The 203,686-nt window shown below is 40.0% G+C and overlaps 2 protein-coding genes across 40 annotated transcripts in view; one reads left to right on the plus strand and one right to left on the minus strand.

The window, feature by feature from the left end:
- Smlr1 (small leucine rich protein 1) overlaps nt 1-8,272 on the plus strand; it is a 9,537-nt gene extending 1,265 nt beyond the window's left edge. The window contains exon 2 of the mRNA XM_075959261.1: nt 7,643-8,272. Coding sequence (XP_075815376.1) covers nt 7,643-7,722 — 80 coding nt within the window. The 3' untranslated portion in view covers nt 7,723-8,272. The remainder of the gene's footprint in view (nt 1-7,642) is intronic.
- A 3,879-nt stretch (nt 8,273-12,151) lies between these two features.
- Epb41l2 (erythrocyte membrane protein band 4.1 like 2) lies at nt 12,152-183,183 on the minus strand. Of its 39 annotated transcripts, XM_075947124.1 has the most exons (23): nt 183,007-183,138; nt 110,636-110,734; nt 95,516-96,003; nt 94,548-94,763; nt 77,439-77,543; nt 69,187-69,229; nt 67,533-67,608; nt 64,044-64,262; nt 62,747-62,834; nt 57,814-57,966; nt 57,235-57,332; nt 51,277-51,449; nt 48,450-48,619; nt 44,015-44,077; nt 42,081-42,227; nt 37,349-37,516; nt 35,117-35,170; nt 34,356-34,916; nt 32,671-32,793; nt 30,294-30,392; nt 28,701-28,781; nt 24,650-24,758; nt 12,152-13,397 (listed from the first exon to the last, which is right to left on the minus strand). In XM_075947124.1, exons 3-22 carry the CDS (start codon nt 95,987-95,989, stop codon nt 24,651-24,653), a joined length of 3,219 nt encoding a protein of 1,072 aa, XP_075803239.1. In that variant the 5' UTR covers nt 95,990-96,003; nt 110,636-110,734; nt 183,007-183,138; the 3' UTR covers nt 12,152-13,397; nt 24,650. The 39 variants fall into 39 exon arrangements, with proteins under 39 accessions (XP_075803239.1, XP_075803335.1, XP_075803222.1 ...); XM_075947220.1 differs by lacking the exon at nt 110,636-110,734 and having other exon boundaries at nt 34,605-34,916; nt 183,007-183,143; XM_075947107.1 differs by lacking the exon at nt 110,636-110,734 and having other exon boundaries at nt 183,007-183,143.
- Nucleotides 183,184-203,686: the final 20,503 nt, after the last annotated feature.

The raw sequence follows: 203,686 nt of genomic DNA on the forward strand, positions 1-203,686 counted from the left end.
TAATATCCACAGCCACCAAACTTCTTAAGAAATGTTCCAAGTATTTTGCTATCAGTGTTTAGCCAATGCAAACCGCTAGACACCAGACTGGAGCAGAAACTTCTCAGAATACTATAGTGTTGTTGTATTTTTAAAAAAGACAAAATATATTCAGAAGCTTACAGTGATCTTCCATTGGCATGTACGTTCTGGATTAAGCTGGTGTTACAGAAATCAAAAGAGCTGGACCATGTTTGAGAGGCTACTTTTTGATTTGGTTTTTAGTAAATATTAGAATTGTTAAAGTGCTCATTTTAGTAATACCACTAAAAGTCAACCTGCCTCTTAATTTGGAAAGTTTCATATTAAACTACTGAAAAAGCACATTTGAGAGCTATCCAGGGTTGTGCGCAACAACCTAGCACTCAGGAAACTGAGGCAGAAGGTTTGCTTAAATTTGAGCAAGCCTGGGCTACAGAGTGAGAGCCTGTCTTAAAACATACACATTTAATCCCAGCACTCAAGAAGCAGAGGCAGGTGAATCTCTTGAGTTGGAGGCTAGCCTGGTCTACAGAGCGTGTTACAGGACAGCCCAGGTTACACAGAAAAACCCTGTCTTGAAAAAACAAAAACAAATGGAAAGTCCCTGCTCTTCTACAAAAACTTGCCAAGTTCAAGCAATGCCTTCCTGTATGCTATTAAGCAATTACAAATAACTGGTGCCAGCAGCAGAACAAATAGGGACACTTGTGTCTAAGATGATACTTGGAACACAGAGAACACAGATTGCATTTCAGAATGCTGCTTCCCGTTAGAGCCTACTGGAGAACCCTGTAGCCGTGTTTTAACCTTCCTAATGCTGCAACCCTTTAGTACAATTCTTCATGTTGTGGTGACCCCAGCCATAAAACTGTTTTCGTTGGTACTTCAGAACTGTAATTTTGCCACTGTTATGAATTGTACATAGCTGTGCTTTTCTGATGGCCTTAGGTGACCCCTATGAAAAGGTCGTGTCCCAGAGGTTGAGACCCACTGCTGTAGCCTTTCATTTTCTGCCTCATTTTTACAAACAGCTCTCATGCAAGGTGATTAAGGGATATTGCACCATGCTCTACATGTAGGACCCATGTGATAATTTTTTTTTTTTGGCTTTTTTGAGATAGGGCTTTTCTGTGTAACAGCCCTAGCTTTCCTAGAACTAGCTCTTGTAGACCAGGCTGGCCTCAAACACACAGAGATCCGCCTGCCTCTGCCACCCAAGTTCTGGGATTAAAGGCGTGCACCATGACCACCTGGCAAGCCTTTTCTTTATGAAGTGAGTTCACCGTTTACTATCCCCAAGATCAGTCTTCTGGAAATTCTGCACCCAGATATTTATGATTCCTAAGTCTTGGAAAAACTCCAAAACTAGGAAGGAACTGAAAATCAAGACTCACAAATATTTCCAGCAGGGTTCCTTCAGGCTTGCCCATTGGCTCACTGCCCAGGAGTGCAAACATTTCCCAATGGAAGATCCTTCACAGTCATGAACCGACCAATGTCAATCACAGATACCTGGGTTCCCACTGACACTGGGAAGTAGAAGTGGGTGTCACATACTTAAGTTTTATCTCCAGTTGCTTCTTTAGCAAGATAAAATCTATAGTGTATCAAAAATGCATCAGGCACAAAATAAGGCAAAAAGGTCAGAAGAGTTTCTTGGATTTCAGTCTCTCTGCAGCCTCTGTTCAATAGTTATAGTAAATTGAATGATCCTGTGGGACATTTGGTAACTGGCAGAGTCTATAAAAAGAAAACAGCTCAGTTTTACATCTTTTCTTATTCCTGGGAAAATATCTATAACACGGAAAAACATAACAGAGTACCCAGTGTTTTATGTAAGTATTTAGATATTTCTGAGGTCTAAGCAAATCAAACTCCTTCAAAACACCCCGGAAAAGCCAACCTGCAGGTGGAAGTGTGACCAGGCATTCCTGAAGACTGGGACAGGGCCAATGCAAACAAGGGGTTTGCTTAGTTAGCGTTTCACTGCTGTGAGGAAACATCAGGTCCAAAAGCAACTTGGAGAGGAAAGAGTTTATCTGGCTTAATATCCTGAAAGCAGGAACTAAAACAGGGTAGAAATCTGGGGGCAGGAGCTGATGCAGAGGCCATGGAGAGGTGTTGCTAACTGGCTTGTTCCTATATTCTTATAGAACCCAGGGCCACCAGCCCAGGGGTGGCACTCTCCACAATGGGTTGGGCCCTCCTACACCAATCACTAATTAAGAAAATACCCTACAGGTTTCCTACAGTCTAATCTAGGAGCATTTTCTCAGTTGAGGTTCCCTTCTCTCAGATGACACCAGCTTGTATAAAACTGACTTTAAAAAATAGCCAGGACAGTGCCGCTGTCCACACTGATTGGTGTAAAACTGCCCGATGTACACCTATCACTGTGACTCTTGTCTAATGACCTCCATCTGTCCTCAGCATATCACTATCTAAGTAATCTGTCTGGAGTTGAAGTCACAATAAAAACCATATGACAATATTTGTAGCTCAGCATCCCCAGAAGTGTTGCTGAAGCATGTGCATGAAGGGAACAGAATAACTAGTATACTTCATCCTTCTTTCTCCGCTCATCCCTCCAAATGACAGGATTTACTAGGGAGCTTGTCCTAACTCCTAGGTTTTTCTCATGCCATGGGTCGGCTCCTTCCCTCTCAAAACATTTTGAGCTTTGTAGCTTAAGACTGAATGCAGAGGGCAGTAACACTGGGAGCCTCATATGATGGGGGACAGTCTGTGGGTGACATCCTTAAAACTCCTTAAAGCTTGCTACCTATCTCTAAAGTGCATTCTACCTCTAGATGGCCACCAGCCATCAGTCATTCAACAGATATTTGTGAATCTACTTGAGCATTTTCCCATTCTTATGACTGAACACCACAGACTTATTTTTAAACAATGAAACCTATTTTTTATAGTTCTGAAGACTGGGAAACCCAAAGTCAAGTAGCCCCATCCCGAGAGGTTCCACTTGCTAGTAGAGAATCTGTGGTCTAAGGCAGCACACAGTAAGAGGGATGTAACTAAAAGACAGACACAGGGCTTCTCTGTGTAGGTTTGGCTGTCCTGGAACTGGCCCTGAAGAATAGGCTGGCCTTGAACTCACAGAGATCCATCTGCCTCTGCCTCCTGAGTGTTGGGATTAAAGGTATGTGCCACCAACCCCTTGACTCATAGTTCTGCTCATCTGGGCCTAGAGCTTTAGAAATCACAATGAGCATGAAGTTTCAGTGTGAGCTTTGCTGGCAAATCAAACTCCAGTACTACTATATACTATGGCTTGTCCTAGGCATATAGACTTTTGGGACCAAGAGGAAACGGTCTTCCATTTAGAAATCTACAAAATGCATCAGAAAAAAATTAATCCAACATCAGATATGCAAATCCGTATTTTTATTTTCTGATCTTGGCCTCAGACCAAGTTAAGAGTAAACTCTGCCCTTGAACCTAGCCAAGGCTGAATCCAAAATGTCAAAGCTGAGTCCTCTCACCAGGCAGGATGTTATAAATACCTAAGGGATACCCCAATGATGGAATAAGCCACCTTCCCATTGTTACCCTCTATTGTTGGCTCTCAATGAACTAAGTACATCCAGGCTGTAGGCAGGAAACCCAAGAGTGTGGGAAGCACCATTTACTTCAGTGAAACAATTCCATGCATCAGGCAGTTAAAACAAAGGAGGTCTCATCTGCGGCTTATTGCTTGAAAACTGTAGCTTTTTCTGTAGTCATTTCTAAGGGTGTGTAGTATTACTCCCTCTCCAGTTAGAAGGCAAACGAGATCGCTTGGCCCCAAATTAAAACATCACCAGTTTTATCCATCTAACAGCATCTATTTAAACATTATAAACATATGGACAAATGTCATATAGTTAATCTTCTACCCAGGGCTACAGCAAAGTGTAATCATTTCTAGTTTGTTTCTGTAAAGAGAAGGACATTGACAGATTAACTGGTGTGTTCACAGAACCCCAGAGTCCTACACTCCAAAACAGAACACCAGCTTGTGTGCTTCATATATCCTAAGGTTAGACAGAGCGTCATTTTGAGATGTGATGGGTAGTGAGTGGAGGTAATGTCATCATTCAACATTAATCCCTACTCTTCAAGCCTTGAAGGTAATCATGCATGGAAATTTAATTAGTATGTAGAGAACATAAATTTTCTCGCAAAGGAAGAAAGACATTCTCTAACATCCTGCACACTTTAGTTTGTCATTTGCCTTGAGAAACAGCTCTTGGGGAGGAGGGCTGAGTCTTAAAATGTTCTAGAAATAGCCAGACCCTCTATCATCAGTGCCATGAACATTTATCATCCCCTAGGGTGCAGGTTGTGATCTTCATTTCTCTTCAGTATTCCAAAATCTCTATATCTAGTGCCACCCACCTTCCAAAGCATCAAGAACAAACTGTGCTCTAAAACAACCAATAGTACAAAAGCAATCACTTTATTAAAGTGTACCTGCTGAATGCCCAAACATTTAGTTAGATATAGAATAAGTAAAGCTAATTAGCATTTGAATCTGGAACACAGCGTCTCTACATAATCTAAAACTTCAAGCCTCCTCACCTTTAAGATAGAAATAACAGCAGCAGGGTTCAACTATGCGGTCAGTGTGAGTAATGAGCTGCTAGAGAATATAGTTGATTTTTTTTACTCTTTGGGAGCCCACCGCCAAGTTCCCAGATAAATATGTGGGGACTTGTTCTTATTTATGAATGCCTGGTCTTAGCTTGGCTTGTTTCTAGTCAGCTTTACTAACTTAAATTATCCCATTTCTCTTTAATTTGCCTCTGACTTTCCACCTTAATTTATTCTATGTATCTTTATTTTCTTCTTATTCCATGGCTTGCTATGTGACCCCTGATGTCTTCTTCTTTTCCTTTTCTCTCTCCTTCTTCCCTGGATTTCTCCTCCTATTTACTCTCCCTGCCTCCCAGCCCCACCTATCCTTTCTTTTGCCTTGCTATTGGCCATTCAGCTCTTTATTAGACCAATCAGGTGTTTTAGGCAGGCAAAGTAGCACAGCTTTATAGTGTTAAAGAAATGCAACATAAAAGAAGGCAACACATCTTTACATCATTAAACAAATATTCCACAGCCTAATCAAATGTAACACATCTTAAACTAATATTCCACAACAACAGAGGGATTCCAAACAATCCCCATGCTGGAAAATGGTAAGCCGTTATTACTCCCGCTGGCTTATAAATACCAAGAAATCACCATTTGTGTCATTATAGGCATCATTAAAATTGCCTTAGAATAATTAAGACACCCTAGGTGACTCACCTGGAAGGCAGGAGACAAGATAGGAAACCTGGCTGTCTGGCTCCACAGCTAGCTTTCTTAACCCACACAACACCAGGCAGGTTTCCTATCAATTAATTTTTTGTTTGTTTTTTGACCCAGGCAAATAAACTCACTACCAAGTTGAAAGACAACTGCGGGAAAAAAAAATCTACGAACAAGGGAAGAATGTTTACAAAAACTTTGGATGGGTTGGTCTCTTAATATAAAAGAAATACAAATTAGGTTGATTTTTTTTTTTTTTTGATTTTCGAGACAGGGCTTCTCCGTAGTTTTTTTGGTTCCTGTCCTGGAACTAGCTCTTCTAGACCAGGCTAGCCTCGAACTCAGAGATCCGCCTGCCTCTGCCTCCCGAGTGCTGGGATTAAAGGTGTGTGCCACCACCACCCGGCTTGGGTTGATCTTTTAATATAAAAAAAACTACAAATTATTCCTAATGATGGCAATTCTTCACATAAATATCTACCCCAAGCCAGGGAGATTGTTTGGCCCAACAGAGAAAGATCCCTACTGCTATATTTTCTATAACAAACCCAGGTACTTCTTAAAGACACCTGCTTAATTTCTCTCTGAATGTCCTCCCTAATAGACTCCTGGGATTGATAGCCTAGTTGTAAGCTGTTTTTGGAGAGAAATAAATTACTTCAATTCTTATTTTCTAGAGAGAATCTATGGCAGTCAGTTTAGTCACTGGCTAGAAAACTCTCTAGAGCTCACTAAGCTTTTCATCCTTCATCCTAGATCACTGATTTTTATTATTTACCCCTCATCCTTCAGTCTCTGATTTAGGGGATGATGTATCCAGGTCAGTGATGTATATCCTTGTCCATCATTCAAAACACTTCTTATGCAATTGGGGAAGAAATTACTCCTATTTCAATGAGTTCATAATCTAAACCAGAGATTATCTCAAAGAAGTATCTTTGAAATAGCAAAGCATCTATGTGGAAAAGCAATATAACTCAGCAGCTCAAAGTACAGACTCTAAAGTCAGGCTTCCTGGTATCAAATTCCGAATTCATCCATTTCTGTAGTCCTGGGGTAAACTGCTTTATCATGGTCTTTCTCTGACCCAGACTGCTCACTCATAAATCAAGAAGCAACTTATGTCACTGCAAGAATTAGAAAAGGTAACACATGCAAAGTTAGCACAGTGTATCTGGTACATAGCTGCTGAACAAATACTGTCTATTCAACTTTGTGGCTCACATAGCACAGGGCATGTCCTCATTTGAGAATATGGAGCAGCCCCTAAGCATCCAAGATAGGTAGGAAATGTTCCCTAGGTGCATGGTAAAGGACTGATGGAATAGATTGATACCAAGAATACTGTCAAGGCCAATTTCGTAAGCATTCTATTAGTAAGTGATGTCGGTGGCTATGAGAGGGGGTGGAGTGTTGTTTGGTGTACCAGGAACATATACGATTATATATTAAGATCTTAGCAGAGATCTCAAGGTTAAAAGCAAATCTGGTTCCTGACGTACTAGTTGAATACAGGAGCAGGGAGAAGGCCGTGTGCAAAGTAAGCAGGTGGGAGTCGACAGGGATGAAAGTAGGTGGGTAAGGCTATGTTGATGCTACCGAGAGGAAACTGGGGACTGGGGAATGCCAGTAGGTTTAGTAAACTGGCATAAGTAGGATGCCACTTAAGACTTTTAATATTTTAGCAGAACAGTTTTTATCTAAATGCTTTTGAGAGATTAAGAAATACATAGGCTCTGAAAAGTTGAAAAATTCCAAAAGCCTAATGTCCAAAGGGAAAATCAGTAAGTTGACTTGTTTAAGGGTCACACATATCCAAGTATATTTCGGGAAAGGAGAAAGGACAGAAATCTTGATTCTCTAATTCCTATATCTTTATCTCTTGGCCTACACACGTTTAATGGTTTCACGAATATGACAATCTAAACATCTGCTAAACAAGATACTTACATGTTAATGATCTTTAATACACTGGTCATCTGTCCTAACCAGGAACATTCATTTGAAGTAGTCCAGGAGGGCCAAAGATGGTTCAGTGGGTAAAGGTGTTTGCTGTCAAGCCTGATGACCTGAGATTGATCCCTAACACCCAGACAATGGAGGGTGAGACTAATCCAAGCTCCCCTCTGATCTCCACGTGCTGTGCCATGTTCATGACTACACACAGAGAGAGAATATTCAAGTTTTTTTTTAAGGAAGCTGAAGAGGTCAGGTCCCACCGTGGAGACCCATATAGCCCAGAGGGTTACCAGTCAGAAATACTGGCCAATAGCTTCAAGCAAGTTGTCTACAAATTAACCAATATCCTTCCTTTCAGTTGATGAAGAACTGTCTCAAATTTCTGATCGCCAAAACAAGTACAGTCCTTCCCTATACAGGCGGATGAGACGAAGATGACTGTGGGGATCATTCAGTGGACAAAGAACCATGAATTTCACAGGCCACAGAACAGTGGTCAACAGATCCATAGGGAAATGAGAACAATGGATACATCAGCTACTACTAGAGGACTTCTGTGTGATCTGATGTTAATGCCAGTTCTTCAGAAAGTACCAAGGACTTAAAATTTTCTTTCATATGCTCAATGCATGAGGCACATCTTGAGTTTCTTTTGTTATGACTGTGTTTATTTACTTGGAAGAGTGTTTTTAAAATAAAATTTGTAGACCTAATCGTATCACTCTTTGAAAGCTCACATAATTTTCTCTTTAAAGGTAAGGAAAGGCTGAGAGAAATCAAATGGTGCTGTGGGAACTCCTTCAGCCAATAGCCTTTAAGATACCTGCCCACTATGGGAGTGGTCTCATGCACTATAAAATGCAGATGAAAAGCGGCACCAGCCTCTTGGCTGCTGGATTCCTCCTGTTCCCATGGCACACAGAGGACTGTGGATCACTCCTCTTTCTGTGAGTTTATCCCCAGATGAATAAACCTTTGTTATACTCCATTCCAGGCTATTATAGAACTCTTTTGTATGCCAACAAAATAGCAAAAGATGGTGCCTGGAGGAAGCCCTATGGTCGCTTTACACCAGAGTCCTTCCATTTGGCCCTCTAGTCAGTCTGAAACATGGCAGTTTCAAACAGCATACAAGACCTTTGTGTCTCTTCCTTTCCCAACTGCTTCATCTCTGTGGCGAGCTGCAACAAAGAAGTGGAGTCTCAATATTAGGTATGGGTTACTCACCAACATAGTTCTCTGTATGGTGGAGATATTAAGTGGTACCAGGGAAAGGAAGAGAGGACAAATGCTCTTCTAATACCCTAGGAGAATAATTCAAGTTTGTTTAAGTAAAACCCAAACGCCAGGGGACTGTTTCTAAATTTAAAGTCTTCACTAGCCAAATTCTTATCATTCAGTGGGCTCTAAAGAACATAGATTGAAAAAGAAGCATTTAATAATGGATAAAGAAGCATTTAATTCAAGGTGAAAGTTAAAACAGATTAGGCTCACTACTATGTTCACCATACCTTTCTAGTTAATAGCAACAAAATGTTTAGTACACCCTATCCCTGGCTATTTTCTAACCTTTGCACATGACTCCATTGTGCTTTGAGTGGTTTACTTAAGAAACAGCCAGTGTGTGTGTGTGTGTGTGTGTGTGTGTTTAAATGCATCAATTTTGGTAGTGACAGTCATACAAGCATACAATTGTAATGATCAAAAGTCAGAATGTTTCATTGTGGTCTGATAATTTCCTGACTCTTCCTTTAGGCACCATCCTGAAATTCTTCTTCTCAGGCATCCAGTGAGTTTTCTGGTGGCACTTCCATCTTAATAGTGTTGGGAGCTACTGGGGGCTGCAGACCCAGACCCTGAATTTCCTGTAAACAATTTGTTTTCCTCTGCTCTGAGCAGGCTGCAGCTGCTCTGAACATGAGACCCTGATGGCAGGGGAGTGGGTTCTAATGGGTCTGCAGCTGAAAGATCTCGAAAGCTGGGGCATAGGCAGAGCCCTATATAAGTTGCCCCTGAGCTCAATAAAGTTGGCATTCTTGTATCAAGAGTGACCCATGTCTCCGCCTGTCTGTGAGTCTTTAATTCTCAGGCAGGTTCCCGATTCATGCAACCGATCCTGTAGTGACACGGGAGCTACAGAACTGTTTTAGGTTTTTACATAATAGCACTCAATTATATCAAGAATATCTGTTGGGTCTTTCAAAGTTGGGTAATTCCTAAGTGCTAATGCCATATGGAAGAAATAACACTATTCCTTCAGTTCTGGGAAGGATCTCTTTTTAGCCCCTGGTGGAAGCAGTTTGTGTAAAAATGCTTTCTTCAACAGTAGGTGTGAAAGGACACAGCAGAGTCCCATCTTGGGCAGCTGCCAGCCAAATGTGTGGCTCAGACATCACAGTTGCTCCCTCTTCTTCCAGAAACAGAAAGTCTGAAGCCCGAGCTTTGGCTTTGAAGGATGCTTGACCAAGAGGTGCCAGGATTACAGGCACAATTCACCATACCCAGCTTTACGCCTGTTCTAGTTTTTCATCTTTTTTGTTCTTGTTGTTTTTAATTGAATTAGTAACTTGGCAGTTTAATATTGCCCAAGATGATGCTTCAAAGGCTTCCAGAAGTGGAATGTTAGTCCATGGCCACTCCACATCCTGAACCTAGCTGGTAAGACAGAAAATTAGGCATAGAGGAGTACAATACATGAAACGGTATTTGTAATCTCTTACCCACAATATAAAAGTTAATCTTTCCAAAGATTTCAGTGCTTTCAGGTAGCAACAAGAAAGTCAACTACAGAATTTTCTCGAAATCTCAAGTTCTCTGGCAAAAGTAAACCTTAGAAATCAGAATTCATACCTTATAACTGCCAGAATTTGGAAATGTTAAACGCATTTCAGATTAAAAATTTCAACGCATGCTCTAAGATGCTATGGTTTGAATCTGCAATGTCCCCCACAGGTTCATGTGTTGTGCACTTGGCCCCCTCATTTCATTTTGAAACTATGGGTAGAGCCATTAGGAGGTGGGCTGTGGTTGGCAGAAGTGGAACACTATGGCTGGGGTCTTGAAAGTTATACCTGTCCACGGTTCTGCCCTAATAGGGAAATCTTTGTCAACCAATTATCTTTAAGAGGTGGGACCAAGTTAGGGTGTGGCTTTCTGGGTACGGGGCAGCCCAAAGTTTGTTCTCTCTGTGGTTCCCACTCTACACTGCTGAGCTTGGACTTCTTTGTTCCTGTTTCATGAGTTTGCCCTTATAATAAAGAAAAATATAACGGATCTATCTTTTAGTTAGCCTGTTTTTTTCTCAATCTGAGATAATTCCACACTGCCCTGAATGCCTTGCTTCCTTTTTGGGCATTAAGAGATGAGTGCCACACAAGCCTGCTTGTGATCTGCTCCCCTATGCTTGCCTCACTGTGACGGACTGTAACCCTCTGAACTAGTAAGACAAAATAAACTTCCTCCTTTAGATTCTGAGTTACCAGTGTCAGGTTACAGTGCAGATCCTACTATGAATGAGCTAAAAGTGACTGGGGCAGGAAGCAAACACTCTTAGAATTTTTATTTTAATTAATAAGATTAAGGATTTAAAAATATTTCTACTTAAAAACTTGTAATCTGTTTCTTGAAACTCTTGGACCTGCTTTCCTACTCTGCCATTTGGTCCAGTTTACAAGTGAGATGAAGACATTCTGAAAATCCCTTTGTCAGAACAGAAGTACAAGGTATTTTAAAAGATAGCTTTTATTGATGTTCCCACCAGGGGTAATCATCAACACTGTGCCAAGCGGCTCTTTGGGCACTATCTCAATAAAATGTTCCAGATTGCTCCAGGACCCCTGTCTGTATTGCCTAGTCCGCAGGTGCTGTAGAGGCACTTTCCATCATTGGTATTATCAGGAGGTCCATGTACAGAAGAGTGCTCTGTCCCCATCACAGGAAGGTCAGTAGATGATTTTTTTTTTGATTTTTCGAGACAGGGTTTCTCCGTAGCTTTTGGTTCCTGTCCTGGAACTAGCTCTTGTAGACCAGGCTGGCCTCGAACTCACAGAGATCCGCCTGCCTCTGCCTCCCGAGTGCTGGGATTAAAGGCGTGCGCCACCACCGCCAGGCCAGTAGATGATTTTTAAATGAGTTCCTTAATACTAACTTTTTGATGGAAAATATATGTACAGAAGCACATTTGGTTTCATAATATTCCAATATTTGGCTAGCTGAGACAGCCTTCTCTGGAGAGTTGTTTCTGTAACAATTGGAAAGAATGTGAGAAAGGCCTTTCACAAGTTGAGACATAATTTAGCAGGAACAGATCTCAAAGAAGACAGCTTTGCAAATTATATTTCCTGTGCTCATTTTAAATGACCACATAAAGAATTCTATATAACATTTCAAAAAGATTATACTCTGTTGACCATTTTTCTGTGTAAAGTGGTATGCCTTGGTGAGAGCTTCCCAGTAAGCCGTTCCAATTACACTTAGATGAAGTCCCTCAGCAAGCTTGCTCCACCCGGTGCATGGAGACACAGTGGACATAAAGTAGCACATGGAGCAGAGCAGCAAAGCACAAATGGTGCAGCTGAAATCTTCCTGAATGTACACCAATTAAAGGTCAGATCTCCCTTGCAGAATTCAAACAAGTGAGGAGCACCATTTAACGAGGTACAAGGAATCTTTCCACAATGCTTTCACTAGTTCAGATAGCTGATGCTGGCAGCAGCAACAAATTAAAACAAGCAAGCAAACAAACACACAAAAACAGAGCTTAACCACTCTTAAAATGCTATTAAGTATTTTTAAAAATACTAGATTTTCTGATGGAAAAGTCACATTCCAGTTTACTTCTTTGATGTTTATAAAAAGAAGTGACAAGTTTATAGAATAAACAAAGTTTTATTTTATAACAGTATTACATAAAGCAAAATATCATTTAATACAACTTGAAGCTGCTATAAATCTAACCTGGCATCATTAACTATACAGTCAAAAGCAAATGAAAGACATGTTCAATACAGTTAATAAGTCCCTATCAGGTCTCTGGTGTCAGCTTTAAATGGAATAGCTTTCATATAACCAACAGAACCCCCCACCACTGTTCCCAACCCTCTTATCCCCAGCATCTTCAAACCTGTGAGTTATCAAACTATCTTAAAGAGATATATCTGCGCAGTAACAAAAGGTCAGTTTTACATGTAGACAAAGTTTAATACAAAGCAAGTGTTCTACTCAAGTGTTCAAATAATGGGAAGTACTGAAACTGGAAAGGTTAAGACAGAAAGCACTAAGGCTTTAATTTAAGCTGCCTGATTTTCTTTTAGTAGGAAAAGAGAAGGGCACGTTCTGTGGTTCTCCTCCTGTTCTGGAATGCTGTGGCAAAGCATATGTCTGAGAAGTACTGCACTGTGGGTGATGGTCTCTGAACACAGTGCTTGGTCAGTGAGCTTCATAATTCTCCAGTCTAGAGAGTCTCTGACTTTACTAAAATACAAAATCACAGGACTGGAAAGTCAATATAAAAGTCATCCATAGTGAAATTCCCAAATATTAGAAATATTTCAAGATGTAAGAAATGCTCCGAATTGGTATTAATCTGTCCTCGTGCAGGACATTCACTGCAGTCTGAAAACGGCAGACACCGACTGTACGAGTACAATGGAAACTACTTCAAAGAGAGAAAACCACTATCTAAATTAGTCAGAGTTTCCTTTCCATATAACAGCACCTGTTCAAGTGAACAGCACCTTACCAGCCCGAGCTGGCTTTGTTCACTGTCATTTGAGCAAATGAGTCATAAAAAACAGGTAGGAAAAGGAAACAAATACAAAACTCTTAACAAAAACCAAAGAATTAAAAAAGAAAAAAAGACAGAAAGAAAAGAGGAAGCAAGAATATTTAGAAGTGGTTATAAAACAAATAATATTAGAGATACACAGGAACAGTATGGACCAGAGCTGTTAAGGTAAGGTTTGGTGTTGGCATTTTAATTCTTCAGGCTTCTGGCCATCGTTACCAGTTGTAGCACAAAACTGCTGGAGTAGTGGTGTGGCATTAAGACTTGGAATGGTCAAAGTTCTTCAGATTCATGAAGTTGAAGGTTGCTTTTAAAAAAAAATGACTCTCTAGGAAAGAAAAACAAATAAAAAAGACATAAAGCTTATTCCAAAAACAGACTTAAATAGAAAGTTAAGTAATCAAACTTTTCAATCAAATAATCAACAGTTATCTGCCTACGTTAACAGGAAATAAACGTAACAGCTCATTCCAAAACTTAGATGCCTTACAATTTCTGGGAAATTGGCAAGTATAGAGCTCGCAACAAAGACCATACTACATGATGTAATTACCACAAAAGAGACGACACACATAGTGTAACCCCACCCCCACCCCATCCCAATGTCTGTTATCTGGTTTTCCCTTCTGCAGTTGCAGGTACCTAGAGTCAACTGTGGTCCAAAAACATTAAATGGGAAATTCAAAACTAAAGTTTGAAACTGAGGGCTATTCTGAGTAGCACAATGTGCTCCCCAGCCCCACCCCGACTATGAGTCAGTATAGATATGCTACTTACCCACTCATCACTTAGCAGCTCTGTTGATTATTAGGTCAAATGTCATGGCCTCATAGAGGCTGCATTCAAGGAGCCCCTATTTCCTTTATTAATGGTCCCAAAGCTCCTGAGCAGAGAGGTATTTGCAATTCAGATACACTAAAAGGAAGTCATAAAGGGTGTCCCTTAACTGAAAAGGCAAATGGGGGCGAGTACATGGAGGATTCAGTACTATTTGGTTCCAGGCATCTAATAGGAGTAGTGACACATAGCTCCCCTTCAGGTGAAGTGCACTGCTATAGAAATAAAAGTTAACCAGTGCAGGCTTTAAGCTAGATTTGGGGAAAGTCAGTCTGTTTCTACTTCATTAAGATGAACAGGGAAGATTACTTTAGGTGCTGAGAACAAGTGAAGAGACACAGAAGGTATAGAGTATAGAGGTGTATTATTCGTGTTTTAATAAATAAAACTTGTCTGAAGATCAGAGGGCAAAGCAGTCATACAGGCCAGGGAGAAGTGGCATACACCTTTAATCCCAGAACTCAGGAGACTGGTGTGGGAGGTCCTTCTGTCTATGTGTTGCTTTTATTGGTTAATAAATAAAAATATGCTTTGAGCCTACAGCAGGGAAGAACAGAACTAGGTAGGGAAAGCTAGGCTGTATGCTGGGAGGAAAAGGAGGCAGGGTCAGAGATAGACGCCATGGAGCTGGTGGAGCTATATATGCTGAAACTTTGCTGGTAGGCTATGACCTCATGGTGATATACAGATTAATAGAAATGGGTTAAATTAATAGTTAGCCAATAAGAAGCCAGAGCTAATGGGCCAAGCAGTGATTTAATTAATATAGTTTCTGTGTGATTATTTCTGGTCTAAATGACCTGGGTGGCCAGGACGAACAAGTGGGCCCTCCTCCTACAGGAGACAGAGGCAGACAGATCTCTGTGAGTTCAAGGCAACCCTGGGATACCCACTATCAATCCATAGATAGATCCAGGTGGTGGTGGTTCACATCTTTAATCCCAGTGTTTGGGAGTCACACACTTTTGATCCCAGTACTACGGTTTCCCTGTTATAGGACACTATATAATCTAGCACACTTTCTTTTTTTTTAATTGATTTTTATTGAGATCTACATTTTTCTCTGCTCCCCTCCCTGCCTCTCCCCTCTTTCCTTCAACCCTATCCTCCCAAGGTCCCCATGCTCCCAATTTACCCACGAGATCTTGTCTTTTTTTATTTTCCATGTAGATCAGATCTACGTTAAGTCTCTCTTAGTGTCCTCACTGTTGTCTAAATTCTCTGGGCATGTGGTTTGTAGGCTGGTTTTCTTTGCTTTATGTTTAAAAACCACCCATGAGTGAGTACATGTAATAACTGTCTCTCTGTGTCTGGGTTACCTCACTCAAAATAGCTCCATCCATTTTCCTGCAAAATTCAAGACGTCGTTATTTTTTTCTATTGTGTAGTACTCCATTGTGTAAATGTACCACATTTTCCTTATCCATTCTTCAGTAGAGGGGCATTTAGGTTGTTTCCAGGTTCTGGCTATGACAAACAGAGCTGCTATGAACATAGTTGAGCACATGTTCTTGTGGCACGATTGAGCATCCTTTGGCTATAGACCCAAAAGTGGTATTATTGAGGAAGGTTGTTTCCTACTTTTCTGAGAAATCGCCACACTGACATCCAAAGGGGCTGTACCAGCTTGCATTCCCACCAGCAATGCAGAAGTGTTCCCTTTCCCCCACAACCTCTCCAGCATAAGTTGTCATCAGTGTTTTTGATCTTGGCCATTCTTACAGGTGTTAAGATGGAATCTCAGAGTTGTTTTGATTCTAGCTCACTTTCAATCAATCAAACAACAAACCAACCAATCATATACACTATTGATATATATTACTAACATACAGTGGTAAACATGTGATTGCTGCACTCAAATATCCTATGCAAAGACCTACCAAGTAACAAGTAATATAGAAGGGAAGGCACACTTGTTTTTAGCAAATCTTTCCTGCTCTTTTAGAACCTGGATACAACTGCAGAGTAGGATTTGCTCTATCCAACATCCCTTCCACTGGTCTGGTCGTTTTCCTTTCTCTCCATCTCCATCTGATTATCCCAGTGCTCTACATAGGAAGGTGTTACTATTAACTGCCTTTATCTAGACTACCCATCAAAGTATGCGGGTCTCTGTTCCTGCTCATTTCCTTCTCATAGACACCATAGGGTCTTGGCCACAAGATGGTCACAGTATAGATTAATGAATCCCAAAGTGAAAAGATTAAGCTGTAATGTAACCTGATGGACAGGGCTTGGGAATGAAAACCCAGATGTGTGCTGTCTCTAGAGCCAAGCACTAATTTCTATTTTGACTATTTCCATTTTCCAATTCTCTTATATATGCAGAAAACACCAGGCTCATTTTTCTGTTCTCTTTGGTTGGTTAGTTGCTCTCTGTGATATCCAGAGGGGCCCTTGTTTCCTTTAAAAAGATGTTTTTCCAATCTCTGAAGCTCTGACAAAGACTTCTAAGGCTTTTCAGAACCGTGTCTGTGTAAATGAGTGCAGTCATGTGCCATGTAAAAAGGACAGCCTACCTCTCGGAGCAGGACCTTAATATTGTCTTCAGTCTCTGCCCCTTTAAAGTTATAACCTCTCTTTAATGACAGACAAAAACAGTTTCATATGGAAAAGCTGTCACTAATGACTATATCCAATGCCACACCCTGGGTAGGAAATAGGACTAGCTGGTGGTGCTGTGTGGGTGACAGCAATGACATCCTGACCTCTTCTTTTAGGCAATGTTTAACCCACATCTATAACACCATATTGACATCCCACAGCAGTTCAGACAAAACTGACTGTGCCTAAAATTATATACAACCCTAGCCAGCTTTTCTATTTTAGTGTAAAAGCAGTGCATGAATAATCAATCTATAATAAATACTAAATGTAACATGGTTCTAATTTTAAATAATAGACTAGTGCAACTAAACAAATAAAATAGAAAAATATTTGATATATCTTAAAAACAACAGTTAGGTAATATCAAATGAGTACTAAGACATTATGCCCTATAAACAAATAAACGGATGGAGGAAATGCAGGTGCTGCCACTCCTCCTCCATCATTTCCTACTCTGGCTCTCACTGCTCCGATAAGAAGGAAGTTCACTTCACTTCACCTGACAGCAGTGGCTACTCCAGGATGGAGCATTTCAAAAAGGCTCATTTGAAGCTCAGACAACTGGTGAAGCCAACAGAAGCTGAGTCGCAACACCTGTCTGTGTGTGGCTCAGTGTGACACCTACAGATCACACCAAGCCGGGATTCCTCTCCTGATTAGGACTCTGAAAACATATACCACTCCAGACACGCAGGTTGTTAATATTTTGTGTCTGCTTGAGCCCTAATAAAAAGGCAGTTGGGATAAGCTGGCAGAGGGAACAGCCTTGAAAGGGCATAAAAGTCACAAAGACTGAACGCTCACTTACCTTAAGCTGCCCACCACTAGCTGAGAAAGGCAGTCCTGGGAAGTTCTTTGCAAGCTGTTCTCTGACCGATTTTGGGCATTCCCTTTGCCCTACTTTCAGAGCTTTATCTAAACCTTAGTGAACCTTAGTGCTTTTCTTCCGGGTTAGGAAGGGACATGAGGGGAGAGAAAGATACACTGCAGACAGCGATTATTCTCTGACTATAGGATATACATTGTCCTGGTCCTGCTGCTTATCTTGGACCACCTACTGTCTGCCTCTGTGGGATGCTGGCAGGACAAACTGATGCTTCCTGACAGTTGGCCAGCAAAGGAAAACATTCCAGAAGGAGCTGTAGCCTGTAAGAGGGTAGAAATGTTGAAGTGCTGAGAACTCCTCTTTACCTAGAGACTTCACACTCTGGCTTGTTTCCAAATGACAGGCTGCACTGATGGCAGTCCTTCAGAACACCTTAACAGTCACACCTCCTTCCCTGGAGCATAGCCCTCCTGTGACAAGAGGGGCCAAATTCTTAATGCCTAACCCACCCAAGCATTCCTGAGTACTTGTTAAATATCTTAATACGTCAATCAATTCTCCCAAACATATCTAGCTTGTTTACCTTACATGTGACCTTAGACTTGTTTTCTTTATTACATTGTCAAGGAATCTAACAAGAGCTGTAGCCTGCAGGACAGGTACTTAAAAAAAAAAAACCCAAAACTTCCAATTCTTGTCGGTTTATTCAAAATGCACATTTTAACATTGTTCAGGAGGAACCAAAGAATGTACATATTAATTCACTGGTCAAAGTAAATATAAGTTCCAGGAATAATCTAAATACTTCATTTATTCAAAAATGTATTAAAATACAATACCACTTGAGATGATGAAGGGATTAGTGTTTTTGGTGGCTATTGTTTTTTGTCTTAATTTTTTTAAAAAAATTTTTAACAGACTTTGTCATCTCCACTTTCCTTTCCTGCCCTCCATTTCCAGTCCCCAATCTCATTGCCAGCCCCTTAGCAGCCCACCTGCAGGGCTTGTCCTCTTTCTCTGCCTCCATTATGTGGTGCTCCTAGTCTTCCTCCCTTACCTCATCCCTATGTGTCAGAGATCAGGACCTGGAGGCATTTTCTACAAGGGGAGGGGGCGACCCTCTCTGGCCATACCTTCCTGGCAATCAGGTAAGATATCCTTCCTCTCCTTCTGGTCCTCCACTGCTAATTCCCCAGTCTTATGCCCAGCTCCGGAGCAGACCACATGCAGGGACCTGTCCTGACTCTGTCTCTACTCCTGTGGACTCATGCAAATCCCATGGCAGACCCAGCTTTCCCCCTTCCTGTAGAGCCTTCTCAAAGCCCCATTCTAGCCCATCTCCATTCCCTGTGTCAGTGCCCAATACCTAGAAACATATCAAACCTGGCAGGGACCCGGAAGCACTCCCTACAGGTGACTCACAGCCACCATACTTTCATAAGATCAAGAGAGAAATAAGGAACAGAAAACATCCATCGCAAACAAGACCATACATCAATACCTAAAATTATAGTCATTCCAAACCCTTAAGCTTAGATACCAATGCAAAAACAAAATCATTAATACATAAGATACTATGTCTCCACCAGGACACAGCAATCCTACTACAGTAGTCCCAGAGAACCGCAATATAGCTAAAGCATAAGACAAGGACTTCAAAATAGCTATTATGAATATGTTCAAGGTCCTTAAAGAGGACATGAATGAATCCATTAATAAAGTCTGTGAAAACACAAAGTGATGTGAATGAAGTGATGAAAATCATTCAAGTCAGGAAAGTACAAATAGAACTGCTAAAGAAAACCCAAACTGAGGCAAAACTGGAAAAAACAATTTAGAGAGTCCAACAAAAACATCACTCAAAATACCAGAGATGGAAAACAGAATCTCAGGCATTGAAGACACAATAGAAGAAATGGATACCTCAGTCAAAGAAAATGTTAAATCTTACAAATAAATAAATAAATAAATTCTGGCACAAAAGACCTAGGAATTCTGGGACAACATGAAAACACCAAATCTATGAGTAATAGAAGAGGAAGGAGAAGAAACCTAATTCAAAGGCACAAAAATATTTTCAACAAAAATCATACAAGAAAATTTCCCTAAGCTAAAGGAATACATGCCTATCGAGGTATAAGAAGCATATAGAACACCAAATAGACTGGATCAGAGAAAAAGTTTCCCTTGGCGCATAAAGTTATAAAGTGTCTGAAGGGAAAACTCCAGAGATACCTGTATAAGTCATATAGAGTCTAAATTTACTGCTGGTGTGGCTGTGCCAAGTACAACAGGAAGCAGCAGCATTAACTTTCAGTATGTTTAGGTTTTTAAAGGCAAAAAACCCAATCGTGACATCTACAGAAAGGCAGCTGTAGACAGGAGCCATCCTTCTGTTGCATTCAAGAAACACATCCAACTGTCAAGGACAGAAATCACCTTAGGATAAAAGGATGGAAGAAGACATTCCACACTAATGAACTCAGGAAACAAGTAGATGTAGCCATTTTAATATCTGACAAAAAAGATTTCAAAACGAAAACAATCAAAAGAGATGAGGAAGGACACACTACATACTCATCAAAGGAAAAGCCAAGAGGATATTGCAATTGTACACATTTACAGACCAAACACAGTGGCACCCATGTTCATAAAAGAAATACTACTACAATTTCTACCACATACTAATCCTCATACACGATGGTAGGAGATTCTAATACCCAACTCTCACTAATAGATAGGTCATTTAGACAAAAACACAACAACAACAAAAAAACAAAACCAGAAATTCTGGAACTAAATGATGTTATTAATCAAACATTTACACTTTCATTCAAACACAAAAGAACACACCTTCTTCTCAGCAGGTCATGGAACTTTCTCCAAAATTGATCACATACTTGGAGACAAAGTGGGCCTCAACAGATACAAGAAAATTGAAGTAAGACCCTGCATCTTATCTGCCCACCGGGATTAAAGCTGGAAATCAACCATAACAGAAAGTTTACAAACTCATAGAAACTAAACAAGTCACCACCGAATGAAAAGGGAGATCAGACAGGAATTAAGGAAGAAATGAAAGTCATTTTAGAATAGAATGAAGATGAAAACACAGCACAGCCAAACCTATGGGACACGATGAAGACAGTGAAGCAAGTTTTGCTGCACTGACTACATGAGAAAAAAAGGACCAGATCTAGTATTGGTAACTTAAGGGCACACCCGTAAGTTCTTGAAGAAAAAAAAGAAAGAAAAAGAAATCATACCCAAAGAATAATCAATTTTAGGGCTAAAATGTCTATCAAAATTCTAGCAAAATTCTTCACAGACCTCGAAAGAACAATACTCAACTTCATATGGAAAAGCAAAAAACCCAGGATAGCCAAAACAATACTGTACAATGAAAGAACTTTGGGGGCATCACAATTCCTGACTTCAAACTATTACAGAGCTACAGTACTGAAAACAGCCAAGTATAGGCATTCAAAACAGACAGGAGGACCAATGGAACTGAACTGAAGACCCAGATATCAATCCACACACCTACAAACACCTGATTTTTGACAAAAAAGCAAAAAATAGAAATGGGAAAAAAAGCATATTCAACAAATGGTGCTAAGCATAACCAGACATCAACATGTAGAAGAATGAAAATAGATCCATAACTATTGTCATGCAGAAGACTCAAGTCCAAATGGATCAAAGACCTCAACACAAAACCAACCACACTAAACTGAAAAAGTGGGAAGTACACTTGAATGCATTGACACAGGAGACCACTTCCTAAATATAACCCCAGTAGCACAGACACTGAGAGAAACAATTAATAAATGGGAATTCCTGAAACTGAGAAGCATTCTGGTAGCCTAGAGAATGGGAAAAGATCTTCACCACCCCGACATCTGACAGACGGCTGATCTCCAAAATATACAAAGAACTCAAGAAATCGGTTATCAAAAGAACAAATAATCCAATAAAGAAAATGGAGTACAGACCTAAACAGAAAACTCTCAACAAAGGAGTCTAAAATGGCTGAAAGACACATAAGGAAATGTTCACCATCCTTAGTTACCAGAGAAATGCAAATCAAAACAACTCTGAGATTCCATCTTACACCTGTTAAGAGTGCCTAAGCTCAAACACTGATGACAACTTATGCTGGAGAGGATGTGGGGTAAAGAGAACACCCCTCCTTTGCTGGTGGGAGTGCAAACTGGTAGAGCTGCTTTGGATATCAATATGGTGATTTCTCAAAAAATTAGTAAACAACCTACCTCAAGTGGCAATACCACTTTTGGGTATATATATCCAAAGGATGCTCAATTATACCACAAGGACATATGCTCAACTATATTCATAGCAGCATTATTTATCATAGCCAGAACCTGGAAACAACGTAAATGCCCCTCGACTGAAAAATGGATAAAAAAAAATGTGGTACATTTACACAATGGAGTACTACACAGCAGAAAAAAAGACATCTTGAAATTTTCAGGCAAATAGTTGGATCTAGAAAACATCATATTGAGTGAGGTAATCCAGACCAAGAAAGATAAATATCATATGTACTCATTCATAAGTGGCTTTTAGATATAAAGTAAAGAAAACCAGACTACAATTCACAATCCCAGAGAACCTAGACAAAAATGAGAACCCTAACATGGATCCAATCTACACTGGAAATAGAAAAAGACAAGATCTCCTAAGTAATTTGTGAGCATGGGGATCAAGAAGAGGGTAGAAGGGTGGCAGAGAAAAATATATAGCTCAATAAAAACAGCAAAAGAAAAGAAACTACCTCTAAAAAAAAAATAAACCTGAGGTTTTAAGTGCTAAAAACAAAGAAGAAAATATTTAGGGCTAAAATCACTAAAATAGAAACAAACAAAACAATACAAAGAATCATGCAAGAAAAGTGGAAAAAAAAACTAAAATTACAATCACAATTATATATCATTTCATGTCGACGAAATTAGCAAAATAAAAATCTTAGCACTGAGGCTATGACCTAGTAAGGGTCCTCACTCTCTTCAGTTGGACGAGCAAACAGTTCTACTATACAAGGCAAAAGATGAATGTTCTGTGGCCTCAGCATTTCCCTGAGTTATCTGTCCTCTGACTGTTCAAAGTACAGGCTTTCAGAAGTAATCTTACTGTGTACTCTATGTGATAAGACCTGTTTTATAAAATCCTAACAGATGTCATAATTATGCACTTCATCAAGAATTCTTCAGTCATTACATGGAAGCAACTAGTGTATTAACTAATTCCATAGTACTTGTCATTTAAGTTATCTCATGTTTTGCTACTAGTAACCAAATGTGGTTGGTCTCATGCTAATGAGTTACTGGTACTAACACTAGTGCCACTATAGTTACATGTAGGCCCCTCACTGATAAATTCAACCATCTAAAAAAAACTGACAAGACATCGTATTAGTAACTTAAGGGCACACCTATAAGTTCTCGAACAAAAAGAAGAAATCATACCCAAAATGAGTACAGTGAAGAATAATCAAATTTAGGACTGAAATCAATAAAATAGAAACAAACGACAAAACAATACAAAGAATCAATAAGACAAAGAGTTGGTTCTTTTAGAAAAATTTGTAAGATTGATAAAACTGTTAGCCAAACTAACTACCAGACAAAGAAGATACAAATTAATAAAATAAGAGAGAAAAGGAGGAATGAAAGAGAAGACACCAAGGTCTTTTTAAAAATATACACTATAATAGACCTCGAAGAGGAATATCAGCAAACATCCCTTGATGCGGGAGTCTTCTGCTTTGTGTTGATTTCATTGGTTAAATAAAGAAACTGCCTTGGCCCTTTAATAGAACAGAAAATTAGGTGGGCAGAGTAAACAGAACAGAATGCTGGGACAAAGAAGTAGAGTCAGGCAGTCACCATGATTCTCCCACTCGACACAGACGCAGGTTAAGATCTTTCCTGGTAAGCCACACCTCGTGGGGCTACACAGATTATTAAAAATGGGTTAATCGAGATGTGAGAATTAGCCAATAAGAGGCTGGAACTAATGGGCCAGGCAGTATTCAAAAAAATACAGTTTCCGTGTAATTATTTCAGGTAAAGCTAGCCAGGCGGAGCTGGGCGGGAACACAGCCCACCGCAGCTCCTACAACAATCCCTAAGTATTTAAGCAAATTTACTGCTTTTAAATTTTATTTTATTTATTTTGTGTGCACACACAGATGATTGTGTAAGGAGACTTCTGCCATAGCACACACATCAAGATCAGAGAAGTTGTTTCTCTCCCAGCAAGGGAGTCCCAGAGATGACTGAGACTGTCTAGCCGGCAGGCAGCAAGAGCATTTACTTGCTGAGCTCCCCCACCTAAGTTCTTAAAAGTAGTTTAAAGATAGGCCAGTTTAATGTTTTGAGATAGGTTTTGCCCAACTGTCTTCTAAGAAATAACATACATCATTATGTGAATATGGTTTCATCTCATAACCTTCCAACACTGGTAAAGACATAAATTTTTGTCATATGGGTAAAAGTGTTCCACTAACTTTAATTTTTCACCAATTTAAGCAATATAGTAAGACCAAAGATTTTTGTTTATAGTTCACTTAGTTTTTACATGGTTTACCTGTGTAATCTTCACCCTGTTTTTTTTTTCTCTAGAAGTGTTTAAATTCTCTTACTGGTTCTTTAGAGTTCTTTCGAGACAGGGTTTCACTGTGGTTTTAGAACCTGTCCTAGAACTAGCTCTTGTAGACGAGGCTGGCCTCGAACTCACAGAGATCCGCCTGCCTCTGCCTCCCGAGTGCTGGGATTAAAGGCATGCGCCACCACCGCCCAGCTTCTTTGGAGTTCTTAACTTTTTGAGAATATTAATCCTTTACTGTTGGTTAAATTAACTATCATTTATCAACACTTTCCCTCCTTGATCTTTCAACTTTTAGGTAATACAAGTATTATGCTTTCTTTATAGATCACTGTTTGATATGTAATTTTTAACATATAGATTTTAAAGACTTAGCTCATTATCATACAAGATAAATTTCTCTGAAATATAAAAGTAACAGCACCTCCAGTGGCCAGTGTGAACATTAATTAAAGATTCCAATAACAAGCTTGATAGAGAGAAGGAATGTCGACTGCTAGCAGTCATTTGTAGCAGACAGCCAACAGACCACAGAGATTCTGATTATACACATCTGAGCAGGTGCGCTTGATGATAACAACACGACGAAGAAAATCATTCAAAGACCGTGATATAAAACTGCATAGCAAAGGATCACAGAGTGGTCACAGGGAAGGCTGTGGATGGCCAGGCTCACTTACCTTACTCTTCTCCTTCCTCTGCCAACTCTGTTTCTTTGTGCACTACCACCCTTGTGACCGACATATCCGGGTGCTGCTCTCTGGCTTCCCTGATGGCCTGAGCCAGCGCCTACCAGGATCAGAAGAACAGCAATCATGAGCTGAGTATTTGGTTCTGCCTAAAGATGGCAGAATACATGCACCTTCATCTACCAGACAAAAGGTCCAGCCAAACTGTTCTTGTGGTCTTCATTTACAATAACAGAGTCATTCAAATTGGATTCACTGATCATTTCAGAAATCGCCTGCCATTTTCTCTGCTTCCTGACTTTCCTGTGTACCTCTAAGGGTGATGTATACAGGACTGGCTTTGAAATCAGGTTTGTACTCTCTGTGGTATTAGGAGAATGTGGTTTTCCTATGAGCTTTATAGAATTCTCACCTGGAAGCTTAGACTAATAACAAGGCAATACAGATCATTTTGAGGTTTGTTGTAAGAATTTAGGAAATGATGTCAACTAACAAGTACAGTGCCTCATCTATACAAATGGTAGTAGCTACAACTTAACAGCTGGAAACTCCAAGACATGGGACCAGGTCTTCTAATTTTTGTCATCTAGGACTCTAAGTAACTGTATGAATTTAAAAAGATTATACTAAAACATTATAAGAAAAAATGCCCAAAAACTTATAGGGGACAGAAATAAAGAACAATAATAACCATAAAAACAATCATTAAGAAGAAGTACACTGTCTGACAGCAGGCCAAGACTTTGCAGCTGGAGGCTCAAGGTTAATGGTTCTTTCTCAACTCTAAGCAGTCAGCACCAGCAGCACATGGGTAGGATCCAGAGTGTGACTACACAGCTCCATAGTCTCTTCAAGGATGAGGCAGCAAGAAAGACGAATACCTCTATTTCAGAGAGCAAATGATGTAACATGCAAAGACCCTATTTTTAAGAGGGAGACATATCTTCCTTAATTATTGAGATTTTCATTTGTAAAGAAGTTCTGAAAGAAAAAAAAAATCCCACAGAAAAACAAAGTCTAGGAAAGAATCCTAAAAAAAAAATTCCTCTTAAGATATAGATCACCTTAATTATGTATCTGAAAACAGTGAAGAGCAGTGTAACCTTTCTTTTGCTCTGGTGTCTGTCTTTGGGAAACACATTACTGGATCATGTTACAGTTCTTCTCTGCTATAAAATTATGGAGTGTGGTGGTTTGAAGAAACAGCCCCCAATGGGAGTGAAACTATTAGGAGGTGTGGCCTTGTTGGAGGAAGTGTGTCACAGTTGGGGTGGGCTTTGAGGTCTCATATGCTCAAGCTATGCTCAGAGTGGCTCAGTTCACTTCCTGCTGCCTGAAGACCAAAATGTAGAACTGTTAGCATTCTCCAACACCATGTCTGTCTACATACTGCCATGTCCCACCATGATGAACCTCTAAACTCTAAGTAGCCCCAATTAATTTTCCTCTATTAAGAGTTGCTATGGTCATGGTTTCTTTTCAGAGCAACAGAAACCCTAACAAAGACATGGAGTATACTCTAGAGCTTTGTTCATTAAATCTAGGTAACCTATAGAGTAAAGGAGAAGAGGACAAGCCATAATCAACACCCAGCACATATTTATTGTTTTATATGTATGGGTATTTTTCCGGCATGTATATCTGTGTACCATGTGTATGCTGATGTCCATGGAGGACAGAACAGAGTCTAAGATCTCCTAGAACTGAAGTTACAGATGTTTGTGATCCACCAAATGAGTGCTGAAAAGGAAGCCTGGATCTTCTAGAAGAAGAGCCAGTGGCTCTTAATTACTGAGTCACCTCTTCAGCCTGTATCTTAAGTTATGCTTGTAATTTCTTTCATTGTATATCAGCTTAAGAAATTAAATGTAATAATAAAATGTTAATAAAATATTACTATAACAATAATAAAGACCATGAGAAATATCATACTGCCAAATTTATAGGCAAAAAAAGGAAACCTGGGTTTCAGTATAGTCAGGTTAGCCTTGAACTTCTTGGCTTCTTCTACTTTAGTCTCCTGAGAGCTGATGTAGGACAACAGGCATGTAGCACCATACCAAGCTGAGAACTATTTTATTAGAAAGAAATATGCTAAGAGTAAGTACAGTGTAGTTTTTTTCCTTGCTGGAATGGAGCAGCAAATTATGACCAGCAGAGAAGGAAGAGCTGCTGAGCTGGTTTCTATGGGAGTATGCCTATCAGATATATCAATGTGAGACATTTTTGTGTCTCCCTCAAATAAAGGAATCTTCCATTACTAAGATTTCTTTGAACAAAAAAAAAGGAACTAGAAAAAAATGGGAATGGTATTAGCCACTATGTGACCAGCATCAGTTTTTGTCAAGAGACCAATTTCTTCATTTAATGTACAGAGTTCCAAGGATCCCTTTTTAAGGAGAAAGTGAGCCCATCATGAGCATCTTGTGGCAACTATGCAGATCGGACACCACTTAACCAGTGCTGAAGCATAAAAGAGATGGTATGCTCTTACATAAACTGTTCAGAATACTGAATCATCCTTTTTAAATAGAATTGTGTTATTTTAGGAACCACGTGTTTCATATTTGTTATTTATATTTGCCTTTTACAAGCAATGCTACATAAACGTGAGTTTTCAAGGAAAACAGGTTAAAAGGTAAAACCTGAGGGATACCCAGCTGGGCAAGTATTGTAAAGCATGAAAGGGAAAAGGACTAAAACAATGATTGGAAAATACTCTTCTTGCCTAGAACACTGTATTAATAAATACTTCGTGAGCAAGAATGTCAGGGGAAAGTAAGAGTCAGGTATGCTCCACCTGGAGTCAGGGAAGTCCAGACTCCCCACTGGGAAACAGCAAAAGCTCCCTCTGTATGGGAAAGCAGAGGTGTCAGTTCCATAGACAGTTCTTCCATGTCAAGTGAGCTACTCAATTCCTAGGAATCCCCCATTCTTAAGTTCATACTTAGCATCTGGGGCAACTTTATCTCTAACCCTTAGAAACTGAAAACACAACAAACCAACAGGCAAACAAATGGATCCCAAACATTATGAAACATGTAATCAAAATACCATGCTTACAAAGGTCACAAAATTTCATCCTTTCTGGTCATACACAGAGCCTTTCTCAAGCAAGCAATTCTTATTTCTAATAGCGGCCCTCCTGGGCATAGTACCATGTTCAAAGCTATGTGTCTATCACTTGTCCCTATTCTCCAACAGAAAAGGTCTGCTAAGCACTTCTATTCCTTTCTTCAAGTTGTGGAGAAAAATACCTTATTAAGATTAATCAAAAAGAAAAACTAAGAAAAAAGAAAATGAAGGGAGAAGGAAGGAAGGAAGGAAGGAAGGAAGGAAGGAAGGAAGGAAGGAAGGAAGGAAGGAAGGGGAAGAGGAGGAGGAAGAGGAGGAGAAGGAGGAGAAAGGAAAGGAGAGTAGAAAAGTAAATGAGGGAGGGAGGGAAGGAGGCAGACAGACAGACAGACACTCTTGTCATCACTTGCAGCTAGTCTAAGACCAAGCTTCCAGCAGCCCCACTTCTTACCTACCTGCTTTATAACCAAGCATCGACCTATCTTAGAACTGAAACATAGTTCTGGTTTTAAAAACAAAATAACAAAAAAATAGATTCAATACAAATTTTTCATTTTGAAAGAAATATGAGATCTTTCCTTCCCTTTATAACCCCAAATTACCACAGGAAAAATACTTAGTAGTCACTAGTCTAACTTTTTTATGCTACACAATCACTTGAAAATGTTCAACAACTAAGCATAAGAAACCTTGGTGGCTTGTTTGTTTATTTGGGTACTGTCATTTACTGCCATTTGTTTTAAAATATTTAACAACTTGTCTTTAAACCAGGCCAATGTGAATTCCTACTGATCACCAGAAGTCCCCATTATCTTGCATGTTAACCCAGTGAAAGAGAAACATTACTTCATGTTTTGTGCTGGTGTGTTTAGGAAAGCTCACAGGACAGGCTGGGAGGTGTCCTTCCGCCATACTTTGGATGCACCAGGAGGTAACTAGACACAGATGGGACAGGCAAGGCCCTTACCTGATCGTGATCAAGGGCTGCATCTCCTGTGATCACAATGCGTTTCTCAATTCTTGTTTCAGAGATTCCACCTTTCACAGTCTAGAGGTCACAAAAAAAAATTAGAAGAAGAGAAAATAGTAAGTAGAACTGACAACTTCGACCAACTTAATACCAGAATCAGGCTCTGGGTGCTTTTTTGTGCTGTGCTTTTCAGTTCCACAGAGACCTACTGTTAAAGTGGCAGTGTCCATGCATATCCTTGACTTGAAAGCAGTCCTTAAAATACCAAGATTCTGGCCAGATTAAAATGGAACAAATGCCATGAAAAAAACATCTAAGTAATTCCATTGCGATAATCTAAGTTATCATTCCCTAAGTTTCTTCCCTATCAGTTGGCCAATTTTTTTAAAAGGAGAGTAAAAAGAAGAAATAATTGGCATTGATAGTTATGAACATTTTAGATGTGTTTTTGATTTAGAAAATTGATACTATAGTTTTGATGCTTGATTTCAGTCATACAAATTCATTTAGTAAGGCATTCATTTGATTTAGTGAAATTACAAAAAAAAAAACCTTGCATCTGATTTAAAGAAAACAAATAATATTTTCATTAAAAGTTTGATCTGATGATTGCTTCCAAGTGTGGCTGTGCACATGAACACAGAACACGCTATACACTGGCTGTGTAGAAAGACTGGGGTGAAGGAGGCCCTGAATGAACTGCCTCACAAAGGTACTGGTCAGGTGTGAGCTAAGAGTGTCTGGGGCAGGCTGGAGAAGTAGAAGCCCAGAGATCTTCTGAGACCTTTGCACACAACCAATACCAAAGTTCCGAAAAAACACTCTATCACCTTTACAACCCACACACCAATCACACGCAGTGGCACTTATCTAAGAAATAAAGCTTATCACTAGCTCTATCACCTGAACATTTGTTAAATTGAGTACCAACATACCTGAATTTTTAATTCACAAAATTTCTATTTTTTGCTTATTATTTAAATTGTCTTGAAACATGAAATGGAAAGGGTATAACAGATATATTTAAGACTACTAAAAGCACTAATCCAATGTGAAAATAAAAGCAAAATGAAATACTAGAAAATCAGACTTGAATTACACTGGAGTGCATCAGAATCAGCTGGAAGCTTTCCCCAGGGTTCCAATAGGTCTGGAGTAAGTCATAACTTTTAGACATCCAAGCCCCAGATGCAGCTGATGCTCTCAGGCCAAGGACTACATGGGCTGGTTATATAGTATTACATGTTTAGAAAAGATTTTGGGTAAAATGTCTTAAATCAACATACTAGAACTTTAAACAAATGAGAGACATCTCACAATTTTATTAAAATATTTCTTCTGTCCATGTAGCTGTCTTAAATATATAGCTAGTCATATTTTTACCCCCTTGTACTTTACAAAACTGTAATTTGGTTCAAAACACATTTGTTGTTGGAGCCTAATTTCTTGGATATTTTAAAGAAAGACATTTAGTTCACCGGCACTGGCTGTGTATTACTCAGAAGTGTGTATAGGAACAAAGGAATAATACAGAAAAGATCTGTTTGCCATGTACCATCCTCTCCCTAGGGTTCCCCTACATTGCTTTACCTTGGTGATGTGTGTGGTTGTCGTTGTTGACACGGACTCAGATGTGATGGTTTGTGCAGTCAGTAACGTGCCCGAATCACCACCAGCCCCGCCATCAATCTTTGGATAGTTGGAGGAAAAATACAAAGTAATGCTTAACTTCCACCATGTCAGAAAAGACCCCGCCCACTGAGTATGCATCTTCTAAGATTCCGCAGTTGGCAGGAGACGCTATCTGCCTGTCCTTTGCATGTCGGTAGTAGTGGTTCATGGTCCAGAAAGGAGCTGGCATTGAAAAGAGGAGCTGTGAAAAACAGTGAATGTACAGAAACAAACCCTGTGGCAGAAACAGGAAGTAGAATGAAGTGAAGGTGAGACTGTAAGTCAAACAATAGTGAAGAGGATTTGTCTGGGGACATTTGTAGAAGCTAGAAAAAGGAACCCAAGAGCCAGGTGAAGAAGTTTCCACAGTGACCAGAAGTACTGACTTTGCTATTGTTTTTTAAGCACAGGTGGGTAAAAATAGGTAAATATTTTCTCAGATTACTAGTAACAGAACCTGATGAGGACAAACTGAACTTAAATATTTGGTTATCTGCTTATCCCTAATATATTTTGTAAAACTTACATAGTTCTTATAATAGTTGGCATCTCATGAGTATATACATTTATGAGCGAATATATTATTATATAAGTGACTATACTTCATGTATGCCATATACATACACACACACACTATATATATATATATATATATATATATATATATATATATATATATATCCCATTGTATATATTTTAAAAGGAGCTATTTTGTTTTGATTGCTTTAACACTGGAAGAGGCAGAAGATTCTAGAGTTTAACATGAAAAATAACAAAGTAAATTAACAGGTAGGTTGCTTACATTACGATCGCAAACCTATGTACCTACTTCCTAACACAACACAAAGAAATTCCTCTCGGACTGTCTCGGGTACCTGTGTTGCTAAAGGTACTTACCACAACACAGGCGTAAGAACAATATTCTCACAAACCTGCCCATGATAAGAAACCTGTTTGCTCTTATGCAGGATCTATCCGCACATATGGATAACATGCTTGAGACTTTTTTTAATTTCTTTTTTTATTTTTTATTGAGCTCTACATTTTTCTCTGCTCCTCTCTCTGCCTCTCCCCTCCCGACTTCAACCCTCTCCCAAGGTCCCCATGCTCCCAATTTACTCAGGAGATCTTGTCTTTTTTACTTCCCATGTGGATTAGACCCATGTATGTCTCTCTTGGAGTCCTCACTGTTATCTACTTGTTTTTGAGACATACTGCATACATATACACATTCAGACTCTTAAAAAAAATACTTTAAGACCTGACATCCTTCACCTCAGTGCAATCCTGCCAGAGAAAGGCAAACCACTTATCACAAACATTTTACACAGGTCCATTTTGAAATGATGAACCCATTTTGTTTGTGTGTATGTGTTCATACACATGTGTTTGTGAAGTCTTATCAAACGTTGGTCACCCTGTTTGTAAGGCAGAATGTCTCATTTGACCTGAAGATGACTAATTCAATTTGGCTACACTGGCTGGCAAGTAAACCCTAGGATCTTTCCCCAGCACTGGGGTTACAGGCATGAACCACCCCAGCTTTGAACAGAGATCTGAACTCAGGTTCTCAAACATGGGTGGCAAAGCAATATAAACTAAGCAATCTCTCCAGACTTCTTATTTAAAAAACCTTCGCAGAACCATTGTCTGCAGACCTAAAATCCAGCACACAGTTCTTTGACACTGATTCCATGAAAATGACTGCGTATTCCTAAGAAAAATGACCCAGCAGAAAGGGGAGAAAGTGATGTGGTGTCTCTAATATTAGAATAAAACATGAGTTTATTCAGTCTGCTTTCATGGAGTCAGAGCAGGGGGATCCTTATAATACTACAAATGTATAAAACCTATCATATCTAGGTCATTTCCTTCCCAAGAACGTACCCATAGATACATACGTACAACAAGGCAGAAGGGTCCCACAGTAACCAGGATAGGGCTTGTGCTGCTTCTCTTAACTAATCATATTATGGCTCCCTATGTAAGAACTAAGTCATCGATATACACTTACTTCTCCTCTCTAATTGAGGTTTTTCTTTCCCTAGGAACCAAAGACTGAACTCTGAGCCTCACACTACTAGAAGTGCTCTATCCCCAGTCCTTTGGAGGTCACCCATTTGCCTGTAGCTCTCTGTCTAAATCTAAGACAGCAACAGAGCAGGTTACATTGCCGGAACAGCTACAAAGTATGAAAAGCTATGTCAAAGTCAGAAACGGAGAAGACTCTGTAAACAGAAGTATTCATACTAAACAAAAAGGGAATTCAAACAGTCCAAATCTTGAGCTTTTGTACCTGTGGAGACTCATATGTGATGGTTTTGGTCTCAGTTTGAACAATGGGGACTTCCTTGGTGGAGATTTCTGTCCTTTGTGAGGCATCAGAAATTGTTACCATCTCTGTTTTTACCACTGGTGGCTAAGGTGGAAAAGGAAGGGAAAGGTAAATTCTAGTGGTCATAAAGTATAAGAGTTTAAAGGAACCTTCAAAAATAATTGTTAAAAAAAAACCCAAACACACATTCATGCATGAAAAGAGGAAAAGGAAAATAACCTAAAAAAAAAGATAATATAACCTAAAAGATAGAAAAGACAAATTCTCCTTCAGCTATATCTCCTACGTGTGTGTGTGTAAGGTAAAACAATGACCCCCCTAAATTGCATCGTTCTTCAACTGTGACAGCCCTAAACCACTACACTGATACATGTATACTTTACTTTGGGGAAAAAAAATTTTAAAACTGAAAGATAATAGAATGCACTAAAGGTAACCACCTATATTTCTACTGAAGTTTACTGAAAGGGTATTTTCAAGTATGATTATTTTCAATGACTTTTGCCTGAAAGTTTGCTTTATTTTGCATTAAGTACAATACAATGTTATAACGAAAATTAGTCTACTGGTGGTGCATTAGAAAGATTTTAAACCTGCAGAGAGGTTCAATTATCTGTTAACCCTGCTGAGCATACATGCTCAAGTATACCAGACTATAGCACTACTAAATATTTTAACACTTCCTTTGAGAAAAAGCCCCGACAGGTGTAATTATTTAAATGGAAAAGGCAGTTCAAAGTGTTCAAAAGACTCTTGAGAGGCCTTCTCTGAAGTGAAATGTGAAAATTTAAAGCAACCTATTTACTCCAAAACAAAGCCAATTAAAGACTGGCCACTCTCCATCAGAGAGCAAAGGCTGATAAATCCCGATATTGTGGTTTCTGGAATCAAGAGACATTCCTGTGTAAGTAAATTATCAAGGGAAAGACATTGCTCCTAATGATCAAGACAAAATTTGAGAGGAATATGCAAGGTTCGCTTTCTTGAAAATAAAAGACATAACTAATATAGAACAGTCTACAAAATAATCAATTTGCAAATCATCCAGGGCTGATGTAAGAACCAGAAAAGAAGAGTGCACTTCTGCTGAATGTTTTAGTCCTTGATGTCAAGAAGGAAAGGCTCTCAACCAGACCACACTCTCCTTGGACTCTAAAGACAGGAACCACAGTGGCATTCAAGAACTAATGTCCTTACCACTGTCAGAAACCACCTCACAGTTCTAAGAAAGAGTAAGAAAATGGTCCAGAAAGTCAAACCCAGTCATTACAACAGGAACACATGCACTTAAACCCACCAACTCCAACAGAACACTATGAAAAAAAAGGCATGTGATTGAGGAAGTAGTGCAAAGAAAGACAAAAAAGCACCCAAAACATGCAAAGAAAAACTGAAATGGAAACGAGAAGAAGAGACGTGGTTGTGGAAGTTTACCCTACAGGCAATCCAGCTGCAGCAAGGAGCTAGAAACTGTGACCTGAGCTGCAGAAGATCTACAGAGCAGTGCTTCCCCCTTCTTCCAGACAGAAATATCAGATTCTTGCTGAAAAAGTCGAAGGAGAATTAGGGGAAAGGTGAAGAAAGGCAGGCGTTTCCCCCTGAGAAAGAGCACTAGAGTTTAGCTCATGCTTGAGACTCCCATTTACCTCTGAACAACAAATAATTTCTGGTAAAACATCAATGTCAACATGGGGCACCTCTCCGTTAACTGTGTGTTGCTCTTCCTCGGTCTCTTCTCTTATGTCTTGCTTAACAGTGTCTCCGTGTACACTCTTCTCTCCAGGCAACTTTTGGGCAACTACAGCTTCCTGGGCCTCTGTTTCTACTGGGAGTATACTGGCCTCTGCTTGTCTGTCTGGGATGGCTTCAGGCATTGCTGCCTCCCTCTCTACTACCTTGACTGCTTGGCCGGGCTCTTCCTCCATCTCGTCATACTCCTCCTGTTCTTCCCTTATGGTGCCCTCGGTCACTCGGTGGTGGGGCTGGTACTCTCCCACATCTTCCTCCTCACTCTCACTGCTGCTGCTGCTCTCAGAAGACAGGGAGGTGGAGTCTTTTTGTGTCACGGGCTCCACCTTACGAGTCTCCCCAGGACCACTCCCAGCTGACATCTCTTTACCATTCATTTCTTCTGTGGTTACTCTTTCGTCTTTCCCAACCTCTGCCCGTTTCTTCTCCTCCACTACATTCAGAGTCTCATGTGAACTCTGTACAAAAAAAAAAAGTGGATGAGGGGAAACAAAAAAATATATGAATAAATAAAAACAGTGGAAACTCAAATTAACTGATGGCAGATTCATGTCATGAAGAAACACAAAGATGACTATGATGGTGACTGAAAGGGAAGCAGGGCAACATGAGGCAGATGAGAGGGGTTAGCGTGGCATTAACATGGAAGAGGGGGAACCTTAACAGTGTCCCTGGCTCCAGTGCAAGGCCCTTCCGATGCAGGAGCGCGAGTCTGGAAACAAAAAGCAACCGGGGACACAAATCAGTATCATTTACCTCAACAAGCACTGAGACAGACATGTGACGATGCAAACACAGAACAGTGACCCTCCTGAAACCTGTGCTCAAGGTCACAGAGGACAATAGATAAATGCCACACCACTTACAAAAAAAAAAAAAAAAGACAAAAACAGCCAGTATTCTTGAAAAGAAATTTAAAAAAAATTACAAACTCTATTTATAAAGTTGAAAATGTTAAAAAAAATGTGTAATTAGACCTAAGCTTCCTAATCCACTTAAAGGATAAATTTTAAATCTGTTCTTCAGTAGGTGGGCTGGGGGGGAAGCAGGGGGCAGAACTGTGGATGGAATGTAAAATGAAATTTAAAAAAATAAAATATTTTTTTAAAAAAGCTTAAAAAAATTAACAACAACAAAAAAATCCTGTTCCTCAAACACTTTAGTCTGAATCTAGAACACTGGCTGGGACCCTAAGAGTAGCATCAAGGATCTCTTTCCTTTTTTTCTCCCCCTGGATCAGGGGTGCTTTTTAAAAATTAGCTTGGCAGCCAGGCAGTGGTGACACACACTTTGAATGCCAGCACTGGGGAGGCAGAGGCAGGCGGATCTCTGTGAGTTTGACCAACCTGGTCTACAGAGAGAGTCACAGGACAGTGAGAGCTGTCACACAGAGAAATCCTATTCTTGGGGTTAAAAAAATAAAAAGCTCGGATCGGCAAAATCATATTCGGTTTCAAAAGGCTATTAATGTTAAAACATTCATTCCGGACAATTATTAACATCTCAATTTGCAATACAGATAGTTGGGTGAGTGTCAACATTCGCCTCACATGCTTTCTCTTAGAATTTAGTTCATTCACTATCACCACTGATACTGGAAATGGGTCAAACTTACTACTGAAGACCATCATCCCAAACCCTGTGGACACCTATTTCTTAGCAGCACATTAATTCTATCTGATTAATACGGTAGCTAACCGTTCTATCTAATACCTGTAATACCTGCATACTGAATACAGGAGTAACATTACTATATTGCAGTATTAACCAGGGTAGAGTTCTTTTAGGAGTTTCTAAAGCGTCATAGTACCTTACACTTGCATAAATGAAGCAGAGCAACCAGTGTGCATCCTCATGACACTACCAGTGATTGAACTGATAAGTAATTCCGCTCCAGGCAGCAGTGCTGTTTACTCAAGGGGTCACCACATAAATGCAGAAAGACACTGATGTACTCAGAGGTGTCCCAATAGATACCAGTTACTTCATGGGTCCCAGCAACAAGGACACACAGATCTAAATGATACAATTCTCAATGGTACCTACAAACATATGCCACAGGCGCTCTAACCTGTTACTCTGAAATGTATGGTAATTTTGAGTTGCTCAAAAGTCATACCATGTAAACATGTGATTAACGAAATAAGAAAATCACCTTTCCAGTTTTAATGAAAACCCAGGAGTTTCAGATGCAAACTGAAAACCCTGAGTCTACTTTTATAAACAAGTAACATTTAACTACAAACTGCTCCACAGAAGAAGATACCCAGTGCTCAGAGCATTTCTAGGGCAGATGTTTCTGGCTTATTACAGGTCAGTATATAACCGTTATTTCTTTACTTAGCCTCAAATGGCTAGACAGATTTAACTCAAGTGTAGGGAATTCCAGACCGGCACCCCAACACAATTAGCTCAGGAAGTCTGGCAGGTATGTGTATGGTGTTTTGAAAACCAAACCACCAGAACATGCCTGAAATTTGGGTTCCGAGAACTCGAGCTCCGCAAAGCACTTAAGCTAGCTTCCCCTCAGCCGACATTTTCCTTTTGCTTAGTAACTCCAGATCTGGGCCTCAGTGGCTTAAAAAGTTTTCTACATTTAGTCAGTTTTTGTTTTCAACAAAAATTAAATAGGAAAAATTATCCAAACATAAATCTACTTCTTTATGTTCAAAATCACTGTTTATTGAATGTTTCTCCCACGCAGTGATTTCACTAGTAAAGTGGAGGAAAAGGTACCTAAATAGTCGAAAGAGATATATATATATATATATATATATATATATATATATATATATATATATATATATAGAGAGAGAGAGAGAGAGAGAGAGAGAGAGAATTTTGTCTCTCAAGTGGCTTTTAGAAGCAGGGGAAACAAAGCAAAATGCACCTCAGTCAAGCGTGAGAAGGGCGCAGAAGAAAGCATTTCTCTAGGTGCATTAGAGTTCACAGCAGCGCCCTCTGCTGTCCAAGTGGTGGCTGAAGGGAAGGAGGCTCTCATATTATGAGAAAAGCCCTTTCCACTAAACAAAATTGATGTTATCTCCTCTTCTAGGCTCTAGAGGTCAGAAAAGGAAGAGCAGAGTCAGCAATACATCAGGACAGACGGCAGTGACCTACTAAGAGAAAGGAAAGGTTACACAAGAAAGAGTAACAGAACAGCATACGATGAAGGAAAAGCTAGAATTTTGAAGATAGGAGCAGGCTTATATGAAAGTTGGCCCGAGTGCCAGCTTTTGCACATTGCCTGAGAATTTCTGGAAGCTGGAAGCTACAGAAGTCATCTCCAAGGCATTCATCACTGAACGCAGCAAGGCACACCCCGAACCCCTCAAACACTGACTTCTGAGGTAGTTCCTTGGCCTCTTCTTTTCTGGCAGGGAATGATCCCTCCAGCAGCCCCTACATTAGAAATGCTTCTTTTCTATGCTGGATCCACTCTGCACCTCTGACTCACACACTTAATAAAGCATATTTGTGCAATGCCCTTTCTTGACAGACTGGGGTGAGGGACGACACAAACACAGGCAGTTAAAAAACAAAAACTTAAGACAATCTCAAAACTGAAAACTCAGTACTCCGTAAGCAATAAACAGCCCATCTGTTTACTGAAAATCTATTAAGGCAGATATATTAAGTTTTACATATCTACCCCTTAAACAACGCTTCCTAGTCAGCTGTGAGAACTCTAGAAACTTGGAATGACACAAAAGATGAGCACCCCTCCCAGCCCTGCCATGTGGAACTTTGAGAATTCTTAATAAACCACATTCTCCAGACTTTATACACGTATGGCACGAAAAAGTGTTCTTCAGACCTTGACCTAAGAAGAATGGAGGGGGAGGGTGGGCTGGGTAAGTTCTTAAAATTTCCAGCAAAAAAAAAGTTTCTGATCTTTATTAATAAAAATTGTGGAATTTTAGCACTGGTGGAGCACAGCTTTAGTCCCAGCACTCGGGAGGCAGAGGCAGGCCAGGCGTATCTCTCTGAGTGTGAGGCCAGCCTGGTCTACAGAGCAAGTTCCAAGACAGCCAAGGCTGCACGAAGAAACCCTGTCTCAAAACATAGCCAAACCAAGGGAGTGGGGCATTGTGGAATTTAAGTATTTTGCACTGAATTAATAAAAATATATTCAAAAGTATTTTACTGACTGGGAAAGTCACTCATGTAGTGTTTGTCCTACATGTTCAATACCCTGGAATCAACCTTCAATATTACATCCTCCAAAAACCCTTAAGACTACAGAGTAGATAATCTCTCAAAGATTCACAAAAGGATACAAATCATCATAAGTCTCATAATACATGAGAGGGCAGACAATAGTTACTTACCCATTAAAAACTAAAAATTCTTTGGTTTCCAATTTTCTGTTCTACCCCCAAAATTATTCATGATCAAACTAAAGCTATTTTTGAAAATTCAATCTATTTAGTTTTTAAATAAGATACTTAAACAAAAAAGAAAGAAAAAAAACCATCTAGGGGTTAAAAAAGATGAAACGGTTCAACAGTTAAGAATACTTGCTTTTGCAGAGGACCCAGGTTCGATTCCCAGCACCCACAGTGATTCACAAACTACTGGACCTGGATTTGTATGCCCTCTTCGGACCTCTGTGGGCACCAAGCACATATGAGGTACAGAGACATATATGTAGGCAAAACACTCACATGTAAAATAAAAATTAACAAATCTTTTAAAAAGAATTTTAAGGAAAAAAAAGAATTTTGAGACTCATACTATAGGAATTTGGAAACTTTAGGCAAATACTTGCATGTACTTTTTCTACTTTTCAATAATGATTATTATCCAAAGACAAAAAAGGAACCCTAGAAAATCAAAATGGAAAAGAAGACATAATAAAGACAGAAACTAAAATAGTATTCAACTCAAGTCAAAGCATGAGCAGGCTGAGGGCATGCTATCTCGAGAGACAAACAGTACAGACAGATGGCCAATAAAAGCTTCATGGGTGAAGAGTCAACCGGATAACAAAAGGATATATATTATATACAGTATATATTTTCCACATCAGAGAATGAACACTAGGAGCTTTCCCTGATTAATGTTGCATAACTTCACTTTAACCTCAAGTTATTTTATGCTGTACATCCTTAACACATGAGATCCAGAAAATCATAGTCTTAAACATTTTCACCAAAATTCTACTTAATATTTCTAAAAGCCCTTATCAAAGGATGGCAGCTGACTTAGGTTCTATGCATTCTGATGAATATTTCCCTGCTTTTAAAGCTCATGTCGTTTGGTCATTTTGGGTCCTGAAACCAGTTCCTACCTCAGCAGTTGCATGTGCTCTTCCTTCAGTATGGATACATTTTCTCCATAGTTTCTTTGAGACAGGGTTTCTCTGTGTAGCCCTGGCTGTACCAGAACTTGCGTTGTAGCCCAGGCTGGCCTCAATCTCACAGAGAGCCACCTACCTCTGCCTCCCAAGTGCTGGGATTAAAGGTGTGTGCAACCATTTCCCAGCTTTGGTCTATTTTCTTATCATTAAGAACTTGCTTTAAATGCCATCTCTTCCTGACCCTTCCAACACAACACTGTTTCACCTTTTTAAGATTCTTAGATGTAAAAATCACTAATCATTAATGAACAAGCCTGCTGTCTACCCTGCCCCCTTCTCACAGAGCCTAACACAGCACATTGCTGCCACCTCCAGTCGGATCCTGGTGAAATTGATATTCATTCCTAGCCTCAAGTTTGGGGATCCAGGCCTTGGGGTCCCTCACTTGCTTGCCTTATGCGCCACCCTCGTGAACATCTCCTCTTCTAAATTCTCCAAACTAATAAGTTGGCTAAGCAACCTCAGCAGAAGAGTAGAGTGGAAAAGAAATAGAAAGCTTTTGTCCTCACTCGTGACAGGCATTTCAAGGGTACAAAGAGAAATAAACTACTATCTTTTTTGTTACACTAAAAATCTTAAAAATGAAAATTCAAAAGCTTTCCCATATGTGATTAGTAAGTCATGAACCAAAGCACATGTAATATATCATAACAGTACCACCATGTGCCTAAGTGACTAGTTTCCCAACCAGAGGCCACATAGATCAAATGATGGATCATATATCACCTAGAACAAATGACATTCCTGTACTTCCTTATTCTCAAATTGCATGTAAGGTGTTGACTGAAATAGTGATTTTCTCCAAGTTCCTATACCCCTAACACAAAGGAGCCTGGCTTTTTAAACATTCAACAACTATTTGAAAATTAGATTGACACATTAAAAAATATCTCTGGCTGTGAATAGCAATGCATGGGGAAAGGGAGCAAAAGCAGATCCAATGATGCAAGGTGAACACCTTGGCCGCCTGAGCTTCCTCTTCAATTGTCCGTGTAGCCGCCATCAGGTACTTCTCCTTCATGGTTAGAACATCCTTGAAAAGATGGTCTCCTCTTCTCTATTGTTTTAAACAATGACATAATCAACAAAAAGACACATACATTACACCTACAGCAACACAAACGCAAAGGGACGGTATGGGTCAGTGAAGCGAACCAGACAGAGTAGTACAGAAGAAAGCTGTTCCTTCCTAGGTCAGCAGCGGCCGTTTCTCTGGAAATTCCAGACTACGCTCCTAAAACTACTGGTTTTTTAGAAAATCTGTAAATGCTGGTTTCCTCCTTCGCAATCCCCAGCATAAAGAGAATGTAATCTCTCCATTTGAAAGGCTGCATTTTTCGGTTCAGAAATGACCTTTGCTCAGTGCCGTAAACTTGGAAGCTTTGCTCTGAGGCAAGGTGAGTAAACCAACATCGGAATGTTTAAATCAAACGTCTATAACTAGGCAAAACTCACTACATAATGAAAGGGAAATAATAAAATTTTAATGCAACACTTTTGTGCAGCTTTCCAAAGTGCAGAGTATACTGTTGTCAGTCCCCTCAAGAAGAACATGCTCATGAATTTGCTGTCCAACCACAGGAGCAATCTGCCAGCATCAGAAAAGAGGAAAAGAATGAAATGAATGCAGAGATATTCTAAGAGTATATCCTACAGGCAATACTTGAAGGTGAAAAGCAGATGGTGAAAAGAAATAAGAATGGGTGCAAGTCCCACTAGTGTCTATGAAGTTTTGAAACATGACTCTGTTTACCGTTGCACGAATGTTTCATAAATGCACTGATATATAATATTTCATAATATATAATGTTTTGCAACTTTTCAACAGATCCCATCAATCTCCAAAGGTAAATCTTAAGTCTTATCTTCAGAGTAATGACCTTAAACTAGACTACATATGTTCTACATTCCTTTATCAACTAAACGTCCTTATTTGAGAAGTCAATAACTAAGAAATTTAGTAGACACAGTATTACATTAGCTTCCAAATTGTCCTAAATAAATAATTAGTAAATGATACTAATTTACCTGAATACAACAATAAAATTACTCTGAAAATATTCCAAAAGTACTTTGAAATTCATAAAATTTACCTAAGAATTAGGGCAATGGATATTACATTGTTAATACTTAGTATTTTAAAAAAAAAGTTAGCAATACAAAAGAATTTATGTGGGAGCATCTTCTAACTTCTGAGAATCAGCAAACAAGATGAACAACTGCAATGCGACACGAAGCCAACAAACAGCTGGTGACATACCCCTTGTGTCTGTAGGGACAGAGGTGTGATACGTCGTTTTTCCCATTCGTTAGGGCGCGGCTCGGGTGTAGACTCCATAAAATTGCGCTTGAGCTCACTAATGCTAGCCTGGTGTTTCAGTATGTCCTCCTGGGCCTTATCCAGGTCCTAGCAACATGTAACATGACAAAGGGGATCCAGAACGGAAAAAGACCCAGCAGGGCAAAAATAGAACCAAAAAATAAGATATAAGTAAACTTATTATTCAAAAACATAAGAAAGCAAGAAAATGCCGAGTCTCGAAAGCCATATTATCACCTGTGAATAGCCCTGAGTTCATAAAAATTTGAAAATGAGGCCACTGAATTATTTTACTTATATTTGAATGATTTTAATGTCTTCTCTATTTGGGATTTTAAATTATCCCTATTAGAAGGGAACCTTGAGACTGACCATAATGGCTAACAATCTTTTTCAAATACTTGGAATTAAATAGCAGCCTATGACTTTGTTCCCATAAATTTACCTTTGTGATAAAGGTTATTACTATACTGTACTCTGTGAATATAGCAAAAAAAAAAAGAAGGTTAAACATAGAAGCACACACTTGGCCTGTCCAGGACCATCAACAGAAATAGAAAAACCAAGGGGTGGCTTTGTCACGAACCCCTAGTAGTGGCTTCTAATTCTCGAGGAATAAAATAACTGCTTCCAGAGGCTTTTTATGCTTAGTCTCTCTTTAAATGAATCACATATTGGTCTCACGTAATGCCAAGAACAAAGGAGAAACCCAGCCACCTCATGAAACATGTGGTCTCTTTACAAAGATGAAAAAATCTATTAGTCCTATTTTCATTGGCCTAGGCCCTGACAAAGGTATTCAGCATATTTAAAAGGAAAAAAAAAACTGGCTCTGGTAAGAAGTACATGTGTAATCAATGTTCAAGAATTGGAATTAACAGGATTTTAAATGTTTTCTTATACTTCAAAAATCACAGGCTGCCTGTAGATTCCAGCCCCACTCCCAAAGGCAGGTCATGCATCTGATAAAATAAGGTCATCTACAGTCATGCACAAGCATAGTAGCTCACAATGAGCTTCTATAGCCATTTGCAAAAACTCACGAAAACCTGAAACTTTTGCATGGCGTGGAGAAACGACTGGCTTGAGATCAGGCACATTTCTTGCATTTGTTCACAGCAATGTTACTTATTATACTTTACAGCATTTTAGTAAGTTAAGCAAAAATACATTTTAGCAGTTATCAAAGCTGCCAAAAGCAACCTAACAGATTAGTCAGATTCCCAAGACCTGCAGGTCTCCACTAAACACACTGCACACAGCACCTTAGCATGTCCTGCTCTGACATGGGAATACACTTTATAACTCCAATTTCTCATCTTACCCCCCTCTCCCTTGCCTTCCACCCTCTCTCCTCTGTTCTTCCCTTCTAATCAGAACAATTCTATTAATTAGTCTATTAATAGTCTCAAGAAGAATCATTTAAATGGGCCACATACCTTATCACATGATTGTACAGAGGTCAAAAAAGGGGGTGAAGTCATAGATTGAGTCAAATGAATGAGCCAATGTCAAATAAAAAATGTAATTATTCTGTGTAAAGTATATTAAAAATGGGTTCATCTTACTTCAGACTCTATAACTTAAATGTGACCTACTAGGGAAACAGGCTTACTTAGTAAAGAATAAACCTTATTTAAATACAGAGAGCTTTTTCTCTCCAGCTGTCACTTTGCAAACTTGAAATAGACATATCCCTACCTACACCACCTAAGAACCAAGCTCGACTGGTAGCATGCACTCCCAAGTTCGAGAACCCCATGCATTGCATGCACTGTGCTGGAAGAACGGCCAGGCAGCCTGTGCGTGACCTCCCGTCCACAGCAGCCTGGCAGCCAGAGGACAGAGTGCAGCGGTTCTTAGATCATACAAACCTCCAACATTAAATTGCTATGTCTGACATAAATATTATCCCCTTCTACTCTCAAGGTATTTTTCTGTGAAATTAAATCACACACAGGGGGAAAAAGCAAATAAATGTAAGTGTATCAATCAGCAAGTACCAGAAACAACCCAGAGTTCCATAATCTAAGGCTTTAAAATAAAAGAGAATAAAAGATCTTAAAAGCCACAACAAATAAAACTCAGATAAACCCCGAAAGTACATTCCACCATCCTCTCCCACCCCACCCCCAGCCCCCCAACAAAAGGAACTGCAGGCAACAGGCACTTCTTATTTCACATTGGGAAAACAGCCACCTCCTGCAGGTATGTTTCCAGTCTTCCATCTTCCCCTGCAAAGTCACACAGCACACAGGCAGAAAGAAGGGGCTCCTTGGGAGGGCTCCACCAGCAAGGCAGAAAGAGATGCTGTGTCCAAACTTAATGGTGCAGCAGCAGTACCAGCCTTTCCTCCTGGCCCTCAGGAAACGCTACTAAGTCACTGTGGTCTTTCTTCACCTACAGTGTTGCACAGATGATGGAAATGATCCTTTGCAAGGGTGGAATGGAGAATGGAAGCTTCACTCTTTCTCAGTCCCTAGGTTATGCTCTACTTTTAAGAATTTTCCTTTTTTTAAGCAGGAATAAAAATTAAAATATGAGATTGCAAAGTTGGCAAAAGCCAAGTAGCAATGCAACAATGTACAGAGAGAGATGCCAAATTTGTCTTCAGCTTTACACAGGTTGCAAATTTTACATCATTATACATTGTCCCATCAGTTTTTAAATAAAGATTTTCTTGGGGCAAAATTAGCCAATTAGTTTTTTTTCATATTAAAATGTGTATTTGCAAATAATCTTTTTAAAATATAGCCACTTCTTCCCATAAAATTTTTATACAATAGTATTCTGCAGTTGGACATTTCTCAATAGTTAATGGGAAATATCTAAAGACCCCAAAGAATTAATTTGAACGCTTAAGACTAAGTAGTACTGAGTAAATATTGATAGCAGGAAACTAATGGTAAAAACAAAAACGCTAGCATGAAAGGAAAATCGGCTTTCCAGGATCATCCACCCACATGCCCTCTCCTGTGCTGGCATGAGAGTGCCAAGGAGAGTTCCAAGGGCCTTGTTTGTGACTATTGAATGGTGTGCTTGACTGATTGACGGCCATGGGCACCTCTCTTCCCCACCTCATTCCATCAGAGGTGGAAAATGGGACACAGCTCTGTGAAGAATCAGCCTCCAATTTCTTGGTCAACAGTTAACTCACTAAAGGGTTGATCTTTGGTATTTCTCAAGTAAATGTAATGAATTACAATTTCTCCTATAATGGATACTCATCCATTTCTAATATTTTCTCTTGGGGGTTTGCTCTGGATTCTGTGATTTAATCTGTGTTAATAGAATCCCTCAGAATCAAGACACTTAATCACCAGACCACCTTGAGCAAAATAATTAAAAAATACACTGCACATGTTAAGACTGACTTCCTTGTATGCAAAGGTAGAACGCTTCAAAAAATCTGTCCTACACAGATGTAAAAAGTCTCAGACACCTCATTTAAAATAACAAAGCAAAACAGGCCAACCTTTAATATATAATCTACTTTCTCAAAGTCAAGTTTGACTTTTCATACATATTTGTTAAATAACAGACTATCATCTTTCCTATAAAGTAGCTGCTGCTGACTCTTACGAGTCAGGGTAGAAGAAAGAAGATGTCGCTATAATTCATCTCTCTGGCCCCAAATGCTAAAATGCCATCATGGAGTTTCTGAGATTCAGCTTAGAAACATCAGGAGTGTCATTTACAGACTTGGGCTCCTAAGAGCAAGTACAAGCCTTGGTTTTGATCAAGATTAGTAATACTAAGTTCTACTGATACATGTCAATTACAATTATACCAAAACATTCTATGTTTTATTTCAAAACATAAAGTTCCCATGCTTAAAGAACAGCACTAACATATATCCTCGGAACAGAGCCAGGATGAACGCTTAAGGCCAATGCAGATTCCCAGCTCACACACTCCTTAACAATCTAATTATGATATTATACAACAATTTTCCCAGTTTGGTCTGAATCAGAATGTGTGTGCCTAGACTCAGGATAATGATGCAAAGAAGTATCTACATTAATCATGTGTGTGTGTGTTTGTGTATGTGTGTAAATGCGTACATACTATTTTGAGGATAGTCAGTAAAATTGATGCACAGGTTTAGACTCTGTATTAGAAAGAGAATATAACAAAGAACAGTTGGGTGAACTTCAAAAAATGTAGTTTACGGAGGCATGTTAGCAACTGCTTCCTCTTCCTCTGGTTTGTCATTTAAATCATAGTCATAAAAAACATGGAAGGCGGTGGCTTTCCCCTCCAGATAGCAGAGGACTAGTGCCAGAGGAAGTGAAAAGGTAAGAGAAAAACAAACTGACTGAGAAGCTGAGAGAAGCAGCCCAAAGATGAGGATAAGTGAAGGAATGAATGAAGGTGATGTGATGGGGATATAATGTTGAACATCTGGAGGGAGAAAGGAAACCCAGAGCTTGGGGAGGCTGGGGAAAGCAAGATATCCATCTTCATCAAGAAGGGAGGGCAAGCCAGAGGCAAAGTATTTGTAAAAGTTAAAGGAAAAGTAACCAAATTCAGAATCCTTATGGTCAGCCGATTGGAGAGTCTTCTCATGGAGGGAAGAAGAGTCAGGCTGCGGAGGGGCTACAACAGGCTCTAAGACAGAATCTGATGTGGCCACCTCAAGGTCGCCTTGCTCTGATGCTCCACCTGTGGATGGCAGCTCCAAGCTATCTAGTGTGGTCTGATCAGCCTCCCCAAAAGGGTCTTCCTCTGAAATGTCTGATAGCAAGTCCACTTCAGGGACTGGCAGAAGATGTGGGGAAAAAGATGAAGTACAGCAAATGAGAGGTGATGGGGGGCACACGCACACAGTCTATTTCAACAGTAACCCACAGTTGAGTATGAATCACACAATGGTCACGTTCAAAGGAACAAGAAGGACATAAGAGAAAAGAAGATACATTAGTGAAAATTTACTCCCAAGATGGTTTCATATAAACAGTGGTTAAAAAATTAACTGAGTAATCCATCTTTAAGGAGGGAAACTGGAGTCCTTTTACACATACTAATGACTGAATTTTCAAGTGATGGTTAAACTTAGTTACCAACACATATATTGAGTATTGAAAGTACTAGCAAAAGTTCATATAACTAGCCATTTGCTAAAAACCAAGATTTCCTTTAGAATTTAATACAAGAACTTTTGTTGTCCAAAAAGAAATGTTTCACAATTACATATGCCGAATTAAGTAGAAAAAGCACAACAAAGCTATTTTTAAATACTACGCCTTCTTTTCAGTAGTCATTTTCTAGGGTACTCTGTAAGCATAATTTAAGATTCTGACAATTTAGCATTTGAAGACATCATGTACAACATAAATTGTGTTATCTTTAACTAAATACTTTTTAGACAAATAATTTTTCAACATAACAATCACCAACTAATTTAATGACAGGATACAAATGATTTCCTATCACCCACTGTTTGATGCCCTGTCCTGGGGCCATGTGTCTGAGACCCCTATGCTGGCTATAGAGGATATCAGTGTAAGAACTACTATTCTGGCAGATGCTTTAGCTACTATTCTGTGTAGCTTTACATTTTTTGAAGCCAGTTTTGAACTAAACTGATCCTGTAAGTCAACCAGATATGTGTGTATGCGCACACACATGTGCACAAGCACATACGTGCACTTATTTGCAATGTTGCATATAAAAATTGCTTTGTGCTGGTCTGGAAATGAGATGCTCAAAAGCTCTTCTGTCAAGTGACTAACAATCAATTGAAGTGACTTTAGTAACAAAGTAACAAAACAGTGACAGATTTGAGAACATCTTAACATTGGATGCTTTTTCAGTCACTAGAGTGTATGCACAAAGTACAGGCAATTACAGCACACCAACCCTGTACTCACTACCCACAGCTATGAATTCTTAACAATTTTTTTTCATAAAAATTATGATTCATTTAAAATATTAAGAAAATATAAAACTCAAGGCAGGGACTTCATTTAAAACTGACTAGTAACAAAATATGCAAATTTCAAATTAACGGCTTTTAAAGTGATTCAACTGATAATAAACTAAGAAAACAGGAAACGCTAGGACACTGTTTTCTTATATTAGTATAATTGACACTGAAATAAGTACTTTACTCTGAAAAATAATCAAAACATGGTTAGAAATCGCAATCCAAAAATCAGCAGCAGCCTACCCATATTTAAAACTTGGGAATTTAAACCAGCATAGGTTACAGAGTGATAATAAATTTCTCATTCTGACATACAGCCTCAGCAGAGAGCCTCTGTCTAAGCACACCTTCTCAACAGTATTAGTGCTAATGTGCCATACCTTTCCCTCAGCAAGCAGGGGTGCAGCTTTGGCTGGGCTTCTGACATCCTTCCTGCTATCTCCATCTTGTATGCTGGTATAGCTGACAGCTCCAGGGCCATGTGCTGAACCCTCTCTAGGAGGGCCAGGAAAATCCTTCATGAGACTTTGGTCCACAACACCAATCAGAGCTAATCAGAAGATAAGTTGAAATACCTGTGAATACCTTAACTAGTGAACTGTCAAGCTTTAATGAACATATAACTCCTTAAACAAACAGTCATATGTAAGTAGCTAGAACAGTTTGAACTTTAAAAATAAAAGCAAACTGTTTAGAAAACATTGTTTTAAAACAAAACTCTACTAAGATTCTGAGTTTTTACAAACTATTTATATTCATCTATTCATCCAGCTAATTAGTTTTTTGAGCATGTAGCTCATCATGGAATTGACCAGTAGGAGGAGCTCTTGAACCAATTGCAACAGTTCAGCAGAATTACAATGTAACAATAATCTGGGGTGATTTATCAGTCCTAAACCTTCCTTTTAAAACAACTAATCATTAAGATGATTTGTTTCATGGGGTTTTAAGAAATCCCCTGCAAATTAATTTTTTATTCATACTAAAAGACTTTAGATTTAAGAATTTACCTATCTAATATTTTTCATTTTTCTGACACTTCCGAATATCTCAACCTGACTAGGGTGTCCAAAAACCCAGCTGCTGCCCAAAAGTTGACCTTGTGCATTGCGTTGCTCTCTCTAGCACAGAGAGGTAGAAACCATAGTGCTGGATCAACTCCAGAGTCAGCAAGCACATCTAGTGACAAGTATCTCTAACAGAGGCGCCCCCTGAACAAAGGAACCCCACCACCACCCCAGGTGTTTTCCTCCTAATAAAAGTCCTGTACAGACACTTATAGCTTGCTGTTGTTCCGTACACCAAGAAAAAATTCTAGTAAACAGAAAGCCACAGACCCAGAAGCCCTTGGAGGGAGGTGTATAAGTTCTTAGTTATCTCAGGACGCCCTCTTTGTCCTACAGGTTATCTAGTAACCCCACCCTCGCCTGCCCTCGACGCGCTTCTCCCCTAGCCTGTCTGCTGGACCAAATGCTACTCTCCTACTTGCACCTATCTGCTGCAGTCAGGAACCTCAAATTCTACAACATGACCCCTTAAGAGCAGCAAGTTCAACAGGACCCTTGAATATATTTTTAAACACAGTGAGTTTTTTTAAGCTTCTATTTCTATACCACTTCAGCCTTTAAAACTTTTCCTATCTAAACAAAATCATTATAACATTAAAATAAGCTCACATCTTATTGCTTATTTCCCACAGCTGTTTTTTGATTTGTTTTTGGGGGAGGTTGGTAAAATTTTACTAATTTTTCTGTATTTACTAATTTTTCTATGCATACCCCTCTGGTTTATTTTATAATTTTAGGCACCTATTATATTCAAATTACCACAAAATGAGAAAAATCTGACCTAAAGATAGTTTCAGACATACTGATGCTGAAATGAGTCAATATAGAGTTAAAAAATTACAAAACCAAGTTGACAAACACACAGTCTAATGTGCAGTAACCAACTGGTTCTACTCTCACAAGGTGAAGATCACGGCAGCCACTGCCATGTAAACCACTCTGAGCATGCAGTCTGCTGGTTTCCTGTCCTGTCTTCTCTATCCATTCTCTTAGACCAAATGATTCTTCAAAGCTAACATTATGCTCTCGTATGCCACCACAGACACTAAGAATGGATCCTGCAGAGTCCGACAACAACCTGGCTCTCCTAAGCTTGGCTGTTCCCTCCCCTCAGAACTGCCTGGGAAGGTCTATATATATGTTCTCCTCTCTTCTCATGGCAGCCTCCATTTAACCCTCCTAGGTCTCTGAGGTCTTCCTTCCCTGACGACAATCTTAGGTAACACAGAACCCTCTAACTTCCACTTTCAGAGCAATCACTGCTACCCCCACTTCCCAGCAAATGGTGACCTCTGGGTTCCATTTCCCAACCTCAGTGGAGTCTCACTGCTCTGCAACAGCTGTTCTAGGGGATTTTTATTTTTAAGTCTTCCAATGTCACATTAAATGGTGCCTTTGTAATCACCTAACAATTTTTCTAAACTTTAAAGGGAAGATTATTTGCCTATCTTAAGTTGTTCAAGCCTAACTTTTAAAAGCAAACAACAAAACAAGGGAACACAACACTTGTCAGCAATACTAAAGGAATGCTGATAAAAATGGTGAAGGAAACAAACTCTGTACTGGGTCAGAGAGTAGTTTTGCTTTATTGGGGAAAAAGAACTTAAGCTGTAACCAAAGAATTCACTGGTCACCCGCTCATACACCGGCATGAAAAGCCTCTTGTTTTTCTCAGCAACACAATCATCCTTTTGATGACCTGCCCATCTGGTGAGTTTCAGTGGCCAAAACATAAAGGGGAAATATGGTGCCATGCTTGTTCCTTCTCCCCGTGAAAACTGTTTTCAGAAACAAATTTGGATAGCCCTCAGCAGTGACTACTCAATCAAGATGGTGGGTTTACCAAAGACGTGGAGCTGCAAAGAAGGTGCCCCAGCAGAACGTTTTCATTAATGCTAATACTCATAACATGAGAGCTGTCCTGCCTCACATCTCAGAGCAAAAGCTGAAGACACTGCTCCTCATGGAGCATCAAACCTGAATACAGAATTATTTTCCTCTGAGAGCAACAACATTTTACTCATTTGGGGGTAACTGTCTATCCCTCTAAAGGATGTCTTGCATCTTATTAACTAGATCAATTTCTGACCCCAATGGACTAGAAAAGATGAGTAGAATACAATATTATAAATGTGTTTACCTCCATCTAGGCTCCTCGAGACACGTTTACTAGAGGCACGCTCGAAATGTGGTGCTGGTCTATCTATGAGGGTGCTTGCTTGGCGGGTCTGTGCCTGGGTGCGTCCACTGTAGCGGAATTTGGACCCCAAGGTCAAGAACTTGGCCTTAGGTGGCTGCTCTGGAGACAAAAGCCTACAAGGAAGAAAAGGAGAGAGAAAAAAAGAAAATGATAAAGACTTCAGATACATGGGGGGGTGTATTTAAGATCTCACTTTAAATATTAGTCAAAAACAGTGCTACATAAGCTATAATAAAACATCCTTCCTATGTGGTTATATTGTTTGTTTGTTTTTTCTATTGTTTTGTTTTTGAGACCCTAGCTAGCCTCAAACTCCCTGTGCAAACCAGTGTGGCCTCCAATTCATTCACCTGTCCCTTGCTCCCAAGAGCTGGGATTAAAGTATAGCACCACACCAGGTCATATGTAGTTTTATAATAGTGATGTGTTCACAGATATTTTCCCCCAGCTCAACCAAAAGAGCAGCTGTTCTGAGTGTGTATCAAGAGTATTTATTTAAGTTAGTGTAAATCATTTATGTAAACACACATGTCTGAATTTGTGCTGCTAGCTTTAAGTGTCAAGTAAAAAGCCCATTATCATTAGCAATTGTTAATATTTATGCCTCTTTCTGGTAGAGGAAAAGAACCCATCTAACTCAAGAATCTGTTCCATTAAGTAATTCTTCCCTGAAGAACAAAATTTACAGTGATCCACAAAGATGACTAATATTCTTTTTTGCCAACATAATTCTACTGTGTAAACCTTGGGTTCATAATGCATGAATTCGAACCTTAATCATAATTTCAAGAGATACACACAATGGTGTATGGCAGTAGCTTTGAGACCACTCGTTCACCTTGGACTGTCTTCTGATGGGCTGAAGAGGGCAGTTTCTCTAGCTAGCAATACTGCACAACAGCACCTCAAGAAGCAGTCACCTACAGAAATAGGAGTAACATTGCTGACAAGCTTATTGGTGCAGCCACTGTTGGAAAAAATACTCTCTGGTACGTCACAATGACCTTTCATGTCTAAGAATGAAGTCCACTCTCAGAGACCAGTGAAGGGAAAGAGGACGTGACGCTTAAAGAGCATCAATCATGATGGGCATGATGGAGAAGCAAGCACTGATAACCTAAAGAGAAATCTCCAAAAATAATTCTGAAATTACAGACGGAATGTCTGTTTTATGGCGCTATGGGAAACATTTAAAGATCACGGATTTTAAAGAGATACACCACTAAAATGTTAGTACATTTTCTGCTTCTTCTGTGAAATAAATTTACCACAATTGAAAAACTTCTCATTCTTCAGGCAACAATTTTGAAGAAAACTGAAAATCTTTCAGGTGTTTTCCCAGTTTTCCAATTACTACTTTATTTTCTGTCACTCCTATGGAGCTGTGCGAGGACCTATGCACTGTGGGTGCTTGCCTGTTTCCTACTGTCACCGTTTACAGTCTCTAAAGACTAGACATGGCCAAATGCCCATCTTAATGGGTTCTTGTTTGATTTTGTTTGAGGGGTTCACTACGTAGCCTGGGCTGGTCTCAAACCAACAAACTCAGGTCTGTCCTGCCCTGTACCCTCCTGCCTCTTCCACAGTTGGGACCACGGGTAAGTGCTTTTTTAGTATTCTCCTTCCTGGTGTCACAGGGACGCAGCCTTCAGAAGTGAATAACTTCTGTGTTCTGTGTGCTGGAAATTTAGCAAAGGGAACTTGCTGCAAACCCTGTGACCTCTGGTCCATGACTCAAGTCTTAGCAAAGCATTCAATAGTGTGGCTTTACCAGGAGCTTTAAAATGGACTGCTTTTGTTGTATCCCCCATACTCAATTCAATTTTCTCATTAGCAGAGTCTAAGAAGACTTTTAATATCCATGTCTAATGAGAGGAATGCTACACAATCAAATTTCTTCTAATTTATTTTCAGAATAACTGTCCATTAAAGCATTTTTGCATTATATATATATATATATATATATATACACACACACACACAAAAATATAAATTCAAGACATACAAGGAAAATATTTAAAGGGTAAGTATCTAGTACAATTAAAAGAAAGGAAAAAATAATCAAAATGGTGTTCTTTATTTCAAATGGGATGAAATACTGTATCTGTTTGGCACTAGTAAACCAAAGCATTAGCTTACAGGTAATTTTCTAATGACAAATTTTGAAGTAATTAATTTGTAATTAAATAGAAATTAATATCAAAACAAGAAAGGATTAAACACTGGAAGTTTTCTCTAAGATAAATTTTTGGTGACTGAAATCAGAGGTAATGTAAAATAATCTTCTAAAAAATGCACGCCAAGGTACAACGTATTTTTGTTCAATCACTTAATTATTTCTTTTGGTATTATTTTATTTTACACAGCAGACTGCAATAAGGCCTGTGTTTCATAAAAACCTATCAAAGCAGTGAATTACAAGACATCTATCATATTAGCGCTAATGATATGAAAACTACGAAAGGAACTTTCATGGACATCAAAAGCCTTGAGCAAAATGATCTAATTAATGATGTGCAAAAAATGATTTCAACTTTTATAAATTTGTTTGCTTAGGTAGTAAATTACTGTTTTAAATTTTATAAAATCCTACTATTATAAATCAAATATCATCAAAGCTTATCTGTGAGAAATACAGGAACCGTTATTAAAAAGCCTACATGTAAATTACTAAAATAGTATCCACGTATCCACAAAGTTCTCTATAACGGAGCTGACAAGTTTATGTGGCAAGTGAATCCCCAGCTCTAAGAACCTACCAACCTATGAGAACCAAGCTCTGAGGAGAACAGGAAGTGCTCACTGCAGGCAGACAGCACAGCACAGGAGGCACCCTGATGAATACCAGGCTCCATATCACCTAGGTTTAAATTCCATCTCCACCTGTTACTCTCGATGCGACCACCATGCCTTGTCTGTCCCTGCTTTTCCATTGTGTCTTGAGTTGTAAAGATTAAAATAATCTTTGCACAGCACTTACAACAGTGGCGAGCTTTATAATGCAACCAGCAGCTTCATTATCACATTTGTGCTCTGGTAACATCAGTATATCTGATTGGTTATGAATTAAAAGACCAGTTGACTTTTAATAGTTCAGTCTGCAAGTCTGGCAATTTTATAAAAAATATTTTTCACATTTCACAATAAAAAAGCATCACGAAATCCACCGATCTGACTTACTATTCTACAAACACATTAGGATTTCCAGGCTAAATATGCTGCTTTATATAGACCTGGAAGTGCCACATAAGACTGACCATTGGTTTGTCAACCACCATAGCCAAAGTCTTCACAAACAGTCTACTTTTAAATGAGCTCTGTAGGACTAGCATGTCACAGAAATCTCTGGAAGGCACATAAGAGAGAAAGTTGGCAGAGAAGACAGTGAGGCCATCAGGTCCCACCTCTGCTCAGGTATCTGGCTGCTGTTCTCCTTTAAAGAAAGGTACCTGCCCCTGAGTATCCAATTCCTGCAATATGAAGCAATCGACCGTGTCTAACAACAATAAACATTCAAGGAATTCCTAGCACCTGTCATTTCCAACAGGATCCTTACTGTTGCTATCATTACTTGACAGCAAGCCTGCTATCTGTCCAGTCTAGACCTATATGACAGACAGGTGATATCTAGTTATACATACGTTAGGCCCAAGCTTCTTCAGTAAAATCTGTTTAGGTTACCAAGAAACATAAACTTTTCAAGGATTTCCATTATTAATATAACTAAGTTAGACAGATTCAAATATATGCTGAATTATGTGTCCTCTAAAGTTGTGTATTAGAGTAGTATCAAAATAAATATTTTCTATTTCACTATAGAACCAGTCATTTCTCTTAGCTACAATTGGCTTTTTATTTTAAAAAATATTGTTAATGGCAATGATGCTAATAAGCATTATTATACACCAGAAACAGCTTGTGTTTGCTTCTTATGTAAAATCTCATTTAATTTTGAAAATGAACCCATAAGGAAATAAAAGAACCCTTTATTAGCACAATAAAGGGGTAATGGAAGTAAAGCAGAGGCTGAATAACTTATCATCTGCCAGTGTGTGGCAGAACAGCATTCGATCCTAAGTCTAGAGAAAACTCTTCAATCTGTATGGCTTTGTAGACCACAATGACAAAAACAGAAGGGAGGAAAGTAACCAAACTACTTGTGAAACATTTACCCTCAAAGAAAAGTTTTAAAAAGGATAAAAAGGAGACGGAACACAAGCTACAGTTTGGGACTGAGGAAACTGAGGGGGGGGGGTGTTTTTATTGTTGCTCTGTTGTTTTTTGTTTGTTTATTTGAGACTGAGTCTGACTATCTCACTGCTTAGCTCTGGCTAGCTTTGTTTTTGTTGTTGCTGTTGTTTTTCTTTGGTTTTTCAAGACAGGGTTTCTCTGTGGTTTTGGAGCCTGTCCTGGAACTAGCTCTTGTAGACCAGGCTGGTCTCGAACTCACAGAGATCCACCTGCCTCTGCCTCCGAGTGCTGGGATTAAAAGCGTGCGCCACCACTGCCCGGCAAACTCTGAATTCACTGGGTAAACAAGGCTAGTCTTGAACTCACTGTAATCCTCCCTGCCTCTACTTCCCAAATGCTTAGATTAGAAGAAGCACAGGGATTCTTTGGGAGTTTTGTTTGTTTGTGCTTTTTTTTTTTTAAAGGAAGGTGTGGCTGTGTAACTGACCAAGGAAGTCAGAGGCATCTATTAGAAAGGAAATTTACCAAGCTGAATCCTTTGGGGAGTGAGGCTATAAACAATCAAAGAAAAGCAAAAATTTTTACCCATTCCTTGAAAAGAAGAAGGTTAAAAAATGAAGGTGGTGAGCTGAAGTGATAACAAATTAAGAGATAAACAAAGATGGAGTACTCGTGACCCACACTTTCTACAGTGAATGCACTGCGAGGAGAAGCTGGTATGAAAGGTTCTAGAAGATCATGAAAAATTGGGATGACAAGAGAGGTGAAAGGACTGGCTGGCGAGAAGCATTGATCCAACTAATGCTGGAAATTACTTCCCTGAAACAGCATTATTTCACAAGGTTGTGAATTAATTGAGTGCTGCTTAACAAGTTAGTGCTGACAACACAGGGACAGAAGTGCTCATGTCGTCCAGACTGGGAAAGTTGGTTTGCTAGGAGGACAGGGAGAGACTTGAGGAAGTTTAGATATTCTGGACAAAATAACCAACAAGAGCAATGATAGGGATCAAGCTGACTGAGAAATGAATGGTTCAGCTGGAACCTTCAGCTCAATCCTACTGGATCTGGAAAGCCCTCCCCACCTCCCTCCCTCTCTGAACCCCACCCTCTCAGAAAATCTCCAACAAAGAAATGGTGCCAAAAAGCCCAGCTCCTATCCTGGAGCTGCCAACCACCCAAGTCCCCACCTACAGCGGTCACCTTTTGACCATATTTGAACACAAACCCAGCTTATGGAGAATGCATCATTGCTCTTTACCTATAGGCTATATAACCTCTTTAGTTCTGAAGCATGGCTTCTCCTGCCTCGGGATCTGGGGCTGGAGAACCAACCCAGGTGTAAGCCTGTTCTTTTACTTTTTCAATTCAGCTTGATCTGGCTTACTGTAGCTTGGGTGGAAAACCCTATTATAGCAATACAGAAAGCTTACTAAGAAAGAGGTTAAGTTCAGAACATCTGTTATGAAAAAAATCTGAATTATAACTGAAGACAGAAAGGGTGGCAGCAGGTGGGGTTAGCAAGGGGTGCTGGAGAGAGAAGGTGGCAACCAGAAGGCAGATCTAAGCAGCAAAGCATGGCCCTGGACACAGAAACAACCAGCAGGAAACAGGGCCTCCAGGAGAGCACAGACACATCTACCTACTATCCTGCCACCTAACCCGGACAGGGTGCCAATGGTAATTTCACAAGACGGTTTAAAGTTACCTGTAGAAAGTGTGATGCTCCACACATACTTTCCATAGCCTTTTAGCTGCCCGATGGTTTGGCAATTTGAATCCAATGGTGCTCTCAAACTGTTCTGGCTGAAATAAATCCATAAAACAAAAATCAGCCTACACCTAAAGCACTGGCTACATGCTACTGTAAGCAGATTCAGTCATTACTGTCAGAAATAATTCTTCTTTTAGGAAGAAAATATTAGTTTATCTCTGTAGTCAGACTGTGATACTGTTCCTATGAAAAGCAAGAGTTAACTGCCCAAGTGAACTGACTATTCGGTGCCACTAAAACACACTCCACCACTTACCTGAGAAAATGAGCTCCCAATATGTGGGGGGTGGGGGGGTGGGGGGTCACAAAAACATCCTTTTTATGAAAAATCTATTGGATGTGTATGTCAGCAACAAGAACGTGTGTATGTAAGTTATCATCAAGAACCATGCAAGAACAAAAAAGAGTTTCCTTTTGCAACACTTTAGTGGCAAGAATTCATTAATCTCTCCTACTAGTAAAGGAAACACTGATAGTGCATTAGCTATGTCAAGAATACAAGACACTGCCTACCTCTGCTGGTCTAACTTTAATGTAGAAATTACTGCGCTTATAGGAGATTTTCAGGATCTTCGGCCAAGCAAAACGATTGATTCTCAGTTTGTCTTTGTAAATGAGAAGGCCATTAGCACACACACCCAGCTTGATGTCCACACCTTCAGAGTCCTGCCAAATATAACCCATTGACAGTTAATGACAAAAGTTACATAGACAGAGGCAAAACAACCCTCCAGTGATTGAAAATATCAACATGTTAGTATTTAAATTTTAGTGACAGTACCAAAGCTAATTCGAGAGTAGAACATACTCATACTAAATGATTCATCTTCCGGAATTGGGGTGAATTTGCAAAGAACTATAGAAATACGATTTAAAGGAAAAATAATCTGCAAATATTAAATTCATGCATTTTCAAACTCTGCAAAGAGTTAACAGGGAAAAAGGGAGAAAGACCCACATTTACGCATCTTGAAGATACCAAAGACAAAATGTTTCCCCTGAGAAAGTTCAGCCCCCATGGACAGTCTGCTATCCTACTGCTATGCTAGCTGACAGCTGGTAAAATTATATTTATATTTTGCAAAACACCAATTCACAGAAAATTTCTCTTCTGGGCTGCCAGTGTTGAAACCCCTCAATTCTTTCCAACATTTTCAACAACAAGGGCTGACATGCAGCTCTCATAAGCATGCCTTCAGTTGACATGCTACAAAGGACTAAAGACAATTTCTAAATTTATTATTCATTTTCTTTTCCCAGAGATTTAACTTGGAATAGATAATATAGAATAATAACAAACCTGAAAAGGTTTTATTTAGCCATATAATGTACATAAAAAGCAGAAAGCAGACAGCTTAAAGAATGTTTAAAAAGAAGGAACAACTTTTCCTCATATTTCATGGAGCTCTTCAGCACCATGAAATGCACAAGGTGTAAGACATGCACCACATACAAAGCACACAAACAGTTACTCTTCAGGGGGCAGATGATCTCAGTCAAGACAGACAATCAACACTACTCAGAGTTATACACAGTTGAGGAAATCAGTAACAACAAGGGGTAAATTTCCATACACACAAAGCAAAGAAAAACAGCAAATTAAGTCTATGTTCATAATGTTTTGATGGTGCCATTACTAAGAATGATCTAAAATAATTTACAGTTTTTTGTTTTCAAAATAAAAGTACAGTATAGACAACTAATGATAATTCCATTACCCACTGTGATACTTAATTCAAATACAAATACACAAATAAAATAACATTACACCACACTGAGCAGTTTTTTGAAACACTGGGATGTCGATATGGCATAGCCACTTGCTGCAAAAGCCTGATGACCTTAGTCCAATCCCCAGAACCAAGTAAAGGAAGGTAGAGAAATTCAGCTGCACATAGTTGTCTCTGATCTCGACATGCACCGTGGAATGTGCACCATAGCATATGCATGCCCACTTACATATCAAATACATAACACTGAAAAAAATTCTAAAAACTTAAAATAGCCAAAACTCTATTCTCTGATACTCTGGCAGCCTCAACTCTCTCTAGGAATAGCAGATAAAGCTGGGTAAGTTAGGCATAGGTGCCCAAACTAGTTAGCACCAAACTCAAAGTATGTTTTTCCCAAAAGCATCACTACCCCTGACCAAAGGAGAGGGCACGAGATGTCAGAAAATGGCATGTTCCCACCATAGTTAAGAAGGCAGCATCCATTGTAAACACTAACAAAGCCAGCTCCATCCAGTGTGAAGAAATCTTCATAAAGGACAAAGAAGTATTTCTATTTTACTTAAAAAGAAACCTACCTGTATTCAAGCAAATCGGTGTAGGTTTGGCTGGCTGACACAGTTGTTCTAAATTACAGAATTACTGACAAAGAGCATGAAGTGAAAGGAGGAAAAGTGTTTCTTCATTCTCCCATGTCTGAGCTATGCCATTCAGCAACAATAAAAAACAGTTGACTACAAAAACAACCTCCATTGATAGGCAGTGGTGGTGTACATCTTTAATCCCAGCATTAGGGAGGCAGGGGCAGGCGGATCTCTGGGAGTTCGAGGCCAGCTTGGTCTACAGAGTGAGTTGGAGGACAAGCCCAAAGCGATAAACAAAAACTGTGTGTGTGTGTGTGTGTGTGTGTGTGTGTGTGTGTGTGTGTGTGTGTGTGGCGGGGGGGGTGGGGGATACTCTCTGCCCTTCAGAAAACTGCCATTGTGGAAGGCGTTTGAGATGTTAAAGGGTTTTTGCCCTAGATCAAGGAGAAGGAGGGAAGGAGGTCAAGGGTTAAGTACACAGGCTTCTCCCTGTGTGATCACATCAGCTAGCTAATTCTAATAGTGGTTCCTCTGAAAACAATCCCCTCCAGATCAGCTTTCTGCTGAGATTCTGCAGCCTTCCACCCTTCAGAACCAGAGGGTGCAGGAGGGCTACTGACACCATTTCAGGGTACCTGTTACTCTGTGCTTTCATGCCCCTTTGTCAAGACGTTCCATTCAACACTCCTGAACCTCTCCTAACTGGAGTTTGCTATCTTAATGCCTCAAAAAGGAAGAAGAATGTGAGTTCGAGATAATGAAAAATGTTTTATGAAAATAAAATTTTACATGGCACATTCTTTAAAACTGCTACAGGACTTCTTTCCACAAGCCACAAATATACTGAATATTAACTTATTCCAACAGATGATAAACAGAAAGAATGAGTGTTTTTACTGTTCTGCCCCTAACTGTACAGCAAACCCGACATTATATCCATGATCAAGCTTACCTTTTAACACTCCAATATTAGAAAAAACAATCCTGATCCTTTGTAGTCATTCCCTAAGAACTGGTTTTTACTTAATGATCTACGAAGTAAGGAAACAGAACAGTGCATACAGTGAAGGCTGTAAGATGTATTCATTGGAAGAGTATTTGCCTACTATGGCTATGGCCATGGGTTCAATCCTTAGTCTTCCTACCCTCTCAAGAAAATTATATAAAGCAAAATTAACAGAAATTAAAGATATAAAGATGGGAGAATCTCTTTGGTTTCAAACCTATCCTCTCTCATCCTTTGTTTCTTCGATAATCAAAGGAGGAACCGAGGGAAAAGCAAAAGCACTCCAACATCAGAGGCAGAGGCAGAAAGATCTCTGAGTTCAAGGTCAGCCTGGTCTATAGAGTGAGTTCCAGGATAGCCAAGGCTAATATACAGAGAAATTTTGTCTCAAAAAATGAAAAAAAGAAGAAAGAAGAAGGAGGAAGAAAAAGGAAGGAGGAAGAAGAAGAAAGGAAGGAGGAGGAGGAAGAAGAAGAAGGGGGGGGAAGGGGAAGGAAGAAGCAGAACAACAACAACCAACAACAACAACCAAAGAAAGACAATGAAGCCGGGCGGTGGTGGTGCACGCTTTAATCCCAGCACTTGGGAGGCAGAAGCAGGCGGATCTCTGTGAGTTCGAGACCAGCCTGGTCTACAAGAGCTAGTTCCAGGACGGCTCCAAAACCACAGAGAAACCCTGTCTCGAAAATAAGGAAGGAAGGAAGGAAGGAAGGAAGGAAGGAAGGAAGGAAGGAAGGAAGGAAGGAAGGAAGGAAGGAAGGAAGGAAGGAAGACAATGAAGCCTAAGACCTAGAATCCTTAGAGGCCAGAAAAAAAAACAAAAACAAACAAAAGTAATAAAATAAGTAAATGGATAGATGGATGGGGAGATAAAGAAAGAGAGAAATGGATAGATAGGGATGGATGGATGGAGAGATAGATAGATAGATAGATAGATAGATAGATAGATAGATAGATAGATAGATAGATAGATATAGAGATAGACAAACTAAGCAAGAAAATGCATCAAAACATTAACTTTCTACACAGAGATTCAAGTGATTTTCATTTTCTTCTGTTTGGCTCTATTTTCTATGCTAAATTTAATATACTATTTTACAATAAAAAATATTTTAAATAAAGCCACCAAAGATAAAAGGGTCATTTGCAAATACGAAGTATAATACAAAATCAAGAACTACTAATCTGAGGCCTAGAAAGGGATGGTATTTCTGGGTGGGAGCTTCCTGGAGGCACCTATAATTACTTCTAACACTTATGTGTGTTACTGCCGGACAGGGGGCATCTCTTGGATGCCAACTCTGGACAAACCAAATCTGTCTATCACTTTCCCTCTCATCCTCTTCAAGTCTCACCACTCCATGTAGGATGGTGAAGCAGGAATGCTTGCCAGTGGCATCTGCCCAGTCAACCCACCATTTCTATCACATTTCTGTCTCCACTGTTCCATTTATGCACTACGTCTCCAATTAGTCCGTGGAATTTCATGACCTGAAGCCAGTGCATGCCTGTGTTGCTTCTGGCCCTCTCCATGCTTCAAGACCTGCTTCCTCAACCAAAAACAAACAAACAAAAGAGGTGAGGAAGAGACAAGTAGCCAAGACAAGGGCACTTGGTCTAGCACAGTGGTTGTCAATCTTCCTAATGTGCAACCCTTTAAAACAATTTTTCAAGTTGTCCTGACCCCATCATGAAATTATTTTTTCATCACTAATTCATAACTGTAATGTTGCTACCATCATGAATGTCTGTGTTTTCTGATGATCTTAGGCGATCCCTCTAAAAAGGTCCCTTCAATCCCCAAAGCAGTCACAACCAACAGGTTAAGAACCACTGGTCTAGCAGAAGCTGGGACACAGCATGAACCAGAACTGCTGTAAGGAGTAAAGGCAAGAACTCTCAAAGGGGGCTTCATTAAAACACTGACAAGAGAAGAACAACAGAGGGAGAGGACAAGCAATTCCCACACCCAGGAATTTTGTTAAGTAGTCACCAAGAAATAGTAAAGACCTCAAGTGGAGACAAACCGCCTTTTCCAAAATGAACCAGGCTTTGTGAAACTGGAGATTTCCTAGAACTTCAGTCACTAAAGTGGAATAACATTATTCCCACTGAATTTACAATACCTTGGCATGATGCAGGTCAACACCATACATGGAAAGCCTCTTTGCATTTTCTAAGAACTGAGTATCAGCTTGTGCTGGAGATAAGCCCCTGAGAATGAAAAGAAACTGTGTTACCAAGAGATGCAAACATGCCCAAAGCAGATTAAAAAGTGTGTGGGATTGGAGAGCTGGGATTGTACAGTGACTCGGCCGAGCCTGTAGAAAAGTGGAATAAGCAGCAAGCTACAGCTCTACCTCCACCTTTTCCATTACAGGCATTAACTCTTAACCTGCACATGTCAAGGAGGCAGACTTCTACACTTACCAACTTTATCCTTAAAATGATGCTTTCCATTTTTTTCTCACTGGGGAAAGGCCTGGGCAATAATGGGTACAACATAAGCTAACAGGTCTCTGACCCAACGGTCTTCATTTCCAACATAGCATTTTATACCAAGCAATTCAAATCTGAGTGACAGAATAAATGTCTATTGAGTAGAATTTAAATACAAAAATAAAAGTCAAATACTGATCTTTTTCATTTTTTTAAATAAAGTCAAAATGTATAAGGCCCCTTAAGCATTTTAAATCTCTGAAAGTTATTCAAATGATTTTAGTCAATATTTCATAAAATTGTGGCCTTGAAAATTTTGTAGTTTAGAGAGATTTTTAAAAACCCATGTAAAACTCCATATTGACAGAAATATCAAAGTATTCAAGGTATACATAGCATTCAAGCAATTTAAATAATCACCACTTAAACCAAAGGAACACTGTCTGTCTGTGACTTGTGGGGACAGCTGCACACTTCGGCTATCCCATACCCATCACCATCTATACTTCTAATTCAAAACCAGATGCTTCAATTCCTCACTAGCTTTTTAAAAATATCTTCATTCTTTGAAAATCTCAAATACATATACACTGTGTTTTGATATCATCTATCCCCACTACCACCCTGGCCTTCTTATAAAATACAGTAATAAAGACACTAATAAGCAGAAGAAATGTCAAGTAAATGCGAAACCAGTATACACAAGTCTGCTTCCTGTGTATCTCTTACAGATAGGCCAGGACAGAGAAGGAAGTGTCATATGGGAATGCACATTAGTTTAGTTTCAAGAACATAATCTCCGTGTTACAGTAAGAAGAACAATAAAAGGGCATCTCAAGAGCTGCAGGTTATCTCTATCAGTGCTGGGCAAGTTCCAGAAAGATAAAGCAAATAAACTAAAAACTTGTCCTTGAACATCAAGGAGTTTACAAACTATGTCTACCTCTCATGGCATTGATCTCTCCAGCTAGCGCATCAACAGACCTGTGAGTTTTGTGCAGTTCTGCCACCTTTTCTTCCATCTCCTTGGTCTGGCCTGGGGCAAACTTGAAGTCACTAAGATCGATACTGTCATACTCTTCTGGGTCATAGTCCCCATGTTCAGCCTGCAGTGTATATGATCCCAAAAGAGCATGAGTCACAAAGGAACAGGGCAGGCGGCCAGATGCGATGTCCTGCCTCAGCTGAAGGCACAAGAAATATCTGTGAAGAAGAGGAAGAGAAAAGGATGGAGAAGAAACATTAGTTAACATTAAAACACCCTCAATTCCTAAATTTTAATATTCCATTGCATACATATATTGATACTGGAATTATGTATATTCACAGCAAAAATAGCTTTTCCATAATATGAAGTTCTGTTCTGCTCCCTGAGCTCCTACACAGGTGGCTTACCTACCAAACTAAGTCTAAAACTTAAGAGACTAGACACTGTTTGTTGTTGCTGTTGTTGTTGCTTTTCAAGACAGTGCTTCTCTGTGTAGCACTGGCTGCTCTGGAACTCACTCTGTAGACCAGGGTGGTCTCTATCTCAGAGATTCACCTGCCTCTGCCTCCAGAGTGCCGAGATTGAAGGAGAATAGATATCTTGACAGCAATCATTTATAAGACAAAATGGTAGTTGCTCACTCTTGCTCATCTCTACCATTTTCATACTAATGTCTTCTTTTCCTGAAATGCCTTTAACAACAATCATACTAACTCTGCATTCAAGCCCTTGCTAGCACTTGGACATCGCAAGAGCTGATCTGCAGTCCTAAGAAAGTTCCTATACTTGCCTGAGGCTGATGTGAGGCCTCAGCATGGCCAAGTCTTTGAAGGTGAGAGTAAAAGTTGGTCTATAAATAAGCAGCTGGTGTGCAGCCTGGGAATCCTAGCTAGTAAGTGTAATCGCAACAGCTACCTGCAGTCAATGACTGAATTGTTTCACTACACCATTATATGACCTTGAAATAAACAGCAATGATCTCATTTAAAACATCTTTCCAGGGCTGGCCTTCCTAGTAAAAGCTGACTTCTTTCTCCGTGTGTTGACTGTGTCTAAGTGGCTGTAGGATCCACTTTTCTCCCTTTCCTTGCTCTCTATCCCACAGCTAAGGAAAGCACAGGCTCCAGGCCAGACCTCAGGCTGGTGAGGCAGAGAGCACTCTGGCTCCCCACACCAGATTCAATTTAGTTAGACCTGACTTTCTAGGGGGGGTCTATCCCACAAGGGACAGGATCATCACAGTCCCACACTTAGCAAAGAATTCACACAACCACTGGCAATTGCTCTACAGCTTTCTAGATAAATGAGTCTTCTCGTTGATACTACAGCCTGAGCATTTTCATGCACACCAAAAGCCCTCTTTTTGAGGAAGTTTATGTTCCCTTGACCTCTAGAACCACACAACATAACTGACCGTCTCTAGAAAACTGAATTTGAAGCTGGATCCCAGGTTGTCCCTTAACTCCTGGGGTAGTTGTGCTAGGTCTCCACTTTACAGCATTGACACCCATGGTACTTCCTGCTCTGTTACATGTCCCTCAACCTCCCATGCTAGTACTTCTTCTTTCAGAGTCACGACCTAAAATTTTCAAACAAAAACTGACAAGAACTTTCTGAATTTCCCAGCTCTATTTTCTTTACATGGTATGAGACTTCATTCTGAATAGTGTAAACAGCTGGACCATCAAAAGGTCAACTCACAGTGAAGATTCAATCGGGACATCAGCAAGTCTCAAGTAGATGGCTAGTCATGCGACACACTGCAGTTTCAGCAGCATAGCAGACCCTACTGTTCTTCCCACCACAGAATGGGAAACTTCTCAAGCACTACTTTACTAAACGGAAAACTCAACATATGCCCGTGTAATAAAGTTGCAGTCACCATAGATTATCATCCCCAGATTACTGCAAGGAGGAGCATGTATGACAGAGGGCATTGCATCATAAGTCCATTAAATTCATGGCTAAAAGGCACTCCAACAGAGAACCTCTATCCCCGACATGCCAACACACCAGAGATTATGCCCTAAAAGCAACTCACTAAGAAGCCAGAAAAACTATTCATTATTTACTAGCTGGAGCTAACTGAATCAAGTCAAGGTTAAAAGATGAACAGTAATTAATCAGCACTGTAGTGGACTGGTATTTAGCAACAGGTGGCAAGGTAAAAATAAACAAAACATTTGCCATTTTTCCAGTCTCAGCAATAAATATCTGTATGATGCCTGTACAATGAAACTAACACAGGCAAACATACTATTTAAAAAAAAAACAGTCACATTAAAATCTGAAATACTAAAGGTATGCCTTTAATCATACATATAACATAGAAAACAAAGCTGACAGCAATATTTTCTTTAAGTATTTTATGACTTGAATATAAAGGGAAACAAATATATACATATGTATACACACATACATAAGGTTTTGAAACTGGCAATACTTCAGCTATTTGGAACAAGATCTATCTTGAAGTTTACTTCAAATTACTACTAAGTTTGTTTTGTTTTGTTTTCAAAGCTGCTCTGAGGCTAGTGTGATGGCTCAGTAGCTATAGGAACTTGCAGCCGAATGACCTGAGTTCAATCCCTGGATCCCATATATCGAGGTGGGAGCAGAGAACAGACTCCAAAAGTTGTCTTCTCACTTCCACATGTGTACCCTGGCATGATCGCCCATGTACACAATAACAGGCAAGCAAGGAAACAAACAAATTATAATTATGTTAGTATGTTGTCGGGAATTCGTCCTGCCCAGTTCCTGCAGTCTTTAAGTTCCAAAGAAATCACAGAGGTCTACATTAACTATAAACTGATTGGCCCATTAGCTCAGGCTTTGTATTAACTCTTAAAACGTAAATTACCCTATTCTGTGACTAGGCAGGAAGTATGGGCAGGACAACCAGACAAGAGGTAGAGGCAGGTCAATGAGAACAGGAGAATTCTGGGAAGAGGGAAGCTCCCTCTGAAGTCCTGTACAGACACAGAAGAAGCAAGATATGATTGCCTCGATGAAAAAGGTACCGAGCCATGTGGCTAGCACAGACAAGAATAAAATGTAAGTTGTAAGACTTAATAAGAAGCCTGAGCTAATGGGCCAAGCAGTTTATGATAAATGTAGGCCTATGTGTGATTTCCTTGGGACTTTACGATTGCAGAAACCAGGCAGGACAGAAAACTCAGACAAGATTAATATATATTAATAACTGCTTTGCGGGAATGCATACGGCTTAGCTGTTAAGAGCATTTGGGCTCTTATAGGGAACCCAAGTTGCTTTTCAACGCCCACATAGCTCAGAACTGCCTGTAACTCATCCCTCATCTGACCTGTAGGCACTAGGCATGCATATGGCACACAAAAAATTTATACCATACATTTTTAATTTCCTTGATTTTCAGTCCTAAAGTTACAAACATAATAACAGAGCACAGAAATAAATAATAGTCATTAGCAAAGATGCATTTTAAAACGTGAATACAAGGTACCTGGTGATATCTTCAGTCAATTGAGAAGGATCCGGAGGATAAAATTTCACATTAAAAGAGAACAGCCAGGGAAGGTCTGCAATTATAAAACGTCACTTATTTACCAAAACACAGTTTGTTTGCTTTTTATCTAGAATAATTTAGTATCACCTAGACATTAGCAATAAAATTTCAAAAACTAGAAATTAATATAAGTAAGCCACTAGAGAATAAGAAGTTTACTATTATTAGAGTTAACCTATTACTATAATAGAGTAAACCTATTAGGAGATAATAGGTTTACTTTTTATAAATACATATTTTATATGATAATTTATCATACAATAAATTGAATAATCTCCATGTAATAGTTCTGAGATAAACTTGTTTCACCCATGGGATTTCTAGGGGCTAAATATTCCTCATTCCTTTAAAAACAAAACAAACAACCTTTGGGATTTTCACATTGTTGGCAAACTATGAAAATGATCAAGTGTTCACAGTAGATATTCAGGAAATGTCTGTCTGTATAATGGAAGTGTTCAGAGATCCTGATGATGGGAAAGTAGGGGTAGGAAAATACCCTGACATACTTTAAGAGAAAACAGTTTCTCAGGTTTTAGAGAGTGTGTACACATCCATAATCAAGTAAAGTCACAACAAGACTGTCATTGCCCAACAGCACCTTGTTTATCTGTTTTCCAGGTGTTAATACTAGCACAGAGCTACCTGGACATAACTACATGCACAAGTTTTTACTAGAACCTCTATATTTAAGGATGTATTTGCAAAATCCAAGAACACTAAACAAACATTTTCAGCTGACAAAAATTATATATATTTATGGTATCAAGAATATATGAAATATGTGTACATCATGGAATGGCTAAAGTTAACAAAGAAATTACCTCATATACCTATTTTTATGGTAAGTATACTTAAAGTGTTTTTAAATTAAACATTAGTGGTTTTTAATTTAATTATTATCCCTAATTTTACCTGGCTACATAAAAAACAGTTCAACTAATTATGGGTTATTTATATATTATCCACAGGCAGGTTTCAAACATACAGCTATTAGGTCTATTACTAAGAAATAACCAAAATTTAAGAAAAATTGTAAGTGGGAACCATTAAGCTTGCCAACTTCTAAGTAATTCCGATGATCTATTTTCTAAGTGCCTATTAACTATAAAAATCTAATATGATAAATCAAAGAAAAAGTTCTTTCTCACTTGCAACAGGGGAACTACTTTCTAAGCTGCATTCGTGGAGGAGACTATGCCATTTAAAGAACTCCAGTGGTTTAGAAAAGTCACGCTGAATTGTTACTGCTATTCCTTCGCCAAACCACCAGGGCAAACGTCCCAAAATAACTCTAAAGAACACTTCAAAAATAACCAAGACATAAGAGCGTGATTCATAATCAACAGGAGTCTTGCTTTCCAAGTTTTTCAAGCACTTTTACTTGCAAAGATTCCTGTCAAGTTTTCAAACTTTCTTTTTAAGCTTTCTTCTCAAGGGTGATTTCCAACAGGAAATACCTGCGACTCTGAATGAGTGCCATAAAGCAAACCCATCGTATTCTGTTATTACTATAGCATTTATCCCTACAGGTTTTTATATAGACAGAAATACTACAGATTAATTTGAGTATGGTTCTTTAAATACTCACTTCTCAGCTGTCTCTTTATTTCTTTTGCGGGATCTAGCCAGCTCTGCAGGAGGGAAGAAAACAATATTATCCATAAGAACTCTCCCCAAAATCAAATGGAACAGTTTACAGTTCATAACTTGTATCTCATGAAGCTCATTTTAAGTAGCTTTCACCTATTAGCATACTGGGATTTTGTGTGTGTGTGTGTGTGTGTGTGTGTGAGAGAGAGAGAGAGAGAGAGAGAGAGAGAGAGAGAGAGAGAGAGAGAGAGAAATTTCTTTAAGGTGAATATCATGCATTTCATTTTCCCAAAATTTAATCTAAATATTTATCCAATGATAAGGTGTAATTTATCTAAATATAATCTTTACTAAATAGAACTGCTCACAAATCACCCCTCAGACACTGAAATAATAAGCTGTCCACAGTTCACTCTTACGTAAGAAGGTTAAAATGTGAATTGGAAACTGCTGGCTCAAAGTATACACGCCCTGATCCAAAGCAATCATTTCAACCTCTAAAGCCAACGTCTTTACATCCCTCAGCCCAGCTCTTCCATCCTATGGAAATATAATGCCGGATCAGAAACAATACTTTCCTTTCTGGTCTTAACATCCTTTCTTTCTTTCCTCCTCTCTTCTCTTTCTCATTTGAAGTTAGAAAACACAATTCTAAGTAAGGAATATCCTTCCGTTTGCCTCTCATTTCTATGTTTTGAAATAACTAACACACTAAAAAATAGTATATTTTTTAACAAAACATCAATTCTAAACCACATAAGAATAGCAAAGCTTTCAAACTGTAATGCAAAGAGTTCCCACAATTTTTCAAAAATTTGTACTTGTATTTTTCCCACACTACTGTTAACAGTAAGAAATTCATTCAACTTCCTTATGCAGAACACATACATTTTTTGAGATACAATACACTGACTCAACAACTGACTTTACAGCAAATAAGTCTAGTTTTAACAAGTAACCCAAATGATGTGTTGTAACACTTGTATTTAAATATAATTTTATTCTCATACAGCAAGAATAAAGTATCTGTTGATACATAGTAAGTAATTATCTGCCAATCTATTGAAATGATGCAACAGAACATGACACACTATTAAAAAGTATTAACAACAGCATCCTTTGAAAGTAGCCCTCAGATTTTACTACACAATTCACAGTCTAAACTCTCGCAGCAAGGATCCAAGGTATATGTGTCTCTGTTTTAACACTGGTCATATTCAACGCTGTCATTAAAGAGTCACCAGAGCATGGCCCAGTTTCATTATTAGTGGTGTCCCAGCTGCATGGTGCATCAATGTGAGGGCCCAGTGGGACTCTGTAATGGTACCTCTGGTGCCATGTTAGGAAGCAGCTCTATTTTCCACTTAGAAAAAAGTACAGCATTCAGCTTCCTTGCCCTGCAGCTGCTGTCCGACACAGTTGACTCACAAATGGCAACTATACTAAGTGCACAAGACCAAGAAAAGCACATCATTCAGCTTCTAGCCCAGCCTGGACTAAGGCTGGGGAAAGGTGAAGGAAGGTTAAATGTGTGGCATTGAAAACAAGTAAGTAACAATCACATGAAAAAAATGGAATCAGAGAACACTAGTGCAAACTCAAATAACAAGATCCCTTGTATCACCAACACATAAAGACAGTAAGGGAGCATTGCTGGCCTCAGAGACAGACCTCCCAAACCTTCAGGGTCCTTAAGGATAAGATCACATAGATGCCTGCTAAAAAGAAGCAAAAGGTACCTGTGTTCCAGGAAAGAACGATGGAAAGCAACATCATCTTCTGAAATCCCACAGACTGACCCTAGGTCCCAGCTATCACACCTTCCATCCTTACCCGAAGCAGTAATCTCTCCAAATTACCTGATCATAGTGAGCAGAGGGAGGAGTTTACAGATCTAGACAAACATGAGTAACAAGATGGCAAGCCAAATTGAGACAGTCACCCTTAGGCCACTTCCAACAACACTGCCAGTCAAGACAGGGAAGACTGCTGTGGCTTCTTATGTCAGCTCTGTTCTGGTTTGCTTTTCTGTTGCTATGCTAAACACTGACAAAAGCAACTGGAGGAAAGTGTTTATAAGGCTAACACTTAAAAGTTATAATCCATCATTGAGGGAAGTCAAAGCAGGAACTCAATCAAGACCCAGAGCAGAGACCATGGAGCAATACTGCTTACAGCTTGCTCTCTGGCTCTCACTGGTTCATTCTCAGCTAGCTTTATTAAATAGCTCACACCCTCCTGCCTACAGATGGTGCTGCCCCACAGTAGGCTGGCCTTCCCACATCAACCATCAATCAAGACTAAAAGACAAGACTAATTAATGGTAATGGGCCATTCTGATCATGGCAGTTCAACTGAGGTTCCCTTTTCCCAATAAAAACCACGCAGCACAAGATCCTTACCCAGAGACCACAGGGCTGCTTCCACAATAAAACTAAGCAGCAGAAGTCACTCTTTCCATGGGCCTACCTGGTTTCCTTTCCTAACCACACTGACTTGCACTCTGCGAGCTCTAGTCCTCCCAAGGAAGCAGGCGGTCCTGCATACTCTCTGAGACTAGCTATGAAAACCTGGCCTGGCAATATAATTCATATTCTCTAGGTTACTTAGCACTTTTAGAAACTTAACATTAAGTATTAAAGATCAATACCTGTTTACTGGCATTTCTCCATTTCCGCTTCCTTCCTCTCCATGATGTAGTCATCTTAAATGATTACACATTATTTTATTAAACTTATCTTTATTTGAATTATTTTTATTTGAATTAGATTATAATTGGTATATAATTTGTCTGATCATAAATTCTCAAGAAAAAAATAAAATATTCTTGTACATACTAACGTAATATGAAATTACATATTTACTACGAAATCTAAGTGTTTCTCTGGATTATACATAAACAAGTAAAACTAATTTTTCTGTTGTGTTTTGATTCCTAAGATAGGGCCTCACTGTACAGTTTCAAGTTGGTCTTGGAACTCCCAACCCTCTGGTCTCACTTTCCCAAGTGCTGGGAAAGAGCATGTGTGCACCACCGTACTTACCAAACAAACAAAAAATAATAAAAATCAACTTCTCTGGGTTGACACTTAAGGAAAGGAAGAATGATGCCTAAGACACATCAAAAAATGGAAAATGGCATCAGTTAACAAAGGAGATAATAAGATAATAAGATTAATGATGGCGGCAAGTGGACATATTGAAGTACACAAGTGTAAATATGTACACCTTCCCCTCAGGAAACATTAGGGTGTAGCTTTCTTACAAGAAAGTATTGGCTAACAGAACCATGAACACAGACTTTGGGTTTAGAAATAAGTGGAATCAAACTTTCATTTACCATCAATTCTATGTCTTAAAAACATTTCTGGTCCCCATTAAGCCTCAATTTCCTCAACAGCAAAATAGAAATCACAATATTTACCTGACTAAAACGAAATTCTACTACTTGACAATTTCACATTACTCTTCAGGCTAGATCTTAAGATTTCAGAGTTTGTTTCCCTCACTCCCAACCAAAGTTTGCTGATGTCTTCATTTATGTTCAGGAAGCCTCAGATTGGCCAGGTATGATTATTTAACAATTTCAAACTAATTCACCTTATAGTAGCAAATGTTGAAAGGATGAGAGTAGTTCTGTCTTAAATCTCCATTCGTCTACAAAAATAGATAGTGCTGCACGAGATCCCTTTACTATGCACATAAAAGCACACAGGTCTAACAGGTGTCTAATGATGGCATCAAGAGGAAAGGTACCGGCTTTCCACGTCACAGCGAAACTTACTATATACATCTGGAGAATGGAGGATTATAAAGTTTAAATGAAATAAATATAGACTCTTGCTTAAAGTCAGTTTATATGTGCAAAGAGTTTACTATGAGCTTTTAATTCTGCTTCTGGGAAGATATACTCTGGCTATTAGACAACTGTTTTAACCTACATCAAGTAAGCTTAGATATCAATTATACTTCTAACAAGTACTTCTTGCAATATGACTTATAGCAAAATGATATATAATGCCTGGGCCAAATGCCAAACACTATTAACAAAAAAAAAAATTTAAGACTATTTTTCTCTTTAAAGAGAGTTAAGTATCTTTTTAAAAAATTTATTTATTTTCGGGTTTTGTTATTATTAAATTTAGATTAAAAAAACAATCTTTTCTCATTTTACATATCTATCCCAGTTACCACTCCCCCCCCCTTCTCCAATCCTAGCCCCCATTCACCCCTTAGAGAGTCCTGACTTCCCAATGGGAGTCAAGGAAGCCTGACACATCACTTTGAGGCAGGACCAAGGCCCTCCCCCTATATCTAGGCTAAACAAGGCATCCGTCCAAAATGAATGGGCTCCAAAACGCCAGCTCAAGCACTTGGGATAAATCCTGGTCCCAATGCCAGTGGCCCCACAAACTACCCCAGTCACACAACTGTCACCCACATTGAGTGGGTCAAGTCTGGTCTTCTGAAGGCTCCCCCGTGATCAGTCCAGAGTCAGTGAGCTCTCACTAGCTCAGGTCAGCTGTTTCTCTGGGTATCTCCATCATGGCCTTGACCCCTTTGCTCCTATTATCAATCTTCCCTCTCTTAGCCGAGACTCCGGAACTCAGCCCAATGCTTAGCTGTGGGTCTCTGTATCTGCTTCCATCAGTTGCTAGATGAAGGTTCTATGATGACAATTAAGGTAGTAGTCAATCTGATTAGAGGGGAAAGTCAGTTCAGACACCCTCCCCACTATGGCTTAGGGTCTTAGCTGGAGTCATTCTTATGGATTCCTGAGAATTCCCCTAGTGCCAGCTTTTTTGCTAGCCTCATAATGGCTTCCCTAAATCAAGATATCTCTTTCCTTGCTCTCCCTCTGAGAGTCCAGAATCTTTAATTATGAATCCACTTAGACATGAATTAAAAAAAAACTACTTATACTTGTAATCTCTATAAAAGAATAACATGTTGTTTGATTCTATATACTTTTAACATTTTCTACAGAGAAGTTTACGAGACTTTTCAACAGACACTTAAAATTTTAGACACTAACAATGTCACATTTTCATAATCAAAATGAACTGAAAGGCTTCCAACTCAGTGTCACAACTGATACAATATTACACCTAAACCAAAGACAGTTTAGATAGTCCCTCATGACAATTTGTTATATAAAATACTTACAGCACTGCCTGACTTCCACATTACAAAAGGCTGAAGTAAGTACCTGAAACCTCTTTAAAAACACATGGTATCTATCAAGAAAAGGAACCAGACAGCTGGAGCTGAGAATCTAGCAAAGTGGCCGAGCATGTCCTTGGCATACACACAACAAAGGAAAACACACCCCTATCTCCTACAATGGAAACTTCAAGAACTTCCAAGTTGGACTGATGAAGCTAAATTGGTATGACAATAATTTTCTGCAGAAAAATAAAAGAGCCTATATACAGTTATACTGTGAAGAAGGAAAGTTCTTTCATCTAAATGAATTTGAGGACTGGATTTTACCTATATATATTTGTTAAATATAAAAAGTAAGGTATCTCTAAATCTAAGCAATATGAACATTACAGTCACATAAATATATAATTTATATACTCAACTATAATTGAGCATTTATTTCCTGAAAAGCTACCTCACGAAGCACATATCTCTATATGCTCTTGAAGCTTTAGTTAAAACTTTAGTACTAAACAAGTGCTCATCTAATTTTACAAGCATTTTCATCTGACATTTCTTAGGCAAACACTAACCACAAAGTTAAAAGAATAATGCTGGACTCCTCCTCCAAGCACTAGCATCTTTCTCTCAATGAGAATACGAGTAAGCCCACCACAGTCTAGTCTTACATATTCTTACAGGAAAGAGGTCAAACTATCTACCTCTCAGCTGTATTCGCAGCCCCTTCTTATCTTCGTGTCTGCAGTAACAATGCTACCCTCCCAGACTTTGGCTATCCCCTTCCACAGCCCAATCTTGAATCTTGTCATCACACAACTCTCCATCTCACACTAGACTTCATCATCCTACTTTCAGATACAATCAGAGTAATGAGAAAAAAACAGCACATAAATAACGTTTGTACTGCAGATGTTGGTAACAGGGGCTACTGTTAACTCACCTCCCTTGAGCTGTGGAGAGAAAGCTGGTAGGAGACAGCCCGCCCAGGGTGGGGACGAGCAGGGAGTCCTCACAGGATATTTAGGTAGCTCTTTAGAAAAGGCAGGTTTTCAAATAGTTAAGAGAAAGAAACCGTCAATGCAACATAGTACGTATGAGTGGAGAGCGACACCATCAAGGATTACCTGCATGCTGTGACACAGCACTGAGGAGTAAAGCTCAAGCTGGCTGCAGGGACTTAATCTGTGAGCACTCAATGTATCTAAGTCAGGTAAGCTCACAGACACCTGGCTATTCCGAGTAGGGAGAAACAAGAGTCCAGGACTGTTCTTCAAGGACAGGTGCCATTAAGGGGAAGATACAGTTTGCTGTTAGAGCAGGAATGTTCAGAAGACAGTTGAGTATACGGATCAAAGGTTCAGCTGTCAGACATGAACTAGACATGTGTATTCCAAGTTTAAATTTAAAAAATAGTAAATCCTACTGTCTAAATACTATCTTAGTCAAAAGGAATATTCCAGAAATACCTAATGTCCTAATGCTATTTATTTTGTTTGCACAAACAAAGCATTTACAACATTTGTCTTTATATTTTACAAAAATTAAACATTCTTATGAATCTGCCAATAGAAAATCTCAGAAAAAGATACAATTGCCAAGTTCCCAGCACTTTCTCTTTTGGAGCTTTCAGGAGCAATGGATAAGCACATGATTGGAACCATTATCAAGACCAACTTGTAATTTACTGCCTTAAAAGGCACTTAGTTTATTTAGTGAAGTGTGTTATTACTTCTGAGGAGCGTATTCTAAATACTAATAAATGTACATACTACTCAACAAGCAGACATACAATTTGTCTTTAGTCTAAAGGTAGAATTAAACTACAAGTTACTACCAGGGATTTAAAGCTAAGAAAGTTGAAAATATTTAATTTGCATTTAATTATCATGCTTAAAACTAAAACCCTTTATTTCATTACTGGGATAAGTAAACACAAACAATGATACTGTGCAGGCATATGACAATGCACACTATGCTTCCTCTAACCACTACTGTGCTCTACTGACTAAGATAGGAACGCCTGGTGTTAGACAGAAGCCCCTTTCACTCTAACTGAGAGCTCTGTACACCCTAAGGCAGACGTTCCACAGCAACAATCGAACAGACTAAACAGGCTTCCTCTGTAGAGAAGGACAATCAGCATCTTCTCACCCACATCAAATCTAGACACTCACACAGTGAAGCAGAAGAGGAAAGCCCTTTTCCTAATAATGCTGACAGCTACAGACTAGCCCTAGTTCTGTCACGAAGAGTTAATGTTTCTATCCTCAACTGATTGAAACTGAAAGTCTCTGAAGTTCAATAAAATTAATATGAGCTTCAGATCACAGACAACCCTATGCTCTAAGGTCTATAAAATTAGTATGAAGTTCAGATCAGATCACCATATGCTCTTGCTTAATGTCTTGAAAAAATTCTTAAGAGTAGACACATTCTCAGCACACTCTTTGATACCAGGTAAAAGTACTACCAGGATCAATCCAGCAGTGGCTGGTCAAACAAACCACCTGAGAGAGCTGCCCAACCAAAAGCCCAACAACTAACTGAGGTAGGAGTAACTTTGCCACACAAAGTTACCGACGTGTCTGTGCACCCACGCCCCTGCTGCTCAGGCTGATTCAATACTACTACGCAGATGACTGCACATCTGTATGTTGGCAAAATGAGCCTACTTGGCTGCCCTCTGTATTTGGCACCATAAGGCAAAACTGGGACATGACTTGATAATATTAATTTAAAAGATAATCTTCATGTTAGATAGTCAATTTTCCCACTACTAAATCTTTTAATTTGAAGTACTTTCCCCTCAACAATTCATTACATAAGTAGATTCTACTGTGAATTTTAAACTCACGTTTTTCAGTCTCAATTAAGATAGGAAAACATTCAATTCCAACTGCTTATGATCAGAAAGCATTATACACCCAAAATGCCAAAACGCGTGAGTCTCTCACATAATCATTTTTAAATATTTGCCAAAACCTCATGATAAGCATGTAAATTAAAGTTAAATTTATTCTGAAATTAACTGATTAGAAAGATAGAGTACTTACTTCCTAAAAGGACAAAACTGAAGTCACTTACTTTGTGCTCAGCATTTTCCGGAAATAGAAGCCCAAAGTAGTCCTTCTCCAGGAGATTGAGGTGTTCACACACTTTGTCAAACAACACTTGTCCCTTAGCACGTTTCTGCGGAAAAACAAAGAAAATCTTCATGTTTCTAAAGGAGATCACAAAAAGAAAACAAGAGATGTTGACTGGGAAAGGGGCAAAGGACATATGTGACATGAAAGAAAGGAAAATATTAGGGTTGGAAGCTTACAAGAAAATGAAGAGCAGGCAGGGGGCAACAAAAACTAATTTTGTATCAAAAATGTTATAATAAAATGTTTTTATACTAATAAATATTAAAAGATTATTTTAAAAGCACCACTAATTATTACAAATTCATAAAGTATTTGTTTTCAAGTATTCCAACTGCAAAATATTATTCTAAAATAACTAAATGCATTCTGCTCTATTACTAGTCTCATTAATTACTAAGATTAAAAAGCAAAACGCTGACTATTAATCTACTCATATGAACAACATTAAAGACATAGTTTCAACATTAAAGACATATTTTCAAAGTGTTTCCATCAAAATCTGAAGAGGACTCACAACAAATTCCTAACAGAGTGCTGTTCTATGAAAACTGCCTGATGGAACTTCACACAACTTACACTATCAACACTAAGGTTTTGTTTGTTTCTTTGTTTATTGTCATCACTGCTATTTGTAGAATACCAGCCTTTTCCATTTAAATCACACTTTTATTTTCCCATTTTCTAGAGAATATACTATTCATTCTTTAGAGATTTAAAAGGCCCAGGAAGCCATAAATGATGTGGGTTTCCCCTTTGTAGGCTGTGAATGTGTTTTATTATTACCATTGCTTAATAAAGAAGCTGTTTTGGCCCATGGCAGGGCAAAATATAACAAGGTGGGGAATCCAAGCAGAGACAGAGGAAGAAAGAAAGCAGAGTCAGGTAGACACCATGCAGCTGCCAATAAAAAGATGTCAAAACCTTACCTGTAAGCCACAGCTTCGTGGCAATACACAGATGAATGGAAATGGGTTAATTTAAGATATAAGAGCTACCTAGAAATACGCCTCAGCGATTGGCCAAACAGTGTTATAATTAATATAGTTTCTGTGTAATTATTCAGGTCGGGGTAGACGGGAAACGAAAAAGCAGTCTGTTTACATACAGAAAATGTGATCGTCATTAAACCAATAACAAAGTATACTCATTTCCAATTTAGACACATAAGCTTGGAATATTCCAACTGTGAGTTCAGTCAGACGTACACCTCCCACCCACAGGCACGTACAGATGCCACCACTAGATGGCCAGTGTAATTAGGACAGTGCCAAATAAAAATAAGATGGCTCAGCCGGGCGGTGGTGGCACACGCCTTTAATCCCAGCACTTGGGAGGCAGAGGCAGGCGGATCTCTGTGAGTTCGAGACTAGCCTGGTCTACAAGAGCTAGTTCCAGGACAGGCTCCAAAACCACAGAGAAACCCTGTCTTGAAAAACAAAAACAAACAAACAAAAAAAAATAGACGGCTCAGTGGACACCCCCAATACCAAAATACGCACCTGTCTGTTTATACAGTACATAGAAATTACACAGAGAGAGAGAAAAGGGGGGGGGGGGGGGAATGGTCAATCCTGAGGAGTAAAATCTGGCATTTCTACTAAACATTTCATAATAAGATTTCTAAAATACGGTTATCACAAATAAAAAATAAAGAGAAATTCACTTAAATTTATATTACCATAGCAAAGTGCTATATATCATCACTGTGGATTCATAATTAGTAGTTGATACATCACTACCTTTAACAAGATGCATGACTGAAGTTTTCAGAGTTGTGAGTGAGGAGAATAGAACATACAAGTGTGTGGCAAGCATAAATAAATTAAAATGTGTAGCTACTAGTTATGGTTCTTGAAATTAGTAATATATAAAAGGGATATCTAAGTCATATAAATACATACATCACAGAGAAAACACATTCCAACATTGACTTAAAGTCAGTTTTTATAAACTTTTTACACCAGTTTCTATCTCAGAGACATGCACTACTGGACAGTATTATCCTAAAAGACTAGAAGGAACACATCCACAAAGTCACCCCAGCAGTCTGTGGTAGTATGCTGAGCCCCACCATGGGCACAGGAGTCAGGCCTAGTTCAACAACACTCAACATTTCATGAACATCTTTTCTGTTACTAGACGGTGTGAAGATGTAAAATGGAGATAGTAACTACTTAACAGCTCTCTATAAGTATCAAATTAATAAGAAAGGATACATCACACTGTCTGAATCAACCATAGTTGAATTCTACTTCTACCTGCTCTTTGACTTAGCCCACATCTCACAATTATCAAAATATTGTCTGATGTACAGGCTGTTCTAGGCTTCCATCCTAAGCCGCAAATATCACTAACTACTAAGAGGCTGGCTGATTGTGCACAGTTGTAACCCAAACTCCCACTTAGAGTCTCTACTCTCCAAGGAACACTAAGAACCAATAACTGTATCTAAGAAAACAAGAATATGATATCTCATGAATCTTAAAGAAGGAAATATCTTTGGGAAGTAGAGAATACAAATATTTAAGAGGTATTATTTTTCACTATTAAAGCCTGACAGAGTGAATTTCTGCTCAAAGATACTGTGGGATACAGTAAGATGAAAAAGGAAAACCATCTCACAATGAACAGGCCATTCATTATGACTGACAGGTACTGCCCCACTGATGAATGACTGCAGAGCTTGCCGAGCTAGGGGGCTAATATATACCAATCCAGCAACAGTAGGTGTCAGTTCCAGTGTTAAGACAGGAATAAAATATAAATGGTCTCAAAAAATTTTTATTCTAACTGTCAAGGACAGAAAATAAATATTGATCAGCACTTGAAGATGGTAATGAGAGAATTAAATTAAGTTTGTGACATGTTTAATAAAATGTTTGAGGTAGTTCATGGACTCACAGAAGGCCCATATAGGACTTTTTGTGAGCTATTCTAGCAAAAATAAATAAAAATGATTCAAAAGCTTTAGTTATTTATTTCAACATTCTTTGAAGTTACAGAAAGTTGAAATGATACAGTTTTCCTGTCTGCTTAAAATTAATGCTATCTGTAAAGTGTAACACTTACACTTCTATATAGGGAGGTAACTTAGCTTCTTTGTTTGAGTTAGAAAATCAGAATGTGGTCCAGGTTGGCCTCGGTTTTGAAATCCTCTTGCCTTGGCTTCCTGAGTACTGGATTATATTCATGCTAAACTATGTCCACACATCAGTTTGCTTTCTTATATACAATTATAGCTTGACAACCAAGAAAATAAAAGACTTTTTTTTTTCAAGACAGGGTTTCTCTGTAGCTTTTGGAGCCTGTCCTGGAACTAGCTCTTGTAGACCAGGCTGTCCGCGAACTCAGAGATCCACCTGCCTCTGCCTTCCGAGTGCTGGGATTAAAGGCATGCGACAACTTGTCCCCAAAATAGCAGTTTGTGTGTATGTGTATATAGACATACATCTTTCTGAGTTGCTTGCACGTATGATTTCAGGGCTGACCACTTGATACTCTATAATCAGATGGGCTTATCCTTACAAAAGACTAATTATCTCTTCCGTGTGGAGAAGATATATACCAACAACAAAGAAAGAGAGACTAACTTTGAAAACATCTGTGGGTATCAGAACGGGTGGAGGATGAAACATGGGAAACATTGCAAGAAGGAGATGGAAGTGAGAAAAAATTTTTTTAAAGTATATATAGTTGGTTTGTGGGTTATCGTTACAGTTTAGGGGCATTGTCCCACATAAAAGACCCTCAAATCCTTTATCTTCATTTTAAAGAAAAGGGTTTTGTGTGTGCCACAGGGCACACAGAGGTCAGCGGTCAAGTTGCAGGAATGGGCTCTGTAAACTGAAATAAGATAAGGGTTGGCAGCAGGTTCTCTAATGCACTGAGCCATTTTACCAGCCTTTTCAACTTATTTTCAAATGTCAAAACTCTGCTTCTGTTTCTAAACAAATTCCTAAATTTTTCTCTCCTATAAAATCTAATCCAGTATCCTAATAGTTTGACTCTCTTCCTTTACAACCCCCCCCCCCCCGCCAAGACAGGGTTTCGCTGATGTCCTGGTACTCGTTCTGGTTGCTTCCTTAAGAACTTTATTTCATACCTCTGACACTCACTCTTCTAGTCCCTTCCACACTTTTGAATTTCAGTGACTGGGTTCTTTAAGAAAAAGTGTATCTTGCCTCAATGCCTCTATAGCAGCACTTCACTGAGTTATAAACCAGTAGGACAATACTGGGCAGAGTTGAGTCTACAATTCAGACGTTCTGGCTGGCAGTCATACACAATCTCCTGGGTCCTCATTCATGACTATCAGCCTACAGATATTCAAGAACCAAAGCAAATACTCACTGCCAATAAGAGTTTGGGAGAAGATCAGCCACAAACCTATATAAGTTTGTCCTTAGTAAATGAGAGCATTTCCAGATAGATACCTTTGGAGAACTACACAAGCAAAAAACCACTCCACATTTGTCCTAAGAGCAGGCTACACCCCCATTTATACAGACAAGTTAACTGGGTTCTCAGGCTTTGCACATTTTTTTTCACTGAAACATCAGCTTCACTGTTGTTTCATATTGTCACTTCCTTGTTTTATAACTGTTCTTATGTTGAAAATTATAGGAACAATTTCAGTCTGTTCTAATGATGTAGTACTTAAGTCCACCAATGAGTAAAAGCACGTAATTAGGAATGGGACACTACCTCAATGGCAGAACCTTGTCTAGCATCTATGAGACCCTTGGTTCAATCCTAAGTACTGTCACAAAAAAAAGTTCATAAAACTTACCAAGCACATGTTGAAAAAAGAATTTTAGTTTTTAACTTAATTCCAACAAGCTTAACAATTTATATCCCCGATATGCTGGTGGCTAACTCACCTTACACCTAAGCAATACAGAACCAGGAAAGGGAAAGGTACAGTAAGGAAGAGCTGGTCTGCTTTATAGGTGTCAATCAGACACTTTATGTACCTGCATAAGTTCATGTGTGTATGCAAGGGAGTGTACCTGTGGGGAGGGGTGCACATGCACATGTGTCCCAGAGGTCAACTCTAGGTGTCTCTCTCATTATTCTCCACCTTATTCTTTAGATGAGTCTCTGACTGAATCCAAAGCTCACTGGTTCAGCTACACTGCTGGCCAGCAAGTCCAAGGGACCCTGTCTCTGTTTCGTAGCACTGGGAGTCAAGCGTGCTGCCTGCCACACAGGGCTTTGTAACTGGACACTACGGATTCAACTCCAGATCCTCATGCTTGCACTGTACTGGCTTAGCCATCTCATCTCACCAGCCCTGGTCTTTTTTGTTTCTGTTTTGGAAGATGTTGCATAATATATTAGAAAAAAGCAAAGGAGGTGGAAAAAGTAAAATAATTTAGATGTGTCTTCAAAAATATTTAAAGACGAGCAGACTAGCTTATTAGAAGTTTCTCTTACAAAGCTTAAAAAAAAAAGAAAAAAAAGCAGACCCCGCGAAAGAAAAGCAGACTGAAATCTGAGACATTGAGCAAAGTCTCCTGCATCTCTGCTGTTATTTGTGGCATTCATTACTGAAGCCAAAATATGACATTTCTGGAGGCCTCTCAACGTGAAGGAATTTGTGCAACTGCTTCCCCAGCAGATTGCAGAGGACGCCACACACCACTGGCGTTTTATAAAACACCATCACTGTCTCCTTGTAGGCCCCTCCACAGTGCCCTTATTGTGTGCCAAGAAGCCAGTGATGGGAAGTACACAATGCAATCCATACATTGCTGGCCCAGAGCTATGCATTTTGCACTCACTCTAAACTACACTGTGCAAATAGCAAAGGCCAAGGAACAAAGGTATGCATGAAGCAAACAGACCCCATACACTGTTGTGGGGTGGAGGAAATCAACTAAAGCCATTGCAGGAGCAAAGAGTCAGCCTCAGGGCATGACTGTCTGAATTCTTTTCCTACCAATCTGAGTCACCTGTCCTCAAATCTGTTTCCAAAGTTCATTTACATTCTGGCGAAAAGAAACTGGAGCCAATGACCTCTTTGTATATGCTTAGAACATACATAATTCTACAAGTAAGTGAGTCACTTGTGTTTTCCTGACCATTGATAAAAACTAAGTTTGAAAAGGTTATTCTAAGTACTCAAAATATTCCTCCAAGTTGAGATGCCTCCAGTAATGTCCTATTTGGAGAGGAAAAAAAAAATCTGACATGTACTTTTTTACTTGTCATTCTCAAAGCAATACAATACACTAACTACTTAGACAGTATCATCATTGTATTATAGTTCTAAATGATCTGGCAGTGAGTTAAAGTATACAGGACGATATACATAGCTACATATAAATACTAGGTCATTTTACAGAAAGGATTTTATGTTGTGTAATTCTGGGGATCTGTGGAAGTTATGGGAGCCAACCTCCTTTAGATGATCATGAACAACCAGATTTGCAAGAAAAAACAAATTAATCTTAAACAGAATAGTATTTCCATCCTTTCATTTCCTATAGCAAACCTCTACTCTACCCATACATACATGCAAAACAAATTATCCAGACACCTGTGAGAATAATGAAAGGACATAAACACTTATAAAACCATTTAGGAAAACCATCAACAGTTTCAAAATTGAAGTCATGAAACTGCCAGAACTAATAAAATGTCTTAAAAGATTTTTATTATACTAACTTTATTTAATATGTATTTACATTCAAGGTAAGGATCCACAAGTTTATTTTAGTCCTGTAATAAAATATACTCATTATAGGAAATTTGTTACTGAAACTAAGACTTAGAACTGAAAACACACATTTAGCACTGATTCCTATAGAAACTATTAAATACAGTATATGTGGCTATGTAAGTATACAAATGCACACACACACATTCTCTCACTCAACCACCACCAGAGCTGCCACCACCACCACCACACCCACCAGAATTCACAAGAGAAAAACTTCAGAAAACAGACTCGAAGGGTAGGAGGTGAATCAGCATTTCTCTCTTCACAACCTCTCCCGTAGATGGTAAAGTACCTCTCAGTAAGATTAGCATAGCTGAGAACTGAACTTAACGATACACTTATTTACAAGTGATATATTCTGTGACTCTGAACGACAGGACTAGCGCTAGTTAAAGCCAGTCAAGAGAAGCATGCCTAGCTCAAAAATGGCAACACTGGTCCCATAAAGCCAGTGGACAAAAGCTGACAGTATATGGTATAGGTTATTTTTTAGTAGACTCTTATACTAAGAGATCTTAATGTAGCTTCCCTTTGTATAAGTAAAGTAAGCACATATCTTCCCTAACACATTCTGTTGTTACGTGGAAGACTGCATCTTACCACTTCATCTGATAAATCTTAGCGAAAGCTTGGGGTTTAGTTGTGCATATTTGTGGCACTGTGATTAAAAGAAAGCCTCAATAGTTTTTTAATTCCTCTGTACTAGAGAGAGAAAAACATGCCTATGCAGACTTTCCCAACTGAATTCTGGACCTGTCTCCCACAGCAACTTACAAAGTCCTTCACTGTCTAAAGAGGAAACAACCCAAAGACTCATTCCTGTTCAGCTACTTGTTAGGTCTCAAACCAAGGACCAAAGGTAACTGAGGTGCCTAACATAGCAAACTGGGCCTGGCCACCATCCAGGTTCTCCCAGCATCCCTCAGTCTTTAGCGGTTAGTTACAGGGTATGGCTGGCATACCCTGTCCTCCCGCTGTGCCTCTTCCCTATATAATCCAGACATTTTGATTACTCAGTCTTTTTGTCTACTGTTTACTCTCCTGGTTTGCCCCTCTCCCCTCTGTTGTCTTCTTACAGAGCCAGACTCAGGGTCAGGATCACTCTGGACTCTTGTCCTTGACACTGGCTCGGCACTCCCTCTTATCTACAATAAACCTTCTCCACCACCACACCTAGGAGCAGTCAACTACCAACAGGTGGGTACAGTTAAAATCTACTGAATGCTAACCACCTAGTCTCAGTGCCTGGGAGGAAGATCAGTAAGAAAAGAGGTGAAGATTACTCACAGCTACAAGTGACTTTCAAATGTTAAGTTTATTGCTTTCAAAATACTATTGATTCAGAGGAAGAAAACCAACCCTGGTATTTTGAAACCAAGAGTGGAAAGAATTTCCAGTACTATTCAAAATTCAAACCATCCTTTCAAGAGGAAACATTATTAAAGATAGGAATCATAATAAATTCACCTTTTCAAGCCCAACCCAGTTAGCAATTTACTTCAAGGAAAGCAAAGAACTCCCAACTACTGGAGTGCACATTTCTCTCCAGGCTGCCAATTCCTGGGCGCTCATCTCTGTAGCGTGCTCTTACTCCTGAACTTGTGAACTTGGCCAACCCTTTTCAGAAACATAATGAACCTGTTTTCACTCATTAAGGCCTTGAAGAATTTCTACAAGTCAGTCAACTGTTCCTAAGCATTTAAAAAGCACATTCATAGGGAGGTGGGGCAGAAGGAAAAAACAGATTAGGAACACAAAAAAGAAAATGTAATCAAGGTATCTTAGGAAAGAAGGATAAAAAACATACAAATGTAGGCACATGTGGTGGCACATACCTTTAATCCCTCTAGAGGCAAAAGAAGGTAGATTTGAGTTCTAGGCAAGCCTGGGCCACAGAGCCAGAGCAAGTTCCAAGACAGCCAGAGAGCCACAGGGAAAAACCCTGTCTTGAATTATTTTTAAGTATATAAATGTACAAGAAAGTAAATGGAAATAATTAGTTTCTAGGAGCCATGACTTAGGCAAAGTCTTACATTTTCGTTCTGAAGGGGAAAAGGGAGCAGACTTAGGTGAAAGAAGAATCAACAAAAGCTCAGCGGCTGTTCAGCAGCACCGGAGAGTCTTTCAAAGGACACTGCGTGAAAGATGAACAAACCAACAGACAAACAGGTTCACAGGAAGAGAAAACACTCTGAGCTGGATTCGAGTCAGACATTGTAAGCCCCCGAGGAGTCATGTAGATGAGGAACACAAAAGACAGCTTATATAACCAGAAACGTGGAGGAGAATAGACAACTTGGGAAGTGCAGGATGAGATCACTGTATGTCCAGGGAGGGCGCAGAAAGCCTGAGTGACCAACTACAAAGTGACCTGCTTACGAGGCCAGGCCGGCTCCCACAGCTCTAAGTTCTACAGCTTCTTCAAGTGGGACTAAAAACTTCATGTTCTTAGTCATAGCATGACAGCTTTACCCACTTTAAAAATCAAGTCCTTGGACAGAACTGTCACCTTAATTAAACCCTTTTGTTAATCTAAAGGAGTAGAGAGTTGGTCAGAGATACTACATTTGGATCTAATCACTGAAATTTTAAATTTGCACATAAATTATTCCCAGTTTCAATACACACACACACACACACACACACACACACACACACACTGTCTCCTCTCTCCTTCCCACTCCACCCCCGCTTCTATGTGGGATTTTATGGAGTATCACAACTTCTAGATCCTCCAAAAGTATGTGGATAGCTGAATAGATGTAACTGTATCAACTTGTAAGTGTCACGACGGTAGTCTGAAAACAAACCTGGGGAGACAAACATAGACAAAAACACATACCACTTCAGAAAACAAGGATACCAAATAGGATTTTTTAGACCCAAAATCAGTACAAAGGCAGCCTGGGGACCTTGACACATTCTCTGCTTTCTGATGAATACTTTCACCACAGAACACTGCTGTTGAGAGCTTGCATTCTGATTGCCTTAGGAAAAATGGTTATGACATTCCTGTGTGGGTTACAACAATGCCTTCAATTCTCAGACAAAATCAACATGTGGGAAAAACTCGCAGATGCCAGAGGAAAATGTGAGCCTTTACTCAGAATGCACATGTACTCGCGTTTCAAAAATTTCCTGAACGTCCACACTAATTTTCCAACTCTAAAACATATATACAGATTTGCAAATGCTAGAAAACCCAGCTCAATCCTAGAAATAAAGGAAGCCAATGTTTTCATTCTTACTTTGCAATCTGAGAATAGAAGAAAAGGCAGGAAGCTACTTGTCCAAGACATATAAAGAGTCACCAGGAAAGTAAACAATCTCCTGGCTAGACCCATGACTTCAAATAAACCTTACTGTACTTTTCCTTAGAGGAAAACCCGCTGTTTTAGCACACCAAGTGTGTAAATGACTTCAACAGCAGCATCACAGAGAGTCCTACAGCCAAGTGTCTGGAGCCAATGTGCAGAGTTCAGGCAACCCTAATATTCCTCGTAACTGAGCTCTAGTACCAAACTAGGTTGTCATATATCACTTAAATAACTTAATAAAAGTTGATATAACCTTCATTAAAAAAAATAATAATCCTCCCTGGATATTGTTATAGGATGGTACATACCTTTCATCCTAGAGGCAGAGGCAGGTAAACCCCTACATGGAGAGTTCTGGGCCAACCAGGGCTAAATATACTTTGAGACTTTCTCAAAAACAGTAATAATAATAATCCTCAAAAGATTTAAAATACAAGTATATGATTAAATTTATCAACAGATGATAAAATAAAACATAAATAGCAACTTTCATGAACAATAACATAAAGGGCCTTAACAATCTGAAACAAAATTATGAAAATATACTAAGTTCTGGATAAAAGGAAATGCATGAAGTCATAGTAAATTATTGATTCATAAGCCAGAGAGAGCATGGCAATCAAGCCATTTCCGCAGTCAATTTTTTAGCTTAACTATAACCCTCACTAACAATGCACCACTAGCCAATCTACTTGTCACCTCCACCTCTGGGAGGCTGGCAAATGTCTGAAGCATTCTTTTACCCTGTTAATCTTCACCTGCACTGTCCTTCCTTAGAAGAACACCAACTTCAATGACGACAAAAAGATTTTCACTGTGGAATATCCTTCTCAACACTGTGAATATGTACTACTCTCATTAATTAATAAAGCAGTTGACTGGCCTATAGCAAGGCAGGACAAGCAAACTGAGGATACTGGGATGAAAAGGGCGCAGTAAGAGAGTGGCCGGCAGACACAGAAAGAGCAAGATGGGTACCCTGTAATGGGAGTACCAATCCATGAAGCAAAGCATAGGTAAGAAATATGGGTTAATTTAAGTGTACAAGTTAACTAGTAACAAACCTGAGCTATTGGCTCAACATTTCTAATTAATATTAAGCTTCTGAGTGATTATTTGAGAGCAACTGCAGGACAGGGAAACTCCACCTACAGGTCCTGAAAACCAGTTTACTTGACAGTTGTCTTTATCAAGTTCCTAAGGCTCAAGAGCAGAAGGAACGTGTTCAGGTCGTCCCTGGGAGAAAAAAAAATTTTGAAACAGAAAGCCAAAAAAAAAGTAAGGGGAAGTCACATGTATGTCTACAGTCTCAGTTACTCAGGAAAACTGAGGGATGAGGACATGACATCTTCAGCTCATGAGTCTGAGGCCATCCTTAGTAACTTAAGCCCATCTTTAATAAAAAAAAAAGTATGTATGTTTACATGCATACATGTCACAGGAGAATGGATATTGGTGGGTATATAGACATATAAATGTTACATATATTTACAAACCAGTAAAAATAATAATATATATATGAACACATTAATTCTACCTATGTATACAGTGACCTAGGTAGCAGAAATGTTTAGATAAGACAAAAAAAAAACTCGCAAAATTCCTACCATTAAAAAACATTCAATATTATACAGTTACACTTACATCACATAGTTAAAGGTGGGTTCTTTGTTGACAAAAACACTTATAAGTAATACAAACAGGAACTTGCCAAACTGACCCAATATTATAAAGGCAACAGATTAAACTGTCACCTATAAAAATATGCTAACCAATGCCGTAATTTTTGACAACCTCAAAACACGGTTACTGCAACAACACAGCTAACACGTTCCAAATTTTAAACAGCATATTGGCCTTTGCTCAGTTTTAATCTTATACTGGTAATTGAGGTCTTCCAAAACTTCAATCTATTCCATAAAAAACTCATGAATCTAAACATTCCACCTCTTCATGAGTTTCTGCAGTGGCTGATTTTCTTTTAATATTTGTTTTTTAAGATAGCATTTCTCTGTGAAGTCCTGGTCGTCCCAGAATTAACTCTGTAGACCAGGCCTGCCTCAAACTTGATCCACCTGTCTCTGCCTCCCAGAGTGCTGGTATTAAAGGAGCCAAGCCAAGCTAATGATCAGTTTTCTAATGGTTCCCCTCTACCACTCACTGTTGATGCCCCAAGTAAAAATCATTAGGTCTTAACTGTGCATGTCAAATAATCTAAGGGTAACTGAAAATTAGCACAAGTATATACAGAAATGAAAGAAGAACTATATTCATCTGGAAAACCATAAGAGAAATACAACTTTACTGACAGTTCTCCCAAGCCAAAAAAGCATATGCCTTACATTGTATGTGCCTTTTTCAATGCTCAAAAGTTCACTAATAGCTACAGTTTCCCACACCTACTTCCTCAAATGGCACTCAGACACCAGTTTCCGGCGTGGATCTCCAGAAACACAGATAAGCACCATCAGCACATCAGCCGAGTGTCTAGGCCAGCATTAGACAGGAAAGCATGAGCTGACCCGACCACGGCTCATCAACCTCTGGGCTCCACGGATGAAGAGGAAATAGAGCAGGTCTGATGAGAAGTGGACCCAAATTAATGTTACCAAGAAACAAAGAACCACAACAACAAAAATTAGATGAAAGAGACATTAATTACAAAGGAATGCTACTCATAACCTCTGCACTGCTCCAACATCTAATAGAATGTGACGAATTACACTCTATGTTCAGATATTAAAGTCCCTGCTCAGAGCTCAAGTGAGCTGTTGGTGCATGATATCTTCTGCAGGATAGAGTCCGGAGCATCTACTCAATTCTGTTTTGCTTTGTACTTGAAGAGTAAGATAATCACTCAACACAATTGCTATAATGGTGATTTATGATAGACTGACTGCAAAAGTTTGTTCTTAAAATGCTTTTGTTCAAAAACATGTTAAACAATCCCATATTTAAAAAAGAGAGAATGTGCCAAGTGGTGGTGGTGCACGCCTTTAATCCCAGCACTCGGGAGGCAGAGGCAGACGGATCTCTGTGAGTTCGAGGCCAGCGTGGTCTACAAGAGCTAGTTCCAGGACAGGAACCAAAAAGCTACGGAGAAACCCTGTTTTGAAAATCCAAAAAGAAAAAAAAAAAGAAGAGAGAGAGAGAGAGAGAGAGAGAGAGAGAGAGAGAGAGAGAGAATTAAAGTACGATTCATAAAATTACAAGATTCTTAATATTTCTCTAACACATTTAGTTCTTGGTGAATTAAAGAACTAAGTTGCAGCTTCTATCCCTGGATACTACTTCAGCTATACAATAGTTGGGCAACACAACCGATTCCCTGAGATACAAAATCTATCACAGAAGACTACCAGACACACTTTTACTTTGTAGTATTCTAAAATGAGATCACAGAGCTAATAAATATACACTAAAGAAGACAAGAGGGGGGTAAGCACAAAGGAGCAAACTTCAAATCAGTGTGTCTGTATAGTATAGACAATCCCAAAAGTAGAGCAAAGAAAATGGGTAGCAAGCAAAGAGATAAATAACCCAAGGTAGGATTCAATCACATAAACTGGTACTATGATAAAAACTTGTGCAAATTCACCATTTACAAGACAGACTGTAATTTTTTAAAAGAAAGTCACTTCAAAATTAAAAGAAATGGCAGAAGGTGGATCAGTTAATTTCTAACCAAAATAAAGCTACTACAGTAATACTATTACCAAACAAAAGGAATTTAAAGTTTAATAAAGCAATAAGAAAAACTATGCAAAAATATATAATTTGAACAGTCTAATAATCTAGCCTAAGGTTTTAGGAAATATAAATTTACAGGAATACTAAGGCAAATTACCAAAGAGACCATTCCAGAGCCATTTTAACAAACTTAGAAACCAATAATCAAAGCAGTTAAACAGCACAGACAACAAAGAAGACTTAATCTGATCAAGGACAGATCCAAAACTTTATATAAAGAAAAGAATGCCACTGTGCAGCAGCACTCGGGAGGCAGAGGCAGGGGAATCTCTGTGAGTTCAAGGCTAGCATGGTCTACAAGAGCTAGCTCCAGGACAGGCTCCAACACTACAGAGAAACCCTGTCTCGAAAAAGCAAAACAAGAAAAGGAAAAAGAAGGATGCCAACCTTAGCAAACTCAGAAAGAACCATGCTGACTGGACACTCTGCTTCCAAGGAACTCTTAATACAATAGAACCTCTCTTAATACAATAGAACCTCCACTGCAGACCACACACTGAGCACAATGTAACAAAAAACTACTATCTGGAAAGAAGAAAAGATTGTATCCATAACTCATCCATGTGTATACTCACACATTTAAAATTTTAAATCATAACTATGAAAAACTTCAAAGAAAAGTAAAATGTTTCAAAACAGAAAATAAAAAGAAATGGTAAATAAACTTTGTTGGTTTGGAGAAAAAAAAGTTAAAACAGTAAATTTGCAACAATATACAATCAAGAAAAAAGAAAAATATTCTTTGTGTTGCTTCTGTGATGGAGGAAGGTCACTGGCTAATAAAGAAACTGCCTTGGCCCATGTGATAGGGCAGAATTTAGATAGGCAGAGTAAACAGAACAGAATGCTGGGAGGAAGAGGAAGTGAGCTCAGAAATCATGCAGCTCCTCTCAGAGCCAGACTTGATGAAGCAAGCCGCCAGGTCAGACATGCTGAATCTTTCCCGGTAAGTGCACCTAGTGGTACTACACAGATTATTAGAAATGGGCTAAATTAACATGTGAGAATTAGCCTAGAAGAGGCTAGATATAATGGGCCAGGAAGTGTTTAAAAGAATACAATTTGTGTGTTGTTATTTCGGGGCATAAGTTAGCTGGCGGCCAGGAGCCAAGCGGCAGGAACGCAGTCCACAGCTCCCTACAACACTTCTGTATCCTAATACTTTACTGAAGCTGTTTGTTATACAAGTATCCTGGTGGAGTTTTTAGGATCGTTTATGTACATAAAATCTTATCATCTACACACACAAAAAAAAACCCTTCAACTTCCTCCTTTCCTATTTGTACCTTGATCTCCTTCAGGTGTCTTACTGCTCTAAGACTTCAAGCATGATACTGAATAGGTATAGAGAGAGGGGACACTCTTGTCTTATTCCTGGTTTTAGTGGATATGCTTGAGGTTCTCTCTGTTTAAGCTGATGTCGGCAGTCTGAGCTGTGATAGTAAGAGGCACAGCCTCTGAAGTCACGATGGTTCCATCTTCATGAATAACCTTAGTGCCCTCACACAAAGGTTAAAGGAGCTGCTAGGTTCCTTCTACCATGCAGAAACACAGATACACTCCTTGCAGCACATGAGAGATTAGTATGAAGGTGCCATCATGGAAACAGAAAGCAGCTCCTCCTCACATACTGCTCTATTGACACCTTGTTCATGTATTTCTCAGTCTACTCCAGTGGTTCTCAACCTTCCTAATGTTGTGACCTTTCAATACAGTTTCTCGTGTTGTAATGACCCACACCCATAAAATCATTTCACTGCTACTTTATAACTGTAATTTTGCTACTGTTATGAATCATTACATAAATATCTGATATGCAGGATATCTGGTATGAAACCCCAAAGGGGTCATAACCTACAGGTCGAGAACTACTGGAATCTATTCTTTAAAAAATTACTTTTCCTGGCCGGGTGGTGGCAGTGCACACCTTTAATCACAGCACTCAGGAGGCAGAGGCAGGGGGATCTCTGTGAGTTCAAGGCCAGCTGGTCTACAAGAGCTAGTTCCAGGACAGGTTCCAAAGCTATGGAGAAACCCTGTCTCAAAAAAACAAAACAAAAAATTATCTTTCCTAAAGATTTTTGCTATAACACCAAGAAACAACTAAGACAAGGATTTTTCATTCTTTGCTACTCTATTTTTGAAATGTCTCAAGTATCACAACAATTACACACTTGGTGACTAAAGGGTCTAGACAGAATACAGAAAGATTAACAAAAGAACTATAAGCCGGGCGATGGTGGCGCACGCCTTTAATCCCACCACTCGGGAGGCAGAGGCAGGCGGATCTCTGTGAGTTCGAGACCAGCCTGGTCTACAGAGCTAGTTCCAGGACAGGCTCCAAAGCCACAGAGAAACCCTGTCTCGAAAAACCAAAAAAAAAAAAAAAAGAACTATAAATGCTCAGCGAGTATCTTCACTTGGCAATGTAATACACCCAAATATCAAATATAATAAAACCATTGTTCAACTAGATAGCCACAGATGTGTTTACCAAGCTGTTAAATATGAATGCCAGGAAATTGGTGTATTTTTTAAATCATCTACAGAAGACTAAAGGGAGTAAAAAAGATAGACACCTCTGAGACAGACAAAACTGCAACCCTGCCCGCCTGTTCACAAACTCCAGGACCAAGCTAGCAAAGCTGCAAGCTGGCTCCTCTACCACCTGGCAGTTACTGAGTCTAAGCTTTTATATGCCCACAGTAACACTGAGAATGACATAGTACATGAAACATGACGATCCATTCAAAGTATTTCAGTGGACATATTAGTGTACACCATGGGAGTAAATGTTACTCTGAAAATAAATAAGCTAAGACAAATCCTAAGAACCCGGTGCTAATAAATTATCTGTTTTACAAATCATAAACAAAATTAATGACCTAGGTTTACATCATTCTCTTTCTCAGGATAAGAGTTCACTGGTAAAATTTCATTATTTTAAAAATCAACTTATAACCATCCTTTATCCAGTAAGACATCCTATCAAGGTAACAGTCAGAGCTGGTCATTCAGAACAGACACACACCATACAAGCAGTGAGCACACAGCACAACCTCATTCCCACTCCACCCTGGTCAAGAAGCGCTGTGTGAAATGCAAATGATGACTCTTCCACATAGTCGTTATTGTGTTTAAAAGGAAGTAAACATACTGGCCTATAGGAACTTGATGCAACAAGAAATGTGTTCCCTGTGTCATGATACCTTCATTCCGCCTACTGAGAGGACGCTCAGCTCAGTTCCTGCCTCACCTCAAGGTCACAGCTGTATTCGGTGCCATCTAGGAGGGTCACTTTGGCCAGGACAGCCTTGGTCTTCTTGGCAGCTTTCTGAGAAGCCACCTCTACTTTCAGCTCACTGGTCTGTACTTCCTTGGTCTCCCTATTTGCTGCCTCTCCTTCCATTTTGTCTTCCTGGGTTTCCTTTATCTTTTCCTCTTCTCTGTCCTTCCTCACTTCTTCAGTAGGCTACCAAGAAAAAAAATAAGTTCACATTAAAGTTAACCAACTTATAGAAGACAACATAGGAAAAAGAATCAAAATTTACTTTTCTCTTTAGTGCTGGTAACTTATTCAGGGTTCTGAATGTGGTAGGCAAACACTCTAGATACATCCTTGGCCCCAAGGAGAATCTTTAATGGGAATTATGATCATATATCTAATCATTTTAAATTTAAGCCTTTTAAGACTCAAAAATTACGCAAGAAAGAGTATTTTCTGTCCTTCATTTTGCCAGGTTAGTTATTCGGGCATTAAATGAATAAATAAAAGAAGCTATATCCCAGTATTATACTACAAGTAACACTGAGATAACAAAATTTCTAAAAGCTTAAACCACAGGAAAACCTACGCTTCTAAACACAAACAAAACATATACAATCCACTTCTTACTCTCAACTGAATATATAAATAAAGATAAATAAAAGAGCATGGATTTCACTGAAGAGGTGGGAGGGTCTGACAGACTGCTCAATCAGAAACACGGGCACATAAGAGAGAGTCTGTGTTCTGTTGCTGGGTTGGTGTTCTTTTGCTTTGCTGTTTGGGGAATAATTTTAAAAAGATTCACTGGGAAGACTACAATACAATAATCCAAGTTCTATATTCCAGATACACGAGGTAGAGGCAGTATCTGGACACAGGAATGGGAAACAAACTAAAACAATTCGACCCCTTCCCCTGTGCAGCTATGTTCTCATTCCTAGACTTCTCAAACGCACCTGGGTCTCAGCACTGCTTTTCAAGGAAGACTTTTCTTCCTTGATCTCCACCTTAACCTCAAGGTGTTTCCTCTGAGCCATTTCTTCTGCATCGCCCTTGGCCCGACTCTCTTCTTCAGGAAGGGAATCCTCTTTATTCAAGATCTGTTCTTCCATATCAGCTTGGGTAGGCTCTTTTTTATCTCCTCCATCTTTGGCTACTACTAAGTTATAAGACTTCTGCTTCTTAAGCCATGGGGGTATGAACCGAGAAATACCCCTGCTCTCAGATGGATCCTTCTCTCTTTTCCGGCGGCGGGGACTACTTTGGCTTTCAACTGCAGGACCTGGCTGGGAACCTTTCTCCTCCTCTGGCTCAGATAACTGATTCTGCTCATTTTCTGTGACATCTTTAGCTTTCTCCTTAGGTGCATCTGCTCCTGCCTGGTCAGAGCCCTTCTTCACTTCGGATGCGGAGCCAACTTCAGTAGTCATGGTCACAGCTTACACTGCAACAACATAAAAACACAAAACAGTATTTCAGAAACTTTCTCACTTGCAGTCTGGTGGCAAAAGGACAAAAGGGGGAGACAGGGTGGGGAGAGGAATGACAGAGCAAAGGACGAAGGCACTGTTATGGAGGATGGCTCAGAATCACAAGACAAACTGAAGGCTGCTCTGTTAGAACTCTCAAATCACACATCACAGTGGAGTAACTGTATGCTGGAACACAAAATCACCCAGACTCAAGATAGTGATTACTTTTACTTGATTTGAACTAGTTATATAGCAACTAACACAAAATCCAATGTTTAAGGATTGTTTTTATTCTCAGCCTTTATTCTTTATTAAGAAAATGTTGTCAGAAGTATTAGCAAGTATTGAGATACATTTCACTACAACTTCACACATTAAAACCAAACTCTAAGAAATGTTAAGTAGTATAAGATCTAACTTTAAATGCTGGGTGTTTAGCTGCAACGAAAAACTTATTGAAACAAAACTGTATGATTGCTTTTCTGTCTGGTGTTAAATCCTGTGATGCACCAGCACCATTCCTTCCAAAAGCTCAGCTTCTGAGGAAACAATTAAAGCCAAAAATCAAAACTCTAAGTCTCTACCCTACTCAAGCTGAAACACTGTGTGTGTGTGTGTGTGTGTGTGTGTGTGTGTGTGTGTGTGTGTGTGCGCGCGCACGCGCACATACACACGTGCACATACAAAACATTTAAAGGTTCTAATCCAAACTAAATAAAGATATTATAGAATGAAAAAATATAGTAATGATTTATCCCATCACAACTAATAAAAGAAGATTTAATTAACTCTAAAAGTAACTACTAGTTTAAATTTTACACAAGCAAAGAGGGACTTCTCAAGTACAGCAAACCTAGTCCACAAAGACAGCAGGCCGGGGGTGGGTGAGGCCAGCTCAAGCTCGTCTGCTCCCTTTCCCAGTATAGTTCTTCCAGAAAGTGTTCTCAGTGCTGGCACGCTAGCCAATGGGTAATGTCACAGCTAGCTTTCTAAACAGTACAGGCATGAAGAGGGTTTTAACAGGAAAACTAAAGTACAATGAAGTGCTTTAAGGCAGATTCACATACCACACAAGGGACCCCTTTAAAACACATTATGTATTCAATATAGTAGAATGCTGTTTAGTTTAACAAGAAAGCCCTAATACAAGCTTTCACATGGACACAGCCTGAAATTAGGTGGTTCTAAAGGTCAAGAACTTGAACTAAGATTGTGATATGATTCTTGTTTCAACAGCCCAACCTGACTAAGATGTACAAGCTATCTGGGAGATATGCTTCTTTACTAAGGCCAAAGCAATCATGGAGGAGATAAGAACTGAATCTTATGGGAAAGACAGAAGACCTTCTGAATATGGAAAAAGAGAAAACAAATCTCAGAACTTAATGGGGGAATGGGGAAGGTTACCCATGGAAACATGACAATATTCAGGAAAGGAGGAGCTAGTAGGCATATAACCTGATTTGAAATTTGCTGTGGTTGACAGATTTGTGGAAATGTCTAGCTAGCCAATAGAGAAAACAGGCTTTGAAAGACAGTTCCAAAAATTCAGACAAGATATGCACTAGAGATGTTATCTGGGAGCTATGGTCACATGGATGGATAGCTATAAGCAAGAATAATAATAATATATTAGCTTGGAAACCAGTTTTGTTCAATATTATAGAATGCCACGAAGAACCCTTACTACCACCTCACCCAAGGAAAAGACAGGGAAAAGCCATGTCAGCCAGAAGAAACATACAGTAAAATGGCAAGATAAAAGACCGTAATATGTCTGTAAGCAGAACTACAAAGGAAGGAAGAGTTAACTACCAGACACACATGATTTCCTATTCTTACGTATTTACAACTCAAAATGCCTACCAACAAGAACACAACTGGACCTATACTGCACAGGAAACATTTTTTCCTTTATCATGTCTTTTTTCACAAACCCATTTAAGAATATTATGGACATTAGTTATGTATAACACAAAGCTGATTTCTAGTATATATTTTCTAATTACATTCTGAGATCTCAATAACTCTCTAGGTAAAGTTAAAGGAAAAACGCCCCACAGTTGTATAAGCCAACCAAAATAAACCGGCTCTCTAATTACTCTGGCTGTGAGAAACAGGGGAACAATCAACTGAAGCTGGGTTTTGGCCAAAATATTCAAAAAAGCAGTGAAACATAAAACTAAAGTTGCCACTGTTAGGTTAAACAAATTAATAGCTGTTCATATTTTAATCATAGAAGAGACCACTATATCAGGTGATATGCAGGAGTTCACTATGTCAGGTGGCATGCAATTTCTGTTCTACAAAACATCCATGAATTACCTGGTAAATCATAAAACTCTTGGTCTACTCCTAGAAAAGATTTATGCCAGTTTGTAGAAAGGATTATGGAACACATTATGGAGCATATCCTACAACTCACCATAAATACCTCTGCCCCACCCAAACATATTATCATATAATACTTGAAAGTCATTACTTGGCCATATGATCACAAGCTAAAGACAGAAGCTGAAGACAAACTGCTAATAAGGAAATAAATAACGAGCACAGAAGAACCAAGCACAGGGTGAGCCTCACAAACTATATCAGTGACCACTGTATTTACAACCCCGGAGCTGACAGTGTCACTCAGACTGACAGAGACAATAAAAATAATTAATAAACAGTGAATAGTCAACCATAAAGGTAGGCGTAGCTCTATGTAAATAACCATATTCCTAAAATAGCTCCAAGAGCTTGAACCTAACACCACTTCCTTTATTTGTAAGATTGTTTCTTAAACAAATCACTACCATCAAGTGAAGACAACTACAACACATGCATTCGCCATAATTACCACGCTCGTAACTCTTAGTATCTCAGACCTGGATAGGCCCTTACTGCACCACCCAGAAACATGGAAACTCAGTGCTGTGTGCTGTGGTTCCAAACATTCAGGGTTCCATTTCCCACTAAAATGGGAAGCCCACAGAGGCTGGGCTCTTACCTTCATTTACAGTACAAGCACCCAGACTTGTCGTCAAATGGTTGTAAACACTATTCAGTAAGTACTATTTTCTGGGTATTGTTAAATTATCTAGTTTAATATACTTATTTTATCAGCAAGGGAAAAGATTTAGCAAGCTAGATTTGCCTAAGGTAGCAAGCTAAATGGGCAAAGCCAGAACCAAAACTAATGTTTCTCAAACAATAGCAATGCTCATTAATCTTTAATTAGAATTGCCCAACTCCATCATTAAAAAAATACTAAGTAAAAAAAAAAATGTTTCTGCTAATCAACAACCAAAAACAAACAAAACAACCACCACAGTGAAAAAACGCCTATCAGATGAGCATATGGTTCTAACACAATTATGCTGGCATTCTACAATTAGGGCTGAGAAAAGTGCTTGTCATTGTGACAGCTTCAGGAGAAAAAAAATACGCATCACTGAATAAGCAATCAAGCAGAAAACCATCAACAGAGGATCAGTAATGTTCAGCAGAATGTGATATTAAAGAAAACCGCTCTTTATATCCTTGTGGGTTTTTTTTAAAAAAAAAAAAAGGAGATAAATGCCAAGCAGCTTAAGCCACCTTCTATCCATTCTGCTGTTTAAAACACAGTCTCTTAAGTAAATAATATGCAAAAGAGATAGGCACACAACTCTACACACTCTGGAAGAACTTCAAGTAAAGAGCCTGTGATAAGAGGAGATCCCGGTGTTTCTTTAAAACCCTAAGGTCTGGGCTGTTGCCCATCTGGTTCATCCAACCCTTAAGCAAGAAACTGGATGGAAACTGCCAGCTGACTGGCTCCCTTCCTGTGTTGAGATCACAAGCAAGCTGCAGAACATAAAGAGTTACTTAAGGAGTCAAGATTAACAAAAGGGAAAGTATACATTTTAAACTTCAAAACTTGTGGTAAGAGAATAAAAACTTTTTCCTTCAACTCTAAAGAACACAGAAACAAAACTGTTCTACAAATAATCATGAACTTAAAAATATACGGACAATGTGTGGACAATTCTAACTCAGCTGTTTTCTATCTAGAACTAACAAAATTAGAGTTTATTTGCCATGCTTGTGACAGGGTAAGAGGTAAGTAAAAGACTTGCCCACAACCAAAGGGAAGGTTCTTTTAATATCCACTATCTTCCATGAAAGCATCAAATGTGAGAAAACAAAATTCAGGAATGAGTTCAGCAGCTACCTAATTCTACTGGGGAATTTGAGTGTGATGCTTCTCAAATACATATAAGATATTTTAGAGGAAATTAGATGGGAGGAAAGGGGAAGGGAGAGATAAAGAGCCTGAAGAGGAAGGAGTAATAAAAACAAGCAGACTAAATGGATGTATACAGTTCAGTGATAGAGAGCATGGGTGGGGAGGAGGGAGTCTTTGTAGGTTTGTGTCCCTTAAGGATGAGATGGTCTAGAAATGCTATGCTCTCTATTAACTAAATGCAAACACATTTCAAAGAAATAAATGGTAAGTGTATGACAATGTATTCAGTAAAGATAAACAACTAATTTTTTAAAATAATCAGTGCTGCCCACCCTACCAGCCACATACCAGACCACGCTTGTTTATTTTTAAAGGGCAATTTAAAAACTCATGGCATACCATTTCTAATGCTGTAAACTCACATTTGCTTGAAATTAAGACCACACATGGAAAAGATATGAACCTACAAAGAAGCCCTTTGCTAGTTCCAGGATAGGCAAGATCACATTTCATTCAGAGAATATATTTCTTTTGATTTTTCTCTTTTTAAACAAAATCCTCTTTTTGTTCAGTTTTTCTCCCCTTACTCATACATGCTCAGAGTCACTTCCAGGATGGGTCCAATGTAGGTTCTGTTGGTCTAGAACAATCCTGAAGTTTCCCTTTCTTTGTTAAAGAAGACATTCATCAGTTGATAAGCTTCCAGCAAAAGATTTTTCCCTCTACAAGGATACTTGGCTTTCCTGCCTCTGGATACTATAGAAATGTTATAATCATCTTGAATCCACCGAAGAGGGAAGCCTAAAGACTACTTGGCACAGGATACAGAACATGGACACAGTTATAGGAAAGAGGACCATCCCCGATCAGTCCAGACCCAGTCGGGCCCCATTTTCTGTAATATAAATAACATGCTCTCTTAGGGCTCAAATGATTGCCAAGGGCATTCAAACAGCTTCTGAAGTCTAAAGAAAACAAAGAAATGAAGACTTAATAAACAGAAAAGGGCCAGTCTGGGAGATGGAGACAGGAAGACTGGGAAGGTGTTCGAGGGCATCTTTGGCTCACCGTGAGCTCAAGGCAAGCCTGGACTACATAAGAACGTCTCTAAAATACAATAAGGAAAAGAAAAAAGAAACAGAACACATATAGACTTCATCATCATCATTATCCGGTAAGTTTTATGACTAAAAGCCATGGTGGTAAAATGCTAGGAGTTTTTCTGTGTTTGATTAATTTTAGCATAATAGTAGTGAAATATAGCATTCATTGTGGAACAACTCTAAATATAAATAAAAAATTGTTTTATAGTTCCTTTACATGTTGCAGGGGGAAATATGAATAAAGGCATAATCTTTTGTTACTTAGCTGAAATGAAAAAGAAGGTCACTTGCATTCCTGGATAAAGAAATGCACCCAAAGGCCAGACAGGTGTGAGTCTAAGATCTGAGGAGTCAGGAAGTTAAGGCGAGAAGCCAGTTAAACTTACATCTGGGTTAAAGAATAAAACCATTGGGCTGGAGAGATGATCAGCAGTTAAGAGCATTGCCTGCTCTTCCAAAGGTCCTGAGTTCAATTCCCAGCAACCACATGGTGGCTCACAACCATCTGTAATGAGGTCTGGTGCTCTCTTCTGGCCTGCAGACATATACTCAGACAGAATACTTATAAATAAATAAATATTAAAAAAAGAATAAAACTATTCAAAAAGAAAAGGGATATACATACAACTACAACTTTAGAATGGAGAAACTCCATCTTAATCACATGATCATTAATCAAGGCTATTGATACAGAAGCACTTGCATACAGCTATTACTGAAGAGTATCTGGTACAGACACCATAGAAGTCAGTTTGTCAATAGCTACATCATGGGGCCAAATACGGTGGCATGCGCCTTTGACCCCGGCACTTGAGACATAGATACAATCGTGTCTTTGTGAGTTTCAGACCAGCCTGGTCTACAAAGTGAGTTCTAAGGCAGCCAGAGCTACACAGTGAGATACTATTTTAAAAAACAGAAAGCTGTCATAATCCCAAATACATATTTTAAACTAACAGTCTCACTTCTAGTAAAGAATCCTGCTGACATATATGCACATGTATGAAATAATTACATGCAAGATGATTCAACTAATGAGGAAAAAACACATACAGTTATGAAAACTGTTAATAAAAAAACAAACCCACATGTTACATATTATATGCTAACTAATAGGTTGAAAGCATGGTTTTTGGAAGAAATAAAAGTTTATGTGCACATGTAGCACTTGTAAACCAGGGGAAAACTAGGGTAATGGGAACAGCAGCGCCATATTGTCCTGTCACACAGCTCCAGCCACAATGAGCAGTATGAGCTCAGAAACCTCCCAGGGTACTTACTCCAATTCAGAAGCATCAAACTGATTTCCTAGAGAATTAAGTTTAATACTACATATGCTCAAAGTAACTGAGTTTTGCTAATCTATCTCAGATATTCCACAAAGCAACCTCATGCCACACAGACTGCTTACCTAGTCTAAGCTTAAAACTTCATGTTTAGGATAGCAGTATCTTTAAAGAAGTATTTCCATGGGCCTTCAAGAATGTTCAGTCGGTAAAAAACCCTGCCCCAAGCCTGCAATATGAGCTTGGTCCTAGGACTCACATGCTCAGAGAGAGAAATAACTCTAACCTCCACTCATGCACCCTGGCACTGTGTGTGTGTCTGTGCATGCATACAAGCACGTGTGACACACACACTTAAATAAATGCAATAAAAAATAAAAACGTCTTTTGAGTTGTGTATTTAAAAGGAGAGAAAGCTGAGAAGGCTGGAGCTCCTGAGAAAGCATTGCATGGTCCTTTTCCACCGTCCCAACCTCAGTGCAGAGCTGAAACAACATCCTGTACTCTGGTAAAGTGCAGGGAAGCCACAGAAGATTGCTATTATCTGCTGAAGAAAGGAAAATGTAGCCCTTAACAGTTCTCTCAAAGGTGAAAACATTTTTAAAGGGAAGCTAAAATGGAAAGAAAGGTACGAGTGGAAGATGGCCACATATAAACACTCCCAATCGCTTTCAGCAGCTTCCTCTTCGTTTACAGGGAGAAGCAACAAACTGGCATGATATGTCATGTGCTTCCTGTCCACACCTCCTCCCTGGCCCACATCTGCTATGATGCTACCATAAAGAGGGACATTTTTCTTAGATGAGTAAAACTTCATGTTCCCAGTGCAACGTCATACATCCGGTGGCTTCTCAATAATACTTTTATGTTGTTCCTGGTATCTAGGGAGCATTTATTAGATCATCGCCATATAACGCTCCGTCAAAAAGAAAAATATACCAACTGTTTCTCAGAGTGACACCAAAAGCAGGCTCAAGCAGAACAGAGATAAACCATCATCTCTCTTGATCCTAACAGATAACATGAAATTTATTTTTTCTGAGCTCATGCATAGGAGGCTCACCCAACCCTAACAGGCATACCTACTTGTAATGAGTGGTAACCAACAACCAGTTACCTATTTCTGTGTAAATAAACTCTTAAGTCCTGTGGCTACAAAATAACAACAGTATTTCCAGAGGCTCTTCCCAAATAAGCCAAAGACAAATCCACCAAGGTTAACTGCATGGGATAAACACATAGGCTGCAGACGCTGCATTTTAATGGGTCATAAGACAAAAGCTTGTCAGAGTCAATCAATGTCCCAGACTGTGACAAGTCCACCAAGCTGGGGCCTGCTTTCAAATCCTCTTCTCTGTAAGCTCGGGAATGCTGCAGCATAAACACACATGCACTCTGCCCCCGAATACCCTCATTACACAGGGTAGTCCCGCTAGTGTTAACCAGAGTCACAGAGATCATCGCCGTCACTGTTATTTTGTTAACGAGCAACAAAACCAGCTTTGCTTTTTCTCCTTCATTTTTAAAGAAAGATTACTAGATGAGTAAACTGTATAAAGAAAATCCATGAGTTTTTAATTCCATATGAATGTTATAATCTAAGCAACAGAATAAATTTTCACACTTCCTCAGTATGACAAGATTAGATATTTAGAAATGAAAGATAGAGCATATTATGAAAACAGCATACAGCTCTTGACAACTGCATACATAGGACTCTGTAGATGCTAAAACAGCTGGAATTCACATCTCTCAGAGCTACAGAACAACTTTCTTTTAATCAGATGCATTAGTGTGAAAACAAATTCTATAAATCACTACATTGAGATTTTCACCTTTTAAAGTGATAAAAAATATACAACATTGGTTTCACAGTGCATTAGCAAATAATTTAGTTTCAGGGGCTGGAGAGATGGCTCAGTGGTTAAGAGCACTGGCTGCTGCTCTTCCAAAGGACCTAAGTTCAATTCTCAGCAACCATATGGCAGCTCATAACTGCCTGTAACTCCAGTTTCAGGGGATCTGACATCTTCACACAGACATACACAAATACAAACGCACATGAAATAAAAATGAATAAATTATTTTTTTAAAAAAATTTACTTTAATATGGTTTCTCACACTGGAGGTGCGAAAGTCAACGGTAAGGCAGTGAGACGAGTGTATAAAATAAACTAGCTCCATTGTTCTTAGAGGCCATATCTGAAAAGGCTATTTGTACTAAAGATAACCCACACAAATTCAACATTTGCCTAAAAAATGCAAATAACTAGTCTGAAGCAAAATTTTTGCCACTAAAATACATACACACATGCCATGTAGTAGTCCCACACATGTAAATACACATATTCACACATTTTTTTAATAGGGCTTACAGCAAATACAACACAACATTCCTTACCCAAAGAGTATATACACCAGATTCCATCTACTCGGTACACTAGCAAATTCCACATTTTCAGCCCCCCTTGACTCTCAATCGCATTCTCAACAACAAACTTCTTTCACAAGCAGAAACAAGCAAGCATGTACCATAAAACCCAACAGCGCCTACAGAACTACCCCCTGGATGTACATACGCAGGCAACATCTAGGCACATTCAGCCAGCTGTCTCCTGTTTCCTGTCATGGGGAGACTGTGGGAAGCCGATGGAAATCCAGCTCCAAAAGCTTAATGAGCAAACCAGGCCCCACCCAAGCTGGACCCTGCTGGAGAAGGACATGCTCAGTAGAAAAGTCCAGCTTGCTTCCAAGTCACTTCATTCCTCAGCTAGAAAATCCATGTGAGCCAAAAAAGAGCTTCCTGCTGCCTATTCTACGCAGCAACTACATAAAGGCTGTTTTGGTGACAAGGCTCCAATTCTGCAATTTCAATTTTGATGATTCAACCATTATTAAGAATTCCTTTTTCACTTAGTTGGATTTTTTTAGTGTGTGTGTGTGTGTGTGTGTGTGTGTGTGTGTGTGTGTGTGTGTGTGTGTTCTCTGACAAGTCAGAAAACATTTTATGGAAGTCAGTTCTCTTCATTCACTATGTGGTTCTGGAGATCAAACTTGGCTGATCAGGCTTGGCAACAGGCATCTTTACCCTGAGTCATAGGCCCTACCAGTTCTTACAGTAATAATTTTTGTTCCCCTCAAGAGCCAAAGACTCTAACAGCAGGCATGAGAAGCTCTCTTTTGAGCTGAATTAGGGTTGTCCAAGAAATTCCCAAAATATTATAGGTTACTGCCTTTGGTTGGCCCCCAAAAGTGAAAAGTAAATCTATATTAATAAAGACACCATGCACTTGAGACACACATTCCAGAGGACTTAAGACTGGATATAGAGGAAGGTCTCAAAGGGTTGGAAAGAATGTTTTCCAGGGCTGGAGAGATGGCTCAGTGGTTAAGAGCATCGTCTGCTCTTCCAAAGGTCCTGAGTTCAATTCCCAGAAACCATATGATGGCTCACAACCCTCTATAATGATGTCTGGTGCCCTCTTCTGGCCTCCAGGCATACATGCAGACAAAATATTGTATACATAATAAATAAATTTAAAAAAAAAGAATGTTTTCCAACCATAAGAGAAATACTTTAGGTATTTCAATAAACATAATGTCACCTGTACCAAATGGTCAGGAAAGTACGAGGTTTTCCTCCATGAAGACTTACTGAAGGTAAGTTTCTGTAATAGGTCCAAAAAGGATCCTCTGTCAAATTATGCAAATATGAAACTTTAAAATTCTATAATAGCGAAAGCAGGCTATTCTCACAGAGTTCTCACTGCACCACAGAAGAGCGATTTGGTGAGATTTTCAATAGAACCCATTTTACTTATTCAAAGTATCATCCTTTATTCATATTAATTTTGTGCCATTTTAAATTATAAACCTATTTTAAACATTCTTTACATTTATTTACTTTGTAAATTAGACACATGCACAAGTGTGGACACCATGGGAAATGTGTGAAGGTCAGAGGACAACTTATAGAAATCAGTGTGCTCTCTCTACCAAATGAGTCCCTCATGCTGAACTCAGATCTTCAGACTTGCCAAAATGCACCTGCCCCAACTGAGCAGCTCACAGGCCCTTTTCTGAAACCATCCATTCTGGGATACAGAAATCTGGAGCCACTGAACTATAGCAGCAGTGCCAGTGAACTACACTTTAGCAGACAGGTATCCAAGCTCTAGCTCAGACACCTCCTATCATGCCTATGTGTATTGTTTTTCTTGACCCATATCCTATCTGTACAGCCAGAAATGTGCTCCCCTAAAATTCTGTGCTTTGTATGTGGAGGTGGAAGGTTTAGGAGATGAAAAATTTATAAAGAGGCTGGTAAGGAAAGGTTCTGATGATAAAAATGAATGCCCCTATTAGAAACAAACACCAGAAAGCTTACATCACAACTACCTAACTACATCCAAGAAAAGGCCTTACTGGAAATGATACTTGCAACTCCAATTTGGACTTCTAACCCCCAGAACTGTGTGAAAACAAATTTCTGTTGTTTCAGCAACCCAGTCTGCGGTTTTATTATGGCAGCCTGACTCCTCATAGCCACCACTCAGCTCTTGCTGGCTTCAAAACTAAAGACCCCACATATCAGACGCATGAATCTCGTTATCTGAAGGGACTGAGAGACCTGAGTAGCACAACAACTTTTGTAGTATTAAATGTTAAATACATTCCTTCACTCATACATGTAGTAAGGCTGTAGGGCTAACATTTACACTTCAGTCTGCTTCAAAACAGTCAATTTTCTATCTCTATTATCTCTATTTTACCACCCTTACTCTCCAGATTAGTAGTGAAATAACTTTGGAACCTTACCCAATAGGTTATCAGCAGAGAAGTCTACAAATATGTCCAGCTGCATTATTCCTTGTTTTTGAAAAGATTTTGAACAATTCAAAGAACATAAGCTGAAACACTGCTTGTATTTTGTTAACAAAGACTTGTATGTTACATGCATCTTGGGAAAAATATTTTTAAACTTTATTTTTATGATATCATCATTATCATAAAGCAAAAATAGGAAAGTTTATTCTTAAAATGTAGTCTGTATAGTCAAAAAAGTTAGAGTGGAAAAAAATTTCATTTACTAATGTACGAGAGTTTGGGCAGATTTTTATCTTAAAACCCAGAGTAACATGAGTTTTTTGTCTCTGACCACAAAAAAAAAAAAGAAAGAAAAAGAAAAGGAGGGGAGGGAAGGGTAAGGAAGAGGAGAGGGAGGGGGAGAGAGGGGAGTAAAAGGAAAGATATATGATGTAGATGTAGAGGAAAGTACTGTGGTACTGCGGTCCTGAGGGTCCAGCAGGACTGCTGTGAATCTGAGACCAGCCAGAGCTTGTAGCAAGACTGTCTCGAAAAAAAAGGACAGCAGGTGACTCAATATCCTGACAGTGGCAGTCAGCTGATGGCTCCAAACCATGGAGAACACAAACTCCGGGCAAAACCAGTTCTCAGTGCCACAGAAGAGACAGAGGGGCGGCCAAGTTCTTTAGCTGTCACATCTCTACTTTGTCAGCCTTCCTCCAAGAAGTGATCATCACCTGCCAAACCAGGAGGAATTCGGACAACACAATTTTCTAGCAGAGCCCTAAAACCACATGGAAAGTTCTCAGAAATAAGCCTCTTTCTCTCTCTTTTATAATACAATTGACTACACTGGGAACCAACATTCCCATCCACCAATCATCATACAAGACTGTACACGCATCACCACCTCTGTGGAGAACTCTTTCCTAACTCTTCAAATAGATGTTCATTTTCTAAAACCCTGCATGTCTTACAATAACTGCTATTGGGACATCCACCCAGGATAAACAGAAGGTAGACACAAGGAAGGAAGAGGACCAGTGCTCCACAAGTACCTGGGCTCCAAATACAAGTTGTCTTTGTACCACACACCATCATTTCATTTCTTTCAGGCTCTAAATGCAGAATAATCTGCAGATGAGTCATCTGCAAAATTTCTTCCTTAACCAGACGCCTTGGTAATATCATACTCACATGTTCAACTATGTTTCTTAAAATGCAGCATTTCACAGATCTGTAGGACTCTAGAATATGACTTAAATCATTTCTAAAAGGTGTGATAGTTTGGATAATTGGCCCACATAATCTCATATGGAGTGGCACTATTAGGAGATGGGATCTTCTTGGAGGAAGTGTGTCACTATGAAGGCAGGTTTTGAGAACTCCTATGCTCAAGCTATGCCCACTGTGATCAGACTCCTTCTGCTGCCTGCAGATGAGATGGAGAACTCTCAGCTCCACTTCCAGTACCATGTCTGCCTGCATGCCGCCATGCCCCACCAACGATGATAATGAACTAAATCTCTGAAGTTCTAAGTCGCCCCATTAATTAAATATTTCCTTTATAAGAGCTGCCATGCTCATGGAGTCACTTTACAGCAATAGACACAAAAGATATGGGGACAAAGAAGGAGCAAGTGTAGAAAAAGTGCAAGGAAAGAAGAAATCAATAAAGGGGCTGAGGAAGAAAGCTTTCTGAACCTGCATAGGGAGTTACGTTCAGTTCTCAAGCACTAACACACACACACACACACACACACATACAATAAAATGATGGTGGTTCAGAAAGTATTCTGACAAAACTATTAACACATACTATTTTAAAAATCAACTGTAGCCAGGTGGTAGCTTTAAGCCCAGCACTGAGGAGACAGAGTCAGGTTGAACTCTGAGTTGAAGGCCATCCTGGTCTTACAAAGTGAGTTCCAGGACAGTCAGAGCTGCTACACTGAGAAATCCTAACTTAAAAAACAAGACAAGACAACAACACCAACCAAAATGAAAACCTGTAAGAAAGCAAAGCATGAGAGCATACACAACTGGACTAATGTAGTAATCCAGCAGAGGGGTCTGCTTTCCATTCCACCTTGTGACTGAAAGAACAACTGTCAATGATCTTAATCTGCTTTGTTGAAGGCAATATGAGAAGAATCTAGAAGAGGACAACACCTCAGCTATAGAATGAAGGTGATAATGAGCTGAGAGCAGAGGCTGGTGAAAGCAAAAGCAGCAGACTCAGGTAAACTTATTAGTTGCTGTAAATCTCCTGGGGGATGGTGGCTTTCTGCTTGTTTTGGCTTTGAAATCTGGCCCTTTTGAAAGTTCAATGTGACACCTAGGGAAGCTCCACTCAGCTTTGCCCAGTGGAAGAAGTTCTCCAAACCAACCATGCCTAAGAAGCACTGCTGCATTCTTCCTTGGTGTCAGACAATGGTCGGTCGTACACAGGGAACTCAGAGTACAGTAGAGAGGACAGAGACACATAAACAAGTCATTAGGTCACAAGTGATAACAGATGCAAGAGAGGCACAGGAAAGATGCAGCAGAAGTGGCCAACTCCCTTGGGAAGTCAAGAAAGGAGTTACAAGCTTACAATGTCAAGACAAAGCTCACTCTTCACACATTCTGCAGCAAACAGGTACTACTGTTGGGCAGTAACAATGTCCATGCTGAACTATGAATGAACAAACAAAATAAAATTAAACTACCTATCACTAAGACTACCACAAAGGGCCACTGTATAACACAGTGTGATGCAGCAAAATGGGAGTTCTAGAGAATCAAAGTGAAAGCAACAATTGGTCTCAGTGTTCATGGACCTCACCATGGCCTTTAATAGACAGGGAATCTGAACTCCTCCCACTAGTGTAACTGTCTGGATTACACAGCCAATCAACAGCAGATCTAACCAAGCTAGGTATTAGATCCTGATTCATACTCCCAGTTCCCAGCCCTACAGCATGCCATACCAGGCTGAAGAAGGAAAAGGGAGACACAATTAAGGAAAGAGAATGGAAATGAGTCTTTTCACTGTCACATAATGCCAAAAGCAAAAGCAGAACCCAACTCCGATATAAGAATTACAAATCTAAAGCACTTCCCATCCTGCCCCAACTGTTGTACATAAGCATCCCACTGCTAAAACATTCTCTACTCAGGCTGAAGAGATGGCTGAGTGGTTAAGAGCACTTACCACTCTTGCAGAGGACTGGGGTTCCATTCCCAGGGCCTCCAAGGCAGCTCACAGTTGTTAACTCCAGTTCCAGCGGACCCAGCAGCCTTTTCTGGTGCACTGATATACATGCAGGCAAAACACTCAGCATAAATACATATTTTAATTATCTACTCTTTCAACCTGAAAGAACATTAAGCTTATACTCAAACAATTTAATATTCTCATGCTGTCATTTACCTAAGTCTATAAAATGAAAGTATCAGCTGTAGTGTAATGTTTTACTCCTTTGGCTTTTGGAGGACCCACCACCCAGCTCCCAAATAAATCACACACAGAGGCTCTTAGTCTTAAGTTATGAATGCCTGGTCTTAGTTTGCCTGTTTCTTGCCTGCTGTTCTTAAATTATCCCATCTACCATTTTCCTTCTCTTCCTTCTGTGTACCTTACTTTCACTCTTACTTCGTGGCTGGTTGGGTGGACCCCTGATGTCCTCCTCCCTTGTTCTCTCACTGATCCTTCTTCCTCGGTTCTCCTATTTATAGGCTCTGTCTGCCAGCCCCGCCTATCCTTGCTCCTACCTTGCTATTGGCCATTCAGTTCTTTATTAGGACTGTAAGGTAGAGAATCACAGGCAGAGAATCACAGCCTCACAGAGTTAAACAAATGCAGTATAAATAAAAGCAACACGCCTTAAAATAACATTCCCCAACAATCAGCCACTAAAACCTCTAACAGGATTGGGAATGGGATCAAAAGAAAATTATAATGATAGCTGCCAGTAAAGTACAAACACTAAAGGAATGCAGAATACTACTAAACAAGAGATTTGAATGATCAGAATCTCCAGCTAGCCTTTGTTTCCTCTAAAACGTTTGAATGCATCCTACATTAACTTCTTTTTAAAGAAAAACTATTAAAATACAATAATCTCCCTACCAATCTGATTTATCTACTCTTTTCTCAATATGCAAAATGAAAACTATTTCTCCAACCTAACACATCTCTTGAAATCTCTCTTCAATCTTTTCTCAAGCAGCAATTAAAATAGCCACCACTAGGAGCTAGAGAGAAGACTGAGTCAGTAAAGAATCTGCCTTGCAAGCTGGAGGACCCAAGTTTGGACCCACAGTTGTGTAGTGCATCTTTAAGCCTAGCAACGTGGGGAAGCGCCAAAAGGAAGATGGGCAGCTCCTTGGAACTCACTGACAAACCTGCCTACCCAATCAATTCAGGTTCAGAGACAGTCCTTTTCCTAAAAAATAAGGTAGAGAGCAACAGAGAAAGACACTCAATGTCAACCTCTAGCCTCAACAGGCAAACACATGCACAGAAACCCATATGCACATGTTCACACAGTCACACAAAGCACAAAAAATATTCCTTACAAATAAAAAAACAAAAATAAATAATAGAGAGGTCATATAGTTCAATGGCTGACAGTGCTCCTAAGACTAAATTCAATGCCTGGGACTCACTTGGGGGAGAGGCGAGAGAATCAGCTCGGAAAAGTTGTTTTCAGAACTTCAAACTCATGTGTTCCCCCCACCACACACACACACACCCACACACCCACACAAAGTAAACAAGTTACAAAATAAAGAGCAAGTTATTCTTTTAAATTAGGATTTGATTTGGGAACGAGGTTGCAAGGGCAGGGGCAGATGCAAGGAGACAAGGAGGTGAGTGGGATTGGAATGCATGATATGAAATCAACAAAGAATCAATAAAAGTTTTTATTTTAAAAAAACTGAGCACTGATTGCTTCTAATGAGGAAATATGAGGATGCCTGTGTAAGGAGGCAACTAGTTAGTTCCCGGCCGCTTAGCCCCGAAATAACCACAGAAACTGTATTAATTAAATCGTTGCTTGGCCTATTAACTCTAGCTTCTTATTGGCTAACTCTTACATATTAATTTAACCCATTTCTATTAACCTGTGTATCACCATGAGGCTGTGGCTTACTAGCTAAAGTTCTGGCATCTGTCTCCAGTGCGACTCCATGGCTTCTCCCTGACTTTGCCTTCTTTCTCCCAGCATTCAGTTTAGTTTTCCCTGCCTACCTAAGTTCTGCCCTTCAACACACCAAGGCAGTTTCTTTATTCACCAATGGTGTTCACAGCATACAGAGGGGACTCCCATATCAGGGGCCAACACAATGGGCAGTGCCCTACCTTCCTTTAGTTCAGCACAGCCTATGGTACAAGCCCATGAGAGGCTCAGTCTGCCTCCCAGCACTTCTGTTGAGCTTTGCTCCTGAAACCTCGCCTACCCCAATCACCACTTACTAGCAAACATCCTAACTGGGCACTGCAGTTCTACTCATGTGTTTCTGTCACTTCAGCACTCAGCCATAAATTGAGAAAGACAATCCTAACCACGAGTCCTAACACACTCAACCCAAATGCCTTTCTTTCTGTCCAACACAACACACAACTATGCACTGTCACACCTGCACACAGTTCATTACTTTTGCCTATGAGATCTTGATTTTAGTTTTGTATATTGAGGTTGGCTCAAATCAGTTCATTCCAGGAGGAATTACTCTACGTAATTCTCTGCTGAAGGCTTCTGAGGCTACAGACCTTTATGAAAATGGCTGCCAGCAGTGTGAGCAGAGGGTGCTTGAAAATGTACTGCATTAAGGAAAGAATAAGACCTATAACGGAGGCAGAAACAATCTAACAATAAGTGACTTATGAGGGAAGAATGATTCCCAAAGTGACCCTGAAAGATAGGAAGGAGCTTCGTGGCCAGATAAGTGGGTGTAAGTACATTCCAGACTGTGGGAACAGTAGGGACGGGCACAGGACCATTAAAGATAAATGTGCTGTAGAGAATGGTGAGTACCTCATCTGCCTGGAACACAGGGTGGGGAGTAGAGATGGGGAAAAGGAAGCACAGCCAAACAATGCATGATCAGTATTGAACTCAGATGTTTTCACTCAATCCTGTAGGCAATGGAAAATAATATTAAGTTTGTGTTTCTGGAAGACTACTTTGGCAGTCATTTGAGAACCAGTGATACAATGAGAGGAAACTGGATGAAATGATTCTCCAATGATCCAAGAGAATAAGACAGGGGCAACAAAAGTACAACAGCAAGGAACCTGAAAGCCATGGCATGAGAGATGACAAGAGGGGATCACCCAGCTGGGAGAGTGTCCAAACATGCACTGGGACCCACAAGGGTTAACGAGTGCTAGGAGACTGTGGTGAGGCGGAGAGAGGTAAGCCGGCCATGCACCCTCTGAAGGCTAGCAACAAAGAAAGGTAGGGAAACAGGAACTACAGAACACTTTCACTACTGGGGGAATTTTAAAGTACACGAAGAAAAGGAAAACTTTTAAGTCTTAGAAATGGGAAACTATGTCTTCTAATCAATGTCTTCTAACCAATCGCAATTCTCTCACAATGTATGCAAATAAACAGGAGGCCCAAAACCTCTTAAGTTAAACAATTTCCAATGAGAACACATTGTTTTTGTTCTGCTTTTGAAATTTTTAATGTTTGGAATTTCCTGTGTAATCTTCCATCTTCTGATATACAAGCTTGACTTGTGAATCAGTACTTACTAAGCAACAAAGAAGAGCATAAGCAAATGACCGTCCATGGCCTTTTTATCTGCGTAAAGACAGAGAACTGGAACTGAAACTGTGAAGGAGGATTTGTTTTCATCCTAGTGTGTGCCAAAGGGCTATTTTTTTTTCACAAGACAGAAAAACTACAAGTGTAATTCCTATTCTGAAACTGTGAGGCCTGTGTCTAATAAAAGGTCAGTTCAAAAGACAAACCAATGAAGACCACCAGTACCACCAGCACCCCATAAGAACCCGAGAGGTTATAAAACAACACTCCTTTTATAGAGCTGAAGCCTGTTCGGGGTGGGCTTTAGGACACTCTGACAGTGCACACAAATACTATCTCTGGAACAGAACCAAACGGCACAGCTGCAAGACATCTTCCACTACCGTAGTAACCAACTCAATCGCAGCTCTGCCTTTTAGGAGAGAGTCTATAAAACCGAGAAGCAGAGCTATTTTCCCCTACAAACTGTTTAGTGGAGCTGTGCTCGCCTGATCCAAACTTTAGGGAAAAAAGGAACACACACTCTACATTTATTTTAACTTATAATGAAAAATATAAAAACTTGAAGAAAATCCCCATCTGAATAAAAACTCAGCTTAAATACGCTTGGAATTACAGCCCACCACCACTACCATCATGACAAACAGGAAATTTGAATCTATAGTGGCAAAACTTTTTCAAACTTAACTAGATAATTTGTACTCATATTAAGAATATGTATTTTGAACTCATATTTATGATATGTGGGAGGGAGGGGGAGGGGGGGAGGGGGGGGAGGAGGAGGAGGAGGAGGAGGAGGAGGAGGAGGAGGAGGAGGAGGAGGAGGAGAAGGAGAAGAAGAAGAAGAAGAAGAAGAAGAAGAAGAAGAAGAAGAAGAAGAAGAAGAAGAAGAAGAAGAAGAAGAAGACGACGACGACGACGACGACGACGACGACGACGACGACAGGCTGGAGACAGCTCAGGCAGCCCAGTGGACGCTTCCTGAGACTTTCCCTCCTACCCAACAGCTCCTCTCCTGTTGGAATACTTCATCTGCAGACAACAGGAAAACCAGCAACTGCTTATCAGCAACCAACAATAAATGAAACGTAAATCCAAAGAAATCAGCCTTCCCATATTTCACTGCACAAACTTCAAAACCTATGACTTAGGTACGCGCCAGGTGCAGTTAACCACGAGCGTCAGCATCTCCCACTTCAGGGCTTCAAGGAAGTTAAAGATAGAGAACACAAAATTCTAACTTCTCTGACAATATTCATTCTGAACAACAACAAAAACCACAATAGAAGGAAATAAGCAATTATCAACAAATGAGCTTGGAATGTTACCTGCAACTACCAAACACTGAACTAAAGCCCGTGCCAAATACACATGCAAATTCTGGTTCCAAAGTCAAAAGATAAGTGAATCTGAGTCTCTGTTTCAGATACCCTTGCAAATCTGTGCTGGTGCTATTGTTTTAAAGTAAATAAAACATTTCTCTAATCGTAGTAACTTGTCAACTTTGGAAGCAAAATCCTCAAAATGACAGGCATTCTCATTTCTATTCAAAATTTCTGCAAAGCAAGTATTATAAAATTCAATTTATATTAAAATAAAAAAAGACTCAGAGAAACTAAATAATTCCTCTTAACAGCATAGAACACAAATCCCTCATCAGTCCTGGAACTCCACAAGTGGTGTTCCAGCTTCTAGTTCAGCATCCTGACAACTGTGTGCAGTGTAGAATCTTAGTCTAGTCCGTGTAAGGGCCCTTTAACACTGCACCGTGATCCTTGCATGACTGCAGCAGACCTCAACCTCCGACAGTCTAAACCATACACAGACACATCCCTACCACTCACACTTGCACAGACTTTTCTACACAGACGGAGCAACTCAATTATTTCTACTCTAATAATTTTTCTCAAAAGCATTTTAAAATATATACAATAAATTAAAAAATATGGAGAAAAACCACCACTTGGATCTATCTTCCAGACACACACATACATAATACACTCTGGCATTTCATGTTAGAACAATGACAATGAATTAGTGACACCAAAAGTTAAAAGGTCTTCCCTGTACACATGTACAAGAGCTATAAAGTCACTTAAAGAATGCATGTCCACATACAAGGCATGGTGGAACATATTTTGAATCCCAACACTGAGGTCACAAAGGCACACAGGTCTCTGTGACTTCAAGGCCAGTCTAGTCTACATAACACATTCCAGGCCAGCCAGGGCTACACAGTTAGACATTGGCTAAGGGGGTTGGGGGAGATAAGTATAATCCATGATATTGCTGAGATACAGTTTGCTATATGCAGTGAGTTTGTAAACAGTCCTTGTGCTACCTGCTCTATGCTTGACCAGCCTGAGCCACAGGCAGCCTGTTCAGGCACACATCACTGCAGCTGCTGTTGTTTGGCCTATGCTGGTCCACACCTGATCCTGTGCCACCATTTAAGAGAACCCTCCTAGCTCTGGTAGTGAATCCTGGATGCAGTGTTTTGCAAGATACGGCTCTCAAGCAGGTAGAAAGAAAGATGCTGCAGGCACTACAGAACATTCTTACTCAGCACTACTGGGACCTACAGAGAAAGGCCTTCTATGGATGGCTTTATGGACTATTTGAGCTCTGGACCTGTGGTGGCCATCATCTGGGAAGGATAGAGAATGTTCCACATCTCTACAGCCACAACAGGACACACTGACTCAACTGTGACAACCAGGGGTTGGGGTTGGGGATGAGGAAGACTTCAGTGTTTACATCATCCATGCTAGGTAGTCGAAGGGCCAGAAGATCCAGCCATGGTTCTGAGGCAGAAAAGTGGTTAAAAGAGCAGCCAGTAGGAAGCACAGGAGCTGCCCCCCAGCCTAAGGGTTTGAACTGCAGTGTCCACCCAGGACAACTACCTCTGTCAACAAGAACACATCCTTCCTATCACTCAAACCACCTTTTCCCCCTACTCTAACCCAAGTGAATTTAAGCCCCAGCTTTATGTCTTTTTGTATCCTAAGCCAGCACAAGATTGGATCATACCTTCTATACAAAAGTGGGACACTGTAAAAGATGACCCCAACCTGCCCCAGAGGAAAGGCACTAAAATCTTCTGCTTAGGAAGAACAAAAAGGTTTGTCTACAGACACTACAAACACATATAGCAAATATCCCCAGAGATTATGAGTTTCATTGTTCTATCCACTGTCTCCTGGGGTGAACTCATGGTCCAGATCACATTTTTCAATGGATATAATCATCAGATTTTAAGAGTTTGGGGAGAAAAAGTATTGAAGATTCGAGCTGTGAATGGAAGAAATCTGAATGCAACTTTGAAAAAACAGAGATTAGATTGTCACAGTAGCATTTAAGAACTATGGGAACGGCCTTGCAAAGTGAAAAGCAAGATGCACGAGATGTTCTGGGAGAACTGGGGAGTGAACGGTGGCAAGCAAAACGGACTTGAACAGTCACTAGATCTGAGTTACACACAAAGATAAGTTAGCAGTAACACTGTTTGCAAGGCCAGTTCAATAAAGGACAACCGATAAATAAATCATATTAATAGAAATGAAGGGAGGGAACATGCAGGATCATTTCAAGACAGGAAACAAACAAATACTTGAGAAGTTCAACACCTTGAGTCAGGTATGATGGCCCACATCTTTAATTCCAGCACTTGGGAAGCAAAGGCAGGTAGAAGAGCTCTTTGAGTTTGAGACCAACCTGGTCTATACAGTGTGTCCCAGGAAAAGAAAAGCCAGAGCTGGAGAAAAAAACCTTGCTGGAAAGAAAAAAAAAAACAGAAGAACAAGAAAGAGGAGAAGAGAAGGAGGAAGAGGAGAAAAGGGAAAGAAGAAAAACAAAGAGAAAGAAAGGGGTAGGAAGGGAGGGAGAACCTCCATCATAAACAGAGAACAAACAGGCACACAGAGACAGCTCAGCATAGGGAAAAACACCTACCAGAGTCTACCCTTCCACAAGCACTCAACGGAAAGACAGAAAGCTTTTCTCTTAGTATCAGGAAAAAAGAGGCTTTGCCTTGTCATTAGGAAAATTCTAAAGAACATTTTTAAGGTGTTGAACCAGCCAGTTCAACAATGGTTAAAATACCATATCAGTTGTATTTCTACACAATGAACAACTGTAGAGAGCTGCGTGGAGCCGCACCTGATGATGCTGGCTCCTGCCCTCCGCGATCCCGAAAGCGAGTGTTCTCTGTGATAATCAGCTCCTATTATTGGCTAAGGCCTGACTCTCTGAACTAGCAGGCTTTCACCTATTATCACGCAATGATTGTCAGCTGCTTGCATATGCGTGGACCTATGGGCAGTGCCCACCTGGCAATATGGGGTTGGCAGCCTGTGCCTTTTTAAGGGCTGGGAGAGGTTTGCCCAGAGAGGGGAGGGGAGGGGAGGGGAGGGGAGGGGAGGGGAGGGGAGGGGAGGGGAGGGGAGGGGAGGGGAGGGGAGGGGAGGGGAGGGGAGAGAGATCTTAAATTGTAAAAAGATCCTGAATAAAACTGCTTGCAAGAAGAGCTCTGGTGTTGCGTCTTCCTTGCTGGTCGAGGCGGGCGTGACAAACAACCAAAAATGAAAATGCTTCCTTCCACTCAGCTTCAAAAAGAATAAAACATAAAGGAATAAACTTAACTGATGAAGCAGAAGATTTGTACACTAAAAAACTAACAAACACTGAAAGAAGACATGTTAGCAGATTCTAAGACTCACCGGTGCTGAAATGGCAGTCGGTTCCCTCCACATCATCTACAGATAAAGTAATAGATCAAAAAGCAAGCTAGTTTTTGTCAACATGATAAGGTGATCCTGAACTTCATGTAGAATTGTAAGAGAATGCAAATAGCTAAACTAATATTGAAAAAAACAGACAAAAGTGAGTCCCATTTTAAAATTATAACACTGTGTTAATCTAAGTATTAAACATTGGAATAAAAAGAAACATACAGAACAATGGAAGAGGACTAATAATCCAGAAGCAAGAATGACAAGTCTATTAATGAGGAACAAATTCTTTAAACAAATGGTAATAGGACAACTGGCTACAGTGTGGGAGGTCCTTCTGTCTGTTTTGCTTTTATTGGTTAATGAATAAAGCTGTTTTGGCAATAGCTTAGCAGAATAGGGTAAGGTGAGAGTTCCAAGCAGATAGAGGAGGAGAGAGTAGGCAGAGTCAGGGAGAAGCCATGTAGACGCAGCAGAAGACAGATGCGCTGGAACTCTGCCAGTAAAGTCACAGCCACGTGGCAATACACAGATTAATAAAAATGGGTTAATTTAAAATATAAAAGCTAGCTAACAATATGTTTAAGCCATTGGCCAAGCAGTGCTGTAATTAATAGTTTCTGAGTGATTATTTCGTGGTCTGGGTAGCTGGGAATTAACAAGTGGCCTCCTACTACATGTGTAACTATATGACAAAGAATACGTTTGAATTCTTATCTCACACTATGAACAAAATTAAATACATAAACACCTAAATGTAGGAGTAAAATCTATGAAGCTTTTAAAAAGAAACAAGTGTAAATCTTCACTATTTTTCTGGCTTAAATATTAAACACTGCCTTTTCCAAAGGCAACATATGAAAAAGAAGGAAAAAGGAAAAGCAAACATATGAACTAGACCTCACCAAAATGATGTAAATAACTATAACTAAAGGAAACCACCATGGACAAAATAAATACTAAATAATCAGAAATATTTGCAAGTCAAGTATACGATAAGGGTCTTCTATACAGAATATATAAAGCAACTTGAAAATAAACTCAAAAGCTGGGCAAGTCTTGAACAGATATTTCTCAACATATTTACAAATGACCAATCATGACATGAAAAAATGTTTGACATTACTCATTATAAAACCAAAATCATATTATGGTAGTTCTTCAACCCACTGGGTTTACTGCTATCAGAAAAGAAGAATGAAAATGGTGTTACAAGATGGGTATGATCACATGTGTGTGGAAGCCCAGCACTTGGAATGCTGGGTCAGGAGCTGATGATCAGACTGAAATACACAGTAAAACTGTCTGAAAAACAAAGGCGCGCGCGTGTGTGTACATGCATGCACACGAGAACATACACACAAAGTGTTCTTAAAGATCTGGAGAAATTCGAATCTGAATTCTCTGCTGATGGAATGTAAAATGGCAAACCAGGCTCAGGCATTAGGAAGAGTGGGAATGACTGTGCAAAAATGCACACATTGGGACTTGAGGAAGGTGACCCACTCTTCCATAGAGAAGCAGATCCTAGGGCCAGCCTTTATAGTTTCCCCAAAGTTATTTACACATAGGCCAGAGAGTAAGGAGTCAGGGGGACAGGTAGAGAGATGCACAGCAAGAGTGTGTGGTGGGGGGATTGAGTCTGAGGAGAGTTGTTTGAGACAGTAGGAGAGGGGAGAGGCTGCTGGGACTCTGATGGAGGAGGAGGGTCAGCTGGGTACTTTCTCTGCCTCTCTGAACTAGCAGGCTTTCACCTAAGCATCTGACTTCCAGGTCTTTACTGCTAAAATTGAATGATTGAAATTTTGTTAAGAACAACAGCAGTCCTCAAACAAATAATAAAAATGGCTAAGAAATAACAAAAAAAAGTTCATCATCCCTAGCAATTAAAGAAATGCGTATTAAAAACAACTTTGAGATTTTACCTTACCCTAGTCAAAACGGTAAAGATAAATAAAACAATTGACAGGAAATGCTAGAAGGTGCAGAGAAAAGGGAGCCCTAACTCACTGTCGGTGGGGTTGCAAACTACCCCAGCCACTCTGAAAACCAGTGTGAAGAATCCTTAAAGGCTAAAAATAAATTACCATATGACCCAGAATATACCACTACTTAGGAAAGGATTCGACATCTTAAACTGCCAGGGTTCAGCCTCAGCTCGGTTCAGGTCCTGAGATCAGAAAGGGGCATTGGCACAAGGAAGAAATCTGAGCACCAGCTAGATTGTACTCAAGTGGTCTGGAATAGCTCAAGCCATCTTTATTTATACTTTAACAAGTGTTTTTTTTTCTACCAGGCTTACATGAACAGCTTTATTATTGGCTCCTATTTTTGACATTTAAGAAGTACATCATATTTTAAGAAACACATCATAATCATTATAAAATCTCCCAGTGTTCCCCTTTATGCTTCCCCAAATACAGCTTCCCATCCCCGACACAGCCTTACTAGACAGAGAGTTCAGCATTTTTGCATGCGTAACTAAATATCAAGCCAGACACATTCTGGACTTGCAGCACTTACGTTAGCTGGCAGCTATTTGCGGTTTCAAAGTGAAGAAGTAATAGGCATAGGCAAATGTTTTAAGGCCAACAATATTCACTAAATCCTAACAGTTCTTTCATGTCTGCAAGATATGCTTTGATACAGTTCTCTTTTCTACAATAATGTCCATGTCTTCATCTCTCTATAAAAGGCAGACTTTGATAAGGCACTCTATTCCCAACCCACTGTATCACACTTCTTTGACCAATAGTATGGTAGACATGGATCTATCCATCCCATATTTTATACTGCATTTTCCCCCATTGGATCTTATTAGATCCTATTATTGATTCTATATCCTTGGTAGTCAAGGAAGGAACTTACTCTCAATAGTTGGCACTATGAGTATTCCTAAGGCTTTTTCCCTATCCTGTGTACGCATGCCCTACTCTCCTTTCCAGAACTGTGAGACATGGCAAATGTTCAAAGTGTATTGTTTTCGCATATGTACCTAACTAGCTCTTTTGAGTCAGAAATGTTCCCAGGATTAGGAGTGGCAGTGATTCTACGCAAGGGATTTGAGAGACATTAGCCCCCTTATTTTCTTAGGGGAAAATATTTGAGAAAGAATAGAATTTCCAGGGAAAATTACAGTTGTTGCATTATGTGACTGACAAAACTAAAAAACACCCAAAGAATTAACAATATAATGAGAGAGACAAGAGCCTGCAAGCTGCACAAATTTTGCAAATTTCTACACTGTCCATGGTCTACTGGCCCTTGCCAAGAGACCCTGTTTCCACGAGTGCCTTGCCCCAAGGAAACTGCTGGACAGGTAGTCATATGTTGACCCAAGACTAGGATCCCAACACTACTCCAAAGATACCTGCTCAGCTGTGCTTAATACAGTTCTAGTCACAGTAGCTAGAAAATGGAAATAACCTAAATGTCAAATGTGGCCATGGAGTACTACTAGGGTTAAGGAGTATTATTCAGCAATAAAGAAAATGAAATCTGCAGATATATGTTCTCATCCTTAATCAAGAAAACTGTCATGTGTCAGGAGCCAATTTCCTCCTAAAATCATTACAGGAACCATCACCCTGGGGAGTCTGCAGAGAACCCCACACCCCTAATTGTGTTAGGAATAGTTCTATTGACAGAGCCTACCCCACACCCAAATTGACTGTTAATGAGATCTATCTGTTAGCGGAACCCACCCCACATTCCAAACTATCTAGGGAGCTAGGTGTGTCAACTTCCAGGCCTACAGTGACCTGACTGAAGATAACCTGCCCACGTGACCAACTCGGACCATGTGACCAACGTGAACCACACAGCAAGAGCCCAAGCCCCTGTGCCCATCCCCCAACTCTTTACCATATATAAAGCTGTACCCCATCTGTAATAAACAGAGGCTCTGACAAACTTTGCATAGCCTTCTTCCTCTTTCTTAGCCCATTTATCTTCCAGGTAGTGCCTCTCCGTGACCCTGGAATAACTGAACTGCCAGGCGGGCTACTAACCCTAGACTAAGTAGCCCGCCAAGGCAATCAACAGTCATGCTCGGTGGTGGTGGTATACACTTTTAATTGCAGCACACAGGAGGGAGAGGCAGGCGAATCTCTGTGAGTTCAAAGTCAGCCTGGTCTGTCTACAAGAGCTAGTTCCAGGACAGGCACCAAAGCTACACAGAGAAATCCTGTCTCGAAAAACCAAAAAAAGAAAAAAAAAGAAAAGAGAGAACTGTCTTTGTAATAGACAAGAGGCTGAGACCATTACAAAAAAACCCACAACTGATCAAAATACGGAGTTGTAGAGTCCAGTCCCAAGTGAGACATCTACAACATAACCCCTGTACCTAAGGTTCAGGGATCATTGAAGAAAAAAGAGAAGTGGAAAGATTGTTAAAATTAAAAAAAAAATCAAAGGAACAGGAATTCTGATTATAAGACTCCTGAAATTCTCCAAGAAATACCAAAGATGCTATATTCATGAAGTATCACCAGCATGGCTGCTAAACATGACCTGAACAGGGATACCACCAACAGACATGCTAATATTGAAGTGGAAAAGTTCAGGAGTCTAAACCATAGGCTAAGAACTACTGGCAACTAAGGAATATTGAAAGCAGAAGAACTAGTCCTCCCCAGAGAAGAGCACACCAACGGATTATCCTTTATCAAACGGTCAGTACTGAAAACACACATACAAATAACACTTTATGGACTAAGCAGGTTGTATTTATATATTTACAAATATATACATATCTGTGTGTGTGTCTCTGTGTGTGTATGTATCAGCAATTAAGGAAAAAGAGGTTATAAATTTAAAATAAAGAGGAGGTACATGTGAGGGGTTGGAGGAATGAAAGGGGATGGGAAAATGATAAATCATAAACTCAAAGTATTTCAAAATCATAATAAACAAACACAGGAGATATTCAACCTTAAGCTGTTAGTACTGATTTTGGAGGAAGGGACTGACTTAGAAAAAAAACTATGAGGTCTGTTCTATATTTTCTGAACAAGAACTAGAAAAAAAAGTAATGAAGAAATCTGTGCAGAGTTTCACTGTTCTAATAAAACCTATTCTTTTGATTTTCAAGAGACCAGAATAAAAACAAAATATCTTTCCAATTCTGGGACTAGTGTAGTAATAAGGGCGGCGGCGGGGCTGCGTCCCCAACACCCCAGCCGCCTGCCCGGCTAGCTTATGACCCGAAATAATTACACAGACACTGTATTCTTTTAATCACTGCTTGGCCCTTAGCTCTAGCCCTTACTGGCTAATTCTGATATCCCAATCAACCCATCTCTAACAATCTGTGAGCACCGGTCTTACCGGGAAGATTCTAGTTCAGAACTTCATCGCGTGTGTCTGCCCAGGAGCCTGGAGCATGGCTTCTCTCCTGAGGCGTCTGCTCCCAAGAGGAGAGCTGTCAAGTCTGAGCTCACTTCCTCTTCCTCCCGGCATTCTGTTCTGTTTACTCCACCTACCTATGTCCTAACCAATAAAAAAGGGCCAAGGCAGTTCCTTTATTAGCCAATGACCTTCCCCCATCATTTCCACTTTTTCGGTTTAAACAAAAAAAAAAAAGGCTTTAACTTTAACAGAATTTCATAAGAAGCATCATGTCAATAGTAAAGGCCTAAAGAAAGAATTTTCCATTACTTGGCAACAAGCTAAGGACATTATAAAGAGATGTCCTACTTGTTCTTTCTATAATCAAACACCGTTGCCTGCAGGGAGTAACCCAAAGGGTACTAAGAGAAATGAAATCTGGCAGATGGATGTGTTCCACTTTATGGAATTTGGTAAATTAAAATATGTACACCACACCATAGACACGTATTCAGGTTTTCAATGGGCTACTGCCCTGAGCTCAGAAAAGGCTGATTCAGTAATCACACATTTATTGGAAGTTATGGCCATCATGGGTATACCTGCACAAATAAAGACAGATAATGGTCCAGCATATGTATCTAAGAAAATGAAATGCTTTTTTGATTATTACAACATAAAACACATTACAGGTATACCAAATAATCCTACAGGTCAGGCAGTTATAGAAAGATCAAATCGTACTATAAAGGATATGCTGAACAAACAGAAAGGGACCGAAAATACCCCCAGAAATAGATTACATAATGCTTTATTAACCTTGAATTTTCTTAACGCTAATGAGAAAGGAACGACAGCAGCAGAGAGACATTGGATAATGGAAAAGTCTGCTGAACTAAATCAACCGATTTATTTCAAAGATGTGCTGACCTCTCAATGGAAGCCAGGAGATGTGCTACGTTGGGGAAGGGGTTTTGCTCTTGTTTCCACAGGAGAAGAAAAATTGTGGATACCATCAAAATTAATAAAGTTTCGATTTGAAGAGGAGAAACCTCTTGGAAAGGAGAAATGACAACTCATCCACAATGATGATATTCATACAGGTGGTAAGAAAAACATATAGAATGGGGGCAGGGTTCTGTTCTTATCTCCACAGGAAAACACTCATCTTTGAAAAATTCAAGGGACCTTGGATATTTGGATACTGACAGATGGAAAAATACCTGCCCAATAGGAAATATCAAGAAAACTGAAAGGGTTTTGTAAGTAATATTAAACCATATTTCTAAATTTATAAAGCTGGTTTTGAAGTTGGACTCTGGCTCAGTCCCTCTCCAATTCCAAGCCTGTTAGTAAGAGAAAAACCCAAAGTTTCTGGAGTTTCTGTCTCATGTCAAGAGCCATGATATGGGACAGAAAGAAATATGAGTTTAGAAAACATCTTTGCTTTTCTTCATATCTATCATACTTTTCATTGAACATATCTATCATGCCTTTCAGTGAATATGTATATATATATGTGTCTATATGATTAATGTTTAAGTTTTTCACAATGAACAATGAGTTTTTCCTGAAGTGACATTTGAAGTTTCCAGGAAGAAGATGGGGCCCCATAACAACAACTCCACCTGGTTGATATGACGTCATGATACTGATAGCGCTACTACAAGACCTGCTTTGGGTACCAGCTGCACAAGACAGTTCCAACTTGGCTAGCTGAAATGGTGCACATCTTATACAACATTTTGGCCAGACCTGCACAAAATATTCAGAGACTATTGGCAATTTTAAAAGACATTGATCTTGAAATTTAGCCATCATTTTACTTTCACAGGATCCCCCAGAAAGAACGTCGCCCCTATGACAGCTGGAAGTAATTCTAGAGGACGACGTCCCCTCTCCCAGTAAGGTTTGCCCTTGGGTTTAGGGACATCATTTAGGGGTTGATTATAATTAGTATACGATTGAGGGTTAGGGGAGGAATTTTATAAGCTCAGGGATCATTTTGAAAAAAAAAAAGAGGGATGATGGGATAATAGATTTGTAATTGTGAGTTACTGTCTTTAGACAAATATATTGGTATAGATTCTTGGATATTGATACAAAGTTAAATTATATTGACTATTGTATGCATGCATGTTTCTACCTCTGTTTAAAACATTTTTTATGTATTGACATATATTGTATTGATATATATATATATAGTATATATTTACCATATTGCAGTGTACATTTCTGCCTCTGATTAAGATACTTATATAATGTTTGTGTATTGATATATATTTACCCACTGCAATGTATATTTGTACATTGTTTATTTTTGGAGGTCATTGTCCTCATCTGTTTCACAGTAGTTTATTTTCTTAGTCTTTAAGTTAGATATTGAGAATTATATAGATTAATAGTCATCTAAGTTTGTCATTTATAATTAGACTAATCAGGTTCTCTAGATATATAAAGATTATACTCAGTATAGATAGATAATCTTCAACTTCTTCAAAGAGCTGTAGAAAATGGCCTTTAATCTAACTCAGAGTTTTGTGGTAGTGAGACACAATTGCTCCTGGCAACACCGCTCTATTCCCGAGAGAATGTTGAGCACCAAAGACACTCCACCTGGAGCCTTTCTTTTTAGCAGAACTGGCCTTTGGGCAAAGAAATGCCCGTACCTCAACCACTGACAGAGATACAGAGCATGCATCAATGGATAAAACAGGACTGTCATATCCTGCCAAGACAGGGTAAGATAGTTTTGAAAAGTTGCTTGCCTTTGAAAATGGTATGTCAGTTATGTTAGGCCTTAGCCAAAGTTGGTTGCTTCAACGCTGCTAACGTGATTTTGGGTGATTGCCCAGGTAGCTAGTTGTCTCTGTGATTTGTTGCATGTTTTGGAAGTTGTTTTACCGAACTTCCTAATTACCCAGGTAACATTATTTCCCTTCTCAGATCTTTGATGGGGTTGAAGACTATATAAATGTAGTTACTTTCTCTCATGACTTGGCCAAGTTATTTATTATACAAGACCTAAGCTAGTTAGAATAGGATATTTGTACTTATTGTATATAATTTCATAGTAGGTTTAGAACTCTCTTATTTAAACAAAAGGGGGAGGTGTTGCGGGAGGTCCTCCCACTCCTCCAGCCTATCACCGCTGAGATACCAGCCCATTGGGGCATGGTCTCTCTCCCTTTAAAAAAGGGACCACTTCCCTCTCCTCTCTCTCTTCACTTCCTGCTCTGCTGGCGACTAGACTCCTGGTTGCGTAGAGGGCTGTTGCCTGGGACAGTGATCTGTAAGTTTTTTCCCCTTTAAAAAAATATCACCCTATTAATCATAATCCCAAATTGGTGTGGCATTGTTTGTGACTTACGCCTTCAGACTAGTGTTTCGTTGAATACCAATACTAAAAGTCAAGCATGAAGAGACTCACCTTTAGACAGTTATGAAGCAGATAAACTCAACAAATATTCAATTAGCAGAATGTTAAGAATGTGGCCAAACAGATGTGTGAAGTAAAAAAAATAATGATCAAATAACTGAGTAAACTCATTCACTGAAACCATTATCCAAGGAGGAACAGTAAGGGAAATGGAGGCAAGTGACTCCATATTTAGATTGGATATCAATAAAACAGAGACATACCGTAAATGGAGGTAAAGTGAAATCAAACAAATATTTAATTAATCTACATTGACAGAAAAAGGAGGAAAAACATATGAGAGAAACAGAAACACAAGTGGAAATAATACCCACCCACGTTAATAATTAAATATAAACTACCTAAAGGCACCAATAAAAAGATAGAGAGGGTTGGACTTAATGAAAAGGCAAGACCCAACTTTATTATGTAATGTAAACACAAAAGCCAAGGCACCACTAATCCAGGGCAAGGCAGAAGTGTTGGTTCCAGGTAACTGAAGCTGCCAGCCACTGAGCCCATGGAAATCAGCACCAAGATCAGAGACAAGATCCAGAGAGTCACCAGGGCGGGGGAGCAACACAAATAGAAAGTTACTTCAAGGCAAAAGCTTCTGATGAGCCGGGCAGTGGTGGCGCACCCCTTTAATCCCAGCACTCAGGAGGCAGAGGCAGATGGATCTCTATGAGTTTGAGGCCAGCCTGGTCTACAAGAGCTAGTTCCAGGACAGGCTCCAAAAACTACAGAGAAACCCTGTCTTAAAAAAAAAAGTTTTTGATGACATTATGGAGATGGTAGCCAAAAAATAAGGTCAGAAGCAAATGACATGCATGCATGCATGCATACATACATACATACATACATACATACATAAAAATTTTAAAAAAATAACTGTTTCTAGGGAGCACCACAATTCAGTTGACCACATGGCTTTGTGGAGTATTAGCTAATCTTAGCTCAGCTAATGAAAATGAAGTCTTCTGTCAGCAGCACCTTTGGTAGCAAAATAAGAAACTCCTTTCCAAAGCATCATGTCCTTAGACCCAAATTCTGAAATCATACCCTCATGATATCCATTCTGGTTCCACTTGGCAGCCCATATAATGAAATGTCTCTCTGTACTTAGCTCCTTCACAGTCAAAAAATTTAAAGAAAACACAATGTACATAATCCAGACTCTCTGTGAATTTTCCATTTTTATGTAGCTCATTTTTTACTTTATTTCTCTTAATCTATAACTATCTGTACTCTGTCTCTTTAAAGACTTTACTTTTACTTTTTTTTTAAACCATTAACTTTATTCTCTATATTCTTTTTCTTCTCTCTCCCAAGCCTACTTACATTCATCCAACAGTGTGACTCATTTAGTGGTCTGAATCTGTCCTTTTGTGAATCTGCAATTTTTTACTATCCAGGAGCACTTTTGATTTGTGCCTTTAAATCATTAGGCGCTTAAGAATCTAAGCTGTGACATTCCTAGGTTAACTTTTTGCTTTTTGAGCGTATATCTTTGACCTGGAATAATTCTGTAGACCAGGCTGTCTTTGAACTCTCAGAGATCCGCCTGTCTCTGCCTCCCAGGCATTGGGATTAAGGGTGTTTGCTACTACACCTTGAACTCACAGAGATCTGTTCATCTCTGCCTTCTAGGTACTGGGATTAAAGGCGTGTGCTACCACACCTTGAAGTCACAGAGGTTTACTTTAAGAATTTTAACTTTTAGTCTGCATATATTTTTAACACACTTTAAACCATTCAGAAATTTTCTCTGTCTTTGAATCTCTCTTTACTGTATATCACTCTTTTTCTGACCACATGAGTCTTTAATTTACCAAGCAATATCAGTAGGACTAAAGCCGTGGCTTTGACGGCTGGATCCTTAGCTTTCCAGCCTCATGGCTGAGGTACTGGCTGTAGCCTTGTTTATAGCCACACCTCTATGGCGTTTCAAGGTCCCTGCCACCCAGCGAGCTACAACAGACAACACTCAAGTCCTCTCTCAGTAGCCGGCCCTCCTGTCTCAAACAGTCAGAGTTTGCCCTGGCAGGATGGCCCAGAAAGCCGGCATTTTTAAACGGCACAGCTTTTTTCCTGCTACGGCTGAAAACCGAAAAGCATGTGTTCAGCTTTTCATCAGCACAAAAAACCTACTTCAAATGGTTGGTCAGGGTAGTCCAATTGACTTCCAAAAGTACACAGATTGTGAATGTAGCCCTCGGTTGCCTCCGAGGGATTGAGGGTGGACCTATATTACTGAAAATACCACACACTTAGGACACTAGACTAGGATGATTCCAACTAGTTCTGACCTAAAAGCCTCCTTCCTCAAGTCTGGTTTCCATAGCAACAGAAAATAATGCTATGCAAGCTGCCTAGTGAGGAAGCAATTAATACTCCCTCCCTGCTGCCTTTTACTTCCCCTTTACAGCCCTCATATGTGCCAACTCCAGTCATACCAACTTCTTCAACACAAAATACATCTCCATGCTTCTATGCCTATTAACGCAGACCTTCATCTTAGGTCTAAACTGTTAACTTCCCATCTCTATACTTAAAAGCAAAAAGAAAAAAAAAAGAAATCAACAAAAATAACCTTCCAACAAACATGACCATCCAGATCCAATTTTAAAAACAGGCAGTATTAAGACTAAATCCAGAAATACCTCTATTACTTCTAAGAGGACCTGCCTACACCAACTGTATATGTACCTTTAAGAGAAATGGAATATCCTAACACAGGGCTTAAAATCACATCAAACTTGCATAGCTCCTGCCCAGACAGACATAAACACTGTTAACTACCAAGCACCGCTGCCCAGACAACAAGAGTCAGGACACAATAGAATCAGCCCCTGGAAATCAGCAAATCAGCATTCCACGCCAAATTAAGGCTGTGTGATCAGATCTCTATCTCAATGGTTCCTTAACAGTTATAAGAGACCTGCTATACTTTTATGATCTCAGAAAACATCCAGAATCCTATCCCTTTCTGGCCACATTTGTAATCAATTAACATAGATACTTGCTACTAAATACAAGCTTTCAAATGAAGTTAACATTTCCACTTGAACAATCTGTAGAGCAGACTTTTTTATTGCCTTGTTCTGTTAAAGGAAAGTAAGTTTAAAAAGAAAATGTTGTGCATCAATTCACATATGCATGCCTACAAACAAAAGACTAGAAATGCTTAACCAAAATACTAACTGGTAATTCCAAAAATATGGACACTGGGGAATCTTGTTTTATTTGTATTTTTTTGCTCAAGTTTTTTATACATAGTATGTGTTGTTACTCCAATAAGAAAAAATGTAGGACGATCAAGATAGATCCACAGGTAGGGGTGTTTGTCACAAAACCTGATGATCCAAGTTGAATACGCAGGTGCAGTGTGATAGAAGAGATCCAACTCCCACAGACACACACAAAAATAAATAAAATAAATGTAATAAAAATATAAAGTCCTTGAAGATGTACAGGGTTTTCTCCCTTTATTTTCCTCCTCCTAAGAGTTTTAGAGACAGTAAAAATAAGATTAAAGTTTCAGCAAGTTATACTAAACTGGCCCTGTACTGTGTGCAGAACTCCCTAGCAGGCAAACAATCTGTAGGACTCTGAAGACCCAATGATTTCAGACACTGGTATGCCAAAGGATTTTAAAAAGTCTAATTTCAACTGGATTCAAAAGAATGAAAGGAATTTCCTGTATTTTATCAAGGCAATTTCCCAACAAATTTTTGCTTCCAATCCTTTAGAATACAGGGGTTAAGACCACTTAGCAAATTAGAGTGTATTTCTCAACTAAAATTCTGTAAAGAGCACATTAATTCAGACATGTTTGAAGAAAAACACATATCAACATGAGAAGTCATTTTTAACCATGAAGTTTGTCACATTTAAGTACAGGAGGGATCTCCTGCTTTGGGAACACACAGGAACACGTAACATACATCAAGAGAGATCAAGAGAGAGTAGTTCTTAGTTTTGTTAGTGTATGACAAGTTATTATCTAATTTTCTCTATAACTTCACTAAAATATCAACCACAATACATGCACAATTTAACACACACAGAAGGACCACAAGCTCTTAAGAATTGCAAAACAGCATCTGTAAAATGTCTCAAAGCAGTCACAAAAGCAGTTATCCTAACAAAGAACAATGTTTCCACTAAAATACAACAGGGTTGTTGCCTTTTGGAGAGGAAAAACAGTAAAAATTTACAAAGCAGAACTAAAAATGCAGAATGACAGTCTATAGAGAAAAATTAAATTTCCCTCATTACAACATGGAACAGAGTTTAATTAAAAAACTGTAACTGCAAATATAAAACTTAAAAAGAAAAAAAGTCAAAACGAATCAGTTATTGTAGAAATAGTTTAACTCATGAGCAGTGTGTGAGGAGACCCACTGCTGAGAGAGAAGGTAGTTATGGCAGCCTCTTCTGGCAGCTACTACACTAGAGCCCCTGAATGAACATTACTTGTAGTGCCTACTTCAGGAGAACTCCGTCAGAGGCTCTTTTTACAGATAAGGATGCTGAGATGTAAAAGGATTCAGCGTCATGGAGACCAAAATCCTTCTCTTACCAGTGAGGACACTGACTTTCCAGGACTATGAACCCGAATAACAATCACATAGATTAAGAACAGGCCAGTTTCAAAATGTACAAGAGTGTCCTAAGACAGCATATAAAAATGAGCACAATTAATGATTTCAGAGGTGAAAAAGAAATCAAGATACCCTCAGCCCAGTCAACCAAGTAAGGTTTTCAAAACCCTGCTAAGAGAGTCGCTTTAGCAATGAACCAGGAGGGCTGGGGAAAGTCTCCATGTAAACCATTTGCCTGACACACCAAAGTATAAGGCCTTGGTTCCATCCCCTAACACAAACAAAAAACAAAAGCAAAATAAGAAATGCAGGAACCAGGGAACAAAGAGTCTGTACACACTTCACAGAGAAGACCAAGTGACGAGATGTATTTACTCCACATTTTACCTGCAGTGTATGTCCTCAGAGACCTTCAAGAGACACTGCCCTAAAAAGCACTTTCATAACTATAAATAGGCTGACATAAGTAAAAAGTTACCAACAAGTAACCTGTTCTCCCTTGAATTGTTTCTCATAACTTACTGGTCAGCCCTACTTTCAGTCTTTCCCAAACACTGCTTCTCAACCAATCTTCCTCAATTCCAGTTCTGGTGGAATCATTTAGGAGTCTAGAAAACCTCAGTGGCTCCAATGTTCCAGACAACAGCTCAACTCCTTCCACCCAGAATACTTTCTGATCTCATCTGCCCAGGCTGAATGCTACACTGTAGCAGGGAAAAGCAACTTAGCCTCCAGGGTCAAACCACAGGCCTTACTCAAAAGGCAGCCAGCAGAGGCCAGTTATCACCTTCAATGCTGGGCTCACAGGCTTTGCTTGCTTGATCTAAAGACTTCCCTGCCACCCATCCTTTCCTCCCCTCCTCTGGGTCCCTCTGCCCTCTCCACCTCTCTCAGAACTTCTTATGTCAAAATCATAGTTAGTTTAAGTTGGATAAAAAGAAGTAGGAGCAAAGAGAGGAAATTCAGCATACCCACATTTTCAAGGAATTCTGGGAATCATAATCCTATTTTTCTATTATCCAAGATAGTCATATAATGATACCATAGTTATAATATTAAATTAACCAGCACTCCAACAAAACTTATTCTGGCATATTTTCATGAGAACTTCTGGGTCATCTTTTCCAAATGCACATGAGAAAATAAGAGGAATGGCAGGCATGCCGGTCTGCACCTGTAATCCCAGCGCTTTGGAGGTAGAGGCCGGAGAATCAGAGTTCAAAGCCTCATTTATACATACAGCAAGTTCAAAACCAGTCTAGGCTATGGTGAGACCCTTTCATGAAGAAATGGCAGTAGGGGAGGGATATTAACTCTAAGGGAAGCTAGAGGAAAGGCAGGATCTGAAACCCTAGAACAGAAGAACCCTTCTCAATGACAACACAAACACCTTAATCTACACTTTATAACTATTAAAGAATCTGAGAAACTTTAAACTGATCTAGTACATGAGAGGTCAGTTTTTTTCAAATATTCTGAGAAAGGCGGATTCTGAGAAAGGTGCGGATTAAGCACCTCCACACACACCAGTCAATGGATCTCTTATTTGCATGACGCGTGTTAAACGGTGGTGCTAAACTGTGGTCCTGAATAAACTTACCCCACCCTCACCTCAAATGAAGCTGTTTGCCCGCCTACTTCCCTAGTTCACTTCACTGCCGAGCTTCCTATTTCTTAGAAAAGCCAACAAAAAGGAAAATATGGGACAGCGCTTGATGTGGTAGTACCCACGTGTAAGCCCAGAACTCAGGAAACAGGGCAAGATTGGCCAACTACAAAGCAGAGCTATTTTTTAACAAATAAATGGATTAATTTATTAATAGATAAATGAATGAATGAATGAACGAACAAACATAAGATAGTGTATGCTTTTCAAAACTACAGGAAAGATGAGACTTCTCTCAACAATATGTAGCATCATTTATCAGAGGATAGGGGCTTATTTCTTACAGGTTAGGTTAGTACCTAACTGCTACAGGACCCTTGATAAGACTCTGTGGAAGCACTTAATAGAAAGCTGTCCTTCTGGGAGGTAGAGACCAAACATTGTAAGCTATCCCCAACATAAAAGTGAATCCCTTTGGGCCTGCCAATCACCTAGACATGGGACCCACTTCAAAAAAGTAGTTCACCTTAAGCCATGCTAAACAGATGGGGGGAAAAATAGATTTTTCTCTAAGATGATGCACTTTTCCTTCCCCGCACTCCCAGAGTGGCTAGAGAGTCAAAGCCACATAGCTGGGCAAGTCGGCCTGCTCCTCTGCATTACTCAGAAAAGCCAACCTTCACTTTTCTTCTAGATCTCTTTCCTAAGTATGCTTCCCTAACACTAGGCTTTATTCCTTCTCTAGGCTCCCCTCACTAGTGTGGGCTCTTTGTCTGCCATATAATCAAATTCCATATCATCCTAACTCAAACATTGTGGCTCAGCTTCCTCTTCTCCATCTTCTCCTCCCAGTAGCTGCCCAGGTTTACAGCTTGCTGCCCTGGGGTTCTTTCTAAACTCTATTAAAGTTGCCTTCAAACTGCATAGTTTGTTCTTAAACTATTTGATTAACATGACTAAAAAGCCCACAGAAGGGACCCCAATTTCCCTGATAGCAAAGCCGTATCAAAGGCCTTTGATATAGGAAGGCTAGGGTACTTGTTACAGCTAACACAACTGAGCCATAAGACAAGAAATCTTCATCATGCGATTCTTCCCTCAAATATAATTTGCAATGGCAACATACAGCCTTCAGGATAATGCTAAATAAAATACAGCTTGTCTTCTAGGCAGCCTAATCAGCCTAACAACCAGAAAACCAAACTGGCATGTGCCTCAACCAGATGTAGAGCTTGCTCCTCACTAGCTAGACCCTTCTTATGCTGCAACACAATAGAACCATTTGTGATAACCATTCAGATATGCATTCTGTTCTAGAAGAAAACCATCAAAAACAAATGCCACTACCCATCAAGCCATCAAAACACAGCATCCCACTCACATTTAACAGTAATGGAGTACTAAGAGCTCACAGGACCCACACCTGCCGTCCAGGTCTGCAATCACTGCTACCACCTTGCTCACTAGTACTGCACAATCCAAGGACACCTGGATTAGGATAAACCCCTTAAGTAGCAGTGCTGACACAATTTAGTCCTAGAGCTTAAGTCAGAGGTGGCACAGCTCCGGGTCAGGAAATAATGCTACTGAAAAGGTAAACACAAACATCTCAAGAAGTGTTTTTTCCCAATCATAAAATTAACTCCTGAATTATCTTATCTTTTTCCCAGCCAGTCAGAATGTAATCCCAAAAGTCTTAGAGAGTATGTACAACTGTTAAATATAATGAACTGAGGGCTGGAGAGATGGCTCAGTGTTTAAGAGCACTGGCTACTCTTCCAGAGGACCGAGATTCAATTCCCAGCATCCACATGGCAGCTCACAGCTGTTAACTCCAGTTCCAGAAATCCAACACCCTCACACAAACATGCATGCAAGCAAAACACAAATGCATATAAAATTTAAAAAAAAAACAATAAATATAATGAATGAATAAACAAAGGCTAATCAAGAGATGAGATCATCCTAGCAACAGAATAAACATTTTGAACAACAACAAAAAGCTCCTAGCTATTCTTTCCTTTTTAAAGGAAGACAGCGTACATGCATGCTTATACAGACATCACACAAATGGCTCTAGTTATTAAGTGACAGAGCAGCTTATGGAATCTGTCACACCCTCTACACATCCTGACACCTCGTGGAGAGCAAGTAGGGCATGGATGGCTCCAGTGTCTTCTCTAACAAGAAGCAATGTGGGGTGTCAGTCGACCAAAAGGAAGGTTCTTTTATATCACACTGGAAGAAAACTTTTGGCTTAGAGGATATACACATCTACTATCACCTATATATAATTAACTAATAAGCATAAAAAAAAAACAAACAAAACCTCATCTCTCTAGAAAAACCAGAGACCTTAAGTACATTATAAGAAGCACAGAGTGCTGCCAGAGGGGGAAAAGTAAATTTTTAGTTGTTTTTTTCCCGTTATATCCCATCACTTGGCCAATTCCTGCTACATATCTCTAATACTTAAGCTGTCATATCTAGTTGAGTTTCACAGCCCATTCCAATCACTTTTGAAATCTTGTGGACAAAAAAAAAATCAACTCTGCCAACTGACATTGGACTTAAAACTCCACCCCACTATCTGGCTGTCTTGCTTATTTTTCCATCACTTTCTGTTCATCCTTTCTCTCCCTACGTACTAATGGATGCAGCAAGTCCCCTTCCTCACTCCCTACTCTGAAGAGTTTCAGAACTGAGTATCTGCATCCTCTTTCCACCTTTCTGCAACAGCTCTCAGAGAATGCTAGCCATGCTTGATGGCTCATTCCTACAGGACCAGTACTCAGGGAGCCTGAGGTAGGACGACTACCCAGGATTCAAGCTGGCCTGTACCATGTGAGTTCCAGGCCACAGTGATACTGGCTCTTTTAAAAACTAAGCAAGAAACTGGATATTTCTCCACATATTTTCAGATATTCCTCCACATCTCACCAATGTCACTCAGCGTGTATGTAGTCCCTTCAGATTTACAGTAAGTTCAGAGATGTCAGTGAGTTTGAAACCATAACGTGTGTCAAACATGCCAGAATTGTTTATTTCACAGATACTCCTTAGATCAGCAAGGCCGGGATGACTATAAACCCAAGAGACCATGTTTCCTCCTGTAATCCCAGAGCGCTCAGAACATCTTTAATAAGCCATGAAAAGATGGCCTGTGAGGTCCTCTGCTAGGAAGAAGGGAGAGGAATAAACAGAAAAGGGGAGTAAGAGAACATCCTTGTTCTTGAGGACAAAACCTTGTGTAGGTAACAGTCATGATTCAAATTTCAAGGTAAGAGCAGCGAGCAGCATAAGTACCGTAAGACTATGTGTCAACAACTGTCAAAGGAATTAGAAAGCTACAAATTCTTTTAGGAATTACTTCAGAAAAATAAGGGCAAACTCAGTAGACAGTAAAACATAAGTGAGATGTGAATTACTTCATCAAGATATTTTTGAAAAGCTCTAAAGTGTGCTGGGAAGATATCTCTCAATAAAATGCTTTACGTATCAACCTGAATTTGATCCTCAGTACCTCAGTACCCTAGGGATGGGGAGAGGAGAAAGAAGGGAGAGGAGGGGAAGGGGAAAAGGGGGAAAAGAAGTGGGGAGGGAGGGAGAGTAACACAGAGTAGAGACGTCACTTGTAATCCCAGAGCATGCAAAGCTCTTACAGGTTTATAACAGGGTTGAAAAGAAAAACTTCCAATATTCATATGCTAAGGTGAACCACGTTTGAAATTCATCTTTCAAGTCTGCCAAATAACTCAAAAAAGCAACAAACCAGCCACATCATAATGTTTCTCAAACTTGGCCCAGTCACTTGGGTCAAATTCCTAAAGAGTTGTGTTTGGGTGGTCTCAATTATTCATTTTTCCATACTCAAATTTACAGTCAGATGGATTTAACTCTCTGAGGTCAGTGATCTTTATTATTCTAGAACACACAAACACTTCACAAATTCTCATGTGCAGTGAAGCAAACCAGACTGCCGTGTGTTGTAAAACGTGCATGACTATATGGGGCTCATTCTAAACCCAGCTCTGAAAATAGCAGTAGTCATGAGCAAGTTATTGAACTGAAGTCTACTTTCTTAATCTCTAAATGGAAGAGAATTACTCACGATCTAATGTATGCCTTAATTCCAGAAGTATATTTTTTAAAGACTCTGACATGGCAAGCTATACAAAAAGTAAGAGTGAAGAAAGGCATCAAAACCAAACATACAGTTTGAGACCCACTTCATTAAATATACACAAATCTGTACTTACTCCATAAACTGTGCACAGAGCACAACGTGACATTCATACCAATTACATCTGAAGGTAAGAATAAGACTGGCCCATTACTTATGATACTTGCATTATGAAGTCTATCTGATATCCATGTGGATTCTCGATTAAACAAATCCAGTTGCTTTAATCAAGTCTGACATTTAACAAAGTTCTTCAATCCTTACAAAACAGGCTGGAAATCAAAAGCTCTCAGAAAAACACTGAAAACGCAGTCGCCAAGTGAGGGAGAGAAGCCTTCAACTTTGTTTTCCCAGTTTCTTTGCTCTTAAGAGTCTGAAATCCATTGAGGACCCCCACCTCTCTTCACAAACCCTCTTGCAAGTGACTGGAGTATCTAAACCTGGAGTTCCTCATACTGCAGCTTCCAAGTCCTTGTATTGTCGTTACCCTGCACACACCCAGAACTGGATTCCTAACAACACTTCACGGTAGTTCTTAACCACACTGCCTGACCTCTTTCTTTTAAGCAAGGACAGACCACGTAGGAAGGAGAAAGGATTTGGCACCTGTGGAGATGATGTCATTATCAGCCTTGGCTCTGAACCATCTCTGGAAGCAGCTGCAGCTTGACTCTCAGCCCACCCAATGCTGCCTGCCGAGCTCCTCTCCAAGCCCTAGAGAACCTCATGATTACTGGACTTTGCTTGGCAAGCCCTGCAATCACAAGGTTTAAACTCTATCGAACATGGCATCACTCCTGTCAAGATAATCTTAGAATGACTGACCATTCACAGCTCTTTTTATTGGGTGGCAGGTCTGAGAGGGACTGTTTTTTGCATTCATGTCTACAGGCAGTTCCTGAGACTAAGAAAACCAGCATATCCTTAATCTTCATTTCACCAAAACCAGACAGTCATGGGTTGTTAGTACCTTAGGGAATATGCAGGATATGAGCCTCAATCTGTAGAAGTAAACTAAGGAAATACATATCTGTCTATCTATAATGGTTTATCTTCATCACCAATTCAACTGGATTAGCGTTACCCAAGACACCTCTGGGTATGTCTGTGAAGGTTTTCCAGAGAGGTCTGACTGAACCCCAAACCTCACCATGCATAAAGCATTCTAAATGTAAACCCAGCTTATTCACTACCCACATTAGTGTTTTCTCCAGAGCTCAGGATAACCATGTGTTCCTACTTAGAAACCAAACCTCCAGTGATCTTTTTCTCACCATCTCCACTTTCCATTCCCATAGTCACACCCTACCTTCCAAGTTTTTCCAACTGTGACCCAGGAATATTTACTGCCTAAGCAACTCACAAAAACATAGCAAATTCTCCAGTGTTAATGGAAATCATGTTTTCAAATGAATGACCTTGTGTAACTCTGATCGAGGCCAAAGCCTAAACCTGGACAGTCTAGAAAGCCCAGGCCCCATCTTGCTGCTCAACCAATTTCACTGCCCTCTGACAGACTCAGCCCTTTCCCTCCTCTCCCTCACTCATGAAGTTTCTTATATATGATGTGAGGCAGAATCTCGTTAATTTATTGTTTCCCTCTTAAATGCTGGTCATGACCCTCTAAAACAACTCTCTTGAAAGCCCAGTCTAACACCTACCACCTTACCACAACCTCAACTTCTAATTACTCATCTATCTTTTCAACTCAAACCCTCTTTAACAGTTATGTGACTATCAAGAGCCTAGCTTCCTACCCGGCCACCTGAAGCAGCATGAATCCCTAAAGCCACCTGTACAGCACCTTAACTCCTCTGCCCAATCTTCCAGCACCCTGCTTTAGGGTTGCTCGCACCCAAGAAGGCTAACAAAACCCACTTACACTCACATATGAAAAATGTGTTTTCTACTAATTTTTTTAAACTATCATAGTAACATTTCTCAACCTCACTTTTCAGGCATGTAACTCAAACATTAGTCTCAGCCTTCAGGAGACTGAAACCAAACTGTCATGAATTCAAGGCCAGCCTGAGCTACTAAGGAAGACCCTGTCTCAAAGATAAAATAAAAATAAATTATCCAGGGGGCTGGAGAGATGGTTCAGTGGTTAAGAGCACTGGCTGCTCTTCCAGAGGTCCTGAGTTCAATTCCCAGCACCCACAGATGTGGTGGCTCACAACCATCTGTAATGAGATCTGGCGCCCTCTTCTGGCATGTGGGCATACATGGAGGCAGAATGTTGTATACATAATAAATAAACTATTTTAAATAAATAAATAATTATCCAGGCCGGGCAGTGGTGGCGCACGCCTTTAATCCCAGCACTCGGGAGGCAGAGGTAAGCGGATCTCTGAGAGTTCGAGGCCAGCCTGGTCTACAAGAGCTAGTTCCGGGACAGGCACCAAAGCTACAGAGAAACCCTGTCTCGAAAATAAAAAAAAAAGAAAAAATTATCCAACAGTTACAAAGCAAGAGGACCTTCGATGATCCCAAAAATCCTACCAAGTGTTTTAGTCAATACACATTTCCACAATCATAGACATCAGTTTTCCATCTATACATACAGAAAAGAAAAATGTTAGGCCCTCCAAACATATAAATTTGAGATGGATGCTAGATGCTCTTTTGTTCTCACCCATAAAGCAAACTACAGCTGTCTTTCAATCCAGAAAATCTAATATTCTATTCAGCAAATTCTACTACCGAAAAACAAAGCCAGACACTTGAGGAAAGGAAGGGGGATAGGAAGTGAGGGGAAAAGGAAAATTTGCCCTTTGGTGGAAGGCTGAGTTCTACTATCACCAAGTTCAAGGGTGCATACCTGCTTAGCAAAAAAGGCAATCTTTTACTCTAAAAAGTGGTTCTATTTTCTCCTCCACAGTAAAAATATGTGTAATATTTATTGTAATTCTCTTCCAGAGTAGTCCGTGTGCAACCATGCCTTGCTTCTCCAATCACTCCCAAGCACAACAGTTTATTGTCCAAGTGTAATTTGTCTAACCATGCAAACACTTGTGCAATCAGGCGTGGTCAATTTGCAAGAGTCAAGACAAACAGCATCGTCACAAGTGATAAAGACAATGCCCTACTAGTGGGCCTTTTAATGAAAGGAGCAGTTTTCCCACAATTACCTCATTTGAATCCAAATATCTAATAAATGCTACATCATTCAAAACACAATTGAAATAATACATGTTTGCTATTTACTCTCTTTAGACCCTGAAGAGAAATGAAGCTGTCTCTTTGAAATTCAGGACAGTACAAGTGAAGGCGAAGGAAGTATACCTGCCCAAAGTGACAGAAAACCACCCAGCTCAGAACTAACTCAATGACCTCTATGAGCTAATCTCTACAGAACCTAAGGGCTGTTTCTGTGACTGTGAGACCCAGTTCTTCCTGATAGAAGATAGAGATAGGAAGGGAAGGAAGGAGGAAGAGAAGAGCCCAGGATTTCAGTCCATTTTGAGAAATACCTACTAAAAGAAGAAACATGAAAAGCAACAGAAGTGTGAGAATAGTAAGGACAGCAGGCCAAAATGAGGCTGTGACTGGAATAAGAAGGGAGCAAGGGAAACCAGAAGAAAACCAGATGGAAACTTCACATCGCAACAGGCAGAGCCCATTTCAAAAGCCACAACCAATTAAACTGCAGCATTGTGGAGCCCAGCTGTAAGGGATACATCTATAATGCAACTCCTGCACCTAAGGCTCAGGGAACACTGCAGACGGTTGAGAAAGGCTGTAAGAGCCAGAGGATCAGGGAGTCTGCTGTGAGATTGTCACCTAGTAACATCAGATGCTACACTATGAAGTCTCATGAGCATGGCTGCGGAAATGTAAACTGAACAAGGACAACAACAAACATGCCAAAACGGACAAGCAAAAACCCAGGAGGCCTCAACCCTACACAAAGAACTGAGGAAACTCCAAACCTTCTCCCCGAAAAGCACACAGATTAGTTATCCAATACCAAATGGGCAGCCCTGAAAAATATACATACAAGTAACATTATACAGACTGAGCAAAGGTTATATTTAGGAATATGCAGGTATATACCTATAAATACATGCATTTAACAACAATTAATGAAGAAAGGTCACAAATGCAAAAGAGAAAGAGGCTTTGGGAGAAAGGAAAGGGAGAAATGATGTGATCATATTATAATCTCAAAAATAAAGAAAAATTTCACAATCACCTACAGATTGCCCCTTTCATCTTTTTAAACATGACAAAAATCATAAATGCTATGCTGCAAAATCCACAAGATGAAAATAAAACACACACAAAAAAAAGATCAATTCTATTAACAGTAGAGATGTAACAGGTGGAGCTTTCGGGTGAAGGTAAGAACAGGTAAGAGTCCAACACAAGGACAATTTGTGTCATTTAGCCTAGAGCTGGATGAACAAATGAATAGATAGCCTCTTCCTCCACCTCCAAAACAAGAAAAAAAATATGTGCCCAGAACTAGACCATTTTGTTCTGAGAAAACTTCATAACGTCAGGGTTTCTGAAGAATCTGAGCTTGCTAGACTGGGCTGCTCTAAAAAAGTTTTAACATTTTGCTATGAAGAGCAGCCCTGTCTGTTATAGGATGCAGTCTTTCTGCCTTGAATACCAATAATAGCCCTCCAGTGGGACTGAAGACCACTGTGCAAAACACTAGGAACAAAAGACTGATTAGAGGGAATACAATTATGAAAAACAATATTGCAGACTATCACAAAACATTAAAAGAACGATTTTGCCTTAACCAGCTACTTCTGTACCTTAGTGAAACGCTTAGATGCCCTCAACAAAGAGTAATGTCATAAGTAAGGCCAAGAAAGCACAACAACATCCAGAGCTTTTAAGACCACTGTGACTGACACACCTGCCCCCTTCACACCAGCAAAGTTTATGGATGATTCAATGCACAGGTATGGTCACAGCTAACCTAAGTCAGAGCCTTGGTAAAACACTAACCCATCCAGACTGCCACTCCACATGTCTAAGCACATCCTACAAGAATAAGCTTTACAAGATTTTTATTCTAAAAGATGAGTATCTGGAATAGCAACTACCTGAAATAATTAAAACCATTCATACGGTTCCACATCCCAGCTCCAACCACTGTTAGAGGACACCCTCTTTAATCTGTTTCCCCGCATCAGGAGCCCTTCAGGCGATGTAATTAACATAAAGACATCAGCACTGTGCTTGGTACACTAAGTAGAAGCAGGTGGCAAGTTACAATAGTTAAATACTCATTTTATACATAATTCTAATGCAGAATGAAACATATTTGATAAGTCAGAAAGAGGTAGTTCTTCTAATTAGTTAACTGGGGGGGGGGGGGGGGGACAAGACCTATTCCTATAAATGCATGCCTCCTTCATATACAGGCTGAAAGAAAACAGATTCTCTCCAATGCACATTAGAGGAAAAGCAAAATAGAAATGTCATTTTTAAGACCGCATCGCTTTCCTCTTCAGCTAAAGCAGCATTTGTCCAGATTTCTGTCTAAAACCAGCCAAGGCATCATTTCTAGTCATTGAGATAAAAATTCACTTTATAAATCCTGTAAAGGGGCTGATGCCCGAGTAAGGAAAGCACTTCTCCCACACCCAAGGGCAGTGTGGAGTTGCTGGTTGCCTCACAGTTGTTTTCTAGCCACAAGCTACTACAAATTATTCAGACCCTTTGGCAGCAACACAAGAGGCTGCCCTTTCATCCACTCTCCCACAAAAATGTAGTCAATTTCTAAGTAAATCCTTCTCCGGAGGGTACTATGCTTTGTGAAGCATGTACACAACTTTTCATTTAGCAATGAGCACCCCAAATATTTTGCGTTTTTGTGAAAAAATTGAAAGCAAGTCACCAAAGACATATGGGCAAAGTTCTTTATTGAATCGGTTCAAAAAGTGTGCTATGCCAACATTTGAAATTTATAGGGCACTTGGAATCACAGCTGTTTCTATTTTCTACAAATCATCAAGGATGTGATAGGCAGTTTGTAGAGCTATTTCCTGCACTTAATTATCATGAGAGCCCCATTATTCTCAATCTGTCATGTTTTATATTATTAAAATAAGTGGAGTGGACTTTTTCTTTTTAAGTCAAGCAACTCACACACTGTTTCTTCTATTTTGATCTCAAATTTTGCTACAATCTTATACATAACATATAGGCATTTGGACAAATCACAAGGATGAAACTGAAGGTCCTTGTCAGCTTTTTATCCAAGGATACTAACAACCCACAGATCCCTCCATTTACTTAAGGAGAGGTGAAAGCAGAAGGTGGTAAATTACTCAATAGCTATAAAACATTTAATTTCTAAAAATAAAGCCAACGTTGTCCCTGTAATAGGAAATTAAAGCTAACCCTTTGAAAAGCAGGAATTCTTTTGTTTCCTTTTAGTTTGCAATTTCAGACTGACCATTTATCAAAAAGAAATAAGCCAAAATAGTAAAAAAAAAAAAAGGCACTAAAAAAATAAAGTTCAATAGGACTGAATCAAGGGCCAAAATCCAACCTGTGAACAAAATTCATGAATCTTAAAGAAAAACAAGTACCTGGCCAAAATCTTTCAAGCAATATCTTTTGCATCCAAAGATGACTTATAACTGCAAACCAGTTCCAACAATAACACAAAGGCAGCTTCTCCAAACGTGCATACAATAAACTGTGTGAGCGCGGGTGAGCATAAGCGCTAATAAGGGCGGCAGGGCTGCGTTCCCAGCACCCCGGCCGCCTGCTCGGCTAGCTTATGCCCAGAAATAACAACACACAAACTGTATTCATTTAATCACTGCTTGGCCCTTTAGCTCTAGCCCTTACTGGCTAATTCTGATATCCCAATCAACCCATCTCTAATAATCTGTGAGCACCGGTCTTACCGGGAAGATTCTAGCCTAAGTCCATCCTGGGTCGGAGCTGGGGCATGGCATCTCTCTGAGGCGTCTGCTCCGGAGAGGAGAGCTGTCGAGTCTGAGCTCACTTCCTCTTCCTCCCAGCGTTCTGTTCTGTTTACTCCACCTACCTCTGTTCTAACCAATAAAATGGGCCAAGGCAGTTCCTTTATTAGCCAATGACCTTCCTCCATCACGCACGCACGCACATACATACACACACACACACACACACACACACACACACACACACACACACACACGATATGTAACTGATTTGGTTATACAAGATCCAATGTGCCTTTTTTTGTTGTTGTTGTTGTTGTTGTTGGTTTTTTGAGGACCAAACTTGAGCTCACCATGTAGCCAATGATGATCTTAATTCCTGATCCTCCTGCCTCCACCTTCCAAGCACTGGGCTTACAAGACAAGCATTGCCACACCCAGTTTTACACAAGGTTGGATAGAGCAGCCAGGGTTTCAAGTATACTAGGCAAGCACTCTACCAACACAACTACATCCCTAGCCTGACACATAGAACTCCTGGGCTAATAAAGGACAATCAAAAGAATACTTTCAGTCAGAGTTCAATATATGTATGAATTTTAGTTAGGCTGACATTCAAAACTCCTTGTCAAAGGAACTTTCAATCATTAAATCAAGCAAACAAACAAACAAGCACTATGACATAAGATCTTGAAAGCATACCAGAAATTCCAACTAGAAAAATTGAGAGCAAGCAAGTGAAAAGACCTGGTATATAGTGGTATATTTATTATTTGTACTTTAATAATTAAAGCTTGCCCGAAGATCAGAGGGCAAAGCAGACACACTTGTCAATCATATAGGCCAGGGAGTGGTGGCACAGACCTTTAATCTCAGGACAGGGGCAGACAGATCTCTGAGTTCAAGGCTACCCTGAGCTGCACAAGACAGATCCAGAAACAGATCCAGGTGGTGGAGTCACACACCTTTAATCCCAGCACTAAGGAGGTGGAGACAGGAGCAATGCAGCTGGGCAGAGAGAGGACTAAAAAGGGGAAGAGACGACGGGGTGGAGTGTTGAGTCTGAAGATTCATGGAGACAGGATCTCACCCTTTTGGTATGAAGATTTGGTAGAAGTAAAAAGTCTCCCTAGTGGTTGGCTGCTTTGCTTTTCAGATCTTCAGCTTGAACCCCAGTATCTGTCTCTAGGTTTTTATTATTCGTGCAAGACTGGTATTTTAATTAAATTTCCAATTATAATAGACATGCTTCACAATGGAGCAAAGAATAATTCTATTTTAATTCACTTCTTCACTACTGTTACTAAATCAGACTATCACCTCTATGAATAGAGCAGGTGATTTTACTGGCTTATCAGTCTGCATATTGTTGGTATTTACGAGGAAGTTTGTGTGGAAAAGAGGAATTACTCTAAATACTTCTGTGTGCTGCTTAACACCAGCATAATTAGAGAAAAATCACAAAAAAAAAGCCAAACATACAATTCATCATGTGACTGTCCACATTATTACACATCTTTCAGCTAAATAGCTGAAAAGCAACTGCCCGAGGTCATGCAGAGGTCTGGCATAAGAAAACAGAGCGCTAAGTTCAATTTTCAAACACATGGGTTTTCTGGCCCATGTTGGAAAACTTCAGCTTGGGAAAAATGTACTTCAGATTTGAGCTAAATGGACAATTAGAAATTCTTTTCCACTGTTACATTTTTCGATTTCTCATATTAAAAAAATGCTTTCTGAACAGTAAAAATAAGTCACGTATTGGTCACATCTCATCCTACTTTGACCCTAAATCCAGTTAACACTGTAGTTATATTAAAAAGCCCGCAGCCAACAATGACAAGCAATATAATGAGGCAGAGATGTATTTAGTTCCAAAGCATGGTATTTACAACTGTATTTACACACGGAAGTTAGAGGTGCTGTGTATGCTTGTTTCTGTGCCATGTTTTATAAGAACCTCTGGTTTATTCACAGCTAAAGTACTGAATACCCGTTAGGCACCTAGAAAGCAAGCTATGAACACTTGGCTTCCAAAGAGCCAGCACTTTCTTGAAGATGGTTTCCAGTATGAATCATCTACATTTGTCAACTGGAAAGGATAAAAAGAGCAGTCCTCTGTGTTGCTGCCAATGGTGGGACCATTGCAGTAGCTTGTGCTAGAGAAGTTCCCTAAGAAGAAAGCTGAAGTTTCTAAGCTGCTCTGCTGTGATAGGTACAGAAAAATATGGATGTTTTCTTCTCTTCTTCATTTTCCTGTAAACTCCACATAATGATGGAGGAAGGTCATTGGTTAATTAATAAAGAAACTGCTTGGCCCTGATAGGTTAGAACATAGGTGGGTGGAGTAAACAAAACAGAATGCTGGGAAGACGAGGAAGTGAGGTAAGATGCCTCAGACAGACACCATGTTCCCCTCTCCCGGGCAGACGTGATGAAGCAAACCGCCAGGTAGGACATGCTGAATCTTTCCCAGTAAGACTGGTGCTACACAGATTACTAAATATGGGTTAAGACAAGATATGAGAATTAGCCATTAAGAGGCTAGAACTAATGGGCCAAGCAGTGTTTAAATGAATACAGTTTGTGTGTTGTTATTTCGGGTGCTAAGCTAGCCAGGCAGCTGGGAGCAGGGCGGCAGGAATGCAACCCACAGCTCCCTCAACAACATAATTTTATAAACACAATTATAAACAACTCCAAAGGAGTGATGATAATGGACCACTAAAAGCCTATTTCACAAATGTGCAACTTCTGAGCATTTGATTCTTTTGAGTGTTGTCCATAGCAATTAATACAGGTTATAGCCAATTCATCTGGGTATACTCCAGATTTCTGACAAGTTCTTCCTAAATTCATCCTGAAGATGCTTATTAAAGCATTTAATTAGAGAGGGAAGAAGAAACTAAAACCAAACATAAATATGGAAACCACACCAGGTTATTCACTCATGAGAATAACAATGTCTATTTGGTCTATACAGTGACATCCAGGCTAGCCTAGGCTACACAGACGGGAAGCAAAATTCTTAAAGAGACACATCAAGTCATGGGGGAATTGAAAAAATAGAAAGAAAAGAATTCTGAGGGTAATCCTAACTCAGCCCATAGTTTTGTAAAAGCACACCAAGTCAACCGCAAAATGGCACTCTATCGATAAGCTGTCGTTGGTAAGAAGACTCGTGCCTGGATCTTTCCAATAAAAACTCACTGCAGCTAGCACACCAGTGCTTCTAAAACTTACATCGTGTTTAACGAATAAGTCTGCCACATAAACAAAGTATACCTTGCCAGGCAGTGGTGACTGCATGCCTTTAATCCCAGCACTCAAAGGACAGAGGCAGGCCAGAATTCGAGGACAGTCTGGTCTACAGAACAAGTTCCAGGACAGGATCCAAAGCTACAGAGATGGGGGGGGGGGGGGGGGTAGGGAGGTTACTAGCAAAAAAAAAAACTAAACTGAGAACCAAAATGAAACTCCTTAATTCACACAAATAAGACTCATCACAGATGGAAACCTATTTTACAAAATGCTTTGTAACTTTGACATTGTATCAGTGGATTTGGAGTAGCTCAGCTGTTTTAATAAGCAGATAAAACCATTTTGGGCATAAAATAGGCACTGAGTCACACTGGCTGTACTCTACTCAGCATTAGTCTCTCAGAACAGTCACACGGCAGTAGAAGAGATCTATCTCCCGAGTTAGCACGTTTCTCAGCAGTGTAGCTGGTATTTTTCATAGGTCAACACTGCCTTCATATTTTTTATAATCATCACTATATCAAAGTCCTTGATTTTAGTTCAATATTGGGGGTTTCTATGTTCATGAATGTAGCTCTAATCAGGTCAATTTTTTTTAACTCCTACATAGTACTACATCATAAATAAGACATTCTTTATGTTTCCTAATTGAAAGATAGGTTGTTCTTATCTCTTTGCTGTTGCAAATGGCTCAGTGACCACTTCTTCAATATCTCCCTGATACCCAGGACTACATCCAAAGTATGCTCCGAGTGGCATGGTTAGCTATCCTCATAGTCCCAGACTGCTCTCCAACAGAGCTGGATGGCTGTGCCAACTTCTCAGCATTAGCATAAGGCTGCAAACATTTTTCCAGGTCTCAGTATCTACTTGGTATGTTTAGGTTTATGACAGCTATGTTTAAGCTGCTGGTTTAACCTGCACTTTCCACTAACTAGAGCATTCCATAAGCTCCAACCCTTTGTTTTCCAATTCTACCTTTTCTGTGTCTGGTCCAAATGTGCTCACCTTCCTACAAGTTGGCAGCTAAATGGGATCCCTATTCTGATAAAATTTTAACTGTTCTGGTTAGGGCAGCCAGTCAGCTCTCCAAATGCAGTCCTCGGCACCACCCCACTCTTGAAGCTAGATGCATCATTTCACCTCCTTCTTTTCTACCCTCTCAACTCTCCTCACTGACTCTTCCCCATCTTCTCTTGAATTCCTTTAGAAACTCAGTAATAGCCATTATAGGCCATAAAGTTACTATCATATTTTAATCTAGTAGGCTCAGAACTATTTATATCCCTCATGCCAACCACATATTATGTATGGGGCTAAGCAGATAAAAACTCTATAGTAAAGTTAAGTTTTCTACCTATTTCAAGGTTGGATTTCCAGTTGCTTCAAGGCTTATTTTCCCAGTTACTTGCAAGTCAGAATCATTAGATATAATCATTGGCTTCAAATCTGAAATACACTTAAGTCATGATAGTAAGGCTATAACCTAGTCTCATACTTAAGGTCCATCACTCATATGCAAGCATGTACTTTACTTTAATACAGCAAAAGATGATGGAAAGGCCACACACACTCTCTCCACAGGACCATGTCCCTATATACCTGTTTAGCTCCCCCTGGAACACAACTGACTGTGTCTCAGCAGGCTGTTGCCTAGGAAGCCAAACAACTAACCATTACATCACAAGCCTACAATGAATCAAACATTTGCCAAAAAGGTACAAGGCCAGTGTTGAATACAGCCATTGATTACTAATGACTCCATGAGCCCAACATCAACAGGACTAGCATCAACTTTAAAAAGTTATGTGGAAGCCGGGCGGTGGTGGCGCACGCCTTTAATCCCAGCACTTGGGAGGCAGAGGCAGGCGGATCTCTGTGAGTTCGAGACCAGCCTGGTCTACAAGAGCTAGTTCCAGGACAGGCTCCAAAGCCACAGAGAAACCCTGTCTCAAAAAACCAAAAAAAAAAAAAAGTTATGTGGATATTATATCAACAAAAGGTTAAACTCTTATATGGTTTTATGTCCTTGCTCTGGTATTTACTGCAGTCTAATATTTAAGGATAGCAGCCTACTTATCTCTCGGAAATAAAATGAAGTGTAATCAAAAGGAACATGTATCTTTATCCAGCTTTAAGACCCAGCAGTGACCCAAACTCTCCCATGTCACATTAAAAAAACATTCAAAACAATTATGACTATATTATTGTAACAATTTACAAACACTGTGTTATGTAATTCCTTAGATAAGTATGCTAAAAAGTAGTACCGCCTTAAGGTAATCCCAAAATTGGAAAAACAACTTATTAATGGAAAAAATGATTTGTTCATTCAACACAAGTGTATTGAACTCCTAAATGTTAAAAATTTCAGTTTGAGTTTTACTTTTCCAAAAAGTTTGTTAAATTAAAACTGACCCAGTTGTCAAGAGTCTTCTTTTTTTTATTATTGAAAAAATTTCCGCCTTTTCCCCCTCCTATTCCCCCCTCCCCCCACAAGAGTCTTTCTGTTTTGTTTTGTTTTGTTTTTCGAGACAGGGTTTCTCTGTGGCTTTGGAGCCTGTCCTGGAACTAGCTCTGTAGACCAGGCTGGTCTCGAACTCACAGAGATCCGCCTGCATCTGCCTCCCCAGTGCTGGGATTAAAGGCGTGCGCCACCATTGCCCGGCTCACAAGAGTCTTTCTTACAATGTTACAGAGTCAAATTATCTTATTCCTGATAACTAATTTTAAATAAGTTATTGAAAACTTCCATGATTAAAAATACTTCTAAGAAAAACAAAGTGAACTTTGTTTCATACCTTCAATGGTAAGTGCCTACTCCAAATTCACATAACTAACATACAGTATACTTATTTGACAGTTGCCAAGATCATTTCAAAAGATCTGACAAAGAAAAGGGCATCAGCAGATCAGCAGTAAAGAAATGTCAACATCACTACAGTGTAGAATTAGACACTAACAAGAGGAGCAGGTATTAATTCATGAAGTAAATTTGTCTTTCGTTACTGCTTTATACAAAAGGATCATGGAAAACAAATTAACATTACCAATCACCTAAAACATCAGAATTGCTGACACCTTCCAGGAATTAATACCTACTTAAATCTGGAAGGTACAAACTAATCCTTAGATCCCTTTGAAAAGTATACTCCAAACAGGTCTTTCATGGCATAGGCACATCAAGTAGTTTTGTTCCTGTGTACAGGAATACTTTACCACTCTAAGACTAACTGGCTGGCGCTGCCTTGGTCACTCACGGATGAGGTCATCCTGAGGTGTGATAACTTTACTCCTAAGAGTAAAAACACCCCACTGTGTGATGCTCAGAACACACCACACTTCATTAAAAGCTGATTCTAACTGGTTCAATATTACAAAGTGGAAAATGCTAATACAAATTCATAATCAAACCATTAAACTGGCTCAGACTTTAAACAGTAATGTGCTATAATGCTTAGATATAGAGCCACCACAAATCTTTGTCTCATATTTATAAGAAAATATCCCAACTCTCTTAATCATATTCCAAATTAAAATTAACAAATTACCCACATATATGCTAATATATACCAGTTCTATGGGATGCCACCTAGGGCAGACCAGTTACTATAAATAAGTACATACCATATATTTTTTCATCACTGACCTCCTCCAATTATCATTATGACTCAAATGCTGCAAATAACTACTTAAAGCAATGTTTCTCGGTATGTAATGTCTGAATTTGATAGACTTTAGGGCTTGGTTAGTAAACATTTCGACCTCTTATCTCCCACTCAGTCTAACACATTAAGGATCCCGACAGAGAACCAATACTTTCTTAAAACACTGCATACTCACACAATATTTTCATCCCTCATACCTCTTGTTTCCAAAATCTGGAAACAAAACACATTTTCATTAATTTTCTCCATTAGCATCCAGCAAAATGAGACTTTATTCAGCTTAAAACTAAACATAAAAAGTTCAGAGTTTATTTTGTTTTTAAAAATCATTCCACTTAAGCATTTACAAATGATCAACTACAGTAAATTCTACAAAACATAGGGGTAAATAATACATCAGTCACGGTCTATCAAAGGTTAAATTTACACTTTGCAATCTCAATCTACAGAAGTGAGTCTTTAAACATGCAGAAAGGCTTGCGCTCTTACTATTCTAGTTTTAAGAATTGCCAAGTTAACTACAGAAGTTAAAAGTTCCTCCACAGGGCTCTGAATAGGATTCAAATGCTACAGAATGTCTTAGACTTACTTATACATTTACTTTGCAAATTTAGAGACATCTATCTGCCAAATTACAATGCAAGTGCCCAAACATTCCAGTGACAGTTAACGGTTACCAAACGGCAAAAAGGCTACCTTTAGTAGTCCACAGTCGTCAGTGCCACAACATCTCACAGTCTGAGCCAAGATCTGATTATTCTTAGTGATTCAGTCATCAATAAAATCAGAAGGTCGCACCCTGGGTCTTAGTGGGCTGCTGATTTTTTCATACATGGAATTTCTCGATGAAGATGACACGAGCACTGCAGTCAGCCATAAAGATGCATGCGCTCACAGTTATAAGCTGTTTGGAGCCCTTTTCCCTCCTGTTAACTATACTAATTAAAGAGTCAGGGCTTTGCTGAGTGAACAAATATATACTAGCTGTTTCCTTCCAAGGCTTGAGGTCTCTATGCTTACAGCCACTATGGGAAACCAGAGGTCTAATGAAGTAGAATGACCAAGTCAAAAACACAGCAAGAAACAAAGGCTATAGACAACCTGTATACCACCTGCAGGGCTTGCCCACCACCCCATTTAATAGGATGTGTGCTGTAGCCCTCCCTGTAGTCTGTATCTCCTGTTCTCACAACAGCCTCTTTGGCCTTCAACTCTAAAACAGTTTAAAGTAACGGCTTAGACGGGCACTCCATAAACTACATGCCTTTAATCCCAGCACTCGAAGGACAGAGGCAGGCCAGAATTCGAGGACAGTCTGGTCTACAGAGCAAGTTCCAGGACAGGCTCCAAAACTACAGAGGAAACCCTGTCCCAGGGAAGGATGGAGAAGGGGGGTAATAAGCACAGTGAGATATAAATCAGCAACCCAGCTTCTAGAAACACTGCATGGTATACCTTTACAAATTAGAGACCTGTCTCCCCCAAAGCTGGAATGGTTACATTTCATCACAATAAAATTTGTGAATGTGGGATCTGATACCAGTAAACACACAGGAAGGTAAGCAAGGATAACAAAATCCAACTCATTAAAAGTTGAGAATGAAGAGGGTTCACCTCAGTTTTCCCAAGCCATCAACTAACTAGTTAATGATGAAGTGAGGGCAAAAATAGCCCAAGTCTCTGCCTCCATACACTTAGTTTAGCCTGAACATATCATTTATCCTCACTCTTAAGCTATACAAACACAGCATTCATTTCAAAACGGTTATTCAAATCCCTTGAAATTATACGTCAAAGAGCGCCCTCCACGTATGCTCTGGAATCTTCTAGGTGCACTCTCACACTCCTAATCAGTGAACTGGTTTAGACTGGCACAATATTCTGTGAGAGTTACTTCAGAACACTGAACACAAATCCTTTAAAAAAAAATATCCAGGAAATCAATATGCTTAACCAGCTTAAGGGTTTCAGTTTCACCTTCCCAACAAACAAAAGAGACCAAAGAGTCTTCACACCTAACTGAAATGACTACAACAGACACACACTGTTCCTATAACCCACACCATCACAGAAGGCACTTGCCCATCTTAAGCACTGCACCAAGTTGAAAGCCATCAGTATAGTAGACATGCTGAGGACCCTGGCTGAAGAGAGCTACTCATTAGTCTCAGTCCCACTTAACACCATGCGCAACAACAAGCAAGGCCAGACATGGCAATGTGCATCTGGGATGCTAGCACAAACTTAATATCGCTAACTTGTCTCAAAAACAAGAACCATGCTGCTCCTCCCATCCAATGAAATGCACTTCTCCTAGACGTAGTGTCTAATGTGGCCCTAGCCTGGTACTCCATCTCTCACCCTCTGCTGCCTCCACCACTCTACCAGTGCTGACATTCAAAATGTGATCTGACTCAGACATCCTTTCAACTAAGGAAGAAAATGTATACTGAGCTCTTCAGTGAAAGATGCTGAAAGAAGAGGCACATCAGTGACCAAGGCACGGTTATCAAGAGCCAAGACACCTACATGTAAACAATTACCAAACCAAAAGATGCTAGATGTGCCTGCATTCATACCTAAGCCTGGTATTTTAAGACTTTATCTCTACAAACCTTCATATCTTGGATTCCTTATTTGTGAAACATGGCTAACAGTGCCCTATAGTGTGGTCATGGGAAACAATGGGGTGATCGGCTACAAAGTAAGCTCCTAAAGTTAGTTAGCAACAACAGCATTGTTAATTACTACTCAACAAAAAGTGTGATGCTATCAGGGTACAGTAAATAACATGAAAAGGTTCAGGCAAAAAAATGGCTACAATTTTCTGCTGCTCAAAGTTCTGTAATTGATGTGAGAACTATAAAACAGAGAAATTGAGAGACAGCATAGACAAGGCTGGAGAGATAGATCAGCAGGTAAGAGCACTTGCTGGTCTTCCAGAGAGACAGGTTCAATTCCCAGCTCCCAATCAGGTGATTCAGTCACCTGCAACTCCAGCTCCAGGGGATCTAAAACCTCCTCTGGACTTTGAAGGCACATGCACCTACTCACACAGAGCACATACCCACACAGACCCACACATGTAAAATAATTAAAAATAAAAACACTTTTTAAAAATAAAATTAAAAAGTCAGGCAGTGGCAAAGGTGGTACACATCTTTAATCCCGGCACTTGGGAGGCAGAGGCAGGTGGATCTCTGTGAGTTTGAAGCCAGCCTACAAAGTTAGTTCTAGGATAGCCAACAGCCAGGGTTGTTACAAAGAAAAGCCCTGTCTCAAAAAAAAAAAACAAATAAATAGAGAGAAAAGAAAAAAGATACAGCTCATAGAATGTCTTTGAATCTGAAGACATAGCTGTCCAGAAATCACGAGAAGTCCTATGGCTAGAGCAGGGCAGCCAGGGAGTAAGTAGAGGACCACAACTGTTAGGTTTGAATTCTCTCACATTTCAAAGGGCGTTCTGACCAGCTCTCCAGTAGGAAAGGGATATAATCAAACAAGAAGAGCATCTAAACAAATGTTGAGGATAGAAACATCAAAGTTACAGAATGAACTGGAAACAAAGTGCAGAATAAAATAGAAAATGGAAATCAAGCAGTGGGATTAACAAAGGACTAAGAGATGATACTCAGCAATGCAGTGTGTACAATGGGAAATGGAATCCATGGAGAGGATTTCTAAGTATCCAAGGTCTTGCCCCAAATTTTTAAAATAAACAGATTCATTGCCTTGGAAAAGCCCCTAGATCTCACTTTCTTCACACAGCGTTCCTCTCTTGCCAGTCCACTACCCTGTAATTCTAGATTCTGTTATTTTTTTCTCTTTAAAATCCAGAAGTGATTCTAGTATCACCAGGACTGAAGCCCATGCCCTAAGAAAGCAAATTGGAAACACTAAATAGTTGCAATGATTGGTCCAGAAGTGATAGTCTGGGATTCTAGGGTACCACTGAGATGAGTTACAGACTATAAAGAAGTAGAGAAAGTACTACTCAGCTCCACTTCCTCACTCAAGAAACTTCTCCAATTGGATCCACACGTCAATCCATACTGCCACCAGCACTCAAATGTTTCTACACAGTACAGGAAGCGTCCAAGTCATTTCACAGATTCATTTATTCCTAGCAAGGAAATAAAGTTAATAGTACATGTTGGGCTTTTCATCATTATGACCATCACTGCACACAAACAAAACATAATTCTAGCTCAGCTTCAGAGCTTTGATCCACGATGGCCAAGAAAGCATGCATGGCAAGGATATCATGCAACATGATACTGAGGAAGCAGAGGAGGAACGAGTCTGGGGAATAGGATTCAAAAGAATATCCCTCCAACTAGGGCCCATCTCCTGAGTTTTCACTGCCTCTCAAAACAGTGACTCCAGCTGCCACATGGCAAGACACAGATTAATAGAAATGGGTTAAATTAATATAATAACTAGTCAATAAGAAGTTAGAGCTAACAAGTCAAGCAGTGATTTAATTAATACAGTTTCTGTATGTTTATTTTGGGAGTCTGGGTAGTCGGGAAAAGAACAAGCAGCCTTCTACAACACACTATAGTTCAGGTTGGACTCAAACTTGCAGAAATTCTCTGGCCTTAGCATCCGAGTGCTAAGATTACTGAGCCGCTAGCCTTAATAATCATAAATTCCATTTTATAGAATGTTATTTGTCTTTATACTTTAAAAACTCAAAGGATTGGGAAGCTCACTGGCAAAAAAAAAAAGTATGCACTGCAAGCATAAGGAATGACAGAACCTACATCTTAAAAGGAAAAAAGCCAACCATGGTGTTCACTTATGATCCCAGCACTGGAGAGGTGAAAACAGTGGATTTGTGAAGCTTGCTGGTCAGCCAGCCTAATGTCCAGAAGACTGAGAGAGCATGTCTTGTTTCAAATAACAAAAATACTGACAATACTTGAGGAACAACACCCAAGGCCTCCAGAGACAGTGCATATACATGCATGTGCACCTGTATACACACACAAACTCATGCACACATGCATGCACACCTATTACACACAAGAAAACTTTAGAATTTAAGAGGGAAATGCTTTCGATAACTTTCAGCAAATATTTCCAAAGAATAATGGTACATCAAGAACAATCAGATATTCTGAAAAAGTATTTTTGTATAAAAATAATAAAACATAAACATAAACAGAATATCTACAAAATGTATGCTGTGTCAGAGTTACAGCTATGAAGATCTATATGTAGATCTTCATTTGGATTCTTTCTTTTAATTCTTAATCTACCTGACTCTAATTGGTTTTTACTTAAGAAATTTTCATAAAAATGGCATAACTCAACTGGATGGCAATGACATACAAAATAACTGCCATTCAAACTACATACACTTTATTTTCATGTAAGAAAGTGTTCTTATAAAAGCAATCCTGCAAACACTTAAACTACACTTATTCACAATTCATTAATATTATGAATGTGAACGAAATAACCAAGTATTCAGTATGTGGCTGCTGTCACATCTGGAATAGCCACAGAAGAGCCTTATCTGCTAGAAATGACAGTGTTCAGTGTCTGCAGTTCGTGCACTTTTAAATCTCTTTTCAGTGTTGGCTCTTTCCAAATAAGTTTCTTATAGTTACAAAAATAACGCTATATTTTACAAAGCCGCCTTGACTTAAAAGGCATAAACAGGAATATTACTAACTAAAAAGTCAGAATATAGTATGGGTTTTTAAATGTACACTAAAACTATGCTCACTGGAGAATAAACACAGGATCACACTATAGTACTTTCTATTCTTGGAGAAGAAACGGCCTTTCAAAGCACACCATTTGGTTTGTATTAGTACGGTATGCAGCTGTATTATTTGTACTGCTGCCCAACATGCAGTACGTGTTCAAAGTATTTAGAAGCTGGAGGTTCCTATTTAATACTTAACAAGAGAGTCATGATGGTGATATGGTGAAAACAAGGACAAACTATACGACATTTACTCTGGAAAAAAAGCCCACAAAACTAAAAGAACTATTGCTTACACGATGACTGCAATGTGCATTAAACTCTACCACAGGAAAAGAAAAGGAACTTCACAAGCTAACGTGTGTTTTAAAACGCAAGCTCCTGTTTTCCCAGAGGTTTGGAGACATGATGTGCTCATGAAGACGTTATTCAATTACTGACCAGCCCTTCACAAACTCACATTTCAACTCCTAATGGGACTTCTTAACTCAAATGGAGGAAGCAAAGCTGTCTGCAGGAAGCTCTCAGCAGCCTATTAATCCAGCACGACAAGGCTAGCATCCAGGAAGAATGCTGAGCTATGCTTTAGGATAAAAAGAAAGGCACAGGTTAGCATGTAAATCCTCCTCATGTCTTCTGAGTATGGGGTTTTTAACTCTGGAGTTTGCTAAAACTCTCATGTCTCCAAATTGAATCTGTGGCCAGGAAATCTACAGGACAGTGAAAAAATTACAACAATGTCTATGTCAAAAGTCTAACAATATATAAACTCTTGAGCTATTCTGTTCCAATAATGTCTGACTAACAAAACAACATTTTAAGGGTTAAAAGACCACAAACCATACAGAGAGGCCCTGGAACTCGTCTACTCTTAAATGCAAACGGTTAGTGCCATGACATTAAGCTCTCGTTCTGCTTCACAGCACTTTCTCTATATTACAGACCAGTTTGTGTTACAGCTAATGGGGATTTGATGCTATGCTCAAATATAAAAACATAAAAAACACTACTTTCTTCAAATAAGTTCCTTGTTTTCAAAACTTGATAGGATAAAGTAAAAAAAGACCAAACTGAGGGAATGTGAAGATCGAACAAAAGAGGGACTGGCCAAGCACAGTGAGTGGTACAGTCTGTAATCCAGCAAAACGCAAGGCCCCATTCCCAGTTCAAAAGTGTTCTGCCTGCCTAAACGCCTGCAGGCCAGAAGTGGGCACCAGATCTCATAACAGATGGTTGTGAGCCATCATGTGGATGCTGGGAATTGAACTCAAGAGAGCAGCCAGTGCTCTTAACCGCTGAGCCATCTCTCCAGCCCACAAAAATTCTTAAATCAATGAAGATACTTAAAAAAAAAAAAAGGAACACCCTGTTTCCGTTGGCCTTCCACTGCTGTGACAAAGAACCTGAGACAAACCGACCCGTATGGACCAAAGGCTTATTTTGGCTTGCAGATTCTAAGGTTTCTGTCCATGGTGAGCAGGCTCCATCATTCTGAGGCCCCCGGAAGTATAACATACCACAGTGAGAAGGGCAAAACAGAGCAGAGCTTCTGACTTCCTGGCAGCCAGGGAGTAAAGTGAGAGGAAACTGAGATCCCAAAAATGCCTGCAAGAGCAAGTCCTCCCACAACTTAACTTGTCTGTCAGATCCCACCATCCTCCTGACCACTGGTTCTCCTCTCCACAAACTACAGGCTGTAGACCAAGTCTTTATACATTGGCAGTAGGGGACATTTAAGGACCAAAACCTTTTCTCTGTTTGCACAGAAAAAGAAAAGAAAAAGGTATAACTATTACATTTTCTTCTGAACTGTTATTACAAACATTTACTCCGCATTTCATATTTCAAAATTATTTGATGATAACCAAAGAGTCCACATTGATAAAGGAAAGCTACTCAGCAAAGAGCATGCAAATAAGATTAAATGAATAGCCAGGTGGATCTCTGTAAGTTTGAGACCATCCTGGTCTATAGAGTGAGTTCCAGGACAGCTCCAAAACTAAAAAAAAAAAAAAAAAAAAAAACCCTGTCTCAAAAAAACCAGATAGATAGATAGATAGATAGTAGATAGATAGATAGATAGATAGATAGATAGATAGATAGATGGATGGATGGGGAGTTGGCTCAGTTGAATAGCACTTGCGGCTCTTGCACAGGACTGGGGTTCAGTTCCCAGTGCCAAAACAGCTCACAACTCAATTCCAGGAGATCTGACACCTTCTTCTGACCGCCACTCACTACATACATGGTGGGTGCACTTACATACATAAAGGCAAAACATTCACACATAAATCTTCTTTTTAAAGCATTTAAATACTATTTCAGAATACACCGTTTCAGTGCTATGAAGATCACAAAAAAATTTTAAACTGAATTATATGTTTAAAAATGACCAAAATAACAAGTTTGCATACTTTGACTCAGATTCTTTAAAAATCCTGTTTTAAAACTTTTGCTAATTTCAATAAGATAAATGACTCAGGTAAGAGAAACTACCAATGAATACTATATTAGGTAGACGTTGGATAAAGAACTAGACACTTACGTATTGCCAAAATTTCACTCTTCCCAGATGACATACCAATTTGACCAAAGGGAAAAACATGATTTCACAATAGAAAAAAATCTATCATCACCTTAATCAATCCAGCTTTATTAATAAAGATTTGCATGGCTCCTGCTATGATGCATTGTGTCTGGTTATTAAACATTCTACTGAAATGTTTATTCTGAACATTATTTCAATCCATTCTTCAGACAGAACTTACTTGACAAAAAGGGGGGGGTGGTTAGAGGAATGACCTAAATTCAACATAGAAACAATAAAACCAATTAAGAAACAGAAAGTTTTAGGAGAGATTAGGTGAAATTACATCTTTCTAACAAATTCCCATCGTGAAAAAGTAATGAAATTAGAAGGAAACAAAACGATTTCAAACTAAAAGATACTAAATGGCGGAGGCATGACTGAATGAGGCAAGTGCTCTTTTGCAAAATCCTGGTTTAATAAGCACACTATAAAAAACATCATGGGAATGACTGGAGATATTTAAATATACCATAAATTTGATATTAGAGAATTTCTGCCAATTGACTGTTATAAAAACAGCAGTGCGTTGGTAAAATGTGAAGTTCCCTTTTTCACAAATACATAATAAAGATGTAAAGATGAAAGGCTTTCGCTCCATAACTTAATTGAGTGAAAAACACACTTGAAAGTAATATAAGCACATAATGTAGCCAAGTAACTAGTTATTTACCAATGGCTGCTAAAAAACATTAGGTAAGCCTGATAGAAATTCTTATATATCCAAGTATAGCCCTGATCCAGCTTCATCCCAAAGACAGCCAGCCACAAGAGTTATCTTTTGTTTTCATAATGATTTGTGTATGTGTGCGGTGTTGTATGACCACCGTGCATGTGTGGGGGTCAGAGTCACTTTCCTTCTGCCAAACAGATTGCAGGGATTGAACTTAAGTCATCAGGTTTGTGGGCAAACCATGTCATTAGCCCTACTACAGTATCTCCTGATGAGAGGCAATAAAAATTAAATGAAAGAATGAAGGACTCACACAGACACACAGACACACACACACACCCCTCCCCACAAACTAACCTTGAATCTCATAAGTCTAGGCTATTATTTATAGGAACGCAAAAGACACAAACATATTAAGAATTACCACAGACATTGATGCATCAAGAATACAGAGACAGAAAATCCCATAGAACAAAGAAGTTCCAACAAACTGAAGAAAAGAAAGAAATAAGCCACATATTAAAATACTCAACGGCCAGTCAGGCCTATGTCTTTAATCTCCTAGCACTTGGAAGGCAGAGGTAGGAGGATCTGGGTTTAAGGCTGGCCTGATCTACATAGTAATTTCCAGGATGAGAAACCCTGACTCAAAAAAAAAAAAAAAAAACATCCAAGGGCCACAGCAATCAAATTAATATAAATGTTACTCAGAGGCCATTTTGAATAACAAAAAAAGACTTAAAACAACTTGACAAATATGGACCCTGAATATCTGATGACATTAAAGAAAGCTCTTTAGGTGTGGGGGTTGTTATTTGTTATAAGCTTGAGTGGTGTGGGGATTTTTGCCGCTATTGCTGTTTTGGTTTTGTATTTTGTTTGTTTGTTTTTCTTGCTTTCTGAGCTAGGTTGTCATCTCAATATGCAGCTCTGCTAGTCTGGAACACACTGACCTGACATCCACAGAGATTAGCCTGCCTCTGCCTCCCAAGTGTTGGAATTAAAACTGAGCTTTTTAGATGTAATTATGGAATTGTGGCTTTAATTTTTTAGGTACTTATCCATCACAGATTTAAAACCAACAACAAAAAAAGTCAAACAATGGTGGTACACATCTTTAATCCCAGTACTCGGGAGGCAGAGGCAAGTGGATCTCTGTGAGTTTGAGGCTAGCCTGGTCAATGAAGAGAGTTACAGGACAGTCAGGGTTACACAACAGAGAAACCCTATCTCAGAAAATGAAAAACGAGACAGAGAAAGAAAAGGAGAGAGAGACAGAGACAAAGAGAGAGCGCTTGCACGTGCAACCATGTCTGATAATTACTTTACGATAATTCAGTACAGGTGCTAGAGAAGTAACTCAGCAGTTAAAAGCCCTAGTTGCTCTTTCAGAGGATTTGAGTTTGGTTCCCACACCGATCAGCTCACAAATGCTTGTAACTCCAGAAGACACCTCTGGCGTCTGAGAACATCCATATACACCCATATACACATAGCACGTACACACATAAACACATAAGTAAATAAAAGTAAATATTGCATTTTTTTTTCATTTTTTGTTTTGAGGTGCGTGTGTGTGTGTTAAAATAATCTGGTACAGATTTAGGGGAAGACATGTGGGTTAGATGCCACAGAAAAGAAACTAGATTAGTCATTATGTTGATAATCAGATGAAAAATGGTATGTGAGATTCATTCCTCCATGCTTTTTATACTATTATAAAAAGTACTTGTTTTAAAAAGAAATACAGTCGAAGACATAATTACATCATCTTCATCTATCATATAAATCCCTTCAACTGCTACCTAAAAATGAGACAACCAAAATACATAACAGAACTAGCAAAAAATACCAGCATTGATAAAGGAAAGAAAAAGGATATGCCCTGTGCCACAAGTCTGATAACAGATGGAACAGGGAAAGATTCCAATGGACAGCAGTACAGCCCCATCCCAACTCAGAAATGCATCAGAAGACATGCGGGGGATGAAGGCACAGATGTCCATCACTTTACTGTCTCCTCTATTTCTGTATCTGCAACGTTCCAGTTAAAGAAACAGGGTGGGGAGTGATGAAGGAAGGGAAAGAAAAGAAGAGGGAGGGGAAGGGAGGAAGGAAAGGAGGCTAGCAACACCCTTCAGAGGCTCACTGCAGAGCAAATTTACTTGATTTCTTTACACATCTTGATTGCTCTCTAACTTGTCCTCTTCACACTTTAACCTTTTTACTTCCCACTGCCAAGAAAGAAGAGGGAAAAAATTAAGGATACTTCCTTGGTGGGTGGGAAATTTAAGCAACAAAACTGAACCATCCCTGTCACTGTGTGAGAGGAGACTGCTGTAACTGCAAGCCAGGTCTGTGGGCCACAGGACTATTAAGGCAGCTGTGCTTTCTCCCTTTGCTTTCAGAAAGCAAACCTAGACTAGAAACTCTTATGTAATTTGTGTTTGGATGTGTTGTTTGAGGAGATTACCTTCTCAGATCTGTAAGTGGTTCCATCTGTTTTTATCGGAAGTTTGGGTTAGGCTGACTTCAGAAAATGAAGGAAGGAATCATAGCATCCTTCAACTGGTTCTGGTACACTCCCTAGGTGGTATTAAGAAATAACAAAACCAGAGGGCTGGAGAGGAGGCTCACAATTGAAAGACCTGTCTGATCTTTCAGATGACCCAGATTTGAGTCACAGTACCCACACTGCAGTTCACAACTGTCTTTAACTCTAGTCCCAGGGGTTTCAGCGCCATCTTCTGGTCTCCACGAACAGACTACATGTGACATACAGACATACATGCAGTCAAAACACTCCTACACATAAAATAAGAGCACCCAACTGAAGACAAGTTCTCACTATCTACCAGTACCTTGGGCTACTGCCTTCACCAGGGTCTTTTTGTCTTTGTGACTTGTCAGCATTCCAGATGGACTCCACATTCCATTTCAGAGGCGGGGGTGGGGATCAACTAGGGTAATGGAGTAAGGGACAAAAGTGGAGATCAAGTTTCTCTTGAATATAGAATGTTGATTTAAAACTATTTGTAAATAAGCCAAGATTTTACATACACACGGCATAAAGGTAGAAGGGATAATATGTGAGAAATAGGAAGGTCCAGGTTAGGTAAGGAAGGTAGTGGAAAGTCAAAATACATGATATATCGAATGAAGACCATGGCCAAGGTGCTTGAATAAAAATGTCTACAAAACCCATGATACTGCATGATGAATGCAGTTAATTATTTTCCATGGTGGAAGATAAAGAGGAGTGGGCATAAAAACAAAGTATGATACAGTTGTACAAAAGGTCACAATGAAATCCATTATCTTGTATGAAAACTAAAAAAAAATGTATTTTAAAGGTAAAAGTTGGGTGCATGTAATCCCAGCATTTATGGGGCCGAGGCAGGAGAATTATTTATGAGTACAAGACCAGCCTAAACCACACACTGTGTCTCAGAAAAAAAGAGAAACAAAAGTAGACACTACCGGTCACCAACAACTCTCTGCCTGCTTGAATAACTTTCCCAGTCCTAACTCAAACCAGTCACAGAGTAAGTGACGAATCTCAACAGCTCTCAAGCTGCTGATAAAAACTCTCCTCCAGGGATCAAATGATTTCCTACTGCAATAAAGCAGAATTGGCTGAGGGTGGGAGGAGCACGAATACAAACAACTTTGAAGGAGCTTACAGTCTTCAGGATAATACAAGACTACGTATTTAGAACAGAAGGGCCTAGACCTAAACAGCCAGGTTCAAAGCCCTGCTCTGTCTTTAATCAACAGAATGACCCCAAGAATTCTTAATTCTGTTAAGTTTCTGGTAGAGGTATCTTACCCTTTTAGCCTGAAGATCTGGTAGAGGTAAAAGGTCTCTCTATGTGGTTGGCTGTTTTGCTTTTTTTTGATCTTCAGGTTGAACCCCAGTATCTGGCACTGGGTTTTTATTATTCATGCTACAAACAATTTCTACCAAACTGTGTTACCACAGTACTCAATCAATCAAGTCAAACTGTCATGCCAGGCACCCAGGAAGGATCAAGCAAGGCCATCTGTTATCAGTGCTCATGATTCAATGCCTTTACTAAGAGATTATCATTACATGGAACTTACAGTGCACACTAATATAAAGTGACTTTCACCATAAAAAGCCCACTTACTAGTTAAGGAAAGCAATGCTGGTCAAACATAAACATAAAACCTTTGCCAACAGAAAGAAAAGTATCTCATTTCTTTTAGTTCTCACACGAACCACAGACCATCAAAGGACAGAAGGGAAGAAAGGAAGAAAAGGGGGGGAAATATAAAATAAACTCAAATTGGAGCCAGGCAGAGTATGTATATACATCAACATAACCTTAAGAATGTACTAGCGGTGGGGGGTATGGCCCTCCGGTCAGGAAACAATATATGTGAGAATAAAAAAAGAATTAAAAAAAAAAGACTACACAAATGGCCAGGTATGGTAGTGCACTTTGATACCAGCACTTGGGAGACAAGAAAGATCTCTGTGCAAAGGAAAAGAAACAGGACAATCTCTGTGAATTTGAGGCCAGCCTGGTCTACATAGTAAGTTTCAGAACAGTCAGAGGTACACAGAGACCCTGTCTCAAAGAGAAACATACACTACAATTAGATCTCAACTGCTTTGTCTTGGAGATCACTGAGAATTTCTCTGACACAGTTTACTTCTGTACTGTAGTCTGTTCCATTGCTAGTACTGACTAAAGCATACACAACGCTATATTTGAACAAACCTGCTTTCAGTGACAAGGACAATACTCAGATATTTATTTCAAACACATGACAACTAAATATGTTATAAATGAACTACTTAGTAATGCAAAAAAGAATCTGTTATGAACATGAACCTTGGATACCATGTAGTACATAACAGGGCTCCCCACATTATTTACATAAGAAACTGTATGATGTTTAGGATTTGCTTCAAAATATTATGGGTAAGCAGTGGTGAGAGTCAGGGAGTGGAGAGGAAATACACATGAAACACTTCCAGGCTAGCACTGCTAACTGCTGAGGGCTCTCTATTATAGTTCGCTCTACTCCTAAACATACTGTAAACTTTCCAAACAGAATGCAAAAAGGAAGCAGAGAAGGACATGTCGGCACATGTCTAAAATCTCAGCACTGGAAAAGTGTGTGGAGAACCAGGAGTTCAAAGCCAGCTTCAGCTAGAGGCCAGAGACTGTCGTGAGAGTGCCTCAGGCAAAAAGGCATCACTTTTCCATAACTGATAATGTTATGCCAGGTACTACCTCCAAATTAAAGAAGGCCAGCAGATATTTTTTTTAAAAAAAATGGCTTCAAAAAATTACATACAGACATACAAAGAAAAAAGTTCTTAAAAAGAAAGCATCTTCCACTGTTGTCCTGTGTGTTGCACAGAACAGGTAACACGCAGGTCACAGATCCACAGAATGGTCTAGAATCCACCCTAAGTCTTTTAAGCTCATAGCACCAAGGATGAAAGTGAACTGGTACCGTCAGGCAAGTCACATCTGCACTGCACGTGCACCAAATTGACAGCCCTTTGCAGAAGTTAAAAACACCCTCCCTCCATAGACCTCATTTGCTTCCTGTTTCAAGGTGGGGGCACTTAGGGAGAAACTAGTGTTTTCACATTCCCATATGTACCTAATTTAAAACAGACATGCTTGGCATTAGGAAAATAAAGACATAAGTTTTACTGGTTTTGAGTTTAATGGCCATGATCCAAAACCAGTTCTGGCTACAAGGATATAGGGAAATCTTGATTTCTTCTTTAGACAGGCTCAAATCATTACCTGACACTCTTAACTTTTCCTACACATAATTTTTATCTAGTTTATGGAGGAGAGAAAGTTTTTCTTTTCTTCATTAAAAGGAGTGAATTACAAGGATACTTTTCCAGGAAGCCATTAACTTAGCTGCTTTTCTTTCTACTGCAGAAGCGCTTAAGCAGATTAGAAGCCCTGAAAAAAAAGCACCAGAGTATCATAATAAATACAGGCTCCCAAAGCCTCGGCAGACTATGAACACTGTCTAGATACAACCAGGGCCACGTTTGCTTTTCAAACACTTCTGAAAGCATTTGGCATCATTTTCTAATAACCCCCACAGCACTAGACTTCCTTGTTTTTTCAGTAGTATTTCAAAACCTTGACACATTTATTGAGCTATTTTTGGAAGACCTCAGTCTGTCTACCTTCAGGGCTCATGATGCAAATATATAAAAGCTACAGGACATCCCTTTAGCTACAAAACTTGGCAGGCTTCCTGGGTCTCCAAGAAAATTCCAATTAGCTACTTTATGAGGAGCAAGAGCACAACGGAGAAGGAACAACTGTAAGCAAAAGAGACTGGCCATGCCTGTCGGTCCATTTCTGAACCACTGAGTGACTTCCACTTAACCTCTTCCTGGCTTCTTGCTTTCCTTACCTGTCATATCTCCTGAACAGAACTTAAAATAATAAATAAATAAATCCTTACAGTCAAATGACAAAATGTTCTAAGAATTTCTGTTGGGGAAAAAAACTAACTTTAAAATTAATAGACACTAAAGAGAAGAATAAAAGAAGCAAGCCGGGTACTCCTATAATCCAGTACTAAGAAGACTGAGCCAGAAATCTGGGCTGCTTAGGGAGACGCTGTGGGAAGGAGAGAAGGGAAACACTTGGAAAAGTCTGTCACAGTCAGCACGTAACTGCACTATTACCAAGAAAAAGGAAAAAAAAGAACTGTATGAAAGCATGACCAAAAAAATTCTTTCTTGGAACCTACCCAATGTGATTTTTTTGAAGGGTTCTGTTTTTACCTGAAGTAGAATCTCAAGCAGCCAAAGCTAACGTCACACACACTATAAAAGCGAAGGTGAATAGAACTCTGCCTCCATCTTCTCATTCCTAAGTGACAGAATTGTAAACACGCCCACTATGCCCCATCTTTTTTTCCTGTTGCACAACAGAACCAAGGGTCTCACTAGACAAATGCTCTACATTGGGCTATATACCCAGCCCTGCGATGCATTTCTAACTTCAGTAATCTGTGCACCTTTTAAAACTTTCCTAAATCCTGTATTAAATATTTAATCTTTGTCTTTAAGTCGCATTAAAATGTGCATCCACTTCGTCGTTAGACTTAATAGCAATGAAGTAAGAGCTGCAAGGGTTTTGTGGTCTGAGTTGGTGAGGACAATTGACCAGGACTCTTCCTTTGTGTGAGGTAGCCTTTGTCGACCTTTCTACCCATGTACTAAATTCCCCAGGTTTCCAGAGGACCCAGCTGGTCATTTCAAGTATAAAGATACCTTTGCATCGGGTCAAAGTCTGTGGAGAACTAAGTGAACAGTTTAAAACAATTGTAGATGCGTCCTCTACTATTCTTTAATATATTCCTGGAATTAATAATCACAACAGCCCTGGAGGATGCAGAGATAGGTGTAACCAAAGACTGCTTGTTCGTTCCCCAGCTACCCAGACCCAAATAATTACACAGAAACTATATTAATCACAACACTGCTTGGCCAATGACTTAGGTGCACTCCTAGCTAGCTCTTACATCTTAAATTACCCTATTTCTATTATTCTGTGTATCGCCATGAGGTTGTGGCCTATCAGGCAAGGTTCCAGCACCTGTCTCCTTTGGCAGCAACATGGAGTCTCTGTGGCTCTGCCTGATCTATCTGTGTATCTCTGTTCAGATTTCCAACCTGGCTGTATTCTCCTAAGGCATTGGCCAAAATAGCGTCTTTATTAACCAATGGTAATAAAACATATATTCACATCAGATAGGCATGCAGATAGGTGGTGTGCAAATCAAAACTTGCATTTCGCCAATGACACAGCACTACTTGCTGAAAGTCCAAATGAGTTGCAGGCCATGGTAAATAGAGTGATGGAAGAAAGTAAATGAAACCCTTGGCATGAAAGTAAACATTGAGAAGACTGAGATACAACACATGGGAAGAGCTCACAAGGATTTTAACAGTGTAATAAAGAATCAGAACCTCAAGCAAACAGTCAGCTTTGTCTATCTGGGAGGAAACCTCAGTTCAAAGGAGGGAACTATTTCAGATGTCAATAGGCAGATACGGGAGCGAGGGCTGCATTCCAGGTACTAGGAAAGGTTTGGTCAGCAAGAGACATAACAGTAACAAAATGACAAGTATATGAGACCCTGCTCTTGAGCTGTCTTCTTTACAACTATGAAACCTGGACAATAAAACGCTCCTCAGAACAGTGGCTGAATGTGTCTGAGATAGCATGTCTCAGGAGGATTCTAGATGTCACATGAAGAGATAGGCTGTGGGATAATGGCATTAAGAAACATCTCCATCTACAGAAGGAAGTCAACTACAGGATATGGCAACGGCACTTCAGATACTTTGGCCATATTATGAGACCCTTGCAATATCTTCTCTGATACAGAACATAGGCTCTAAATTTATTTATAAACCTCTACACCCACTGGGCAACTTAACATGAACCACACACTTGCAGCTATTAGCTCTTATTCCTAGATGGCTGGGCCATACAGACACTCCTACTCTACAACTTTACTTAGGATCCCTTTTACACCTCAACATCTCCAAAATCCACTCACAAACATCCTTAACATCCATATTCACATTACTTAAAAACCTCCTCCTAATTACACCTTACCTAGCAATGAAGATTTTTTTCACTTTGCAGTACAGTTGTTCTAATGCACAGATAAAATTCAGATTTATATATGGCACTATGTGTCCGTTTAAAGACAGGCAAATTAAGAATTTACTATTCTAAAATAAGACTCATTTCTGAAAGGTACATATTCACTAAATCTGTGGCTACTGTGTTTTGTTAAATTTACTTCAGATATATAATTATATCATATATAAACAGTTTATATCAAACTAATTCTTGAACTACCACAGGAAACATACCTGTATGGTATAAATAAGTGTCCTGACCTCTTCTAAGAAGTGCTTCTTCTGTTCAATCAGTCCTGTACTCTATTGACTCATTTACCTGATGTTTCTATGTGCTTTTACACATAGTCAGGAAATAGATAGAAATAGTTTTATTATGGCTGCAATATGTTTGTGTTAAGTACCACAATAATCCTCTGAATTTTATTTTTAACAAATACAAAACCATAAATCCAGACAATTGAACATAGGTTAATTTCTACTTCCTTAAAAATAAAACTAGCTGAGGTCATCCTTGTGGATTCCTGGGAAATTCTCTAGTGCCAGGTTTCTTGCTATCCTCATAATGGCTCCCTCAACCAAAATGTCTCTTTCCTTGCTCTCATCTCTGTACTTCCCCATCTCGACTATCCCTTCCCTCAAGTTCTCCTCTCCACTTCCCTTCCTCCTATTTCTGCCCTCCCTTCTCCCCCAACCACCATGCTTCTAATTTTGTCAGGAGATCTTGTCTCTTTCCCCTTTCCAGGTGGATCTATATATGTTTTTCTTAGGGTTCATCTTGTTACTTAACTTCTCTAGGGTCATGGACTATAGGTTTGTTATCCATTGCATTATAGCTAGTAACCACTTACGAGTGTGTACATACCATATCATCTTTCTGGGTCTGGGTTACCTCACTCAGGATGTTTTTTTTTTCCTAGTTCCATCCATTTGCATGCAAATTTCAAGGTGTCATTGTTTTTTATCACTGAGTAGTACTCCACTGTGCAAATGTATCACATTTTCTTTATCCAGTCTTCATCTAGGTTGTTTCCAGGTTCTGGTTATTACAAATAATGCTGCTATGAACATAACTGAACAAATGTCCTTGTAGTATGATTGAGCATCCTTTGGGTATATATTGCTGGGTCCTGAGGTAGGTTGATTCCCAATTTTCTGAGAAACTGCAATACTAATTTCCAAAGTGGTTGTACAAGTTTGCATTCCCACCAGCAATGGAGGAGTGTTCCCCTTACTCCACATCCTCTCAGGCATAAGCTATCATTGGTGGGTTTTTTTAATCTTAGCCATTCTGACTAGTGTTGAGATGGTATCTCAGAGTCCTTTTGATTTGCATTTCCCTGATGGCTAAGGCTATGTCTTTCAGCCATTTGAGATTCTTGAGTATCCTGTTTATTTCTGTACCCCATTTTCTAACTGATTATTTCAAATTTTGATGTCTAATTTCCTGAGTTCTTTATATATTTTAGAGATCAATCCTCTGATGTGAGGTTGGTAAAGATCTTTTCTCAAGCACTAGACTGCCTTTTTGTCTTATTGACTGTGTCCTTTGCTTTACAGAAGCTTCTCAGTTTTAAGAGGTCCCATTTATTTATTGCTGCTGTGCTGAGAGGGTGCCTGAAATGGCCTTGCCCTGTAGCCAGATTGATGAATATCTCAGATATCATCAAAGACCCTTCATCCAGCAACTGATGGAAACAGAGGCAGAGACCTGCAGCAGAGCACTGGGCTGAGCTCCCAAAGTCCAGTTGAAGAGTAGGAGGAATGAGAATATAAGCAAAGAGGTCAAGACCATGATGAGGACACCCACTGAAACAGTTTACCTAAGCTAATGGGTGCTCACCAACTCCAACTGGACAGGGAAGGAACCAGCATAGGACCAAACTAGACCCTCTGAATATGGGTGACAGTTGTATGACTGGGGCAGACTATGGGGCCACTGATAGTGGCACCAGGATTTATCCATACTGCTTGTACTGGCTTTTTGGGATCCTATTCTCTTTGTATGGATACCTTGCTCAGCCTAGAGGTAGTAGGGATGGCCTTGGACCTTACCCAAAACTCTGTGCTTTATCCTCTTTTATCAGGTGGAGGGAATGGGAGGAGGGAAGAGAGTGGGAACTGGAATTGCTATGTAAAATGAAAAAAGACAGTTTGTTTTCTTTTTTAAGAAATAAAAGTAAAAAAAAAATTAATGTTAAAAACAGGAGGGAAAGCTAGGTTTGGGCAGTAATCTCAGGAGCCTGAGGCAGGAGAACCACTAAGAGTTCAAGGCCAGCTGGGCAAAAAAAAAAAAAAAAAATGGGGGGGGGGGCATAAGAAAAGATAAGCAAACAGAACAGTGGGAAATGGAAAGCAAATGTGCAAAACGTCTGACTTAGAAATTGTAACCTGAATTACTGCTTTGGGGAAACCCAAAAGGAACTAACAGCTGAAGTCCCAAGCATCTTAGGCCTGTAGGTTCCAGGTACCTCTGAGGGCCTGAGGTATAACACAGAGTTAATACAGACTTTGAAGGGCTGCCAAATATGCCTTCAAGCTTTGTGGGTAAGCAATCTCCAGCCTGGAAACCTATACAAGCCAAACGTAAAAGCCGCCAACTGAAAATGGAAGAGTACTTTATGACACACCGGCGTCTTAAACTGACCTCCCTCACGCTTACACCTTCTTGAACAACTGCTACATAATTTCCTGTGAACTCAGCGTTAAATCAAGAAACAGAAGCACAGAAGACACAGAACCCAGGAAGAAAGATGATTAGAAATTCCCCAAAATACAGAGGTTCCAGAAATAAAAAGCCCAGAAAGGATGGCGGAAGGGAAAGAGACATCAGTTAAGAGCTTGCTGTGCAAGCCTGAGGATCTAAATTCAATCCCCAGCACACACAAAATCCACATCTGGTGACACCTACTTACAATCCCAGCATTGGGAGAAAGGTGGGTCCCTGGAGCTCCCTGTCCAGTCTGGTCTAATATACACACTGACAGTAAAGACAGTGACCCCATCCACATGTGCATATGTATGTACACCTGTACACACACAGACAAATCTCAGATGGAAATCAAAAATTATTTTTGAGTCTAACTTCAGGAATATTTTTAACTTTTTTTAAATTTTATTATACATAATGTTATGCCTGCACATCAGAAGAGGGTACCAGATCTCATTATAGATGGTTGTAAGCCACCATCTGGTTGCTGTGAATTGAACTCAGAACCTCTAGAAATCAGTGCTCTTAACCTCTGAGCCATCTCTCCAGCCCCAATTGCAGGGATTTTATAGCTTCCAGAATAGCTGATATCAAGAAAACCAAACCAACAAGGCAAAAACAAAACAATCTTCAGGATAAAATATAATAGACTGTTTAGAGAAAGGATTTTTACAGTATAATCAAAGCACTTTACATGGTTAATCTAAGTTGAAGCATGGAAAGAGTGTGGATCTGTATGAAAGCAGATTAACAGAAGCTAACTCTAATCAAAATGTAAAGCAAATAGGTCTATTATTTATATGTGCAAGAAACTGGAGTGGCGAAACAGCAGCAAGACGGCTGCTCCGGCAATGAAACATCAACTGAAGCAACTACTCATGCACAAAAATACCTCCACATGGGCCGAGGACATCAGACAGTGGCTATTAAATGCCTGGGAAACCAAATTCTTGACTTCCAGCATGTCCTGTCCCCTTAAAAAATACACAAGCCTTTAACAAATAATAAAATGAAAAGTATTTCATCATTTTTTCAAAACTCAAAAAACAAGAAAATTGTGTTACTTAGAGACCAAACACAGCAGAAAACAAGATCAGAAGTATGGAAAGCCGTGGCCTCCAGGGAGCTGAAAGCCGTCAGGAAGACTTAGCTCTGGTCTGCCTGCTGTTTCCCTGTATTCCGAAATCACGTGAAAGTACTGCAGGGAGTGCCATGTCCACTGTGAATTAAATAGCAAAAAGTGTAAAACCACATGAAAGGAAACGCTAGTTGGGAAGGGGAGAAAGTCACACTTTATTTTTATGCTTTAAACTCTGGCACATTTTGCTTACGCTGGAAAAACAGATGAGGAGCATCACATGAAAGGCAAGATGAAGGTCATTCCCCACTTGAGTATGGAGATGTAGCTCTGCGATGTGCTTGGCAAGCATGCAGCCCTGGGTTCAATCACAGTAAGAGTAAAAACCGCACAATCCAGAGTAGTGCTCAGTCATGCTATACTCGATACTCAGAGCTTCAAGATCACATCTTAGGGAAGAAATGAGGGGCACAAAACCAGCCAAAAAACAAGCCTATCTCCTCCAAAAAACAGATGCTGAAGATGCCAACAGACTCCATGATGAAGTCCAGTTCTTAAGAACAGCATCAAATAACTTACTGGCCCTGTTGTACAAAACTAACATTCGGCCAACATGTACACGGAGTGAACTGAATAACTTGTTCAATCTTCAAGCCTGACCTTCTCTGTGAAATGAATTGCATACCAGCTATTCCAAAGGATTAAGGATACGAACCAGTTAAAATATAGTCCAAAACAGCCTTCTTATTTTCTGGTTTAGTTTTCTGGAACTTCTCTTTCTTTTCTAACATGCCACTGATTGTGGATGGTTCTGCCCTTGGTTACTTATAATGGAACCAAGAAAAGAAAAACAAGACAGCCCATAAGACCAAACAAACCTATCTATTCTATGACAGCCCCAGAAGATATTGGCCAGGAAAGCGGCTTAGGGGGTAAAAGGGCCTGCAACCAAGTCTGAAGACCTGAATTCAACCCCTGAAACCCACAAAGAATTCATTCCCATAAACTGTCCTCTAATGGCCACAGGTGTGCCATGGTTCATGCAAGCCTACCTACACAGACATAAACCCACATAATAAATAAATGTAGAAACAAATCTTTAAGCAACATGTGTCAAATAAAAGCCTATGCTTAGGGAATAATTGTACAGGAACTGGAAAAAGAAAGAAAAATCAGATCATTTTTCTAGATCTAATAACAAATCAAAAGAGAATACAGGGCACGGGAATAGGTTACTACATACAGCGAAAACAGCACAATTCAAGCTGTGGTTAACACTCAGGACAACAAATTAGGCTTCTTCAACAAATAAGCGAGAGGAAAAATAAGAAATAAAGAGGCAGATAGACATATCAATGAACTGTATGTTCAAATCTTAATTGGATCTTGATCCAAAGAAAACTTCAATTATTGACACCTGGGAGAATAGAGATGGTTAAGAGCATTTGCTACTCTTGGAGAGGACCTAGGTTCCATTCCCAGCACCCAAGGTACCTCACAACTGTCTACAACTCTGGTTCCAGGGAATCCAACATCCTCTTCTGGCCTCCCCAAGAACCAGGCAGACATGCATTGAGGCGGACATTCATACACGTAAAATAAAAAAATAAGATAAAACTTTTAAAAATGACATTGAGGGCTAGAGAGATGTCTCAGTGGTTAAGAGCACTGGCTGTTCTTCCAGAGGTCCTGAGTTCAATTCCCAGCAACCACATGGTGGCTCACAACCATCTGCAATGAGATCTGGCATCCTCCTCAGGCATGCGGGCATACATGGAGGTAGAATGTTGTATACGTAATAAATAAATCTTTTTTAAAAAAATAAAAAATGACATTGATTAAATTGACACTTGACTAGTTGAGCACAGTAGGTATATACCTATAATCTCAACACTCAGGAAGCTGAGGCTGGAGGATTACAAGTTAAAGACAACTTGGGCTACATAAAAAGAGTTTGAGACCAGACTGAACTACAAAATTAGTTTGAACTCCATGTGGGCTACACATTGAGACCCTGTCTCAGTGCCTCCCACTTAAACCTTTGGCACGCTGATTAAGAAATCAAAGCAGCTGGAGCTGGAGAGATGGCTCAGCGGCTAAGAAAACTTACTGCTCTTGCAGAGCGCCTCAGTTTGGACCACACGTGCCTAAATTAGGCAGCTCACAATATGGAATTGCAGTTCCAGGGGACTCTTACAACATCTTCTGACCTCCAACGACAACCACAAACACTGTGAACACACTAACATTCAGGCGCGCACACACACCAATCATGAACATAAATAAAAATGAACAACCCTGTGACTTTGAGAAATGTTTAGCATAATGATGGTGTCCAATTAAGGTTACAAGATAATGCTTATCATCTAAAACTGAAATCAAAAGGAAAAAATACAATTGTGACATCTGGTAATGATCAAAATGACCAAACAACCAAGATTAGCTCACTGTGCCCAGAGATGCAAGAGGTGGTCAGACTTGTTTGTTGACCATTTTTACATGGTATACACACTTCTCTACCTTCTGTGAGTCCTCAAACCCCATTCTTTCTCAGCATTTAAAAGGTCTATCAATACTGCTTGCCAATAAAAGCTTCCATTTTCCTTTCCTTTCTTCAAAATCCCTAGGACTTTACAGCTTGAGCCTGTCCTGATAGGATGATGCATAATGAAACAGAAAGGAAGAAATGAACATCATGCTGAAAAAACAAATAATATAGAAATCAGGCCCAGCTGCGGGCTATGGGAGTCTAAAACTAGGCTTTAGACAATGAAGCAACTGCTTAACAGTAGATGAGGAAGTCTAGAGTCAAAGCAGAGGGAGAACACGTCCATCATGACCCTGATCATGACCCAAAAGTTACGGTCACAAAGGGAAAGGCAAGAATGACTGCTACCAAGGAGGAAAGCCCTACTGCAAGCATCAGCCGCTTTACGTTCACACTGACCCAGGCGGTTTCCACTTTTCAACTGCTATTCAATAAATGGAGAATAAATTTAGTGTTCAGTTCACCCAGCGCACGGGAACGAAATGGTCTAGAGCGCTGGTTCACAAGCTGTGGGTCCTGCCCCCACGCACCCTGCATATTAGATATTTACAGTACAACTCACAGCAGTAGCATGTTTACTGCTGTGAAGTAGCAAGGAAATAATTTTATGGCTGGGGTCACCACACATGAAGAACTGTATCAAAGGGTGAGGGCATTAGAAAAGTTGAGAACCACTGGTTTAGGGGTAAAATAAAAAAGAAATGGAGGGACCTGAGACAAGAAAGAATTAGCAAAAATACAATGCAACCCTGTCTGGCTGACAACCCAGCCAGAGGAGTATGGATCCAGGGTTGCCACCACCCTCCAAGTTTCCTACCCAAAATAAAGGTATTTATGTTAGATTAAAATTAAACGCTATACTGAGGAAATATATGTCTGCAGGTATATTTCACACATAAAACAATGTATTGGATTTATAAAGGTTACATTTTACTGTGTTGTTTGCCAGAGTTTAAACAATCAGTAAAACAGCCCCTTACTATGAGCCTTGTTACAAGTGAACTCCAACTACAGGGAAAAGATGTCGTAACACAGCATATGCAAACATTTTATACTCAGGATCTGTCACCTATGGCAACACTACAAAAAGACTACATTCTCCCTGAATTGTTGAAACCAGATCCCAAGAGTTTTACTACATACTTACCACTTTGTGCATTACTTTAAAAAAATGGACAAGATTAAGTCAATAATTTTGTAAAAGTTCAAAAATGCTAAAGATACCGTACTAAAAATAGTTTTAAAAAGGGATTTCAGCCATAGGAAATTCTAGCCTCATATCAGACTGCATTTCCACACAGATAACTGGTTCCTGACTACTGCAAAAAAATGTGCTTACCACAAAATCACATGCGACCCACTGGGTCTTTTCATAACCTAATAATTCTCACAGACGTCAGGCACTATGTGAAGCATTTTGTAGACACTGGCTCATCTAATCTCATAGCACTCTATGAGATAAGTAAGACTTTTACACACATACACACAAAATCACCATTAAAGAAACGCCTCTGTAAAATTCTTTGCTCAAAGTCCCTGGCAGAGTGGCAGCCTAGCCAACACCAAACAGCACAAATTTGTTAGTGACCCTCTCTAGTCAACAACTCTACCATGGGAAATTTCTAAGGAAATAAAGGCAGGCATTAAGCTCACAGGTAAGAATGTAAGCAGCTAAGATTGTCTATCAGAATTCAGTTTCACCTTGACAACAGCACAAAAGGGATCACCTACAGAATTCAATGGAAAGGAAGTAAGCACAATCAAGCAGGGGGGAAAAAATAAGTGACCGAAGTACAATAGCATAACAGAGAGGGAACAGGATGTCTCGGAAGACTTTGATTTCCTAATCTGACATTTAAGAACTAGACCTGGGGACACTGCTCTGCTGCTACAGTGCAGCCTTGGTTCAATCCCCAGCACCAAGTAACGGGTGCTCAAGGTCCTCCACTGCTCCACGTTCAAGGTCAGAAACCTTATCTGTAATGGTTACTTAGAAAACAAGGACTCAAGTAGATCTGCAATTTGAAACTTTTTTCTGATTCACCCCGCCAAATAATCTCATATCCATATTTTATCTTTCTCCGTGTGCCCTCACCTCTCACAGTAACCTCGTTCACGTACTCATTCACCCAAACATAACCTAACTCCTTGACTTATTAGAGTCCGAAGCATACTCCAAACAACACATTCTCACTAACCTTCTCTGTGTCCTCAGGGCAAGAGTGTGAATTAAGAAATGTCAAAGTTTCCTTCTGACCAAGTTTAGGGTCAGTGCATGTGTGTGTGTCTTCTTAAGAAGTAGCCTCTTTGGGAAAAAAAGGGGGGGAAAAAAGGGGGGGCGGGAGGAGACAAAGAACAATGGCAAAATATAAATCACATTTGAATGTCTTCAAACTAATGAAAGGAATACTGGTCAAACACTAGTGACTCTACAAAAATGAGCAAACCCAGCACTGTCGTTAAGTCTGATGGGTTCAGCTCCAAAGTGCATCCAGAGATCTGGAAACCTGAATTTAGGGTTTGAAAAAGATGGCTATAAGCCATTTTTTTCTCTATTCTGCCTCCTCTTACATGCCATGTTTTAAGACACCTAAAGGGTGCTAAATGAAAAACATGCTAAAAATTTTTTTAAAAAGTGAAGCATACTTAACAGTACTGAGAATATGAAATTAACTCTAGTCCATCTTGAGGGGGAAAAAACAGGAGAATATGAATGTACTGATAGGAAAATTAAAAAAAAAAACTCTCACTTTTTTTCCAAAAAAAAAAAAACTCTTGTTAAAATAAATGCTATTCCTCAAACCAGGAAAACAGTGTATATTGTATAGATGATTTACTATGCTAGACATGGAAAACACCCATTAAAAAAACTTACACAGATCCAAAGCCAAGGGGAAACTATAACCAGAGATTTTTTTTTTAAAGCAAGTTCTCTTTGTTATTTACATGTTGTTTCTCCCTAAGCTATGACCAATTTCTATCAAGTCAACCCAAGCTTTCAAGGAATGCCAGCACTTCAGAGATGGAGACAAGGAGTTCAAAGCTAACCTTAGCCACCTAGTAGGTTCAATGCCATCCTGAACTGGACGAGACTCTAGGTTTTTGTTGTTTGTTTAAATTATCTTTTTTGTTCTGTTTGGTAGAGACAGGGCCTTTCTATGTAGCCTTGGCTGTCCTGGAATTCACAACGTGCACCAGGCTGGCCTTGAGCGCAGAGAAATCTGCCTGCCTCTGCCTTCTGAGTGCTGGGATGGATGGCATGTGCCTCCAAACCGCTGCAGACCCTGTGTTTTGTTTTGTTTTTTAAATACTTTCAAGGCTGGTGAGATGGCTCAGCAGTTAAGAGCACTTGCTGCTCTTGTAGAGGATCGAGGTTTGATTTCCAGCTCCTGCAGATCTTAACAACCACCTGCAATTCCAGTGCCAATAGAACCAGCACCCTCTTTTGGCCTGTGTGAGCATTAGGCACTCACATGGCACACATACATATACACAGGTAAAATAATCACACACACGAAATAAAACAAACCTTTAAAAAAATATGTAAAAATGACAGTGAATTAATATTTCAACTAGCGAGTATAATATAAAGGTTCCCCATCTAACACATACATGTAAAATGTGTGTTGTGTATGTATATATTCCCTTCTACCTCATACAAAACACACAAATACACACACTTTACAGAAAAAACCTACCCCAAATGGTCAATTGTTTCTAGATACATTGGAGACAGTATTTTTTTTAATGACTTCTAAGCAACCACACTACTAATAGGTACTGTGATGGCCACATCCCTATGACACAAAGCACTCACTCCATCTTAGATTTTAGTTTGGGACACTTCCCAGACAGACAAATCAGAAATCTTATGAATATCAAGTTACTGGTTCATGCCAAAACATGGCCTTCCCAAAGGATGCTCTGTCTGCAATCTGTGAAGGAATCACATACAAATCCCCAATTTACTGGTATCTTCTAAAGAAGCAGAAAGGTCTGTGTGGAGGAGAGAAGGGAGGAGGCTAACACTAGATTTGCTGACTGCTAAAAGTTCAGCCCTGAGGTTTATTCCAAGATTCTATAAAAGAGCAGTAAATTAGGGTTTGGCTAGTCCTTGCTGACTATGGAAGCCAGAATAAACATTTACTAGAGGTATTTAAATCTACTAAGAGTACCCAGTGGTTAGGTACAGAAACTCCAATCTGAAAAAAACAGCAAGCAAGTCCACTGGAACTGTTTCTAAACAGAGGTGGGGTGGAGGAGATAGGCACATTTCCTTTGTTTTCTCTAACAAACAATACAGACTTCAGAAAGGCAACATGCCAGTTGCTGGTATTGATCTCTAAAATCTTCTGCTGCCTTACTTAAAAAAAAAAAAAAAAACTAGCAATTTATATTTTAAAAATGTCGACCCACAGCTACCTCAGTTCAAATAAAGAAAAAGTCCAGGCTTTACTGTGGAAACAGAAGCAAAAATCAAACCCTCAACTACATAAAATATGAACCCCACATTCCTAAACAAAATGGCAAAGATACAACCTTTGTAGGTCACTAGCCACAGCAACATGAGGTGGTGATTCAGAGCAGACTAAATGTTAAGCATAACTAGACAGAATTACTAGTTACAGAGAAAATTTACCAATAAATATTTTGGTTGAAGACTGCTTTGTCATCTTCGTAAGTATTTTTAGTTGAAAGCATGAGTTTGGGTAGCCCACGTGGACGTGGTTCTGATTTTTAAATATCTATTTCTTACATTCCGGTCACTGGATAGGTTTCTAAACTCAAATCTTCGGAACTGGCAATTTGGAAAGGGTAAACCACGAGAACATTACATTAAAAAGAAGAAGACACCACCCTCACCAACTCAGGTCAGCAAAGCGAAGCTGGTAGGCTAGTGTTCTCACAAACCTAAAGTTGGGTCTCCCTGGTCCAGATGCTCATGTAACAGGAAACACTGATGAACAAAATGTCTGAAGCCATTTCTCAAGGTATAGCAAGACTTCTGAGTTCCTTACTTTTCTATCTGTACTTATTTTGGGGTGGGTGGCAGATTCTTCCCCTAAAAGCTCCAAATGGGCTTCTTTCTAATTGGACCTAAAAATTCGGACTTTAAACATCCATAATCAATTATTATGAAGTACCCCATAGCAGTTTACATTTCTTACAGAAATACCAAACATGTCACTGAAAAATTTATTAAGATGAGTAATGTTAAATAATGGTACCGCTTTTGATTCTTTTAAACAACCCCCACCTAATTTAGAGTCCAAAAGCTTTGAGGGGTGTTATAGCTCAATCACCCCTACTTTTTTTTCTCTTGCACACAGTGTCCTACTTCTAGTAGAGGCAAACGATTAAAGAACTGTTATGATTAGGTCTTTCTTGGGGTCGGGGGAAGAGTTGCTTTCAAAGGAGAGAAAGTGTCCTCAGCAGTCAGTCTGTACACGAGACCACTACTGACTTCAGAGGGAATTCTTCTTGCAAAGTGAGGAAAGCAGAATAGGAGGAAATTAGCGAAAATCCACACCACTACTCTAAGCCATTACTACTCCTCCAGTTCTCCAACAGCCTCCAAAGCACACAGACGTCTGCCAGTGGCTCTCAAACTGAATTGTGGAAATGACCACCCTATCCCTGACAGGTGACACAGCCTCTCTCTTTAGACGTTTTGTCAAACTAGTGGCCTGATGAGAGACTTTCTGACCCTTACCAAGATACAGGATTATTTCAATGCAGCCCCCATCAGTGGCTGCCAAGGGCAAATCAGAGATTTCTCGTAGCAGGAGTCTGCAAACAAACTGAATGGTACTGTCCCTTACTCTTCCCCCCCAGGAAAACCTGTACAAATATTGAGAATTCTCAACCCCATCTCCCACAGCCAAGAAACGGATCAAGTTTCCCTCAAACCCATGGGGATATCTGACAGGGTAGGCTAAAAAAAAACTGTCAATTCAGTACTATAAAGAATACAGAGATAGCATACCCCACTAAAGAATTACAAAAACAGGAAGGGCTGAAAAAAGATGAATGGAGAAAAATGGGACAGAAGTTTTGTTGATGTTCTGTTGTTTTTGGTTAATCTCAATAAAAAGAGCATACAGCTCTGCTCACCAGACATTTCACATGCTAGAAAGTTCAAGTAACAGAGAAAACCTTGATTGCGAAAGGAGAAAACATATACACAACTCCCCTAGGTCCCACTTTCCCTACCACCCACCCAGGGACCTTTAAAAAACAGGGAATGTTGTTAAGGTGACAGAGATTTACTGAAATGAAGAGATTTGGTGACGGGCTTCCTCAGTTTGTACCGAAGGCTACACACAGAGACCACTCTCCAAAATAACACACTGTGGGCGAGAGCTCTTCTAACTTCACCAAAGCCAAAAAAAAAAAAAAAAAAAAAACACTTGGCCCCGCCAGAGGCTGGCATCTGGGGACACTTAAAGATTAACGTTCCCCGCAGACGTCTGGGATCAAGGATGGGGAGGGGGGTCCCCAGACGCCGACCTCAACGCCACCGGGCTCCGCTATTTCCTCCACCTCGTCCTTCCCCTGCAGCGCACCTAAATTGCTCCCATCCCTCAGCTGCCAGCGCAGGAGAAAAGGAAGCCATCAGTGGTTGAGGGCCTGGTGTCGGGAGCTGGAAGGCTCGCCGCCGAAAACGTGCGAGCTAGCCCGCAGCTCCCAGCCGGCGGGGGCGGAGGCGGAGGCAAAGGCGGAGGGTCGCCCGCGTGGGCCCGAGCTGCCGCGCGCGTGGGGCCGGCGCAGCGCCCTCCCAGACTCCCGCAGCGCCCACGCGCCCCTCGGGCCCGTGTCCGGCGACCCCGAGCCATGCTCGGGCAAGGCGCCGCCGCGGCTGAGCCCCGCGCCCAGGATGGAGCCGCGCGCCTCGGTTGCGGCTCGGCGGGGCCCCGGCGCGTGACCCCGAGGTGGGGACGGAGAGAGGGTGGACGGGCGCCGCGGTCCCGGCTGGGAGGGAGAAGGGCCCACAGCCGCCCCCTCCCCCGCCTGGGACAGCGGTCCCGGGCTTCCTGCCGGGGTCGACTTCCCGCCTGCAGCCCGAGGGGACGCCGCCCGCCACCCCGGAGCCCGCTCGCCTCCTTACCCGGACACCGCCCCTCTCGAGCTTGCTCGCCCCGAGGACACGTCCCGCTTCAGCCCCGGCCGCCGGCCCTCCGCGCCTGCCGCCTCCACCCTCCGCCGGGTTTCAAATTGAAATTCCCTGACTGGGGCCGTCAGAGAACTCAACGCGCAAACCCCGCCCCCTTCTGGCGGAAGCCCCGCCCCACATCCCCCCGCCCGGCACGCCCCGGGCACGGAAACCCCCGCGGGCAGACCACGCCCCCGAGGGCAGGCCACGCCCACGGCGCCGACTGGCGTGGGAGGGGGGGCCCTTCCCGAGGGATTCGCGCGGCTCCCAGGCCCAGTGCCCCGCCGCGGGGGCCCGATTCGGCCTCGGAGCGACCCTGGAGATAATGATTGCCAGTGCGTGTGTGCGAGGCGTTCTTTCTGTGAATCCTGGCCTTAAATGCCCTCTCAACTTCTAAAAGTTCTTTCTTCGAACTGCTTTCACTGACTAAACCTTCGCCGGGTGCCTATTTCGTGGGAGACAGTAGAGCAGGTCCAGGAAACCGAATAAGGAAAGCTGGGTCCCCCTCAGTCTCCTGTGAAAGAAGCGCTTTCACAGGAAAGGCTTGAAAAGAAACCATTTATTCTTCCTGTGGGAGAGGCAGGAGAGAGTGGGCAAACCCCGCGGAGGAGAGGAGATTTAAGCCTTGAGAGTCAGGATTTCTCCAGGCAGAGGCTTGGGAACCTAGGTTGCAAAGCAAACGGGGATGAGGCAATGTCTTTAAAAACAGAAAAATCTAACGGGTCAAATAATGGAAAGTTTTACACACACACACACACACACACACACGTGGATAGAATCTCCCCCAGGTCTTTTGTACAATCGGACCTCTATCTCTTTTTCTACTTATTTCATCTTTACTGAGTTGCATGTCAAGCTGTTAGTGTGAGCTCGTTGCCTCCAGCATCTGACCCCCCTCACCTGTGTTCCTCTAGTCATTTGCTTCCTCCTTTAGTGATTCACCTTCACCAAAATCACCTTTTCTTTCCTAACCGTTGTAAAATTAACAACATAAAATTAGCCCTAGGCAGTAAAGCCTTGCCTGCGAAGATACTTTCCAGGTAACAACAGGCATTCGTGTGTTCTATTAGTTGCTCCTCGCGATAACTATGAAAAAGTGAGGGAGGATATTATTTTTGCTACGTCAAAAAGAAAAGAGTAGGGGAACTAAAGTCACTTACTAACATCATTCTCGTAAGTAGTAAAATTATTGCAATAACGGCTAGCATTTGTTGTGCGCCAGGCACCTGGGTTGCTGTCCTTGATTGCAGTCCCAGACACTGAGTACACAGAGTGTGTGTGATAAGATGTGTATCAAGTACTGGAATCCTGATTACATTCATTTCGAGTGAAGAAGAGCTGGGAATTCATGGTCATCTTCTGTAGCTGCGAGGAAATACCTGAAATAAATAACTTAGAAGGGTTATTTTTGCTTACGGGGTCGTAGGTTTCTGTCCACGGTCCCTCAGCCCTCGGCTCTGGGTGGGTATCGAGGCGTCACGGTAGGGAGCGCATGGAGTAAAGCTTCTTACCTCCCTCGTGGAACCTGAGAAGTCAAAATTGAGAGACCTTGATATACCCTCCACTGATGTACCCCAAGGGACCTAATTTCCACCAGCTAGGCCCCACATGCAAAAGTTCCCACCTCCCCAGGCACCTTCAACTGGGAACCACGCCTTTCAACATTCAAGCTTCAGGGGAACCTTTAAGGCCCCCCGCTGCAAATTTCAAGTATTTATGCACCTTGAGGCTGATAAAACAAACTTCAGGGACTCATTATTTTCACAGACCTTGAAACTAAATATTTGCAATTTTGATTCCATGTTAAGAATAAGTGGAATAAGCTGTTTTCATTTTTGTGTATTGTCACAGACCCTCACTGTGTTGACAAAGCTGGCCTAGAATTCCTGGGTTTGAGCGATCTTCCTACCACAGGTAGCTAAATCCGCAGGTTTATACCACACCCCTGAACTTAAACCTAGAAGTTTGGGGCTCCATAGGTCTTGATGCACACAACTACGAAAGTGGCTTCATGGTGAGGAGTGCTGCTTTGCCACCATGAGAACCTGAATTCGGATCCTAGCATCCAGGTAACAAGGCAGGCATAGGATGGCAAGTGCTTACAGAGCTCCCACTGAGGTGGCAGACACGGAGGGGGCCGACACAGAGGGGGCCGACACCTAGGGGCCACCCTGAGGCTTGTGGACAAGCCTATACCAAAACACAGAAGGACCAAGTCCAGAGAGAAACCCTGCCTCAAAGGAACAAGCCTGAAAAGACAGAAGAGGACAATTGACACTCTTCTTAGGGTGTCGACTGCAGATGAACGATTTTTCAAAGACCATTGCAAAATGGTGAAATGAACATACGTATAAATGATATAACAATGTTATTATAAAAAGATAGTACTATGATATTCTCTGCTGTGCTGTGTAAATAATTTCTATATACTCTTTTTGTTTTCAGGGGGAAGAGGTTGAGACAATATATCAAGATCTTAGGTTCTGGAGAGTTCTATGTCATTTTAGAAGAGGGAACTGAACTGAGAAAAAGCCCCCTTCAGATTAGCCTGCGGGTAAGCCTTCAGTGATAGACTGTGAGGTGAAAGTATAAATGGAGTAAGTTATTTCTTGAGCTACTTTTAGTCTCGCTGTGTTTCTAATCGCAGCAGTAGAATGCCAAGACTGTAGCTTGTGCTGGTCTTGAGTTTGCTATGTAGCAAAGGCTGCCTCCATTTTTCCACAAGTTAGAAGTGTAGGCGTGTGCCACTGTACCGAGCACTATGCCGCTTTTAAAGAATATTAATAAGATAATTACATCTGTAAGTGGGCTGTTTTGTGTGGGAGCCAACAAGATTTAGCTTGAAGAACTGATTTAAGGTCATTTAAAACTTATTACCAAGTATGTAACAATGTGTATGTGACAGAGAGAGTGTGTGTGCACCAGGCTGGACTCTATCTGGTAGAAAATGATCTTTTTCCCCCATGGCATTATTTCCATCCTTTCTTTACTTTAGGAAACTTTCATATATGCGTATAATATCTTTTCATTAAAAGCACTTCTCATTCCATCCCTCAAACTCCTCCCCTCATCTCCCACCACCACTTTTCTCTCCCAATGTCATGTCTGCTATCCTATTTTTAATTGTATGTGTATGGTACTTTGCCTGCAGGGATGTCTGTGTACTGTGTGCACGAGTCCCCACAGAGGTCCGAAAAAGGCATTGGATCCCCTGAGACTGGAGTTACAAGTGCTTATAAGCTTCCCGGTGGGTGCTAGAAACTAAACCCAGGTCCTGTGGGTACTGGGAACAGAACGCAGGTCCTCTGTAAGAGTAGCTGATACTTTTAACCACCCATGCATCTATCTCTCTAGTCTCATGGGCGCTCTCTCTCTCTCTCTCTCTCTCTCTCTCTACCTCCCCCCCCCCTCTCTCTCTCTCCCTCATCTTAAAGCCACAGAGTGCATTTAGTCCTGCCAGTATGTGTGCATGGGCATAGAGCGATCTGCTAGTCAATAGGAATGAAGCTTTTCGGCTGGAATCAGTTTGATTTCTCCAGGTCCAATGAATCAAGTAAAAGGTGTCTTCGCCAATATGGTCTTATCATCAAATTCTGAAGGGGAACTGCCCTGGTTAGATTCTATTTCCAATTTGACATAACCCGGGAACCAGGGAAAAGGGAACCTCAGTTGAGGAACTGACCAGATCACATTGTCCTATGACAATATCTGCAAGAAGTTGTCTTGACTCATGACGGGATATGGGGGAGGGAAGGATCTCAGCCCGCTGTGGGAGAGTACAGCCTTAGGCAAGTGGTCCTGAGCTAGCTGCTCATGAATCAGAGAGCTAGCTAGTAAGCCGCAATCCTCTCTGGCCTCTGCTTCAGTTTCTGTTTCCAGATTCCTAGCTTGAGTTCCTGTCGTGACTTCTCTGGGCGTTGGAAGTATAACCTGAGATAAACTCTTTTTTTCTCTTGAGTTCCTTTAGTCATAGTGTTTATAACAGCCACAGCAAACGAAAAGAGGCAACGCTGTGGAATGTTTGAGGGTCTATGGGACCCCACTGACAAGCAACTGGAAAAGAGGTGACCCAGATCGGGCGCTGCACTTCTGTTAATAGCCTATGATGTCTGGGAGGAGTGTTGTCCCCTGTTACAGGGTAGCTGCACTTAAACGTTTTTGTGGTATTTGTGTATGTCTATATTTTAGAACTCTTGAAACAATGGTACGTTTTCGTATGACTGTCTCAAAGGCCTTTGATGCTAGTGACCCCTCCTGAATCCCCTCCTCTACCCTCACTTTCACACCAACCTCACGTATCCTTCCAACTCCATTATTTCCCATTCCCCCTGCATACCACCTGCATTCTATCCCCCTCTGTGGAATCCCCCCTTCCTCCCCTGCTTCCCACCCCATTTGGCCCTTACTAGCTTCCTGACTTCTCTGAGTACTCCAATTTAAACACAAAGCTTAGCACCTACTTACTCAAAAGTAAATGTGGCATTTGTCTTTGGCTTTCTGGGTTACCTCATTCAGAACAATTCTTTTCAGTCTCATCCACTTACCTAAAAATTTCTTTTTTGTTGTTGCTTGTTTATTTGTTTGTTTTCTAAGACAGGGTTTCTCTGTAGCTTTGGAAACTGTCCTGGAACTGTTCTCGAACTCACAGAGATTCACCTACCTCTGCCTCCCGAGGGCTGGGATTAAAGGCATGTGCCCCCACTGCCGAGTTCGTTTCATTTTAATAGTCCATTATGTAAATGGGGCCACATTTTCATTATTTATTCAACAGTTTATCAACATCTCAGCTGTTTTCATTTCCTGGTTATTGTGAATGGAGCAGCAATGAACACAGACGAACAAGTGTCTCTGTAGTAGAATATAGAGTCCTGTGGGAATATGGCCAGGACTTGGTCACACGGTAGAGCTACATTTTTCAAATAAAGTCTACACTGATTTCCACAACAACTGTAACACTTTGTACTCCTACCAATAGTGAATAGGCGCCCCCTTTCCCCACACACATGCCAGAATTTAGGGTCATTTGCTTTGTTTTGTTTTGATCTTAGCCATTCTGACTGGGGTAAGACAAATCAATAAGTAGTTTTACTTTATATTTCCCTTGTGGCTAAGGATGTTGAAGATTTTTTAAAAATATTTCCTTTTTTTGTACTTTTCTTTTAAAAAAAATTCTGTTTAGTTCCATACCCAATTATTTTTAATTGGATTGTTTGTTTTCTTCGTAAAGTTGGTTTTAGTTCTTTGTATGCTCTAAATATTAACACTTTATGAGAGGTATTGCTGACAAAGGGTTTTTTTCCCTATCCTACAGACTGCCTCATGACATCACTGATAACATCTTTTGCTGCACAGAGAATTATTTTTTTAAATATTTATTTATTATGTATACATTCTATCTGTGTGTATGCCTGCAGGCCAGAAGAGGGCACCAGACCCCATTACAGATGGTTGTCAGCCACCATGTGGTTGCTGGAAATTGAACTCAGGACCTTTGGAAGAGCAGGCAATGCTCTTAACCTCTGAGCCATATCTCCAGCCCCTTTTTTTTTTTAATTTCATAAGTTCCCACTTATATGTTTATGTAAGTTGAGACAAATTCCCTACTTTTCTCCTGTAACAGATTCAAAGTATCAGGTCTTATGCTAAGATGCTTGAGCCATTTGGAATTTGCATAGGATGAGAGATAAGCACTTAGTTTCATTCTTCTATAAGTAGGCATCCGATTTGCCCAGCACAAATTGCTGAAGGTGTTGTCTTTTCTCTAATTTGTATTTTTGGTGTTTCTTCTCTCTCTCTCTCTCTCTCTCTCTCTCTCTCTCTCTCTCTCTCTCTCTCTCTCTTTCACTCTCTCTCAAAATTCAGGGAGCTGTAGGAGCATGGTCTCATATCATGGTCTCATATCTATTCCATTGGTTTTTAAACATTGTTTTGTTTTTTACGTGTCATGGTTTTATAATGCTAGCACCCGTTGTTTTTGTTACAATAGCTCTATAGTATGACCACATCAGAAGCAATGGTGCTTCCAACAATGTTTTTGTTGTTTAGGAACTTTTTAACTTTCCTGGGTTCTTTGTATTTTCCTGTGTACTGATTGGTTTTGTGTGTCGACTTGACACAAGCTAGAATCATCAGAGAAAGGAGCCTCAGTTGAGGAAATGCCTCAGGGAGATCCAGCTGTAAGGCATTGTCTCATTGAGTGATCTATGGGAAAGGGCCCAGCCCATGGTGGAACTCAGAGAAGTCAAAGAAGTTTTTAGACTTCATTGAAAGACCTAAAGACCCCAAGGCAAAGGGATTGTAGAAGGTGCCTTATGAACGTGGGTACCAATTTTGCTAGGATTAGACAGATGTCTTGCTATGGGGAGAAACTGAGACAGAACACCATATTTTAATAAGATCAGTATGTCCTCTGATTGTACCTCCCCACTCAATTTGACCAACCGCCTGTCTCTGCCATTCTGAGTTCTTTCCCAGGCAGTCCTGAGAAGAGGAGTTGATTAGGTTATAGAGAAACAATGTGCTTCTAATACCCATTTAATTGAATATGGCAATTGGGAGGCAAAATGACCTGCAAGCCTTGGCATTTGAACTTCACTTGTCATAGAAACCACCCCACAATCCCATGAACAAGTTGTCTCTCAAGTTCCAATCATACCTGACCTGGCTTAGCTTCAGAGATCAGGTATAGTCAGGGTGATTTGTCCAGAGCCTATAATGGAGAACTTCTGGTGTGGCATAACAGTGAAAGCCAAAATTTTTTAAACATACGATGAGAAATCTTGCCTGTGGAGTAAAATTTGTGAATGGCCTTGGCAGCTGGTGGTATAAAACCTAGCAGCAGTGGAATAGGAATAGCAAAGAGACTGTTGAATCAAGGGAAAACTTGAAAGCTATCCCCTGAACTCTATGAAGTTGGCACTGGATAGTGTGTAGCCCAGTCTCAATGAGCTAGTTTATTCCCAATAGCCTATAGAACTAGTAGTGAGAGAGCCAAGGAAATTGGACTGTGGCCATTTCTAGGCAAACAATACTTCCACTTGGAAAATGCATCCTCCTCGGGAGTGATCCTTTGCTTATTCAAAACAGATGTGGGGTAGAAAGAAGGTTTCTATTAGCCAACTACCATCCTTCAGTTGCATTCTGTGTGGGTCCTCACAGCACGGAAAGGGGTTTTGCATATTGAGAAAGACTTACAATGGATTTTAAGGTAATGCGATGTTATTACTGCCTATGACCCAACCCTCTCCAGAGGAAAATTTTCCTGGAAAGCGCAATTGCTGTGAAGCAAACCACACCCAGACAATGACAAAAAGCCATACAACTATAGGCTCTAAGGAAGCAGGAGTTTCTTCTGCCTTGTCTACCAGGGTATTTTGGTGCTAAGTACAATGATTCAAATAAGCCATCTTCATCAAATATTTGTTGAAAGAATAAAAGAATATCCTTAACGGAAAACAAGTGAAATAACTGCTATTTCCTGCTTTGACAGATGAGGCATTCAAACAGAAGTATCATATGATCTAAAAATAATGGCTATAATAGCTCCTGTGTGTGCGCATGTGTGAGCAGGGTGTGTGTGGAGGTCCACATTCAATGTCACGTGTCTTCCTCAATCACTGTCCACTTTATCTCTTGAGTCAAGGTTTCTCACCTGAATCTGGAACTTGCCAATTCAATTAGATTGAGTTGCCAGCAAGCCCTTGGGTACCTCCAGTCTCTGACTCCCCAGAACTGAGATAACAGGTGCACACTACCATATTTAATGTGGGTTCAAAAATTAGAATCCAGGTCCTCAAGCCTGCAAAACACTCGACTGTGCTGTTCCCAGTCCCCAGATTTACCATTTGAAATTGTATTGTAAATACGTAGCTGAGCCTGATAGAAAAAGTAATTGGAAGAGGCCAGACTCCAGAAGAAGGACAAGTCCCCAAAGATGAACAATTGTCAAGGCTAGCATGGGCCTCACCCGCGGATACAGCTGTGAACTGCCTGAAAAGGCCCAGTTGAGGGGAAATAATGTTGTACCAACATGCAGTTCCGTGGAGCTCGAAGCAGATCAGAGGACAAAGCGCCCTTTTGAAACACAGCAACCTTTAAGGGGTGTTATTCCTATTATTGTGCTATCGAAACCATTGAGAAGACTTTGGCCCACAGTCATCTGCATATTTCTGATAGTTTTTGACTTTGTTTTCCATAAACCACACTGTTAGAAGACATTTGGTTATAAAAAGCAACCTGAGGAGGGGAAGGAGGAGGCCTTCCTTGTGGAAAGATGCCACACTAACTCCTAGCAGGGATTCCCCAGTAAAACATAGAGAAGACCAGGTACAATGATGTGTGCCTGTAAACCCAGCATGCAAGATGCAGAGGCAGGAGGATCACTGCAAGGTCAAGACCTGCCTGTTATACCTGGGAAAGGGCATTCAGGTGGAAGGGCATGTGCTGGGTTCAGGGGTACTGGAGGGACAACGGGCATGGATAAGATCAAGGTACAGTGTCAGATAAATACAACAGAGGGTCTGGAGGGATTCTCCATGCTCACTGCTCTTCCAGAGGACCTCAGTTTGACTCCCAGCACCCATACGGTGATCTATAAACCACAAGTAACTCCAGTCCCAGGAGATCCAATGACCTCTGCTGGCCTCCAAGGACACTAGACATGCTTGCAGACAAAACATCCATCCATGCAAAATATAAAATTATAATTTTTCTAACTGTCAAAGAAGCCATTTGTGATAACCAATACCCAGATTAGCAGATCTTAGGAGATAGCAAGATAGTAAAAGTTCAAAGCCAGCCTGACCTTCATAGAGAGATCTGTACTAGCCAGGGCTACACAATAATACTATATCTTGTCTCTAAAAAAGTAAATGAAATAAAGAAACAAAGGAAAAAAGACAAAGATAGTACATAATAACAAAAGGAAATAAAAATTAAAAATTTAAATACACCAATGTTGAAACACACAATTATAAAACATTTTTAAAATTTTAAAATGCAAATAGGGGTTTACTGAAGTACTCCTCAAAATCAAGGCACCCGCCACCAAGCCTGACAACCTGAGTTTGAGTTGTTACAACAGGGTGTAAGAAACAAATACAAAAAAAACAAAAACAACAAACCCCTAGTGGTAGCTTCCACATAGCCGTCTAGAACTCGTGGAGCAAAACAGCTTCGCATTACGCTGTGGAAACGGGAGAGTTAGCAAAAATTAAAAAATAAATGACTGGAGAGCTGACTCAGCAGTTAAGAGCACAGACTGCTCTTCCAGAGGACCCGTGCTCAATTCCCAGTATCCCCAAGGCAGCTCACAACTGTCTGCAGAAACACCAATGCACATAAAATTTAAAAAATAAAATAATTTAAAAAATACAATACCATGATGGCAGAAATTAATTCTATTATAATGGAAACTGCAATTAGCACATGTGTATTATAGATCTAGTTAAAAAAATGGTTGGGTGGGGGCATGTGCTGAGGTCAGAGGGCAAGTTTGTAGAGTCAGTCTGTCCTTTCATCTTTACATGGATTCTGAGGATCAAGCCCAGGGCACTAAGCTTGTGTGAGGACACCCTTCCCTGCTGAGATGTCTTGCCAGTCCTGATGTGATGGAGGAAGGTCATTGGTTAAAAACTAAAGAAACTGCTTGGTCCTCATAGGTTAAAACATAGGTGGGTGGAGTAAACAGAACAGAATGCTGGGAGGAAGAGGAAGTGAGCTCAGATGTAATGCAGCTCTGCTCTCTGAGGCACACAGCGATGAAACTCTGACCCAGGATGGATGTAGGCTAGAATCTTCCTGGTAAGCGCACCTTGGGATGCTACACACATTATTAGAAATGGGCTAGTCCAGGTGCGAGAGTTAGCCAAGAAGAGGCTAGATATAATGGGCCAAGCAGTGTTTAAATAAATACAGTTTGTATGTTGTTATTTCTGGTGTAAAGCTAGCCATGTGGTAGCCGGGCGGGACGAAAAGCAGGCCCGCAGCTCTCACAACACTGATGCTGTTGTTTTTAAAAAGACAACTCTGTTTCCTGTACCCTCGAAGTTTTCATTGTACTGGGTTTTGCCCTGACCATTATTATTTTTTCCTGCCTACTGCTTTGGAGTTTGGGTTGTTTTTGTTTTTCTACAAGTTCTTTTTTTTTTTTTTTTGGTTTTTCGAGACGGGGTTTTTCTGTGGCTTTGGAGCCTGTCCTGGAACTAGCTCTGTAGACCAGGCTGGTCTCGAACTCATAGAGATCCGCCTGCCTCTGCCTCCCGAGTGCTGGGATTAAAGGCGTGCGCCACCATCGCCCGGCTTCTACAAGTTCTTGAGGTACCTTGTCAGATGCACCTTGAGGCATATAAATAAATAAATATAGCTTGTCCTCAAAACCTAAAAGCATGCTATAATTCACTTACATCTCACTTTATCAAATTGAGCAAATATTAACCTTGCAAAAATATAGAAGGAGCAATATAGACTGTTAAGCCACACCCTTTCCTGCCCCTCTGAATGGAGTGCTTGGCTTGCAACCACCTAACTTACTGCTCGGTGGTCCCTGAATAAAGAAGTGGTTAGGTTAAAAGTGTTTGATCTGTCGTCATTTTATTTTTACATGGAATCTCAGAACTCATGTAAAAATGTCAAGTATAATAGCAAGCACTTATAATCTCAGCACTACGGAGATAGAGACAGGAGGATTTCTGGGGCTAATGGCCGGCCAGGCCTAGCCTAATTGGTGAGCTCCAGAATTAGTGAAAGACCCTGTCTCAAAAGAGGTGAACAGTATTTTGGAGGATGACACCATGAGATTGTCCTCTGATCTCCAACATGTAAGTGTGCATACACAGAAACATACCTTCTACATGTATTTTGCACACACATGAACATGCATTAAAAATGTGTTTGGCATAATATATTAAAAGTGATCTTATGTATATATGATGACCTAATAATTACACTTCAAAGATTGTGTTGTTAAGATATGCACACAGAAATACACCAAAAGGTATGAGAAACCAAGGAAGCCCTAGGTGATGAAGGTGTAAAGAACAGATGAATGAAGCTTGGAGTAAATGTGTACTATTGACATGAGCTCAGCCATATCAAGAATTCCAGTGCACCTGACTAATGGGAATGGCAAAGTCTTCTAGTCCAAGTCTGAGTGTTTGAAACTCAAGCTGGACAGTGGCGGTGCATGCCTTTGATCCCAGCATGTGGGAGGCAGAGGCCAGTAGATCTCTGCAAGATCAAGGCCAACATGATCTACAGAGCTAGTTCCAGGACAGCTAGGGCTGTTACACAGACAAACCCTGTCTTAGAAAACCAAAAATCAATCAATCAATCAATCAATTGTTGGTCAGTGTGTGCAAAAAACTATCAACCACAGCTTCCTTCTTAGGGACAAAGGCAACCTGAAACTGCTCCCTACAGAGACCTCCTTCCAAGATTAACTAAACCTGCCTCCTGGTTCAGCTGTATACAATACGCTTACCACTTGATCCAGATGTATAAAATAACCGCACTGTGTTTCCAGGTTGCTGCTGCTGCTGCTGCTGCTGCTGCTGCTGCTGCTGCTGCTGCTGCTGCTGCTGCTGCTGCTGCTGCTGTTACGTCTCCATCAGAGGGAGCATGGCCCACCCTACCCCAGCTTTTCTGTGTCTGCATTCCTTTAGTGTCGTTTCTTCATCCTCTCATCCACGCCAGTCAAGTTTCCAGGAATAAGTTGTGCAGGGTGTTGCACAAGGGATATGATGTGTGCCCAGCAGCATCTTTCTACAATAGGTCAAGTAACAAAACCTTAATAAAGTAATTAAATCATTGGTACCATCAAACATGGATGCACCCAAAAATATTAATTCTGAGTGAGGAAAATAAGCTAGACACAACAGAATACTAAATACCATGCCTCTGTTCATCCAAAGTTCAAAACCAGGCATTAATATCCTACGATGATTACAATCAATAATGATGCTAAACACTGGGGGAGAAATGACAGGGAGGAGGTTCTGAGGCACCAGCAATGGTTTCTGATATGGATGGTGGTTACCTTGGCATGCGAATTTCTGCAAAATAAAAATCATTGAATAATAAAATTGATGATCCTGGGACTTGTGAGAAGACTCAGCAGGCAAAGGTGCTTGTCACACCAGGCTGGGTCTGGTCCCAACTAAGTTCACAAAGTTGTCTTCTGACTTTCACGAGCACACCATGGCATGTACACACACATGCACAAGCGCGCACACAAACATACAGCAATAGTGATAATGAAATAAAAAAAAAGTATGTTTGAAAAGAACTTGGCATTTTTTCATGTTTCTGCATCAGTGTTAATAGTTCCAATTACTAGTTCAGTTCTCGACATCTAAATGGCTGCTTACAGCCATTCATGGGATTCATTCAACTCCCTCTTTTGACTTCTGAGGGCACAAGGCTCATACATGCAGGCAAAACTATTGTACACACAAAGTAAAAGCAAATAAAATCTTTTTTTTTAAAAAAAATAGTAGGCATGAGGAGAAATGTGGTAGCAATTTTAAAATAAAAAAGGAGCATGCCAAGAGTATGGTTCAGTCCTAATACTCAGCCAGCAGTGTTAGGCCCTGGGTGTGACCCCTAGAACTGCAAAAGGGGGTGAAGAAAGAAAAACATGAGACACTTTGGGTTTTCTCCAAATCCTGAGAAAGGATAGACATGAGAGAAGGATCTGTTGTTTGCTGTTGGTTAGTGTTTGTGTTGGGTTACTGGAGACACAGTTAGATGTAGCTTGTAGGTGAGGGTAGCCTTGAACTAATAATCCTCATTCTGCATCCTCCTGAGGGCTGGATCCAGCACCCTCCACACCAACTTATATGAGGCTCCGAGAAGTTCAGTCTAGCTAGGGCTGTGAGCGTGGTAGGTGAGCGAATCCCCAATGGGGCTATAGCCCCCAGCCATCACCAACCAACTTGGTGAGCAAGCATTTTTTTTTCTTTTTAAGAGAAGGGTTTCTTGCTATGTTTTGAATTCCTCTGTCCCCAAATACTTCTGATCTCAAGCAATCATGCTGCTTCCATCTCACTCTATCTAGAAGCACAGCCTGAATCTCACATCCGGGTAAAAAAGCACTCCACTAGTAAGAGGAATTGAGAAGGAAGAGACTTCCACCCTCTTGCAGCAAGTTGGCTTTTTGTGATTTAGCATCAGGAAATTTAAATGGCGTAAATATTACTGGAGCAGAAAATTCCACCTGCTTAGTTAGACTTCACCACATTGTAACAAATAATTGGTTAACTACTTCTTCAAAGAGGTTTTTCAGTTGCTTTTATTGCATTGTTTCCAGGGTCTTGTTTTTTTATTCTGTCCTCTGGAAAGTCTCCTTATTAGAATTGCTCTGTGACCCAATGAAAGGATTGTGTCACCAACCTGGAGAGAAATAACCCGTTTCCATTCCCACAGGCTACCTCTCCTTTACCCTGCATGAGTTCTTAAAAATATTTGCTGCTTTGTGTGGTAAGCTTGTGATTTTTTTCACATGAGCGCATATCCACAAACATAATTGTGACGTTGCTCCTATTCCTCAGTTACTTATAAGAATAATCCCATCTGACTCACGTGGTTGTGCTGTTCAGAATAAAATGTGTGGTGCACAGGGAGTCCGAGAAAGGCAGACATTTCCTCCGCCAGTTTATTTTAAAGTTAGTAATTATTCCTAAACACAAAGTAGAACAGTTGTTGACAAACATTAAATACAGTTGCTCATGTAAGCAATTAAAAGTATTTACAATACTTCATTATAACAATCAAGCCTTCTTTACAAAAAAAATTTTTTTACACGTTCTTGTGACACAGTCTTATAATTCCAGCACTTGGGAGGTTGACACTGAAAGACTGCAGTCAAGGCCAGCCTAGGCTACAAAGAGACTTCTTGGTAAGCCTGGGCTACATATGGAGCCACTGTTTCAGTAAACAAAAGCAAAACAAAAACATGCAAAATTTTCGGAAATTACAGTATGAGTTGGTAACATCCAGAGAGTAGGATTAAAGTCAGTCGGACAAAACAAATGTTAAAAGCCACAGCTGTACTGTTTTAAATAGCAAGTCATATTTTGACGTAATTTGAAATACACCCAGAAAATGAGATAATATAAATTCTTTCTGATAGGAAGGCCTTATAGAAACAAAGAGTTGTTACCCCTTACAGATCATATGGACTTTTTCTCAATATCTGGTTTTTACTTAAATGTAAAACAGTAAATTTAGCTGTGAAACTACCTTGGATAACTGGCACCTGAGAGGCAAATTTTTATCTCATTTTTAAATTTTATTTTATGTGTATGAATGTTTTGCTTGCATATACATGCAACCACGGGTGTGCAGGGTCTACAGAGTGCAGAAGAAGCCATCAAATCCAATGAGCCTGAAGTTAAAGACTCTTGGGAGCCACCATATAATGTAGGTGCTGGGAACTGAACTCAGGTTCCCTGGAAGAGCAGCCAGCGCTCTTACCTGTTTTGCTATCTCTCCAGCTCACCTTCACTAATGTTTGGGAGACTGAGAAATGGAACTCTGGCCAGTGATGTCTCAGTGGGTAAAGTGCTTCCTTTGCAAGAACAAGGAGTTCAACTGGGATACTGGCACATGTAGTTCCAGGGATGGGGAGGCAAACACAGGATTCTAAGAGCTCCCTGACCAGTCTTCCTAGCAGACTTTGTAATATCTAGGGAGATATGAGAAACCCTGTCTCAAAAACAAGGCTCCCGAGGAACAACAGGGGAGGTCATCCTCTGGCTTCTTCATGCAGGCAGACTAGTGTATAACTCCCGTGAACATGCCCATACTCAGCACACACGCATACACATTCAAACACACCCACTGAAAAATGAATAAATAAAAACACAAAAATAAAAGGTGTGGGATCCATGCAACTGACATAACACAGAAGTTGAGAGAGAGAGTGAGAGAGAGAGAGTTTACTATCCTTGTCCCAGCACAAGCTTTCTCCTCCCCTATGCAGATGTTATTTACTTTGAGGTTATCTGAAGTCCAAACAAGTTGTTTAAGTCTGTTAGCAACGGCCTGTGAGTTGACAAGGTACTGCCCTTGACTTTTTTTACTAAAGTAAATACCCTTTGATGGCATTCAGCCTTTTCAGTTTACCAAGTTTCTCAATCGGTTGGGAAACACTGAAACGAAGAGATATCAATGGGAAGTAATTTTGTCATTATTTCTTTTTCATTTCCTTTATAGCCTTATACAAATGTCTATAATCCCATATTTGTTATGAGAGTATATAAACATGCAAACCACTTTGAAGTTATGACTTCAAAAAGTTTTGAACATTGCGAGGTCTAACATAGAGACAAGATTTACTTTATCGTAAGTCCTATTCAATCAACAAAGAACTCCAATAATTTCCAAACTCTCAAAGCAAAATTATCTGAACATCTGGAATCTATTAAAGAACTAAGGAAGCTTTGCCACAGTTATGCTCGGAAAGGCATTTTTTATTATAAATTCCCTCAAAGCAGATCTCTGGAAAGGAAAACTAAATTGCCATTACCACTTTACTCCAGTCTCTCTCACTAATGAGACATTGTAATCCAAATATAAAATTACTTTGGGGAGAACCTTGGCTTAGCGCTTATCTGGAAAAGTGGACACTTGGAGATTACGAGATATTGCATGTATAGTTCCTGACTTGGGTACCACTTAGCGACGTTTTGATTTGCATTAAATATATTAAAGTATGATTGGCTTCCAAATCAGTCGGAACTTTCAGTTCTGCTTTGCAAAAAGGAGTTTAATTGAGAAGAGCCCCGGTGTTCTTTCCATAGCACAGAGATACCTTTACAAACCAAAACAGGAACATGAGAGACAGGCAGAGAGCATCACTCATCTGGAATGCTTATAAGCAAAAGGTGTTCCATACTTGGGAGTTTTAAAAATTTGGGGATATTTGCACATATTAAGTGTATTCACCCTGTGGCCGTTGGTCAAATATGTCCCAGGATAGCTGAGAATGCATCCCTACACATCTGCAGATGGCATCATATTGTAATGTCCAGAGGTTGGAGCTTATGCATAATCAGTAGCTTTGGGATGGGATCAGAGGCCTAACATGAAATTTCCTGATGTTGCATATATTCCTTATATAAATAAAAGACAATGGAATTTTTTTCATTTGTTTATTTTCCTTGTGTTCATGTTACCACGCACATATGGAGGCTAGAGGACAACCTGTGGGAGCCCCTACACTTTTTCTGCAATGCAAGCCCTGAAATATGAATTCAGGTCCTCAGATTTGGCAGCGAGTAGCTTTACCAAATGAACCATCTCACTGCCCCTGGAGGTAACTTTAGCTGGCATTCTTACTGTGTCTGCAACTCATCACACAAGGTTACATGTGGAATTTTCCACAGTTACTATTGTGTTAGTACTTAAAAAAAAACTTTCGGATTTCAGAGCTCATTTATTTACTTACTTACTATTTATTTTTGGTGTTAGAGATTAAGTCAGGGCCTTTCCCATACTAGGCATGTGCTCTACGTTAAGTTGTGACTCTAGACCTCTTTTACTTTGAGAAAAGATCTCTCTAAGAAGCACAGACAAACCTGAAGCTTGATATCCTCCTACCTCAGCCACCCAAGTAGCTGGGATTATGACTGATTGTTCAGATTAGAGAGTCAAAAGCTTAATACCATGAAGTGAATAGTAGTGTCCAGTTATTATTATGCCCCATAAATGGTCCCTTCCTCCTTTATGTCCTCCTCCCCTTTAACACTGGTATCAACATGCTACCCTGGCCTTTCACTTTAGGGCCAATGCGGATGTCACTTGAGAGTCTGTGATAACTTCCTGTATACTTTCCCATCATTGCTGACAGTGTGAAATGCTAGACATCCTCAAGAAGGCTGTGTGTGCTGGGTGGTGGCGCACACCTTTAATCCCAGCACTTGGGAGGCAGAGGCAGATGAATCTCTTTGAGTTCGAGGCCAGCCTGGTCTACAAGAGCTAGTTCCAGGACATGTTCCAAAACTATAGAGAAACCCTGTCTCAAAAAACAAAAAGAAACAAAAAAAGAATAAGAAGGCTATGTGCACATTTCTGGGCCAGGATGCAGGAGGAAAACTGCCAATACACTTTGTTCACCTGCTGCTCAGAGACAAAGGAAGAAAATGCTCTGCTTTGAGCCCTGCTCTGAGTCATACATCAGGTTTATAATATTCACTCATGTCTAATCTTACTGCTCAGGGATGCTGACTATAAAGCTCATATTCTTTTTTGTTCAAAAACTCTGTCGCTGGCTTCTGCTGGGCCCACAGCTGCGATAGTGGAAAAGCGCATGTCAGAATTTTCAACTGTTGAGCTCAAAATGGATACGGAAAGCCAGGACAGATGTGGGTGGTGGTGGTAGCTATTTAAAAACAAAAAATTGAAAGGGAAGGACCTAGGCATATAAATAGATCAACAGCCGTGTTGCCTGAGAAACTGCTCACTGATCCCCTGAATTGTGGAAAAGAGATGAACACAATAGCTGAGAATCGGAGCAAGGCCTGAAGCCAAAGCGTACAAAACACAAGGCAAACTGGGTGAACTGACGCTGAGCTGTAAGTGGAGGGTGCTCTGAAAGGAGGCTGAAAATGCATCAAAGAATAGCATCCAGGATGAATAAAACCAGGTGACGCATGAGTTATACCCTCAGAATACAACAAACCTCCCCATATGGGGGGCAGCTCCCTAAAATCTGTCTGTACAAACTAGTCTGGCTGTACAAATTAGCCCAGAAAGAAGGCTTCCTCCCAGTCATTGTCAGCTCCCAGCCTGCTCACTTTCTGTAACATGTTGTCCTGCTCTGGGGAGGTATAGCTGCCTGGTGTTCCCACTTGGGTGCACAGGACGTTAGTTTAGCGAGTGATGGGAAGGAAGCCAGAGGAGTAGTTTTCTTCCTCTTTCTTTCTTTTTTCTTTTCTTTTCTTTCATTCTTTAGCTGTTACTGGCCTGGCACTCACTGTGTAACCCAGACTGGCCTGAGCGTATGTATGTCAATCCCCCTGCCTCAGTCTCCAGACTGCTGAGATTATTAGGCATGTACCACCCCTGACTGAAGGGACAGATTTTATTATTCTGTGGAGGTACCTTTCTTTCTTATTTGGATTTACCTTTACAATAGCCTGAAAACAAAGTTCAACTAAATTATTATATTTTGCATCCGTCTTGGAAAACTTGTTATTAAGTAATGATAATTTAAGTTCTGATTCTGTTTGATTCTGACTAGCTAGGTTTGGAAATAAACCTTGGTTTCTCCTTTTGTAAACACACGATGTGAATTTAAGTAAATCTAACTTGTCTGAGATTAGATTTCCTCTTCTGAAAATATAGGCATTGCTACTGTTATCTGTTCTAACTAGACAGAGATGGAAAAATTGAGAGAGTGTTGTTATTGAACATTACAGTCCAGCCAGGTCGCCTCAACAGCTCACTCATTAGCTCCACAGACATTGGCCTACTGAGGCTACTTACCCAGCATTTTGAGGTATATTTCCTTTCACCATCTCAACTCTGCTCTGGTCATGGCCTAAACCGCTGCCATCTCTCACCTGGGTTACTGCAATATCCTCCTAATTAGTCCCAACAATTTTGAAGCCATCACAGTTCCATCAGCATAAGCCAGTATGAGCTTCCAAACGAGTGTCAAAGGGACGGTGGCCCACGTGTGCTTCCTGTCTCCCGGAGCGATGTTCTCCCACGCTCTGTATTCCACCCACACTGCTCTTCCTTCTGGAGCACAAGCACGATGAACTCAGCTGGATTCTTCCCATGCATAGAAGCCTCTGCTGCCTGGAGCATCCTTTTCCCTCAAACATGTCTAAGACTTGGTTTCTCTCCTCCTTTAGGTCTTCCTTAAAACATGTCCTTAGACAAACCTTCCCTCGCCCTTCTAAGACGCTGCATCTCTCTCTCTCTCTCCTCTCTCTCTCTCTCTCTCTCTCTCTCTCTCTCTCTCTCTCTCTCTCCAACTCTCTCTCTCCCAATTTCCCTCTTTTCTCCCTCTCTCCTTACCCCGTTCTCTCCTTTACTATTTTTATTTGCTTTTATTACCATCTAACATTCCTATATATTTTCATTCTTGATTGTTTAAACTGTCCCCACTAGTACAGGCTCTATAACAGCAGGGATTCAAGTCTGTTTTATACCTAGCCTGTAATAAAGTATATGGCATAATATAGTAGTAGCTGAATTCATAACCCGGTCAATCTGTCTATCTAGCTTTAAATAAGTGGATGAATGTTGAAGTGAGAGAAGAACAATGAGGGAGGTATAAAGTTGTACATGTATCCATAGCGACACTGTACATCCGCACTGTCAGATGCATCATCTTGGATGATGTTTCTTCTTGATGGGAACTTATTCTGGTGGCCAACTGTGGCCAAACGAACACCCTGAAATGTAGACTTGGCTATTAGGGATAATGATTCCCCAAGGCCCAAGTAAGAAGAAAAGGAAAGAAGGAAAGAGAAGCTCTTAGAAGTCCTCATTCGAATTGGATGTTAAGGAGGAAAAGTAGGGTACTAAACCCCAGAACCACAACACACACACACACACACAAAACGAGACAGGGGATGGGAGGAAGTTGATATTGGTAGACGGGGCATAAAAGTCTTGGTGTCAGTTGAGCCAATTGTTGGGGGATGAGGATGAAGGGAATATGTCCATTAAAAAGCCTCTTCATGAGAGGATGCCCAAACTGATGAATATCTTAAATGTCACTATAGAACCTTCATCCACAAACTGATGGAAACAGAGGCAGAGACCTGCAGCAGAGCACTGGTCTGAGCTCCCAAAGCCCAGTTGAAGAGTAGGAGGCGTAAGAATATGAGCAAAGAGGTCAAGACCATCACAGGGATACCCACTGAAACAGTTTACCTGAGCTAATGGTTGCTCACCAACTCCAACCGGACAGGGAAGGAACTAGGCTCTCTGAATATGGGTGACATTTGTATGACTGGAGCAGACTGCGGTGCCACTGATAGTGGCCCCAGGATTTATCCCTGCTGCTTGTACTGGCTTTTCAGGATCCCATTCTCTTTGGATGGATACCTTGCTCAGCCTAGATATAGTAGGGAGGGCGTTGGACCTTCCCCAAAGCAATGTGCCTTACCTGTTCTGAGGAGTGGATGGGGGACGGCGGGGGTGGGGGGAGGAGGTGGAGGGAATGGAAGGAGAGGAGGGAGTGGGAACCGGGATTGGTATGTAAAATCGAAAAAGATAGTTCGTTTTCTTTTTTAAAAAAAAATCCTCTTCATTTTGAAGTGAGCGGCCTTTACGTGGAATAGGGCTATAGAAGGAAACTTGCTCATAGGTGAGCAGAAAGACTCTAGCGCTTTGTGGAGATGCCTTTGTGAATCTCACTAGTTGGACGATTTCTGCTTTTCTACTTTATTCAACCCTAAAGGGCGAGGTCATAGAGTGTTTGTCTTTTCTGTCTTGCTTAGTATAAGACTTCAAGGTTCATGACCATTGTCAGATGTGTCAGAATTTCCTTCCTGGGAAAGCTGAGTCAAATTCCACCATCATACATATGTTTCACTTTCATTTCTTCCTTCCATTGAATGATGGCTTCGTGGACTAGGTCTATCGCTTGGCACCGTGGAAACGCAGCTGCAAGCGC

Source organism: Microtus pennsylvanicus, chromosome 1 (genome assembly GCF_037038515.1).
Source record: "Microtus pennsylvanicus isolate mMicPen1 chromosome 1, mMicPen1.hap1, whole genome shotgun sequence".
Taxonomy (NCBI): Eukaryota; Metazoa; Chordata; class Mammalia; order Rodentia; family Cricetidae; genus Microtus; species Microtus pennsylvanicus.

Coding starts and splice junctions, on each gene's coding strand:
- Epb41l2 (XM_075947107.1), bottom strand. CDS start 95,989: ATGACTACTGAAGTTGGCTCCGCATCCGAAGTGAAGAAGGGCTCTGAC. Junction 37,517..42,080: donor TGTCCCTACAGACACAAGGG/GTATGTCACCAG, acceptor TCTGACCTCTAG/AGCCTAGAAGAGGAGATAAC. Junction 35,171..37,348: donor CCTTCTCACGCTTGACTGAG/GTGCATTTTGCT, acceptor TTTTGTTTCCAG/ACTCGCGCTCCTGCATCGGA.